The 288,358-nt window shown below is 41.1% G+C and overlaps 2 protein-coding genes across 3 annotated transcripts; one reads left to right on the top strand and one right to left on the bottom strand.

Moving 5' to 3' along the window:
* The first annotated feature begins 107,186 nt into the window (after nucleotides 1–107,186).
* Nucleotides 107,187–111,621, top strand: BHLHE22 (basic helix-loop-helix family member e22). 2 transcript variants are annotated; one of them, XM_072151825.1, is made up of 2 exons: nucleotides 107,187–107,266; nucleotides 109,036–111,621. In XM_072151825.1, the coding sequence occupies exon 2, from the start codon at nucleotides 109,216–109,218 to the stop codon at nucleotides 110,080–110,082; it is 867 nt and encodes a 288-aa protein (XP_072007926.1). In that variant the 5' UTR covers nucleotides 107,187–107,266; nucleotides 109,036–109,215; the 3' UTR covers nucleotides 110,083–111,621. The 2 variants fall into 2 exon arrangements, with proteins under 2 accessions (XP_072007926.1, XP_072007925.1); XM_072151824.1 differs by lacking the exon at nucleotides 107,187–107,266 and adding an exon at nucleotides 108,258–108,324.
* Nucleotides 111,622–127,069: 15,448 nt separating this feature from the next.
* CYP7B1 (cytochrome P450 family 7 subfamily B member 1) lies at nucleotides 127,070–266,566 on the bottom strand. The gene is made up of 6 exons (XM_072151822.1): nucleotides 266,375–266,566; nucleotides 187,531–187,667; nucleotides 176,507–177,103; nucleotides 175,844–176,050; nucleotides 165,740–165,918; nucleotides 127,070–129,017 (listed from the first exon to the last, which is right to left on the bottom strand). Exons 1-6 carry the CDS (start codon nucleotides 266,446–266,448, stop codon nucleotides 128,721–128,723), a joined length of 1,491 nt encoding a protein of 496 aa, XP_072007923.1. The 5' UTR covers nucleotides 266,449–266,566; the 3' UTR covers nucleotides 127,070–128,720.
* Nucleotides 266,567–288,358: the final 21,792 nt, after the last annotated feature.

Here is a 288,358-nt window from a genome sequence, read left to right as displayed (position 1 = left end):
GAGTCTGAAAAATAGTATAAATAAAAATAAAAAAAAGTTTAAAAAAAAAAAATAATAATAAAAAAACCTAAAATTTCAAATCACCCCCCTTTCCCTAGAACTGACATAAATATAAATAAACAGTAAAAATCATAAACATATCAGGTATCGACGCGTCCGAAAATGCCCGATCTATCAAAATATGATGACGGTTTTTCAGTGCGTTTAACCCCGTTACGGAAAATAGCGCCCAAATTCGAAAATGGCACTTTTTTGCCATTTTGAAAAATATAAAAAAAATCTATAAAAAGTGATCAAAAGGTTGTACAGTCCTAAAAATGATATCATTGAACATATTATCAAATTTCACAAAAAATGACAGCACCCACAGCTCCGTACACCAAAGTATGAAAAAGTTATTAGCGCCAGAATTTGGCAAAATAAAAAAAAATATTTTTGTACAGTAGGTTTTAATTTTTGTAAATGTATGAAAACATTATAAAACCTATACAAATTTGGTATCCCCTTAATCGTACCGACCCAAAAAATAAAGTAGACATGTCATCTGGGGCGCTCAGTGAAAGACGTAATATCCAAGCCCACAAGAAAATGGCGCAAATGCATTTTCATTGCATTTGGAATTTTTTTCCCGCTTCCGAGTACATGGCATGGAATATTTAATACCATCACTATGAAGTGCAATTTGTTACGCAGAAAACAATCCATCACACAGCTCTTTACGTGTAAAAATAAAAAAGTTATAGTTTTTTGAAGGTGGGGAGTGAAAAATGGACATGAAAAAACAGGAAAGGGCCCGTAACCGGTTAATCCACTTCCCTCCGGTACTTGAAGAAGATGAAGTCGCCGCTCTGAACGCACTTGGTGCAGGTCAGAGCGGCGACTTCATCTTCTTCGATGGGAGGGACACGGGGAGGCAAGTACCGGGTGGGGGGGGGGGGGGGAATGGAGTGTCCCTGACTGGGCTCAGTGCGGTAGGAGCTTGGGACCCCTCGGTACACAGGACGCGTTCATAGAGAAAACACGTCTCCCAGCTTGGGGCTTTCCTTGCACTGGGAGACGCCGTGACATTTGAATCTGAATAATGATATTTTGTAAGCGCATTTTGTGTGGAAAACTTGATGCGGCCCAGCCTTACCCAGAATCTACCTCCAACGGCCCCCAGGTAAATTGAGTTTGAGACCCCTGCTGTACAGGGAGGGGGAGGAGATAAGCTGTGACATCATCTATTGTCAGTAGTGATGTAATGATGGGTCAGTGTTATCTATATAGAGGTTATTGTACAGGGAGGAGGAGATAATCTGTGACATCATCTATTGTCAGTAGTGATGTAATGATGGATCAGTGTTATCTATATAAAGGTCATTGTACAGGGAGGAGGAGGAGATAAGCTGTGACATCATCTATTGTCAGTAGTGATGTAATGATGGGTCAGTGTTATCTATATAGAGGTCGTTGTAAAGGGAGGGGGAGGAGATAATCTGTGACATCATCTATTGTCAGTAGTGATGTAATGATGGATCAGTGTTATCTATATAAAGGTCATTGTACAGGGAGGAGGAGGAGATAAGCTGTGACATCATCTACTGTCAGTAGTGAGGTAATGATGGGTCAGTGTTATCTATATAGAGGACATTGTACAGGGAGGTGGAGGTGATAAGCTGTGACATCATCTATTGTCAGTAGTGAGGTAATGATGGGTCAGTGTTATCTATATAGAGGACATTGTACAGGGAGGTGGAGGAGATAAGCTGTGACATCATCTGTTGTCAGTAGTGATGTAATGATGGGTCAGTGTTATCTATATAGAGGTCGTTGTAAAGGGAGGGGGAGGAGATAATCTGTGACATCATCTATTGTCAGTAGTGATGTAATGATGGGTCAGTGTTATCTATATAGAGGTCATTGTACAGGGAGGGGGAGGAGATAAGCAGTGACATCATTTATTGTCAGTAGTGATGTAATGATGGGTCAGTGTTATCTATATAGAGGTCATTGTACAGGGAGGGGGAGGAGATAAGCTGTGGCATCATCTATTGTCAGTAGTGATGTAATGATGGGTCAGTGTTATCTATATAGAGGTCATTGTACCGGGTGGGGGAGGAGATAAGCTGTGACCTCATCTATTGTCAGTAGTGATGTAATGATGGGTCAGTGTTATCTATATAGAGGTCATTGTACAGGGAGGGGGAGGAGATAAGCTGTGACATCATCTATATATAGTCATTGTGCATGGAGGGGGAAATCATTCACACAGTTCTCTCACGGTGAAAGGACAATCTAGTTAATACGTAAAACCACAGAATATGTGCAAAAATTGATATAACCCTAATAAGTGGATGCAGGGAACAAGTGTTAGAATGCAGGGATAATTCACTCCATGATGTATTAGCATTAATAAAACACAAAATAATATCATTGCATAACAAGTGAAAGAACAGAAAGAAGGGAACTTGAGAGCAAGGAGTGCACAAAATATGGGGCTTTCTTTAGATCTTCTATTGATCTGCATGCACTTTGCGGCCCCCTGTAGCAGCTTGTATACTCGCTGCCCCTTCAGTACACCCATGCATATTTTAGAAAATTCTGTCTGGACACCTTGTGACCTTTTCAGTCTGTGACCTTTCAGTGACAAATTAATGTGATGCAGCTAGAATATACTAAGGACCTTACACCCACTGGAAAATCAAGCCAGTCGCCACAGATGGAGCCTTAGAAAGCCAATTAAGCCGAGAGCACTGCTCATAGAGTGGTGGCCATCTGTGTCTGGAGACCTCGTGACCCTTCTAGCCCTACTTTTTTACATTTGTTATGATAATGGATTTAACTTATTTCTATTTCTTGCCTTAAGCCATGTAAGTGTTCTATTAACAAGGCAATACATTTATATAGATGGGATCCTGTTCTTTAATGTATTAGTAGGGAGCAGAATGACCCTCATCAATGCAAAACCTGGCGATGCGTTGTCCAGACGTGACTGCCTCTTTCTAAAGTTTATTCAAGTAATAATATCCAATTTATTTTAGTAGCTTTGTGGGCAAACGTATAGACTGTAATATATACAAATTCTTCAGGGGATGGGGCATGACATGGTAACCCAGAGACATATATCCAACCTTCTGGAGCTGCACAAGACACAAGACAGTGGGAAAGATTCATTATACCGAGTGGTACATAAATCTCCACCAATTCCCAGGAGTGGGGCGAGCAGGTAGCGTGCAGGGGCATTAATGCATTGGCCAGCCACATTTACTATAGTCTCCCCTGGAGAACGGCGGGAAACTATAGCAGAAGTCTCCATCAGTTCAGACCTGGGATTTGGTCCGAACTACTATCTACTAACTAGTAGATACGGGTGCACAGTTACAATGCCAGTCTTAGTAGATTCCCGCCTGTGTATCAGCTTTAAAGGAAATCAAGCATGGATAAACCAGGGGCACATACATGATCCAGGCACCGTAATTGTGGTAATCTACTTATATATGTAATCCATGGCCTCCTTACTTTTAAAATCAGATTTTAAAATAATGCTAATGACCCTGATGGGCTCCCCTAGCTCCTCTGTGATCTGGCTTTACAGACTGTTACACGGTCTTGCACTGAGAATACAGCAGGAAGTGCTCACTGCACAAGCGCTAAAAGAGCGGGGGGGGGGGGAGGAGGGTGAGACAGTGTAACGGTCTGTAAAGCTAGATTAAAGAGGAATTAGAGTAGACTATAACTATACATAGTAAGTGGTTCCTGGTTTATCATGCTTGATTTTGATGGTATATTTCCTTTAATGCCTTCCATGCGCAGGATGTATTTATACAGCACAGGCCGAGGTAACTTCCCAAGCCGCGCCGTACAATTACCTCCTGCTTCTGGCACCGGCTCCGAAGCGCAGTCAGTGCCAGAAGCTGCGGGTGTCAGCTGCGTATTGGGCAGCAGGCTCAGTAGGTTACATAACACATAGCAATACATTTGTATTACAATGTGTAATACAATAAGAGCTTGAACAAATAATCAGAGGATTGCTTGTTTAAGTGTACCTGTGGAACAAAAGTTTTTAAACAATAAACACATTTTTTAAAAATAAAAATAAATAATGGGAAAGTCCCCTAAACACCACCATTTCCCATACACATCTAATAAAGTACAAAAAAGATAAAAATCACAAAACAAGCAGCACATATTTGGGATGGCCATGTCCTAAACAATCTGATGTAAAGTGGAAATATTAGTGGACCTGCTCTGTGAACGCCGTAAATAAAAAACACAAAAAACTTGCCAGAAATGTAAATTTTTCCTCAAAACCCTTTACAAAAATGTTATATGTGCCAAAATGGCTGTCAACCAGCTCTGTCAACTGAAAAATACTAAAGTTATGCCTTCGGAAAGATGGCGATACTATAAGTATATATAAGAGAGTTATATATACTTATATATTGGGGCACAATTCCGTCGGGTTTTGCAAATTTTTCCGATTTACCCTGAATTGCCCGGGTTTTTGACAAACGCGATCAGATTGTGACACATCGATCCTGGCTTGCATGCGACACAAATCGGGGGCATGGCCGTCGGACAACCCGACTGATTCGGACAAACCGTGCACTCACATGCAAGCGGAAGCAGAAAGTGAACTCCAGCGGACCTCAGCAGGGAAGCGACACATGCAGGAAATTGGACGCATGATCTTTGTGGATTGCGCAGCTCTGAATCCTCTTCGGACATTCCGGATCGGCGGCATCAAAGGGACGGGTGAGTAAATGTACCCCAATGAGTTATCTCACATATATGTAAGTGAGATTTTCTCTATATTAGTTTAACTTCAGTACAATTGTAAAAATACAAACTATATGAATGATGTATCACCGTAATCATAGTGATAGAATGAAAAAAGAAACTATATTATTTTTATGCTATGGAACGGCCCAAAAAGAATGCAAAATATCTGAAATGAGAACTGAGGATTTTCTTTTTTTTTTTTTTTTTACATATTTAAGAGTTAATAAAATCTCATCAATCAGCTAAAGACCCACTAAAATAAAGTATTTTTTTAAAATGCATCTAATCTTGCAGAAATAAACTCTTATATGTACAAATTGCCAAAATAAAATTAAGATTGTATAGCTTTTTAAAAATGACAACGCAAATCTTCTCTGAATGGCGCAGCTTCCCTTCAGTGCCCTGGTGTGTGCCCATACAGCAGGTTAAGGGGGTATGAAACGATGTGGAGCATTTTGGTATTTTATCCACTGAGCATATGTACATTTTTTGAAAAATACCTTCATTTAGCCCAATACCTTCATTTGATTTCAAAATTGCACCTGATTTTGTTTTACCTACATTGAGGGGTGTCATTTCTAAAATTGGTTAATTTATTGTGTTTTACTATTATTTAAGCCTCTAAAAGTGACCTGTAAGCTGAGCAGGTCCCTCAAAAGTATGATTTTGCTTTTTTATAAAAATGTGACCCCCCCGACTCTCCCGACTCAGCATAACTTAAATAAGGATATTTAAGGATAGGGGAATGTTTAGGGAGTCACTCAAATTGTAGGTCATGATTTCAGTAAGTGCAGTATTTTACAGCACATCATTTTCATAGAATAGAGTTTTGAATTCAAGCAAAAACACAAAAAAACGTGTTGCAGAAATCACCCTTAATCATCCTCAATCACGTCATCTCAGATCATGGAGGATGATTCAGTTTGCTGCGGAGGACATGGGAGATGAAAGATTTAGTAGGGGACACATAAATAAAAACCTTGTTCTTAGCACAGGGTAACCCTGCTCTCACCGGCTACAATATACGGTATATAGGCAATCCCTGCTCTCACCGGCTACTATATACGGTATATAGGCAATCCCTGCTCTCACCGGCTACTATATACGGTATATAGGCAATCCCTGCTCTCACCGGCTACTATATACGGTATAAAGGCAATCCCTGCTCTCACCGGCTACTATATACGGTATATAGGCGATCCCTGCTCTCACCGGCTACTATATACGGTATATAGGCAATCCCTGCTCTCACCGGCTACAATATACGGTATATAGGCAATCCCTGCTCTCACCGGCTACTATATACGGTATATAGGCAATCCCTGCTCTCACCGGCTACTATATACGGTATATAGGCAATCCCTGCTCTCACTGGCTACAATATACGGTATATAGGCAATCCCTGCTCTCACCGGCTACTATATACGGTATATATGAAATCCCTGCTCTCAGCTGTTACAATATACGGTATATATGGAATCCCTGCTCTCAGCTGTTACTATATACGGTATAAATGGAATCCCTGCTCTCAACTGCTATTATATACGCTGTATAGGAAATCCCTGCTCTCACCGGCTACTATATACGGTATATAGGGAATCCCTGCTCTCAGCTGCTACTATATACGGTATATAGGGAATCCCTGCTCTCAGCTGTTACAATATACGGTATATAGGCAATCCCTGCTCTCACCGGCTACTATATACGGTATATAGGCAATCCCTGCTCTCACCGGCTACTATATACGGTATATAGGCAATCCCTGCTCTCACCGGCTACTATATACGGTATATAGGCAATCCCTGCTCTCAGCTGCTACTATATACGGTATAAAGGGAATCCCTGCTCTCAGCTGCTACTATATACGGTCTATAGGGAATCCCTGCTCTCAGCTGTTACAATATACGGTATATAGGCAATCCCTGCTCTCACCGGCTACTATATACGGTATATAGGCGATCCCTGCTCTCACCGGCTACTATATACGGTATATAGGCAATCCCTGCTCTCACCGGCTACAATATACGGTATATAGGCAATCCCTGCTCTCACCGGCTACTATATACGGTATATAGGCAATCCCTGCTCTCACCGGCTACTATATACGGTATATAGGCAATCCCTGCTCTCACCGGCTACAATATACGGTATATAGGCAATCCCTGCTCTCACCGGCTACTATATACGGTATATATGAAATCCCTGCTCTCAGCTGTTACAATATACGGTATATATGGAATCCCTGCTCTCAGCTGTTACTATATACGGTATATATGGAATCCCTGCTCTCAACTGCTATTATATACGCTGTATAGGAAATCCCTGCTCTCACCGGCTACTATATACGGTATATAGGGAATCCCTGCTCTCAGCTGCTACTATATACGGTATATAGGGAATCCCTGCTCTCAGCTGTTACAATATACGGTATATAGGCAATCCCTGCTCTCACCGGCTACTATATACGGTATATAGGCAATCCCTGCTCTCACCGGATACTATACACGGTATATAGGCAATCCCTGCTCTCACCGGCTACTATATACGGTATATAGGCAATCCCTGCTTTCACCGGCTACTATATACGGTATAAAGGCAATCCCTGCTCTCACCGGCTACTATATACGGTATATAGGCAATCCCTGCTTTCACCGGCTACTATATACGGTATATAGGGAATCCCTGCTCTCACCGGCTACAATATACGGTATATAGGCAATCCCTGCTCTCACCGGCTACTATATACGGTATATAGGCAATCCCTGCTCTCACCGGCTACAATATACGGTATATAGGCAATCCCTGCTCTTACCGGCTACTATATACGGTATATTTGGAATCCCTGCTCTCAGCTGTTACAATATACAGTATATATGGAATCCCTGCTCTCAGCTGTTACAATATACGGTATATATGGAATCCCTGCTCTCAGCTGTTACTATATACGGTATGTATGGAATCCCTGCTCTCAACTGCTATTAAATACGCTGTATAGGGAATCCCTGCTCTCAGCTGCTACTATATACGGTATAAAGGGAATCCCTGCTCTCAGCTGCTACTATATACGGTCTATAGGGAATCCCTGCTCTCAGCTGTTACAATATACGGTATATAGGCAATCCCTGCTCTCACCGGCTACTATATACGGTATATAGGCAATCCCTGCTCTCACCGGCTACTATATACGGTATATAGGCAATCCCTGCTCTCACCGGCTACAATATACGGTATATAGGCAATCCCTGCTCTCACCGGCTACTATATACGGTATATAGGCAATCCCTGCTCTCACCGGCTACTATATACGGTATATAGGCAATCCCTGCTCTCACCGGCTACAATATACGGTATATAGGCAATCCCTGCTCTCACCGGCTACTATATACGGTATATATGAAATCCCTGCTCTCAGCTGTTACAATATACGGTATATATGGAATCCCTGCTCTCAGCTGTTACTATATACGGTATATATGGAATCCCTGCTCTCAACTGCTATTATATACGCTGTATAGGAAATCCCTGCTCTCACCGGCTACTATATACGGTATATAGGGAATCCCTGCTCTCAGCTGCTACTATATACGGTATATAGGGAATCCCTGCTCTCAGCTGTTACAATATACGGTATATAGGCAATCCCTGCTCTCACCGGCTACTATATACGGTATATAGGCAATCCCTGCTCTCACCGGATACTATACACGGTATATAGGCAATCCCTGCTCTCACCGGCTACTATATACGGTATATAGGCAATCCCTGCTTTCACCGGCTACTATATACGGTATAAAGGCAATCCCTGCTCTCACCGGCTACTATATACGGTATATAGGCAATCCCTGCTTTCACCGGCTACTATATACGGTATATAGGGAATCCCTGCTCTCACCGGCTACAATATACGGTATATAGGCAATCCCTGCTCTCACCGGCTACTATATACGGTATATAGGCAATCCCTGCTCTCACCGGCTACAATATACGGTATATAGGCAATCCCTGCTCTTACCGGCTACTATATACGGTATATTTGGAATCCCTGCTCTCAGCTGTTACAATATACAGTATATATGGAATCCCTGCTCTCAGCTGTTACAATATACGGTATATATGGAATCCCTGCTCTCAGCTGTTACTATATACGGTATGTATGGAATCCCTGCTCTCAACTGCTATTAAATACGCTGTATAGGGAATCCCTGCTCTCAGCTGCTACTATATACGGTATAAAGGGAATCCCTGCTCTCAGCTGCTACTATATACGGTCTATAGGGAATCCCTGCTCTCAGCTGTTACAATATACGGTATATAGGCAATCCCTGCTCTCAACGGCTACTATATACGGTATATAGGCAATCCGTGCTCTCACCGGCTACAATATATGGTATATAGGCAATCCCTGCTCTCACCGGCTACTATATACGGTATATATGGAATCCCTGCTCTCAGCTGTTACAATATACGGTACATATGGAATCCCTGCTTTCAGCTGTTACAATATACGATATATATGGAATCCCTGCTCTCAGCTGTTACAATATACGGTATATATGGAATCCCTGCTCTCAGCTGTTACTATATACGGTATATATGGAATCCCTGCTCTCAACTGCTATTATATACGCTGTATAGGGAATCCCTGCTCTCAGCTGCTACTATATACGGTATATAGGGAATCCCTGCTCTCAGATGCTACTATATACGGTATATAGGGAATCCCTGCTCTCAGCTGTTACAATATACGGTATATAGGCAATCCCTGCTCTCACCGGCTACTATATACGGTATATAGGCAATCCCTGCTCTCACCGGCTACTATATACGGTATATAGGCAATCCCTGCTCTCACCGGCTACTATATACGGTATATAGGCAATCCCTGCTCTCACCGGCTACTATATACGGTATAAAGGCAATCCCTGCTCTCACCGGCTACAATATACGGTATATAGGCAATCCCTGCTCTCACCGGCTACAATATACGGTGTATAGGTAATCCCTGCTCTCACCGGCTACAATATACGGTATATAGGCAATCCCTGCTCTCACCGGCTACTATATACGGTATATATGGAATCCCTGCTCTCAGCTGTTACAATATACGGTATATATGGAATCCCTTCTCCCAGCTGTTACAATATACGGTATATATGGAATCCCTGCTCTCAGCTGTTACTATATACGGTATATATGGAATCCCTGCTCTCAACTGCTATTATATGCACTGTATAGGGAATCCCTGCTCTCAGCTGCTACTATATACGGTATAGGGAATCCCTGCTCTCAGCTGCTACTATATACGGTATACAGGGAATCCCTGCTCTCAGCTGTTACAATATACGGTATATAGGCAATCCCTGCTCTCACCGGCTACTATATACGGTATATAGGCAATCCGTGCTCTCACCGGCTACTATATACGGTATATAGGCAATCCCTGCTCTCACTGGCTACTATACACGGTATATAGGCAATCCCTGCTCTCACCGGCTACTATATACGGTATATAGGCAATCAATGCTCTCACCGGCTACTATATACGGTATATAGGCAATCCCTGCTCTCACTGGCTTATATATACGGTATATAGGCAATCCCTGCTCTCACCGGCTACTATATACGGTATATAGGCAATCCCTGCTCTCACTGGCTACTATACACGGTATATAGGCAATCCCTGCTCTCACCGGCTACTATATACGGTATATAGGCAATCAATGCTCTCACCGGCTACTATATACGGTATATAGGCAATCCCTGCTCTCACCGGCTACTATATACGGTATATAGGCAATCCCTGCTCTCACTGGCTTATATATACGGTATATAGGCAATCCCTGCTCTCACCGGCTACTATATAGGGTATATAGGCAATCCCTGCTCTCACCGGCTACTATATACGGTATAAAGGCAATCCCTGCTCTCACCGGCTACTATATATGGTATATAGGCAATCCCTGCTCTCACCGGCTACTATATACGGTATATAGGCGATCCCTGCTCTCACCGGCTACAATATACGGTATATAGGCAATCCCTGCTCTCACCGGCTACTATATACGGTATATAGGCAATCCCTGCTCTCACCGGCTACAATATACGGTATATGGGCATTCCCTGCTCTCACCGGCTACTATATACGGTATATATGGAATCCCTGCTCTCAGCTGTTACAATATACAGTATATATGGAATCCCTGCTCTCAGCTGTTACAATATACGGTATATATGGAATCCCTGCTCTCAGCTGTTACTATATACGGTATATATGGAATCCCTGCTCTCAACTGCTATTATATACGCTGTATAGGGAATCCCTGCTCTCAGCTGCTACTATATACGGTATATAGGGAATCCCTGCTCTCAGCTGCTACTATATACCGTATATAGGGAATCCCTGCTCTCAGCTGTTACAATATACGGTATATAGGCAATCCCTGCTCTCACCGGCTACTATATACGGTATATAGGCAATCCCTGCTCTCACCGGCTACTATATACGGTATATAGGCAATCCCTGCTCTCACTGGCTACTATATACGGTATATAGGGAATCCCTGCTCTCAGCTGCTACTATATACGGTATATAGGGAATCCCTGCTCTCAGCTGTTACAATATACGGTATATAGGGAATCCCTGCTCTCAACTGCTATTATATACGTTGTATAGGGAATCCCTGCTCTCAGCTGCTACTATATACGTTGTATAGGGAATCCCTGCTCTCAGCTGCTACTATATACGGTATATAGGGAATCCCTGCTCTCAGCTGTTACAATATACGGTATATAGGGAATCCCTGCTCTTAGCTGCTACTATATACGGTATATAGGGAATCCCTGCTCTCAGCTGTTACAATATACGGTATATAGGGAATCCCTGCTCTCAACTGCTATTATATACGTTCTATAGGGAATCCCTGCTCTCAGCTGCTACTATATACGTTGTATAGGGAATCCCTGCTCTCAGCTGCTACTATATACGGTATATAGGGAATCCCTGCTCTCAGCTGTTACAATATACGGTATATAGGGAATCCCTGCTCTTAGCTGCTACTATATACGGTATATAGGGAATCCCTGCTTTCAGCTGCTACTATATACGGTATATAGGGAATCCCTGCTCTCAGCTGCTACTATATACGGTATATAGGGAATCCCTGCTCTCAGCGGCTACTATATACGGTATATAGGGAATCCCTGCTCTCAGCTGTTACTATATACGGTATATAGGGAATCCGTGCTCTTAGCTGCTACTGTATACGGTATATAGGGAATCCCTGCTCTCAGCGTCTACTATATATGGTATACAGGGAATCCCTGCTCTCAGCTGTTACAAAATACAGTATATAGGGAATTCCTGCTCTTAGCTGCTACTATATACAGTATATAGGGAATCCCTGCTCTTAGCTGCTACTATATACAGTATATAGGGAATTCCTGCTCTCAGTGGCTACTATATACGGTATATATGGAATCCCTGCTCTTAGCTGCTACTATATACGGTATATAGGGAATCCCTGCTCTTAGCTGCTACTATATACAGTATATAGGGAATCCCTGCTCTTAGCTGCTACTATATATGGTATATAGGGAATCCCTGCTCTTAGCTGCTACTATATACGGTATGTAGGGAATCCCTGCTCTTAGCTGCTACTATATACTGTATATAGGGAATCCCTGCTCTTAGCTGCTACTATATACGATATATAGGGAATCCCTGCTCTTAGCTGCTACTATATACGGTATATATGGAACCCCTGCTCTCAGCTGCTACTATATACGGTATATAGGGAATCCATGCTCTTAGCTGATACTATATACGGTATATAGGGAATCCCTGCTCTCAGCCTCTACTATATATGGTATATAGGGAATCCCTGCTCTCAGCTGTTGCTATATACGGTATATAGGGAATCCGTGCTTTTAGCTGCTACTATTTATGGTATATAGGGAATCCCTGCTCTCAGCTGCTACTATATATGGTATATAGGGAATCCCTGCTCTCAGCTGCCATGATATATATATAGGGAATCCCTGCTCTCAGCTGCTACTATATACGGTGTATAGGGAATCCCTGCTCTCAGCTGCTTAATATACATAGGGAATCCCTGCTCTCAGCTGCTACTATATATTTAGGGAATCCCCACTCTAAGCTCCTACTATCTATATAGGGAATCTCTATACTCTGTATAGACTATATCTGCACTAAGCTTCTGATGAAAATGGTTTCCCACCTAAAGCTGTTGCTTTCCTGGTTTGACTCTCCCAGGGCGGCAAAAAGTTTTGTAAGGTTTGGGGTCAACTGTCACCATTCACTAAGGAATTTCTTCCTTTGCCCCAAGGTGACAGATGGTGCTGTACCTGGATTAGTAACCACTGGACACTAGGTTACTTACATACACCAACATTTATGTTCACCTTGCAGCAGATTATTGCATATTTACATAAAGGGAATCATTGACCAGTGTCATTGAATTTGGGTATAATGAAAGACATATCAATAATGTTGGTCAAGATGGAAGCTTTCCCACAGACTCTTTTCCAGGTCATTGTGCATTGTGTGAGTAACTTCTATTCTACCATTGACACATACATTATGATTGGATTTTATGGCTTCTGGCAGGGCTGCAGTTGTGTTTTCTACATGATGTTGCTCCCTGGTGGTGTCTTTAGCTCTTGTTATGAGATCCTGGGACAGTAGAATCATTACATTGGTGGAAAAAAAATTAGGTCACCAGTGGAACATTAAATACCCCCACTCACCTTCTAGGCCTCAAGACTGATTGAGCCCCTGGGAGTTCTCCTCATAGAGTCAATGTCCAATCTATTCCTGCCAGTGGCAAATGCACTGTGACCACAAGATACATTCTATGTGAATATACTGTAGCCAAATAATGTATATACTCAAGTATAAGCTGTCCCGAGTATAAGCCAAGGCCCCTAATTTTACCACAAACAACTGGAAAAAGTTGAATATAAGCCTAGGGTGGGAAATGCATTGGTCACAGCCTCCACTAGTATTGTAATGCCCAGCAGTCTCCCGCAGTAATGTATTGTCCCATGCAGCCTCCCGCAGTAATAATATGCCCCATTCAGCCCTGTCCCAGTAAAATGCCCCATGCAGCCCTCCCCCAATAAAGAAATGCTCCATGCACCCCAGTAATGAAATGCCCTGCAGCCACCATAATAATAAAATGCCCTGCAGCCCCCTAAATAATTAAATGTCCTGCAGCCCCCCATTCATTAAAGTGGACCTGTCACACTGAAAAATGGCACTAGGAGCTGTTACTAAAGTAAGCAGCTTCTAGTGCCAAAACAGACGCAGCAGTGTTACACTGCTAGCATTATCGGAAACATCCGATAACGCTTACAAACACTCCTGCGCTGTACACTAGAAACGCCGGACCGCTCTCAAAGTGTTTTCATGATGGGGCGGGATTGGGGGCGGGACTGCTGGCCTATGGAGCGAGCGGGGCAGTCCAGGGAAGAGGCAGCGCCTCGGACCACCCCCTCATGAATACACTGCACTGCTTTGAGAGCGGTCCGGCGTTTCTAGTGTACAGCCCTAGTGCCGTTTTTCAGGGTGACAGGTCCTGTTTAAATGCTCTGCAGCTTCCCTATTCATGAAATGCTCTGCAGCCCCCTATTTATAAAATGCCCTGCATCTGCGGGGAGCATGGGAAGTAAATTATAAGTTTATTTTTCTTATACTCTCGTGTATAAGCTGAGTTGGGGGTTTTTAGCACATTTTTTTTGCTTATACATGATTATATAGGATAATTATGACATAAAGTGCATAAGAACCTATGTACATGCGAACGGTTTGAGTTTGAAATTTGTGAACATTTTGGGCTTATAATTCTGCAATTCGCCTTCCATATAAGTGAGAATAAGAATTGCTTATGTACGAGTTCTTCATTATAAAGGCTTACAAGTAGGTCAGCGGTAGCAGATGGAAATGCCTTGTCTTATAATTGATGCATTTATTTTTAGGACACAAACAGCTCTCAATATTTAGCAGGTTTTTTTTACAGTTTCATATTCTGTGCATTATTTACAGTGAATGTCCACTCATTGATGTTTATTAAGTGGTGTCTCTGGCAATATGGTCATGTAACAGCTTACATGTATGCGCTCTGTAGATATTCTAGCACATTCCAAGCAAATGATCAGTGATGGAGGATATTTGTTACAAAAGTTGATTTTCCATTCCAAAATTCAATTAACTGCTATTGACAGTGGCATAGCAAGTTACTGGTGGGCCCTAATGTAATGTTCAGATCAGGGACCCCAAATACCTAAAATTGCGTTGTCACCAACCCCCTCCCTCTTCCCTGCACATTACAATTGAAAATACACATATATACTATACCGATGTGCACTCACAGCACCATACCCATACACCTCATATTTAGTGTCCAGCAGCAGTCCCCCTTATTAAAATATTGTCTAGCAACCCCCCCTTATTAATAAGATGTCCAGCAGCCTCCAGTCATCCAGTCAACAATAAATTGTCCATTAGCAGCTGCAGACTCCTCAGTTCTCAGCCCCCACCTTTGTGCTCCTGTACAGCTTCTCCCTCCCCCACTGAGGATTTGTACAGCTATACCATAGTTAACCGATGGATGTGTCCTCTCCAGTCCAATGATCCATCGGCCATGGCTACAACATTAATGTTATATTGTGTTGGTCATAATTTAAAAAAAAAAAAATCAGGGCATAGGAAGCTTAACCCCTTCACGCTCCGTGGCGGCACTGGAAGCATGGCGGCGCATGGGCGCCGCCATCTTACCTAGGTCGTCTCTCCCCCGAATGGGGGGCGGCGATCGGTTGCCATGACAGCCTCGGGTCTTCGTCTGACCTGAGGCTGAATGGCTTTTGCAGTTTCATTACAATGAGCCAGTGGCTCATTGTAATGTATAGTGAGCAGAAATGCCATATACTGTGATACAGTAGTATTACAGTATATAGTAGGAACTATCTGACTATCTAGGGTTAATGTACCCTAGATGGTCTAAGAAATAGCGAAAAAAAAAAAAGAAAAAAAAAGAAAAAAAGTAATAAAATATTAAAAGTTCAAATCACCCCCCTTTCCCTAGAACTGATCTAAAACATAAAAAACTGTAAAAATCACAGACACATTAGGTATCTCCGCATCCCAAAATTCCCGATCTATCAAAATTTGAAAACGGTAACACCCGGCGGTCAGCTCCGAGACGGAAATGGCGCCCAAATGTCCAAAATGCAACTTTTACACCTTTTTACATGACATAAAAAATGGAATAAAAAATGATCAAAATGGTGCACATTCCTCAAAATGGTATCAATGAAAACATCGGCTCATTTCACAAAATATGACACCTCACACAGCTCCATGCGCCAAAGTATAAAAAAGTTATTAGTGTTAGAAGATGGCAACATTTTTTTCTTATTTTTTGTACACATTCGTTTAATTTTTGAAAATGTATTAAACGCAATGAAACCTGTATAAAATTGGTATTACCGCGATCGCACCGAACCAAAGAATAAAGTTGAGGTGTTATTTGGAGCGTAGAGTGAAAGTCGTAAAAACTGAGCCCACAAGAACATGATGCACACATGTTTTTTTTTAAATTTTTCCACATTTGGAATTTTTTCCGGCTTCCCACTACATGGCAGGGATAATAAATAACATTACAGAAGAGTAAAATTTGTTATGCACAAAATAAGCCCTCACACAGTTCTGTATACAGAAAAATGAAAAAGTTATGGATTTTTGAAGATGCAATCCCATTCACGGGACCTGCTGACTTAAGGGAGTGGCTTTCGAGTCGAATGGGATTTGTACCATGCTGTTAATATGTATTTCATGAGGTCAGCACGGCCTGTTTGCCCTTTTCTGTCTCCCTATACCAGTTCTCTGCACCTTTCCTAATCAAGTACAATCAGTTTAATTCAACACAGATGGACTCCATATGGAACCATTTCAAGGAGGATCAGGAGGAAATGGACAGCATATGAATTAAATACAGCAAAGGGTCTAAATACCAAGAGATATTTCAGTTTTTCTTGATTAATTCATTGGTAAAAACATCTACATTTCTGAATATACATTATTGATCAAAAAAATAACTTTTTAGATCTTACCAATTGGCTGCAATGAAACAAAAAAAAGAAAAATTTAAAGGGATGCAATTAGTTTGCGTACCTACTATATGCAATGCGTTAATCAACTTATGTGCCGAGCCACATGAGCAAACAATGGCCCACACTAAAGTGTTTGCACCAGCAAGTCTTACTTGCACTCAAAAGAATAACTGATTGCACAGATATTTAAGAAGTGTTTGCACCAGTATTGTGTCGGGGCTGCACTATGCACGCCAGGCCACAAAATTCTGCACATAAAGGGGCGTTCCATTGCGGAATTGAATCATGCGCCACATTTATTTCTGTGGCTTTACAGAATTGTGTCGCACACTCTATGATAAAGGTGCACCAAAAAGAAGTTGGTGTCCACTTCCAAAGCATTGCATGGGGCGCCAGATTAATAAAGAATGTGCACATTTTTGATTGATCTGGCGCACCATGCACACAAGCAAACTGCACCTAGTGTAGTTTGTACTAATTTGCAAAATTTGGCCCAATATTTGCAGTGGACAGGTGCAGCTTTGGAAAAAGGTGCAATGTTATATCTCCAAAAAAGGAGGGAGGGGAAAGAAGGAGGCAGGGAAGCTGCAGACATAGAGGTGTGACAGAGTGGTGGTGGGGTAAAATCAACACCCTGAATGCACCCAGACCTCATTCACATATTTTTGCTCTACTTCAAGAACAAACAAGATTATATAGGTATGTTTGGAGATCGGAACAAAACGTTTTACTGAGACATTATACATTGTAAATAGTAGTAGACTGTCATCTACTGGAAATCCGATATACTGCAATCACCTATGTATGTCCAGCTTACCCATAAAGTGGTTCTTTAAAAATAGGATAAAAGAATAAAACTAAGACAAATCACTAGAATATTAGAAACTTCAGAGGAGTTTTACTCTGCAGAAATAATGTAGGGTTTTACTATAGCATAGAGCAGAACAGAAACTTTTGAAGAGGAGGCCATTTACCACCACACTCTAGGTCACCGATTGTTTAGCTCATCCCCCTATACTGTAAATGATTTGTTTCCACAGTTTCTTAGGGTGGATTCAACTGTATCTTTATATTCTGGGCAGCAGCTTGATGCTGGGACTGGACAAATCAGAGGACGTTTTGGTGTACTGGACAGATCTGATGTCCATAGACAGATCATACCAAAAAAATGGTATGATAAAAAAAAATGCAGCATGTCCTGAACACCATGTGGAGGTGTCGGAGTACTGAAAGAAACAAAGCTGCTGCTATAGCCATGAATGCGCTTGTGTGGCAAACTATGCATGCAGCTCGACTGAGGGAAAGGACCTTAACACAGGTCTGTGTTCCAGAGATGAAACCCTTATTTATCATTTATTATCTTTATAAGATGGACTTGTTGGGACCTTTTTTCTAAAACAATCTAAAATGAAACTGTGTATTCATGACACATACTATAGATATATATGCATAGCAGCTGTAATAGGACTGGATTAAAGGGAAAGTTCCAGGGGCGTGGGCCCCTGGGCCTTCACCAGTTTTCTGCTAAATCCAATGGTGGATTATGTGCCACTGCCCGAAATGCCCACTATATGTGTGGGGATTGAATCGGATCTGGCTCCCGACTCTTCTGAACCGACTGTTAAAACGGCAGCATCAGGGGAGCGCAGTTAAATTAAAGTAAAAGTTTTATTATTTTGTTATTTTACTGGGAGTTGTATATATATTAATTACTGGGGGAGCTGTATATATTTGTTACTGGGAAGCTGTATATATTTTTTTTTTCTAGGAAGCTGTATATCTTTATTACTGGGGGGCTGCATATATTTGTTACTGGGGGCTGTATATGTTTGTTACTGGGAGCTGTATATATATTCATTACTATGCCTGGTAAGGCAAAAGTTAATATGTGAAATGTTATTAACCAATAATATCATTTGTACTATTGTAAAGCAAGCTGGAAGCTGATTGGAGAGTGCTGCCACCTGACCAGGGGAGTTTAAAAACCCCTGGTGGGTGGGAGCACATGGTCAGTCAAGGTCTAAGGTCTTGGATCTTAGTCAGAAGAGCAAGTCCAGTGTGCAGCTCCTGCAGTGCCATCCAGACACACTACAGGAAGCAGAGGTATCTCAGGCCAGCTACCTGACACCTTAGGCAAATCAGGAAACTAAGCCCCACAGCAGAGGTCCACTGTCCGGACTCGGCTACCAGCCCAGCTTGAAGTTACTACCAGTTACTATTCATTTCTAGCAATCTGATTCCTGGCCCTAAAATATGTGCACCTTGTATATATTTTCTGTGCTGCTAAAGACTTTCCTTGAGCATTACTGGCAACATTTACTTCATTGAAAATAATTGTGGGGAGGGCCCCCAACAGTTTGCACTGAGGGCCCTCTTCTACCCTTAATCCAACCCTGAGTTGTAGCATAGTAGAAACCATAAGGTAGGTTTTATACCGGAGCCATATGCATCAGTAATCTCTTCATTACAACATTAATGTTTTGTTTCTATATTTGTTTCTACCTTTTGTCTGTACTTGAATATCATAATGTAGGGTAATGTCAGTTGGGGCTGGGAGGTCAGTGGGAGAAGATCCATTTGCGCATGGGGGGGATTGGTCGTTGATCACTGCTCTCCATAGAAAACCGAGTGGCCATACCTCAAATCATGCCAAGTAAAGGACTCGTGCTGTACTTTTTAAGACTTCTGCCCATCAGAGTCATGGTGTGGTGAGACACTGTGCTAGCAGGGTCGAAACTACAGTGGTAGCAGCCATGGGGCCCCCACTGTAGGGGGGGTCCTGGCATCTGGCCTAACACACTAAAGAATGGAGGATGTGAACTATTATAAACATATTATGGTAGACATATTGTACAGCATAATATATACCCTAAAATGTGATGCATATTTGCTGTAGCTGGGATGTATATATACTGTAAGTGTGTATATGGCACTGTATATGTGTATATGTTGTAGATGTGTGTGCATGAGTGTATAAATGTGTGGTTGCAGCTCAAATGTGTGAGTATACAAATATGTATATTTTTTAAGTAGGAAGGGGGGCCCAAAGAAAGTGGTGCAAGCTTTGTGCCCTTTCGCAGTTTGCATCAGATAATTAATTTGAGGGTCCATTCACACGCGGTATGCCCGCCGTGCGGGCATACCGCCGTGTGCTGGAGTGGAGGAGGAGGTGACCCCTCCTCCCTCCATAGAGAATAGCGGCGCATGGCCGCACACACGCCAAAAGATAGAGCATGCTCTATCTTTATGCGGTGTGCGGGCCGGATCGGTGCCACACATGTGTGGCACCGTATCTGCGCCGCGCTTGCCGTCTATGGGGACGTACATGCGGCCGCAAATTTGCGGTCGCATGTACGTCCCCGCAGACGGCCATGTGAATGTGCCCTAAGATGCACAGTATTCGATTACCTGGCCTAATCTGTACCTTTTTTTTTGGCTGCAATTTCAATATGACTGTGCGCCAGAATTGTGACGCACCTCAGTAATAAATGTGGTGCAAACTCTGCCTAAGAAGTAACTTGCTTCAGGGGCATTGATAGGTCAATTGATCTGGATCTTTTGCCCTACACCCAGAATCTCCCCTGACAGCTGGACACTGGTCCTGCTGTAGAACATCTTTCCCTGCTCTCATCCCTATTTGTGTCTTACGGATGCAAGTTGGGATAATTAAAGGTACATTCCCATTTCAGCAAATTAATGTTTTTGTTTCTATTATAAAAAGTAATACAACTTTCCAATACACTTTCTGTATCAGTTTCTCATGGTTTCTCTAGATCTCTGCTTGCTGTCATTTTATAGAAAGCTTCTATTGTTTACTTTAAATTTTTAAGTGTAATTTGACCATGGACAGAAATCTGACCATGGTCACACAGGTGCACGGCTCGTTAGTATCATAGAGAATAATCAGAGCTGTGTGATATAGTGAGCCGTGCACCTATGTGACCAGGGTCAGATTTCTGTCCATGGTCAAATTACACTTAAAAATGGTGGTATTTAATATTCCATGCTGTTTACTGGGAAGCAGGAAAAAAATTCCAAATGCAGTGAAATAGGTAAAAAAACTCATTTGTGCCGTATTCTTGTGGGCTTGGATTTTATGGATTTCACTGTAGGCCCCAAATGACATGTCTAATTTATTCTTTGGGTCGGTACAATTACAGGGATTATTAGCGCCGTCTTCTGGCGCTAATAACTTTTTTATAGTTTAGTGTATGGAGCTTTGGGAGGTGTCATTTTTGCGGCTTTTGATGACGTTTACAATGTTATCATTCTTAGGACTGTATGACCTTTTGATCACTTTTTATAGAATTTGTAACTTTTTTTTAAAATGGCAAAAAAGTGGCATTTTTTACTTTGGGCGCGATTTTCTGTTACGGGGTTAAACGCAGTGAAAAATGTTATTATATTTTGATAGATCGGGCATTTTCGGACGCGGTGATACCTAATGTGTGTATGATTTTTACTATTTATTTATATTTATATCAGTTCTAGTGAAAGTGGGGTGATTTGAGTTTTTAGGTTTTTTTATTATAATTTCTTTTTCAAACAGTTTTTGTATTTTTACTATTTTTCAGACTCTCTAGGGTACTTTAACCCTAGGTTGTCTGTACGATACTATCATATACTGCCATACTACAGTATGGGGGTTTTACTCCTCATTCATTACAATGTGCTGATGGGTTAACCCGAAGAAGACTCAGGTCTTCGGAAACCCGAGGCTTCCATGGCGACGGATCTCCGCACCCTGATGACGTCACGGTTAGCGACGATCCTCGGCACCGCCATCTTTTTTAAGCCGGCGGCCATTGGAGGGAAAACACCCACGATCGGTCCTAGCAATGTGCAGCAAAGACTTACCGGCTATGGAGAGAGCTCAGCCTGTGAGCCGTCTCCATGCACCCGCATCCGGCATGTGATGTAGTATTACATCACATGTCGGTAAGGGGTTAAGGAGGCATTATTTAGTGTGAGGGTTGCATACCTGGGGCATTATTAGGTGAGGGGCAGAGTCATGGGGAATTATTGGGGTCCACATTGAGGGGGTATTATTATATTATTATAAATGTGTGGGTGGCCTTATTTAGCCCACATTTAGGGAATATTATAAGGTATGTAGCACAATATGTGGGTATTATTAAGTCTTAGGGTCATAAGTTATGGGGTTAAAATACCATGTACTATGTGTGCGCCATAATTGGTGGTTAATTATAACATTTTGGGACCACTAAAAGGGCTATATTAAAAGGTGTGAGGGGCACAATTGGGACAATGTTCCGTGTGCAGATCTATTAGGAGGAGACTATTAAGTTGGGAGAAAGGAATTATATAATGTAGGGCCACAAGTGCAGACAATATAAAGTAGAGGGCATGTTACAGTGAGGGGACTTTACAATGAATCGTAATAGGGGGGACTATTTATGTGGAACTGGTATTTTGCACTATTTTCTCAATAGTGGTCATTTACTAAGGGGCTGAATCACGTTTTTTCGTCGGGTTTCATGAAAATTAGCGATTTGCGCCGAATTACTGCAGGTTTTTGGCGCACACGATCGGATTGTGGCGCATCGGCGCCGGTATTGCACACAACGGAAATGGGAAAAACCCAACGAATTCGGAAAAAACGCTGTATTTTTTTAAAAAAATGTGTCGCTTGACACGCACTTACCTGCACTCAGGATAGCTTGGTGAACTTCAGTGAACTTCAACAAACTTCAGCGCAGCAGCGACACCTGGTGGACATCGGGCGCACTACATTAGTGAATCGCTGGAAGACCCGAATCAGCGTTGGAGAACCTACGCTGGATCGCGAATGGAACAGGTAAGTAAATCTGCCCCAATGTTAAAGTTAAGAATAAAGTTAAGACGTCTGTGTGGTAAACTCTGGAGGGCTGACATGTGCCTGGAGGAAGAGACATGGTGATGCTGGGCGCAAGGGACAAGTACAATCCAAGGACACCTCACCTAAAGCAACTGGATGGAATAGGTAGGGTCTATATTTTCTATAGCTGTCTATGATAAGTACTATTTTTTTTGGAACAAGCTCATGTGATGTAGATTGTACAGAAGCAGAGACTAATGAGAATTTTGTACATATACATGGGGAACCGTGCCCCACATTTTTATGACCCTAGAAAGCCTTACCACGCCCCTTTACACAGAAAAATGGCGCAAACACTGTATAAATTCATGTGCTAGCGCATTAGACATTCTTTTTAGTGCAAACTTAGACAAAAAACTGGTGCAAGCACCTTAATATATCGGGCTCACCTTTGCTCACCGCACCATGACTGGGTGGGGGCTGTGATCTGGCCACAAATTGTGCAACCAGAGATGGACCCCAATACGGTCATGTGCATAGGACATTAGTATAACTTTTGCTAAGTAAACTTACCTGTATTATCCTCATACAATGAGATCACTGTGTGTATTATCCCTGTACTGTGAGATGACTGTGTATATTATCTCTGTACTGTGACATCACTGTGTGTAATATCCCTGCACTGTGAGATGACTGTGTATATTATCCCTGTACTGTGACATCACTGTGTGTATTATCCCTGTACTGTGACATCACTGTGTGTATTATCTCTGTACTGTGACATCGCTGTGTGTATTATCTCTGTACTGTGACATCACTGTGTGTATTATCCCTGTACTGTGACATCACTGTGTGTATTATCTCTGTACTGTGACATCACTGTGTGTATTATCCCCATACTGTGACATCACTGTGTGTATTATCCCTGTACTGTGACATCCCTGTGTGTATTATCCCTGTACTGTGACATCACTCTGTGTATTATCTCTGTACTGTGACATCACTGTGTGTATTATCTCTGTACTGTGACATCACTGTGTGTATTATCCCTGTACTGTGACATCACTGTGTGTATTATCCCTGTACTGTAACATCACTGTGTGTATTATCCCTGTATTGTTACATCACTGCATGTATTATCTCTGTACTGTGACATCCCTGTGTGTATTATCCCTGTACTGTGACATCACTCTGTGTATTATCCCTGTACTGTGACATCACTGTGTGTATTATCCCTGTACTTTGAGATGACTGTGTATATTATCTCTGTACTGTGACATCACTGTGTGTATTATCCCTGTACTGTGACATCACTGTGTGTATTAGCTCTGTACTGTGACATCACTGTGTGTATTATCTCTGTACTGTGACATCACTGTGTGTATTATCCCTGTACTGTGACATCACTGTGTGTATTATCTCTGTACTGTGACATCACTGTGTGTATTATCCCCATACTGTGACATCACTGTGTGTATTATCTCTGTACTGTGACATCACTGTGTGTATTATCCCTGTACTGTGACATCACTGTGTGTATTATCCCTGTACTGTGGCATCACTGTGTGTATTATCCCTGTACTGTGACATCACTGTGTGTATTATCCCTGTACTGTGAGATGACTGTGTATATTATCCCTGTACTGTGACATCATTGTGTGTATTTTTCCTGTACTGTGGCATCACTCTGTATTTTCCCTGTATTGTGTTGGGTATGACATTACTGAGTGCATTATTTAAGCCTTTTGATATGTGCTTCCTAAATTGTCATGTTAGTGCTGGGGCCCCGTTCCAAATTTTTCATTGGAGCTCCAAGGTTACAAGTTCTTCCTGCACAAGACAAGGGAGTCTGGATAACACTGCAGAGCTATGACACAACAGAATGTGGTCTCTACTCAACATGGTCTACCAGTGACACCTAGTGTCAGATTTACAGAATTGCTAGTCAGATTATTAACTTTTACACTCTGGCTTGTATTTCAGTAAATAGTTATGTTTTCTTAGTAACTGCTAAATATACGATTTTGAAAACGTTGGAGGAGATTTATCAGAAGTGCCTGAGAGCAAAACTGCTCTAGTTGCTCAAAACAACCAACCAATGAATCTCACTCTTTGTCTTTAATGTAATCCATACATTATAATAAAGTCGTGCATTATATGCAGAAGCAGAGATATTTGGGAAGCTTTAATAAACTGATTATAATAAGCAAATAATTTATATGTGTGGTAATTCATGCTTCTTGGGTAAGGAGTGCAGTATGAGGAAGGTTTCTGTTTGCCTTCTCCAGCTGAAAGTTTCTCAGAATATCTAAATTATACTTCACTAGGACAAACCCACTCCCAGTTTCAGGTAGCACTAGAAAAAAACACTTGCTAACCAATAGAGAAAATGCTAGGGACACGGACACTTTGTTAGTGACACGTCACATAATAAGAATTATCTGACATTCTAGAAGGTTATTAAGTGACAACAAAATCGATCACAATCAGAAATAAGGGACATCGAGCAATTCACAGATGATGTGTCTTCTCCATTGGGTACACAACTTCATTACATTATGACTTCTCCTGGCCAGGATGTATTAGAAGCCTCTTGATGTATCGGGCTGCGAATTTGCAGCGGCGGGGCTATCATACGCTGGCGCACGAGCGCCAGCATATGATAAATATCCCCCTATGTAGCATCAATCCAATCCGGTAGCATCAATCCAATCTGAGAATGTGCCATTAATGACCACCCTCTGTTTTCTATCACTAAGCCAATTACTTACTCAAATACACAGATTTTCCCCTAGTCTCCCAGCAGTCTCATTTTATATACCAACCTTTTATGTGGCACGGTTTCAAATCCCTTTGAAAAGTCCAGATATACAACATCCACAGCGTACCCCAGATTCAGTCTGGAACTTACTTCCTTGTAGAAACCAATCAGATTAGTCTGACAGGACCGATCTCTCATAAACCCATGCTGATGCTGGGTTATAAGGTTATGCACAGTGAGATACTCCAGAATAGCATCTCTAACAAACCCCTCAAATATTTTCCCCACCACAGAAGTTAGACTCACAGGTCTGTAGTTTCCAGGATTGTTTTTTGATCCTTTTTTGTATATTGGTACCACATTTGCTATGCGCCAGTCCTGTGGAACATAACCAGTCCTCAGTGAATCTTCAAATATTAAAAATAATGGTCTGTCTATCACGGTACATAGTTCATGCAGAACCCGGGGGTGTATGCCATCTGGCCCCGGTGGTTTATCTATCTTAGTGGTTGCGAGGCGACACCGTACCTCTTCCTGGGTTAAACTGTTGACATTACAAAAAGAATTTACATTATTCCTCATTGTGTCTTCCACCAGGGGATTTTCCTGGGTAAAGACAGTCGAGAAGACCACATTCAGTACATTGGCCCTTTCCTCATCTTCTTCCACCATGACCCCCATGTTATTCCTAAGAGGGCCCACACTCTCCGTTTTTAGTTTCTTGTCATTTATATACTTGAAAAATAATTTGGGATTATTTTTGCTCTCCCTGGCAATATTTCTCTCAGTCTCTATTTTTGTCTTTATCTGCTTTTTACAGGATTTATTTTCCTCTCTATAATCCTGTAATGCCTCATCGCTACCTTCACGTTTTAGCACCTTAAACAACTTATCTTTCTCGCTTATTGTTTTCCTTACAAGACTAGTTAGCCACATAGGCTTTTTCTTGTTCCTCTTATGCTTTTTCCCATAAGGTATGTGTTTCTCACAGGACTTTTTTAGAATATATGAGAAAAAGTCCCTTTTTTGGGGGGGGGGGCAGGGCTTTTGTCTTTGAGAACATTGTCCAGTTTATGCCTATAAGGTCTTCCCTTAGTGGCTGAAAATTTGGCCTCCTGATGTTTAGAGTGCTGGTTGCCCCTCCACTAACGCTCTTAGTAAAGCGTAATACAAAATCAATGATATTATGATCACTATTACGCAGGTTCCACCAAACCTGTAATTTTGATAGCCTATCAGGTCTGTTCCCCCCCCCTCCCCCCTCTTGTTGGCTCCAGTAATAGTTGCAACAGGTAATTGTCTTTTGTTGTTGACAAGAACCTGCTGCCTTTGAGGGACCTGCAGGTTTCTGCCCCCCAGTCAATATCTGGGTAATTGAAGTCCCCCATGATAAGTACTTCACCTTGCTTTGAAGCCGCATCCATTTGACTTATCAGCATTTCCTCTGCTGCCTCCATTATATTTGGAGCCTTATAACAAACCCCTAGTAATATTTTATTATTCTTTTTCCCTCCCCTTATCTCCACCCATAGGGACTCCACATTTGCATTTGTGTCACCGATGTCATCTCGCAGGACAGGCTTGAAGCAAGAATTCATATATAAACAACCCCCTCCATTTGTGTACATGCACTTTATATGGGTTTCCCTGTCCCTATTCCTTTTGTTCTTATTCCCCAATCTCATTCCAGCCCCCCTTCCTCCCCCACAGACTTTGGCTCTTCCCAGCTCTCTATCTACACTGTCTATTTGCCCTGCACAAGTGTTGTTGCCCTCCATCCAGGTCTCTAGTTTAAACACTCCTCCAACCTTCTAGCCATTTTTCCCCCGAAAAAGCTGCACCCTCCCCATTAAGGTGCTACCCATCCCTACTGTAGAGCCTGTAGCTGACAGAAAAGTCAGCCCAGTTCTCCATGAACCCAAAGCCCTCCTTCCTACACCAACTTTTGAGCCACTTATTTACCTCCCTGATCTCCTGCTGCCTTTCTGGTGTGGCATGTGGTACAGGTAGTATTTCGGAGAAAACTACCTTTGTGGTCCTTGCCCTGAGCTTATGGGTTAAATCCCTGAAATCATTTTTAAGGACCTTCCACCTACCTCTTACTTTGTCATTAGTGCCAATGTGGACCATGACCCTTGGTTCCTCACCACCCCTCCCGGTAATCTGTCAACCCGATCCGCAACATGCCGAACCCGAGCACCCGGCAAACAACACAGTTTTCGGTATGCACAGTCTCCGTGACACATTGCCCTGTCTGTTCCCTTAATAATCGAATCTCCCACTACCAGCACCTGTCGGACCTTGCCTGCGCTCACATTACCTTTCTTGTTGGAGCAGGCAGTCCCCTGGTTGCTAGAGGTCACGTCTTGCTGCAGCATTGCTACCCCAGAGCTGATATTCTCCTCATCCACCAGCCTGGCAAACTTATTGGGGTGCACCAGAACAGGACTAGACTCCCTGCAACTCTTCCCTCTACCCACCTTCTATATGTTACCCAATTCACGCAATTTTCACACATCCCACACAGCAGTATTCCACCCCGAACGGCTGTTCAAGGAAAGCATACATGGCACAGGATGTACACTGTGTAGTATTGGAGTCCATTATTCTAATGGGGATAACAAGAAAAATACAGAAGAAAAGAAGAATTCACAGTAAAAGTAACACAAAATACAGCAGTTACCTGCTACAGTCCCTCAAATCTAAGTCCCTTAATCCTAAGTCCCACTTTGGACACTGCACACACTTAGGATGAATGCACACTCTCCACAAAGCTTACACACTCGCTTTTCTGAATGCTCTTTAAAAGGTTATTTAACACAAAAATCTGCTGTGCTCATTGCAACAAGATCTGGCTGCAAACCATACAAAAAGAACTATACAAAAGTAAGTATAGTTCTAGGAATTACAGAGCAAGATCCAAGATGTGACTCATCTCTGCTCATTTTCAAATGACTTTGAAGGTGATTTTTTATAGGTAAACAGGAGAGATTTAACATAAAAGAGGGGAATTTTAGAAAGGATCTCATCAAAAACAGTATTGTGATCTTCACAGATTTTTTAGCAGTCAGACGCAGGATACTAGGCCACATTTATCAAAAACATTGCTGTGATGTCTGCAGGGGGTGCCAGATTCATGAGTTGCGGTGCACATTTACTTGCTCAAATGAGTCTTTGCCTTTTTTTATTATAATGTATAGGAAATGGAGTCTGATAACATTTTAGATATGCAACAATAATAACAATAATCCCATTAAAAAATATGATCCTATATGGAACTGTATTTAATATTCCATGCCGTGTACTGGGAAGCAGAAAAAAAATTCCAAATGCAGTGAAAATGGTGAAAAAACGCATTTGCAACTTTATTTTTGTGGGCTTGAATTTTACAGCTTTCACTGTGCACCCCAAATGACAAGTCTACTTTATTCTTTGGGTCGGTGCGATCATGGGGATACCAAATTTGTATATGTTTTATAATGTTTTCATACATTTACAAAAAAATAAAACCTCCTGTGCAAATCTTTTTTTAAAAATTTTGCCATCTTCTGGCACCAATAATTTTTTCATACTTTGGTGTACGGAGCTGTGGGTGGTGTTATTTTTTGCGACTTTTGATGATGTTTTCATTTCTACAATTTTTAGGACTGTACGATCTTTTGATCACTTACTTTATTGAATTTTTTCTATTTTTCAAAATGACAAAAAAATGCAATTTTTGACTTTGGGCGCTATTTTCCGCTACGGGGTAAAACGCAGTGAAAAACCGTTATTATATTTTGATAGATCGGGCATTTTCGGATGCGGTGATACCTAATGTGTTTATGATTTTTACTGTTTATTAATATTTGTATCAGTTCTAGGGAAAGAGGGGTGATTTGAATTTTTAGGTTTTCTTATTATAATTTTTTTTAAAACTTTTTTTATTTTTACTTTTACTATCTTTCAGACTCCCTAGGGTACTTTAACCCTAGGTTGTCTGATCAGTCCTATCATATACTGCAATACTACAGTATGGCAGTATATGTGGATTTTACTCCTCATTCATTACAATGTGCTGATAGCACATTGTAATGAATGGGTTAAAATGAAGTAGCCTTGGGTCTTCAGAAGACCCGAGGCTGTGATGGCGGTGGATCCCCGCTCCCTGATAACACCACGGGGAGCGATGATCCTCGACAAGATGGTGCCACCCATGCACTGTTACTGTGTACTATTCACTGAGAAGAACACTTTTATGAATCACATTTTAGTGCGTACTATTCACTGAGAAGAGCACTTTTATGATTCACGTATTAGTGTGTACTATTAATTGAGAAGAGCACTTTTATGATCCACATATAACTGTTTGCTATTCACTTTTATGATCCATGTATTATTGCACACAATTTACTGAAAAGAGACCTTTTATGATGCATGTATCTCTGCAAACTATTCACTAAGAGAACATTTATTATCTACATATAACTGCACACTATTTGCTGAGAAGAGCACTTTTATGATCCACGTATTACTGCGTACTAACCACTGAAAAGAGCACTTTTATGATCTACATATAACTGTTTGCTATTCACTTTTATGATCCATGTATTACTGCATGTTATTTACTGGGAAGAGCAATTTTATGAGGCATGTATCACTGCAAACTATTCACTAAGAGAACATTCAATATCTACATTTTACTGCACGCAATTCACCGACAGGAGCAACTTTACAATAAAGGTATGCTTGATGATGATTTATGATTTTTCTAGAATACTATACAGAGACCGGACCTTTAAGATGTTGCTTCATGATGCAGTAAATGCTAATATTCGAGCCCCATTGAAGTCAATGGGAGACTCGAGCATTTTTCAAGGGGACCAAGGCTCTGCACAGGGAAGCTTGGCCAAACACCTGGGAACCTCAGAAAAGGATGGAAACACCACGGAAATGGACAGGAAACAGCAGGGGCAGCATGCATGGATGCCTCTGAGGCTGCTTAATCGCACCATTATGCCAAAATTATGGGCAACAGCATGGCCATGACAGAGTGACCGAATGAGGCTAGATAGCATCTAAAACATGCAATAGTTGACCCTGACACTATAGGGGACGGCATGCAGAGGCAGCGGCAGCAGTGGCAGGCTAGAGAGTCTCATGGCGACATACCCTAAATGGACTCAGGTTTCACCAAAAGAGGTGAAATGATTTCCTATGTGAACAAAAGGTTGACGGTATATTTAGTCGATAACACAGCATGGTGGCGACATAGTGACCAAGTTCCATAACGTATCTGGTGAAACACCCGAAAAATGAGCCTGACACAGCTCTTTTGATAAGGGGACGACATGTGGAGGCAGCCATGGAGACGACTTCCATGATTAAGAGCGACAGTATGGGGCATTCATATTGCGCTGCTATGATTGCAACTTCAGGTCTCCAGCATGGCGGCGACAGATGGGCCAAGTTCCACTATGTATCTGGTGAAACACCTGAAAATTCTGCCTGACACAGCTCGTTTGATAAGGGGATGATGTGCTGCATATCCTCTCGTGCTCCAGGGTCTGGGGTATAGAGAGTTGAAATGAGACATTGGTGGACGCTGTGGAGGATCGTGGAGGCAAAATGGACAGGAAACAGCAGGGGCAGCATGCATGGATGCCTCTGAGGCTGCCTAATCTTGGGATGGAGCTGGCGGTCCACTGCGAGGCGAGATTTCGCCTGTCCAAGCCCCTGTCTCTCGGCTCCTCCCCACCCAAAATGGGCCTGGGGGCCAGAAGCGTTTACTTTGAAAAAATTATAATTTTCAAAGCAGGCCGGGTCGTTTGAATATTTCACCTAGGAATAATGGAATAGCATAGTGGTTCTATTTTTAATTGTTTTTACGGAAATGGTTCCATGATTAAGAGCGACAGTATGGGGCATCCATATTGCGCTGCTATGATTGCAACTTCAGGTCTCCAGCATGGCGGCGACAGATGGGCCGAGTTCCACTATGTATCTGGTGAAACACCTGAAAATTCTGCCTGACACAGCTCGTTTGATAAGGGGACGATGTATGGAGGCAGTGAACTAGTAGTAGATTAAAGGTGCTGCAGTTAAAACTATGTTAGTTGGATCTTGAGATGGAGCTGGCGCTCCGCTGCAAGGCGAGCTTTCGCCAATCCAAGCCCCTGTCTCTAGGCTACTCCCCAAACAGCACTTCTAAGAACCTTTTGTATAAGATCAAGTGTAGTAGCGTTCTTATAAGTTTAGGATATGGCGGGTGAGGGGAATGTAAACAGATGCGCAAGAAGCGCTGAAATAATATTGGTAAATGATAAAAGTTTGCCAGTATATTTTGTGGATTACACAGCAGGGTGGCGACAAAGTTAACAAGTTTGATGTGGAAGCCATGAAAGCAACCCAAAATTCTGCCCGACACAGCTCATTTGATAAGGAGACAATGTATGGAGGCAGCTATATGGACGACTTTTGGAGGCAGCTATGGCGATGACGTGTGGAGGTAGCAATGGAGACAACGTGTGGAGCCAGCTAAAAAGACGACATGTGGAGGCTGCTATGGAGACAATTTAATTTGGATAGTGCCTGTATGTGGCAGTCCAAAAAAGTTTTCAAACCAGAGGAGCAGGTAGGTGGTCCTCCAGAAAAATTTAATAAATTGAGTGCCTGTATGTGGCAGTCCAAAAAAGTTTTCAAACCAGAGGAGCAGGTAGGTGGTCCTCCAGAAAAATTAAATAGATTGAGTGCCTGTATGTGGCACACCCAAAAATTGCTTAAAACAGAGGACCGGGTAGGTGGCCCTCCAGAAAAATTAAATACATATACTGTACTATAGCTAGAGCCAGTTGGCCCTGGCAAAAAATAACCAGTTTCCTATGCTTTAGTGTACAAAGAGGAGGAGAAGGAGGACAATGAGGAGGAGGAGTGCATATATTATTCAGGTTGAGCTTCTTTCACCTGGTGGAGAATGAAAATCCGGAGAAATCCAGGCTTTATTCATCTTGATAACCGTCAGCCTGTCAGCGCTGTCAGTCGACAGGCGTGTACGCTTATCGGTGATGATGCCACCAGCTGCACTGAAAACCCGCTCGGACAACACGCTAGCGGCAGAGCAGGCAAGAACCTCCAAGGCGTACAGCGCCAGTTCGTGCCACATGTCCAGCTTTGAAACCCAGTAGTTGTAGGGAGCTGTGTGATCATTTAGGACGATGGTATCGTCAGCTACGTACTCCCTCCCCATCTTTCTGTAAAGATCAGCCCTACTCTGCCGAGACTGGGGACAGGTGACAGTGTCTTGCTGGGGTGACATAAAACTGGCAAAGGCCTTGTAAAGCGTACCCCTGCCAGTGCTGGAAAAGCTGCCTGCTCGCCTACTCTCCCTTGCTACTTGTCCCGCAGAAGTACGCCCTCTGCCGCTAGCGCTGTCAGAAGGGAAATACTGTTTCAGCTTGTGCACCAGGGCCTGCTGGTATTCATGCATTCTCACACTCCTTTCCTCTCCAGGGATGAGAGTGGAAAGATTTTGCTTGTACCGTGGGTCCAGGAGAGTGAATACCCAGTAATCGGTGCTGGAATAAATTCTTTGAACGCAAGGGTCACGGGATAGGCAGCCTAGCATGAAATCTGCCATATGCGCCAGAGTCCCAACGCGCAAGAATTCACTCCCCTCACTGGCCTGACTGCCCATTTCCTCCTCCTCCAACTCCTCCAACTCCTCTTCTTCTGCCCATACACGCTGAACAGTGAAGGACTGAACAATGGTCCCCTCTTGTGTCTCGCCAACATTCTCCTCCTCTTCCTCCTCATCCTCCTCCACCTCCTCCGATATGCGCTGAGAAACCGACCTAAGGGTGCTTTGGCTATCAACAAGGGAATCTTCTTCCCCCGTCTCTTGTGACGAGCGCAAAGCTTCCGACTTCATGCTGACCAGAGAGTTTTTCAACAGGCCAAGCAGCGGGATGGTGAGGCTGATGATGGCGGCATCGCCACTGACCATCTGTGTTGACTCCTCAAAGTTACTCAGCACCTGACAGATATCAGACATCCACGTCCACTCCTCATTGTAGACTTGAGGAAGCTGACTGACCTGACTACCAGTTCTGGTGGAAGTTAATATCTGGCAGTCTACAATCGCTCTGCGCTGCTGGTAAACTCTGGATAACATGGTTAATGTTGAATTCCACCTCGTGGGCACGTCGCACAACAGTCGGTGAGCGGGCAGTTGGAGGCGGCGCTGCGCTGCCCTGAGAGTGGCAGCATCTGGGCTGGACTTCTTGAAATGCGCACAGATGCGGCGCACCTTCGTGAGCAAATCAGACAGATTGGGGTATGTCTTGAGGAAACGCTGAACTATGAGATTTAACACATGGGCCAGGCATGGCACATGTGTCAGTCTGCCGAGTTGCAGAGCCGCCACCAGGTTACGGCCATTGTCACACACAACCATGCCTGGCTTCAGGTTCAGCGGTGCCAGCCACAGATCAGTCTGCGCCGTGATGCCCTGTAATAGCTCTTGGGCGGTGTGCCTTTTATCGCCTAGGCTCAGCAGTTTGAGCACCGCCTGCTGTCGCTTAGCAATGGCACTGCTGCTGTGCCTAGAGCTACCGACTGATGGTGCCATGCCCACGGATGGTAATTCGGAGGAGGAGGAGGTGGAGGAGGGGTGGGAGGAGGAGGAGGCATAGTAGGCCTTTGAGACCTGGACCGAGGTAGGCCCCGCAATCCTCGGCGTCGGCAGTATATGAGCAGCCCCAGGGTCAGACTCGGTCCCAGCCTCCACCAAGTTAACCCAATGTGCCGTCAGCGATATATAGTGGCCCTGCCCGGCAGCACTCGTCCACGTGTCCGTGGTCAGGTGGACCTTGTCAGAAACGGCGTTGGTCAGGGCACGGATGATGTTCTCTGACACGTGCTTGTGCAGGGCTGGGACGGCACATCGGGAAAAGTAGTGGCGGCTGGGGACCGAATACCGAGGGGCGGCCGCCGCCATGAGGTTTCAAAAGGCCTCGGTCTCTACCAGCCTATAGGGCAGCATCTCCAGGCTAAGCAACTTGGAGATGTGGACGTTGAGGGCTTGGGCGTGTGGGTGGGTTGCGCTATACTTCCTTTTGCGCTCCAGCGTCTGGGGTATGGAGAGCTGAACGCTGGTGGATGCTGTGGAGGATCGTGGAGGCGAAGATGGGGTTTTCGCACGGGAGGTGTTTGGGCCGGGGTAAGGGGCAGGGGGCTGACTAGCAGATGACACAGGGGAAGGAGCAGTGGTGTGCCCGGACGGAGGTGAACGGGCTTGGTGCCATTGAGTGGGGTGTTTAGCATTCATATGCCTGCGCATACTGGTGGTAGTTGAGCTAGTAGTGGTGGAACCCCTGCTGATCCTGGTTTGGCAAAGGTTGCACACCACAGTCCGTCGGTCATCCGGTGTTTCTTTAAAGAACCTCCAGACTTCTGAAAATCTAGCCCTCGCCACGGGAGCTTGACTACGGGCAACATTTGGCGCTGATGCACCAGCTCTGGCCCTGCCTCTCTGTCTGGCCCCACCACTGCCTCTTCCAACCTGTTCTGCTATAGGACTCGCCTCCGTCTCAGAAGCACTGTGTTCACCCGGCCTATCAACCCAGCTTGGGTCTGTCACCTCATCATCCTCCGATCCCTCAGTCTGCTCCCCCCTCGGACTTCCTGCCCTGACAACAACTTCACCACTGTCTGACAACCGTGTCTCCTCATCGTCCGACACCTCTTTACACACTTCTTCCACTAAGTCAATAATGTCATCATCACCCACAGACTGCGACTGGTGGAAAACCTGGGCATCGGAAAATTGCTCAGCAGCAAGTGGTTTGTGACTGTGGGAAGGGTCCAGAAAACAGTTCCTCAGAGTATGCCGGTTCAAATGCCAAATTTTGCTGGGAGGGGGCAGACTGGGGGGAAGGAGGCTGAGGTGGAGGAGCTGGAGGAATGCTGATTTCGGTGACATGGGTGGACTGCGTGGAAGGCTGACTGTTGGACAAATGGCTAGAAGCATTGTTTGCAATCCACGACATCACCTCTTCGCACTGTTCTGGCCTCAACAGTGCTCTACCACGAGTCCCAGTAACTTGAGACATGATGAACCTAGGGAGTGTAGCTCTGCGGTGTTCCCCTGCTCCCTCATCAGCAGGTGGTGTCTCACCCCGCCCAGGACCACGGCCTCTGACTTCTGCAGTAGTTGGACGCCCACGTCCACGCCCTCGTCCTCTACCCCTAGCCCTCGGGTTTAACATTTTCCAAATTAAAGTGTAAACTTTTAATTTTTTTTTTGTGTTTATTTTTTTCTTATTTATTTATTTTTTTTTAACAAAACGATGCTATCCTATTGCTATGGCTAGTTTCTAACCTACACTGACAGCACACAACTGGATTTTGTGCTGTGCCTGATGACTTTGAGCTATAAAATGAAATAAAGGTAAAAAAAAAAAAATCAGCAGACTCTGCCTAATTCTAATCAAACCCCTAATAAATTGTCCCACTTCGGTGTTTGAGGTGGATATGCGTGTCACTAAGAGCTAAACACAACAGTCGCAGGTCTCCCAGCAAATTCCTCACAATATGGTACTAGCTGCACTACTAATGCCAGCAAGCCCAGCCACAAGCAAACAAAAAAAAAGTAAAATATAACGCTATTGTAGGCCTAAGTAAGCCGTTGGGGTTCTCCTATGGCTATTTTGTAGCCTACACTGAAAGCACACTGCTTTGCAAGATGAGTTTGAGCTATAAAATGAAATAAAGGTAAAAAAAAAAAATAAATCAGCAGACTCTGCCTAATTCTAATCAAACCCCTAATAAATTGTCCCACTTCGGTGTTTGAGGTGGATATGCGTGTCACTAAGAGCTAAACACAACAGTCGCAGGTCTCCCAGCAAATTCCTCACAATATGGTACTAGCTGCACTACTAATGCCAGCAAGCCCAGCCACAAGCAAACAAAAAAAGGAAAATATAACGCTATTGTAGGTCTAAGTAAGCCGTTGGGGTTCTCCTATGGCTATTTTGTAGCCTACAATGAGAGCACACTGCTTTGCAAGATGAGTTTGAGCTATAAAATGAAATAAAGGTAAAAAAAAAATAAATCAGCAGACTGTGCCTAATTCTAATCAAACCCCTAATAAATTGTCCCACTTCAGTGTTTGAGGTGGATATGTGTGTCACTAAGAGCTAAACACAACGGTCGCAGGTCTCCCAGCAAATTCCTCACAATATGGTACTAGCTGCACTACTAATGCCAGCAAGCCCAGCCACAAGCAAACAAAAAAAGGAAAATATAACGCTATTGTAGGCCTAAGTAAGCCATTGGGGTTCTCCTATGGCTATTTTGTAGCCTGCAATGAGAGCACACTGCTTTGCAAGATGAGTTTGAGCTATAAAATGAAATAAAGGTAAAAAATAAATAAATCAGCAGACTCTGCCTAATTCTAATCAAACCCCTAATAAATTGTCCCACTTCAGTGTTTGAGGTGGATATGCGTGTCACTAAGAGCTAAACACAACGGTAGCAAGTTCCCCTGCAAATTCCTCACAATATGGTACTAGCTGCACTACTAGTGCCAGCAAGCCCAGCCACAAGCAAATAAAAAAAAAAAATGTATAACGTTATTGTAGCCCTAAGAAGGGCTGTTGGGTTCTTGGAGAATCACTCCTGCCTAACACTAATCTAATAGAACACCCTAACGCTTTCCCTGACCAGCAGCAGCTCTCTCCCTAGCGGCATCCAGACACAGAATGATACGAGCAGCGCGGGCAGGGGCTAGTCTATTCCAGGGTCACCTGATCTGGCCAGCCAACCACTGCTATCGACGTGTAAGGGTACCACGTCATGCTGGGTGGAGTGCAGAGTCTCCTGGCTTGTGATTGGCTCTGTTTCTGGCTGCCAAAAAGCAAAACGGCGGGAGATGCCATTTTCTCGAGTGGGCGAAGTATTCGTCCGAGCAACGAGCAGTTTCGAGTACGCTAATGCTCGAACGAGCATCAAGCTCGGACGAGTATGTTCGCTCATCTCTACCGGATATCAAACAGCAGCTTTGTTTGGTCTCTGAATTTGTAGATGTCAAATTCGGTGCAGACCAGAAATCTGCGGTTCTGGTTAGCTCATCGCTAGAGAGGTCCCCTAAACACTCTTCACAAAAAACTATCTATGACCTCTGCAAGTGAATGCCAATGCATCAGTAAGAGGTCTAAGGTGACAGTGATGCAAATATTACTAAGACTAGTATTGTAATAGTAACAGTGATGTTGATAGGTCTAAGACTGGTAGTGTAATTTAACACTGATGCAAATACTTCCAAAACTGGTAGCATGAGGAAACATTGATGCAATGATGCAAATAGGGCCAAGGCTGGTAGTGTAAGTTAACGCCTATGCACAGACTTCTATAACTGGAAATATGAGGTAACACTAATGCTAATAGTTCCAACACTGGTGGTATAAGTTAAATGGGTTGTCAGAACACTAGAAAAAAATTAGCAGGTGGACTGGGGGGGGGGGGGGAGCTTTCTAAAAAATAGAGCTTTACTCACCTCCTCCTGTGTTCCCGGTGTGTAGACATATTCCAATCTAAGCTCAATAAAATAAATGTGTACAAGGCTCCTGGACCAGATGGGCTACACCCCAGAGTTCTTAAAGAGGACCTGCCCCCCCCCAAAAAAATACCCCCACCTAATACCTAATAAGGTAGATCTGATGGTAAGTTCCTTTATTCTGCCCCAGCCCTATCCTATTTGTAAACTATGACTTCAGCAGAGGCTTGTAAATGTTGTTTTTTTTCGATCCCTCCTACCTAGCTTCTCTTCAGCACTCATCTGTGAAGTCAGAGTTCAGCGGAGTGCAGTAGCTCTGGCTTCAGAGACAAGGTTTCATTGTTGTAATTTCAAGCACCCGTCTGTAAACCCAAAGGAGGAGTTTTTCTCACAATAGAGCGCAGCTCACAGGCATAGCTAGAGAGTGGTTGGGGGTTGTAATGGACTGAGGAAAGGTGGTCCTTGCATCTGATCAGAGAGAGGAAGGGCCAGATTTTTTTCATCTTTAAGGCCCTTTGCACACAATTATATTGATTGGCATTTTGCTACACGGTTTTATACAGGTAGCACACGGCCCCCTTGACTTTAATGGGAAATGCAGCCATTCATTTGAAAAAAGATCCAGGTTTTTCCCTTAGCCACCAGTGTCTATTCCTGGATGGCTACCCTGTAGGATCCAGGCTATATGGATAAAATTATATCCCGTAGATAAAATAATAATAATATGGAATTAATCACTGGCCCTTAGTATCATAGCAGCAGCATATCAGTACATAGAAGCAGTTCATCAGACTGCCCTCCAAAGGGAAATGATTGATTATTGCAGTCTGACACTTTCTCCAGTAGCATCCTTTCCCTAGTCCTGTCCTGACCAAATGAGGATATAGACGTTTTCTGTAAATACTATTAAGACTGGTACTATAAGGTATCACTATTTGCAAATAGAACTAAGATAGGTACTATACGATATTGCTGGATGATACTGGAATTATATACAGGCAGTCCCCGGGTTACGTACAAGATAGGGTCCGGAGGTTTGTTCTTAAGTTGAATTTGTATGTAAGTCGAAACTGTATATTTTATAATTGTAGATCCAGACAAAAAAAAAATTGGCCCCAGTGACAATTGGAGTTTAAACATTTTTTGATGTAATGGGACCAAGGATTCTCAATAAAGCTTCATTACAGACACCTTACAGCTGATCATTGCAATCTGGGACTATAGTAAAGTATTCAGAGAGCTTCACCAGAGGTCACAGGGGTCTGTCTGTAACTATGAGTTGTCTGTAAGTCGGGTGTCCTTAAGTAGGGGACCGCCTGTATATATAAACTATACTAAGACAGCCCCTTTTAAGGAAATCTTTCATCAGAATCAAGCATTATAAACCAGGGAAACTTACTCAAACTTACTCACATGCAATGTGATTACAGCAGGCAGAGGAAGGGGTGAAGTGCTGAGGTAGAAGGGCGGGGAGATCTGCATAACAGAAGAGCTCTAGTAACCCCCAGAGCCATTAAGGCTCATTAGCATGATATTAAAATTGATTTTAAAAGGAAGGAGGCCACGGATAACAAATATCTATAGGTAAGTGTCCCTGGTGTATAATGCCTGATTCTGATTTCCTATAAGAACTGAATGATACTGAACTGAACTAAGTTTTTGCTGGGACTGCAAAATATACTAAGTCAGCGCCTTTATGATTTTGCTGCATGATGCAGAAATGAAAAGTATACTGAGACAGCAACTCTAAAATTTTGCTGGATGGTGCCTGAACTACATGCTATACTAATACATGATCCCAAGTCTTTAACCCCCTAGACACCATAGTCAAACATGGACCACAGTGTCTAAGTGGGTGCAGAGGAGGCATGCTCCCTCTGTCATATATCGGCACCCCGAAGCAACAATTGCGGGGTAGCGATGGTGTGGCTCGGCATCCCGGAGTACAGTAAAGGACTCCAGTACTTCCTGGGTCTGCAAAAGTTCCTAATAGTATTGATCTGCGGGAAGTGAGTTCCTCAAACCGCAGTACTATTACGCACAGCTTCTGGAATTGACTCCCAATCAGAACCATGACCAAAAGCTGCAAGTGTCTGCTGCATATTACAGATGACACCCTCTTCTAACACCCACGATTGGAGAGCATGATTATACATTTCTATTGTATTAAGGGCTTGAACAAGCAATCAGACAAACATAAATACTGTATATTGTCACGAGTGCCCCTGCGGCCCATATCCCAGGTCGCAGATGCACCTGTGTACCTCTGTGTGCCCCCAGAGCCAGCCTGCACGTCAACTTACCCTTCTCGGCTCCAGTGGTGGTCTCCGCCATGCCCACACTCCAGTGCATCGGTTCCTGTCCCCTAGGGCACGCGCGTCGGTTCTGTAAAATTTAGAGGGCCAGCAATTGGTGTTGGCCAGCCGCCTGCCCTGATCCACTCCAGCCCCTTCCTGTGTCGCCTGCCGGATCTTTGTGCCTCATAGCCTTAAAGAAAGCTTGTCTGATGCCCTGTGCGATTATCCTGATTTCCTGTTATGACCTTGATTCCGTTCCTGACCTCGCTCCTGTGCATCTCGTCCTGACCTTAGGCTACGTACCCTGACTCTGATCCTGTGCTGCCTGTCTTGACCTCCTGCCTGTCCCCAACCAAGACATTGCCTTACAATTCTACGATTCTCTACTTCGTATTTGCCTCCACCGTGGACAAAGTCGTGCCTGTGGAACAACCTGGTGGTACCACGCCGCAACAAGTCCAACCTGCTTTGTGGCAGGCTCTGGTGAAAACCAGGTACCACTTAGACTCTGGTCCCAGGTGTCGGCTTACGTCATCGTCCACGGTAGTCCAGAGGATCCACTACCACTGATCCTGATACTGTATATATAAAATGTCCATAATACTCTACATTTCCATACAAAAATCAAATGAAGTATAAAAAAACAAACAAAACCTATGTTTTGGTATTGCCGCATCAGTTAGTCTGTACAATAAACCTAAAGCAAAATTAGACCCATACTATGAGTGTGGTAAAAAAAATAAAACACAAAAACCTTCCCGTAATATATGATTTTTCATCAAATACCTTAACAGAAAATGTTCTAAAAAGTGATCAAAAAAGGTTTCCTGCCCCATAATGATACCACTGAAAAGAAAAATTATTTTGGTACAAAATACACCCTAAACCAACTATGTTAACAGAAAAATAAAGTTTTATTAGATTTTCTCCAATATTGTTTTTGTTCAGTCAAATTGGGCAAAGTTTTAAAAAAAAACTATATAAATGAGGTATCAACGTAATAATAGTGAAAATAAAGATAATCAATTATTTTTATGATAAATTGAGCATTAAAAAAGATGAAAACAAAAATCTGAAACAAAAATTGATTACCGTATATACTCGTGTATAAGCCAAGTTTTTCAGCACAAAAAAATGTGCTGAAAAACCTCAACTTGGCTTATACATGAGTTAATACTTAAAAAATAAACACTTAAAAAAAAAAAGCTTACATACACACCCTCCAGCCGGCCCCGATGCGCAGCGCTGCTCCCCCAGTGTCATCGGGGCTACTCTTCTGGCTTCCCCACGGCTCCAAGTACTTTAAATAAAATCTCATGAATAAGCTATAGAGCCCCCAAGATTAAGTTTGGGTATCGTGTACTGCATCCTGCAAAAAATAAGCCTTCATATTTCCACATTACCAAAAAAGTAAACATTTTATAGCCTATACAATGTGACAATACAAAGCCGTCTGAATGTTGCTGCTTTAATTCAATGCCCGACCGTATGCCCATAGAGGAGTTTACCACCACACATAGGGCATACTTTAGAGAAGTTGTTATCTAACTGTGGAGAGCGTTTCATGATTTCATCTATTGTGAATGTGTAATTTTTGGGTTCCAGTTTGTGCCAAAGGCTGGGTCCCGAACCCAAATTTTCCCAATATTCGAACAAACTCATCAAACCCGAATTTAGCACTCCTTACTACAAGAGAGGCGTCCAAAATGCCTTAACAGTAACTGCAAGAAAGGAAGTGATATCAGAGGTTGGCTAAGTGTCGGAAGAATATCGTCTGCAAACAATGATAACTTGAATTCCTTATCCTGTAGCTTAATTCCATGAATAGTATCCAAAATGCCTATCCTTGAAAGGGGCTTGATACGCGACACAAACTGCATGGGGGAAAGGCATCTGTCACGGCCACAGGTGCCCCTGCGAACCATATCCCGGGGTGCACCCGTGTGCCTTACTCGGCGGGAAGTCAGGCTCCAGGGGCTAACTTACCTGACCCGGCTCCTGCGACGGTCCCCGTGATGTCCGGGCGCCGACTCGTACGCTCCTGGCTCCTAGGGCGTACCCGTGCCGGCTCTCTAAAATTTAAAGGGCCAGTGCACAGATAATTGGCGCCTGGCCAGCTGCCTTATCTGTTAAATTCCAGCCCCTTCCTGTGTCCCCTGGCAGATCTTTGTGCCTCACAGCCTTAGAAAAAGCTCCCCATCGATTCTCCTGTGTCCCTGTTTCTCCTGCGTTCCTGTGTCTCCTGCATTTCTGTGTGTCCCTGTGTATCCGGCGTTCCTGCTCCCGTGTGTTCCTGTTCCTGAGTTCCTGTGTCCTGTGTGCTTGTGTTCCCGTTCCCATCTGCCTGGACCACTCGTTGCTGACCCCGGATTGGACTTGACGTTGGATCTCTGCCGCCTGCCCTGACTTTGTTCCTGGACCTGACCACAAGACTGTTTCCTGCTAAGGTACCACCGCGGGCTAGTTGCACCTGTGGAACGACCTGGTGGTACCCTGCCGCAGCAAGTCCAACCTGCTTTGTGGCAGGTTCTGGTGAAGACCAGGTGCCACTTAGACTTTGGTCCCAGGTGTTGGCTATTACCACCCCCTGTGGTGGTCCAGTGGTAATGGGGATAAAATATGTGTTTTATCCCCATAGCCCGTGATATTTTTTCTCTCCAGAAAGGCATCCAGGCCACCATAACAACCTCCTGCGGCAGAGAGTTCCATAGTCTCACTGCTCTTACAGTAAAGAACCAGTAATGGAATTGCCTCTCCTCTAGGCGTGGAGGATGCCCCCTTGTCCTGGTCACAGGCCTAAAAAGATCTTTGGAGAGATCCCTGTACTGTCCGTTCAGGTATTTGTACATTGTAATGAGGTCTCCCCTTGGAGCGAGCCATTTTTTATCTGGATGGGAGTAATCACTGCAAAAGGCAATTTAATTGTTGCTGTCAGAGAGCCATACAAGTGTCAAAGGGCCTGTAAGAAAAGACCCACAATAACATATATTTTAGGAGCTGCTTTTTACAGGCCATTATAAATCATAGGTCCACTGATAATACCAACATATACTTGACGTACTTTATTTATTATGGAATATATCATTTCACATGCACATCACCTTACCCTTGTCTGTCGTCCATTTAGTCTTTACCACCTCTCAACTTTCATTTTTGTCATTTTTGTATCACTATATTTATGTGTAATTAATTCACTTTTTCTTTAGAGCACATTTTGGACCCCCTACTGAGTTTTTTTACAGGGCCCCTTATTATATGCATCAGTGTTATTGTATTTTGTTTGGTGTTTCACCTTTTGCTTAAATTGTATGAAGAACATGGCACACACCGGTATTAAGTCTTTTCCAAATAGTTATTTTTATTCCAGTGAGTATATCGCATTACACAAAGCCTTCACCGTGGTAAATTTAATTATAGGAGACAAATTATTTCAGATCATAATTAATTAGCACAACGTTTCGGTCATCTCGACCTTTGTCAAGTAGGATCTGACCTAGAGCGAAAGAACATATAAGGTAAAAATAAGGCTGTGGTATGTGGTATGCTTAAGTCATAGATATCATTACAATCTGGTGGAAGATTCCTTGATCCATTTTGAACTTATCAACTATACATAGAAACTGGCCTGTGTACAACACCTCACAACAGTCTGCCTGAAATCAGCCATGACCTACGATGTTCGAGTCTACCTTTATGAAGCTGTTTGGGTGACCCCTATCTTTAGATTCCACATACTGCTACTAGCTAAAATGCAATACGTCCACTTTTTCTCTGCATATTGGTTAATTATTGACATGCAATATATACATTGTAAATTTTCCATTGTTTGTGTCTGACCTTGCTGAGACTTTGGATTCTTTTTATGCTACAAAAATGTGATTGTTTGCTTATTATGGATTAATATTATATCACAATTTACCAATCAATGTTTGTATTCTTACGCATTTCGTAATTTCCTCGCCGTATCCTCTGGCCGTTCCGCTGTGGCTCAGCCCCTTGCCGCTTTACTCCGCTTCCGCCGTTGCTTGCTATTCCTATTAGATTCACACCATGTTAACAATCTAGACCAGTGATGGCGAACCTTTTACATACCGAGCGCCCAAACTAATACAAAAAACCCACTTATATTTCACGAAGTGCCAACATGGTATTTTAAGCAGTAACTTATTGCTACATGTTCTTCCACATCTCTCAATCGTATCAGTCCCTGAGGCCACCAATACAGTTGAAAGAAGGAGGGGAAATTCAGACTATCATTGCAGCTTCTCTCCCGGGTCTGTAGAAGAAGAATGGTGGGTCCAGCAGGATGACTTTCAAAGATAATGCAGCCCTGTCCACACCTTCTCACTTTTCCCACCATTCCAAACAGCCAATGAAGTGTTGCTTTAAAATAGCGCTAAAAGCAGCATCTCTTAAGTCGCCTGGGACTGCAGGAAGATTTGTTGGATTTGTTCCTGTCTGGTGACCTCTGTCTGTTCTGTGATGGCATGAGTGCCCACAGAAATGGCTCTGAGTGCCACCTCTGGCACCCGTGCCATAGGTCCGCCACTGTTGATCTAGACAGATAGCATACTTTGTAGTTATCTCTTAGAGATAACATGCACATCATCACATTCCCTTGCACTATGCACTTTAGACGTACCTCACTCTTTATGTTGTCTAACATCTAAGACACTTTACTACACTTATTTAGACACGGAACACCATATAGATAGATATCGTTATCTGTGAACGTCTTTAAAATCGCTCACATTTTATAGTTCTTATAGATACTATACACTTTGGGTATATATATATTTTTTATGGCATATCTTTTGCGTCCGTTTATAATAATACAGCATTTTACGCTGGGTGTTGAATTTATATATCTATCTTTTCTTATTATATGTTAATCTTAGGGGTCATCAGCCTCCTTTTAGAGGTTTCTTATATCTTATATCATATTTATATACGTACCTTCACTTCATTATCCCTTGTTTTTTGCTATATTCCTTACAGACTTGGTCCCGTTTGTTGACTTCTTTGGGAATGCTGTCTCGTGTGTGATATAATGTTCGCCGTTCCAATGCCATTCTGGCATTATATTTATATAATGATGTTACCGACAACAGACATATAGATTATATATATTTTTTCATATCGTCTGATGCTTTTCAGCAGTATATTTCGCCGTCTATGAAACATTTCTGTTATAGAATGTTTCTTCAGGTTGTACTTCTGTGTTGTCGCCGATATTTAATTTATCCTCCATAGCCATCTTTGTACATAATTAACTATTTCATACCACTGGCTTTAACTCTACTGTCGACGTAAGATACTATATGTCGCACCACAACAATCGCTAAATTCTTTTAGACCAAATATACTTTATTTTTCATGTATTATTATTTTTTATTTTCAAACGTTACTTTTACCCACATATACTGGAACTTTTCTGTAGGCACAACCAGGGTTCAGGTAAATCGCTAAATCATTCCTCCGGTCTTCGGAACGGTGGAACGCAGATTTTACATCTTCTTAGGTACTTCCGGCCGGTCGGAACGCACGGCCATTTTCCCGGTCTTCATAGCGCATGACCGGATGTTACTCCATTATGGAGCGGAAGTGGGTGGGCTGGGCCGTGGCGGAACGGCTGGCATCCCCTGACGAAGCTCGCAAGCCGGGCGATACGCGTGGGGCATCTTCTCCTCCCTGGACTGCACTTTATACATATGGTAATGTAGACTTGCACCTTATCTATTTGTACTTCATTTACATTGGACCTCTTATTTATACTATACACCTTCTGTGTAATCAATTAGGCTTTGACCTCTGGTCCTAGATATTATTGTGTATTTTTTTAAGATCGCTACTTACCTTGGTATCATTCATGGGGATAATTCCTTGTCATTTATCATGTTTTTTGTCTGGGGAGTCTTAGTGATATGTACCCTTGTTTGGGTTTTTAAGTGTGTTTTAAATACCTTACTAATAAAGTTTTTCATGTGTCATCCATACACATCTCTTTTCTCATTTACAATATATTAATATTCTACAGATATGCAACAAACTGTCTTTTCATATTATTAACCCACCTCTCTAAAAGATATATTTTAAGAGCTTCAAACATGAATGACCATCTTAGGCAGTCAGATGCCTTCTCCAAAACTCGGAAAAGAATTGAACATTGTACTTACCGTATGTCCCACCATAAGCCAGTGTAGGTCTGGTAAAGAGAGGTAAACACATCAAGGGGATTTACCATTATGAAGGTCCTTTAGTGCTCTCTCCAGTTCCTCCTTAGTTCATTGAGCACTTCTAGTACCTCTCGAGGCAGCATGGGTTTGTGTCTTTCATTTAAACAGTTGTTAAGGAGGGAATGTCGAGTTGTGTCATCAACAGAAAGGTAGAGAGAATAAGTAGATTAAGACAGATGATTTTTCAAGCTCTCGTCCTGTGATCATAAGTCATAGAGTTATCTTCAAGTCTAATGACATGGGGTGTTGCAGTTGTATAGCTTATAGAGTATGTGTCTTATTTCCCTTTTCATAGTAGTTTTGTTTGGTATAGACCATGAATTTCTAAGTGTCAGGTTTTAGCTTTAAATAGGACCTGTCTCAGTGATTTGGGACACTACCCAGAGGTCCTTTACCAAGTTGCTCCATAAGTGCAATTTATACTTACCTAGAGATGAGTCCGTTAAGGCGCATAGGGCACATCTCTTGTGCACCCAGCGCCTACGTAGTTCTTCAATGAATCTGGAGCACTGTACCCCGACTTCATTGTGAAAGCGTCATAACAATGCCGTGGTGTAGTATGCCGCCTTCACTACATGACTGGAACACTGGAACAAGGTAAGAATAAACATTTTTATAATTTGAATAGAGGGCACATAGGGACTTGCAGAAATGCTATTTGGGACACTAAGACACCGGTCCATAAGGACATGCAGGTGGTTTAGTACCCCAAATCACCCTGACAGGTCTTCTTTAAGCATCAACACACTCTAAAGGGTTTATGTGGTGGGAGACATAGCCAACCTGCATTCCAAAATTACAAGTTGGTTACCCTCCTTTTCTTTGTTAACTTGTATAGCAATAGTGATGCATGTTCCCCGTATGACCACTTTATGGACTTTGCAGACGGCGAAGGGGGAAGACACTGAACCAACCTCCAGTGGCAGGCCCTGGAGTGTGTGTCTTTTCATGTAAGCGCATAGTCAGACCAGGAAATATGACCAATGTCTGCCTTTTCCACAATGTGCGGAGCCTGAATACAAAAAGACTATGTGAACTTGGGAACATATTTGCTTAATAGGTTTGATAGCTAATGAACAGGAATATTTTATCTTATGCTGACTCTGACCATTGTAAACATTCAGTGATCTTTTTTTATTAGACGGTGGCAATGCGGACTTCTTATATACTATATACTTTGTGGTTCACCCATAAGCTGTAATCTCTTTCCAAATAAAATTAAAATGGAGAAAAGTCAACTTTTGGGTCTCAAAAGGCTCCAAGGCCTAAGTGCTACCACACCTTTCGCTCACCCTTGAGTTATTGGCCTGAATACTAAGGAAATTAGAGATGTGTGGCAGAGGTTTATTCCCATTTTTCTACTGCAAATGCTTTGCAGGGAATACATGGCAATAAAGAAAATACAGGCGGCCCCCTACTTAAGAACACCCGACTTACAGATGACCCCTAGTTACAAACGGACCTTTAGTACTTTAGTCCCAGGCTGAAATAAACAGCTGTAACTGGTATCAAATGTGTCTGCAATTAAGATTTATTGTTAATCCTGGTTCTTATGACAACCCAACATTTTTAAAACCCAATAGTCATAGAAACCCCCAAAAAATTGCCTGAGGTTACAATTATAAAATATACAGTTTCGACTTACATACAAATTCAACTTAAGAACAAACCTGCAGAACCTATCTTGTACATAACCTGGGGACTGCCTGTACTGTAAAAGCTGTGCAGGTTCTGTGCATTGCTGAACCCATGTGTCACTTTCTCTTCCTCTTTCAGACCATCTTGCTTTTATTTATTACATTTTTTTTATGATACATCAGACAAGTATAAAATCCTAGATAATCATATTAACCAATGAAATCGGAGTATATTCATGCATGCCAGGCTCATTAGATGTTTAATTACTCACAATACATTGCTGAACTTTAATGTTACTTCTTATATCCAATCCACCCTACATGCTCAGTGGAAATGTGTGCTATTGTTTCAATAACCGCTCTATATTTGAACACAACAAGCTGTGAATGTATGAGTTACTGGAACTGGCTGACAATAGGATGGAATGTCACAGATGGTCAGGCAGATGAAGATTCCATACTGCCCACAGGCCGCTTACCATCCTGTTATGCAGGGAAACAAGATTGTACAACAGATGTACAGCCATTTGTAGAATAATTCTTTTGTTACAAATTTAATAGAGCAAATTTTCTATGATTTTGAAGTAGAAGTAGTAATATAGATAGCAGATAGATACATACTGTATAATATACACAAAATCAATTTTGCATATTTAACATGGAATAGTGAATAAATAGTTTAGCACATATTTCAACACAATACCCGGCAAAAGATTCACAAAAAGATATCCATATCGACATAATACATAATCTGAATAATAATAGTATATAATAAAATAATATAATAAAATAGTCATGAGAATAAGAAAGTACACCCTATTCAAATTTTATGATTTTACCTATAAAGACCATAAAAAAAGACAAAGTAAAAATTAAAAAAAAAAACTGCACTGCATAAACAAGTCATTTTTCCATTTTGTTTCAGCTAAAGTTATTCATCATGAATCGTACATTAAAGCATCATTTTATCACATGGGGAGAATGTATGTGTGTTTTCATCACTGTACATTGCTGAAACATACAGATCCTAAACCTTAACTGTAGTGAAACAGTCACAGAGCTTCTAGTAGCCAAGTCACAGATCCTGACACAATCTAATAGTTATGAAGTCCTTAGTAAACAAACAGTCGCAGAAACATCAGTAACCGAGCCCCCAGTTCTGCCAAAAGTAATTACATACAGCGAAGAGGAGTATTTCAACCCCTAAAAAGAAATGAAGAATACATTTGAAAACAGCCTGTCATTCTGAACATGCAGCAGAACTGGCTACGATGGGGCACATTTACTTGCCCGGTCCTGTCGCGATCCCGCGGTGCATTGTCCGACAAGGATTCGGGTCTGCCGCGATTCACCAAGGTTGTACGCCCGAGTACCTGCATCTGTCGCTTCTGTGCTGAGGTTCACCGGAGTTCACCTGCTTCTTCCCGGTGCTTGTAAGTGCATGTCTTACGACACATTTCTAAATGTTAAATCCCACGTGTTGTCCGAATCCATCAGGTTGTCCGACGGACCACCCGCCAAAATCCGATCGCGTGCGGCAAAATCCCTGGACAATTCGGCACATAACGGAAATCGTCTGGAAACCCGACGAAAATGCGCTCTGCGGACCCTTAGTAAATGAGCCCCAATGTGTCTGGCTATACTGAGCTCCAGTGCCAGTTTCTCCAGATGTTGGACCGTGGAGTACTTGAGTTTCAACACTATATCATTTAGCAAATTCAGAGTTCCAGGGTCTTCCTCCTGTTAAAATAGACAAACAGAACTTGAAGACCCTGAGAATGTATGTTAAATTTTATGGATGTGCAATAAAGGACTCAACATGGAAGATTTTCTAACTTCAAAGAAATTAGGACACTTGACAATCTTGTCTGTGCCTGACATCTGCCATGATATTGGTTCCGAGCAACTGCCTTCTCCACATACTCTCCTCTTAAGTAGAGGGAAGTATCCCATTCCCGCCTATATCACAAAAAGAAATCTGGGTATTAATCCCAACTTGTCAAACAAGTTTTAAAATTTTAGGGCTCTGTGATACAAGCCACAGAACAATATAAGAGAAAAGTGGCCATTCTATATCAACCAAAAATAGGCTCCATGCGTAATGTATCCTACCAAGTGTGACACGTAGTGCAGAACAATTCTGTTTTACTGACGGTAAAGTAGAAGGGCTTTGTCAAGCCCAAAAATAGGCACATTTTATCCTGACTCTGTGATCATCAGTCGAAAATATTTTGTCACTATCAGCCTCAGTCCCTGTCCCTGAACGGCTGCTCACATGTGACTAACAGTAGCTTCTGCTAGATGATGGAGTGGACCTCTCCTCCAAATTCTTGGTGGTCTACTGACTGTCCTCCATTGTCTCTTCCTCACTGTATAACAGAAGAGAGCTGAAAGCTACTTCTATTACCTGCTTGGTAAAAGGAGCAGCATGACTAAGAAGAAGTTTGAGGACAAAGGTGAGGGCTATGGCAAGGTAAGTGTGGTTTCTAAAGAACCCATGAATTCCTGGCAATCTGGCTCAGATGTCACTTGAAATGAGGATTGACTAAACAGTTTCTGATATGGAAGGGGACACCCTGAAGATTCAATGGCACCCAGGTAGATAGTGCAGTATATGTCATAGTAACTTAAAATAGAAGGTGACTCCCTTAATATATTATTCAAATGTCAATTGATACCAGTGAAATAAAGCAGTGGATTTCTCAGTAACTAAAAGGAAAGGTGATCCCCTCAAGATATTCAAATGTCAGCAGCACCGATAAGATACATCTAAAGGGGAAGGCAACACCAAAAGGTATTTTCCAATAAGCAATTATACCCAGGTTCAGCGATGCATTCAAACTAAAAAGGAAGAGGACTCCAATATAATCTTAAATATATATATACAGGCAGTCCCCGGGTTACATACAAGATAGGGTCTGTAGGTTTGTTCATAAGTTGAGTTTGTATGTAAGTCGGAACTGTATACTTTATCATTGTAATCCCAGCCAGAACTTTTGTGGTCTCTGTGACAATTGGATTTTAAAAATGTTGGGTTGTCATAAGAATCAATATTAACACTAAAGCTTCATTCCAGACACCTGTGATAACTGTTTCATCTGTTTACTGTAGCCTAGGACTAAAGTACAATAAATTACCAATATCCAGAGGTTCGTTTGTAACTATGGGTCGTATGTAAGTGGAGTGTTCTTAAGTAGGGGACCGCCTGTATATATATATATATATATATATATATATATATATATATATATATACACTCACCGTCCACTTTTTTAGGTACACCTGTCCAACTGCTCGTTAACACTTAATTTCTAATCAGCAAATCACATGGACGTCGAACTTTGAGGCAAATGGGCTACAGCAGCAGAAGACCACACCGGGTGCCACTCCTTTCAGCTAAGAACAGGAAACTGTGGCTACAATTTGCACAAGCTCATCGAAATTGGACAGTAGATGATTGGAAAAACGTTGCCTGGTCTGATGAGTCTCGATTTCTGCTGCGACATTCGGATGCTAGGGTCAGAATTTGGCGTCAACAACATGAAAGCATGGATCCATCCTGCCTTGTATCAATGGTTCAGGCTGGTGGTGGTGGTGTCATGGTGTGGGGAATATTTTCTTGGCACTCTTTGGGCCCCTTGGTACCAATTGAGCATCGTTGCAACGCCACAGCCTACCTGAGTATTGTTGCTGACCATGTCCATCCCTTTATGACCACAATGTACTCAACATCTGATGGCTACTTTCAGCAGGATAATGCGCCATGTCATAAAGCTGGAATCATCTCAGACTGGTTTCTTGAACATGACAATGAGTTCACTGTACTCAAATGGCCTCCACAGTCACCAGATCTCAATCCAATAGAGCATCTTTGGGATGTGGTGGAACGGGAGATTCGCATCATGGATGTGCAGCCGACAAATCTGCGGCAACTGTGTGATGTCATCATGTCAATATGGACCAAAATCTCTGAAGAATGCTTCCAGCACCTTGTGGAATCTATGCCACGAAGAATTGAGGCAGTTCTGAAGGAAAAAGGGGGTCCAACCCGTTACTAGCATGGTGTACCTAATAAAGTGGCCGGTGAGGGTATATATATATATTGTTTCTCATTATTTGTATTTCTTTTTTTGATGTCACAATATGAGAAATAAACAAATTTAAAAGAAAAAAAATGCACAAATCACAGGTCAGACAACCCAGCAGGGTCTATAGACCACAGAAACCATAATTAGCATCTATAGCAGTGGACCTGTCTTGGCCCACAAAGTGAACAATCCAACCCAGTACTGTCAACCACGAGACTATCCCTACAGTCTGCTCTGTCCCTCTCTCTCTCTCTCTATATATATATATACATATACAGCGGTGCTGTCGTCATGGATACCAACTCTTACCTTGCTGAAATTCGCAGGCAATTATCAGATACAATGGTTTACCAAAAAATATCATCTGACCCTAAATTTGTCATTTCTAAAAAAATGTTATGTTTACTAGATGCTGCTACATCTGAGAACATTATTGATGGAGACATGCATAAATTCCTAGTGATACAACATCCCACCGCACCAGTGCTATATGCACTGGCAAAGATTCACAAAAGCCTTACATCCCCTCCGGGTAGACGAATAGTCTCGAGCAGTGGTTCCATCTTTTCCAACATAACCCACGTTTTTGGACAAATCACTACGCTACTATATAAGACACGACTGACTTTATTTGTAGACTTAAAGAGGTGGAGACTAGAGATGAGCGAGTATACTCGTCCGAGTATACTGCTCGGTCGAGTATTAGCATACTCGGACCGGCTCGTTACTTGGACAAGTATTTCCCCTGCTCGCGATCGAGCATTAAATTAAGTGAAGAACAGTGAAGAACAGTGTTTATATTGTTTAATAAAATATTACAGATGTTTCCTGATGTTTTGCTTGTAAGAACACATTGAAATAACACTATTCTTCACTTTGCAGATGTGCGCGCGTCTTCCGATAGGTTGGGAGATACGCGCGCACATCCGCAAAGTGAAGAATAGAATTAAAACATTAAAAACAGTGATTACAGGACCATTTAAGTGCAGAACACATTGAAAGAACAATATTCTTCACATTCCAGATGTTCTGAACATCTTAGCGGGAGACACGCGCGCACACCTGCAAAGTGAAGAATAGTGTTATTTCAATGTGTTCTAACAAGCAAAACATCAGGAAACATCTGGAATATTTAATTAAGCACTGTTCTTTTACTGTTCTGTTTTAGCAAAAAAATGCTCGGGTCTCCCATTGACTTCAATGGGGCTCGTTATTCGAGATGAGCACTCGAGCATCTGGAAAAGTTCATCTCGAATAACGAGCACCCGAGCATTTTAGTGCTCGCTCATCTCTAGTGGAGACTAACCTCACAAGTGATACCCTTCTGGCATCCTTTGACGTAGTATCACTTTATACGTCGATTGATCACTAGAGAGGTATTAATGCTATTAAACCCAAATTAGCCACTACAGAGTATACATCCAGGACACAACATTTTATTATAGATCTACTTGAGTTGGTATTGACGAACAATTATTTTCTGTTTGGTGACAATTTTTATTTGCAGCTAATGGGTGTGGCAATGGGTACCAATATGGCACCCACATATGCCAATATAGTCATGAGGTTAATGGAGTAAGACTTCATCCATGCCTCCACTCACTTCAGGCATTGCCTGCGGTGGAGGAGGTACATAGATGACGTCTTCCTCCTGTGGTGTGGCACAGAGCAAGAACTTATTGGGTTTCATTCTTATCTCAACACCATCAATGATTCGATAAAATTCACTTTGTCATATTCCAAAAATAAGATTCAATTTCTTCACGTTCAGGTTACTTTGAAAGAAGGGATTCTTGAAACAGATCTTTTCCTAAAGCCCACTGATAGAAATACCTTACTGATGTTTGAGAGCCACCACCCCCCAGCCATGCGAAGAACGCTACCTTATAGCCAACTGTTAAGAGCTAAACAGATTACTAGTGACCCAGAGAAGGCCACCCTTAATCTACAGACCATGGCAGAGAAATTTTCACAAAGGGGCGATCCCCGTAGAATTATACAAAACAACTTAGAAAAAACACAATACATTGACAGGGCCAGCTTATTATCATCTGTGCCAAAAAATTCTAACTTCAATAGAATACCCTTTGTATCTACATACAATGAACAAAGCAATGCCACTTCAAACATCATACACAAACATTGGTCTAAATTGTCGGGTAGTCCTGTGGCTGTTCTGGAATTCCAAAATCCCCGACTTTTTTCTTATCAATCCATAAGAGATGGTGTGGTCAAATCGGATGTGGGTCCCATTCGTACTAACAGACAGACTGGGATCTTTGGTCAGTTAAACAAGGGTTCATTCCCTTGTCGCAACTGTATCAACTGTAAACAAATGAATAAGGGAGAATCTTTCTCCCACAATGGTGTTGAATATAAAGTGAAATTTACATTCTAAATTGCCCATGCAGTTTTTTTGTACATTGGGGAGACTACCCTAGAATTCAAGGTAAGATTTAAACAACACCGCTACACTATTTGGAGCGGTAGAAGGGACTTACCTGTATCGAAACATTTTGTTGAAGTTGGACATTCATAAAGGGACTTAAGATTCTAATTAATTGACCTTATACCCCCATTACATAGGGTTGGAGATAGGGAACGTATCCTAAAAAAGAAAGAATTACAGTGGATACATGCCCTAAATACCCTAAGACCAAAAGGGTTAAATGTTGGTCAGATGTTACTTAATTTTAAATTAAGTAATATCTGACCAACATCTTATGTATACTTCTATATCCTGATCTTGGGAACTTTCATTGTTCATAACAAAGTATGGGTATTGAGTGAAAAAACCTATTTAATGTAATTTATACAGTTTTGAAAATATTATAATTAATGATTTTCTCTTCTGCTTCACAGATTTCATCTACACATTGAAGCCGTATTTGGACTATTCTCACCATCTCTCCACTATATGTTGTATTTCTTTATTTTTCCAAAAAAATGTTTCCATCCATTTGCCCTGTCATTCTGTTTACCTGGATTATGTGTCATGAGAGTGGCTGTCATCAACACTAACATAGGTTCTCTCTGGGGATTTTAGGCACTGAAACTGTAATCCTTTATGGGCCAATAATTGGCCACAGGGATATAAAGGGTGCCTTTCTGAGTTCTAGTCCTCCCATTTAATACGGTATGACTTGTTACCCTCTTTATTAAAATTTCCCTACATATATTCTCCTGTAGAGAGCCATAGTGGCTACAATTTCATATGCCCTCTGCTGTGCCAGATCGCCTCATTAATAATCTTCTGTAAGTGCCGTCATGCCTTCCATTCTAGTTCTCTGGTAATTATATATAACAGCATTTCCCATAGTGCTATATGCCTATTAGTGCTGTCGGCTCTGGATTGCTCCCGATGTCTGTGTCTGTGTAGACACGATGTAGGAGGTCTCCTTGGTAATCCGGCAATGTCTCTGACTTGCGCAGAACATCACCACTCGGTTTGCGTTCCGGCAGTGCGGTTCACACTCGCAAAGCTGTTGGCGAGCGCTCGGATGGTTTATTCGTTTTGCACAACTTGTGGAATTGATGGTGAGAAACCCTTTGTACTTTTTAAAACATTGTTTCCTATGTTTGCTCACTAACATGCGCGGATCACACTTGACACTTTACACAGGACACTGGATGTTTACATAATAATGAGAAATAATGTACTTATGCACTAGCACTGTGATTTTATGTAAGGTCGGTACTATTTTATAGCAAATGTTGGATTATGAAATGAAATGAACACTGCATAAAAATGTTATGACATAATATGTTAATTAGGGGGTGGGTACAAATATATATATATATATGATGTTCACCCTTACCACTTGGCTTGAAAAAGGCTCCTTGGAGCCGAAACGTCGCTGTACTTTATTGTACCTTGAAACATGGAACAAAGTAAAAACCACTTTTTTGCCACTTTACATTGGATGTCAGAAGCTGAGCCCGGGCGATTGCCGTGGGATCCCGGCAGTACGCGGTAGCCGGGATCCCGCAGTAACAGTAACTATGCCATGGCAACCCTGAGGCCCGATCAGGTCCCCAGGGCTGCCTAAGGCAGCTGCCTGCTAGGATCGTGCACTGTGCACGATCTAACAGTGCTGATGCCAGCCTATGCAGAATGCATAGGCTGACTATGTAATATGCTGCAATACATTAGTAATGCAGTATATTACAATGAACAATTGATCAAATGATCACTTGTTCAGGTCCCACCCTGGGACAAAATAAAACAGTAAAAAAAAAAGTTAAAAAAAAAGTGCAACTAAAAAAAATTATTAAAAAAGAATAAAAGTCCCCTTAAGTCCCATCCCATGCAGTAATCAAATAAAACATAAAAAAACTGAAAATCACCAAAAAAACACAACATATTGGGTATCACAACATCTGTGATACAACGTACAATAAAATAAAATTGTCACTGAACTCGTACGGTGAGCGCCGTAAAAAAAACACAAAAAAAACCTTACAAAAATTATTACATTTTTACTTGGGACCGCATAAAAAGCGCATAAAAAGTGATCAAAAAATAAAATTCACCCCAACATGATACCATGAAAAACTACAGCTTGTCCCGCAAAAAAATAAGCTCTAAACCAGCTCTGTAAACAAAAAAATAAAAATGTTCTGCCCATTGTTACATGACGATACAAAAACAAACAAATTTCTCACAAAATGAGTTCTATACTCTGCAAAACAAGTTTACCATAAAAAACACATATAAATGGGGTATCGCTGTAATCGTGATGACCCATAGAATAAAGAGAACACATTGGGGGTCATTTACTAAGGGCCCGATTCGCATTTTCCCGACGTGTTACCCGAATATTTCCGATTTGTACCGATTTTCCCTGTATTGCCCCGGGTTTTTGGCGCACGCGATCGGATTGTGGTGCATCGGTGCCGGCATGCACACCACGGAAATCGGGCGGCGTGGCCGAACGATAACCCAACGGATTCAGAGAAACCGCCGCATTTAAAAAAAAAAAGTGTCGCGGGACACGCGCTTACCTTCACCAAGTATAGGATGGTGCACTCCGGCGGACCTCAGGGAACTTCAGCGCAGCAGCGACATCTGGTGGACGTCAGAGTAACTGCCTTAGTGAATCACCGGAAGACCCGAATCCACTGCACAGAACGCACCGCTGGATCGCGAATGGGCCGGGTAAGTAAATCTGCCCCCATTATTTTTATGGTATGGTGAACGTCCGGCGAAAAAAATGCTAAAAACCATAAACAAGAATTAATGATTTTTTTAACCACCACCAAGAAACAGTTAATAAAATCTGATTATTAGCTATTGAGCCCCCCGTAAATGATGTACCTGAAAAGTGAATCTCATCCACAAAAAAAATAATCCCCCATATGTCCAAATTACAAAAAAAAATAAACATTTTATAGCCTGTAAAATGTGACATTGCAGTTCTGCTCTGAATGGCGCTGCTTCCATTCTATGCCCGGCTGTGTGCCCATAAAGCAGTCACCACCACATATGGGGCATCCTCATACTCAGGAGAAATTGGGTATCAGACTTTGTGGAGTTTTTCTTCATTTAATACCTTATGATGGTTTAATTTTTGGCCAAAATTAATACATTGTCTAAAAAAAATTACAGCTTGTAAATTGCACCTCCATTTTGTTTTAACCCCTGGGAAGCATCTAAAGGGTTATAAACGCTTCTTAAAGTTGATTTGTTTTACAAATTGTGGGGTGTAGATTCTAAAATGGCATGATTTATGGGATTTTACTGTTGTCTAGGCCTCTTAAAGTCAGTTAAAGCTGAGCAGGTGCCTCTAAATAAGGGTTTTGGCGATTTTCATAAAAATGAGAAAAATTGCACCCAAAATTCTGAACCTCCTAACAACCTAGAAAAGAGAGAGGATGTATAAAACCCTATGGCGATATAAAGCAGACATTCCGGAAATGTTAGTTATAAAGTTACTTGGGTAACTATGACTATCTGCCTGAAAAGCAGAAAATTTTGAACTTTGAAAATAAATAATAATTTGAAATTTTTGCCAAATTTAAATTTTTTTCATAACTAAACACAAAAGATATCATCAAAATGTTTCTATTACTTTGAAGTACAATGTGTGACGGTAAGACAATCTCAAAATCCCCTGCATATGTTAAAGAGTCACAAAGTTATAACCTTCTTTAATGATACAGGGCAAATTTAAAAAATCAGGCCTGGTCCTAAAGGTCTAAAATGGCTTAGACACAAAGGGGTTAATACCACCATACTGATAATAAACAGACCACGAAAGAAAGACCAACACTGAGGAACACTACCGCCATACAGCATACCTCCCAACATTTATGAAAGGGAAAGAGGGACAAAATGGTGGCACGCTTCGCGTGCCGCGGCAATCCCCCTACCCGTGCCGCTGCGATTACCCTAAGCCACACCCCCAATCAATCCCTGGCCACGCCCCAAATTTTAGCCATATTATAATAATAAAAATCACCTCAATAAAAAAAAAAAAAAAAAAAAGGATACTAAATGAGATTTGAACCTAGAACCTACAGTGTCCATGTACAATAATGTCACAGTGCCTCAACCAACTGAGCTATAACCTCTGTGATTATCAAGGATTAGAATTTTGGTAACTAAGAACTATGACTACTGTTACACTGTGACACAGATTTAATGCCTTGGTATATAGAGAGGGATCTTCTCAGAGATTATTGTAATTATTGAGACTATTATTATTATGGAGATGATTATTATTATTATTGAGATGATTATTATTATTTTTACTATTGTTAATAATCGTCTCCATAATAATAAAAATAATAAAATTTATAATAATAATAATAGTGTCAATAATTACAATAATAACCTCTGAGAAGATCTGAGCCTGATGACGTGGTTCCTGCTCACTGCTAACCCGACACTTCTCTGAAAAGGATTCCCTGCCCGATGTCTGCTCTGGGGAACCCTAGGAGAGGCAGTGACCATATATGGACAGAGAGCTGAACCTGATGACGGGGTCCCTGCTCTCCGCTAAGCCGACACTTCTCTGAAAAGGATTCCCTCCCGATGTCTGTAGAAGACATTCTGTACTGTGAGTTCTGGCTTTCAAAGTATTTACTATGCGGACACAGCGCGGAACATGCCGGGACCTGGGGGGAAAATCCGTGACAATCTCATAGCTGCCCGTGACGCGGGGCAGAGGTAAGAAAAACGGGACTTTCCCAGCAAAATCGGGACGGTTGGGAGCTAAGATACAGTGAGGAATACTATTGCCATACAGTGAGGAACACTACCGCCACACAGTGAGGAACACTACCCCCATACAGTGAGGAACACTACCGCCATACAGTGAGGGACACTAACGCCATACAGTGAGGGACACTACCACCAATACAGTGAGGAACACTACCTCCATACAGTGAGGAACACTACCTCCATACAGTGAGGGACACTAACGCCATACAGTGAGGAACACTACCCCCATACAGTGAGGAACACTACCTCCATACAGTGAGGAACACTACCCCCATACAGTGAGGAACACTACCGCCATACAGTGAGGGACACTAACGCCATACAGTGAGGAATACTACCCCCATACAGTGAGGATCACTACCGTCATACAGTGAGGGACACTACCCCCATACAGTGAGGATCACTACCGTCATACAGTGAGGGACAGTACCCCCATACAGTGAGGAACACTACCGCCATACAGTGAGGAACACTACCTCCATACAGTAAGGAACACTACCGCCATACAGTGAGGGACACTAACGCCATACAGTGAAGAATACTACCCCCATACAGTGAGTATCACTACCGTCATACAGTGAGGGACACTACCCCCATACAGTGAGGATCACTACCGTCATACAGTGAGGGACACTACCTCCATACAGTGAGGAACACTACTGCCATACAGTGAGGAACACTACCTCCATACAGTAAGGTACACTACCGCCATACAGTGAGGAACACTACCGCCTTACAGTGTGAGACACTACCCTCATAAGGTGAGAGACACTACCCTCATACATTGAGGGACACTACCCCTATACGTTGAGGGATACTACTGACATACAGTTATGGCCAAAAGTTTTGAGAATGATACAAATGTTAATTTTTACAAAGTCAGGTTTTATAATGGCAATTTGTATATACTGTATTTTACGGACTATAAGGCACATACAAAAATCCTTTGATTTTCTCAGAAATCAAAGGTGCGCTTTATAGTCCAGTGTGCCTTATATATGAACCCTACTTACAGACAACAGCTGCCTTGAACTGTGCACAGGTCTGCCACCTGCTGGTCATTCATCCTTATAACCAGGTGCGCCTTATAATCTGGTGCACCTTATATATGAACTTAGACATTTTAGCAGGCATTTATTGATGGTGCGCCCTATAATCCGGTGCACCTTATAGTCTGAAAAATACGGTACTCCAGAATGTTATAAAGAGTGATCAGCTTAACAGCAATTAATTGCAACGTCAATATTTGCCTAACTGCCTAACTAAAATGAACTTTTTCCCCAAAAACACATTTCAACTTCATCGCAGGCCTGCCTTAAAAGGAGCAGCTAACATTGTTTCAGTGATTGCTCCACTAACACAGGTGTGGGTGTTGATGAGGACAGGGCTGGAGATCAATCTGTCATGATTGACACCACTGGACACTTTAAAAGGAGGCTGGTGCTTGGCATCATTTTTTCTCTTCTGTTAACCATGGTTATCTCTAAAGAAACACGTGCAGTCATCATTGTACTGCACAAAGCTGGCCTAACAGGGAAGAGTATCGCAACTAGAAAGATTGCACCTCAGTCACCTCAGGAATGGCATAAGGCAGGTGTGAGTGCATCTGCACGCACTGTGAGGCGGAGACTCTTGGAACAAGGCCTGGTGTCAAGGAGGGCAGCAAAGAAGCCACTTCTCTCCAGAAAAAAAACATCAAGGACAGACTGATATTCTGCAAAAGGTACAGGGAGTGGACAGCTGAGGACTGGGGTAGAGTCATTTTCTCTGATGAATCCCCTTTCCGATTGTTTGGAACATCTGGAAAACAGCTTGTTCAGAGAAGACAAGGTGAGCGATACCATCAGTCTTGTCTCATGCCAACTGTAAAACATCCTGCAACCATTCATGTGTGGGGTTGCTTCTCAGCCAAGGGAATCAGCTCTCTCACAGTCTTGCCTAAAAACACATCCATGAATAAAGAATGGTACCAGAATGTCCTCCAAGAGCAACTTCTCCCAACCGTCCAAGAGCAGTTTGGTGATCAACAATGCCTTTTCCAGCATGATGGAGCACCTTGCCATAAAGCAAAGGTGATAGCTAAATGGCTCAGGAAACAAAACATAGAGATTTTGGGTCCATGGCCTGGAAACTCCCCAGATCTTAATCCCATTGAGTACTTATGGTCATTCAGCAAGAGACGGGTGGACAAACAAAAACCAACAAATTGTGACAAAATGCAAGCATTGATTGTGCAAGAATGGACAGCTATCAGTCAGGATTTGATCCAGTAGTTTATTGAGAATTGTTGAAGATGGGTCAACACTGCAAATATTGACTTGCTGCATTAACTAATTCTAACTGTCAATAAAAGCTTTTGTTACTCATAATATGATTGCACTTGTATTTCTGTATGTAATAAAAACATCTGACAAAAACACATAAACAGCAGAGGGCAACAGATCATGTGAAAATATAATATTTGTGTCATTCTCAAAACTTTTGGCCATGACTGTACAGGGAGGAACCCTACCACCATACAGTGAGGAATTGTCAGGACTGGGAGTCTGTGGACCCTTTGGACTACCGCTGGAGATGGTACTAGCCGACCTGGAACCGGAGTCTAAGTGGCACCCGGTCTTCACCAGAGCCCACCACGGGATGGGATTGCTGCGGCGGTATACCACCAGGACGTTCCACAGGTGCGACTAGCCCACGGTGGCTGCCAAAGTAGTAATACAGGAGAGAGTCTGTACCCGGGGCAGAAGAATAGCACAGGAAGGCGCACTTGGACTCACGTCAGGAATCGCAGGAGCTGGCACACGTATCAGGAACACAGGAAACGACTGGCACACTGGAACGCAGGATAGGAACGGACTGGCACACAGGAACACAGGACAGGAATGGACAGGCATACAGGAACGAATGACAGGAACGGACTGGCACACAGGAACGCAGGATAAGAACGGACTGGCTCACAGGAACGGACTGGCACACAGGAACAGACTGCCACACAGGAACGCAGGAATCACAGCCAGCAGCAACTATCGGCGCGCTGGCCCTTTAAATGTTAGCGCGCCGGCGTGCGCGCGCCCTAGGAGATGTCCCATTTTGTTCCCCTTCCAGGTCTTCCGTCTTCCCCACAGCCTGCCAGTCTATTCTTCAGACACATCTTCCGGCTGCATGGTCTTTCGATACACATCGTGTCGAATCAAGGAGTCCAGTTTGTATCAAAATTCTGTATGTAACCATACAGAATGCTTATGTAACCAACTGCAAGTCAACCTTGACTTTTCTTCTGCCTACCACCCGCAATATAATGGTCAAGTGGAGAGGGGAGACCAGACTTTGGGCTGCTACCTCCGTCACTTCGTCTCAGCCCGTCAGGACAACGGCAGTAACAGTCCAGTCGGTTTGAGACGAGAGGCTTTGTTGCAGGCACAATAGGAGCAGGATCCCACAAACTCCTTTGACCAGATCTGGCCACCAGTAGTAGCGGATAGTAGCAGGAGATGAGGGCCATGGTGCGTTGCACCCCAGGGTGCCCAGCCACGCAAAAAGAATGTCCCCAAGATAAAATTCTCCTCCGGAGAGCAGGTCTAACATATGTCTTGCCGGGAGGTAGCTGCCGAAAATCCACAGGAGCTGAAACATCAAGCTGGTCCGGAGAAATTATGTGCTGAGGAGCCAGTTCTTCTCCAACAGCATCCGAAGCTAGGGACAGGGCATCAGCCTTGATATTCTTGTCAGCTGGACGAAAATAGATTAGCAGGTCGAAATGGGAAAAGAACAATGACCACCGAGCTTGCCTGGGATTCAGAGGCTGGGCTGTCTGGATGTATAACAAGTTTTTGTGGTCAGTGTACACACCTACGGGATGGAGAGCACCTTCCAGAAGATACCGCCATTCTTCTAGCGCAAGCTTGATGGCCAATAGCTCTCTGTCTCCAATCGAATAATTTTCTTTCAGCTGGAGAAAAGGTCTTGGAAAAGAAGCCACATTTGGAAGTTCAGCCCCTGGGACCTCTTTGGGAGAGCACCGCCCCAGCACCTATGGAGGATGCATCCACCTCAAGATGAAAGGGTTTGTTCATATCAGGCCTAGAGAGGATTGGAGCCGAGGCAAAAGCGGACTTCAACTTGGAGAAGGCCTCTTCAGCTGTAGGAGACCAGGCACGTGGATTGGCACCCTTTTTAGAATGTGCCACGATGGGAGACACAACGGTGGACAAATGGGGAAAACACTGTCGATAATAATTTGCAAACCCCAGGATCCTCTGTATAGCTCAGAGGCCTTCTGGGCGTGGCCCCTGAAGAACAGCAGACAGTTTCGGGGGATCCATCTGAAGGCCTCGGTCGCAAATTATTTAACCAAGGAATGGAAGGCTGTGCTGGTGAAACAGGCATTTCTCCAGTTTGACATAGAGATGATTGGCACGAAGTCGACCAAGAACTTGACGTATGTGTGCCTGATGGGACTCAAGGTCTGGAGAATACACCAAGATATCATCTAAGTAGACCACGACACACATATAGAGAAGGTTTGGAAAAATGTCGTTCACAAACTCTTGAAAGACAGCAGGAGTGTTACACAGTCCGAAAGGCATTACTAAATATTCAAAGTGCCCGTCTCCAGTATTAAACGCTGTCTTACACTTGTCACCTTTGCGGATCCGGATGAGATTGTAAGCACCACCGAGATCCAACTTGGAGAACAACAAGGAACCGCGCAGGCGATTTCTTTAATCAATGGCAGGGGGTAGTGGTTTTTAACCATGATCTTGTTCACCCCCTGATAGTCTATGCAGGGACGCAAGGAGCTGTCCTTCTTGGTGACAAAGAAGAAACCTGCGCCAGCTGGAGAGAAAGACTTGTGTATGAAACCCCTCTACTAATTCTCCTTGATGTAGTCGGACATGGCAGCCGTCTCCGGTACAGCCATACAGTGAGGAACACCACTGCCACTGAGGAACACTATCGCCATACAGTGAGGAACACTACCGCCACACAGTGAGGAACACGACCGCCACACAGTGAGGAACACGACCGCCACACAGTGAGGAACACGACCGCCACACAGTGGGGAATACAGCCATACAGTGAGGAACACTACCGCCATACAGTGAGGAACACTAATGCCACACAGTTAGGAAAACTACCGCCGTACGGTGAGGAATACTACTTCCATACAGTGAGGAATACTACTGCCAAAAAGTGAGGAAAACTACCACCATACAGTGAGGAACACTACCGCCATACAGTGAGGAACACTACCGCCATACAGTGAGGGACACTACCGCCATACAGTGAGGAACACTACCGCCATACAGTGAGGGACACTACTGCCATACAGTGAGGGCAGTGCAGTGCACCCCGTAGTCACTTGCAGCATAGCACAGAGACAAGAGATCTGGGCCAAGAGCAGTATATATGTGGCCAGGAATATCTGTCATTAGAGGGCAATTTGGGACACTAAACAATAAGAATACCATTTCACCAGATCCTAAACGTGCAATGCACGGCCTGCAAAACTCAAATCTAAATGTACCTATCTACAGACTCTATGTTAACCTTTGTAAAGACATATAGCCATAAATCACAAACTTATCAAGGATACATATTTTATTAACATATACACCAAATATCAATAGTACGGTCACCACAACACTAAAATCAATCCATAAAAAACCATCCACATATCACATAAGTACATCAATGGTCATTTATATTTGAAAGTAAATACTAATTAAAATCATATATTGGCCACTCAAACTGTTAACTTACCAAAAAAATAAACATTTTTACATATGAATAAAGAGCTAGTGCATATTGATCAAATATTAGAGCAAAGTGCTAAGTGCAATGAAACTCTGAAAATAAATAGAAAAATGAAAAAGACACAGGTTTTAGTTGATGGCAATATCAATACAATACTGGATCAGACTATATATCAAATACATGTATACAAACACAATAAAAGTACAATAAAAGTGTTTAGTGCATATCAGAAAGTGTTTAAATATACCAACCAAGCTGCATAGTGAGATGGACACAATTGATGTACCATAGAAACCCCGACTTGCGTTTCGCCGTCGCTTCCTCAGGGGGTACTGTAGATTGAGTGGATGGATATGGCTATATAATGGACACAGGGGTAGAGCAGAATACATGCAACCAATCAGCACACTAAGTTTATCTAGATACTACTATACTATAGGTCCATCTAGATAAACTTAGTGTGCTGATTGGTTGCATGTATTCTGCTCCACCCCTGTGTCCATTATATAGCCATATCCATCTACTCAATCTACAGTACCCCTGAGGAAGCAATGGCAAAACGTACAGAGAGGACACGCGTGCCAAAGGTTCGGCACAAATGGTATAAGTGTTCAAGCACCCTATGGGTGCCTAGGGGGTAATTCTTTTGGTATGACTGTGATCGTTCCCACCCAAAGAATAAAGTAGATGTGTCATTTGAAAAGTACAAAAAAAGACAGAAAAGTGAAGCCCACAAAAGAACCTAAATTGTACAGCATTCTATTTTTTTTTCAAGCTTTCCAGTGCATGTCATAAAATACTGTCACTAGACAGATAATAACCCCTCATACAGATATGTACATGAAAAAATAAAAATGGATTTTTGAAGGTGGGGAGGGAAAAATAGCAAAGTAAAATGGAAAAAGTCCTAGAGACCTTTGGATTTGAAAAAAGGAAAAATACCATATCCAATACATTTAGAAGTTTGAGAAGAAGATATCATGTGGCAGCCATATTTGGTGTTTGTATTGTGTGAATGTTTAAAGGGAACCTGTCAGCTAAAAAAACAAGACTAGCTTTACGTACTTAATATTCATGAGGGGGCAGTCCAGGCACTCCTCTCTCTTCTGTCTCTCCGCCCATTCCATGCTAGATGCCAGTGGTGACTGCAGCATGATGCTGCAGTCACCGCCCCCTGATGAATACCACTGCAAGATTTGGTTGGCGATTGGACCACTGAGTGCCACAGTGTGCCAGCGCTTCTCGGTATGTTCTGTTACCTCAATGATTTTGACAGTGGCATTAATGGATAGGGACAGTTTTTCATTAGTATTTAAAGCTAGTCCTGTATTTTAAGCTGACAGGTATCCTTTAAGTGCTCTTCACCTGCCAGCATAGTTTTCAGCAATCAGCAGTACAGTGTGTACATGAGGAGTAATAGTTTCTGGTCATTTTGCCTTGTGGCCTTCATTTTCAAGTAGGTTTCATGTTTACAGTGAGTTTCAGCTGCTGTTTTTTACTGCAGTGATTCACGTCTCCCCTAACAATTTTGTAGAGCTTCTATGTAATCAGAAACCTCTGTGAACTTCTATCTTGTTGCTAGAAAGATGGAATTTATGAGAATAAGGAGGAAGGATTGTAAGAACCAACGTAAGTGGACAACAAGGCTCTTTGCTATAAGAAATATCAAAACGATTCCTGTATTCACTTGTACTACTAATTTATGTAAAGCTTGTTACAGAAGTGACCATGTTACCATTTGAAAAGAGGCCCTATTGATAGTTATACAATACAAATACATTTTTTGTACTGAAAACAAACTTAAAGGGGTTTGCCCATGAAAGAAAATTCAGAAATTTCAAACCCCTAGTAATGTTTACACAATAAAGATCATTTTAACCCCCTTTCTTTACTGTATTCAGTTTTATTGCTGTTTTAGCTCCTATCACTCAGTGATGATCAGTGTAAGATTCTATAGTGTGGGTGTGGACTCCCTAAGCAGACACTTTGTGATCCCTCTAGTGCTATGAGATGCTGTGTGCTGACAATGTGGTTAGGTTATCGGAGTTTAGGTTTATATATGCTTTCATTAAGCTTCTGATGAGACATCAGAAATTAGAGATGATGAGATCCATGAGCTGCAAATAACACACAATTACATTCTCAATTCTGATTCATCTCAGCCACAACATACACTGTTAGATCTCCTGTGACTCCCTCTCCCTCCCCTGGATAAAGATCTTATCTGCCTGTAGCTTGTAGATCTACTCACCTCATGTTGCTTGCAAGCAGGAAGTCTCTGTGTGAGCTCGTCCTAAAATGCAAGGGTGGGGGTTGGAGGCAGAGAGCAGCTCAGTGCAGCTTCAGACTGAGAACAATGGGGCTCATTTACTTACCCGGTCCATTCGCGATCCCACAGCTCGTTGTCCGATGTTGATTCGGAGCTTGCGGGATTCACTAAGGTCATGCGCCCGATATCCACTAGGTGTCGCTGCCGCGCCAAGGTCCACTGGAGTTCACCATCCTCTTTCTGGTGCATGTAAGTGCGTGTTAAGCGACACCTTTTTTTAAAAATACCTTTTTCCAAATCCGTCGGATTTTACGACGGCCACGCCCCCCGATTTCCGTCGCATGAAACCCGGCACCAATGCGACACAATCCAATCGCGTGCACCAAAAACCCGGGGCAAAACGTCGCAAACCGGTAATTTTCTGGAAACCCGATGAAAATGAGCAATTTGGGCCCTTAGTAAATGAGCCCCAATATGTCTACCCGACCCTAAAATCAGAAGATTAATGGTTGGATCCTGAGGTAACCGAAATTGTATACACCAGGACTGATAGAGACAGTTTGGAATTATAACTGTGAAATACTGCATTTTTGTTAATAACAGTGAATTAGAGAATGTGTTATTTTTTGAGTACATTTAAGAATCTTTTCTTCTTGGGAATACCCCTTTAATATAGTGTTTTCATTGCCTGGTGGTAATCTTATCTATACAATATATCTATCTCTAGGTGCTTTAATTATATTATGTTATCTATATTCGCTGTGGATTTCTCTTAATTTCCTATGGCAGAGGCCTTCATCTTCTCATTATCATTTCAATAATGTAGCATATAAGATATCATATTTTAATATGTCTCTTTTCTTGTGTACTCCTATTATTGCTTTAAAGTTAAGTGACAATTTTACTGTACCTCGCAAGTTATAGATCATTAAGCAGAAAAAAATGTTGCCAGTTCCTGCTATTTTACCATCTTACCCCATCTTGTCTCATTAGGGAGAATTGATTGAGCATGAAGGTGTTCCCTGGCTGTCACTAGATAAAGTAGGTGTACTTGGCTTTCATCTGTTCTGAATTCTCCTTGTCTCATTATCCTTACAAGGTCAAACTGTATGACACCGAGAGCGCTTGCTTAGCACTATGTCTGGTAATTATTGCCTGCAAGCCTTAACCATAAGTGAATATGGCATCAATGAAATAGGGTGGTAAAGAGCAGAACCAAAATGAATGTTAAATTTTGCAAACTATTTCGAAATCATTGTGACTCCTACAAAATGATGGAAAAGTTTTACTTGCAATTTAGTAGCTGCTTGATCTGTCACTGCTCTTGGCATAGCTGTTTAATTAACCTCTTCCCGCTCTGTGCCATAGGAAGGTAGTTACTGCTTAGAGTTGTACATGTGCAGTACTGACATGGAACCAGCAGCATAAGACTGTGTATGTGAGTGTGATTAACCTCTAAAATGACCTGGGCAACAGAATCTGTGGCATCAAAGGAGTTTGTTTCATCAGGGAGCGGATGTGTTGCTATATCAAACCAGGACATCAAAAAGGCTCCTAATATCGATATCGGATTCTACCGGGGGCAGGACCTGATTAGCAGGTTGTCAGCCACATACTGACTGCCAGTATATACTGCAGTTGATTAGTTTATTGTATCAGGGAACAGATAGTCTTGTCTAGTTCCCTGGGTGTACTAAAAAAGTTTTGAAAAATGTTTTTAAAAAAAAGAAAAGATAAAAAAATTAATTAGCTGCACCCCAAAATCATACAATCAGAAGCAAACCATCAGACAGTATACCCTATATACTCGAGTATAAGCCGACCCAAGTGTAAGCCGAGACCCTTCATTTTACCACCAAAAACTGGGAAAACCTATTGACTCAGGTATAAGCCGAGGGTCGGAAATGCATTGGTCACAGCCTCCCAGTATATAGCCAGCCATCCCCCAGTAGTATATAGCCAGCCAGCCCCCAGTAGTATATAGCCTGCCACCCCCCAGTAGTATATCGCCAGCCCCCAGTAGTATATAGCCAGCCAGCCCCCTGTAGTATATAGCCAGCCCCCAGTAGTATATAGCCAGTCAGCCCCATGTAGTATACAGCCAGCCCCCAGTAGTATACAGTCAGCCATCCCCCATGTAGTATACAGCCAGCCCCATGTAGTATACAGATAGCCAGCCCCATGTAGTATACAGCCAGCCATCTCGCAGTTTGCCAAGCCCATGTAAAAATATTGTTAAAAAAAAAACTTACATACTAAACGTATCTTTGCTGTAACAGCTGGCAGAGACACGTCCACTCGATCTGCCGGCCGGCGCATACTATGACGTCATCAGCGGCGACACCGCCGCTTCATAGTGTGCGCCGGACGGCAAATCGCATGGATGCGTCTTTGCAGGATAGTACAGCATAGAGAAGACAAAAGAGGAGCCGACCAGCAGCTGAGCCAAGCATCGGGAGACGTGCCAAGCATCGGCTTATACATCAGTATATATGGTAATTGCATTTCCTATGAAATACTCATTCTAGGTCATGAATTCAACTTTAACTTTCACTCTAGATGACAACACTGGACTTCTTTATATGATACAAGACACTTATAAAATACTTAAATTAAAAAACTATACAAAACCTCTTCATTGTCCTTCAAATCCATAAAATTCCATAGTTTAAGAATAAAGATAATAATAAAAAACAAGGCTATAGCACTCAGGAAGGTGTCTAACTATATGCTTGAGAATGACTTAAAGTGGTATTCCTATTTTAGCAAATTCATGTTTTTGCTGGAATAATGAAAAGTTATACAATTTTCCAATATACTTTCTGTATCAATTCCACACTGTTTTTTAGATCTCTGCTAACTTCCAGTGGATAGAAATGGTCACACAGGTGCACAGCTCGTTATCACAGAAAATAATCAGAGCCATGTGTGGCCATGGTCAGATTTCTGTCCACTGGAAGTAAACTTAGAGGCTGTCTATAAAAGGACAGCAAACCATGAAGAATTGATGCAGAAAATATGTTGGAAAATTATATAACTTTTTACTATACAAACAATAACATAAATTTGCTGAAACAGGAATACCCCTTTAAGTGTGTTAATTGGGTCTATAAAAGGCATATTTTTCACCTGAGCTAATTGTTTATTCAAAGAATGCTCATTCGAGTATTAGCGTACTCGATATGGCTTGTTGCTCAGACGAGTATTTCGCCTGCTCGAGAATGAGCTTTCACTTAAGGATTATTTAAGTGAAGAACACAGAGAAGAACACAGTGAACACAGTGAAGAACACATTGCAGATGTTTCCGTACATCTGCTAACTTATCAGAAGACATAGAGTACAGAAAGGTGTTCTTCACAATAGTATGTGAAGAACAATATGTGTGAAGAACACATTGCAGATGTTTAACACGGGTCATTCTCCTTTTTGAAGTTCCACGAATATTCCATTGAATAAAAAAACAAAGAAACAGGACTGACTTCCTTATTTCTCAATAAAATGACACATTTTATTGCCGAGCCTTGGTCCCCTTGAAAAATGCTCGAGTCTCCCATTAACTTCAATGGGGTTTGAGCATCGGAAAAGTTTGACTCGAGTAACGAGCACTCGAGCATTTTAGTGCTCACTCATCTCTAGTGGAGAAGTACTACAAGGAGCTGAAGATCTGGCAGAAAATTCTGTAGCGATAAGTCATGACAGGGAAAAGTTTTAACACCTTGCCGACCGAGGACGATCTATATCGTCCTCGCCCGGCAAGGGGTATATGGAGAGAGCTCACGAGCTGAGCTCTCTCCATACACAGCGGGTAGGCTATTAGAAATCATAGTAAAATTGGTATATACTGCAATACAGTAGTATTGCAGTATATAGTATTAGCAATCGGACCCTGCAGGGTTAAATTACCCTGGAGGATCTAAAATAATGTTTAAAATTTTTTTTTAAAAATATGAAAAAATAGTAAAAAAAGTAAAAGTTTAAATCATCCCCCTTTCCCTAGAACTGATATAAATATAAATAAACAGTAAAAATCATAAACACATTAGGTATCATCACATCCCAAAATGGCCGATCTATCAAAATATATAAGGGATTTTTTCCAGTGTTTAACCCGGTAGCGGAAATTGGCGCCCAAAGTCGAAAATGCCACTTTTTTGCCCATTTTGAAAAAATAAAAAATTTTATAAAAAGTGATCAAAAGCCCATACAGTCCTCAAAATAAAAGCATTAAAAACGTCATCAAAAGTTGCAAAAAATGACACCACCCACAGCTTCGTGCACTGAAGTATGAAAAAGTTATTAGTACCAGAAGATGGCAAAATGAAGAATTTTTTTTGTACAGAAGGTTTTAATTTTTTTAAATGTATGAAAACATTATAAAACCTGTACAAATTTGGTATCCTCGTGATCGTACCGAACCAAAAAATAAAATAGACATGTGATTTGGGGCGCTCAGTGAAAGCTGTAAAATCCAAGCCCACAAAAAACGGCGCTAATGCTTTTTTTCATCATTTTCACTGCATTCTGAATTTCTTTCCCGCTTCCCAGTACACGGCATGGAATAATAAATACCATATCTATGAAGGTCAATTTGTTACGCAGAAAACAAGCCCAAACAGAGCTCTTTAGATGAAAAAATAGAAAAGATACAGATTTTTGAAGGTGGGGAGTGAAAAATGAAAATGCAAAAACTAAAAAGGGCCACGTCCCAAAATTAATGCACTTATGGGCCCAAAGGAAAAGACATATCACGTGTAAAATACCAGATCCCACTTTGACTGATGTAACAAGGGCTGTAACAAGGTGATTGCCAAAGATGATGAGGATCGGGGATTAAACAAGTTATGTATCTGCATCAGTGTAGCTGCAGCATTCTCAAGGAATGCTTGGTTCATAATGCATAAAAGCAAATGGTAGATTTCCTTTAAAAGTAGATCTCCTTCATTAGATCAGCGCATGGGGGCGGGCAGAGGTTTGCAAACAAATGCAATGGAAAACAGGTCTTCCGTTCCCTATAGTTTTCAAAGAACAGAAGGTTACCCTCTGTTACACTTCTGTAAATCAGAAAAAAAAAAGATGAAGACTTCTGGGAGGTTTTTTCTGCTATTAATAATGGAAGGTCTCAGGGAACATGGTGGGTGCTGGTGTGAACATGTCCTTACTATTTACCCTCACCGGCCACTTTATTAGGTACACCCTGCTAGTAACGGGTTGGACCCCCTTTTGCCTTCAGAACTGCCTCAATTCTTCGTGGCATAGATTCAACAAGGTGCTGGAAGCATTCCTCAGAGATTTTGGTCCATATTGACATGATGGCATCACACAGTTGCTGCAGATTTGTCGGCTGCACATCCATGATGCGAATCTCCCGTTCCACCACATCCCATAGATGCTCCATTGGATTGAGATCTGGTGACTGTGGAGGCCATTTGAGTACAGTGAACTCATTGTCATGTTCAAGAAACCAGTCTGAGATGATTCCAGCTTTATGACATGGCGCATTATCCTGCTGAAAGTAGCCATCAGATGTTGGGTACATTGTGGTCATAAAGGGATGGACATAGTCAGCAACAATACTCAGGTAGGCTGTGGCGTTGCAACGATGCTCAATTGGTACCAAGGGGTCCAAAGAGTGCCAAGAAAATATTCCCCACACCATGACACCACCACCACCAGCCTGAACTGTTGATACAAGGCAGGATGGATCCATGCTTTCATGTTGTTGACGCCAAATTCTGACCCTACTATCCGAATGTCGCAGCAGAAATCGAGACTCATCAGACCAGGCAACGTTTTTCCAATCTTCTACTGTCCACTTTCGATGAGCTTGTGCAAATTGTAGCCTCAGTTTCCTGTTCTTAGCTGAAAGGAGTGGCACCCGGTGTGGGCTTCTGCTGCTGTAGCCCATCTGCCTCAAAGTTCGACGTACTGATGCTCTTCTGCCTACCTTTGTTGTAACGGGTGGCGATTTGAGTCACTGTTGCCTTTCTATCAGCTCGAACCAGTCTGCCCATTCTCCTCTGACCTCTGGCATCAACAAGGCATTTCCGCCCACAGAACTGCCGCTCACTGGATGTTTTTTTCTTTTTCAGACCATTCTCTGTAAACCCTAGAGATGGTTGTGCGTGAAAATCGTGGCACCAACAACCATGCCACGTTCAAAGGCACTCAAATCACCTTTCTTCCCCGTACTGATGCTCGGTTTGAACTGCAGGAGATTGTCTTGACCATGTCTACATGCCTAAATGCACTGAGTTGCCGCCATGTGATTGGCTGATTAGAAATTAAGTGTTAACGAGCAGTTGGACAGGTGTACCTAATAAAGTGGCCGGTGAGTGTATATCAATACAGTAACTGCTACATTTCTTTAATTATGATATCCACTGTATATTATAGTTTGTGTTATTCACTGCACATACTAAGAAGTCCCATTGTGCACTGTTAGTGATGTTACTCTCATTTGCTCTTCTGACAGGATGACATTTGATCCTAATGTTCGATTCAAAGATGCCGTTCAGTGAGCAATTCAACCTTGTAATGTTACAGTCATATCTTGCTTCCCAAAAAATCTGATTCTAATCTGACTCCCAACCCTTTCCAGACCAAAGGTCTTGAAAGTCCAGGTCATATTTTTCCGCTCTGTTATGATCTACTTTAAATGATGATGCCCTTGTAACAGTTTTACATATCATAACAAATTTTATGTTTTTTTCCCATGGCATGTGAGACTTTAACTTGATAGGAAAGTTGTAATAATTAAATATTTATTATTTATAGATAAATGACTAAAATTGAACAAAATATGCTTTTTCGTCATAAAAGTTTTTACATTAAGCAATAAAATTGCAAAAATATGCAAGGCATCCATCAGTCAGCCTGCCCCAGGTGCAGCTACTTCTGCAGACAGTCAGTTCTGTCTGCCCTGCAGTTCCATCAGTCATCCTGGGCACAAGCTCCGATGCAGAAGCGAACAAAGTTTTGTTAGGGGCTACTCACTTTCTTGATGTATTAGCCATCACAGATTCATGTACAGAGGTTAGTTCTTCCAAGGGTCACTTTGCTGTCATCTTAGCATATCCTGGGTAAGGAATATGTGAATTTATTTTCCAGAATGAGTAGAGGAAAAGCATGCTTCCATTGCTACCTTAAATAGGTAGCTAACCCAGTGACACCCCTTTGGATAATTGCCAAACCAGTAAGACTTTTCCAGAAGGAATAGATACCCAGTGCTGTTTTAGGCTCCAGGCACACACACGTATGCCCGTCTGACCTTAGCTGGGCAGGCATACGACAGGTGTGCTGGAGAGGAGGTGCGCTCACCCATCCCCTCTCCATAGAAAATTCCATTCTAATGGCTACAGATAGAGCAGACTCTAGGGCACATTTCTCTCCCAGCACAGCAACCCCCCTTCCATTTAGGTGCAAGTTATCAACCTGTTTTCCGCAGATAACTTGCACCTAAATGGAAGGGGGCTGCTGTGCTGGGGGAGAAGATCGTAGCAGGGGTGGCGGAGTATTTAAACTAGGATCGGGGGAGGAGGAAAAGGAAGACACTGAAGGGGTAGACAGGTCAGAGAGGGGGCAGGTTATGTTGGTGGGTGGTGATGTGGACAGTGTATGGGGGCCTAAGGCAGTGGATAAGGAGATCCACAAGTTGCAGAACAGTGGTGAGGATATATGTACCAGTAAAATTACTTTAAATCAGATAAATAACTGTGGAAAATTAAATTGTATGTTCACAAATGCCAGAAGTATAACAGGCAAAATGGGCGAGCTTGAGGATCTGATATTAGAGGAACAGTTAGATGTTGTTGGTGTAGCAGAGACTTGGCTCGATACATCGCATGATTGGGTGTTAATATTCAAGGTTTTACACTCTTTCGGAAAGACAGGGCAAATAGGAGGGGAGGTGGTGTATGTCTGTATGTCAGAAGAGACTTAAAAGCGATTGTAAATGAGTCAGTGGTCTCAGAGTGTGAGGAGGCTGAAACTTTGTGGGTTGAAATTCAAAGCCAAGAGAGCTATGAGAAAATTATTTTTGGTGTAATTTATAGACCCCCTAAAATCTCTGAGGAAATAGAGGGTCACCTATATAAACAGTTGGAGCGGGCTGCACAGGAGGGGACCGTAGTGATAATGGGAGACTTTAACTTTCCAAATATAAATTGGGGTCAGGGCTCGTCTTCATCTATGAAGGGGAGACATTTTATGAACATTCTTCAGGATAATTTTATGGTGCAGCTTGTAGAAGATCCCACAAGAGGTGACGCATTGTTGGACCTTGTGATTTCTAACAATGCGGACATTGTCCAAAATGTCAGTATCCGGGAACCCCTTGGGAACAGCGATCATAATATAATTATTTTCCTCTTAAACTTTAAAAATCAGAAACAGGTGGGAAAATCGAAAACTTTGAATTTTAAGAGGGCTAATTTCCAAAAATTCAGGGCTGCAATACAGGATATAGACTGGGATCAGATACTGTCACATGGTGATACTAATGTTAAATGGGAGAAATTCAAATCTATCCTGGGTTTTTATACTTCTAAATTTATTCCAATAGGTAACAAGTATAGACGGGCTAGATTACACCCCTCGTGGCTTATAGCTACAGTTAAAAGGGCAATTAATGAGAAAAAGAGGGCATTTAAAAAATATAAATCTTACGGGTCACCTGAGGCTTTCAATACTTACAATAAAAACTTACCAAAATCTGTAAAAAGGAAATCAAATCAGCCAAAATACAAAATGAAAGACAGGTGGCTAAAGATAGCAAAACAAATCCCAAGAAATTTTTTAGGTATATCAATGCAAAAAAAAATGGGTCACAACAGGTTGGACCCCTTTATTCTGAAAATGGGGCATCGGTGACTGGAGACCAGGCGAAGGCGGAGATACTTAATAGGTTTTTTAGCTCCGTTTATACAATAGAAGAAAGAACTTCTGACGTGGGAGGTGCCAGTGCGGGTCATGCACCCTGTAACTGGCTGAATGTAGGCATTATCCAATCTAAGCTCAATAAAATCAATGTGTACAAAGCTCCTGGACCAGATGGGTTACACCCCAGAGTTCTTAAAGAACTCAGTTCTGTTATTGCTGTACCACTGTCTAAAATCTTCAGGGATTCCGTAATGTCTGGTGTGGTGCCAAGTGACTGTCGCAAGGCAAATGTGGTGCAAATATATAAAAAGGGCTCTAGAACTTCGCCAGGCAATTACAGGCCTGTAAGCTTAACTTCCATTGTGGGGAAAGTGTTGGAAGGGTTAGTAAAAGACTACATACTGGAGTATGTGACATCAAATAGAATAATAAGTGATAACCAGCATGGGCTTGCTAAGAATAGAAGTTGTCAGACTAACCTTATCTGCTTCTATGAAGAGGTGAGCAGGTGCCTGGATGGAGGAGCAGCTGTGGATATTGTGTTCTTGGACTTTGCAAAGGCATTTGACACTGTCCCTCATAGACGCCTGATGGGTAAAATTAGGGCTATTGGTTTGGCAGAAATCATTTGCAATTGGATTGAAAACTGGCTGAAGGATCGTATCCAGAGAGTTGTGGTCAATGATTCCTACTCGGAATGGTCAACAGTTATGAGTGGTGTACTTCAGGGTTCTGTGCTTGGCCCACTACTATTTAATATATTTATTAATGATATAGAGGTAGGAATTAATAGCACTGTGTCTATTTTTGCAGATGACACCAAACTGTGTAGTGTAATACAGTCTATGGAGGATGTTCATAGGCTGCAGGGTGACTTGGACAAACTGAATGTTTGGTCATCCACTTGGCAAATGAGGTTTAATGTGAATAAATGTAATGTTATGCACCTGGGGGCCAATAATCCAAAGGCAAAATATGTCCTTGGGGGACCAAATCTGGGAGAGTCCCTTGTTGAGAAGGACCTGGGGGTACTAGTAGATCATAAATTGAATAACAGCATGCAATATCAATTAGCTGCCTCTAAAGCTAGTAGGATCATGTCATGTATCAAAAGTGGAATGGACTCTCGTGATAGGGATGTAATATTACCACTATACAAGGCACTGGTTCGGCCACACCTGGAATATGCTGTCCAGTTCTGGGCACCGGTCCATAAAAAGGATGCCCTGGAGCTGGAGAGGGTTCAACGTAGAGCCACAAAACTGACAAGGGGTATGGAGGGTCTTAGTTATGAGGAAGGATTAAAACAACTAGATTTATTTAGTCTGGAAAAGAGACGACTACGAGGGGACATGATTAATTTATATAAATATATGAATGGTCCATACAAAAAATATGGTGGTAAATTGTTCCAGATTAAATCAAATCAAACGACGAGGGGGCACTGTCTACGTCTGGAGAAATCAAGGTTTAATCACCGGAGGCGACAGGGCTTTTTTACTATGAGAACGGTCAATCTGTGGAATAGCCTGCCTCAGGCGCTGGTCACAGCAGGGACAGCAGAGAGCTTCAAGAAGGGTCTAGATGCTTTTTTACACCTAAATAACATTGATTGTTATGCTATATAGGATTGTTTCCCCTAAATCCCTTCCTCATCCAATCCCTACCCTTCCTTGGTTGAACTTGATGGACAAGTGTCTTTTTTCAACCGTATAAACTATGAAACTATGAAACATTTACTCACCCTGTCCCTGCGTGATCCCCGATTCGGAATGTCCGACGAGGATGAACTCTGCCCTGATACAGGTAGATACAGGTAGATCGTGTGCCCGATATCCTGCATGTGTCGCTCCCCAATCAGTCACCCCCCCAAATTGGTGTCACATGGAAGCCAGTGCAGTCGCGCCACAGTCCAATCTCGTGCAACAAAATCCTCTTTGCAAAGCAGAAATCGTCAGAATATCCGACGAAAGTACTGCCACAGGACCCTTAGTAAATGCGCCCCTCTATCTTTTGTAGCCACTGCACAGTATGGTGAGCGCTCGGTGTGCTCACCATACTGTGCACAGTGCCTATTGCCACCTATAGGGACGTTTATACGGCCATACATACATCCCCACAATGGCACTGTGCATGGGGCCTTAACATGAATGTAACTTGTCAGTATAGTGTAAGGAACAGGTTTGGCTGAGAGGCCATAGACATGGGTCAAGAAGAAATTAAATGAAACCACTATTTTTGCATTTGCAGACCACTTTTAAAGACGTAGACTAGCACATTCAGCACCAAAGAACTTAGCTATATTAGTGCGCTATGTAAAGCATTCATTATCTAGTCTATCTCTCATAGCAGTACATGCGTATACCTCAGTTTGTCTCTTTAGCAAAGTAAGGTGAAAGCAAATTCACAGTGGATTTAGGTAAGGATTATGCAAATTAGTTTCTAAGCATTTTGTAAAAGTTGTGTGATCAGTAGCCTAACCACTGGGGTTTCTGAAGCCATATTAGTACCTTTTATGTATCCTCCTTCATAGCCAGCCTTATATCATCTGCGTTACAGTTTGCCCCTGGCCTCCCGCCACCATCACGGGATTCCCTCATTACCATCTGCATTAAAACATGAGGACACTGCTGACAGAGAAGCAGCCATTCACTCCCATCCACCGGGGACACATAGGTCTTTGCTATTAGTAATAACATAGACTGGTACTGACAGCAAAGAGGTAGCAACACTATTCAACTGAGGCAGGGAAGGATTAGATCTATTTAAATACCCAATACCAATGGAAGTGCCTGGTTATATAACAACAACCCCATTCTTTATATCAGCAGTGTTGGATTGTCAATGTAACCCTCTTCACCCACTCTTGACACACTGATAGCAACACCGCAGAAGAAATGCTAGCACAGGCTTCCTGTATCTGTTGTTTCAGATGCTGCATATCATGTATCTTCACAGCATAGACAATTGCCTTCAGGTGACTTTGTACTGTGACAACAGCAGCAAGGTGAAAGGAGATTTCACAAAGCAATTAACCAATTGTGGCATAACCAAGCAAAAGGAGATACACGCAAGGCATTATGGGGCTTATAGGAAACTGTCACCAAGAGTAATTACAGGCGTTCCTCTACTTAAGGACACCCAACTTACAGATGACCCATAGTTAAAGACGGACCCCTCTGCCCACTGTGACCTCTGGTGAAGCTCTCTGGATGCTTTACTATAGTCCCAGGCTGCAATAATCAGCTGTAAGGTGTCTGTAATGAGGCTTTATTCATAATCCTTGGTCCAATTACAGCAAAAAATTTTGAAACATTTCCACATTTATATTTAGTTATAACTCTTCCTATCAACATTACTAAATTATTTCAAAAGACAACCCCTTCATACACTCATTGCATTAATATAATATGAATCACCTTAGTTTTGCAGGTGGCCATTAAGGATCATTCCAGGAGACAATTGCTGAACCTAGATATTGCTGCTCTGGCATTGGGTTTTTTCATCACTTTTTTACAGTATGTATGGAAACGATTCAAACCCCTTTAAATATTTTACTCTTTGTTTTATTGCAGCCAATTGGTAAGATCAAATAAGTCCTTTTTGGGCCACTAAAGGGGTTTTCTCATGAAAGAAAATCCTCAAATTTCAATCCCCAAGTGATGTTAACACAATAAAGATAATTTTAAACCCTTTATTTTACACTATTACTCAGTTATATTGCTGTTTTAGCAACTATCACTCTCTAGGCTGGTCAGTGCAAAATTCAAGAGTGTGAGCAGGGACTCTCTAAGCAGACACATTGGGGCAGATTTCCTGGTCCATTCGCGATCCAGCGGTGCGTTCTCTGCGGTGGATTCGGGTCCGGCCGTGATTCATTAAGGTAGTTCCTCCGCCGTCCACCGGGTGGCGCTGCTGCGCTGAAGAGCATCGGAACGCACTGGAGTACACCGAGCTGGGCTGAGTGAAGGTAAGTGCAAGCTCCGCGACACATTTTTTTTTTTTAATGCGGCGTTTTTTCCGAATCCGTCGGGTTTTCGTTCGGCCACGCCCCCTGATTTCCATCACGTGCATGCCAGTGCCGATGCGCCACAATCCGATCGCGTGCACAAAAATCCCGTGGCAAAACGCGAATCGGGCCCTTAGTAAATGACCTTCATTATGGCCCATCTAGTTATGTGAGCTGAAGATGTGGTTAGATTATCAGGGTACAAGGTTTATATACACTTTCATTTATCCTCTGAACATTGTACTAGTACTTGACAACATACAAAGAGAGATGAGACAGATTAGAGATGATGAGATCCATGAGATGCCTATTATACACAATGACAGTTAGCTCTCTCTTCCTCAACACACTACTACATCTGGGGTGCCTTCCTACCCCTCCCCACATAAAGAACTTATGTTCCTATAGCTTTACACTCCTCACGCTGCTGCCGACAGGAACTCTGTGTCTGTGTGTGAGCTCCATCCTGGAATGGGGGGGGGGAGCTAGAGGCAGAGAGAGAGAGAAATCTGTCAGACAGAAAACCAAGATGGCTTCCCCGACCCTAAGTCAGAAGTTACAGGGTCAGGTCTAGGGACAACTGAAATTGTGTACAGCAGGACTGATAGAGACAGGTTTGTCTTATATCTCTGGAATGCTGTATTTTTGTTTAAAGAATGTGTTTTGTTACATATAAGAAACTTGTCTTCGTGGGAATACCCCTTTAATGTTCACTTTGCATCCCTTCTTGACATAAATAAAACAGAAATGTAGATATTTTACTAATTTATTAAACAAGAAAAACTGAAATATCACATGTTCATAAATATTCACACCCTTTGCTCAGTATTGAGTAGAAGCAGCTTTGGAGCTGGTGCAGCCATGAGTCTTCTTGGGAAAGATGCAACAAGTTTTTCACACCTGGATTTGGGGATCCTCTGCCATTATTTCTTGCAGATCCTCTCCAGTTCCCTCTGGTTGGATGTTGAACGTTGGTGGAAGTAATTTACAACTCTCTTCAGATAAGTTCAATTGGGTTTAGGTCCGGGCTCTGGCTGGTTCAGGCAAAAATAGTCACAGAGTTGTTCTTAACCCCTAGGGGACGCAGCCTCTTTTGGCCTTAAGGACGCGGTCCCATTTTTAAAATCTGACCTGTGTCACTATAAGTGGTTATAGCTTTGGAACGCTATGAGATATCCAGGGGATTTTGAGATTGTTTTCTCGTGACACATTGTACTTCAAATTAGTTTAAAAATTTGGATGAAATCTTTTTGCGTTTCGTTATGAAAAAAACCAAAATTTGGCAAAAATTTGGAAAAATTCTTTATTTTCAACATTCTAAATTCTCTACTTTTGATGCAGATAGTCATAGCACCCAAATAAATTCATAACTTACATTTCCCAAATGTCTGCTTTATGTTGGCATGGTTTTTTAAGATTCCACATATTTTACTAGAATGTTATGAGGCTCAGAATTTAGGTATCATTTTTCACATTCTTTGTAAAATCACCAAAACCTGTATTTAGATGGACCTGCTCAACTTCTAATTGACACCGAGAGGCCTAAATAATAGCTAGACTCATAAATTACCCCATTGTGGAAACTACACCACTCAATGTATGAAAAACCACTTTTAAGAAGTTTGTTAACCCTTTAGGTGTTTTATAGGGGTTAAAACAAAATGGAGGTGCAGTCTGCAAATTGTAATATTTTTTCACAATACACTCATTTTGGGTGGAAAATTAAACATTTACAATGGATTAAATTAAAAAAGGCTCCACAAAGTTTGTTACCCAATCTCTCCCGAGTACACGGATACTCTACATGTGCTGGTAACCTGCTGTATGGGCGCACGGCCGGGCATAGAAGGGAAGGAGGCGCCATCCAGATCAGATTTGCTATGTCACATTGTACAGGCTATAATTTTTTTCTTTTTTTAATGTGGACCTATAGGGGCTTATTTCTTTTGCCACATGAGATGCACTTTTCTGGTACGTAATTTCGGGGAATCTCTAGGCTAATTGGTGAGATTTTATTAACTCTTTGTTGGTGGAGGAAATGAAAATCATCACTTTTTAGGAAGATTTTTGTTTGGTTTTTTTTTGGCCGTTTACCATACCATAAAAATAGTATATTATTTTTATTCTATGGGTCGCCACGATTACGAAAAGACCTCATTTATATAGATTTTTTATTTTTCCCATTTTTACTGAATAAAAAGTAATTTGGCAAAAATGTTGTTAATTTTAGCATCACCGACTTTCATATGCATAACTTTTTTATTTTTCGCCTCACAAATCTGTTTAAGGGCTTATTTTTTGCGAGAAGGATGGTTCTTTTTAGTGGTCTTATTTTAGATTGCATAACATTTTTTAAATTAATTTTTAGAGCATTTTTTATAGGGTATTAATTGAAAATTGTCTTTTTTTTTAGCTTTTTTTTGGGTTTTTTTAACGGGGTTCACTTTGCGAATCTAATAACGATTCTGTTTTATTATTCAGATTGTTACGGACGCAGGGATACCAAATATGTGGGGGTTTTGTGTATTTTATTCAATTGTACTGAATAAAAACCAATTTGGAGAAAATCTTGTTCATTTTAGCATCACCATCTTTTCATATGCATAACTTTTTTATTTTTCGGCTGACAAATCTAGTTAGGGGCTTATTTTTTGCGAGAAGAGTTGTTCTTTTTAGTGGGCTTATTTTGGAGTGCATAACATTTTTTAAATCACTTTTTAGAGCATTTTTTATAGGGTATTAATTAAAAATTATCTTTTTTCGGAACGTTTTTGCGTTTTTTTTTCTACGGCGTTTACCGTGCGGGTCCAGTAACGATTCGGTTTTATTATACAGATTGTTACGGACGCGGCAATACCAAATATGCGGGGTTTTTTTGTGTTTTTGTGTTTTTTATACTTTATTAAGTGTTTTTATAGGAAAGTGACATTTTAGGGGCTTATATTTTAATGTATTTATTTTTTATTTATTGTAATGTGATAACTTTAGTGTTTTTTACTTTTTTTTACTTATATATACTTGAACTTGAACCAGTGATGCTCTGATCACTGGTTTAAGTCCAATACACTGCTCTACAATACTATTTTATTGTAGAGCAGTGTAAACTGTCTGAGCAAGCTTGCGCATGCTCAGACAGTTTACAGTCAGACCCGGAAGGGGTCTGGCTGCCATGGCAACCGGGCAGCTCCGAGGCACATGCCAGTCCTCGGAGCTGCCCAGAAGTGGATCGGATCCCCCGGTAAGCGGCACAGGGGATCCGATTCACGGCGCAGACACCCTTACACGCCGCGGTCATGCTTGACCGCGGCGTGTAAGGGGTTAACACCCGCGATCGGAGCCGGCTCCGATCGCGGGTGTTAGCGCAGGCTGTCAGCTGTACTAGACAGCTGACAGCCGCTGCTTCTGGTGCCGGCTCCGTTCGCGAGCCGGTGCCAGAAGCAGGACGTTATAGAACGTCCCCGTGCGCTCAGTATGTAGCCTCGGGGACGTACTATAACGTCCTGGTGCGCCTAAGGGTTAAGCCTCTGCTTTGTTATTTTAGCTGTGTGCTTAGGGTCATTGTATTGTTGGAAGGTGAACCTCCGGCCCAGTCTGAGGTCCAGAGCACTCTGGAAAAGGTTTTCATCCAGGATATCTCTGTACTTGGCCGCATTCATCTTTTCTTCAATTGCAACCAGTCGTCCTGTCCCTGCAGATGAAAAACACCCCCATAGCATGATGCTGCCACCACCATGTGTTACTGTTGGGTTGTATTTGTTAATTCATACTGCTTAGAATTAACACCAAAAAGTTCAATCTTCATCTCTTCAGACTGCAGAGTGTTATTTCTCATAGTATGGGACTCCTTCATGAAAGCAGCCTCAAAAAATCATATTTCACTGCTAGTAACAACATACAGAATGGTTGAATTATATAGCTCTACAGGGCCAATACATAACACTGGCTGCAGAGAGCACAGAGCACAATAGTGTGAGGACACTCCCAGTAGAGCCATACTTTCTCTTATCTCTCTCCATCTCTGGAGCTCAGAAGACACCATGATCTTGGGTTTCTGCATTACTGTTCTCACCAAGGCTCTTCTCACATGATTGCTTAGTTGGGCTGAATGGCCAGATCGTGGAAGAGTTGTGGCTGTCCCAAACTTCTTACATTTACGGATTATGGAGGCCACTGGGCTCCTTGGAACCTTGAGTGTTGCAGACATTTTTTTGTAACCTTGGCCAGATCTGTGCCTTGCCACAATTCTGTCTCTGAGCTCCTTCGGCAGTTTCTTAGAACTCTTGATTTTCATGTGCCCTGACCTGCACTGTGAGGTCTTATATAAACAAGTGTGTGCCTTTTCTAATCAAATCCAATCAGTCAAATTAAACACAGTTGGACTCTAATGAAAGAGTAGAACCATCTGAAGGAAGATCAGAAGGAATCTAAATGAGACTCCTATTTGAAAGGAGGGAGCAAAAATTAGAAACTCAAAATTAAAAAGGGATCAGTCCTGTAAAGGTTAATGAGGGGGTTCTGTGCTACATAGTAATAGAGGTCACTGTCCTACATATTCATTTAAAGGCAGGGGCAGTAGTTATTGAGGGAGGGTTGTGCTATGTAATTATTAACGAAGGTTGGTTTCAATCTTATATTTGTTATATATGCCTCTTTTCTTCTAAAATTAACTTTTAAAATTATGCTTATGAGCCTGAAGGACTCCTTTGGGTATTACCCCGCCCTGTAGCTTCAGTGGTTGTTACACTGTACAGAAGCACTACCACCTTCCTGCTGTGTGAGATTAGAGAATGGTGAGGGAGGGGGGAAGTGCTGAGGGAGCAGGCGGATGCTGTAGACAGTGTAACAACTGTAAAACTACAACACATGGGGCTCTTGTAATGCCCCCCTAATCAGGCTCATAAGCACAAAGTAGATTTTAGGAGGAAGGAGGCCATGGATAACAAATATAAGAAGATTGCCACAGTCAAGGGGCCTGAATGTATGAGTAAATGAGTAGTTTATCATGTTTGATTTTGATGATAGATTTACTTTAATGAGAGAGTGTTGACACTGCACATGAACTAATGAGTGGGTGCTGCTGTTGCATTTAAGTTAATTAGTGGGTGCAGACTGGGGCCTCCACCGATCCACTAATGGGTTGAGTGACAGAAAGATCTGTTCTTCCATTCACATGTATGGGAGTGAAGGAAATATCTGAGCTACTCACACTGTAATTACAATAGAATAAAGACTGTTAACTTGGTCAGGAATAGGACTTGCTCTATAATGTGAGATCCAGGCAGTTGGGTCGTTCTAATTGGGCTCTGCTGAATAGGTACAATAGTATTTTTCTCCATTCTCATTAATATGTTAATGTTATCTTAAATGAGGCTATCATTTACCTAACATAACCCGCATAACCTCCCTATATTTCTTTAAAAATTAAATACAAACTCTGTACGGGGGATGGGGGGGTTCCTATTTGGACAGACAAGCAGTGGAGCATAACAAACTATACTATAAATAATGAAAAAGAGCCAGTACAATTGATCACAGTAACAGGGAAAGTACACATTTACATCAAGTCAGTAGGGATGAAAAAAGATTTAAGTATTTTTTCCATAAATTATTTTTTACAATAACTATAAAAGTTATATAGCACATAAAGGACTGTGAGGAGTAGACATTTTACTGGATGTGTATTGCTCGGAATACTCTCGGAAATATAAATGTGACAATCAGCCATCTGAGTGCCGTTCCCAGCATTCGCCAAACCAAAGATTAAATTCAGAACTTAATAAGTTTTTAGGATAATGGCTCATTCCTAATATGTAATGTGTCGCATTAATATGTGTTCAAAACAACTGCAATTTAACGGAAAATCCCCGGAAATCCAACAGCAAGAGATCAGATTTGCAAATATTCAATCAGTTTTACATAATAATCTGCTGCAGAGATTTCTCCATTCACACTCTACACAAGGCAGCAGTAACGCTGGTTTATTTTACATGCCCTATTCAGTGTAAGTGCTCGTCGCAAAGAATTACTGCGTTTTACATCCTCCGAGGGGCTATAGAAAAAAATGGAAAAACAGTAAAATGACCAAAAAATCAAAAAGTGTCAAAAACTTTACGATATATATGGTAAATATAATAATGGGGTAGCATATAATGGGGGTTGTATCATGGTGCGCCAGTGTATGATGTTCCCCACTCCCCACAGGCACCAGATATAATGAGAGTCTCTGTAGTCCTGATATCTATGGAAAGATGGGGGGGCAATTTTATGCCAGGTCCTGCCTAGAGTAGAATTACCCTTTAGCCTGCGCCAGTTCCTGGCAGATATCATAATTCTGAAAATGTATAAAAATGTACGGAATGGTTAAACACAGCTTTTTTTCTCCCACTGGATCAACACTGTAATATTGTAGGCTCAACTCGATGGACCAACGTCTTCATTTAACCCAATCTACAATGAGACACAAGTCTGTCTTTCTGCGTCAGCTTCTAATTTTTATTTTTTGGCTTTTCTGCTGGTCAAATGTATCTTAGTATTTTTCCTTACTTATACATGTGATGTTTGAGAAGTTTAAGTCTTTATTGAATTTGCACCTTTTTAACACAAAAGTTTCCAAAAAACAAAAAGTCTCAAAAATTTGTAAAAGCTCTAAGCTATTTTTGGTTGGATGCCGCCATGGATTTTCTACAAAATTTGAGCTACTTTTTTTGCAACTTTAAAAAAATTGCACCAATCACATCAGGATTCAAGTGATAACTAAGGGGAGGAAACAGCAGAAAACTCGATCACAGTGCACTTTGAAAGGAGATTTTAAAGTGGCGCAAAAAAAAAAGCCAGACAAAAAATATGTCTTAACACCTTCACCAGATGGCTATAGATGTCCTATTTGTACATGTCTGTACAGAAAGAACATTATGACAGTAATAAATGTCATGACATTGATCAACTTCAAACGCCTATATATCCAGAACCCTGGCACCTAGAAATGCATTTCAGATTTTCTTGATTAAACAAGAAACACTCCCCTTTGAAACAATATATGTATTAACAGAACCAGAGATAGCCACCCTTAAATTTGTACTAAAAATTAAGATTTTTATGTACAGCTTTCTATTTCCAATTGTAACTTTAAAGGGGTTGTCCGAGTTCTGAAAAAAAACTCAGGGAGGCCGGGAGGGCGCTGCTTAAAAAAAATAGAGTCCTACTTACCTTCCGGTGCCCACCAATATCCAAGCTGGATACCGGAGGGCACCGGAAGGTAAGTAGGACTTTATTTATTTAAGCAGCGCCCTCCCGGCCTCCCTGAGTATTTTTTTTTTTTCAAAACTCGGACAACCCCTTTAAGAGTGGATGTCTCCGGTTCTGTTAAGCATTCAGACACAATGATGTCATATTAAAGGGGAGACTCTCCTGTTTAATATGAAATGAGTATTGTGTTTCTAGATGTCAGGGTTCAGGAGATATAGGCATTTGAAGTGTGCCGCCATCCAGGCTGTCAGCTGAAGGCAGAATGTAGAAAAAGTTGCAGGAGACTTTCAGTTTCACTTTGCAGAAGTACATGCACGCTCTGCATCGGTAGCTGAACCTGGGAACCAGGCACCAATGACCCTCAGTCACAAGGCGGTTAAACTAACAGCATAGACAATTCTGTATAAGAGCATCTGCCGCAGGCACAGCACTCCTTCACATCCATTTGGCATGGAGACGGTGTAAGATGGAAATAGGCCAAATTTTTGCCCATATACCTATTGCGCCAATTTCAGGGCTTGTACACCAGAAATTCATACAATCATACAACCATACACAATGTGACCATACAATGTATATAACCTTAGCTTTGTATGTCCTGTTGGTTTGTAATAAATTTATATTCCAGGCTTGTAATTTTCCAAGAACATTGCTTTGCTCTTAGCTTTTTGCATTAAACTGCTTCTCAGTCCTCTCTTCTGCTTCGAATGACTACTTTAGTATTTGGCCAACTAAATGCAGAGTACTTAGAGCACAGCAGTGTGAGGATGTGCACCCACAGCATTTGGAAAGGCGGCAATGCTGGAATATGAATACATGTTTCACAGTCTTTAATTCTCCATGGTCAAAGCTGCTCACAGATTCCCTTTAGGATGGCATACATTAGTGAAAACACAACTGGACAATCTTATGTGTCCTATGCCACCCCTTGTAGTGCATGTGTGATTGCACCCAGTGCAATGGTGCAATGCTGATTTCTAAACAAAGATTCTCCAGAATTAGGAACATTGTCAAGAAAGACTAAAGTAGTCACATTTACTTTACAATAATTTACCAGAATATGAATGAAAATGTCTTTATTCAATTTATAGGCTTATAAGACATTTCCCATCTGTTGCTCATTACATTCCTAAAACCTCATTCAGAGTTCAGCTTTCCTTAAATGTAATGATGGATTCTTTATGCATCCATCTTTCCATTTATTCCATGCTAAGTGACCATTGTCCGGAGTCTTAGATCTATTATTATGTTAATTAGGGCAGATGGAAAATCTTGCCTCAGGCGGCAGATGGCTGTGCCCTTGTGGTGGCAGCAAAATAAAAGAACATAATGGGACACATTTACTTACCCAGCCGCTGGAGTGCCCTGAAAGTGCATTGGTCGACAATAATGCACGGTGCCGTGATTCACTAAGAGTGTGCACCGCCAAATATCCTGCATGTGTCGCTTCCCCGCTCAGGCCCGACAGAGTTCACCTTCTTTTTCATGGTGCATGTAAGTGCTTGGGCTTGTGACACAATTTGAAAGTAAAATCCTGTGCTCAGTCCGAATCAGTCGGATCGCACCCCTAAATTGGAGGAGCGCAGCTTCTCCAAAAATCGCTTGCGTGCGCCAAAGTCCTGGTGCAGACACTAGTTAAACACCTGTCGAAGCAATGCAATCCTTGAAAACAGTGCACAATCCAACGAAAGTGAGATCTGCGGGTCGCAATGCGGGCGATTGGGGCAAATGAGCCCCAATGCGGGCGATTCGGGCCCCCTTTGCTAACTGAATCGCCCACAAGAATAATTAATCGCATTTGAGTCTTTTGCCATATGTCTGTGACACTTTGTTGCCCTTGGGGACCCAAGTGGTATGTGATGATGTCCCTGCACAGAGCAGCAGGTGGGAGAAGAGACAGGAGTAGTTGAATTGAATTAAAGCGGTGGCATGACTGGATTTAAATAACTGCTTTATTATTTTTTTTTCTGGGCACCTACTTAAAATTATAAAACATTAAGGGGGCTGTATATTATGTAACTCGGGAAGCTATATCCCAATATGGGAGCTGAACATAATATAATCGGGAAGTGGCTATATGTAATAAAACCAGGATGGAGTTTATATTCAATGTACCTGGGGGAGTAGCTGCATGTGAAAATGGAAGGGGGGCTTTATATGTGCAACTGTAATTGAAAGTGGGTTAAGGCTGTGTATAGGGGGAAGAATTTAAATACAGTTGCAACATCCCCCACCGGGGCCTAGCCTTTCTTGGGACCTTAAGGCACCCGTGGCCCAGAATACCGGAGTGACTGACGATTGCGGCCTCCAGCAGGTGGTGTGTGCAAGAAATTTTGAGGGAGAGGCTGATGTACTGGTTCTCCCTGGGGCAACCTCTAAATGCCAGGATAAGTCCACGGGTAATGGATGGGGAACTCCGTGGTGGTAACAGCTGTATCCAAGGATCAGACTGAGGCAACGTTGTGCAAATCAACTTACAGTTCCTTATTGAACAACAGGTAGCTGGCGACAGGCCAAAACGGTCTAAGAGCAGATCTGGATTCTGGTACCTGAGTTTTCGTGGAGAGTAGTCCTCAGGAATAAAGCAACAGCCTGGTACTAGATGCAGGCTGGGATAATTGAGAGGGAGCTGTGTCCAGACTGTGAAAGCTGCAGCTCTGGATTAGAGTCTCCTGATTCAGTTCCTGGGATTGGTTTCTGTGGTATCACTGAAGGTGTGCTCCACACTCTCTCTTCACACTCTCTCTTCACTCAGACCATGCTCTCAAAGACCATGTACTCCCACTTCATAGGGGTTTCATACTCCCCCTGGTCAGGTGGTACAGCCACATAATTGCATAACAACTTACACCCATTTAACTATTGCCTTTCCAGGCAGAGGCTACAGCTTCAATTACATAATGTCCAGGTTCTAGAACCTTCATGGAGGGTTTGCGACTCCCCCTAACAGTTCCTGACCTGGAGAGGGCACAATTTGCAACCACCATCCTGCCTATACGTTGGCAGGGATGTTGCACAGTGTACAGTGGATTCTGTATATATAGGGAGCTGAGTGGTCAGAGGTGTATATGATTTAGAAACATTGTTATTTAGTTGAATTTATACTGTAAGTGACTGTGGTGTTTTATGGGCACAGCGTAGAGATGTGGTGGTGGGAGGGAAATCAGGGGTTGTCTGGTTTGGCTCACATTTCAATAGTCTTCTGAGTCAGGAAAAATCCTACAATCTGCTCAAATGTTCACGTTGTGAGATTCATTTAACTTTTGGTGAGACTTAATGTATTACCACCAGTAGATGGTGCTGTGGAATTGAAATTGGGTAAGATTCTGGGTACGCGGCTATATTCATTCAATCTGAAATAATGTGTAGTGAGTCACTAGTGACTTATTTTATAGTAGATATCAGTGATTCTGCTTTTAATATTCACATTCTTGTGTATTTCTCCGCATGTATTGGTGTAATTTTATTTCTAAATTTCTGAGCGCCATTAAAACTAAATCAATTAAAGAAATGGTGGCACCATATAGTAAAATACAATTCTATAGGTGAATTCTTCTTTTATTGAAATACATAGTCTTATAAACATGCCTTTTAAACATACAGTAAATTATCTATAGATATTCAAGTGGGTGTTATAGGGATTCCACTTAAGGTTTAATTTAATGATTCACGCCCCCCTACCCCCCACCAGACTTTTGAGATAAACCTGTCAAAATTGGTTTTGAAAGATACCAATGCTTCATGAAAGATAAAAAGCACTAGAGGTATTCACCTGGGTTCAATATGGGGGTCACTGGAAGAATCAGGGATGATAACTGTTACAGGAATAACTTATCATTATAATTATCATTTTATAGTATCTGACCTGATATTTACTAATGTGGCCGATGAGGCCGTGTGCTCCCCGCATGTACAGCGGGAATACATTCATAACATTAGCAATAGCAGACTGCACTTCTCCTTACGCCTGCACAGAACAAAACTTTTAGGGGGACATTAATCATAGTGTTTTAGACTGTTTCTTGCATTTTTTTGCGCAATAATCTGGCGCAGTTCATTAATTTGGTGCATTTTTGCGACATTTTCTGGTGCAAAGTCCGGCACTTAGTGGTTTTGAGTCCCTGCGTCTTATCTGACGGTGAGAGGCTGAAATACAGATGTTTGCATGGGATTTATCACAACTTTGCGCCTAAAAAGACGCAAAAAAGGCACAAAAATGCACCTACTCTGAGCAGGTGCACTTCAAAAAAACTTCCCTTTTCATTACTAAAAACAAAGGTTTTCATCAAATGAAGAATCACCTCTATGCAACATGGAAATTATTTCAGAGCAGTTTTAAAATGTAAAATTTTACCAGTACTGACTTGATCGGATCATCTCTGTGAGTGATTATTGTCTTATTGTACAGATCTGAGAATATTATCAGACGCCATTTTCTGTACATTATAATAAAAAAGCAAAGACTCATTTGAGCAAGAATTTTTTTTTTTAAATTTCTGTAACTTTTAGTCCCTGCAGTTACATCACAATGAGACTGTTTTGTGTAAAAATGAAGCCCCGAACGTCCTGTCACCTTTTTTGAATCTCATTCCATTATTAGTCTCAAATGAGTTTTACTTTGTAGAATAAAAATTAGAGACAAATTTGGCGCAAAATTAGGCGCTAATGAATGGGACATGCGACAATTCCAAAGCGCATTTACTAAGGCAGAACCAGATCCATCACAGATCACAAGCCAAAAAAAAAAGAACAAACCAAGCGCAAAAATATGCAAACCTGAGACCCACTATGATTAATCTCCCCCTTAGCATGATAGAAAGATAGATACATACATAATAAATAAATAGATAGATAGATAGATAGATAGATAGATAGATAGACAGTGAGGTATACAATCTGTGATAAATCTCTCTAAGTAACCTACTGCTCACCAAAAGGGCGGAGTAGGGAAACTTCTATTGATTTAATCTGTATTGGCAGCTTGAGGAGGACAGTTTAAAGCTGGACAGCAACAGGTCTGCTTCACACTTTCTATAACAACCAACCAGGGAGAATTGGCTTTATCCTGCCACTGTCTGAATCCCCCACGCACCCATACCGCACACATACTTAGGACACCCATACCGCACACACACTTAGGACACACATACCACACACACATACCGCACACATACCACACACACACACACACATACCACACACACACATACCACAGACACTCACCACCCACACCACACACACATACTACGCACCTACCACATGCACATACCACGCACATACACATATACCGCACACACACACATACCACGCACATACACACATACCACACATACCCCACACACACACATACCACACACACTCACCACGCACACCACACACACATACCACACGCACATACCACGCACATACACATATACCACACACACACATACCACACACATACCACGCACATACACACATACCACACACACATACCACACACACACATAACCCACACACATACCACACACACACATACCACACACCACACACACTCACCACGCACACCACGCACACCACACACACATACCACACGCACATACCACACACACATACACATATACCACACACACACATACCACGCACATACACACATACCACACACACATACCACGCACATACACACGTACTACACACACACACATACCACACACACACCACATACATACCACACACATACCACAAACACTCCCAATCTCTAGGGACTCAACAATTGCATGAGTTGCATTATGAGTAAATCTGCCCCTGAACCTGAGATTAATAGATATGAAATTAATAAATAAAAAAGAGCTAGATAATCGACATGAGACATACATAGCGATAGATGATAGATAGATAGATAGATAGATAGATAGATAGATAGATAGATAGATAGATATGTAGATAGATATGTAGATAGATAGATAGATAGATAGATAGATAGATAGATAGATAGATAGATAGATAGATAGATAGATAGATATGTAGATAGATAGATATGAAGAGAGATAGATAGATAGATAGATAGATAGATAGATAGATAGATAGATAGATAGATAGATAGATAGATAGATAGATAGATAGATAGATAGATAGATATGTAGATAGATAGATAGATAGATAGATAGATAGATAGATAGATAGATAGATAGATAGATAGATAGATAAATACTGTAGATGATAGAGATAGATAGATAGATAGATAGATAGATAGATAGATAGATAGATAGATAGAGAAGAAGTAAAATCCAAGTCAGCACAATCTTATGGACTCCTGCTGGAGTGCTGCCCGCTTTTTACTTTATTTAGATAGATAGATAGATAGATAGATAGATAGATAGATAGATAGATATGAGATAGATAGATAGATAGATAGATAGATAGATAGATAGATAGATAGATAATATGAAATAAGTAGAATCTCCATAGACAGATGGTTAGTTTCATTTGTGAATTAAGAGAAATACATTGAGGAATTAGCAGATTTGTTTGGAGATATCCTGCACATACAATAGACCAATTACTGAAAAGAATGTTCATTACATCTAAGTAACCTGTCTGCATATTCTATCACGCAGCGATATCCAGGGAAAGCAAACAACATAAAGGACACTTAGTTGACCTTGCATACACCACAAATGATTGATTTCAGGCTTAATTGACATATATTTCATATCTTAATGCATGGCGGGTATTTACATCTCTCTGGATTTGAGTATTTATGGAGAGCTTTATATAGATTTATCATCTATCAATGTATCTAAGTATCTGTCTACTTGTCTATCTGTTTTCTAATCTATCTATAATTGTCTTTTATCTAAATTTATCTATCCATTTGTGCCTATTTGTATTTCTATTGATCTATAGATTTTATCTATAAATTTTGACCCAGAGCATTTTATTACTTAAAGAGGACCTGTCACCCTGTCACCCTGCTTACTAAAGTGAGCAGCTCCCAGTGCTAAAACAGACGCAGCAGTGTTACACTGCTAGTGTTATCAGAAACACCACTACATATTCATGAGGAGGCGGTTTGAGGCAATGCCTATTTCCCATACTGCCCCGCTCTCTCCATAGGCCAGCGGTGACTGCAGCGCATCATGCAGCAGTCACCGCCCCTAAACCCGCCTCCTCATGAATACGCTGGACCGCTTTGAGTGCGCAGCAGTGTTTGTTAGCGTTATCTGAGGTTTCCGATAACACTTGCAGTGTAACACTGCTGCATCTGTTTTAGCACTAGGAGCTGCTGACTTTAGTAAGCAGCTCCTAGTGCCGTTTTTGAGGGTGACAGGTCCTCTTTAAAGGAGATCTACCATCAAAATCCATCATGATAAACCAGCAGCACCTACTCATAGATCCAGGCACCGTGACTGTAGTAATCCTCTTATATTTATTATCAATGAAGTGCTTCCCTCTAAAATCAACTTTTAGCATTATGCTAATGAGCCAGACGCGCTCTGGGGAGGCATTACCAGGGAACATTTTTTACCCAGTCTCCTGTAATGAAACATGCTCTCCTGCAGGGGCATTACATCAGAAAGAGGCAGGGGAAGTGCTGAGGGAGCAGGGAGTGGGGAGACTATGTAGCAGCCGGTAAAGCTACAGCACAGTGGGTTCATTAGTATAATTAAAAAAATTGATTTTAGAAGGAAGGAGGTCATAGATAGCAAATATAAGAAGATTACCACATTCGCGGTGCCTGTATCTATGAGTAATGTCCCTGGTTTATCATGATAGATTTTAATGGTAGATTTCCTTTAAAAAGGTGTGAAAAAACACAGCTATGGAAATATGATTTGTAGAGTTGTGACAAAACTATGCCATGTAGAGAAGACCAACTACGTAAATCGATTCCATGAATTAAGTGCATATTTAGGATATTATTTCAGATGTATGACCTCATCTTCCTATATTGCTGTAGAGCGATTAGATATGTGTTGCAGTCCTATGTAAAACCACTTTCAATAACTGATTGCATCACCATGAGATGTAAGAAATCGCATGCTTAGCTCTGCTACATATGTACACAGCGGCACACGTCCATATAATGGATTGTACATACCATGCGATCAGACACATCGGAGCCTTTATACAGTATTTTTATCAGTCGTGCAGCCGCCAACAACAGATTGCTGTGCAATGTTCTGCAGCTCCTTACAGCTATAAAGGGGGTTTCACATAAAAGTAACAATTAAAAAAAAAACACACACACACTCACAATATTTGCTAATATTTCAATTACTACGAGGCAGATGTTTTATGGAACAATGAGCTCGACTGCAGAGACAGAAATGAGCGCGAGCCATTTCTACAAGAGCCGCTTATGTTCACAGCAATTACATTTAAAATTTAAAGATTCTTACCAGTTAAATGTGAAATGAAAATAACAAAGGGGGTTAAAACAACACTCCGCCGAGGTGGGGGTGACAATTAAAGCAGGTAACGAGACAATAGACAGATGTGTTTTCATTGCACTGTAAGATAAATGCAGTGTTAAATGCCTGACAACTTCCCAGAAGTAATCAGAAAACGTTTACGAGTGCATAAAACCTCAAAGACCAATCCTCGGGTAGTTTTTATAAGCCCAGCATTTAAACGCCTCAATAAATTCTTCTGTCTGCATGCTACCAAAAAAAAAAAAAATATAGGAAAAAAAAGTTACCAGCAAAACTACTCAGTCTCTTTTCTGAATCACAAACCAGGCACTGAGGATGACCTCTCCCGCTATAAAGAACCAAGCAATGGATACATTTACTTCATTCTAATGAGAGGAAGACTCGAGTACTGGGTCTGATGCAATGAGATGCACTGCAAGGCCTTGTATAGGACGTATAGAAACCAATCATTTCATATATTCTAGTATAGGATTCATAGAAACCAATCATCTCATATATTGTAGTATAGGATTCATAGAAACCAATCATCTCATATATTCTAGTATAGGATTCATAGAAACCAATCATCTCATATATTGTAGTATAGGATTCATAGAAACCAATCATTTCATATATTGTAGTATAGGACGTATAGAAATCAAGTTATCTCATATATTGTAGTATAGGACGTATAGAAACCAATCATCTCATATATTGTAGTATAGGATGTATAGAAATCAAGTCATCTCATATATTGTAGTATAGTGTTCATAGAAACCAAACATTTCATATATTGTAGCATAGGACGTATAGAAACCAATCATTTCATATATTGTAATATAGTATTCATAAAAACAAATCATTTCATATATTGTAATATAGGACGTATAGAAATCAAGTCATCTCATATATTGTAGTATAGGATTCATAGAAACCAATCATTTCATATATTGTAGTATAGGATTCATTTAATGGCTTATGTTTCTTGCTAGCTGTCCGCTGTGTAAATATTTAGCATTTATTTATATATTTATATGTAAATATTTATCATTGGGATGAAAAAACAAAGACAATTGCCATTGTAAAGCCAATTACAGGCGGTCCCCTACTTAAGAACACCTGACTTACAGACGGACCCCTCTGCCGACTGTGACCTCTGGTGAAGCTCTCTGGATGCTTTACCTTAGTCCCAGACTGCTATGATCAGTTGTAAGGTGTCTGTGATGAAGTTGTATTGATAATCCTTGATCCCATTACAGTAAAACATTTTGAAAATCCAATTGTCACTGGGAAAAAAAATAATTTTGGCTGGAGATACAATTATAAAATATACAGTTCCAACTTACATACCAATTCAACTTAAGTACAAACCCAAGGAACCTATCTTGTATGTAACCCAGGGACTGCCTGTACAACTTGTGCATCACAAAAGGGTTGTGTGCAACACAATAGCGTTGCAGACACTTCTTAAATACCTGTGCAAGTCGTTTTAGCCTAGAAGAAGGCACAGTCCGACAAAAGTGCGGCGCAAAGCCCTTAGTAAGTGTGCCTTAATGTGCCCTACCACAGTACATGCATTGCCATACAGCCTAAATTCCGGGGTTTGTCCAAATCAGTTTTCTTGTCCGACAGCCATGTCCCCCAGCCCCCCCCCCCCCCGGGTTTGTATTGCATGAAAGCCGGCGCCGATCCAATCGTGTTTCCAAAAACCCCTGTGCAATTCAGGGCAAATTGGAAATATCGGAAATGCATCCGACAGACCCTTAGTAAATGTGCCCCAGTGTGTCTATGTATTCTGTATATGATATTTTGTTTAAATAAATAAAAAATGTATTTAAAAAAAATGGTTCTGGAGTTTTTTGCACCCAAAAATGTTGCAGATTTTAGACGAAATGATAAATGTCATTTGCGACATTTAGCACATCTGGAACAGAACAAATTTCAAAATGTCACCTAAAAGGCCCAAAAATTTCAATACGCCATAAAATGTCTCAAAAAAGACAGAAAAAAAACACAAAGAAAAATAAGATGAATGACCCGCTACGGCTTCTAAATAACTTGTCTTTTGTGTACGGTGGCTGTTCATGGTATTAAAGCTAAATCCTATCACATTACAGACCCAAGAAGCAGAAGTGAGGCTCGGTGTAGAATCATGACTGCTGTTATCATCAGATTGCTGGGGGTGCCATGGGCTGGACCATCACAATCTGATATCGATCACCAAATCTAAGAATAGGTGATCAATAGAGAAATATCTAAACAGGTGAATAATGCCGACAACCCTGTATGCAACCTTGAAAGTATGACAGTGAACTGGCACATCTTCAGAAGTGTTAGACTGATGCTAGTAGCACATCTTACATTATGAATTCTGTAAGACTTGCAACTAGGGTTGAGCAGACCAAAACCACAATTTCCAACTATGTGCTGAATGTTGCGGGTTCGGATCACCACAACCAGAAGTTCTGGTTTGGGCTCAGCATTCAGGCTCAACACCCACTGGTAACACCTGAAATTGTTGCTGTCATGATGCCATTTTCCATTGGATCATTGCTACGCCTGACGTCTCAGGTAGCAAAGATCCTAGGGAAAATGGCGGTTCATGGAGCCAACATTTAAAGGATGTTACCAGTATATTCTGATCTGAACATTTGTTCAAGGTTCGGCTGAACTCAACAAACATGAACCAGTCAACCCTTGTCATACAAATGCATCCCGAAAGATTTTGCTGTTTCATGGAAAAGACAATAGTATCTGAGCAGCTTTAGGACTGCAGCTGTCAACACAGCGATTAAGGATTGCTAAAATCCATTCCCTCCCGAGCCAACTGGTTTGGATGGATGGTAGTGACCAATATCTAAGAGGTGATTGCAAATTTTCATAGTTGACATAAAAGGAAGGTAAACCTCGTCAACAAAAGCCATAAAGATGTGAATGAGGGAAAACGATAATAGACACGCGACTTGTACTCGACTATGATATAATAGCCCTTATGTATTGTCAATGTGTATAATGTGTACAGCCATTCAGGCTTCGTATCAGACAACTGTCTATTACAGAGCTGGGCACGTTTCAATAGCGGCAGTACATTATTCATCTAGACAACTAAAGCCTCATTTTTTATTCTCCCTTAAAATGATGAAATGTTTCTAATTTTGCATTGCCTAATGACACATTCATCTCCTCACAGAAGTGAACAGAGAGCAGGTAATTGCCGAATGAATAAAGCCCTCCATACTAAACCCTCCAAACCTAGCAGTGGATACAACGTAGCTGTACCGCAGAACCGCAACATCAAAGGCTCAGTGAACCAGGACACGCAGCCAATGCTTAGATTATATTTTTTCACAATAAAAGTGATTGCCATCTAAAAGTGATATAATTACTTTCTGGGCGCTGAGCTGATAGGACGTACACATAATACGCCTCTGCAAAGAGCCTTGATTACCAGCTCATCAAAATGGACCAGGGCTCGCTAATTGGAGAACAGTAACCCTAAAATGTTGTCAAATATCATCCCTCTGTTTGCAGGTTGAGGAAAATGAAAGGGCTTCTTGGACATGGAGATGTGAGCCACTGACTCATGCTCTATTTGGATAAAGTATTGCCCCTGCTATAGCAGAATGTTTTCTTGCATTTCCCTTCCTTAGAACAATTAAGCCAAGATAAATATTACAAATTAAAAAATAATAGAACTAGATTTTAAACACAAGTTTAAGAATTTGTTTTTTAATTGTCCAAGTCATCATGTATATTTAATTAAAAAAATGGTATATCCTGCTATTTTCAATCTGGCCACTAGGGCTTATAAGACCATGACAACTGATAATTCTGTAAAGCTTTTGTTTGAAGTAGACACCTCATTTATATCACACACAGGACAGACAGGATTATAAAAGAACATCTCTATAGAAAACACAATATTTACATAACTATTGACAATAGATGATGTCACAGCTTATCTCCTTCTCTCTGTACAATTACCTCTATATAGACAACACTGACCCATCATTACATCACTACTGACAATAGATGATGTCACAGCTTATCTCCTCCTCCACCCTGTACAATGACCTCTATATAGATAACACTGACCCATCATTACATCACTGCTGACAATAGATGATGTCACAGCTTATCTCCTCCCCCTCCCTGTACAATGACCTCTATATAGATAACACTGACCCATCATTACATCACTACTGACAATAGATGATGTCACAGCTTATCTCCTCCTCCTCCCTGTACAATGACCTCTATATAGATAACACTGACCCATTATTACCGTATATACTCGAGTATAAGACCCCTAATTTTACCACCAAAAACTGGGAAAACCTATTGACTCGAGTATAAGCCGAGGGTGGGAAATGCATTGGTCACAGACCCAGCCAAGTATATAGCCAGCCAGCCCCCTATAATATACAGCTTGCCCCCAGTAGTATACAGCCTGCCCCCAGTAGTATACAGCCTGCCCCAGCCTGCCTCCAGTAGTATACAGCCTGCCCCCAGTAGTATACAGCCACCCCAGCCTGCCCCCAGTAGTATACAGCCACCCCAGCCTGCCCCCAGTAGTATACAGCCATCCCAGCCTGCCCCCAGTAGTATACAGCCACCCCAGCCTGCCCCCCAGTAGTATACAGCATGCCCCCAGTAGTATACAGCATGCGCCCAGTAGTATACAGCATGCCCCCAGTAGTATACAGCATGCCCCCAGTAGTATACAGCATGCGCCCAGTAGTATACAGCGTGCCCCCAGTAGTATACAGCGTGCCCCCAGTAGTATACAGTCAGCCCAGAATTAAAAAAAAAATTATTTACTCACCCTCCGGTGGCCCCGATGCGCAGCGCTGCTCCCCCAATGTCATAGCGGCTCCTCTTCTGGCTTCCCGGCTCCTCTTCTTGCTTCCGCGCCGTCTTCTGTCTTCTTTAACATCGCGTTGGGCGCCGCCATTGTTCTTCTCCCGTGCGGCGCCTAGTATGACGCGCCGCTGCTGACGTCATACTAGGCGCCACCGGGAGAAGAACAATGGTGGCGCCCAACGCGATGTTAAAGGAAGACAGAAGACGGCGCGGAAGCAAGAAGAGGAGCCGGGAAGCAAGAAGAGGAGCCGCAATGACATCGGGGGAGCAGCGCTGCGCATCGGAGCCACTGGAGGGTGAGTAAATACGTTTGTTTTTTTCTTTAGTCCATTTTTAATTATTTTTTACAAGTATTGACTCGTGTATAAGCCGAGGGGACGTTTTTCAGCACATTTTTTGTGCTAAAAAACTCGGCTTATACACGAGTATATACAGTACATCCCTAGTGGCAATAGATGTCACAGATTATCTCCTCCCCCTCCCTGTACAATGACCTCTATAACACTGATCCATTTTTACATCACTACTGACAATAGATAATGTCACAGATTATCTCCTCCCCTCCCTGTACAATGACCTCTATATAGATATTACTGACCCATCATTACATTACTAGTGACAATAGATGGTGTCACAGCTTATCTCCTCCTCTCCCTGTACAGTGATCTCTATATAGATAACACTGACCCATCATTACATCACTACTGACAATAGATGATGTCACAGCTTATCTCCTCCCCCTCTCTGTACAATGACCTGTATATAGATAACACTGACCCATCATTACATCACTACTGACAATATATGATGTCACAGCTTATCTCCTCCCCCTCCCTGTACAATGACCTCTATATAAATAACACTGACCCATCATTACATCACTACTGACAATAGATGATGTCACAGCTTATCTCCTCCCCCTCCCTGTACAATGACCTCTATATAAATAACACTGACCCATCATTACATCACTACTGACAATAGATGATGTCACAGCTTATCTCCTCCTCCTCCCTGTACAATGACCTATATATAGATAACACTGACCCGTCATTACATCACTACTGACAATAGATGATGTCACAGCTTAGCTGCTCCCCCTCTACAATGACCTCTATATAGATAACACTGACCCATCATTACATCACTATTGACAATAGATCATTTCACCGCTTATCTCGTCCTCCCTGTACAATGACCTTCATATAGATAACACTGATCCATCATTACATCACTACTGACAATAGATGATGTCACAGCTTATCCCCTCCTCCTCCCTGTACAATGACCTCTATATAGATAACACTGACCTATCATTACATCACTACTGACAATAGATCAATAGATGATGTCACAGCTTATCTCCTCCCCCTCCCTGTACAATGACCTCTATATAGATAACACTGACCCATCATTACATCACTACTGACAATAGATGATGTCACAGCTTATCTCCTCCTCCTCACAGTACAATGACCTCTATATAGATAACACTGACCCATCATTTCATCACTAATGACAATATATGATGTCACAGTTCATCCCCTCCCTTTTATGCACAGAGCATGCCTAGAAAACACCCCCTTTGACCAAAATAAGTATACATGTGCTGTCTATAACTATTAGACTAATGAAAAGAATAGGCATAGAGCCATAGAGGTTGTTCTTAATCACAGACATATGATTAGACATTAATACAGAAACACTGTAAAACAGATTAGAAGAAAAAATATTTATTTGAATATTTGGTTTAAAAATTTAATAAATTGGTGACACAATCCCTTCGAGAAAACCATTTGAAGGTATAAATGTGTAGTGCTTAACACACATAACATTACATGTGTAGTAAAGCCTAAACCCTAAAACATAAATGTCTAGTAAACCCTTACTCCTAATTCCCCAGCCCCGGCATGTGTGGGGGTAGTGTCCATATTGTCTTAGACACACCGGCCTGTAATGCACCCAAGTGATTTTTTTTCTGTCACCATTGAAAAACAGGTTCTGTGGCAATCCTCATTTGTGAATCTATTACAGAGATTAATAGATTATTTCTTCTTTTTCAACTAATTCTCAGTTGGGAAATTTAACCATATGGTAAGGAGAGAATTAGAATTTCATCACATTAGAGCAAAATGTAATGAAAGGAGTCCAACACCTGGGGCCAACTCTGAAAGACACAATTAAAAGCTTTTTAATGTAACCAGAGAAAGCAAAAAAAAAATCCTTGCCTTCAGTGATTCTGCCACATAATAATGATTTACTGACGTGTTGGGAAATATTGTTTTTACAGATGTCACAAGAACAAGAACCTGTCACTAAGTACTATGTGGGTGCACACAGTTAATGAAATCAACCCAGATAAGCTTCCTATTTCACACAAGCAGATGTATGCATTCAGATAACAGCAGGCAAATAGAATTTTTCTAAATACATTGATACTTTGTAATCAAAGGTAAAGAAAAAAAACTGAAATAAAAACTACTTATTGTTTATGGCCCAGAAGTGCATTAATGGATTAATACATGTTCACTGCAAGTCAATGCATAAAATGTATTGCAGATATATACCGGTAGATGAATAATCTATCGTATAGAATTAGTAATGGGGTGGCTACACTTCATGTTGGCCAGTAATTACAGAGTCATATTGCTTGAAAGGCTGATAAAAGACCAGTTCTGCTTATTATCCTGCAATGTAGATCCAGAAGAAGGCAAGAAGTAGAATCCAAATTTATTACTTGATTGTTTCTAAAATGACTGTTGTGTCTTATGATGTGTCTACTCTTAGGGGGTCATTTATCTTTGGTTTTCTTCCTGTTTTTTCTGTCTATTTTGAGACATTTTTTGGCGCATTGCAATTTTTGCTGCTTTTTTAGGACATTTTGAAATGTACGTCGGACATTTATTTTCGTCAGTAAGACACATTTATCTTGTATTCCAGATGTGTTAAATGTTGTAAATGACAGTTATCATTTCAAATTGTCTAAAATGTGGGACATTTTCTGGCGCAAAAAACTCCAGACTAAACCATACTTAAAGAAAACTTAGAAAATGGAAAGAAGTGACTTGCGACATTTGTGCAACATTTTTGTGACATTTGTAACAAATGTCTCAAAAAGAGATCTTAAAAAATTCCCCAATTTAACACAAGTAAAAAGTGAGATTGATAAATTACCAAAGTATCAGACGGAAAAAAACAGGCAAAACACAAGCCAAAACAAACTTACCCCCATAGTGTCATTTATCATTATTGGCGCAAGGTGTTGTTTTGCGTGTCCGATGTCAGCTGTGTTTTTTCCTGTGATCTTATATTGTGGTGCACGGCCTTAATGAAGTACAAACTAGTGTTAGAAATGTCAAAACACATTCAAGTAGGAGTTAAGACGTTGGTAGACCCTCTTTTTCTTGGTCTTGTTATGTACAAAAATTTTTGCCAAAAAGTGTTGGGGCTAGAAGTGCAGGAATACTGTTGGGATGGAAGACCTACACCCAAATTGAGCGACAAAAAATTATCGTGTGTGTCGGAAAGGAAGCTAAATTGTTTTGCCGACAATTAATAAATGTGGCGCACATGGCGCAAGCAACAACATAAACACTAGGCCGGAAAAAACTGGTGCAATGACCCCTGAATGAATGTCTTCATTCGGGAAGATGAATAATTATGAAGGAGTCAGTATGAATTTTTTATAAAGTTCTATTGCTGTTTTTCCGGTTGGGATGGAAGTGTCAGGGGTTCTTTTACAGCCAATCAGTGGCCTCACTGGCCTTGCTGATGTCACTTGTTCTATGTCACTCATACCTAATACAAGATTAGGTGCAGGCTTTGACATATATTTGGTACATAAATCACTGCCATTGGCTTCAGTTGGGGACTAGAGTCAACTATAGCCAATTTTGACACTAGAAACCTGATGTGAAAGGTGATAAGTCTATTCAATTATCCGCATCCCCCACACCCCCTTTTTTTGAGGTATAAATAAAGTAGAAAATATGCAAACCAGTGTTTTAAGCCTGTTACTATGCCAAATTATCTTTGATAAATAACCCCCACTGCCTCCACTTTCACTATCATCTATGAAAGTGACTTTGCATGGGAATCTAAATAAATGAAGCGATCAACACTGGACTAGATCATTCCAGTCTTAATAAATCTTCTTCGTCAATGATTATTGCTACCACTACAATGTGGAAAAAATACATCAGTTAACCAAGAACACTGATTTGGTGGAATTCACATTTTTGAGGAATAACTCGCATACAAGAAATTTCATCATCTCTGACCTGCAAGTTTTCAGTCTGATTTTCATATGCATATGTACAGTGTAGGTAGGTGCATGCTGATCTGCCTGTGTATTGTCTGTATATGTGTCTGCATGTGTAAATATAATATATTTACATATATCCATCTGCATGTGTACAGTGTTAGTATCCGCATGCTTATTTAGCCAAGTATGTGCCTATATATATATCTTTGTGTGAATATGAATACTTTATCTGCATGTGTACTGTATTAGTAGCTACATAGTCCAGGTTCTTTCTAATTACAAAGTATATATCTCCTTCTCAGAAAATTTCTACCTAAAGTCAAACTACTGGCGCCAGCTCTTCTGAGAACAAGTTTAAGTTCTGATACAATATTGCAGATTCCCTCATAAAATTGTCCAAGCCTCTCCCTCCACATAAAGTACAGTCAGAAAGTGCTATGGCGGATTATTTGCAAACTTCACTGCTTTCAAGTCACCTCATTCTCTGCTTTATATAACCCTGGACAAGAGCCTCCATATCTCATCATAAAAAGAGGGAGAAGTAGTTTGTGTGATAGACTCCAGAGGAGCTGAGATGAAGATATACACCACATAAAGTAGACAGAGAGGGAGAAGCCTCTATATAACTTGTGCTGAGGACCCTGACACTTCTTCCATTTCCCTTGGAGGAAATGTCTAGTGCAGTTTTGTAATTTGCAGAAGGAGCATCCTCCTCCTTACATCTAAGTGGGGCTTTTACTGTGCTCATTGATGAGTGAAAGTCGCCACACATGTCAGGCTAAAGGCAGTTGTTGGGTTCCTAACAGGACACAGCGTCTTGCAAACATATGCGTTGAGCTGTGTATACAGATGGCGCAGAGAATAATGGAGCAGGTGCCTTCTATAAAGCTCTAGATGCTGCTGCCTTCAGTGCAGGCGCACAGGACGGAGGGCCAGCTAGCTCCTGAGATTGTTTGTTACCGTTTTAATCCTATTAATTAAAACGTTAACCGGATTGGATAGAAAGCTGGGTCCCAACAGGCGAGTCTTCTCCATAATAACCTACTCAGAGATAATGATGTAAAGACTCCCCCGTCTGAGGCTGCTGCTGATGCTTGATGGCTCCAGAAATCTCTTGAAGGTGAATCCAAGCAAGATAAACGGCACAGGAGCTTGTTTCATGTCAGAATGCCTGAACAGATGACACCCGACCGGAGCTGAGGACCGGATTGTATGCATACCCCTCCCCACTTATGTTTTACCACAGGGAATGTAATCTACAAGATGCTTTCATTCACTCAGATATAGCTCCAGGTACCCAATCTATCCCACAAACCATCACAGAAATCCAGAACTCAGATATAGCTCCAGTTACCCAATCTATCCCACAAACCATCACAGAAATCCAGAACTCAGAAACCTTCCCGTATCTAGTGTATAGACATGTAATACTGTATCCTCTACTAGAGGGCCCACATCCTCTCACCATAGGACCAGCAACAGACGGGACATGTTTCCAGCAGGATAGCCTCTGTGATCCGGCACAGTGAGTTGCGGCATAGTGCGTTGAATTGACCAAATTCCACCCATCTTTAAACCTAATTTTATACCCACACCATATGGATTTACATTACAATACATTTTGACTTCTGCAATGCAAAAAGTAAAACTCCCCCCAAAATTGCTGACTTTGCAGCAGAAAATGTTCCTGAAGATATTCCTTAGCATTTTTAGTACTTGTATTTTTACTGCTACTCCGCTTTGCAACTTAGATTTTGTTTCGTATCTAAATAAATGTCCATGACTATAAGGGGAACACTACACTAAGGGCTCTCGGACAGAGTCATATATCTACTACCTGTAAATCAATAAGCTAGATTTGATATTCCTGTACATTGACTAGAAATTAGAAATATTTGAATTAGGTCCTTCCTAACATGGGACGGGAAAAAATTCAGGATATAAAATTGATACATAAATCTCTTTGCAGTGTAAAGACTAAGATATTTTGGACCAATAATTAAGATGTCTTTGTTTTTCAGGATTACGTAGTGGGTGGTATCAAGGGATCGATCTTGGTTATACAGCACCTTGCATATCGGACGGTCCAACCACTTGAGGGGTAAATTATTTCTCTTTATGCTTTTCTTTGTATATTCACTTTATCTACACAGTTTATTTATCTACAAACTTATTATCTGCTTCCATCTACAGTCTAAACTTGCCTAGGCTATTACCTCTTAATCTGTGTGGATTATAATTTGGGTTGTAGGTGAGGTTGGTGAGAATTTTTGTCTCTGGTGGCCTTCTCGTGCATTGGGTTTAGGTTTCTGGATTGGTGGCATTAAACCTTTCTGGTCCCTAGTTCCAGGCAGTACGGGTAGCTGTGTGTGGACCTCTGCCCGCTCTGTGCCACACTTCTCTGGGTGCTGCTCCACACTTAGTTTTCAATTGAGTGGTGGCAAATCTGTGGCAACCCTGGTAGGACTTCATTGCTATGGAAGGGTCTTCTTCTCTCTCCTCACTCTATGTAGTCTCCTGTTCTTGGGGTTACCTAGGCCATTAGATCAGGTGATTCTGGTGGACTCTGCTGAAGTCCTCAGTGTCTGAAGTGGTCCTTGTGAAACTCCTCTAAGAAGTTCAATATAATCCACCAGCTAAACACAGCGTGTACATTTCCCTTCTTGCTTGGATGTGTACTTTGCTTTTTCTTATTCTGAACTTATTATTTATATGACCCATGTAACAACACTTTTGCTTTTTCCTTCTTTGTAATTGAAACATTTACACAGAGATCAGCATTGTCTCCTCACTAATTACCGTACTAGACTGAGATTCTCATTCAGTGTTCTTAGGGTGCTGTTCATACTTGCACTTTCGTGCAGCACTAGATGATCTGTGATTCTCTCAGCTCATGGACTTAAATACGGCTGCTTAATACACACAGCATCATTGTAGAGACGCTGTGAAATTCTTTGGAGAAGTCAATCAGTTCCTTTCCCACTCCCCCAGACCAACTACAATGCCTCCTAGGTCTTCTCTCCACACCCTTTGTTGTCCTTTCCAATCAGATGGAAGCGGGGCGGGTTTGCTGCCCCCTGTTCACATATATAACACAGTGCCATAGTAGCATGGTGCTCACCACAGCCGCACACATGTGGATCGTATTGCAGCTGCAAGGTACGTCAATGGTTAACAACTCCTCTATATCTTATTGTTCCAACTTTATTTGGGAGCTGCATGCGGGTGTCCGGGTGTCATCCTTTGCTGCGTACTTCTTTCCCACAGAATTTTTAACTCTTTAGTGTATGAGTCTCTGTTTAGATGCTGTAGAGAAGCTGTTATGCTCTTAGTAAGTGTGATTTAGAATTAGAATCTAATTTATTGTTGGATTTTATTGTTTTGCTCTTTTGTAGACAGACTTTTTAGTGAGATCTTGCTGCTTGATTCTTCTCTGCAGGACTGTCACACTTCTGTATGGAGGCTCTAGTTACTGCTGTGAACCCTGTAGTAAGGGAGTTCCAGGTAGATATATGGATTCATAGGTTCCTTAGTAAATTATGTTTACAAAGGATTTGTCGCATGTTCTTGTAAATTGATGTCTTTTTGTTGCTTTCTTACCTTATAATTACATCGTCCAAGCCAATTTTATTAGTATACTTATAGGGCCCCTCCACCTATTTGTCTAGCATCGTTTAGGGCACCCCAAGTGGAGTGCAGCTACTTTTTTCAATGCTTATATGTACCTACGCAGGCGGAGAAGTGATACTTGGCATTATACAGTATTGTGTATATATAAGATTATTTTCTGTCAATGTTACCAGCTTTTCTTTTTGTCATAAAACTTTACCATTGTATTTTGATCATTTTGTTTTTAATTTTGTTTTATAGCTTGAGGAAGGGCGTTGGCGTGAAACATTGCAAATTGCTAAAAACAGAGGAATTCTTATGGCGGTGGTTTCTTTGCGTGGATCATGATATGAAATAATTCTTCGCCTCATATTGGAGTGCCGATTATTTTTTCGTGAGTTGATTGTCTAAACCCCTACAGAAGTTCCTTGGAGTAGGGACATGGAGAGGGCGCTGAACCTGGCAGAACAAGACTTGTTCCACAAGAGTCTCGGTGCTAAGAGGATGGAGTCTGCTTTCCGCTCACCCCCGGGTCTAGACCTGTCTCAGCAAGGAGACCGGTCACCACTGCACAGCTATGATCTACCCGACCCGGCAGACATCCTGCGCCACCATCAGACCACTGCACTCCCATCAGGGGCAACTGGAGACCCTCTGGCACTTGCAGCAGCTAGTATGTGCGCCAAGTACGGTGGAGATGGTACAGGCAGGGGGTTATGCTCTGTGGCAGAGAGCAGCGGAGGAGAGGATCAGAGCCCTGATGATGACAGTGATGGGCGCTGTGAGCTGGTGATCAGGCCGGGAGATCATAGATCTTCTCAACCTGGAATGAAGTCAGACGCCCCAGGTGTACCTGGCACAGGAAAGAAGTCTAAAGAACAGAAGGCCCTGAGGCTGAACATCAATGCCCGAGAGAGAAGACGCATGCACGATCTGAACGATGCCCTGGACGAGCTGCGAGCTGTCATCCCTTATGCCCATAGCCCCTCGGTCAGAAAGCTCTCCAAGATAGCCACCCTGCTACTGGCCAAGAACTACATCCTCATGCAAGCCCAGGCACTGGAAGAGATGAGAAGACTAGTGGCTTATCTCAACCAAGGCCAGGCCATCTCTGCTGCCTCCATACCCAATTCTGCTGCCGCAGCTGCAGCTGCTGTTGCCCTGCATCCTGCACTTGGAGCCTATGAGCAAGCGGCTGCTACGGCTGCGTACCCCTTCAGCACTGTGGCCAGCTCCTGCCCGGACAAATGTGCCCTATTCAACAGCGTGTCCTCCAGTCTGTGCAAACAGTGTACTGACAAGCCTTAACAGCAAGAAAAGCCTAACCACATAGTAGCTGAGCTGATACCATCAGGTGCCCGGGACTTGGTACCACCTAGACCAGGGACAACTCCACAAGGTGACATAGTAGTCACTGGGAAGAACTTTCTGAGGCTTCTCCATTGTGATCTCCCCTGCCAGTCCTGTTACATTGGTTCTTCTTATGATATTTGATTTTGTTTTATTTCACCACTGATGGACAAGTAACCAGATCTCAGAAGTTTCAATGGCATCAAATCCACTTCTTGTTCAGGTACTTGTGGCCAGTGACATCAGTCTGTGTGGAATGATTACATCATCATGTCCCAAAAAAAATAAATCGCTGCTCATTTTGACGAACTTGTGCTAATAATCTTGCTATTATTAGAGATCCTATTCACTTAAGACTAAACTAAACGAAACAAGGCACTTGTATTACACGATTCTGAGCCAGGAAAACACTTGAAATATAGACTTATTTAATTACAAAGACTTCTTAACATTGCAAGAATAGAAACCATTTGTATTTTTTATTGTGTCTGAACTTTGTAGGACGTTGCTCCAGATTTGGTTGAGGATGTCATTGGCTTGCAAGAAATAATAGTAATACCTGTTGGGAGTGAAAGTTTTAGGTTTTTTACACAATTCTGTGCACCTTGTTGTTCCATATGGAATGTTGTGTGAGGAAAGTGGTTCCTTCATGTGTTACATTTCAGTATTTATTAATCTTGTGTTGCAGGTGACATGACTTTTCCTTTATTTATTTTTGATTTTTTTTTAATTTCCATTTTGATTAATTTATTTATATACTTTGTGCCAAGTGTTTCAAAGCTTAATAGACAAGAACGTACATGGAAATCTCAATGTCTCTGAGCTCAATGAAATAAAAGGTCATTTTTTTGATTTCAAGTTGCTACATAATTGTATGAAAACTGAGCTTTAATAAATGGCCTCAGTCCAAAAATGCAAGAGGATGTGTATTCTTCATTAACTTAATCACAAGTCAATGCATGGATGACATAGGGGACCGGTTATTACTTGCTGCTGAATTTAGTTTTACTGGTTTATGTAGGAGGTTCCTACAGTTTGTATTGGTACTGAAGTCGATCGATACATTCAGGTTAATCATTTCATTATTGGTATTTAGTGACTGAGATGGAGACATTGTCCTGCTGACAGAGCTGAGTATGTCATGATAGAATGAATGATCATAGGGCAAGGATGTGTAAAATAATGCTGCCCATTAAATAGGTCAATCAGATTATCAAGGCCATATATTATCATTATGTCTGCGCATCTGTGTCCCAGCCACCTTCCAGATTGGCAGAAATTCACTGCTGTCCGCGCAAATATTTTAATTCACTAATGAAAAGTGGTCTAAAAATGTTAAGTTAAATAAATTTTTATTATTTAATACAGATATTTAATATTTATTTATTTTTTATGTATTTCATGTATTTTTTTTTTTTTTGTTTTCGATTTATGTTGCTTTTCGCTCTTTCTTTTTTTTTTTTAGTTTGGATCCAGCATTGCAATAAATTTTCTACATGGTATTTTATATAATAAATATGTTTATCACATGTTCTGACGAATTATTGTAGCGTTTGCTATTTTTTTAATATTTGATAGGATGCGTCTGTGGTGAGAATTTTGGAACAAATGAAATAGTGTAAATGAGTTTATGATGTTAAATGATGCAACTTCATTTTTTTTTTTTGCCAAAAATGAGATACAGAGCTAAACTAAATTTCATTTCTTTTGATATCTTAATGAATTCAATAAATTACAATTCAGGTATAGACACATTTTGTTATGGGGTATTGCAAAGATAACAAACACAATTTAAAGTGACACCTAATAACGAACACATCCCTTCTGTATCACGTTTTGGGTTATAAATGAAAGAGCTGCCTTGCAGAAGATTACTGACTTCTTGATATCCTTGCTCGTAATAAATAATAAATCTTATAGCGCCAACATATTTCACAGCGCAGTACAGATCATGGGTGACATTTACAGACAAAATAAGACATTACAGCGGAGTAATAACATGGTCAGATAAGGCAAAAGGAGTGAAGGCCCTGATCACAAGAGCTTACAATCTATGAAGCGGAGATTATCTATAGCAAAGTTGTAAGTGTGTAGTGCAGGGCATGGACCAGGGTTGGGAATGACTGCACACAGGGTGGCATGAGCTGCCCTCAGGCCAGTAAGGAGCCGTCTCTCAGCATTACCACACAAAGCCTGGGTGCCTCTAATTATGATTATTAAAACAATTTCCATGACGATGTCTAATATTATGTTAATTTGAAAACAACTGTGTATGAAAACTGTCGCCTATAATACCTACATTCATTTAATGAAACACATCGTTAAGGCAATTAGCGCTCGTGGATGTGATTAAGGCGCATAATTATGACTCTGTTCTGTGCGGTAATTGGCTGTCTTTAATCAAGGAGTAAAGTGATCAGCAGCACGGCCATTAGTTTGTATTGTTCTGTCTCTGCTGTCCATCACTCTCATTAGGAACTAACCAGTGCTCAGGCTTTTTTTTTTAATCATTTTTTTTATTTGCTGTCAGATTTAATACCCTGGATTTATTTATTTTTTTCAACCAACAAATTTATTTTTCTAATATCCGACAAATCTATCTCTACTACATGGAAACTTTGTTTTGTTCTTTACTTTATAATTCTTTGTGCCTTCTATAGACAATTGAAATGAATCCTTATTCTTGTCCTATATATTGCCCCATGACCCCCCTGCCCCTCCTCCTTCTTTCTTTACCCTGCGTGTGATTGCCCCAGCACGAGTGACATTGACTCTCTTAATAGAATGGCTTTCCAAAGATATAATCATGTGTTAAATTGAATCCTTCGTTTAACTGTTAATGGTGTGCTCTGGGCACATTGGCGTATTAGATGCTATGGTAACTAATTATCACTAGGGGATGGGGATGATATACTTTGCAGACTTTGACAAATAATTATGAGTTCTGAAGAGCCTGTTAGCAGTGGTGGATCGCCTGCATTCAGAGGGGGAATACATGAATAGGTAAGTAGTAGCTGCGGGGAGATACATTAAAGTGACCATGTGCAGGAGTCGAGTATGTGTATACTTACCATGTGCGCAAGACTCGTATATAACTAGTATCTATCTACATATAATTTATACATCTATCTATCTACAGTATCTATCTAGCTTTCTATCTTTTATCTGTCTCAATCCATCTACCTTTCTCATATTTATCTATATATGTCTATCTATATGTATATCCTCAAATTATCTATACATCTTTACCGACCACATATATGTTCTCTTATATTTTATTTCTTCCTTTATACATCACCTAATTTTTTTAGCATCTACAAATATTGTCTATCTATTTATATATCTCCAGTATCTATCTATTATTTATCTGCCTCAAATATAACTAATATCTATCTATCAATCGTATATATATATATATATATTATTTATCTATCTCAATCCATCTATCTCATGTATATATATATAGCTTCAAATTATCTAGCTATTTCTGTTTACCATCCACATATATTTTCTTTCTTTCTTTCCTTCTTTCCTTCCTTCTTTCCTTCTTTCCTTCTTTTTTCCTTCTTCATAGATCACATATCTGGGTCAGATTAAATGCAAAAGAAATTATAGGAATCGTGGAAATTGTAATTCTTTTTAAAGTCATGACCCTAAAGTACAAGTCAAAAATTGTAATAGTTATTTGTTTTTGCAACAAATGTATATTGTATCCCATTTGTCATATAAATGAAGCACTATATAAATAGTTCATATTTAGTTATTTCCTTTGCAATGAATATACAACATCCTATTTAGTGATATAAATAAATCACTATCCATGAAAATATATATATATATGTGTGTGTGTGAATATATATATTTATATTTATATATATATATATATACATATATATATATATGATTCATATTTAGCTATTTTTAATGCAATAAATGTATATTGTATCACATTTAGTAATATCAAGTTATATATATATATATATATATATATATATATATATATATATATATTTTTATATTCATATTCATAAGGATGGCATGTCTCTACCCTTTTACCCTTTGCCTGGTATTAGGTGCCAGCATTATGGTTGCAGGTGATGACTATTCCCTGCTGTGTTGGGCAGACTGTGGCATTTCTAGGGTCCAGTATATAACTTGCCCAAAAGCCACAGACCAAGCACAATAAACTACTTGAGAGAAGCAAACACAATAGTTTTACCATGCAAGAAAAGTTGTAGGTACAGCACTCAAGTATAAAAGTAATATTTGGGCTGAATGACCCCAAAGTTTTCGGTCATTAAAGCTGTGTACATCTCCTCAGACTTGGTCTCCTGTGACTAAATTGTTGGAGTCAGTAATAAAAACGAATGGCCATTTCTAAGATTGCTCTTCTAGATATAATTTACTCCATGTGAGCAATCTTCAAGCAGGAGGGAAGGGGTTAAGCCCCAGCTTGGTGATAGCTACTTACCCTTGTCCTTCCCAAGCTCATTCCCCAGACCTGTAATAAAATATCAGACAAATTTATGATGTGTTTCAGCATTTTATGGTGTTATTTATGCATTCATGTATGCATATAGGCAGTGTGAGGAGAGGATAACACTCTGACACCCCACACACTCCACACAATGCAAGTGCATGGCAGGGGACAGTAAATTTGCTTGAAATGTGCTCAAATCTGCAAAATATACAGGTGAAAATATAGACAGCTCTGAGGATCGCTAGACTGAGGAGTCTGCAGCTCCAGTGATTCATCCCCTCCCTGCTACTGAGATCAAGTGCTGGAGAGAAGCCAAGCTCAGGTCTCCATTATATACATATATACTGAATAGAGAGCAGAGACCTTACCGGGAATTACCAGCAGCAAAGCCTTCATGTCATGTCTACATAATGCTAAGTCATAGGCTTCACTCTGTAATACACAGAGGAGATTAGAGATGACACCAACATCAATAGGGGATCAATATATTTCTCTACAGAAATTCCTTCCCTTACCATATCTATTATATCCAGGCTGCATAGCTATTAATGTGTGTGAACATTAAGTATCTAATATATATAAATATATGATCCATCATATATATAGGTGTGTGTGTTATACTGAATCTATCTCACATATTCATATATAATTATCTATCTATTTATCTATCATATAGCATGTATCTCATATATAATATCTATCTATCTATTCATAATACATCACCTATCTCATATCTATCTATTTATCTATTTATCAATCATTATCTATCTATCTATCTATCTATCGTCTATCTTTCTATCTATCTATCTATCTATCTATCCATCCATCCTTCCATAACATATCTATCTATCTATCTATCTATCTATCTATCTATCTATCTATCTATCTATCTATCTATCTATCTATCTATCTATCTATCATCTTACACCATCTATCTCATATCTATCTATCTATCTATCTATCTATCTATCTATCTATCTATCTATCTATCTATCTATCTATCTTCTTATACCATCTATCTCATATCTATGTATCTATTCATCATACAGGATCTATTCCATATATAATATTTATTTCTAACATTGTATAATTCTACAGTATATCACTAGAAATCCACTCGTCTTCCCCAAAAAATCTATTTATATGAAGATAGATGCATTTCTATCCATCTCCACATTTCTAGTTATCTATGTATCTATCTAGTTCTAGTATAAGATCACTGTACAAAATGTTATTTTGTAAATAGATAGGATGGGACATTATTTTGCCTGCAGTTATATCTATAATCATTCTGGAAGATTCTGGTGATCTGGGACTATTCTGTAAACCTGGTGTGTTTGAATGGCAGATTTCTTCAGCCAGATTCCGGATATTGTGCAGTCCAAAAATCTCCATCTGGTGCAAATGTCTGATGCATCTCAATTGTGTGAATAGGATTTCTGTAAACTGTGGTCAGTAAATGAGCTGAGAGATTTTAATACTATCATGTGTGCCAGTCAGTGTATTACTGAGACACCTATCTATCTCTCTCTGTATGTCATATCATATATATGTTCTTTACACAGTTTAGATTCTTGGGATAAACACAAAATGTATACACAAATTATAACATTATAGACAAAGAGACATTATTAAAATCACCTCTTCTAATCTCTTCTCCACTTGTTTCTTAATCTCCAAAATTCTGAAGAGGCGCAAGGTACCGTATATACTCGAGTATAAGCCGACCCAAGTATAAGCCGAGGCCCCTAATTTTACCACAAAAACCTGGCAAATCCTATATTTATTTTACTCGAGTATAAGCCGAGTTTGGGTTTTCAGCACATTTTTTTGTGCTGAAAAACTAGGCTTATACTTGAGTATATATGGTAATCATTTTGTCGCAAATGGGAGCTGAAATCTCCAAGTGATGGCTGGGGAAGTTTTCAGCATTAAATGCGCAATCTCATCTCCTGCTGCAAATAATAGTAAGTTCCTTCATCCCCTAAACCACGCCCCTCTACTATTAATACCACACCCCTGTACTGTTAATGCCACGCCCCCTCAAAAAGACTCAAACATCTGACTCTTCTCATACATTTAATGACAATAGGAGCATTGAATACATAATAAATCTCCATGGGGGAAGGACTTGAAGCAGGTATGTAATATACATAGATATATATGTATGTGTTTATATATGTGTTTGTATATATATAGACACATATACATAAATACACAGAGTTGTATATGTAAATATACTCCTCTTTGTGCGTTTGTATATATGTGAACAGCGATAAATACTTTTACACACACTATATATATATATATATATATATATATATATATATATATATATATACAGGGGGTCCCCTACTTAAGGACACCCGACTTACAGACGACCCCTAGTTACAGATGGACCCCTCTGCCCTCTGTGACCTCTGGTGAAGCTCTCTGGATGTTACTATAGTCCCAGACTGTAATGAAGCTTTATTAATAATCCTTGGTCCCATTACAGCAAAAAATTTTGAAACTCCAATTGTCACTGGGGCAAAAAAAAATTTGTGTAGAACTTAAATTCTAAAATATACAGTTTCGACTTACATACAAATTCAACTTAAGAACAAACCTCCGGACCCTATCTAACCTGGGGACTGCCTGTAAACACTTACAGACACACCAATTATTGGATTTTATTTAATGCCATAATAAAATGGAAGAAAAAATCTGTGCTGTATTTTTCAGTGGGCTGTAAGTTTGCGACTCAAGGGATTAATGAATTGGCGCACAGATTCTTTTCTTCACCAACCAACCACACAAACATAGGGATGATCACATGACCAGTAGCAGGACATATGATGTGGACTTGTGACCCGCGGCATCTTCTGTCCTGTGTATGCTCAACTGACATAACATCACAATGGTGTCATGTAAGAATATTATATTAAATTGTTGTTTTATGGAAGGAGAAACGTATATACACACATAGAGATTTTCGGCCTCACCAGTGTTTGAAATACTTTGCTGTGAGTTTTAGTGAATATATACTATTGATACTATTGTATACTTTTACGTAACGTAGTATATATACCTGTGCTGTATCATATTTTGGAGTCTTATAATTTGATAATTGTTAATTAAGATGTAGGTCCCCTTTAAGATATATTTTCACAAAATGAATGATAAATATTGTAAAGATGAACTTGCATGTATGGACTGTTTTCTTAGCTGACATATGGTACTTAAATGAGGTGCTGTAATCTCCCCTGGAAACAATGCTTTAAGGGGGCTGTATGTCCATAATATGCTATCTCTTGGAACATACTATACCTTTCTTCCCAAGCTTTCCAAATCTCCATACGCCTCCTTATACATTTTGAACCATAGTCAGACCCGTTGTAGATTAGCAGTGTTCTACTACTGATGAAAGACCATATGGTCTATTACATGCTCATGAGCAAGGGCAGCTTATTTGTTCTTGAATTGAGTTGGTCACAGTTGATTTTTGCACAGTAGTCTGCTTATGTAGTCTGGACCGCCCCCTCACAGCTGCCATGGGAAAGTTTACTTTAGGATTGAAAGCAACTGATCGAGTTTAAATTGTGCCATTTCAGGGAACAGTGATGTGGTGACATGACAACAAGTATGAGTTCTTCTGGCGGTATGCACTATCCTCTGGAGTGCACTCTATGTCTTTGTCATCCCCAGGTGTGACCTGGCCTTTGTATGCCTCCCCTACCCCATACCACTAAGTGTTGAACCAGACGTGTTTACACCATTTGGAGCTGTGAGGCAGAAAAAGTATTTGAAGAGCAGCCCACACTAGTGGATGGGGCTGATAATGGTGTCAGATTGTCTGTGGGGTAGTATCTGTGATGCTTCTAGAACTAACACAGTCATATTACACTGACCCAGTGCCTAGAACCGGAGTCCTTGTATCATAGAGAAATATAATATAAGGAGCCTTTGCCCCTGAACTGTAACAAGGCAGAACTAGGTGAGGCGGGGCCCCATAGCAGACTTCTGAATGGGCCCTTCTCTACCCCATTGTTACAAATATACATATACATTTATACACTCTTATTCACTCCTATTGTTCTGCTGTCCCCTCCCTCTCCCCCGACATTTCTCATCTGAGCTGCCAATTCATGGTGTATACTGGGGAAGATGTACACTGTTATATACATATTATGCTGTACAATGTGCAGCGTAATAGGAATAGTGCACATCCTCCATTCTTTAGCTTGTCAGGTCGGATGCCGGGGCCCCCTGATACTGCAGACCCCATAGCAACTGCTATGGCTGCTACCACTGTAGTTGTGCCCTGATAATGATTTTGTGTTGCTTTACCAACAGATGACAAAAAAACTTTTGGTCTCCAACAACCCCTCTAAGCCTGTTTCAAACAGAAAAATATTTAAGAGTGAATGAATGTAAAAAAGGAGGCAATATGAGAGGAGCTATATGAGGAGAATGGGGAAATTTGAAATGATGATATTTATTAAAAAGTTTTTTCTTTTCTATTTATATAAATTTTCTTTATACAGGTGTCAATTTAAAGGGGTTGTACCAACTTTAAATATTAACCCCTATCCACAGATGTGACTGCTGGGACCCTCAACAATCACGAGAACAGACACTTACAGATTGTTGGTCCCTTTCTCAGTAACTAAAAGAGAAAAGAGCCCTGCCGCTCCTTCTATGGGAGTGTAGGAGTTTGCCAAGAACAGAACTCCGGTATCTTCAGCACTCTCATAGACAGTTTATGACTGTGCCAAAGATAGTCAAGCGTTGTGCTTGGTAATTTTTGGTGCTACCATAGTATTGAATGAAGCATCAGAACATTACTGAAAATGGACTGTCCTCGTGTGAAGTGTTGAGGTCCGTTCTTGTGGTACCTCCACCAATCAGTTTGTTATATTCTTATGTTTAGTGGATCGCAATCAAAGTTGGTACAAACATTCCATAAAGCAGTCAGCCTTTCTTCTATGTATGAATAAATAAAGAATTGTATTTATGTGGGAAATACAATATTTTATTAAACCTCTGTAGTGTGCCCGAAATTTTTATTTCTAAGAAACATTTTTTTTCTAAAGCATCATACACATAACTACACATCATGGTTGTGTTTAAGGGGATTGTCCACTTCCAGCAAATAATTGATATTGTTTTTATGATGAAAAGTAATACAGTTTACAGTTTTCTAGATATCTGCTTGTTGTCATTCTATAGGAAGCCTCGTTGTTCCCTTTCTGTGGATATAAAAACAGTCTCTGGTCATGTGATGTCACACAGGTGCACGGCTTGTTATAAGGCTGCATTCACACAGCCGTTGTGAGAACGCATATCTGGCGGCAAACATATACAGTACACCTCCATAGAAGGCTATGGCCATACTCTATCTTCTCCCGTACGTACGCCATGTCGCCCTATTAACTATGGAAAGAGAAGGGGTGAGAAGCGTTTACCCTACTGTCAGGCAAGCAAACACATGTGTAAATGAGGCTTATCACACAGGAACATATTTACTAAGGGTCCGCGGAGTGCATTTCCGTTTTGCGCCGCATTTAACAGGGGATTGGCACACGCAATCGGATTTTGGCGCATCCGCGCCGGCTTGCCCGCGGCACAAATCGGGGGCGTGCCGTCGGACAACCGAACAGATTTGGACAACGCGCGGGATTTAACATTGCAAGCACCTGGAAGAAGAAGGAGAACTCCGGCGGATCTCGGCAGGGAAGCGACGCATGCAGGAACTCGGGCACACAAGCTATGTGAATCGCGCCGGACTTCATCTTTGTCGGACCATCCGGATCGGGAATCGGGACAGGACCGGGTAAGTAAATTTGCCCCATAGAGTTACCAGAGCTGTGATAATTTATCCACAATGAACCCTCTTATTGCATCTTAGGAAACAGAGATCTAGAAAACAGAAAATATAATGGAAAAATGTCTTTCTTTTCATTTTACAAACATTAACAATTATTTATGAAACCCCTTTAAAGTTCCAACCCCAGCTTTTCACACTATGGCCCTCCTGGCTGTGTGATATATAACCACTGCAGCAGTCATGTGTGAACATACCACATCTCTGGTGCCCGGTGACCAATGACTGGTAGGGGAGCAGGGTAATTTCATCAAGGAGAGTCCCCAGAACAATTTAAATGTCAGTGTTGAGCCAAACCTGAAGCAGCAGTTGTGGTCCGTTCAGTGTGCACTGTTGTGGTCCGTTCATTCCTACTTATTGGGGCTCATTTACTAAGGGTCCACGGACCGCGATTCTGGCTGGAACATATGGAAAGTCTGTGCTATAGAAATCCAAGGTTTATTATTATGTTGTGTTATATGGAAGATCCGATTGTTAGAAATGTAATTTACTTACTATAATTGTGTTCATACTAAGTTTAGCCAACCTACTGCTGAAGGTAACACAATTCTGACGCCAACAAACATTACAGAGATATATTTCTCTGAAAAAAAATTATTCTTAGGGAAAATATATATTGACAATACAGACTCGTACTGCTACTATTCAGTATGTGAACTTGTGACTTCGCTTGGTGTTCAGACCTTTAGACTACATTCACATTACATACTGCAGAGCTGATACACATAGAAATCAATCTCTGAAATCCAGGCACCTTTTGGTGTAACTCCTGCAGATTAGGAAGTCTATGATCTCCTTTTTCTCTGTGTTTTGTTTTCCTTTGTTTAGCCTCTTTGTAAAGAAGCATTAACCCTGCATCAGGGCACTGAAAGCCTGTCTGTCATCAGGTCAGTATTTTGAATATGTTTAAAAAAAACTTGCCGAGCAAAAAAACATACAATATAAACCCTAGCAGTAAGGCTCATGCATATAACAGTGTATAAGATTATCATGTGTGAGCCATAATTAAATATATATATACTGTATACATACAAATGATGAAGTTATTCTGTTTTATACATGATATATATTTATATTTAGATAGATAGAGTGCTGGTGAAATATAGGCCCATATTTATTATAGCCCCTGCACCAGTTTTTTGTATGACTTTCCAGATTCTTTTCAGTGCATACTGCTAGTACATGTCTTTATAAAGTGTCGCAGACACATTTGTGTTGCGGTTGCACTATACCTGATGCAAGCAAAAGTCTGCACTGAAAGGAGTGTTCTACTGTAAAAGCTCCACATTTAACATTCCATGTCCGACAGAATTGTGTTGCAAGCTCTATGTTAAATGTGCAACAAAAAAGTTGCAGTCTGTCAGAGAAGTGCAGAGGCGCCAGATGTATAAAAAACATGCTGCACGATATATGAATCAGGCGCAGCCTGCAAACTGCACAGGCAAACAGTTTGCACTGATTTTGATAAACGTGTGCCAAAGAGTTTTGGAAATGCCAAAAAAAGCTTTTTGGATCTCACAAGATTGTAGTCATTTCCATATTTGAAAAATTTGTTTATATATGAAGGCATAATATGGAAATTTGTCCTGATTCAAGGCGATCCTATGTCCAAAATTCTATTGTCCATTGTTCACAACTTGGTAGACATTGTTGTAAGAAATTACCTTACAGTGGCTCAGACAGGTGCATGGGGAATCCACCGGTGGGCCCATGGCCATGCATGAGTTATGAAGAACCATACATTTGTTATTCAGCATACAGCAATATAATATATGGATAATTTTTCTAGAACACTCCTCATTTTTATATACTGTAGATGCATTAGATGAATGAGATGACAAATAATATCTACCCAACCAATATACTTCCTCCTTGGCTGGAGACCTGCTCCATTATTAGCAATTATTATTGGCCCACAGACATAAGAGAACCTAAGGTAAAGTTAGATCACGGACAGGGCTCTTAGGAGCATAACAGTCCATGTTAAAGGAAACCTACCATTTAGAATGACAGGGGTAAGCTGTAAGTACCGAGCACCAGCTCAGGGTGAGCTGGTGCCGGTACTTACTTTCGTTAGTGTTATAAACCGCGGTATCGCGGTTTTAACACTTTTTAAACTTTAGAGCAGGAGAGCCTTCAGCGCTGCGTGCGCACGATCGTGCGTGCGCCTACATAGGAAATAGCGGAGATGTTGCGCACGCAGCGCCGAAGCCTCTCCTCTAAGGTTTAAAAAGTGTTAAAACCGCGATACCGCGGTTTATAACACTAACGAAAGTAAGTACCGGCACCAGCTCATCCTGAGCTGGTGCTCGGTACTTACAGCTTACCCCTGCCATTCTAAATGGTAGGTTTCCTTTAAGGGCTAGAAAGCAAGCTATGGGTCAGCTATGTCTATGTATGTAACAATTTGTGATGGATATGAGGTAATGTTTTCATGTAGCTGTACAGTGGTCGGCTCCAGTGGCATAACTTGGAAATGATGGGCCCTGGTGCAAAGTCTGTGCCAGGCCTCAACCTATAATGTATGGTTTGTAGTACTAGTCTTCTCATATGGGAAAGCCTCTTGGGCCCAGTAGCGACCGCTCCCTCTGTACTCCCTGAAGTTATGACCCTAGTGGGCTCCATGTAACGATTTTACTGGTGAGCATTAAGCAATCCAGTCTGACACTGAGATAAGAGGTGTAAACGAGAGAGAAAAGTAAGAAGGAAAAAGTCAAGGAGAGATTCAAGGAAAGGAGAGAATGAGAAAAGATAGAGGCATGAAGAAATGAAGGAAAAAAGTACGCACAAAGCAGAAATGAAGGAAAAAAGAGATTGGGCTATGGAAATGAAGGGAGAAAAGAAGGGAGAGCAAGTAAAAAAGGAAATAAAGAAGGAAGGAAAGAAAGAAAAAAAATAAATAAAGTAAAAAGGAGAAAAGGAGGCAAAGGTGGAAGAAAAGAAGGTAGTGGGGGAGAAAGGTAGAGAGAAAAAAGAGAGAAGGACACGTAAAGGAGTACGGGTAGGGAGGAAGGGAGACAATTAAGAAGGGAGGCTAGAAAAAAAGGGAAGAAGAATGGAGAAAAGGAAGGGTGAATAGGAGTAAGATAGAAAAGAAGAAAGGGCAGAATAAGTAAGAAATGGAATAAAGACAATAAACGAAATAAAGACAATAAAATACAAATTTTATACTGACATAATAGAACAGCATTAATAATTGTTTTTATTTCAAAAATTTAAATTGATGTAATAACCATCTGATTTAATCAAAGCTCTGATACAGATACAATATGACGCCCTGTTTAATTACAAGAGGAAAATAAATCATCGTGAAATACATAAACATTTGACTATTCATAAATACACCATCTCAACAATCATTTTTCAGAGTGTATACCCCCCAAAAAATAGCCATTGACTATATGATTATCTATGAAAAAAATGTTGTCTTTGATTTGTGAAGTCGTAGACCTTTATGCTGCTTCAGACAAACCAGTTGGATGGAGCCACCTGCTAGTAGACATTTCCTTCAAGGAGGCCACCAAACAGTTTAGTAGCCACCCAATAAAATGACTTCGGTTGACAAGACATGAGGAAGCACAGCATTTTTAATGCCATACACAAAATGAAACAAAAACTTAAGAGCATCTTTTTATGTCTTGTATCTTAAACCACAATCCTTCTCCTAAATAGACCAAACATTAGCTTATATGTGTACATAAAGATTCTTGACACGATCAAAGATGAGCAAATCTATTTGTGGATTTGTAGATCAGATATGAATTTGACGATTTTACAAGACTGTTGAATTCAAATTCTTTCTGATTTACTATAGCTGTTCTGGAATTGTTAAATAAACCCCATTCAGTCCTCTAAATATCTTTATTTTTTTATAAATTGATCCTATTCTGATCTTTTTCTGCAGAATCTTCATTAGGAATAAAGGGAACCTGTCACCACATTTTTCACAAATACAGCTAGTGACAGGTTCCCATAAAGGCCGAGTAACTAATTGACACCCTTCTTTTAGCTATTGTTTCCCTCAGATTACCATGTATTCAACTTTATAATTTTACCTCATATACAGGGATATCTGTAGCGAGTCGAGATGTTTGTGACCTCCAAGGGCTGAATCCAGGAGCTCATCCCCAAGCTTTCTCAGCATGCAGTAGTAATGTCATGTGACCAAGACAACATTGCAGGCCCTTTAGCCTCCTAACATTACCAAACTGTACACCATGCACCATTTGATCACATGAAATCACAGCAGCCTGTATGGAGAGGATTAGCAGTGCATGCAGGCATGATGTCATTTTATGTGGCCACATATCTGCAGATTGTAAAGTTTACTAATGTTAGGAGGCTAAAAGATGATGTCACCCTGCTCACATGACAATAGGCCACGCCCCCAACTCGCTCTAGAAACCCCTGCAAGGCAAGTTTATAACACAGATTGTATAGAGATGTGAAGGAAACAATTTTCCTAAAAAAGGGTGTCAAATAGTTAATTGAGCTCTTGGGAACCTGCCTGGTGACAGGTTCCCTTTCAGGTTAGAATTAGGATTAGGTTTAGCCCCAACACTAACCCTAATTGTAACAAAACAAATTGACCTTTTTTCATAAAAAATCGGAGGGGATTATATACCAATTTCAAGAACAATTGGAGCAGTATTGGTTTGAACCAACTCAATTTGGACCTGACCTGAATCTGTTATAAAAACGAAGTGAATCCTGAACGATTTGCTCATTTCATTTATAAACACATTTATTATGGTTTTTAGAATGTTTCACTCTGTGTGACAAGACGGCAGGTCTTTATCATTGTACATCAAGCAAATGTCTATGAAAAAGTATTTCTATAATTTACTCTGGCTCTCAGTTTACCAACTGCTTATTACTACTAGTCATAAGTGGACCAGAATATTGTGAACTTCAGCGAGCATTTTGGGTTTTGGCTTAGTGTGTTTGCTCAACACTCATCTGTAACACTTGCTAACCCTTTAAATGCCAGCACTTAGTAAGCTCCACCATTTTCCCTTGGATCACCACTCCTCAATAACATCACAGGGAGTTAAAATCCTAGGGAAAGTGGCATTTAAATTTTGCTGGCACTTATCCTGAGTGTTAGTGGCGTGTTGGGATACCTGAACCGAACTTTTGTTAAAGGTTCTGCCAAACTCGACAAACCCTTATGAGTCCACTCATCCCTAACTGCTACATACTTATCAATTTGTGATTTCCATTGGCTTCTTTTAATCATTTACAAAGAGAAATTTAAAAAATATTTCAACATAAATGTATTCAATGTATCCCCACAAATGGAAAAACATCATAACATAACAATTCATTATTTCAATCCCTGCAATTTTTGACATAGCGAAAACAGGAATAAATATTTCCTTACATCTACAGCAAATGGAAACATGGTAAACGGTAAATAAGTAAAGAAAGAGAACATAAGAATAAATCATAATGCTCCATATAGATTGCCGAAAGTCGATTTATTTAAAACAAACGAAAAGTAGTGTTTATTGTTATGAACCCATCAGCAAGATTTTTAACTAGCGATTAGGTGGCCCACCACCCAAAGGCAAAATGTGACTATACTTGCATGGTCAACATACCTATTATACTATATTCTGATGTCATGTGGTGGAGACATATTTTCCGCTTCCCTGAAGACATCAGCATCCGTTTTAGGACAAAACTGAAGGGGGAACTCACCAGGGTACTAGGAATGTTGAATACACAAATTATATCTACTCTTTCAGTTAAATAAGACTGGTGGTTTCCATTAATCACGGTTTGACACTAACTTTGATTTGGCATAGACGCTGATCAGTGGAGACTGTCCACCCAACATGCTTCAGGTGCCAAAACTAACAAGAGCAACTATGAATAGTTGTATATTTTTACCATGGGGGAAATTTTCTACAAAGATTTTGATGAAGTATGTTCTGAAGGTGAGGCTTTAGTAGTCTAGTTTTGGTATATGAAATATCCTGTATCCCCACTCTCCTCAAAAATAGAAGATCATGAAGACATACTTTTGTGACAGTTCATGTATAATGTTTACAACTTAAAGGGGTATTCTCGTCTGGGCACTCACATTCAGTTTCACTAATCTTCCATATATAAACATTTCTTCAATTGAATGTTATTAAAAAAAATGTTCCTGTGTGAAGATAATTTCCTATAAATGTAGTCATGTTGTCCCTTAGAAACCAGATAGCTTCCTCGGTTACGACCACGTCACACTCTGGCAGCTGTGACCAGACATGCGCTATAGAGTCCTGCCTGACCTCCTGGATTCAGCAATCATTATCACAGGACGGCTGTGGGACATGCAGTAACTCCCGGACATTTCATATACGGAAACCTTTTTGTTTATTTGTGCAATCTCTCAGGCAGAGGTGGCCGTATCCGAGGAAGCTATCTCGTTTCTAAGGGACAGAATGACTACATTTATGAGAAATTATCTTCACACAGGAGCATTTTTTTTAATAACATCCAATTGAAGAAATGTTTATATATGGCAGATTAATCAAACTGAATGTGAATGCCCAGACGAGAATACCCCTTTAACATAAAATGACAACTACATTCTTCCATGCAATGAATTTTCTGTGGATTTTATGTAAAATCCACAGTGGTTATAGTACAAGGCTTGTAGACTACAAATTGCTTTTTTTTTCTTAGGGAGAATTCTCTTAAAGGGGTTTTGCAGGTCTAAAAATGTCCCAGAAACCCCAGTACATTGCATTGAAAAGCTGTACCAAGGAGACTAAAAGGAAATCCCTTAGTGAAATCAACCTTTCATGACCTTTTCATTGATTGCAAAATTTTTGTTTTCACAATTCTAAAACATTTTGCTTTGCTTTCCAACCCTATAGTTAGTGTCTAACGGCTGGGTCCCCCACAATGCTCCTAGTCATTACTTGGCTGAGACCAATAATAATACTTTGGAGACAAGAAATTGAAGATTTTTGGAGATGAAATACAGTCTGCTTTTTTGGTTGGAGTTACTCTTTAAATATGCTTATACATGGACAATTGTAGTTGAAGGAGCTTTTACAGGACTTAAAGGAAACATAAGTTAAACATACTCTCCTATCATCCCGGTCCCAGTGCTGGTCTTCTTTAATCTTGACAAACTGGGGTCGAATGAAAAAAAGACTTATAAACAGCAGGCCGGAGCACCGGGACGCCAAGACTTTATTTCAGGCAATCCTGTCCAGATTAAAGAACACCAGTGCTGGGATCGGGATAAAGAAGAAGACAATGGGGGTCATTTACTAAGGGCCCGATTTGCGTTTTCCCGACGTGTTACCCGAATATTTCCAATTTGCGCCGATTTCCTCTGAATTGCCCCGGGATTTTGGCGCACACGATCGGATTGTGGCGCAACGGTGCAGGCATGCACGCGACGGAAATCGGGGGGCGTGGCCGAACGGAAACCCGATGGATTCGGAAAAACCGCCGCATTAAAAAAAAAAAAAAGTGTCGCTGAGCTTGCACTTACCTTCACTATGAATAGGCCGGCGTTCCGATGCTCTTCAGCACAGCAGCGCCACCTGGTGGACGTCGGAGGAACTGCCTTAATGAATCCCGGCCGGACCCAAATCCACCTCAGAGAACGCGCCGCTGGATCGCGAATGGACCAGGTAAGTAAATCTGCCCCAATAGGTGAGTATGTTTAGCTTCATTTAACTGTTATGTAGAGGTGGATTTCCTTTATATATATTTATGCTAATATAAGTCATTATCAGGTCAGTGTAATTGGAAGACTAAAATCATCAGCAAGGAGTAGTGCAAAGAAGCCTGGGTGCTTGGGTAAGCACTATTTCCTCCTCACTGAATTAAAGGCACTGTGATATAGTGACTGTAGTATTAGAGCTCAGTGTCATTCACTTCAATGGAACTAAGCTGAAAGAAGGCTAAGAATGTGGGTGCTAAGAAGTTGTAGAACTTTTCATGGCAATGCTAGGAGTTTGATCCCAACCGATCTAATAATGAAGGCCTAATCCCAAAGACAGGAAGTACATACAGTATATAACCCCTTTTAAAATATCTCAAAATCTAATTTTAATCATGAACCAAATACTTATCTAATGTTACTGATAAAACCTTCAGTGTGGTATTCTACTTTGTTGGTTCCTTTTCTATGTGGAACTTATAAAACTTGCACACTGAAATTTTTTAAATATATTGCCAAAAACAGTTGGTGTATAAAGTAGTTGCACTTTTTAACATTGAAAATAGAAACAAGTATCAATCACTGAACTCCCTAAGCTTAAATCGAAAGGCAACATCAGCATTAGGCAGGAGTATGCCGAGTCCTGAACGGCTGTTATCTTGACCAATTGGTTTGAAGTCGATTAGTTCCATGTCCATGTGGATGAGAATAAGAGCAAGAAACTGTTTAATTTCATTCACGGCAAAGAAACGACCAGGACAAATGGTGGATCCAGAACCAAACGGCATCAGGAAATTTTTGAGTTTTTTGCCCTTTTTGTAGAAGGTCGTCTTTTCCTTTCCATCTTCTACAAAGCGGTCATATTTATATTCCTGAAAAAAAATAACAATTGAATTATTAATTTCAAAAATAGATATTACTATTACTATTTACTATCGACGGTATCTCTTCAAAGTATGGACTATCCACTGTGTTAGTTCTACCCTATTACTGTTGTCTTAACATAACTCTATACTTGTATTCCTTTTATTTGCATATTTTAAGCCCTGGCTACTCTGTCCATCAGCTTTCAGTGAAGTGGGTCCTTCCTGTGAGGAACACTCCCGCTTTGACATTCCTTTTACCAGTCTTTATTTCTTCTTATGGTGTTCCTTCCACCTATGATTTCCATTAGACATGTACAACATAACATTTAGAACAGAAATTGTATTGTAGAAAGTATAGAAAAGAAAAATGTAAAGGTTATTATTCTTCTATAACCTTGGACTCATTTGTTGCATTTCTTCATACTAAGCTTCTTGATCGCTGCTTAGCTCTACATCTATCCATTTCTATTGAGACACAAATTCATAGAGTCATTATATGACATTGGTTGATGGCTTGTTTTTTGTGAAACTGGTTGCAATTTTTAGTGGTGTTCATTTGGGGTGCCTATCATTTTTTGATTGATTTGTATTAGCTCTATAGTCAGTGGTTGAGTAAAACCCACTAATCTTGATATATATTATTTAATGATAAGTTTTATGCACTTTTACCATGCAGTAAAAGTAATACAAAAAATAATTATTTTTTTTAATTGCCAACTTTCTACAGGCTCTTGATCAAGGCTCTTGATGCAGAGAATCCAAATGTGGGTAAATGTTTTATTTTTTTAATATAGTAAAATTAAAAATGGATTGTATGGAACAAAGGGAATTCTTTTTTACTTTTTACATTTTTTTAAACTTTTTAATTTTGTTCCAGGATCACATCCTCTATACTCTGCAATTTAATAGCATATTAGGTCCTGCCACCAGCTGTCATCTGGCTTTCCAGGCTGTTACACTGTTTCACCCCCCCCTGCTTCGACTGCACTTGTGCAGTCGAGCACTTTCTGCTCCAGGGGGGATGGTGGGACCGGGCTAACAGTCTGCAAAGCCAGATCAAAAAAATTTTTGTTTTGGGTTACAATTAGAAAATATTCAGTTCCAACTTACATACAAATTCAACTTAAAAACAAACCTACAGAACCAATATGGTACGTAACCCGGGACTACATGTACCTAATAATTCAATTCATTTTATAAGCATTATTACTTAACCCCTTCCCGACGCGCGCCGGGTCCCAGTGCATGGAGAGGGCTCGCATATTGCAGCAAAGGCTAGCACTAAAAAAGGCCAAGTCGTTAAGGGGTTAAAGAAATGTGTTGAAATTAATGATGACAAAAATGTGAAGAATAGAAGAATGTTTTTGAGACTAGAAGAATGTTGCGGAAATGTAGGTGTCCAATAGGCATTGCACAGGTTTATGTTGTGGAATTTAAGAAGCCTACAGTCGCTGCACAATGGGTGAGAAAACAACACTGAAAAGTATATTACAGTAAACACTTAGCACTTACAACAGGAGCTCACAGTCTGTGCAATCACACTCTGAATAATTTCACAGAATTCCAATGGTGATCCAGGATTATTTGCTGTAATGTAGCCACTGTACCATACACCAGGCTGTGCATCACAAACCACATTATGCAACAAATCATGTGCAAACTCACACATATTTATGGAAGTTTTTTATAGAATAAAATATTCACAGTGGTCCCTACAGCATATTCTGTACAGTATGTGAAACCACAGACTAACATATTAGCACCTTCACCCTCTCCATCCGGATGTTGTTCCTAATCCCAGATGACTTTTAGATATGTAATTTTGCTTCTTCTATTTTCAAAACAAGCTTTTCTCTGCTTGTGGACCTGTATATTCAGAGCTCAGTGAGTCTTCCCTATGAAATATCATTTGCTGTTACCCCCTTTCCCTAACAATGATGTGGATGTGAAAGCTAGATTTCTGCCTCGAGTTTTGGATTTAAGAATATATTATATAAAATGCTATGTGACAAAATTAACCTACTGTAATGTGTACTGTAGTAAGGGAAAAGTAAGCAAGATGCATGGTTTTGGTTATAATGTGTAACATGGAGGTACATCGGCTTTAGCCTTAGTAACTATATATAGGGTTACATAAGAAACATATATTTAAGGAGGTTTTCCTGGAGCCATGGAAAAACCGCATGAGGGCTGGAGCAGGGGTAACCAAAAAATAAGAATACATAGTGTGCTACCAGCATCCAGCATCGTGGCAATCTCCTGATCTTCAGCACTTCCAGCCCTGGTAGTTGTTCTTGGGTCATAGTATCTGTTTCAACCAATCAGTGGCCTTAATGGGCCATGAGAGATTACTTGTTCTACTTATATATATCTTGGTGTCAGTGATTGGCCGAAGCAGATCTCATGGAGACCCTAGGATATGTATAACTGATTCACGAGGTTCTTACTTCACTTAAGATGCATTGGAGTAAAGTGAAATCAAACCACAAACTTAAGTGAATTGTTCAATATCAGGCCGAGCACAAACTATGAGAGCAAAACTACTGCCAATCCACCAGGAACTGCAGCAAATCGGAGTAAATTAAGTAATGCATTTTTTTTATATTGTTTGAAAATTTGTATTTTGTGCTATTTGGTTGCAGTTGTATCATCTTGTGTCATCTTGGAGCCAGTGAGGTAGAAGACTGGTGCTAGTCTTCACTCGTTGGCCCCATTCTCTCTACCGGCACTAAGCACCAGATAATATTAGAGCTGAGCGCAGTATGAGTCTTATTTAAAAGTATTCAGTGTTTAACAAAATGTATTTGAGTACAATGTCACTTTAATATAAAATCTGTTAATGATTAAGTAGATGCTTATAAAAATACATACATAGGCACTTGGCAAGTATACATGGGCAGCTGTATTGTATTCTATTGGTTCTGGGTAACGGGACAGCAGTTTTAAGAACATTCTAGGCTGACAGATGGTTAATAATTTAGTATACATTCCTGTTCACCGAATAAAGGAGAAAAACAGTGATAAATATAGCTAATTATACAGTACATATATGTTAAAGGTTAATTTTAAATCATGAATTTATAATGAAATGCAAAATAGACTGGATTATTTTGGTAATTACACCATCAACATCACAGTTGAAACAGTCACAAAATGTAGAATTTCCTGAAAATTGTAATCCTGGTTAATTACAGACGCAAATTTGATTATGAATTTGTGGTGATTGGTAGGGAAAAAAATTAATCTGCATGATTGGGACTTAATTGTCAACAATCCACAATTGTCTATGAGAAGGCAATATGATCCCAGAGTGGGGCAGCATACAAAAGAAATAAGCCCACAAATTTTCTTAGTAGACATTGTGCATCGTATGATAGAAGTGAAGTGAGTAAATTATCTCTTTATTCATGCATCACTGAATGTGGGATGGTTTTTCATGCAGTCATCTACTATTAGTGGTTCTGTTATTAAATTTTATGTTGATTGGGTGATAATTTTATAGTAAAATGTGAGATTTCTTTTATGACTCCTGTGATAATATTACCAATGTACAGTTTTTTTTCTTTTGGTTTGTTTTATTAAGATTCATGGGGCTCCATTTGGTCAGAGCAAATGGCTGTAAGTAGGAAAATTTACACCTTGGGCTAGCTTGTGCTGGAAGACACAGGACTGTGTGGTATTTTCCCTCCAAAATTCAGACAAAGGAAATATCATAGCTGTCCATAACTGGGGCATAATTCATAATTATAGGTCCCCAGTTACACAGGAGAGTTATAGGGTCTAGATACACTCTTGGACCAAGTATCAAAAGCCAAGCTGAAGAGGAACCCAGCCCTAATGTTAGGCCTAGACTCCCCAAGTTTAGTATGGGGTGAACAGGGGCGAGGTACCCTTCTGATTGGGAGCAATGTCATCTTCCAATCAAAAGTTATGGGTTTTAATAAAACCCCAGACCCAGAGAGTAATTAACTGATGGAAGGGGAATAGAAAAACTCCCTCTCACAGTGACATCACGGCCAGGGGTGGGGGGGGTCAAAAACCTCCTGGATTTAAATTAGTGAAGCGGCCCTAAAGCTTTGTTCCGTTTGAGGACTCTATTAGAGATGAGCGAGCACTAAAATGCTCGGGTACTCGTTATTCGAGACAAACTTTTCCCGATGCTCGAGTGCTCGTCTCGAATAACGAACCCCATTGAAGTCAATGGGAGACTCGAGCATTTTTCAAGGGGACCAAGGCTCTGCACAGGGAAGCTTGGCCAAACACCTGGGAACCTCAGAAAAGGATGGAAACACCACGGAAATGGACAGGAAACAGCAGGGGCAGCATGCATGGATGCCTCTGAGGCTGCATAATCGCACCATTATGCCAAAATTATGGGCAACAGCATGGCCATGACAGAGTGACAGAATGAAGCTAGATAGCATCTAAAACATCCAATAATTGACCCTGACACTATAGGGGACGGCATGCAGAGGCAGCAGCGGCAGGCTAGAGAGTGTCATGGCGACATACCCTAAATGGACTCAGGCTTCAAACCAATGGGTGGCAGAGAGGAACCAAAGGAGGTGAGCAAGAAGCGCTCAAATAATATCGGTACATGATAAAAGTTTGCCAGTATATTTTGTGGATTACACAGCAGGGTGGCGACAAAGTTAACATGGAAGCCATGAAAACAACCCAAAATTCTGCCTGACACAGCTCGTTTGATAAGGGGACCATGTATGGAGGCAGTGAACTAGTAGTAGATTAAAGGTGCTGCAGTTAAAACTATGTTAGTTGGATCTTGGCATGGAGCTGGCGCTCCGCTGCCAGGCGAGCTTTCGCCAATCCAAGCCCCTGTCTCTAGGCTACTCCCCAAACAGCACTTCTAAGAACCTTTTGTATAAGATCAAGTGTAGTAGCGTTCTTATAAGTTTAGGATATGGCGGGTGAGGGGAATGTAAACAGATGCGCAAGAAGCGCTGAAATAATATCGGTAAATGATAAAAGTTTGCCAGTATTTTTTGTGGATTACACAGCAGGGTGGCGACAAAGTTAACAAGTTTGTTGTGGAAGCCATGAAAACAACCCAAAATTCTGCCTGACACAGCTCGTTTGATAAGGGGACCATGTATGCTTACAGTTCATGCCAGTAGCTGCACTGGCTGCCAGTCTCCTTTCGAATAGTTTAAAATAATAACCCTCATCCATAAAGCTCTGTATAATGCTGCACCCCCCTACCTCTCCTCTCTTATCTCAGTCTATCGCCCAACCCGTGCTCTTAGATCCGCCAGTGATCTTAGATTTACCTCTACCCTAGTGCGGACCTCCCACTCGCGTCTCCAAGACTTCTCTAGAGCTGCACCAATTCTATGGAATGCTCTGCCCTGGACTATCAGACTAATACCTAACCTCCAAAGTTTCAAACGTGCTCTTAAAACCCATTTCTTTAGGCAAGCCTATAACACTCATTAACTGCATGAAGTTTTAACTCTTCTACTAACCCGTCCTGTGTCGTCCTCCCATCTGTTATCCAGCAACCAACAGGCACCAGACTTCTCTACAGTCCCATTCACCCTGGACCTGGTATATAAGATGACGGCTGAGTGGTTCAAGCGACAGCAATTCCATTTATTATATTTTGTTCTATTCCCTAAGAAGAATGGCTTGACCATTAAATATTCTTTTACCTCGTGTTACCCCATCATCTTCATAAACCGTAAGCTCTGGCGAGCAGGGACCTCACTCCTGTTGTTCCATACAAATGTTGTGCTCTGTTACATTACATTTGTATTTGTTTCCTATGATTTGTAAAGCGCTACGGAATATGATGGCGCTATATAAATAAAGATTATTATTATTATTATGGAGGCAGTGAACTAGTAGTAGATTAAAGGTGCTGCAGTTAAAACTATGTTAGTTGGATCTTGGGATGGAGCTGGCGCTCCGCAGCCAGGCGAGCTTTCGGCAATCCAAGCCCCTGTCTCTAGGCTACTCCCCAAACAGCACTTCTAAGAACCTTTTGTATAAGATCAAGTGTAGTAGCGTTCTTATAAGTTTGGGATATGGCGGGTGAGGGGAATGTAAACAGATGCGCAAGAAGCGCTGAAATAATATTGGTAAATGATAAAAGTTTATTAGTATATTTTGTGGATAACACAGCTGGGTGGCGACAAAGTTAACAACTTTGATGTGGAATCCATGAAAACAACCCAAATTTCTGCCTGACACACCTCGTTTGATAAAGGGACGATGTATGGAGGCAGCTATATGGACGACTTTTGGAGGTAGCAATGGAGACAACGTGTGGAGGCTGCTATGGAGACAATTTAATTTGGATAGTGCCTGTATGTGGCAGTCCCAAAAAATTTTCAAACCAGAGGAGCAGGTAGGTGGCCCTCCAGAAAAATAGAATAGATTGAGTGCCTGTATGTGGCAGTCCCAAAAAGTTTTCAAACCAGAGGAGCAGGTAGGTGGCCCTCCAGAAAAATGGAATCGATTGAGTGCCTGTATGTGGCAGTCCCAAAAAGTTTTCAAACCAGAGGAGCAGGTAGGTGGCCCTCCAGAAAAATAGAATAGATTGAGTGCCTGTATGTGGCAGTCCCAAAAAGTTTTCAAACCAGAGGAGCAGGTAGGTGGCCCTCCAGAAAAATTGAATCGATTGAGTGCCTGTATGTGGCAGTCCCAAAAAGTTTTCAAACCAGAGGAGCAGGTAGGTGGCCCTCCAGAAAAATTGAATAGATTGAGTGCCTGTATGTGGCACTCCCAAAAATTGTTTAAAACAGAGGACCGGGTCGGTGGCCCTCCAGAAAAATTAAATGCATAAAGTACTATAGCTAGAGCCAGTGGGCCCTGTCAAAAAATAGCCAGTTTCCTCTGCTTTACTGTACAAAGAGGAGGAGAAGGAGGAAAATGAGGAGGAGGAGGAGTGGATCAATTATTCAGGTTGAGCTTCCTTCACCTGGTGGAGATTGGAAATTATGAGAAATCCAGGCTTTATTCATCTTAATAAGCGTCAGCCTGTCAGCGCTGTCAGTCGACAGGCGTGTACGCTTATCGGTGATGATGCCACCAGCTGCACTGAAAACCCGCTCGGACAAGACGCTAGCGGCAGGGCAGGCAAGAACCTCCAAGGCGTACAGCGCCAGTTCGTGCCACATGTCCAGCTTTGAAACCCAGTAGTTGTAGGGAGCTGTGTGATCATTTAGGACGATGGTATGGTCAGCTACGTACTCCCTCACCATCTTTCTGTAAAGATCAGCCCTACTCTGCCGAGACTGGGGACAGGTGACAGTGTCTTGCTGGGGTGACATAAAGCTGGCAAAAGCCTTGTAAAGCGTACCCTTGCCAGTGCTGGACAAGCTGCCTGCTCGCCTACTCTCCCTCGCTACTTGTCCCGCAGAACTACGCACTCTGCCGCTAGCGCTGTCAGAAGGGAAATACTGTTTCAGCTTGTGAACCAGGGCCTGCTGGTATTCATGCATTCTCACACTCCTTTCCTCTGCAGGGATGAGAGTGGAAAGATTTTGCTTGTACCGTGGGTCCAGGAGAGTGAACACCCAGTAATCGGTGCTGGAATAAATTCTTTGAACGCGAGGGTCACGGGATAGGCAGCCTAGCATGAAATCTGCCATATGCGCCAGAGTACCAACGCGTAAGAATTCACTCCCCTCACTGGCCTGACTGTCCATTTCCTCCTCCTCCAACTCCTCCAACTCCTCTTCTTCTGCCCATACACGCTGAACAGTGAAGGACTCAACAATGGTCCCCTCTTGTGTCTCGCCAACATTCTCCTCCTCTTCCTCCTCATCCTCCTCCACCTCCACCTCCTCCGATATGCGCTGAGAAACAGACCTAAGGGTGCTTTGGCTATCAACAAGGGAATCTTCTTCCCCCGTCTCTTGTGACGAGCGCAAAGCTTCCGACTTCATGCTGATCAGAGAGTTTTTCAACAGGCCAAGCAGCGGGATGGTGAGGCTGATGATGGCGGCATCGCCACTGACCATCTGTGTTGACTCCTCAAAGTTACTCAGCACCTGACAGATATCAGACATCCACGTCCACTCCTCATTGTAGACTTGAGGAAGCTGACTGACCTGACTACCAGTTCTGGTGGAAGTTGACATCTGGCAGTCTACAATGACTCGGCGCTGCTGGTAAACTCTGGATAACATGGTCAGTGTTTAATTCCACCTCGTGGGCACGTCGCACAACAGTCGGTGAGCGGGCAGTTGGAGGCGGCGCTGCGCTGCCCTGAGAGTGGCAGCATCTGTGCTGGACTTCCTGAAATGCGCACAGATGCGGCGCACCTTCGTGAGCAAATCTGACAGATTGGGGTATGTCTTGAGGAAACGCTGAACTATCAGATTTAACACATGGGCCAGGCATGGCACATGTGTCAGTCTGCCGAGTTGCAGAGCCGCCACCAGGTTACGGCCGTTGTCACACACAACCATGCCTGGCTTCAGGTTCAGCGGTGCCAGCCACAGATCAGTCTGCGCCGTGATGCCCTGTAATAGCTCTTGGGCGGTGTGCCTTTTATCGCCTAGGCTCAGCAGTTTGAGCACCGCCTGCTGTCGCTTAGCAACGGCACTGCTGCTGTGCCTAGAGCTACCGACTGATGGCGCCGTGCCCACGGATGGTAGTTCGGAGGAGGAGGTGGAGGAGGGGTGGGAGGAGGAGGAGGCATAGTAGGCCTGAAACACCTGGACCGAGGTAGGCCCCGCAATCCTCGGCGTCGGCAGTATATGACCAGCCCCAGGGTCAGACTCGGTCCCAGCCTCCACCAAGTTAACCCAATGTGCCGTCAGCGATATATAGTGGCCCTGCCCGGCAGCACTCGTCCACGTGTCCGTGGTCAGGTGGACCTTGTCAGAAACGGCGTTGGTCAGGGCACGGGTGATGTTGTCTGACACGTGCTGGTGCAGGGCTGGGACGGCACATCGGGAAAAGTAGTGGCGGCTGGGGACCGAATACCGAGGGGCGGCCGCCGCCATGAGGTTGCGAAAGGCCTCGGTCTCTACTAGCCTATAGGGCAGCATCTCCAGGCTAAGCAATCTGGAGATGTGCACATTAAGGGCTTGGGCGTGCGGGTGGGTTGCACTATATTTGCGTTTCCGCTCCAGCGTCTGGGGTATGGAGAGCTGAACGCTGGTGGATGCTGTGGAGGATCGTGGAGGCGACGATGGGGTTTTTGTGGCAGGGTCCTGGGCAGGGGGCTGACTATCAGCTGACACAGGGGAAGGAGCAGTGGTGTGCACGGCCGGAGGTGAACGGGCTTGTTGCCACTGAGTGGGGTGTTTAGCATTCATATGCCTGCGCATACTGGTGGTAGTTAAGCTAGTAGTGGTGGAACCCCTGCTGAGCCTGGTTTGGCAAATGTTGCACACCACAGTCCGTCGGTCATCCGGTGTTTCCTTAAAGAACCTCCAGACTTCTGAAGATCTAGCCCTCGCCGCAAGAGCCCTCGCCACGGGAGCTTCACTAGTTGACACATTTGGCGCTGATGCACCAGCTCTGGCCCTGCCTCTCTGTCTGGCCCCACCACTGCCTCTTCCAACCTGTTCTGGTCGAGGACTCTCCTCCGTCTCAGAAGCACTGTGTTCACCCGGCCTCTCAACCCAGCTTGGGTCTGTCACCTCATCATCCTCCGATCCCTCAGTCTGCTCCCCCCTCGGACTTCCTGCCCTGACAACAACTTCCCCACTGTCTGACAACCGTGTCTCCTCATCGTCGGACACCTCTTTACACACTTCCACTACGTCAAGAAGGTCATCATCACCCACAGACTGTGACTGGTGGAAAACCTGGGCATCGGAAAATTGCTCAGCAGCAACCGGACAAGTGGTTTGTGACTGTGGGAAGGGTCCAGAAAACAGTTCCTCAGAGTATGCCGGTTCAAATGCCAAATTTTCCTGGGAGGGGGCAGACTGGGGGGGAGGAGGCTGAGGTGCAGGAGCTGGAGGAGTGGCGATTTCGGTGACATGGGTGGACTGCGTGGAAGACTGACTGGTGGACAAATTGCTCGAAGCATTGTCAGCAATCCACGACATCACCTGTTCGCACTGTTCTGGCCTCAACAGTGCTCTACCACGAGTCCCAGTAACTTCAGACATGAACCTAGGGAGTGTAGCTCTGCGGCGTTCCCCTGCTCCCTCATAAGCAGGTGGTGTCTCACCCCGGCCAGGACCACGGCCTCTGACCCCTGCAGTAGTTGGACGCCCACGTCCCCGCTCTCGTCCTCTACCCCTAGCCCTCGGGTTAAACATTTTTAAAATGAGAGTTATAGCTTTAATTTTTTTTTAACTTTTTTTTGTGTTTTTTTTTTTTTTTGTGTTTTTGAGTTTTTAAAACCAAACAATGCTATCCTATTGCTATGGCTATTTTCTAGCCAAGTATGAAAGCACACTACTATGCCAGATGAGATGACACTGAGTTATTAAACAAAATAAACGTAAAATAAAAAAGGACAAATGGCAGACTGTGCCTAATTGAAATCCAACCCCTACTAAATTTTCCCACTTCGGTCTTTGCAATGGATATGTGCGTCACTAAGCGCAAAACACAGCGGTCGCAAGTCTCACTACAAATTGCTCACAATTGGCTAGTAGATGCACTGCAGCAAGTACAGCCACCAGCAGATCAACCAGAAATCAAATATATAACGCTACTGTAGGCGTAAGCCGTTTGGATTCTCCTATGGCTATTTTCTAGCCAAGTATGAAAGCACACTACTATGCCAGATGAGATGACGCTGAGTTATTAAACAAAATAAACGTAAAATAAAAAAGGACAAATGGCAGACTGTGCCTAATTGAAATCCAACCCCTACTAAATTTTCCCACTTCGGTCTTTGCAATGGATATGTGCGTCACTAAGCGCAAAACACAGCGGTCGCAAGTCTCACTACAAATTGCTGACAATTGGCTAGTAGATGCACTGCAGCAAGTACAGCCACCAGCAGATCAACCAGAAATCAAATATATAACGCTACTGTAGGCGTAAGCCGTTTGGATTCTCCTATGGCTATTTTCTAGCCAAGTATGAAAGCACACTACTATGCCAGATGAGATGACGCTGAGTTATTAAACAAAATAAACGTAAAATAAAAAAGGACAAATGGCAGACTGTGCCTAATTGAAATCCAACCCCTACTAAATTTTCCCACTTCGGTCTTTGCAATGGATATGTGCGTCACTAAGCGCAAAACACAGCGGTCGCAAGTCTCACTACAAATTGCTCACAATTGGCTAGTAGATGCACTGCAGCAAGTACAGCCACCAGCAGATCAACCAGAAATCAAATATATAACGCTACTGTAGGCGTAAGCCGTTTGGATTCTCCTATGGCTATTTTCTAGCCAAGTATGAAAGCACACTACTATGCCAGATGAGATGACGCTGAGTTATTAAACAAAATAAACGTAAAATAAAAAAGGACAAATGGCAGACTGTGCCTAATTGAAATCCAACCCCTACTAAATTTTCCCACTTCGGTCTTTGCAATGGATATGTGCGTCACTAAGCGCAAAACACAGCGGTCGCAAGTCTCACTACAAATTGCTCACAATTGGCTAGTAGATGCACGGCAGCAAGTACAGCCACCAGCAGATCAACCAGAAATCAAATATATAACGCTACTGTAGGCGTAAGCCGTTTGGATTCTCCTATGGCTATTTTCTAGCCAAGTATGAAAGCACACTACTATGCCAGATGAGATGACACTGAGTTATTAAACAAAATAAACGTAAAATAAAAAAGGAAAAATGGCAGACTGTGCCTAATTGAAATCCAACCCCTACTAAATTTTCCCACTTTGGTGTTTGAGGTGGATATGTGTGCCACTAAGAGCTAAACACAACGGTAGCAAGTCCCCCTGCTAATTCCTCACAAAATGGTACTAGACGCAAATAAAAAAAAAAAAAGTAGAACGTTATTGTAGCCCTAAGAAGGGCTGTTGGGTTCTTGGAGAATCACTCCTGCCTAACAGTAAGCTAATAGAACACCCTAACGCTTTCCCTGACCAGCAGCAGCTCTCTCCCTAGCGGCATCCAGACACAGAATGATCCGAGCAGCGCGGGCAGCGGCTAGTCTATCCCAGGGTCACCTGATCTGGCCAGCCAACCACTGCTATCGACGTGTAAGGGTACCACGTCATGCTGGGTGGAGTGCAGAGTCTCCTGGCTTGTGATTGGCTCTGTTTCTGGCCGCCAAAAAGCAAAACGGCGGGAGCTGCCATTTTCTCGAGCGGGCGAAGTATTCGTCCGAGCAACGAGCAGTTTCGAGTACGCTAATGCTCGAACGAGCATCAAGCTCGGACGAGCATGTTCGCTCATCTCTAGACTCTATACATCAGAAGACTGGATCGTTCTACATGCCCTGTCCTCGGGCCAAGGAGCTTCTACCTATTTCCATAGCAAGAGTTTTTTGTTTCAGTTTTCCGTGTCTGTAAGTATTGTATGTGTATTGTTTTTAACTTCATTTTATCTGACAATATTGTTTTTGAGTGTACTGTATTTTTTTTATGTATATTAAAGTGTCAACTTTAATAAGCCTCTTTTTGTAGCCTCAACGAATCTAAGTTTCTGAAGGGATTACATTACCAGGTCATTTTTAATATAGCATATGTATGAGTGCATGTTCTATGTAAATCATCAGTGTGCATTGTCTGTGTGGTTGAGGTGTCTATGGCGTAACTCAAGGGTGGTAGCAGTGAGTGGACTCTAGGTGTGAGTGTGTGGAGTGTGTAGAGGTCTGAGTGTGTGGAGAAAACTTAGCGTTAGGATGCCATTTTGTGGAAGGGCTTAATTCTGGGACTCCACAGAGTAGGTGCACCCCATGTTTGGACTCCGGTGTGTACTTGAAGAAGACAAAAAGATTTTTTTTTTTTTACATAACAAATGAATTGATGAAGCATGTACATCAATTAATGTCTTCCCCTAATAGTGGTTAGAAGTGTTGACTGTATATGGAAAACAATATTAAGTTGTTGAGAAATGACTATATATTTGAGTTTTTTCTTCATTACTCTTGTAGAATTCCCAGAATTTTGTAATTAAGGATGGAAAACTTTATAGGGTTAGTTCTATAAATACAGAGTCATGTTACTCACAGTATGGGGGAGATTTATCATTAGTCCTATGAAGCTTCTTGGCGTCTAATTGTCGCAAATTTTTGTACAAACATCAGTTTTGCACGTTTTTTAGCGAGAAAAAAATGCAACTCTAAAGTCACGCTATGGCAGAAAAAATACACCACAGAGTATGCAACACCGCATTTATCATCTGAGAATTTTCAAAAGAACGCAAATTTCATTGCAAAACTATACCACATAAGAGGTGGTGTATGTAGGTCCATTGCTACTACAGGGGGAAGATTTTGCTAAATTTTTAAGGTTTTGCTCAATTTTATGTTTTTAGGTATCTGAGAATTTCCTGTGCAAAAACATCTTTGGCTCATAATTCTACATGTATACTGTGTGCTATCAGATCCACCTGCCCGATAGCCGGTGATGTCACATCACATTGTGGCAGATTTATCAAGTGTCTGAAAGCGAGAATATTTCCAGTTGCCCATGGCAACCAATCACAGTTCCCATTTAAAATATTCATGAGCACTGGTAAAATGAAAGCTGAGTTGTGATTGGTTGCCATGGGCAACTGGAAATATTCTCACTTTCAGACACTTGATAAATCTGCGCCATTGTAATGAAAGAGGGGAATCCCCATATACTGATATAGTATGGCAGTATATGATAGGATCAATCAGACAACCTAGGGAGTCTGAAAAATAGTAAAAATAAAAAAAACTTTAAAAAAAATTATAAAAAAAACCCTAAAAATTCAAATCAACCCCCCTTTCCCTAGAACTGATATAAAATAAACTGTAAAAATCATAAACACATTAGCTATCACCTTGTCTCGAAAATGCCGATATATAAAAATATAATAACGTTTTTTCACTGGGTTTAACCTCGTAACAGAAAAATAGAACCCAAAGTAAAAAATGCCACTTTTTTGCCATTTTAAAAAATATTAAAAATTCAATAAAAAGTAAACAAAAGGTTGCATAGTCTTTAACCCCTTAACGCTGAAGCCACTTTTCACCTTCCTGACACGGCCCATTTTTTAAAATCTGACATGTGTCTATTTAAGTGGTTATAACTTTGGAACACTTTAACATATCCAGTTGATTTTGAGATTGTTTTTTCGTGACACATTGTACTTCATGTTGGTCGAGAAATTTAATCAATATGTTTGGTATTTATTTATGAAATAAATGGAAATTTGCCAAAAATTTTGAAAAAAACAATGTTTTCAAAATTCAAAATTTTCTACTTTTTGGAAAGTTAGTCATATCACTAAAATAACTTGATAACTAACATTTTCCATATGTCTGCTTTAACTTGGCATCATTTTTCAAACATCTTTTCCTTTTTTTTAGGATGTTAGGAGGCTTATAACTTTAGGTGCAATTTTTCAGATTTTCACGAAAATCATCAAAACCTACTTTTGGAGGGTCAGTTTAGTTAGAAGTGACTTTATAAGGCCTACATGATAGAAACCCCCCACAAATGACATCATTTTAGAAACTACACCCCTCAAAATATTCAAAACAACCTTTGGGAATTTTGTTAACCCTTTGAGCGTTTCATGAGGGTGAAAGATAAATGAAAGTGAAATTACAGAAATGTAATTTTATCTTACAATAGATTCATTGAACACTAAAATTTGCACCTTCACAATGGGTTAAAAAGGAAAATGCATTTTACCATGTTTAAGGCAATTCCTCCTGAGCATGCCAATGCCCATTTTGTCACTGTACCCTTCTGTACGGGCACATGGGGGCACTTGGAATGGAAAGAGCGTTGTTTCGTTTTTGCAGGGCAAATATGGCTGAAAAAGTTTTTATGTGTCAGGATGCATTTGGAGAGCCATAATGGTACCAAAACAGAGGAAAGCCCCAACAAGAGACACCATTCTGGAAAGTACACCCCTTGGAGAGTTTAGCAAGGTGTAATTTGTGTATTTGCCCAAACAGGTGTTTGATTCAATTAGGCCCCAAAAGGGAAAAAAGGTGAAAATGTTCTTAAAAAAGTCACTTTTACCCCAAATTTTTGTAAGCCACAAGGGATAAAAGATGAAACAACTCCCATAAATGTGTAAAACTATTTCTCCTAAGCACAGAACTGCACCACTTTTGCATATAAAGTGTGTTATGGGTACACAGTAGGGCTCAGAAGGGAAGGAGGAGCTTTGGCCTTTTAGAAGCCAGATTTGACAATCATCCATTACATGTGTCAGGATGCATTTGGAGAGCCCTAGTGGTACCAAAACAGAGGGGAACCCCAACAAGTGTCACCATTTTGGAAAGTGCACCCTTTGGAGAATTTAGCAAGGTGTAATATGTGTATTTTCCCCCACAGGTGTTTGCTTCAATTAGGTCCCTAAAAGGAAAAAGATGAACATTTTCCCAAAAAAGTCACTTTTACGGCTAATTTTTGTATCCCATAAGGCATTAAAGATGAAACAACCCCAAAAAATGTGTACTAGCATTTCTCCCGAGTATAAAATTGCCCCACACATGCAAATAAAATGTTGTATGGGTACGCAGTGAAGCTCAGAAGGGAAAGAGGGGCGTTGGCCTTTTAGAAGCCAAATTTGACAAACATCCTTTACATGTGTCAGGATGCATTTAGAGAGCCGTAGTGGTACCAAAACAGAGCGGAACCCCAACAAGTGACACCATTTTGGAAAGCACACCCCTTAGAGAATTTAGCAAGGTGTAATATGTGTATTTGTCCATAAAGGGGTTTGATTTAATTAGGGCTTAAATAGGACGAAGGTGAACATTTTCTTATAAAGGTCATTGTACCCCTAATTTTTTGTAGCCACAAGGGATAAAAAAAATGTAATAACCCCCCAAAATGTGTAAACCTATTTCTCTTGAGTGTAGAAGTACCCCACGTGTGTATATAAAATGTTGTATGGGCGCACAGTAAAAGGAAAGGGGGAGGTTTGTCTTTTAGAAGCCAAATTTGACAGAAATGTTTGACATGCATTTGGAGAGCCCTAGTGGTATAAAACAGATAAGAATCCAAAAAGTGACCCTAATTTTTGAACACACACCCCTTAGAGAATTTTGCAATGTGTAATATATGTATTTGCCCCTACAGGTGAATGATCCAATTAGGCCCTAAACATTAAAAAGGTGAAAATTTTCCTATAAATGTCACTTTACCCCTAATTTATGTAAGCCACAAGGGATAATATATTAAATAGCCCCGAAAAAGGTGTAAAACTATTTTTCCCGAGTGTAGAAGTACCCCACATGTGCATATAAAATGCTTTATGGGCGCACAGTAGAGTAAAAGAGGGATGTTTGTCTTTTAGAGGCCAAATTTGCAAGAAATTCTTCACATGTGTCAGGATACATTTGGAGAGCCGTAGTGGTACCAAAGCGGAGGAAAACCCGAAAAGTGACCCTAATTGTTGAATGTACACCCCTTGGGGAATTTAGCAAGGTGTAATATGTGGTGTAGTGTAATACACGTGGTGAAATGAGCATTTGAACATACAGGTGGTTTCCAAATACGATGTGCAATGGAGTCCAAGATGGAAATTGCAATTATTTCTGGAACGTTCAGTGCCCGTTATGTGGCGCCCCTTATGAAATAATGGAGGGGTATAGGGAGCAACGGGACATAACAGTTGTTACAATTATTCATTTTACTGAATTCACAACAGGTTGGGCGTGAATTTTGAATGTGTTGCGTATAAGGAGGTAGAATATACCAGGGGACCATCTAAACTTTTGTCACACTTGGAGTTGTCGCAGGTCTCTTAGTAGTATATAGTGTCCATCCTTAGTATATAGTGTCCATCCTTAGTATATAGTGTCCATCCTAACTCCTCTTTTGGAACAGACTCTTTATTGAGTCCTACCTTTAGAAGCAGCAGAATTTACCGTGAAAATGCTGCCCTGACAAAATACAGGAACATCTAAACAAGAGGTACAGGGGCCCCATCCTTCTTGTCCCAATATTAGTTTCCTAATATCTTCCTCTTGAAAACGGAGAAATGATACGGCAGGACCTGCACATTGGAACAGCACGTAAGAGTTGTACACCATAATCTGTACAATGTACACGGCCAGCGCTTTTGTACCATATCTTCGTTTTAGTAGGGAAATTATCGCCAAGTGTTGCTCTTATTCACCCTAGCGATGCCCATTGTGACGAATATTGCTGCTTTTAGCTGGACCAAATCGACCAGTCAATAGCGGCAAACATGGACAGAGGGGGGCAACAAAACCCCTCTGAACCACAAGGCACAATTGGTGGCTGTCAGGAACAGCCGCCATCCTGCCCCGATCACCGTGTCTATAGACATGGTGACCGGTATTACTGACGTCATAAGTAAATTCGCTGCTATTGGCTCGTCTGAATTGATGAGCCAATAGCAGCGATAATAAACTGGGGGTGTGTGGGGGCGACGTAACCCTTCTGGTCCATGGGGCAGGATGGATGGCTGTTAGGATCAGCTGCCATCTTGCCCCGATCACTGTGTCTGAACTGTGTTGGCAAGTCACTACTCGCCGCACCGTTCTATTACAACGCGCGTTGGGAATAGGCTATACAATCTTTATTTTTTAAGCAATTTAGACAAATAAGGGCTTATTTTTTGCGAGACCCGATGCACTGTAAAAAAAACTTTATTTTAGAGGGTGTTTAGCTTATTGAAGCAATTTTATTAACTTTTTTCGTGTGGAGGAAAATAAAATCATCAATTCTTGTTTTGGATTTTTAGCATTTTTGGGGGGGTGTTCACTGTAGCATAACAATAATATATTATCTTTATTCTACGGATCACTACGATTACGGTGATACCTCATTTATATAGTTTTATTTATATTTGTCCAATTTTATTGAAGGAAAACTAGAATAGAAAAAATTGAATTTGTTTTAGTATTGCCATCTTTATAGCAGCATAACTATAGTATTTTTTGGTTGACGGAGCTGGTTGTGAGCTTATTTTTTGCGTGATAAGTTGTTCTTTTCAGTGGTATCATTTTGGCGCTTGTAACTTTTTCGGATCACTTTTTAGAACATTTTTTGTAAAGCAATTTGATAAAAAGTTTTAATTTTTGGCAAGTTTTTGGGTTTTTTTTTTACCACGTTCACCGAGCGGGTCCAATTATGATTAGGATTTATTGTACAGATTGTTACGGACGCGGCGATACCAAATAAGTGGGGTTTTTTTGTGATTTAGTGTATTTTATACTTTATTACTTGTGTAAAGGGAAATGTGGTGTTTGGGGGGACTTTCACTTTCTTTTATTATTTATTTTTATTTTTAAAAACCTTTATTTATTGTTTTAACTTTTTTTTACAGGTAATGACATCTAAGCTTGAACAAGTGATCTTCTGATCACTTGTTCAAGCTATTTTACAGGTTACACAGTGCAATACAGAAGTATTGCACTGTGTAATGTAAGACACTGAGCATGCTGCGCATGCCCAGTGTCTTACAGCCGGGTCCTGCCAGAAGGACCCTTCAGATTGCATTTAAATGCCTCTGACACGCCGCGGTCAGCGCGACCGCGGCGTGTTAGGGGTTAACACCCGCAATCGGAGAAATCTCCGATCGCGGGTGTTAGAGGCAGGTGTCGGCTATAATATATAGCCGACACCCGCAGCTTCCAGAAGCATGACCTAATAATACTGCATTTTGCGGGAACGCACCTCCCGCCATGCAGTATTATTACGTCAAATGTCGGGAAGGGGTTAAAATGATAGCAATGAAAACGTCATAAAAAATAGCAAAAAATTACAACACACACAGCTCCATACCCAACAGTATAAAAAAGTTATTAGCGCCAGAAGATGGCAAAATAAAAAGAAAAATTTTGTGCAGGAGGTTTAATTTATGTAAATTAATGAAAACATTATAAAACCTATACAAATATCTCTACCCCATAAAGTGAGGAACACTACTTCCATACAGAGAAGAATACAGCCATACAGTGAGTAACACTACCGCCATACAGTGAGGGACACTACCCCCATACAGTGAGGAATACTACTGCCATACAGTGAGGAACACTACCGCCATACAGTGAGGATCACTACCGCCATACAGTGAGGAATACTACCTCCATACAGTGAGGAACACTACCGCCATACAGTGAGAAACACTAACGCCATATAGTGTGGAACACTACCGCCATACAGTGAGGAGCACTACCCCCATACAGTGAGGAACACTAACACCATATAGTGTGGAACACTACTGCTATACAGTGAGGAACACTACCCCCATACAGTGAGGAACACTACCCCCATACAGTGAGGAGCACTACCCCCATACAGTGAGGAGCACTACCCCCATACAGTGAGGAATACTACCCCCATACAGTAAGGGACACTACCGCCATATAGTGAGGAACACTACCCCCATACAGTGAGGAACACTACCGCCATACAGTGAGGAACACTACCGCCATACAGTGAGGAACACTACCGCCATACAGTGAGGAACACTACCGCCATACAGTGAGGAACACTACCCCCATACAGTGTGGAACACTAACACCATATAGTGTGGAACACTACCGCCACACAGTGAGGAACACTACCTCCATACAGTGAGGAACACTTCCCCCATACAGTGAGGAATACTACGGACATACAGGGAGGAACACTACCCACATACAGTGAGGAACACTACCCCCATACAGTGAGGAATACTACCCCTATACAGTGAGGAACACTACCCCCATACATTGAGGAATACTGCCCCCATACAGTGAGGAACACTACCCCCATACAGTGAGGAACACTACCCCCATACAGTGAGGAGCACTACCCCCATACAGTGAGGAATACTACCCCCATACAGTAAGGGACACTACCGCCATACAGTGAGGAATACTACCTCCATACAGTGAGGAACACTACCGCCATACAGTGAGAAACACTAACGCCATATAGTGTGGAACACTACCGCCATACAGTGAGGAACACTACCGCCATACAGTATGGCAAAATAAAAAGAAAAATTTTGTGCAGGAGGTTTAATTTATGTAAATTAATGAAAACATTATAAAACCTATACAAATTTGGTATCTCTACCCCATAAAGTGAGGAACACTACTTCCATAAAGAGAAGAATACAGCCATACAGTGCGTAGCACTACCGCCATACAGTGAGGAACACTACCGCCATACAGTGAGGATCACTACCGCCATACAGTGAGGAATACTACCTCCATACAGTGAGGAACACTACCGCCATACAGTGAGGATCACTACCGCCATACAGTGAGGATCACTACCGCCATACAGTGAGGAATACTATCTCCATACAGTGAGGAACACTACCGCCATACAGTGAGAAACACTAACGCCATATAGTGTGGAACACTACCGCCATCCAGAGAGGAACACTACCCCCATACAGTGAGGAGCACTACCCCCATACAGTAAGGGACACTACCGCCATACAGTGAGGAACACTACCCCCATACAGTGAGGAACACTACCCCCATACAGTGAGGAACCCTACCGCCATACAGTGAGGAACACTAACCCCATACAGTGAGTAATACTACCGCCATACAGTGAGGAACACTACCACCATACAGTGAGGAACACTAACACCATATAGTGTGGAACACTACTGCCATACAGTCAAGAATACAGCCATACAGTGAGGAACACTACCGCCACACAGTGAGGAACACTACCGCCATACAGTGAGGAACACTACCCCCATAAAGCGAGGAACACTACCCCCATATAGTGAGGAATACTACCCCCATACAGTGAGGAATATTACCGCCATACAGTGAGGAACACTACCCCCCATACAGTGAGAAACACTACCCCCATACAGTGAGGGACACTACCTCCATATAGTGAGGAACACTACCCCCCATACAGTGAGGTACACTACTCCCATAAAGTGAGGAACACTACCCCCATATAGTGAGGAATACTACCGCCATACAGTGAGGAATATTACTGCCATACAGTGAGGAACACTACCCCCATACAGTGAGGAACACTACCCCCATACAGTGAGGGACACTACCGCCATACAGTGAGGAACACTACCCCCATACAGTGAGGAACACTACCCCCATACAGTGAGGAACACTACCCCCATACAGTGAGGGACACTACCGCCATACAGTGAGGAACACTATCAAAGTTTTCCTGAAATTCTATGCAAATTTAGAATCATTACAATCGATTTGCCCATCTCTAATCCAGTCATTAGAAAAAGAAAGTGTCCCTCTTTGAATGCAATCGGGACATAGGTCTAAGGTAAATTAGGTAAATCCTTAGCTGAAAAAAATAGCAGAAATTAAACAATTGAACTGTTTATTTAAACAATTAATTGTCTATAATGCAGTTGTGTGGAAAAACATCAAGTAGATCCTAACTGCTTCTAGATTTTAGCAGAAACCCTGGCCTGAAGGGCCATGGAAAACAATATATCTACTTGGGTGCTCCTTAGTTGAAAGATATTGATGTAGTTATTTTACACTATATAAAAACAAAATATTCAAAACAATCTTGAGCTTTTCACCATAACAACATGGATGTTTGTCTCCAGTATATAAAAAACTGTAAAAAAAGGAGACACGTTTCCTATCTGTAAAAGAGGCGTGGTTTTCCTTATCCCATCCTGGAAAACTTTGCATATTTTCCCAGTAACCCCTTAGTGGAGCATCCATGGCTATAGGACTCCACACGGCTACATGGTGGCCTTAATTGGCAGTCTCCATAAGGAGAACTCTTACTTTCCAACTCTAGTCACAAGCAGCCAAACCAGTTCCCCACGCTGTACTGAGGAAACCCAATCAGTTCAAAACAGTGCTCTCTACAGTTGGGAGTTTGTTCCTTCTGGAATAGATATACTGGTTTGGTTTTAATACCGCATCATGTCATAAGGCCTCTTGTAGGTCATGCTTGATGTCAAGTGAGCTGCCTTACAAGGTGGCTAAAAGAGGCAGGTTTTCCTAATCCTATCCTGGAAAACTTTGCATATTTTTCCAGATATGTCATCAGTTCTAGCACATGAATGCCAAGGGAAACTTTTTACTTCAAGTTTAGTGCAAAAAAACATCACTATACAATCCATCTCTGTAGGCATATTTCAAAATAGCACATATCAAAAGACAATTTTAGTGAATTTTCGGTATAAACATGAAATCTTCATATACATGAAAAAAATATGTGTAAAACAAGAATATATAAAAGGAAGTAAATATATTTCATAGCTTTTACACATGAGACATATGGGGCACATTTGCTTACCCATCCAGAGGAGTCCACCGAAAGATCATTGTCCGACTAGAATGCACTCTGCCGCGATTCACTAAGGCCCCTTCCACACTTGCGTTGCAGATCACGTCAGAGTCTGATCAGGGTGCGATCAGGGTTTGGTCAGTGAAAAACGCACATTTTGCATCAGAGTGCAATCAGTTTTCAGTCAGAGTTTGTTCAGTGTCTCAGTTTTTCATGCACATTTTCAATGCATTTTCATTTTAATTTCGATGCACGTGCAGATATCGCACATGAAAAGGACTAAGGACTGAGCTCTATCTTTTCTATGGGAAGTGATGCGTGAAAAATGCGTTTCACTTGCATGTGTCTCAGAGTGCAATGCGTTTTTGATGCGTCTCCATAGACTTGCATGGTGCATTTTTCACACGTTTGACTTGCAAAAATAGTAGAGCATGAGGAGATTTAAACGCGCGTTAAAAAAAATGCGCGTGTGTGCGTGAAAAAAAATGCAAGTCTGAAAAAGTCTATTGATTACAATGGGTCAGAGTGCAATGCAAGTTCTGCACGTCAAAAGCAGGCGCAGAACACGCACGTGAAAAAAAGTGTGGAGAGGCCTAAGATCCACCGGAGTTCACCTTCTTCCTGGTGCATGTAAGTGCTTGATCTTGCGACACAGTCCGAATCAGTCGGACAGCCCGCCCCCGATTTCTGTTGCATGAAAGCCAGTGCAGCCATGCCACAATCCGATAGCATGTGACACAATCCCCTATTAAACACCTGTCACATCGGTGCAAATCCCTAAAATGCTGGATAATCCATCGAAAGTGCGGCCGAGGACCCTTAGTAAGTAAGCCCCATTTACTTGCTCTGTATGTGCATTGTTTGGTTGTGACATCTCACAAAGTTAGAATACGCCAATATAAACTGATATCTTCTTTATGCGTAAAGGAATACTACACTATAATGCTGCGCTTTCATTTTTCTTCTCCTCTCCGAAAATTTTAGGAGGCTAAGTAACAGCTCTGCTAGTCTGTTTGATTATTTGATCATCAGCAGGTGTGACCACATCTATAAAAACAGAGATTCTGACAGTGTGCTGGTCTTAAGCACTTAGGCTTGTGTTAACAGAATTAAAAAATGACATCAATCTTAGGGAGCTGCTTGTTGCTGCTGTGAAGTATTATAAGGTAATCTTTTAAAACTTTTTTATGTTTATTATTCTACAGTGAGAAGCTTTATCCACAACTGAAAAACATGAAAAAGTTCTTGTTAGAAATTGACATCCCAGCAAATTCACCCCAATATAGGATTGTTGTGTGTTTTATCAAAACTGATGTTCCGTTAATTAATCCGAAGATTAATTCGGCTTCTATGTGCCTAATTTTCTGCTCCTTCTTTCTCCTTTAGTCAGCAGTGTATCTGAAGTCTCCGCTGCAGCAGGCTAAAGATAAAATCTTTCTGTATGTAGAAAATATTTCATGTCATATTTCAGTTCTGTAAGGAGATTAGACTATACAGCTACTGTCTGTAAAGAGTTAAAGAGGCTGTACACTTTAAGCACATTCCAGAAAATAATTGATATTGTTTGTGTAATGAAAAGTTATACAATTTTCCAATATACATCATGTATCAATTCTTAAGGGTTTATATACACTCACTGGCCACTTTATTAGGTACACCATGCTAGTAACGGGTTGGACCCCCTTTTGCCTTCAGAACTGCCTCAATTCTTGGTGGCATAGATTCCACAAGGTGCTGGAAGCATTCTTCAGAGATTTTGGTCCATATTGACATGATGGCATCACACAGTTGCCGCAGATTTGTCGGCTGCACATCCATGATGCGAATCTCCCGTTCCTCCACATCCCAAAGATGCTCTATTGGATTGAGATCTGGTGACTGTGGAGGCCATTTGAGTACAGTGACCTCATTGTCATGTTCAAGAAACCAGTCTGAGATGATTCCAGCTTTATGACATGGCACATTATCCTGCTGAAAGTAGCCATCAAATGTTGGGTACATTGTGGTCATAAAGGGATGGACATGGTCAACAACAATACTCAGGTAGGCTGTGGTGTTGCAACGATGCTCAATTGGTACCAAGGGGCCCAAAGAGTGCCAAGAAAATATTCCCCACACCATGACACCACCACCACCAGCCTCAACCGTTGACACAAGGCAGGAGGGATCCATGCTTTCATGTTGTTGACGCCAAATTCTGACCCTACCATCCGAATGTCGCAGCAGAAATCGAGACTCATCAGACCAGGCAACGTTTTTCCAATCTTCTACTGTCCAATTTCGATGAGCTTGTGCAAATTGTAGCCTCAGTTTCCTGTTCTTAGCTGAAAGGAGTGGCACCCAGTGTGGTCTTTTGCTGCTGTAGCCCATCTGCCTCAAAGTTCGACGTACTGTGCATTCAGAGATGCTCTTCTGCCTACCTTGGTTGTAACGGGTGGCGATTTGAGTCACTGTTGCCTTTCTATCAGCTCGAACCAGTCTGCCCATTCTCCTCTGACCTCTGGCATCAACAAGGCATTTCCGCCCACACAACTGCCACTCACTGGATGTTTTTTCTTTTTCGGACCATTCTCTGTAAACCCTAAAGATGGTTGTGCGTGAAAATCCCAGTAGATCAGCAGTTTCTGAAATACTCAGACCAGCCCTTCTGGCACCAACAACCATGCCACGTTCAAAGGCACTCAAATCACCTTTCTTCCCCATACTGATGCTCGGTTTGAACTGCAGGAGATTGTCTTGACCATGTCTACATGCCTAAATGCACTGAGTTGCCGCCATGTGATTGGCTGATTAGAAATTAAGTGTTAACGAGCAGTTGGACAGATGTACCTAATAAAGTGGCCGGTGAGTGTAGATCTTTGCTTGCCGTCCCATTGCCGTCATGCAACAGGAAACTTCATTATATACTTCCTGTAAATAAACACCAGTCCACGGTCATGTGATGTCACATAGGTGCACAACTTATTATATAACAGTGTAATCAGAGCTGTTTGATACAAGCTGGCCACCTGTGGGCCATCACATGACAATGGACCGGTGTTTATCTACAGGAAGTAAAGAATGAAGATTCCTGTTGCATGATGGCAGTAAGACAGCAAGCAGAGATCTAGAAAAACCTTTAAGAATCTATACAGAAAGGGTAATGGAAATGTGTATAACTTTTCTTTACACAAACAATATCATTTATTTGCTGGAATGTGCTTAAAGTGGACAACCCCTCTAAGTTATTAGACACTTTATCAGATTCCTTTATCGCTTAGATGTCAGTGGATATGGGACAGAAAGCTGATTTATACAAACTTTTTAGATAAGGAAGAAAGGCAGGGGGAAAAAAAGGACACATTAACGTATTCCTTCAATAAAATATATTAAAGTTTACTATTATCATCTGCACTATTGATTTATAAAATTTGGTTAGAAGTCTTTTTATGATTTAACTCTTAAGAACTCATGTAATTTATATTATGTACAATCCCTGGCTATAGGAGGCTTGGGGGAGCTACATTTGCAATTTAAAAAATTCTGTATTTGATCGGCTTTGCATATGATTTCTCCCATTTCTAATACTGCAATGAAATAGCAGATCCTTGATCGGTCAGTTTTTACTTGCATCCCCCCCCCCCCCATACTTATGCCATCAGCTGTCAGTAAATATCCTGCCAATTTCATTATTGTTTCATAGAACCAGAAAGAGCTCAAGTAAAGATGACAGCAGATGGTTATGTAATCTGCCTATTACAGTTTACTAAAAAATCTATGAAACAACCCCTTCTTTTCTCTGTGAAGGATGAAGGAGTCAAAAATTCGGCGATAATACCCCCATTGTGTCTATACAAAGCAATGCGACTTTGAGGTTAGGATTCCTACCTTTCATCCATTTAACTTATTTTATTATAAAAACATAAAAAACCTGTGGGGAACACATGCAAGCAATTCTTCTGTGCACCAGTTTAGTAGCAGTGACAGATGTATGAATCTTTATAAGCCTCTTTCATACATTCGGTACAGATTTATTAGAGCAGAGGTTTAATCAACTAACTTACATTGTCTACATCCATAGATTCATCTCTGGTCCATCCTATGTGATGAGTACACATTTATACCCAATTTCCAGTTCTACAGTATATTATTTTTGGGGGTTGCTTGCATATTTTATGGCCTTTTTAAAGGGAATGTGGCCACTCTCTTTTTTATTATTATTATATTTCTCAAAATGACAATTTTGGATTTCTTAAAGCTCTTTGTTGTCATGTTTCATGGTTACACCTAGTGAAACACATGAACAAATTGATTACTGAGTGTTACCAGTTGGGGGTGTCCCTGCTTAGTCTGGTAATGACCAATCAGTTCTTAATGACAGCACTGGGACACAAAAAATGATGTTTTACTAGTAAATGTGCTAAAGGCCGTTTCAAGCACCAGGTGGTACTTGCGATAGCCTTGGGGCACCAGAGTGGTGGGGACACTGGCACAGCCTGCACTCACTCTCACACTCCACTCCTGCAGCAGAGGGGTCAGTGAGATGAGAGTAGGGGGCAGGGCACAGCAGAAGAGAAGACTGCTCGAGAGACTACACTGTAGGTAAGTTTATAAAAATAATTCTTTATTTGTATAACGCACACAGATTACACAGAGCTTGCCAAATCGGTCCCTGTTCCCATGGGGCTCACAATCTAATCAACCTACCAGTATGTTTTGGAGTGTGGGAGGAAACTGGAGGACACCCATGCAAACACGGAGAGAACATACAAACTCTTTGCAGAAGTTTACCCTGGGACTTGAACCCAGATCCCCAGCGCTGCAAGGCTGTAATGCCAACCACCAACCACCGGTTAGAAATATGTGTGTGTGTGAAAATAAATCCATCTAATCCTTATTCAATATATATAAGTGTGCCGAAGTGCGTGCATGTGATTATATGGATGTTTATCTATCTGCAAGTGCCTGCATTTTACTTATTGTGCATGTATCATGCATTAGCAAGTGTGTGTGCATGCATGTGTGTCAACATGCTTGTGCATGCATGTGTGTCTATCTGCACGTGTCACAAAGTGTGTTTTAACTGTGTATAATTGCATATGTCTGCATGTGTGTCTACATGGATGTGTCTGCATGTACATGTGCATGTGTCGTCTGTGCATGAGGTTCTGCAGAAGCTGAGAGGTGTATTATGAGGTTTTGACAGCAAATGAGGTATGTATCATGATGTTCTACAGCAGTTGAGATGTCTGTCATGATGTTCTACAGCAGCTGAGGTGTGTGTCATGATGTTCTACAGCAGCTGAGGTATGTGTCATGATGTTCTACATCAGCTGAGGTGTGTGTCATGATGTTTTACAGCAGCTGAGGTGTGTGTTATGATGTTCTACAACAGCTGAGGTGTGTATCATGATGTTCTACAGCAGCTGAGGTGTGTGTTATGATGTTCTACAGCAGCTGAGGCGTGTATCATGATGTTATACAGCAGCTGAGGTGTGTATTATTACATTCTTCAGCAGATCAGATGTGTAGGATATGCTTCTGCAGAAGCTGAGGTGCATATTATCTGGTTCTGCAGCAGTGGAGGTGTGTATTATGAGGTTATGCAGCAGCTGATGTCTGTATTATGAGGCTCCTCAGCAACTGACATGCATAGTAAAAGTTTCTGTAATAGCTTTCAACATAATTTTGGAAAGGAGGTGGGAGGGCAAATGTTGAGGTTTTCCCTCCCCCCCTTTAATTGATATGCAAATAAGCATTTCTGTGCACCATGTGCTGTTTTTTATGTCACGTTTCACATGGGGAACAGGGTACAAAATAACAAGTGTTGTGTGGTAAAACTGCAGAATATGATGATACATTTTTTAACCCCTTAATGACCGCCCTATCGGGATTCTACGGCGGTCATTAAGGGTACTTCTTCTGATGCGACGCCTTTCTACAGCGGCGCATCAGAAGAAGTTTTCGGGACACCGGGTCTCGCTGGTGCCGGTGTCGGGCTGTGATATCACAGCCCAGACCCGGCACTAACACCCGGGATCGGAAAAACTCCGATCCCGGGTGTTTAACCCCTTGCACGCCGCGGTCAAGCATGACCGCGGCGTGCAAGTGTGCCCCCCGTGGATCGGACCCCCCGGTGTGCTTACCGGGGGATCCGATCCCTCCTGCCGCTGCCCCGGGTTCCGACGAGTGACCCGGGGCTGTCGGCTCCTCTTCTCACCGGGTCCTGCCTTCCTGGCAGGACCCGGCTGTAAGTAACTGAGCATGCGCAGCATGCTCAGTTACTTTCACTATACACTGCAATACAAGTGTATTGCAGTGTAAAGGCTTGAATAAGCGATCGGATGATCGCTTATTCAAGCCAAGAAGTAGAAAATGTAAAAAAGTAAAAAAAAAAAAATTAAATCTTTTTATAATATAATTAAATAAATAAATAAAATAAAAGTCCCATAATCTCCCCAGTAACACATAAAATGCAAATAAAGTATATAAAACACAAAACACGTACATATTTGGTATCACCGCGTCCGTATTAATCTGTACAATAAATCTAAATCAATATTGAACCCGCTCGGTGAACTACGTAAAAAAAAAACTCGAAAAACTTCCCATAATATACAATTTTTCATCAAACACCATCACAAAAAATGTTCTAAAAAGTGATCAAAAAAAGTTACGGTACCTAATATGATACGACTGAAAAGAACAACTGTTTTCGCAAAAAATAAGCCCTCAACCAGATCTGACAACAGAAAAATACAGAATTTATGGCCCTGAAAAGTTGTCAATAGTAAAAACAATGCGATTTTCTCCAATATTGGTTTTGCTCAGGAAAATTGAGCAAAATAAGAAAAACTATATAAATGAGGTATCACCGCGTCCGTATTAATCTGTACAATAAATCTAAATCAATATTGAACCCGCTCGGTGAACTACGTAAAAAAAAAAACTCGAAAAACTTCCCATAATATACAATTTTTCATCAAACACCATCACAAAAAATGTTCTAAAAAGTGATCAAAAAAAGTTACGGTACCTAATATGATACGACTGAAAATAACAACTGTTTTCGCAAAAAATAAGCCCTCAACCAGATCTGACAACAGAAAAATACAGAAGTTATGGCCCTGAAAAGTTGTCAATAGTAAAAACAATGCGATTTTCTCCAATATTGGTTTTGCTCAGGAAAATTGAGCAAAATAAGAAAAACTATATAAATGAGGTATCACCGCAATCGTAGTGAACCAGAGAATAAAGATAAAATATTATTTTTACGTTACGGTGAGCGGGGGGGGGGGCAAAATGCTCACAATCCAAAATAAAAATTGATGATTTTGTTTGTGTCCTTCTTGAAATAGTTAATAAAATCTCATGAATAAGCTTTAGACTCCCAAAATAAATTATTTATACATTGTATCTCATCCCATAAAAAATAAGCCCTCATATGATCGCATTACCAAAAAAAATAAAAATTTATAGGTCGTACAATGTGACAATACAAATCTGCTGTGGACGGCGCCTCCATTCATTCTATGCTCGGCCGTGCGCCCGTACAGCAGTTTACCACCACATATGTGGTATCAGTACACTCGGGAGGAATTGGGCATCAAGCGTTGCAGTGCGTTTCATCATTTAATTTATTCTGAAAATGTCAGTTTTGGCCTAAATGAATGTATTTCCAAAAAAATTCCATAGTTTCTAAATCGCAGGTCCATATTTTTTAACCCATGTGAAACACTTAAAGGGTTAATGGACTTAATAGAAGTTGTTTTACATATGTTGAGGGGTGAACTTTCTATAGTGGGGTAATTTATGAGGTTTTACTATTATTTAGGCCTCTCAAAGTCACTTGAAAGCTGAGTTGTCCCTCAAAATGTGAGTTATGGCAATTTTCATGAAAATAAGAAAAATCGCACCTAAAGTTCTGCACCTCATAACATCCTAGAAAAATGACCGGAAGCATAAAATATCATCCCAACATAAAGCAGATATTCTGTAAATGTTAATTATCAAACTTTTTGGGTAGTTTTACTTCCTGTCTGGAAACCAGAACATTTCAAACTTGGAAAATGAAGAATTTTTACAAACTTTTGCCAAATTTTCACTTTTTTTCAGAACGAAACGCAAAACTTATCACTTAAATTTTATAACTAACATGAAGTACAATGTGTCACGAGAAAACATTCTCAAAATCACCAGGATATGTTAAAGCGTTCCGAAGTTATAACCAATTATCGTGAGACATGTCAGATTTGAAAAATCGAGTCTGGTCAGTGAGCTGAAAACTAGTGTCGGTGATAAGGGGTTAAAGACGTCTTCATCATGCAAAACACTTTATTTACATGGGGCATATGTTTAGTTTATATGTTACATGGGAGTTACCTTAAAGAGGACCTGTCACCCAGAGTCAGACTAGAGGTCCTAGGGCCCACCAGTGAAATTGATCCTAGGGGCCCACCTACTGCTACATGGGAATATTGTATATTTTAAAATTCAGGTTATCTGGCTTCCAATACCCTCATAAAATGCAGGGATGTGCTGATCACCCCTCCCTTCTCCATAGAGCAGAGCAACTGCCATAACATGGCGGATATAGGATATGTCCTATATATCGCCAGGCACGGTCACCGCGTGGTGAGACAACGTGTTCTCACCACACAGTGACCGGGCACCATTGATGTCAATGAGGACCAATATGTGGCTGCATATCAGTCCCCATTACGTTTGTGTGAATAAGCCCTTACTCTGCATTTGTCACCTGAATGCTAGGTGACTACAGACATGCTAGTAACATCCAGACTACTTTTTTAATGAAAGAAATTATATATGTGGCTTTTTGTATAGGGAGGAAACAGTCCTGTATATGAGCTCTCATACATGTACTTACTTAGCTGTGACATTTGGCAGATATAAAGATGCCATCCCACTTCTCAGTCCCAGGACAGCAGTGACTGGAGCACATGGAGGAAAACTGCTTATAACAAGCTGTATATGAGGAGGAGGACAGGACACAGCACATGCTGCAGGCTACAGACTGCATCTTTCTTGTGCTCTACAGCCCTGCCCCTCCTTGCTGACCCGTCTCCTGCACTAACCCCAAAGTTGCTGCAGCCTTGATGAAAGTGTGCTACATGTAATGTGAAGTAGCACATTTCTATTGTAATAGTAATTCCTGCCTCCTGGCCCCCGAGATGGGCTGCACACTGCAGCTCTGAGCTGGAGCACTGCAAGACAGCTCAGCCCTCCAGTCCCACTTACTCCTGCCTGGGCTCAGTGCAGAGGTGGAGGCACAGCTAAGCAGACCGAGCCAGGAGTCTCTTATCTTCCCTCAGCGCTCTGGCAGTCAAGAGAAACTGCTCACAGCTCTCACTGCCAGAGTGCTGGAGGAAGATGAGAGACTCCGGGCTGTATCCAGACGAATGTGCTTGCCATTAGGCCTTCGCACTCCAGTAGGTGGGGACTGACAGTTCTGGGTGTGCCTGCTCTCAGTAGGAGGAGTCCAGAGCGCAGGCACTCTTACTGCATTATGAGGGGGCTGAGCCAGGAGGTGTCGGGGCCCACCAGTTATTTCACTGCTATACCGGTGGGCCAGTCCGACCCTGCTGTCACCCTAAAAAAACGCACTAGAAGCTGCTTACTAAAGTAATCAAGCTTAAGGGCCTCCCAGGCCTTAGGCCGATGGTGACTGCCAGGCTTCATGCAAACTATAACTTTCTTTGTTGTCAACATAGCTGAATGGTTTTCATTTGTTCTACTGTTTGACATTTATTAACCCTTTCTGTGCACTATATTTAAAAAAGAACATAAATCTGACATCTTATTTTTTTATAAGAATTTTCTGCATTTGTTGTGGAACTTAAATAACATAAACTATTTTTCTTTAGGTCAATAGGCATGTTGTGATACCAAATTTATAGGGTTTTGATCACATTTAATATACTTTTTTGTGTGATGGATGGTTAGGAATTGTCAATTTTCTTTTAAAGTTTTTTTTGTCATATGGGATATATACTATTATATTTCTTTAGCCTAGATTTAGAAATGTGTGGAAGTTTTGTTTTTTTAAAGAGGTGTGTTTTTTTTTACCTTTTTATTTGTAGGCTTTTTTTTATCTTGAACTTCTTTTTAACTTTTTCTCACTGACAGGAGATCACTTGATCTTTTTTTAAAATGTACATCACTACTTGTGCCTCTGGCACTACACAATAGAAAGACACCAAAGGCAGCCCAGGGATCCCTCTGAGGACCCCCGGGCTGCCTGTGACATCATTGGCCCCTGGATTGCTGATGTGTGGTGCTGATGGGTGGTAGAGGGAGCCCACTCCCTCGGCACCTACTAGAACACTAGTCTGGCTGAAAAAAAAACTTTGACCTTCTGAAATAAACAAATATTTTAAATAGTATCTGGATAAAACATTTTGTTATCCAATATCTAGAAACATATATGGGAATTCGGTAACACTGGTGTTTTTGTCCAGGATAACAGGTGACTGGGCTTTAGGGATTCATGTACTTCCTTAATATGAATATGTGTTGTGCAGTCATCAGGCATCTATAGACTGCAGTACACGTCATATAGTATGATGCAGATAGTATTCCCTACAGCCATTGACTCCGGGGTAGAATATTGTGTAGTTAATCCTCCTCTATATGTTAATCACAAAGCCAATAGAAGGAAAGGTTGTACCAAAGTTTCCATTTCCCTGTTACTGCAATGTAAGAGATGAAACATTCCTCTATGACCATAAACCAATGCACCAATTCAAAGATAAACCTCTTATGGATATACAAATAGTATAGTACAAAATGAATCGCGGCATATGAAATATATTTCTGATAGATGGATTTCTCACACTAGTATTGTAGTGTACAGTGGCTCTAACTCTGGATGTCGATTCTGTACTAACAAATATTATGTGGTCTCAGTAGATATCCTATGAGTTCCAAACTATGATGTGTATAATTGGCTTAGTGCTGCTTCTTCCTGCTACTTTTTTCTGCAAGTTTTGGTATGAAGTGCTTAAGGCAGCAGAATCACTACATTGGGGGTCCAGTTAATACCCCCATCGGCCTTACTGGCCTCTAGACTGACTGGGCCACGGTAGAGTCCCTGTAGGGCAGCACCGCAAGATGATGGGGCAGAGAACTATCAGCCTTCTGCATTGTTATTTGGCTGCTGTGTGGCTGCCAGGCACAATGTGATGATCTCAGCATGTCTGCCGGCATCACAGCACAGAGGAAGATGAGAAGATGAGAGCTACCTGGGAACAGGAACAGATCAGAATCGGTGGTTTATTATTTTTTAATTAAGTTGAAACAAGGAAAGAAGGAGGAGAGGGGGCCACAATATGAGGGGGAGACAATGGGCCCCAATATTAGGGGAAGTTGAGGGTCCCAATATGAAGGGGAGATGATGGGGGCTCACAATATGAGGGGAAATGAGAGGTTACAATATGAGAGGGAGGCAAAATGCCCCAATATTCGGGAGAGATGAGAGGAGCCAGAAAATGAGGGGAGATGAGTGTTGACAATATGAGGGAGTGATGATGGGGGTCACAATTTGAAGAGGAGATGAGAGACAAAAATATGAGGGAAAGATGAGAGAGGCCTGAATATGATTAGGAGATGAGCGCCAAAATATGAGGAAGAGATGAGAGGGACCACAGTGTGAGAGGGAGATGATCGCCCACAACATGAGGGGGAGATGAAGGGTCACAATATGAGGGAGAAATGCGGGGGCCCATAATATGAAAGGGAAATGAGGGAGACCACAACATAATGGGGAGATGAGGGGTCACAGTATGAGGGGGGGATGAGGGGGACACAACATTAGAGGGAGCTGGCAGAGGCACAGATTTCTTTTAATAAGAGGTCCTACCTAATGCTGGACCTAAGTTCATTTTCACAAGAGGAATAGGTTGAATTGCATTTTAAAACGCATCTCAAGATATGTTTTGTGATGGATTTTGCCAAATGCATTTGCAAACCACAATGAAAATGCATTGTATTAGATGCCTAATGTACAGGTAATATTTCCATGTATCATTTGGTGGGCCCCCAGAATCAATTTAACTGGTGGGTCCTTGGCCTCCTTGTCTGATACTGTGCCCCCTTATTAAAGGGGTATTCCCACAAAGACAAGATTCTTAAATATACTCAGGATAACAATATATCACATTCTCTAACTCACTGTTATCAACAGCATTTCCCAGATATAATTCCAAGCTTTCTCTATCAAACCTGGTGTTTACAATTTTGGTTATCCCTGGATACGACCATAAATCCTTCTATGGTTGGATTCTTCTCATGAATAGCTTCTCTGGTCTGTACACTGCAGTGTTCGTCCTGCCTCTCCCCCTTGCATTATAAGACCAGCTCAGACACAGGCACTTTCTGCCATCAAGCAGTTGAGTGCAGAGACTTACTCTACATGCTACAGACAGATAAGGGTTTTTTTTATAGCAGAGCTGACTGTGTTTCATTGATCGGTGAGTTAGCAGAGCTTAGGCTGTCAATGGGGCACATTTACAAAGGGACGTGCGCCAGTTTTCTGTCGGACAGTCTGCACATTCATTTTAGTGCAATCTGCTTGCATAGGTATTTAAGAAGTGTTTGCGCCACAATTGTGTCACACAAGGCCATTTGGAACACGGCTGCACTAGGCATCATGCAACACAAATTAGGGGGCGTTACAGTGCTCAGTCAGACCATGCACCAGATTTAACATACAAAGTCCGACAGACTTGTGTCACACACCCCATGTTGAAGGTGCACCAAAAAAAGAATGGCACACTCTGAGAGCAGTGCAGGGAGTGCCAGATTCATGAATAACATGCGCACTCCACAGGAAAACTGCACATAGTGCAGTTTGCACTGTTGTTTGTAAATGTGCCCCTTTGTGTTTTATATCCATCTCAGGGATCTCATCATCTCTCATCTGTGATCTCTCTCATCTCTTTTTCTATGTGTCAGATACTAGTGAATGTTCACAACCTAAATAAAAGTGTAGATAACCCTGTACTATGACAATGTAAGCATATTGTCAGCACACAGCATCTCATAGCACAGAGGAATCATGAAGTGTCTGCTTAGAGAATCCCCATCACTAGGGGATTAAAATTTCAGAACTTTCTTTCAAGGGCAAACCCCTTTCAAGACATACTGGGGGTCATTTACTAAGGAAATCGGGGGGCATGGCCGAACGATAACCCAACGGATTCAGAAAAACCACCGCATTTTAAAAAAAAAATGGTGTTCGGCGTTCACTTGGTCCGACTCGGTGTACTCCAGTGCGTTTCGATGCTCTTCAGCGCAGCAGCGACATCTGGTGGACGGCGGAGGAACTACCTTAGTGAATCGGCGGAATGCCCGAATCCACCACAGAGAACGCGCCGCTGGATCGCGAATGGGCCGGGTAAGTAAATCTGCCCCACTCTGGCGTGAAGGGAGCGGATTGGGGAAAATAATCGCAAAAGCTAGCAATAAGCTAGCATTTGCGATTATTTCAGGGCCTCTGCGCCACTGGCGGTGCGCAGAGGTCCTGATAAATATGCCCCTAAGAGTCCAAATGACAGCCAAAACCCACTTATTTATCACAAAGTGCCAACATGGCAATTTTCTCAGCACACTATTGCTCGCTGCTTTGCCACAGCTTTTAACTGTATTGGTGCTTGAGGACACCGATACAGTTGAAAGAAGGAGGGGGAATTCATATTATCATTGTAGCTTCCCTTAAGGGTGTCCTTGAACAGGAAGCATCATGGGGCAGCAGCTCCAATGGTATTCCAGCCCTGTCCACATCTCCTTGCTCCTTATGAAGTCATAGGAAGCCCAGAAAGTGTTGCTTTAAAATAGCTCTTAACGTGGTACATCCTGGGCTACTCAGGGCTGCAGTAGGATGTCTTATGTCACTCAACCTGTCTGTGCTACAGTGACAGCCTGGGTGCCAAGAGAGATGGCTCAGAGTGCCACCTCTGGCACCCATGCCATATGTCCGCCACCAATGCTATAGAGTATATTGATATTTCAGTATTTTACTCTAAGACTTGTATTACTAGTAATAGCTACTATTATAAGACTATTAGAACGTATATATTTGGAAAACCATTTCTATGTTTTCAGGGCACTTAAATAAATGTTGCCCATTAGTTGTAGTTTAAGCCACCACCGATTATTTCTATGGCTATAAAACGATCCAGAGACATAGACAGTGCACATTTAGCCTCAAGTTTTTAATATTCAATGTGCAATTGTCATTTTTTCTGAAAGGACCAGCAGTCTAAATCACCACTAGTTTTTTTTTTCTTTCTTAGCTACAAGCCCTTTCACCTGCAGGGCCATAAAACTGTGACTGAATAAAGGCAGATTACTTCCAGAAGAAGGAGTAACATTAGGAAATGGATTCGGCCTCTGCACGGTGCCCAGAGACTGATGACAAGCTCGATTTGAATATTTACCTCAGGATCTTCGAAGACCTCCGGATCTTTGTGCAGCGCCGGAGGATATAGGGCTACAAAATCGCCTTTCCTCAGACTCACTGACTGGTCATCCTCCAGCTCCAGAAGAAAATCCTCTTGTACTACGCGGATGTTCATGGATGCAGAGCATAATCGCAATGACTCGTTTATAGCACTACCTGGGAAAGAAGAAGAAGAAGACATGACAACGATGCAGTGATGATTTGCTAAGAGAATATATTGCCATTGACTAGACAGCCCCACTGGGCTCCATAACAAGTGTATATTTTCTGAGCTTCGCTATAGTGGAAGCATAACACTGCATGGAATCCACATAAAGGGTGTAAATTCCGGTTTACATCTGCTAATAAATACACAAAAATTATTGAAAGGAATTTTGGATGGAAACGTTTAGCGCATACCTTTCCCTTTTATTGGAAACCTGCACAATATAGAAGCCTTGCCAATGAGATAATTAAGACTGCATACAAAATACCCTTCATTTACATAGGGAATGAGCAATCCTGGGAAATGTAGCGGAGTCGCACAGCCGCAGTGCCCTGACTAAACTACATCTCTCATCGTCTTCAGCCAGATGGGTGATATCCATGCTTCAGGACAAATATTTACTATGTTTTATTAATTCGAAAGATGTATTTACACAAATGTACGCAACATCATAAGAGGCTTTAGAAGTCGAATGTCCTTACGTTCCCAGTGGCCTTCACCTTTTGCTCCTAGCACGACAGATTTTATGGGTAATTTCCGGCAATTTATCCTGGCAGTTTGAGGAGAAGTCCCAATGGGATTAGTATGAATAATTTGCATAAATCATTCTGATCGCAGGCAGATCAGCATGTAGCTGCTGTCTAGTTCTGCATCTCTCGTTTTGTAATCAAACCTGACTGTTCCTCCAGCAGCTCATATTGGGGCCATAATGGGGCTTGATCTTCTCTAATAATGGGCTTTTAAAACCAAATAAAGCAAATAAAGTCATTTTTTGCAGAAGCAGGCGCCAAGCAGGAGGTAACAGAGGGAAATAAATAGAAGGAATATGTTAACAAAGCCTTGTGCGCTTCCTTAACCAAAAAGGTTAGAGACAACAGATCCCCAGCATCCACGATGCATGTGAAGTAGATAATAACAAACGTTCTATCAGTAAATATTAAATCTGTTGCAGCATGCATAGCAAATAAAGTGGCCTTGGATGCTTTCTCGCAGGAGGTTTTTCCTTAAGCGTGCATTTGTCTAAAGAAATGAGGCTGCGGTCAGCTCTGTGTGGCCAGCGCTGTGATTCAATGTGACGTACAGTGAGTCTGTGCATATTCTTTTGGACTGCCTTCGTTACTATAATCAGGCAGAGTCAAATCGGCTTGTTGGTGACGAAGCCAGGGAACGACTCTGGTTCCAGAATATGGCCTCTACTGCGGATAGCCACAAGGCACCTGACACGATAAATTTCAACTGGCAGCGCTCTGGCAACAAAAAACTTTACACGGTGCAATTCAATGGCCCAGCCTCCATTTTTTTTTCTGCTGTCTGCAGACCTAAAAATATGAAGATGATAATGTGGTCAGAATACATGTTTAGAAATGGTAGCTGACATATGTAGTAAAACTATTTACCCGAGGAATTGGGCGAGGGTGAGAAAGGAGAAGAGGACAAAAATATATATGTTTGAACCGGCTGCTGCCATCAAATAGCTGGTTTTTACGTTTTTATATCCTGGGTAATGCGGACACATCATATCGGTTGACAGTTTTCCAGGAAGCGTGGCCAGCGCAGTATCACAGATGACAATTGGGTAAGCATATCTTATGCAGAAGTTAATCACAATAATAGAGCACAAAGTGTGGCGTAGCAGTCAGATCGTAAATGACAAATCTGTTTTACCTTCCAGTACCGGTTATGTGTGGAAGACGAGCTTGGCTGTAGCTCTGAGCGATCATGCCGATAATTATTAGATGACAACAGTAATGAGTCACATTACGATCACCAAAGGACAAGGGCACTTATTTAGGTCTGTCGACTAATACAACCCCCCCCCCCTTCCCCCTGCCCACAACCAGAGAGAAAGTGCTCAGCACTCTACTCAACCTGCACAAATATCAGACAATATACAGTGAATCGAATCACAATAAACCTACAGCCTCCTCTCACACTTGTCATAGTTCAGCAGGCACCAGCGAGTGCTACTAACAGACCAGCTGGGTAGCTTGGGACGCCTTCCATTCTGCACCATGAGGTACAGTAAATTATCTTGCACAGTACAGCAACATCTGTTTCTGTGCTAGAGCCGAACAAACAAGGCAATTTAAAGAATACCTAGGGATATCCAAGCAGCAAAAGAATTCAACCTCACCCCCTTCATGTCGATTCTTGTGTTTCGCTGTGATCAAAAATAGAGTAAACATAAAGCACATGATCAGGGTGTCCAAGACATTTTTATAATTTTTTTTATGAGGCGTCCCGTTTTTTTTCATCGACTACCTCAACCTTTTTTTAGCAAACGTTTCAATGTTCACATAAATAGAGAGCCTTAAACCGTTATTTGCTATACTTAGTTCGCATGCCTTCAAGCATTTGTCTTCCAATTTCCACTGAATAAATGCGTACTAATGAGAAACAGAGCAAGCTGCTGAGGCAAAACTGGGTGACTTGAGTCTGGCCTGCCACCAGCTCCTGATAGGCAGGCAAATTGAGTTAAAATGAAAAGTCTTGTCAGCCGAAATACAACACAGTAGCCAAACAACTATCTGTCAATCACCCAATCAAAACAAGGGACCGCAGGTAATAAAAGGTCATTCACTTCATTAGCGGATCTGGCTATTGTTGGGATGTTAATTGTAATTAATCGGGATCTAAACAAATAAATATCCTGTATTGGATGGTAGGTGCACACACATACGTAATATACTATATAACACTTATACAAAGCTTTCTGATAAATATTAAAACATATTGTAAGCATCATTATCTAGGGGCAGTCACAACACAAAAAATAGATATAATTTCATTAGTTAACCCAATAAAGAGGCAGTGGTAACACAGAGCTTGGGGAAGATAACACTGACCCATCATTACTACTGACAATAGATGATGTCACAGCTTATTTCCTCAACCTCCATGTGCAATGACCTCTATATAGATAACACTGACCCATCATTACATCACTACTGACCAGAGATGATGCCACAGCTTATCTCCTCCCTGTATAATGACCTCTATATAGATAACACTGACCCATCATTACATCACTACTGACAATAGATGATGTCACAGCTTATCTATTCCCCTCCCTGTATAATGACCTCTATATAGATAACACTGACCCATCATTACATCACTACTGACAATAGATGATGTCACAGCTTATCTCCTCCTCCTCCTTGTGCAATGACCTCTATATAGATAACACTGACCCATCATTACATCATTACTGACAATAGATGATATCACAGCTTATCTCCCCCCTCCCTGTATAATGACCTCTATATAGATAACACTGACCCATCATTACATCACTACTGACAATAGATGATGTCACAGCTTATCTCCATCTCCTCCTTGTGCAATGACCTCTATATAGATAACACTGATCCATCATTACATCATTACTGACAATAGATGATATCACAGCTTATCTATTCCCCTCCCTGTATAATGACCTCTATATAGATAACACTGACCCATCATTACATCACTACTGACAATAGATGATGTCACAGCTTATCTTCTCCCCTCTGTACAATGACCTCTATATAGATAACACTGACCCATCATTACATCACTACTGACCATAGATGAAGTCACAGCTTATCTCCTCATCCCTGTATAATGACCTCTATATAGATAACACCACTGACCCATCATTACATCATTACCTGCAATAGATGATGTCACAGTTTATCTCCTCCTCCATGCACAAAGACTTATGTATAGATAACACTGACCCATAATTACATCACTGCTGACAATAGATGATGTCACAGCTTATCACCTCCACCTCCCTGTATTATGACCTCTATATAGATAACACTGACCCATCATTCCATCACTACTGATAATAGATTATGTCACAGATTATCCTCTCCCCTCCCCTGTATAATGCCCTCCATAAAGATAACATGGACCCATCAGTACATCACATCGTTACATCACTTTAAACACACACATATATGGGTCAAGCTCAGACAAGATGGCAGCCTATGATAATTTTGTACACAAAACCTGGTTTGAATAAATAAAAATTAGTGATACATGGCAAATGAAAAAAACATATGTCTTCACACTGTAAATAGCTTTCTTCAAAATAAACCTATATGGATTTATAACATTGTGGTATAGATCTTTAGTTTGAACTATCATATTACATTTCACTTCTCCGGTCTCTCATATCTAACTGGCCTTGAATTACTCATAGAATGAATCATACAGAATAAACTGTTTTGTGCAGTCATGAAAACACAGTTGTAGGAGAACAATCTAATTAATTAAATCTGTACCACATATTGACGTAGCGGCTTGAAAATAAACAAATAGTACAACTCATCTGATGAGAGAATGGCGCACGCTTTATATGATAGACCGGGTGAATCGGGGGGCATTATTTCCAAGCACACATCTTAACTGTAAATATAACTATATAATATATAGAATTTACTATAATTTTATTATTCCATAAAATATCTTGAATAACAAATATTTAACAAATGTAAACTTGATTCAGATGAGAAAAGTACATAAAGTGAAAAAGCATGTACATTCTCTTCTAATTCAAAATTCTTCAAAATTCCAATTAAAGAAAAATGCTCCTATGAGAGTCAAGGTTTACAGTTAGTTATGACCTCATCTGAACAGCACACATCAGATTCCACTATTTATTTTTAAAAAAAAACCTTTCCAAATTAGAAAAACAGTGTATGGCCTTATGGCCTTTAAATTAATTGATGGTCAGTTAGTGTGACCATCTATTTAAAAGAAGAAGTTTGGCAAATTGTTGGTTATAAGCATAAGCAATTGTTATAGGCCATCAATCATGGAAGGGTTATCAAGCCAGTTCCACATAAATGGAAATCCATAAATGAATGAGCAAGAAAAAATAACTTTTTTGATCTAACCAATTGGCTGCAATAAAACAAAGAGTGAAAAAGTTAAAGGGTTCTGAATACTTTCCGTACCCACTGTATATCAGTAGACATGGAACATCTCTAGTCAACACCGTTTCAGCAGCAAAACTGACTTTGTATCTGTATCTGATGAAGGGCAACCACACCAAATGTGTTATATTGGTATATTATAGATTAAAGTTTTTATGTAAGTTTTTATGCAACATTTTTTAAAAAAAATATAAGTCCTTGCAATTGGATTGTTAGTGGAATGTTTGGATTGAGCAGCCCCTCTGTGAATTAGACCCCTTGTTTTATGGCTACCTTTTTTCTTCTTCCCTGTGATTCCCCACCACAACCACTTATCCATGGCAGTGTTTTTTCTGGGGCAGCTTGCTTACACCTACAGTCCTATATTCCTCTGATGTGCTTACACCCAAGGTGGTGGCCACATGAGAAGTTCTGCTGTTCTGGTCAATCTGATTGTTTAAAACATTTAAACAATCAGATTGACCAGAACAGCAGAACTTCTCACCTGGTCACCACCTTGGGTGTAAGCTCCCAGGGAGCTGTTCTCTGATTCTCTCCTTAATTTACTTGTAGCTGCAAAAAGCTATTGTTTATGTTAAATTACAATTTTCTATGCAAAAAAGTTACATGCATTTTTATGAGACAGGCAATAAACATTCCATGACGGAGGCTGAAGATAAGTGCTTGTCAATATAAGAAAGTAATATAACCTCACAATGGAGAATTTTCCAGTTTACTTCTGATACTGGGTGACGTGGTCTGAGCAGAAGAGGAAAATAAAAGCTCAGATATAATTAACATACAGTTGGTAAGCAGCATGGATTTGTACACTTGAGTAGAAGTTAATACATTGTTAAATATGTGTCATCTTGAATCTCAGCTTATTAGAAGAGAGTAAGAGATGTTCCATCCTATAATGCAAGCCAAGTCACAGTGTTTAATGAGGTATAATGAAATGTTAACTTATACGCTACAAAATGAGGTTCTTGTGGATCTTGAGCGAAATTTGAGAAAATGAGTCTGTAGAATAAATATGCTATTCAAGAACTCTTCGTTGGTTTGTTAATAACGTTGCTTAATTTTTTTAAAAGTTTTTTCTGGCAATTATCTTTTTTGAACAAAAGTCATTACCAGATTTTCTTTTCAGTAGATATTTATTATTTTGTTCTTGTTGGGTTATTAAGTATGACAACCAGCTTTTCCCTTATGTACAAGTTTTTTCCTTACGTACAAGGCTGTAAAATATTTGTAAATTTTTTTTACTACTTTCACCACTTTCTTGTAAATATTAAATGTGATATCTATGAAGGTAAGATGGCAGTAATGAAACGCTTATCTTGAGTGAATGTTCTTTTATATTATTCACGTTCACACAGAAACCAAGTTATAATAACTCCAGTTCTAATAAACAAAGGCAACATATCAAGTTTTATTACACTGGGTTGCAAAAGTATTAATACCCCTTGAACTTCCCCCATTTTTTTAACTTTACAGCCATAAACTGTTTTATGTGATAAAACAACACAAAGTTGCCAGCAGCATGATGCTGCCAACGCTGGTAAGTGTGGTGTATTCAGGTTGTTTTGTAGTATTGGTGTTAAGGGACACTAGACTCATGGACAATAGACCGGGCAGTGAACCCTAAGACTCCAGCCCCCAAACAGCCCTACCTGCTTGCCTCTGCCTATCCTATGCGATACAGGGAAAACCTAAAGCACCTAAGTGTGGACAAGTAACAAGACAAACAAATAATATAAAGGGTAGGTCGACAATCCGGGTCAAAACAGAGATCGCATATAAAGTTCAAAATCATATAAACAGAAGAATAGTCAAGAAGGCAAGCTAAATATAAAAAAAAACTAATGCATTGCAAGCACAGACAAGAAAGCAAGCAAGAAAATCTTTAACCAGCAATCAGGATAGTGCTAAGTAGGGAACTTTCTCCAGGTGAGAGGGGCAGAGCTCTGAGAATGAGAGAGTTAACCCTTGTTGCTTCAGAGCAAAGTCAGAGAGCCCTGTGATGCAGATTCAACTAGCAGTACAGCCATAGGGCACAGTTCAGACTGCTGACTGAAAAGAACCATATAGAATTCAGCTTATTATCAGCCTGACAGTCGGAACTGCAGAAGACTCAAACACAGAAACTTCTTTCATTTTTTGAAAACTTCAATGTTTTTCTTTCCACTTCCCACTATTGGTTTCTACTCCTTGTCTGAGCTGTCAGTTTAGGTGAACGGCCATGGCTTTGTAGATTAGCAGTTCTACTATACTCCCTTCATTTATGGATTTTCTATTGAACATCTCATGGAGCATTGTTCAATCAACTATGTATTATCCCTGATGTGTCTGTTGTGTTTTTTGGTTTTTACATACACCAATTTGCTAAGTAGGTGACTTCTAAAGGCAATTAGAAACACTAGATTTTATGGAAGGCACTAAATGCATATGCAGGCAAATATCATCTTTACACTTCAAGAATACATGAAACTTTGTGTTTATCAATCTCATAAAATATTAAAAAAATACATAAATATAAAAAAGTTTGTGACTGTAAAATTTTAATATGTAAGAGATACAGATACTTGTGCAACCCACTGTATCTCTCTTATATGATGGATGGAGAATGGATGGTATTGATATAGAGACATTACTTTTCTCACCTCTCCTGGATTATCGCTGTTAGGCCTCCCTTTGTGTACTTGGCTACAGCAACTATGTGCTATGAAACCCACTTGAACACTACAGATAATTTCTGGCTTCACTACAGATAGTCACTGGTATATGGTGCAAGACCCAAGGGTCCAGTGATCACGTGAGGTATATACAAGCTTGTCCTGCAGGAAGGTCTGGAGCAGACAAGCTGAAAGGAATTATGTGGATGAATTAGTCAATTGCAATTGAGATTTATACGCACTAGCAGCATAGTCTCACTGGTCAGCTGGTGCACCCATTTCTTCTTTTTGTGACTTCTTTCAATTGTGAACGCCATTACTTGTTTAAAATAGCAGTTCTTGGTATGGTTAAAAGTGCTCCAGTGGGCACAGCTATGGCCTTAGTGCACTGAGCAGCTCATTGCATAGTAATGCCGGAAAATAGCAATATCTGGAAGGATTTTATTAGTGCGTGGGTTAATTTAGGAGTTAGAAACCAACCCCTCTCCACATTCCCTTTTAGTACCATTCTCTATGTGCCAAACTTGAAAGTCACCCTAAAGGACCCATCACATCTTTACTGTACTCCCTCCCATCATGTTGGAATTTTTTGCCTAAGAGTTTACTGTGAGTACATGCAGTCCCCAGATTACGTACAAGATAGGTTCTGTAGGTTTGTTCGTAAGTTGAATTTGTATGTAAGTCAGAACTGTATATTTTATAATTGTAGCTCCAGACAAATTTTTTGTGTTGTCTATGACAATTGGATTTAAAAAGTGTTGGGTTGTCATAAGAATCAGGACTAACAATAAAGCTTAAAGCGGTTATATGGGCATAAAAATGTACATAGGGACGTGCTGGGGTGGGCTATTTAAAAATAAACATCTGGCGCGCGCTGATGTCCCGCGACACGGTCCGTTTGATCCATGCTCCTGCTTGTTTACAGGGGTACAGAAGCTGCGCACAGGGAGCTTCCGGCTCAACCCATCTGTCCCTATCTCTCAGCATTGTAAGCGCTGGGAGATAGTGTCGGATGGAAGCTTCCGGCCAGCAGGAAGCTCTCTGTGCACCCTTGTAAACAAACCGGCGCACAGATGAGACTGACTGCGGTGCGGGACATCTGTAGCACCAGAGGAGGTAAGTACACGTTTATTATTTTTAAATAACCAACCCCAGGCCGGTTCTAAGTAAATTTTTATAACTGGATAACCCCTTTAACTGCAGACACACTCATAACTGTTATAGCTGTTTATTGTAGCCTAAGGCTAAAGCACAGTAAATTACCAACTTCCAGAGGTTCGTTTGTAACTAGGGGTCACCTGTTATATATATATATATATATATATATATATATATATATATATATATATAAGTTAAGCAATGTTTCGTCTCACACTGAGCTTTTTTCAAGCTTGAAAAAGGCATATTACGAGCCAAAACGCCGCTACTGTAATCCACAGAATAGAGAGGACCACAACATTTTCAACGCCAAGTTCTTGGAGTGCTGCTTGACTTTTCTATTGTGTACTTATGGAGGATTTTGGGCCTAATCCTGGATAGCCTGCACCCACAAATTACTCTTCAATTCACGTGCTGCCTGGCTTTTCTTGCTGTATATATGTATATATGTATATATCCCAACAATTGGAGCAACATTGGTTTGGACTGATTTGATTTGGACCCGAGCCAATTATTTAAAAAATTTGTCAAAGCTTCACTGTATTGAATCTTGAATGACAGACACCATTTTTTTGTGTTTCAGACAATAAGAGTGTTTTACAAACCAAACTTCATGTTAGTCGTGTCCTATGATTATGAGCTTTTCCATGTGATACAGAGCTATACAAGCATATTTAGGTATGCCGGTGAATTTCACACATTGCGACCGAAACTAGAAACCCTAAATCTCCTAAATTTGTAGTGACGCTGCACCTATTTCATATCATGTTACTAAAACCTGTTCCAAAAATAAATACAAAAAGTAGCCTATAAACCCCCATTAATATTGATATCATTTGTATTAAACCCTGAGCAGATGCTTAGATCCAATCAAGTTAATAGACATTTTTTTAATTATTGTTAAACTCAGATTTAGCCCTTTGCCTTTTATTGTTAACTGCTCAATCTGTAATGTTTACATGCAACAAAAGTATCTGCAGATATAAACTACCTAATTTATAATTGATGTAAATGGGTATTATCATGTCAATTAAGCAGCTGTGTCCTCCACCTTCTCAGTAAACAGAAATGTGTTAGAGATGGAGTTTTGCAGCTCCGTCGTTTGATGCGGAGGAAAAAAATCCTAAATAAATTACCTAGCAAAACCAGACTGTCCAACTGTTCTCTGGTGATATGGATGCCATACTCGGGTCTCTTCTTTTGACCTGTTGACTGCAGCAAATGGTCAATTTCGTCACGCACTGCTGCAAGTGCTTCTGGGTGCCTCACAAGGTAGTACAAGGCCCAAAACGTAGCCGGAATTGTGTTCCCCACAGAGGCCCAAAGGAAGGCGAAATGATGTGCTGAGAGAAAATAAGTGAAAAGGAAGATTAATAGCATTTATTACACTGATTAGATTTGCAGTGTGCTAATTAAAAGATGTTAGGACACAGACCCAGCCAAGGAACAGTGAATGCTAATGAGGACCAATAGGCTTCTGAAGTCTAATTTTCTGCTTAATGAGAATAGTTTAAAATGTAATGTCTGTGGGAGAGGTGGGGGGAACGGGGACGTAGTAAGGGGAGTATATGCCGCACAGTTATAATCTCTTTCTCATTATCACCATTAAGTATCTTGTTTTACCACCTCAGCACAAAAAAAAAATCAATTATCATATCCCGTTGTTTGAGAGTAAAACATTTTATCATTAGCCAATTAAAAAAAGCATAAAAAATCTTCAAGGTCGCAATGTAATTTTTTTATTTCAAAGGTCTACTGTAAATTATTTTGTCTAGTACACAAAGTAGCGAATGCCTTACCTGCTTTGTCATGGTCTCGGAGCATATCGTATTGTTCGAGGATATCTTTCCGGGCCCGGATAACCTCGGCTTGGTCATGCCACTTGTCCATTTTTGTAGGCATGAAAAAATGTATGAGTTCTTCACGAATATTCTTGGTATCTCCTAGCAACGCAATTGGTATGTTTATAACAAGATAGGGGAACTTGGCATCAAACTTTGTAAATTTTTCTCTCATTTCACTAATAACTTTACGACCATCTGCAACAGGATCTCTTCCATAGAGTGTCATAAAACTGGCTTCGAACATGATAGAGCAGCAGAACTGGTACATTTTTTCTGTTTTCCAATCTGTTGCTTGTGAGAATTTCCATTTGAATACATGTTGGAGATTTATCATCATGCTGTCAGTAAGTTTGTCCAAAGGCTTACCCTGCATGATTTTATATATTTTGTGCATATGATCACTGAGCTGTGGGAACTTTGCTTCTGACAAGCGTGGGTAGTTGAACGTCCTGGATGCCATTTCATTGGAAAACTCATGGAAGTCAAGCTTCTTGCCATGTCTAATGACATACTGGAACTGGGTTGGATCCATGATAAATGTAATATATCTGCCTATGTGAGAGAAAACAGATCACTGGCGTCAGTTTCCTGACATTATTATCTAAATCAATAACAAATAGACTTAATAAGTGCATGCCAAAAACAAATTACTATTTCATTCAGCAAAAGGATTTGTAAAGATCAGTTGCCAACCTTGTAATGTAATTTCTAGAAATACCGCCCAGTGCTAGCTATAATGTGTGAAACCATGGTGCATTAGATCATGATAAAATGACAACATGTCAATGGGATCTCACTATTATCAAATTAAAGATATCATTTAGGGATCATTCACCCAAAAGTAATGGGGACCACTATGCGGCCGCACCATTTATTGTTCTCCATTGACGCCCTTGCTACATAAGACTCAAGTTGCAGTTGGACATATGAATAAGCTATAAATATTTTGGTATATTAAGCACCCTCAGCTTGGTATTCTGCCCCATGGACAAGACATAAATCATGTCAAATAACTGTGCATCACAGAAAACAATCCTAGTGGTTATTGCAACTTGCTTGTTGACAACTTTTGGACCACAAGATATTACAAATCATAATAGGGTAATCCATATTTCATCTTTTTTGGTATGCTACATGACCGCCTTTCCATTATCAAAAACTTGAACAAGATAGTGGCCTTGTTCTAGATAAAGATAACTATTATTTTCCAGGGTGCACCGGACTACTTAATCACCTGTTTAAAGAAAAACCACAAGGTGAATTGTATAATATAAACCAGCATCACTAACATGTTGATGTGGACCCCTTGTTTTCCATTTTCTCTTCACTTTCTTTTTTATAGCCTTGTTTGCCTAAAAAGTATGTTTTAAAAATATGCTAATGGTACTGATGGGCTCTGGTGGACATCTGAACCCCTTTGGACAGTTATGCATGCCACATTCAGCCCTTCCTGCCCGCCTGCATCCTCCATTGGCGCAGCCAGAGAGACAGAGACATCACCAGGCTGCGGCAATTTCTGCACATATACGGTCATCTCTTCATTGCACATCTGCACCTTGATTTCTCAGAGGAATTGTAAAACATGAAGTTATAAAGTTTTATTTAAAAAATATAGCCAGGTCGAGGTCCCAAAAGGACCCTGCTCTTACCCTGTTCTAGCGCCTGATTACCACTGCGCAATGATATTACATGTTTTGAATGATTTCACTTCTAGGAGGCCACCGGTTGGCTGATGCAGAATAACTTACCAATGGCACTTCTGGCTGGACCGTCAGTACCAAAGAAAGGAAGTACCCACACGATGCAGGAATTGAGAGTTGGAACACAACTTTTTTGGTCACTCTTTTGGGTTCTATTGCAAACTGGGCCTTACAAGATTCCAGGAAAACTCATTAAATCTTGGGAGAATGGGTGGTTTAGGAGTATTTTTAAAGATAAACCCCAAGTGCAGTAAACAGGTGGAAATATGTCAACTACAACTATCAATCACAATTATTGGCAAAAAAATTGAGTATGTAGTCCCTCCACTGAACTGGAAGTTACATCTGCAAGTGAATGAATTTCTGCCTAGTCAGCAGGAGAGGATAAATGACGTAACATCCTAATATTGGATATGATTTGGAGGAGGCATTCCATTTATAAGGCATAATACAGATAGATGGGACACATTAGTGATGTTCCAGCCTCTACCTGTATAATGCCTGACATCCCTATAGTTGATATGTGGCACTATACATGGTGATCTTAGGCTTGTACACAGTGTATTTGGTGCTGATTTGCTGTACACCTGCTGAGTCCCAATGGTTTGTCACTGTTCAGTCTTACTTTGTGACCCTTATGAATCATCTACCCCAATACTTCAGGATGATCCAAAAGATCAGAACAATAGCAGCAGATAAAACATGATGATCATGTTACTATGCGCAGATTGTGCTCTTCAATTCCTTTAAAGATTTAATAAAACATAAACCAGCAATGTAAAAGTTCCATAAAAGACTCCAGTTAAATAAACTTCATAAATCTATTTTTGCTTGACATAAAAGAAACAATAAGATTTTGGTGGCCCTCTATATTTAGTGATAATACACAGATAAAGAGCTATAAACGCCTTTCTATGTGCAGCCATTCTATCCAAAATAATAAACATGCTACTAGATTCTGCCTTTGTTAAAGGGACCATCTGTTCTAAATATATTTGTGGAGCCAAGTATTACTTTGTTTTAGCAGTCTGCTTTTGTGTTTGTCGAATGCAGGGCTAAAAACAGCCACTTTTGGACATTGAACAGCATTCAGGGGCAAAATTATGTAGATATGGGTATAACTTAAATAGAAATAAAGTTAGGCATAGTAGGGTATAACTTAAATAGAAATCAAGTTGGGCATAGTAAATGTCTCATTCTAAAATTCTTCAGGAAGCACTGCAGCAAATGTACAGGCAGTCCCTGGGTTACATACAAGATAGGGTCCATAGGTTTGTTCTTAAGTTGAATTTGTATGTAAGTCGGAACTGTATATTTTATCATTGTAGATCCATACAAAATTTATATAAAAATAAATGATATAAACCAGGGACACTTACTCATACATCCAAGCACTGTGACTGTGCTAATCTTCTTATATGTGTCATGAAAGGTCTCCTTCCTTCTTAAATCAACTTTTAAAATTATGCTAATGAACCAGAGAGGCTATGGATATGTTACAGTTGCCCTCTTTCTTCTGGCTTCACAGGCTGCTGCTACACTGCAGCAGCACATCCCATTCTCACCCTCCCACCTGTAGTTCCTGTAATCTCAGTAGTAGTGTACACACAGTGGGAGGGGGGAAGTGCTTCTTCACAATGTAACAGCCTTTGAATCTGCAACACGGAGGTGCTCTGATAACACACCCATAGCCTTTCTGGTTCATTAGCCTAATTTACCAAAGTCACAGTGCCTGGATCTATGATTAAATGTCCCTGATTTATCACACTCGATTTTGGTGGTGATATACTTTAAAAAGGGACTTTTTTTCATGAAAGGACACTGGGTTCCTGTAATTCTTACTAAAATAGGGAATAGTCCCAAATTGATTAGTAGTTGTAATCTAGATTGGATTTGTACTAATTGTTATATATTTCCAAAGTAAATGAACGCCTGAGGGTAAAATCTGCCATTAAAAACTGATGTTTACTTCTGTTTTTGATTTACTTCAGTATAGAATCTATTTTTCATGGATCCTCATAAATTAGGAGTGTATGACGGCTATATAAAAACACTTCTTAATAGGACATGCTCTACTCTTCAACAGATCAGGTCACTCATTCCAGTAAAATAACCAATCTATTAAAAAGTAGTGTTCATTGCAAACATGTAAAAACGGACAGCACATGGCTGCTTTTTAATGTCGAGCGTTGCCGGCCTAAAAGTTATTTCACCCTGCTTCTTTTTATGTGTTTTTTTTATCATAGTATATAAGGCTGGAAAAAGACCCATGTTCAGTCCAACCTTTAAGAATTAAATAAATGTTTTTTCCCCATAACCTGTGATATTTCTTCTCTCCAGAAAGTCATCCAGGCCTAAGTACCTGCCATTGGTACTCAGCCACTTGTTGGTCTCCATTGTGGTTATTTATCTTGTTATTCTCTTTTTTTCTCATGTTATACTTGCAACTTTTTTCGTGGTATATTGGTAGAATTGTGCCAAATTTTCTACTTTTTCACCCGCCCAGCAAAGTTCACTGGGACAGAGTTTTCCAGTGTTGTACCTGATTTATCTTTGGAATCCAAATGTTGTAATTTTTATTTATTTTTTTAAGTGTTCTAATTAAAGTTTTTAATTCAATATAAACACCCGAACCACAAGCAGCATATGTTAGTGAAAGAAGCACAAATTTCTGTCCAGGAATGTAAAATAAGAATTTCTATTGTTCAGTAACAACAGTCTCAATTTTCTGTGTAACGCACAAGACAAAAGTTGCACATTTTGCCTGTGCTGGGATAGGACAAAGGTTATAATGGGTTGCTTTGCAAGCTTTTTTCTAAACATCCAAAATAGATCAAATGCTACATTTATCACCCTCTAAAATAAAATCAAGCAAGTCCAAAACTTGCCCCCCCCCCCCAGAAAAAATCCAATCTTTACCCTTTCCCACAAATTTCATACACAAATATACAGACTAAAGATAAATGACCCCTTTTGTATTTAACGACCACCTCACAAATATGGAGATGAACATACCATGCTGTAGGGACAGCTACACAGATTCAGAGGTACTTAGAATGTTCTTTCTAACCCCCCATGGTTGCCGAGATATCAGTAAAGATAATATAAACATTATAGCATTGTAGCGGTAAACTTAATAATACTCTCCACTGTCAGAAAAGAGGAGCTGGAGCAGAGGTAAAGAAGATAAGCAGAACACATGCCCCCTCCCAGTTCCTCCTCTCTGATAGTAGAGAGGATTATAATGGTCAGATACTGGGACTGATATCTACACAACTGTGGGGGCTAAAAAAAGAGCATTTAAAGTGCCGATGAATCTGTGTAGCAGAAAGGGTAAAGATTCATGCTTGAGAAAGATTCGAAGGGAATTGAAACGTTGCTTTTTTATGCCTGGATGATGGATTAATAAAGACTTCTTGGAATTTTATCGCCTTGGTGCTGTGGCTTTCTCCATCTACTATGTTCATTTTGGGGTTTTGAGCACCGGAACTCTCAGCTGTGAGCACCGTCCCTTCGTACGAGTTGCTGTGGATTGCTGTCCTACTCTTTCTGTTTACTGCCCATTAACAATAGTGATTTAAAAAAATACATAAAAAACAATAACTAAACAAAACTGAGACAACAGCAAAATATTATAGAAATCAATAGAATTTGTTATCAGGACCACCCTGATTAGTTACGGTAGGTCAAAAATATACTGCTCCCAGTACTATACTGCTACAGTAATATACTGAACCCAACCTCAATAAACTCCCAATATATTTTGTACTTTTTAACTTTATCCACTCATAACTTCTTGTTTCATCTACATTTTATGAAGCAGAAATATCCTGAATTAAATTAAGATAAATTATTACTAAAAAAAAAAAACAGTAGGTCCACACTTTTTGAAAAACACCAGTGAAAGTGTAATATGCATAATAAGTCTGTCATTATTATGCCTGGCAGAACAAAGGCAAATATGTGCTAAGCTAAAAAGGATAGAATTTTTCCAAGCACATGCTAAACAGTCTTTTTTGGCAGGTAGCAGAATGGATTAGAACCTTGGGGTGATAATAGAAAGAGCTACAAAACAAATGGCTTAATGCACAGCATCCATGACTTAAAGCCAACATTATGTTTGGAAAGAGCAAGGGAGGAAGTAGCACATAGATTGTGAAGAGCTGGGATGCCATCATGTGAGAGACTGACAAATCATCCGCACGCTAAATAATATACACATAACATACAATACGCAAATGAGGAGCAGAGTATTGCATCTGCTGCAACGAGGAACGTTCCAGCATTGTCTCATCCTCCCCGTATCATTACCGCCCCGCACATTACTTCCATGTTATCATCTCCAAGGTGTTTGTGGATCACATTCTGCGAAATTATCAGGTTTTATTTTTTAGGATTCAATGTAAACATTTGAAGTTATTTTGTTATTATTATTAATATTAAGATGAACCATCTGTCCGCCATCTGCTGGCTTCAGAAATAAAAGTCTCTCTAATATGTATCGAGTAATTAAAGAAAACAGATTTAAAATAAAGTATTGGGGTCTGTTTAGCAGCTCATATGTTACGTTTTTTTTTTTTACATAAGTAGGGGGTTAAAAACGATGTAGGTGTCAATACGGATTTTATATAATAAACACTTCTAATGAGATATATATAAAATTAATTGAATTTGGCAAGTGGATATCCAGCAGTGTACATCCAAATGTTCTGTTTTATTTAAGAGCACATGAAGAAGTAAGATTTTATCTTTCCGAATATTTGCATAGGCAAGTTTACTCAAATGGGTTTCAACATACATAGGAGTGGTTAGTTAGCATTACAGCCCTGCAGCGCTGAGAACATTAATTCAAGTCCCAGGGTTAACATCTGCAAAGAGTTTGTATGTTCTTTCCGTGTTTGCGTGGGTTTCCTCCGGGTCTTCCGGTTTCCTCCCCACTCCAAAACATACTGGTAGGTTGATTAGTTTGTGAGCCCCATTATGGACAGGGAACGAATTGGAAAACTCTGTGCAGTGCTGCATAATCTGTGTGAGCTGTATTAATACTGGAATTATTATTATTATGAACGCACCAACTATGATTAGATTGGCCACCATTATATGTCACATCTACCTCACCTGTTGTATTTACATTTTTCTCATGAAAGGTGAGCAAAATCCAATACAACTTACCTGAAGTGAGTTCAACAATATTAATGGAGTCCTGCATTTTGAATTTTACTTGCATTGCCCTGTCTCCATGTTCCTGATTTACAGGTCTCACTGCTAGAACATGCTGCTCTATGGAACTGCTCATATGTCCTATGTCTGTCGGGTTACTTTTTAAGATGGATCATGTTGGATGACACGTTTTAATTGAAACCTCAAATTGTTGTTTTTTCTACGTACGGAACTAGTACTTTGGGACTATCTGTCAGTATTCAACTACAGACATAAACAGCTCTGTTTACTTATCATTAAGGGTAAAAAATATATATAATTTACACAGTGCCTTGCTAGAACATTGAGAGAGAACACTTCACATCATCTGACCAGGGTGATGTCAACTAAGGTCCTTTAGCCAGTAACATTAACATCTACCTCATGTATGTATCTGATCGTATGAAATCACAGTATGCCTCCATGGAGTTAAACTCCATGAAGGCATGCAGTGATTTCAGATGATCAGATGTGAAAGAAACATTTTTTTAGCTAAAAGAAAGGTGTAATTTAGTTAATAGGGCTCTATAGGAATCTGTCGCTAATCCCATTAATCCAAACATTCATGCATATATGGGAGTTGATAAATAAAATAGTTAATTCTGATAGACAACAATAAATATTTTTGGAGTCTCTTCTTGTGGGAGGTTTTTTATGCTATATCTGAAGTCCTTCAACAACTCTTTACAGAAAGTCTTCTTATACCACAACCTCATCAACAACATGAAAAGGTGAGGTCCGGCAATACCAGTATTTTTCTGTCTAAATTTTTTGACTGGTATCACCCATGGTATAGGCAGATAGCTCTTAAAACAATCCTGCCCTTACAAACATTTTATTCAATTATGAGATGGACTCAAGATGCCATGCAATCATTTAAAAATACATTTGTTATCTTTGCATTTATATTACATATTATTCTTTTAACTTTATGTAACTTTTCCATGTAAGTACTATCTTATATTGTATTCTATGTTCACACAACTGGTCATATATCTTAGACGCCTTAGGTTTACATCATACACGGGCACAATGCGTTGCACACAGGGGGCAGATTTATCAAGCTGTCTGAAAGTCAGAATATTTCTAGTTGCCCATGGCAACCAATCACAGCTCCCCTTTAAAACATACATGAGCACTGGTAAAATGAAAGCTGAGCTGTGATTGGTTGGCATGGGCAACTAGAAATATTCTGACTTTCAGACAGCTTGATAAATTTGCCCCAGTGTGTGCAGAACCCGACTGATTCGGACTAAGCGGTCCTGAGCGGGGAAGTGACACATGCAGGAAACTGGACACACAATTTAAGTGAATCGTGGCAGCTCCGAATCCTCATTGGACAACGCACGGGACGGGTAAGTAAAAGTGCCCCACTGTATACACATCACATACAAACACCGTACACACTCTATACACCTCATATAGACACGCACACAAAGTACACACTGTATACACCTCATACACACATGACATACACACTGTATACACCTCACACACACACCATACACACTGTATACACCTCATACACACACCATAGCCCCTGTCACAGAAGCCCCTGAACATACTGAGTGCTTCTCTGCTGAGATTTCATTAAGGCGGACTCTGCTGACATTTCATTGAGGCGGACTCTGCTGACATTTCATTGAGGCGGCCTCGGCTGACATTTCATTGAGGGGGGCTCTACTGACATCTCAAGGGGACCTCTGCTGATATTTCATTGAGGGGTTTTCTGCTGACATTTCATTAAGGGGGCTTTAACATAAAAATCTGATTAGACTTGGTACTAAATTTAGGAACAAGTAAAGAAAAATATGAAAATTTGTAAAGAATAATTTTTTTACTGGTAAAACTGGGAAACTGGGAATTTTGCTAGTCATTATCTGACTACTGGCTCCACATGCCCCAAGGCACTTGTGTCTACCTCCCCTATTGCTTCAGGACTTCCCCCATCCCACTGCCTGCAGAAATCTCATGGCATCAGTGAGCTAATAATCACTGCTGCAATGAGATTTCCAGCACAGAGCAGGAGGAGGGAAACACTGTGGGAGGCGTCACATCACAAGTGCTTTGGGGGGCAAGTAAAAGCCTGATACCCTGGAGGAGCTGCAGTGAGCTGCCCCGCTCCCCCACCCCCGCAAAGCAATTGTATTTTATTTCAATAAAGAAAAATTTAACTGTATGCACACTTCTAATAAATATATGCTTGAATTTGAATGGTTAATAAAGTTAGAATCATAGTTTATACGGTTGAAAAAAAAGACACGTCCATAAAGTTCAACCAAGGAAGGAAGAGAATCTAGTGGCAGATTTCCTTTAAGGCAACATTTTTAGATTGCTGTTTAGCTAAGAAAAATGCAAAGTCAATGATGCGTCAGAGTGATGGAAAGAAGAAGATAACTAAAGTAATGTTGCGTAATTTATTATACAATACAACCTCAACCCAAAATCTTAATGTGAATAACCAAGGAAACCCTATCATTCAATTTTAAGATATATTTTAATTTATAGTGTTGTGAATACTTATATCCTAATAGCATGTATTCCTAATTTATTTTATAAGTCAATTTTTATTTCTCTTTTTTCTCTTTTATTTTTAACTTGTAATCCATATGAGGTGAAAGCTACATGGCCAGTCACAAAAACATCAAACTGTGACTCTTGTTCCTCACCCTGCTGTGTGGAGATGCAACCAAAAGGAAAGCAGCACAATAACATTCTGCTTCATTTGTTACAAAAACATCAATTAGGGTTAAAAATGCGTCCAGACTGGTAGGATTAAACGCTTCCCAGGTACCGCGCTGGCCTCCCATAGTAGTCAATCTATGGACGACCATTAACAAGAAAGCGTTATCCAGGCTAATCTAAGCTGAAATACTTCATTCCAAAAAACCCATATGCGCTGTGTCATTTCTACATAGGACAAGATGCAAGACTCTGTAAGATCCCTGAAGATATTTGGAGAGCTGTCTACTCTCTCTTGATCCTTATACAAAATAATGTCTCCAGAGATACTATCATACACTATACCTCGCTCATTCTTTTGGGCCTATCAAATTTACGTAATCGGTCTCTTATTAGGAAGATTTCAGTGAACGGTTGACAATGATGTACAGTAGTGCTTCGTGGGGATGACGTCTGGGGAAAATGATTCTGCTGCACCACCACACAAAACCAATTAGAGAACTATTTTCCACGACAGGTCAGGAATTTACATTGTTTCTCATGGAAAGATGTGCTTTTTAATTTCTTTATTAAGATGACATCCATGTCCCTTGAGACTTCTCACAATGACAATCATTTGCTCATCCCATTGGAAAGTACAATCAGCAAAATCGTATCACCGGTATGGGGTGATGCCAGGACCTCTATGCATCCATCTACATTTTCCAAATGAACTACTTTGGAGATTGATAATTAAAAAAATATCTATCGATCAATTTTGTTGACAGGTCCAGCATCAAAACCAAAAAAAAACACACAAGAAATAGAAATGTAAGCTTTATTGCCTGATATTCATGGGCATCGTTGTTTTCCATTCATATCACTTGAGTCTTCTCAATCCACCAGACAAAACTAGAGTCAATGATATACATATAATGTATACTTTTACATTAGATATGATATATATCTAATGTAAAAGTATCTGAAATATTTCTAAAAAGACAACCAAATAAAACAAAAACTCGTCAAACCTTAGGACAAAATTAAAAGTTTTATATTGTTCCAATGATTTAAATAAATCTAATCATATCATATGTACAAGGAGTATCCTAATCTTAAATGCTATTGTAATAATTATAAAATAAGAATAATTGGATTAGTATAAGTTAGAAAATGAAGTGATCTTCAATATAAATATTAAAACTAAACTTAGAATTGAAAAGGAAATCGAAAACGAGAAAACGAGATGTTTCAGTTGTACATAGTTGTACATATTTCTCCTACTTTTTCACTGTCTTTCAGCATCAGATATATTTATTTCAGGCTGATTTGTTTTATACAGTGAAGTCACGGTAAGATATATCTAAGTCTACACAAATTTAAATTTACATCTGATGTCATTCAAATAATATTTCTTACCTGCGAGGTAGACTGTAAAGATGTCCCCATGCTTCGCTTGCTGAGAGATCAGGAATTTTAAAGGATCTTTACTGAACTGGTACGCCAAACCTAAGAACGGGATCAATCCATTTTCCAAAGGGGGTTCTCCTTTTTTTCTAAAAAATATGAAAAAAAAAAGGATTTTATTAAGAATTTTGTTGTATTTTATGAATTAATCCCTTTTTGAATGACCAAAAAACTTTGTATAATAGCTGTTTAATAACATACAAACATATATATACCATATATATATATATATATATATATTTTTTTTTTTCTTTGTTTATTTTGCAGACTAATCCAATTCATATAGATTTTTTTTCCTTTTTTTTTTAAACCACAAAGCTTTTGCAGAAAGGAAGCAACACACCATGCAACCTTTTTATGCGATTTTTGTGTTTTCATGCCTCATCACAGCCTGTTCTCCTGGCAGCCAGGCTTTTAACATGTCAAAGTAAACTGCATGTCATGATAAGGCAATTAGGATGGAATTAGGTAATTGGGATGCGTAGAAGTGTATCTCATTAATAGGGGATGTTCCATTGATCTAATGCAGAACTGTACAAAGGTTCATCTTGCCATATACATTATAATACAAATGATTGACACGTTGTGAAGTACAGCAATACAAATGATATCTTTCTGTATGTAGGTCTTCTGTCATATTTGGAAGCTGAAATTCCTTTTTTTTTTCTTATTACAGCTGTTTAGCTGGTGCAATCCGATTTAAAGTCAGAAACATAGAGGATGTCTATTTTAGACCGGATTAATACAAATATTCAAACAGAATACATCCCATCTGTGAAGGTGACTTACACTACATGCAGAACAAGCCATTTTGATTAATCACAAGATATTTACTAGCCAGGATGTAATCAAAGATCAGGAGATCACCAGCTTACTACTATCATACACTGCACACAAATTCATGGCATTAGATTAACTCTTTGCTCTTTATTGAAATACTAACTTGCAAAAACCAACCGGGTCCTGATATGAAACATGGACTGTATTGTTCTGGAATGAATCGGTAATTATGTGAAACAGCTTTAAGAATCCTCAATACATTGTCAAGAATATTTAAGTCAAAACAGGACAGTAGCTTATATGTGTGTGTATATATATATATGTATATATATATATATACATACATGTAAGGAATCTTCCACCACAAGTCACAGCTCATCAAAGTTATTTCTCCTCGCTTTGGCTACCAAGCTTTAGCAATGGGCTTGTTACTGGTTGCTGGTTTGGACAAAAGGTAACATTGTGACAGATATTTAGATAGGCTTTTTTGTCATATTCTAATTTAATGCATCTAATTTCACCCTCTATGCTCTGTCATTCGGTCAAAACCTGTATACTTCACAGTGTTTCCGCGGGGTAAGGAGGACGCAGCTCAGAAATCCAGGGGAAAATTAACTTAATGCTCAGAGTCCGTGGACTCAAATCATGGAGACGGAAGGGTCATCGTTTGCATCAGATATGGTTAACTCAAAACTGATAAGTTCAACACCGTAAAACACCATGTCACAGCATCAATCTATGCATCCGAAAGGAAACTACCATTTCATGTTTTTTCCATAAAAAGTGTGAGTCTCATTAATCAGTAAAGATATATTACAAAATATTTACCAACAAATGCCTGCACATACAATTCTTCCAACTGAGGCTCATGTAGCAAACTGTGTGAGATGACACATCAACCACATAAATGAGCCATCAATACCACCGAAAGGAGCTAATTATAAATTAGGTCACATCAAAGAGAAAGCAGAGCTAAGAGATGAAGCTTATCTGAGGAAACGCTGATCTCTTTCATACAATGGATCCATTGCATATTCAGAATATGTGCATATGTTAAAAAAAATGTTTTTGAAGTTGCTTATTTTAAAGTATTTTGCAGAATACAGGAATGGTCATAATTCATATTGGGGCTCATTTACTAAGGGTCCGAACGCCGCACTTTCGTCGGGTTTTCTGAATATTTCCGATTTGTGCTGGGATTTTGGCGCACACAATCGGATTGTGTCGCATCTGTGCCGGCTTTTATGTGACAGAAATTGGGGGGCGTGGCCGTCAGACAACCCAATGGATACGGAAAAACCATGGAATTTAAAAAAGAATTTGTGTCGCAAGATCAGCACCGGGACGAAGAAGGTGAACTCGGCGCAGCAGCGACACCTGCTGGATAGCGGGCGCATGGACCTTACTGAATCCCGGCAGACCCGAATCAGCGTCAGACAACGCCCCATTGTGTTTCTCAAGCATACAAGAGGCTTTTTTTTTTTTAATCAGGGACCAATAATTTTATCGTTGCAAAAGAAATAAGCGGTATGGGGAGAAAACATAACAATGTAAAAAAATCTCTAAAGATCAAAATAAACTATATTTTTAAAGTTGTTTATATTGAAACAACACATTTTGCACATGCATGGACCAAATTCATATTTGTGTTTATCTAACAGAGAAAGAACAATATTTATTAAGAGCCAATAAGTTTATTGTTTTATTTGCCGTGAAAGAAATAAGCAGTATGGGGAGCTAACATACTAGTGTAACAATGTCTAAATAGGAGCATTTATAGTTTTATGTTTAGTAAAGTTCGAATTTTAAAATTAATCTCTTGCTTAAAGCCAGTTCATCTGCTTAAATTTAATTTACCTGAATATCGGTCTATTCAGGCTTCATGTCTAGTGATCAAGGGACCCGAACAGAAATCTGGACTTCATTCAGAAATCTGGGTTTGGTTAATCCCCCAACAGTAACACCCATGATCCCCACTAGTACTGATCGTGTTACTGGTAGGTGAGCAGACCCATTTAGGGTTGAATAAGTATTTTTATTAAACATGCAGACTTGTATGCCAGACTCAGAATGGCTTACAAGTCAGAAGAGGTCTGTGCCATTGAGTGCATAATGATCAGGAATAATTTACAGCAAACAGAAATGAAAAATAACAAGGGAAACACTTTCAACCTAAGTAGGCAATCTGTTTTATATGGAGATTCTGGGGATCTCCATAGTCGGGGAATAATCTGTATCTAAATGGCACAAGAAGCTTTTCTTGAATTAGGAGATTTGACCCAGATGAGCAGATTCATTTAGAGGGTTTACACCCACAATCGGTGCATTGGTTACCAATGTTCGGATCCAGATCTGGGTTTTTGCGAAAACCTGGTGGACCTGAAAGCTACTGGGTCTGCTCATCATTATTTATGATTTATTTATTATTTATTTATGATTCCCTGTTTTCCATCCACTGATTGTTCATCCAAAAGTGGCTAAGACATGTTGGGTTGTAACAGCGATTGCAGTTATGATTTGTGGACGTAGCTTTTAGTGGTCAATGACACAGTCGTACATTGAGACATTGTTATTGCTGCGGTGAAGTAAAGTATTGGAATCCATGACATTCATTGCAGCAGAGTTAGTATTTAGTTTTATGGTTTATTAATGTCATTACAATATCAGTGTCTGGATCCGTTGTGATTGTCTTTTCTCTAAAGCAAAGGTGGTATAAGATGAAACTCTGATCTCTATCCCTTGATCAATAATGAATGCAGCAGTATTAATGGGAGGGGAGTCAATTTTCCCTAGTATTGTGATCACCAGAGCGTACAATGTAAAGTGACAGATCAGAGCCTAAGTTAAAGATCTGAATGGGCCCTATAAGACATAAAAGCCATACCTTTAAATAATATTTGTAGAATTTTATAATCTATACAATATAATATACAATTATATACATAATAAAGGTGTTTCCCATGAATTACAGTTGATGGCCTATTCTCATGATGTACCTATAAGCTGTTTAGCTTGCTATAAAGACAGGGCATGGAGGGAGCCTGAGGTATTTGGCTCCAATTTGGCTCCATGTTCCATGTAATGATTGAGAGCAGTAACTCCCATTCACCTCTATGGGAGCCACTGCTGGAGTTACAGTTTGCTGCCACTTTACAGAACACAGTACTGATTCCGGTTGTATGCTCTGGGTCAAACAGTTGGATCACGTGACCAGTTGTTGACTGCCAATACTATGGATAGACAATGAGTTATAATTCCGAGGGCAACTCTTTAACATCCTTACAATTGTAAGAATTCATACAACTACTTTAAATTGCATTATAGACTGTGGGAAGGGGGACAAAAATAGAATACATTTTTAACCAGAGGTGTCTCTACATTTGGTATGGAGTTGTTATAGGCTTTCACATATAAGGTGCCACCGTAGACTATAAAATCCCCACCTCAGTCCTCACCATTAAGATCACTTTGTAATCGCTTTTAGCTTGTAACGATAACTGTGGGTGTTTCCAGGCTAATACGAACTTGACCAGGGATGTTAACCTTCATGAAAGTTATTCATATCTCTTCCTCTTAAATAATGAATGTGTGTACAAGAAATAATATTCAGAAGTTAACCAAGGCAGAATTATAGGAGTGAGATAAAATGGGTTTTTAATAATGTAGCCGGTAAAAGCTTTAATGAGATGTAGACCTCTGCTACCATTTCCCATTGCACCTAAATATAAAAAATGAAATAAAATCTCTCTGAAAAAAAGAATTGGTAATATAAAAATTTTTTGTAACCAATAAAGGTATCTTTCCTTTAGCAGTTTTTGTATTTTCACACTGCATTTTAGAGCAATTTCATATATCTGATGCTACTAAATGATCAGCAGATCATTACGTAGATTCTCCTCTACTTTCCTATAGGACACATCAAAGCAGTGTCTGCCCACCAAATCAAAACAATATTAGATGGTTCTTCTCCTTCATTGGAGTCCACCTGTGTTTAATTAAACTGATTGGACGTGATTAGGAAAGGCACACACCTGTCTATATAAAGCCTCACAGCTCACAATGCAGGTCAGAGCACATGAGAATCATGACGTCTACCTACCCAAGGAGCTCAGAGACAGAATTTTGACAAGGCACAGATCTGACCAAGGTTACAAAAGAATTTCTGTAGCACTCAAGGTTCCTAAAAGCACAGTGTCCTCCATAATCCTTAAAACATGAACATGAAAACGTGAACATTCGGCCCAGTCTGAGGTCCAGAGCTCTCTGGAAGATGTTATCTCTGTACTTGGCCATATTAATTTTTTCTATAAATACAACCACTCATCCTGTCCCTGCCACTGAAAAACATCCACCATAGCATAGCGATTACCTCTCTCACCAATGCATTTCTCCCATAATTGCATTGTGGTCATCCCAAACTTCTTCCATTTAAGGATTAAGGAGGCAACTGTGCTCTTAGGAACCTTGAGTGCTGCAGACATTTTTTGTACCCTTGGCCAGATCTGAGCCTTACCGCAATTCTGTCTCTGAGTTCCTTGGGCAGTTCCTTAATTCTCATATGGTCTGACATGCACTGTGATCTGTGAGGTCTTATATATAAGGTGTGTGCCTTTCCTAATCAAGTCCAATCAGTTTAATTAAACACAGCTGTACTCATATGCAGTAGTAGAACCAGCTCAAGGAGGATCATAAGGAGATGGACAGCATGTGAGTCAAATATGAGTGTCAAAGCAAAGAGTCTGTATATTTATGACTGTGTGATATTTAAGTTTATTTAATGAATTAGCAAAAATGTCTACACTTCTTTTTTTCTGTCAAGATGGGGTGCAGAGTGTACATTAATAAAACCTTTTTAGATCTTACCAAATGGCTGCAATGATACAATAGGTTAAAATTTAAAAGGGGTCTGAATATTTTCCATACCCACTGTATGTGCAGTCACAGTGATTGCAGGACAGGAGTCTCTTGTATCTGACCAACTCCTATAAGATGATAACAGCGTCTCCTGCCATAGGAAAACCCTTTTAAATACAATAATCATGTTATGCCATATCTGCAGAGACTCTCCACAATATTTATTGATATCTGCCAAACAGAAATAGCTCACACTGGAAATATATAACATTCATAAAGCCTTGGTTGGTGCATTTAGGGTCAATGTCTCATACATTTGACAAGCATGTTCTATAACGAAGATTCAAGAGGAGCAAAAATAATTTTGACACTTGTGTCTTCTAGCAAAAAAATAACTTTTTTATCCTACCATCTGCCACATAATGCAATAAATATGTCTAACACACTGAAACTGTATTTTAACCCCCCCCCCCACATACACCCCCTTCATCCTTATTTGACATATGGAAATGAACCAGTTTTGCAAAAAAAAATATTCCAAAATAGCAGAAAAAAATGTAAAATGTTTAAGATAGCTGACATTCAATAGTAGTTTATATACCGTAACATTACACGATGAATGATTTACATAAAAAAAACATTACTAAACATGAGCACAAGGGCTCTGCTTAGCCAATGTCTGCAATGGGATTTAGAAGAATAGTAATCTCCTTCGTAGGATTAGCATTAATCCAAGTCAGTCTAGAAAATTATACAATTCATCATCATAACTAATCTGAATCGTAAATTGTATTTTCAAATAGATTTTTTTTTTCCCGTCTCTGGCCTCGAATTCCTTTCAGTCCATAGTGTATAGGATTGCCATTTTCCAAAAATTCTCCGCAATCAGGAAAGTTTTAATTGGGCACACAAGAGAATCCCGCACTGTCTTGTGCCAACTCTACCGATACACAAAGTTCAACATTCACCAGTAAACGTGACTGACTAGCAAAGTAAAAGTATCTGCTCTAGGCCTAAAAAAAAATGTAACTTGTCAGACACAAATGTGTTTGCTGCGAAATCCTGGCATGGACATTCAGTAAATGTAGTTGATTTAAAGCTCAATTTGATTTCCCAGTAGAAAGAGAAAAAAAAATATTTACTGGCAGAAGACCTCAAACGCAAAGATTACAAGCAGTGACAATGTAGAAGTAGGCAATGCCGAGGTTTATAAATGTCAATAGATTGAGACCAATGCGAACCAAAAAAAGAGGAATATGAACACGTCAAAACGTCTCATGAGGATTGAAAAAGTCGATTGTGAGGTTTGAGCGTTTCCGAGTCGCAGACAGGATGTACAGAGCCCCTAAAGGTTTGTCTTCTTCCAGACCTAAATAAGCAGAAGGAATACCTGTCAATGTTCACAACTGTTAGCATGGGTGAAGTTTATTTTATGTGAGCAATGTTTTTTTGGACCATTCAACAATTAAATGAATCAAAAATGTATCTGAAGAATCTGCAAGTCGCAGAAGAGTAACATCACTTCTTGTAAAAAAACTTTTACAAGTTAGAAAAATTGAAAAATTACTAACAGCAGGAAATCTACAAGAACTATTGTGTTTCTAAGGCCGGGATGAAGCAGATGAACATAACTAGGTTTTGCATTATAAGGTGTTGAAGAGGTTTCCCATTTATAAATAGTTATTGATAGGTGATTGCAGGGGTGTGACATCTGACCCCTCCCCCGAACACCAGATTTTCCCTACATAATAAGTTGTACTGCCTGCTTCTAGCTCTGTCCATCGTGTCAATCAGATTGTAGTTGATCACTGTCAAATGTGATTAATGGGATTTTTTTTATCCTTTTAATAGGTCATCAATTTTTGAGCAATGAGGTTCCAAAACCTGGACCATTGCTTGTCAGCCATTTAAAGGAAATCTACCATCAAAATCAAGCATGATAGATACAGGCACCTCGACTGTGGTAATTGTCTTATATTTGTTATATATGGCCTCCTTCCTTATAAAATCAATGTTTACAATTATGCTAATGAGTCACAATGTTCTGGGTGGAAGTTACCAGAGCCAGTCCATGCTGTATCTTCACAGGCTGTTACTCTCTCTCTGCCTCCCCCTGTTCCATTAGCATTTCCACCATCCCTCTGACTGCTGTGATCTCACACAGAAAGAAAACAGTATGAAGGGGAAGTGCTTTTAAGGGCCTCTGGTAATGCCCCAAAGAGCCCTTCTGGCTCATAAGCATAATTTTGAATTTAAAAGGAAGAAGGCCATGAATAATAAATTTAAGAAGATTATCACAGTCACGAAGCCTGCATCCATGAGTAAGTTCCCCTGGTTTATCATTCTTGATTTTAATGGGAGTTTTCCATTAAGAGGCAGCATTGCTCACACAAGTTCCTTTCAGCCCAGTGATGTCACATTCACTTGTCACAAGGTTATGTATCAATTCAGTTATTTTTCTAGCAGAATTAAGATGCAATACCAAGACCAGCCACTTTAAAATAAATAGCACTTTGCTTAAAATACAGAAAAGAGTGTGCATTGTACAAATGTATTTGTAGCCTCTACAGACAAATGATCATTTGGGATGTTGGGAAGCAAAACCCCACTGATTTAATATCTAATTCTCCTTGAAAATCTCTTTTGATAGAAGGAGGTCCAACAGATGACATGATATGGCCGTCAACAACTGTTCCCTATTTTATAGGACAAGTCTGATTTAACAGGACAAATTGATAATCTGTTGATGACATCTTCATTGTCATTATTTGGCTTGATGATCTGTTTGATCATTGTTACTATCATCTGGTGGGGATGGGGTTACTATATATATGCTGGTGTAACTTGTAGTCAAATACATATTATCCAATTTAAGGAGAGGTTCCACTTACTGATTGGAAAATACTCATCTATTGGCATGTCTGAATGTTGGGAGTGATAGGTCAATAAGTCATCTAATAACTTCTATAAACTATTACTGCAGAAAATGGTCACAAGTCGCCTACAATCTTGTGTCGATACTCCAACAGGGGTTAGTAGAGGGAGCATAAACCTAGACTGTAGATACATAGGGTATAAAATTCTACTATTACAAACATGAAGACGTTTGCCAATGCATAGAACTTTACTTTGTATTGTTAGAAGTCTTATTAATCACACATTCACACCCAGTGTTCTGCTTCAATGACATTAGCTAACATGTTATATTGGCAAGAAAGGTAGAATTAAAGGAAATTTACCACCAGGATGAAGGATTGTAAAACAAGCACACTAACATACTGTTGTGTGCCCCCTCTGGCAGCATCCGCTCTTCTTTAGGCCTCCTGTTCCCTAGTCTTTACAAAAAAGGCCTTTAAAATTATGCAAATGATCTTGAGGAGCTATGGGCTCCATAGGTGTTAATGGAGCCTCCCAGGCTCCTTTGCATAATTTTAAAGCCCTTTTTATTAAAAATAAGGGAATAAGAAGCTAAAAGAAGAGCAGATCCTGCCAGAAGGGGGGCACACCAGTATGTAAGTGTGCTTGGTTTACAATCCTTAATCCTGGTGGTAGATGTCTTTTAAGTTCCCAAAGGGCGTACACTGTCTTACTCTCCCAAAACCATATCTTCCACATTTTTATAGTGGAAAATAGCACAAATATGGTTGCTTAATTGGTCACTTTATGTTTATTTTTATATGACCTTAAACCAATCAGAATATAGACTATTCAAATTCCACCAAATTATGAAATGTTTATTTAATATGTTTGTTGTGGTTCATTGGTTTTGGTTGTCAATGCTTTAGAAATGCAGCCTTGAGTAAGGAGTGAGATCCGGGACATGTAGGCTAGCTTGCTATATTTTTGCTTGTATATATATAATCATGTCCTAAATGAAGCAATGATGGATTTCTACCTCTATTACATGGATTCTCCATTGAGCTGGGCTATTTTTTCTGCATATATCTATCCTTTGGCTAAGGGGGCCCATGTGCAGAGAACCCAAAGATAACATATAACAATCCCCAGGAGAGCTGACTCTTTCTCCTCTCTTGTGTGACTTGGGAGCTAGTAGACTCCCTTTAAGGTCAAACCTTTTAGCATGAATTACAAATTTCCAGGACGTATTCACATTTCCATTCACAGTACCTTGAGTTTCTTCTTGACACAATTCATATTTTGTGTGTACTATACAAGCAGCATAAGACATCAGGACAAGAAGCAATATCTAACACCAGTTTTACGATGATTCATGGTTCTGATATTTTTATCCTAACACATCAAGGGTGATAGAAGCTTCTTTTTGCTGTCAAAGTGATCAAAGAGGGGTTGAGAAAGAATCCATAAACAGATGCTGCCCAGTGACAAACCTTAAAGAACAAGACTGTGGGGCCAGATGTTTGAGTGACCTTCGGACTATGGAACATGTTGGCGTGGTGTTGATTTAGATCATTGTTGGCAGGGGCCTTCGATCCCGTAGCTGAAGAAATATCTGAATTATGGAAATATTTTTCTTTCTCATCTTTCTCTTCGGAAAAAAATATAAAGCCACTGGTCAGTGGGGCTGATGGCTGTCAAAGAAGTTGAATTCAAAACACAACCCTGCCAGTAGGTATCACATCAAATGGGACTTAGCAGAATGAACAAGAACATCTTCAGGCTGTGCCATTTTGCAAACTCTATACTTTCAACAGCTGTTTCTTGAGTGAATACAGATGCAAAATAATTATAGCAAATGTTTAACATTCCGACAAATAAAACAATGGGCAACGCATTAGAAAGGAAACGTATACAACATGGAGAACACTAAAAGCCCAGACCCTTGTGTATAATATATTATATTTACTCCCGTGAATGAGCCTCCAAATGTCAACGTTGCTATATCCCTTCCTTCATATTCTTACCATAACAATCCTCCTGCTTTTGTAGCCCAAACGACAAAGGGAAAATATTTATGGGACACAAAATAGTCTTTCTCTATAACATTAGACGTGATTGAAGGCTGCACACTAGTTCTTACGCTTTTAGACATTTTGTCACTTCACCTGGAGAAATATACACTGCTTATTCTGAATTGCTGCTGATGTCCAGTACTTGTCAAAACCGTTATCTGTCAAGCATTTCACAAAGTGTTGCAAAATGACAGATCAGGATGTCTGAATAGATGGAGCCCCGGGAAAAACAGAACAGATAGAAAATTCATGACTTTAAACTACATCAAAGCGACTTCTGTCAACATCTTGTCAAAAGAAAGGGGAAGGGAGCTGTTCATTTTAAGAATTTTTTTTATTACCGTTATATAAACACCTTCTTACATACAATGTAGTGATATCAAGACGATTTACTTACAGGGTAAAATTGTTGCTTAGTTAAAGGTAACTTAACCAGGTGTTTATGAGATCTTAGGGATGGCATGTTCAAAGAAGATATATCTTATAATATGTGTCTTATATCTATTGTCTACAGTTCTAGAAAACGCACAATGTCAATTGGAAACATCTGGTCCATTAACACCAGAAGCACATGAGTCTGCGTTCACACATTGGGGCACATTTACTAAGGGCTTTTTGCCGCACTTTTATGGGACTTTGCATGTTCTTCTGGGCTTAAACGGTTTGCACAAGTACAGGCAGTCCCTGGGTTAAATACAAGATAGGTTCCATAGGTTTGTTCTTAAGTCGAATTTCTATGTAAGTCGAAACTGTATATTTTATAGTAGATCCAGCAGATCAGTGACAATCAGAGATTCAAAATTTTTTGCTGTAATTGGACCAAGGATTACAATAAAGTGTCATTACAGACACCTCACAGCTGATCATTGCAGTGTCTTCCAGTAGGGTCCGCCTTTATTTAAGAAGTGTCACACGCGACCCTTTTGTGGCGCAGCTGCGCTAGCCTCCATGCAACACAAATTAGGGATCCAACTGATTAGTACCGAGCGCCTTATTTAACTTGCAAATTATGCTCTAAGCCAGTGGTGGCGAACCTATGGCACTGGTGCCAGAGGCGGCACTCGGAGGCCTTTCTGTGGGCACCAAGGCCATCACCCCAGAATAAAGTTCACCAGACAGAACTCAAAGAATCTGCCTGCAGAATCTTCCTACAATGATAGATGAATTTGCCCTCCTCCTTTCAACTGGGTTGGTGTCCTTGGGAGGCTGAAGGATTGAAAGTTGTCAATGAACAAGGAGAAATACATTATTACTTAAATTGGTGTGCTGGCACTTTCCAATAAATAAGTGGCTTTTGGTTGAAGTTTGGGCACTCAGGCTCAAAAAGGTTCGCCATCACTGCTCTAAGCCCTATGTTAAAGGTGCACCACAAAAAAGATGGTGAACTCTGTCGGCCAGTGCAGGGAGGCAACACATTCATGATTTCTGGCGCACGTTCTTAGTGAATCGCCGCACACAGCATTATACACGGAAATAGCACTTTTAGTGCAGTTTCCGAGTTTCTAAGTAGATGTGCCCCAAGGCGTTTACATTGTGTATTGAAATGCAATACAACAGCTGAGGAGAGGAGATTTGCCTGACTACATTGCTGTTAACATTTCCTTTTACAAAAATGATATCATTGAAAATATTATCAAATGTCGCAAAAAATTACACCACCCACAGCTCCGTACACCAAAGTATAATAAAGTTATTAGCGCCAGAAGTTGGCAAAATAAAAAAAAAAAATTTTTGTACAGGAGGTTTTCATTTTTGTAAATGTATGAAAACATTATAAAACCTATACAAATATGGTATCCCCTTAATCGTACCAACCCAAAAAATAAAGTAGACATGTCATTTGGGGCGCTCAGTGAAAGACGTAATATCCAAGCCCACAAGAAAATGGCGCAAATGCGTTTTTTTCACCTTTTTCATTGCATTTGGATTTTTTTTCCCGCTTCTGAGTACATGGCATGGAATATTTGATAAAATAAAAATTTAAGGTACAGTATGGTAACATTTACAGTAAAATGGACGATGGTAATGTTGTTGTTGTACGCCTTATGTTTATGATCAACAGTTTTCCTGCTATATACCTGCATGTCATAAGAATTTACATTAAAAAAAGGACCATGTTAAATTCAAATCTGTTTTTTTTAAAATTTTTACCGGTGTTTTGTATGCGTTGGAAAAGGGGTAGTCTTATACGCCGAATATATCTTAAACTCTATATTTTAACAGGAAGGTAGGGGGGTCGTCTTCTACACCAGTTCGTCTTATACGCCGGAATATATGGTACATTTTACACATAATGTAAGAATTTACCAGCATCTTCAGCGTCTCTGGCTCTGCACGTACATTTCCTCTGTTTCTTGCCAAAACATCTTTACTTTTTATTCTCCACCGTTTGGCTTTTTGTCTTTAGCCAAATATAACACCCACTACTTTGCAGACACTATAAAGCTGCTGTAGGCAAACAAACCTGATGATAGGGCCCAGTGATCCAGAAAGAAACATTTGCTTAATGTTGCAAGTCTATGTTCTCATTTTTCTCAAAGAAATAAGCTCATTTTTGCAAGATTAATTTAAAGCAAAGAAGAAGAAAGCATCATAATCTGTTTTATATTTATGAAGCAAATAAATGCAATAAAGAAAAAAATGGTATTGAACCTCAAAATAATTATTATATTCATGGTATCCCATTGGTCCTCTACTTTATGCAGTATTTTTTTATGTAACATAAAGTAATTTTCTAGATAACCTAATCAATGTGTCATTGGTGGCGTCACAAATCTGCCCCCAACACCAACCAGTTGTTTCTCCAGAAATTCACATAGATCATGAACCTTAAAGCAGTTAGTTATATGATCTGTGAAGTGGCCATTGAACCATTGCTTCTCACAGACCATAAGCTCTTGTGCCCCCTTCATCCGCATAGACTGTGAGCTCTTGTGTCACCCCCTCATCCTCATAGACTGTAAGCTCTTGTGTCATCCCCTCATCCTCATAGACTGTAAGCTCTTGTATCACCCCCTCATCCTCATAGATTGTAAGCTCTGTGGTCACCCCCTCATCCTCATAGACTGTAAGCACTTGTGTCACCCCCTTCATCCTCATAGACTGTAAGCTCTTGTGTCATCCCCTCATCCTCATAGATTGTAAGCTCTGTGGTCACCCCCTCATCCTCATAGACTGTAAGCACTTGTGTCACCCCCTTCATCCTCATAGACTGTAAGCTCTTGTGTCACCCCTTTCATCCTCATAGACTATAAGTTCTAGTGTCATCCCTTCATCTTCATAGACTGTAAGCTCTTGTGTCATCCCCTCATCCTCATAGACTGTAAGCTCTTGTGTCCCCCTCATAGACTGTAAGCTCTTGTGTCCCCCTCATCCTCATAGACTATTAGTTCTAGTGTTATCCCTTCATCTTCATAGACTGTAAGCTCTTGTGTCATCCCCTCATCCTCATAGACTGTAAGCTCTTGTGTCACCCCCTCATCCTCATACACTGTAAGCTCTTGTGTCACTCCCTCATCCTTATAGACTGTGAGCTCTTGTGTCACCCCCTCATCCTCATAGACTGTAAGCTCTTGTGTCACCCCCTCATCCTCATAGACTGTAAGATTTTGTGTCACCCCCTCATCCTCATAGACTGTAAGATCTTGTGTCACCCCCTTCATCCTCATAGACTGTAAGCTCTTGTGTCACCCCCTCATCCTCATAGACTGTACGCTCTTGTGCCCCCCCCCCCTTCATCCTCATAGACTGTAAGGTCTTGTGTCACCCCCCTCATCCTCATAGACTGTTAGCTCTTGTGTCACCCCCTCATCCTCATAGACTGTAAGCTCTTGTGTCACCCCCTTCATCCTCATAGACTGTACGCTCTTGTGTCCCCCCCCTTCATCCTCATAGACTGTAAGGTCTTGTGTCACCCCCCTCATCCTCATAGACTGTAAGCTCTTGTGTCACCCCCTTCATCCTCATAGACTGTAAGCTCTTGTGTCACCCCCTCATCCTCATAGACTGAATGAACTCTTGTAACCCCCTCATTCTCATAGACTATAAGTTCTAGTGTCATCCCTTCATCCTCATAGTCTGTAAGCTCTTGTGAGCAGGTCACAAACTTTGTACAATCCCTTTAAAGTAGTTTAAAGTAGCTTTTTCATTTCCTCTTGATGTGCTAAATTTAATAAACTGCGTTCTTTCTACACATATGACAGTATTAATAAATTGGTAAAGATTTTTATCTATTCCTATAGATTAAGTGCAAACATCTGGCCAGGTTCAGAAAAAAAAGCCACCCCAAAAAACCTTTGGGGGAAACGCACATCAATGTTGTGTGTAAATCCGGCCTTAGTTGCGGCAATCACATTGTGGCAGAGTTTTCCCTTTTCTTAACATTGCAAATAACGGCAATAAGCTGCGATTCCCCCTTTTTATCGTATGGCGGGGAACGCTCAGAGCAGCCGTGATTGGTAATAATCTTCCTCTCCTCGTTCACACTGATAGTAAGCATTAGTGAAGATATATGCATTTCATTTCATGGTTCACAAAGAACAAAGTATATGTATATGTGCTAGCAGTAGGTGGCTAATGAAATGGTCTGACAAGCATAAGCTTATACATAATCATAGCCGAATGTGGACGGGAACACCTGTTCCTGCTTCACAGGCTTCAGATTCTTAAAGAAAACTCCCCGTTTCTATAAATTGTAAGAATTGCTATTCTGACATCAATACGCCGCAAAGGAACAAAAAATTCACTTTTTTTCTCGCAAATATTAAAAAGGGGCGATGATGGTATGAAATCCCTTTTCTTGGGTCCTAAGAGTAATGAAAACTTCACACATGCATGAGGCTCCGGTAATTATTTTAAACTGCCTTCTGTTGTCCCCCTGTGGAACGCAGTGGTATTTGTTTGATGCAGTTTAATTAGTGTCAGGGTAATTAATGCTATGCTATCTACATGAGATCAAAACCCTTTCCATGCAGTCGTGGAAGTAGAATAGAAAAGGAAAGTCAAGTCAATTGATTTGAATTTATCTAAATTTAGACATGAACAGCAGATACAATTAAACCAAAAATATACAAAGTAAAAGATAAGTATGGAATGAAATATTATAAAAACTAATGCACTAATGTGAATGCGCTTATAAGATTTACATAGAAGTGAATGGGTCGTAACTATAGTACAAGGGATGAGATGGTCAAATAATGGCCTATCTAACATTGATGGACCATTATTATGGGGATTGCTTTATGGCAGTGCTGTGCTCTCTTGTATACAGTACGAGTATATTGATCATAAATTGCCATACAAAGAGCTGCTTCTGGTTGTCTTACCACGAGTACTTGAGCCATAAGACACACAGGTCTACAAAGTTTACCAAAGAGAAATAATTTCTGATCTATCAATTTCAATTTCATAATCTAATTGAATATAAGACTTTGCAGGTACAAATAGCTGACAATCACTTATACAACAACCTCCATGACTAGAAGTCTGCTGCTTAGAAGTTAAAGAAAAATTATATATGGAGATTTGCTCTATAACATGCTCCCTGCAGATAGGACAATATGTACAATCCTCTCAACTCCTTCTGCTCTATAGCATGCTCCTGCAGATAGGACACTATGTACAATCTACTCAGCTTTCTTGCTCTATAACATGCTCCTGCAGATAGGACGCTATGTATAATCTACTCAGATCCTTCTGCTCTATAACATACTGCCTGCAGATAGAACACTATGGGGGTCATTTACTAAGGGCCCGATTCGCGTTTTCCTGACGTCTTACCAGAATATTTCCGATTTGCGCCGATTTTTCCTGAATTGCCCGGGTTTTTGGCACACGCGATTGGATCGTGGCGCATCGGCTCCGGGGGCTAGCGATGGAAACCGGGGGCGTGGCCGAACTAAAACCCGACAGATTTGGAGAAACCTCCGCAAAAAAAAAAAATCGTCGCTGGACACGCGCTTACCTTCACCAGGAATAGGATCGTGAACTCCGGCGGACCTCGGCGGACTTCAGCGCAGCAGCGACACCTGGTGGACATCGGAGGAACTGCCTTAGTGAATCGCCGGAAGACCCTAATCCACCGCAGAGAATGCACCGCTGGATCGCGAATGGACCGGGTAAGTAAATCTGCCCCTATGTACAATCTGCTCAGCTCTCCTGATCTATAGCATATTGACTGCAGATAGGACACTGGGGCTCATTTACTAAGGGTCTGAACGCGACACTTTTGTCAGGTTTCCCGAATATTTCCGATTTGCACCAAATTGCCCTGGGGTTTTGGCGCACGCGATCGGATTGTGTAAGGCATGTCATTTTACTTCCCATGATAAAATCCGGGGTCTTGGATGTACAGCATGAATACAATGTGAGTATAAAACCTAAGACTGCATTCACGCAACCGTTGGGGGACGTATATATGGCTGCAAGCTTGTGGCAGTGTATATATAGGACATGTCCTATGTTTCCCCTTGTTATGGCGATGTGCGCTGCTTATATCTATGGAGAGGGGTCATCCCTCTTCCTCTCTATGACACTGGATGTATGTCCCCTCAGGTGCGGCCCGGCGGACATACGTTAGGTTGGTTTTCCATGGGAAGTCTGTCCAACAGGATACCAGCCAAGAACTCACCAGTAGCCAACCTAGTATAAAGCACTTTGGGCCAATGTTTTGCGCTCCAGTTTTGTTGTTGTGCCTATATTCTGGTGCATTGTTGCATGATCCTCCTACAAGCTCCTCTCTGCTTATCTCCTGCACCCCAGCATGAAAATAACCCTAACAGCAGAGCCCAGGTGTGTGCCACCCTGGACCCAGTGAAATTCACCCTGGACCCAGTCGCAAGACTAGAGCAAAAACAGTGCAAAAACAACAGAAAAAACAAGTGATACATTCGGACTATTGTCTCATTATAGTAGTTAAGATTTCAAAATGTCACAAAATCTCATCCACATGCAGGTAAGTTAACTCAACATCCTCTCTCCTGTGGCCTTCAACCTTAAGAATGCAAAGGTTTAAAGAAGTGGATGATATATTACAAGTCCAGGCTAAGTTCTGAAAAAACCTGATGCTTCCTGAAAAAAAGCCTAATTTGTCTTGCTGAGTGGTTTGAAAAAGTTAGGTGCCACACACAGGAGCCTAGGTGAGCACCTGAGGAAATTAGGGGAGTGTGTGGATTAGAGTACAAAGACAGGTTATCAAACCTTGGGTCATTCAGTTATCTAATCCCATTGCACAATTACTTGAATAAACATTGCAAGGATCTTTCTAATAATCATCTATTCCGGTTACAATGACAAGAGGACATGTTCTCCGTTTAGGGGGAGTGTTTTAGGCAGGGATTCTCTACTGTGAGAGTAGTGAGACCATGATTCTTGCTGTCACAGGATGTTGTGATGGCTGATACATATGACTAGTTCGAGAGAGACCTAGGTGCCTTTCTTAAAAGCAAAAATATAACAAGATATTTGAAACTTTGAACCAGGGATTTATTCTTACTGCCATATGTAGCGACAGAAAGGATTCTTTTTCTACACTATGGGCCAATTGGCTTCAGCTTTATGAAGGTATTCAGGCATTACTTATTTAATTCTATAATATTTACATACTTAGATTCTATTTCATTCTAGTATTAAGATTATATTATTATCAGATTTCCAGATTCAATGGCTTCCATATCTCTATCCTAGCTGTGAAGTTCTGAGATTACATGTGATGTACAAATATTATTTAATAATCACAAGTAGACCCTGCTGACAAAGAGATATAATTATCTTACTATAGTTTTAATTAGGTAACACTTAATAATACATTAAATAGTATCGGCGCTGAACATACAAAATTAATTACCAGTCATGTCTATTCACCGCGTGCCCTGCCCTATGTATTATTCATCCTCCACTAAAAGTGTGTCCGACAATTGTATTCATAATTGGCGTCACCTAGGGATAAGAGCGGGGTCTCATGTTACTTTCTGACACAACATCTGTAACCAAATCATCGTTAGAAGAAATTACAAAGCTAAATGGTCTTTATGGAACTAAGAGGGCATCTGCAGGGCAAACACGGAGAATTAGAAATAAAAAACAAAGATAAAAATATAGTAATACACCACAAAGGAGCTAGAATTTTTCTTTAAAGGTTTTAATGGTTTAAATGTTTAATTATGGTGTAAAGCACTTTCCTTATAAACAGTGGGGTTTGACTCCCTGTGCCTCACTGATCAGTGGGTACACCAGTGCTGATGGCACCACTATGCTATGGTTGGAGCCGGAAGCAGAGATTTCTGTTAGTTCATTGCAGGAGCAGATCCCAATGAAGTGAAAAAGAGAAGCACAGATGTTACACTACAAACAAAGCTTTCTGCTTCGGGCACCAACCATAGTGTAGCACTGGCGATGGCATTTCGGCACTCGGTTGATTGTTGGTGGGACAGGAAAACCACTTTAAAATGTAAAGACATTTTTAACACAATTGCATAAATGAATAAGGCAGATAATAATAGTAAACATTGTAATATCATTTATTAAAGAAATATGTTCCTGTGTCCTTCTTTTTCCCCTGCCTTTCCCTTATTTATGCAATTTATGTAAATCAGCTTTCTGTCCAGTATCCACTGATGGCTGAAAGATAAAGTAGATTGATAAATCAGCTATTCTCCTCAAAGAGCTAAATCATCATGTGAAATATGCTCTGGGCATGGAGAGATGTTGGGTGGTTTCACATTGGCATTTTTTTTTCACATCAGTTATTTTTCACTGAACCCATTTTGGCTTATGGACACATACAGATTGGTTTTATCCTCCCTGCTTCAGTGATTTTTTTTTTCACTGATGCCTTACTGAACCATTCTTTTCAATTGATTTTTTTCCACTGATACAACGTTGTCAGTAAACACAAAAAGAACAGGTTCTAAATCGACCACCAATAAGTGAAAAACACTGAAGTGTGAAACAGTGTGGTTCAGTAAGGTATCAGTGAAAAATCAGTGAAGCCACAAAGAGAAAACCAATCGGTATGTGCCCATAAGCAAAAATGGGTACAATGTAAATCACTGATGTGAAAAAAATGCCAATGTGAGTCCAGCCTTAAAGGACATCTACCACCAGGATCAAGGATTGTAAACCAAGTACATTGACATACTGGTGTGTGCCCCCTCTGGTAGGATCTGCTTTTATTTTATCTTCTTATTCACTGGTTTTTACTAGAAAAAAGGCTTTTAAAATTATGCAAATGAGCCTGAGGGGTTCTGCGCACCATAGGTGTTAATGGAGCCTGTAGCCCCTCAGACTCATTAGCATTATTTTAAAGTCATTTTTTCTTAAAAACAAGGGGATATGACGCGAAAAGAAGAGCAGATCCTGCCAGAGGGGGGCACATACCAGTATGTCAGTGTGCTTGGTTTACAAACCTTGATCCTGGTGGTAGATACCCTATAATATTTTGCCTCCTTTCCGTATTTCTGCGCTTGTACAAGGCTTTGGATATGCTGCTCACTAGAGGAGAAAGAAGGCACACAGAAGATTCTTTACGTAGTGAAGTATATTACAAAATTAACTATATAAAATTATTTAGCTTTAGTTACACTTTGAGGCTAGAAAACATAGCTGTCAATGTATGCACTCAGTGTGCTGACATAAAGATACAAAGGTTGTCAGGGAATGTTTTTTCCTCAAAACATGCTATGAAATACTGTAAGTAGGTTGCTATGATTTTATGTGAATACATTTGCATTGAAAATAACCACAACAAGAATGAGGAAAACGTATAAAAAGTTAGGATAACATAGCCCTTCATAGGGCAACCTTCACAAGACAATGACATTTGGATCCCTGAAAGACAGATAACATCTAGTAGTACACACAAAGTAACCAAAAAAAACTCTGAACAACAGATAGATGAACTAATATAAACACGTTCGCTGTTTGTGTTGTAAAATCATCCAATACAAACACAAAATGTTTTGACAGTTGAAAAGATCAGCATCAAACACCATTAACCTGCCAAACAGATTATGTAATCTACTTAACTACCTGTGAAGGTGGGAAACTGTATCTTGGCAGGACAATCCCTATACAATAGATGCATAAACATCACTCAAATAACAAGAGTTCTTCAAACCCAGTCTATTACACTATTGTGTTAGGTAACACAATAGGGATTTCGATACAGGTCTCTTTATTCAAGTCTATGAGACCTTTGTGTAATAATAGATTTGAAGAGAGGGATATTCTGAATTTCAAATTGAGTACACGAATCCAGAATGACTCAAAAACTTTCAGAGGGTTATAGTTTTAACCCATTTAGGACCATATTATTTCCATATTTCTTACTTATTTCTTACGTATGTGCTTTGATTTTACGGCTTTCTTTGTGTAGTCCAAATGACACATCCTTTTTATTGTTGGGGTCAGCATGATTACTGAAGAAATTCATAAAGTTTGCAGGAGAAAAGTCTTTCTTCACCATATTCTGAGCCAAGTAACCTTCTAACACTTTGGTGTATTGAGCTGGGCGTCATTATTTGACAAATGAGCTGACAATTTCATTGAGACCTTCTTGACTACTGTACAACCTTTTGATCACTTTTGTTTAAACTTTTTTGAGTGGTGAAATAACAAAAAATTACAAAAACAGATAAGAAATCTGAGTCAAAGCCAAGAAGACAGACACAGTACAAAATCACAAGGTAAAAGTAAAGTCTAAATCTAAGCAAAAGGTCGAAATACCAGGATACAGAGTACAGGATACCAGGAGCTTACTAAGTACTAATACTATAACTGGCATACCTAGGGTATGTAGACCTTTTATGTGATGTCAGAGTCCCAGTCCCAGGAAGTGATTGTACCAAAACACTGAAATCCACATAAGACAGAACAGCAGGGAGCACTTTGAGTAGAGGGAGATTCAGTGAGTAACAGCAGGTTAACACTTAAAGAGCCGGAGCAAAGCTGTAGAAGACTGACAATTGTGGTGCAATTTAATTAAGACTGCTAGGGAACCGAATACAGCAGTGTTCACACGAACAAAAAACAGCATGAACAGACTAACATATCAACGTATCCCCAGCTATACCTTATGGATGGACGATTGCATAGGCACATTATCAATTTGGATGTTTTTACCACTACAGTGTTCACTGTATGGGATATTTTTGGATAGATCAGACATTTTGGAACATGGGGATACCTAAGATTTTTATGATTTTTTTGTAAATTTATAGATGTGTTTTAGGGAAAGGGGGGATAATTAGAATTTTCCTTTTTTCTTTTTCTATTTTAAAATTATTTCAGCCACGTAGGGTTCAACTCTCATCACGGATACAATATATTGCAGTGACTGTACTGTCTCTCTATTAATAGAGACTATTGAATTACAGCTTCTTACAGGCTCCTTAATCATTCGTAGCCCACTGATGATGTTGCCCATACACAGGTGGGTCGCCGATAAAATGGATCTGTATAGATATCATGGTCGTGTTCGACTATGCCTCCTAAGAGGTTAAATGCAAATCAGAACTGCCAGCTAAGTGGATGGCTTTCCAAGGTGCACATAGGAAAAATGAAAGCCTAACAATATAGCAAGAACATGTGACATGCTCCATATTGCGTAGGTTGGTGTCATGTATCACGTTATCTAGGCCCACTCACACAGTCAATTATTGGGTATTAAGTCCTACTGGACAAAACCCATCAGTTAATACACTGTTTCCAATAAAGAGCACATTTTATTCAGCTTCTCATGGACATGCGGGAGTTTTCCGTTTGGTAAGACCCCTTGCACTTGAAAGTATGATTTCTCCAGTCCTGTGTCCGTATGTGCACTTATGTCACTGTATTCTTACCGTATCTGGATAAAATACATTGGGCCAGCAAATGATGACTGGTTATTGGCTGGCTGACAGAATACACCTCCCACTGGTTTTGGTGTTACTGGATATTGAATGTATATTTGTCACCATACAGTGCATGCAGCATGTATACAACATGTATTTTCAACATGCCCTTAGGATTCTATGGGTCGTATGGAACAGAAATATTGGAGAAAATAGGACATGCTGTATATATTTTTACATTTCGCTCATGGGACCGGATGGTACGGTGGACAATACGGCCATGTAATTGGATGGCTGTATTGCCCTTTGAAATGAAAGTGGCCATATGGTACCCATATGAAAACGGTATGGTATGGGAAGTATACAGTCATTTTCATACGTTTGTGGATAAAGAGGCCTTTGTCCTGGCCAGAATCTGTGCCAGCATCGAGCACGGCCATTATCGCCAGGTGTCTGCTGTAAAATGCAGCAGACACCTGCTCATTATCGATAGTGAGCAGCCCCCTCAGATGCTTTATGCTGCGGAACTTACTGCAATATCCCCTGCTGTGTCTGTGGGAATGTAAGAAATATTTTTATATAAATTCCCATATTTACAGAAATTTCACTGTAAAAATTGTAAAATGTAATAATAAAATAACATGACTTCTAAGCATTTCATCAACCATTGTATGCAAAGTTGAACAAGGGAGAGCAAACTATTGAAGAGGACGCACAAACAAGTGACCTTGACTGACAAGCGCGCTCCGTGCCAGCAATAAACAGCGGAGCTGCAGATAAGTGTTCATTGGCGCAGAGAGTAATTACCTATCTGTCAACGTTGCTGGTGTGTGCGAAATAGTATAAATGAAACATACATAATGTACAGCAATAATACCAGGCATGCAGAACCTAATGTATTATCATCATTCTCAGGGCCCAGGTTTATGTGGCTGCCACCACTGAGTAAATGCCTTCCAGCCATGATAATTTCATTCTAATCTCTGTTCCATATTATAATTTTCATAGCTAAAAGATACTGAGAGGCAATACGTTTCAATCAAGAGCTAAATAGAACACAACCTGTAACTGGGTGTTTCAAACACATTTGTATTTTTATTTCAAAGGAATTCGCTCAATTTAAAATCGGGCCATGAATGTATGAATGACAAATGTGGTGTGAAGCAATGTCAATATGGGCAAAATAGAGGCGTTAAGACATAAAAATATAAACACTTCCTACATAAAGGTGCAATCTACTTTTAAAAGCATAAAGGCCTCGTAATAATATGTTAGTGTCGTTTTATCCCAACCTGCTCTTTAATGTTGTATTGATGGCGATAAATTATTAAAATATGGGGTGGACTTTGGAAAAAAATTACTAAGAAAGATAAATGAAAGTGCTGTCTTGGAAATTCATTGAAGTGAGGTTTCTTAGCAGTTTCAGATAAAACAGAGTGTAAGTGTATAACCACTTACTTCTCCTTCCGGGATTCCCTCTGAAGTGTTAGGGGACTCAGTGGGGAATCCTGCTGCTGCGGATTACAAACTCCCTCCTAGAAGATCCAGATACATTTTACTGGAGATTTAAAGAGAATGTTATATTAATATTTTCTTTGAATTAAAACCACTGAAACATCTTTTTGTCTTGTCTGCCCTTACTTTCTTATTGTAGATTATTTTTTCATTTCTTTTTTTGTACATGACGCTAAATCTTTAGGGGTTTTGCTATTCAGCAGCCATTTACATTATACTGTAGATTGGATTATAATAGAAGATACTACCACTATAGAACCCTTACATTATATTATATACACCACTCACAATAGATGATGTCACAGCTTATCTCTTCCTCGCTGTACAATGACCTCTATGTAGAGAACACTGACCCATCATTACATCACTACTGACAATAGATGATGTCACAGCTTATCTCCTCCCTCTCCCTGTACAATGACCTCTATATATATAACAATGACCAATCATTACATCACTACTGACAATAGATGATGTCACAGCTTATCCCCTCCTCCTCCCTGTACAATGACCTCTATATAGATAACACTGACCCATCATTACATCACTACTGACAATAGATGATGTCACAGCTTATCTCCTCCTCCCTGTACTATGACCTCTATATGGATAACACTGACCCATCATTACATCACTGCTGACAATAGATGATAAAAAAGACTACCTGTGTAGGAACAGTAGAACAATGGTGGACCAGTCATGGATTCCCTATACAGCCACAGTATTTTTGCTAGAATATTCCAATTAATTTACTGTAATGCAACTGTCTTACTGTAGGTATTTTCCATTACTCTAGCTCACCATAACAAGGCTAACCCGGTCACACCGGCACCACGGGTATTCCAATTCATGTAATTTTTTAGAGAAATACTTAGCATAATCTGTGTAAATACACAATCAGAATACTCAATGATAATAGATGATGTCACTGTCTCTCTTGGGGTACAGAAGCTTAGCGAAGCTTATATGAGGCTTGATGCCTAAACCAACTGAGGCTGGCCGTCATGGGAAGAGCTACAATGGAGGGCACTAATAATAAATAAAATATTCCCACCAAAACAGTCCAAAACACTGGTTTGGTGCAGTTTGCATCTCAAATAAACTCCCTCTTGAGTTGTCTTTAGGCTTTGGGGCTTCCATACATTTATAGATTACCCATGGTTAATTTAGTTCTCAGTAGCATAGTTCTAGATCAGTGGTTCTCAACCTTTCTAATGCTGTGACCCCACAATACAGTTGCTCATGTTGCGGTGACCCCAAACCATGCCATTTGCAGTAAAAACACTATAAAATTGCAGCTCTGATGGCTTTAGGTGACCCCCGGTTTTGGTTGTTTGACCCCCGCTGGGGTCGCGACCCACAGGTTGAGAACCACTGTTCTAGATGAAGAATTTTTTGATAGTCTACAGAAGTCTAGAGGAAACCACTTGAGACTTCCATGTAGTGATGTCCAACAGAGCTTTTGGAAAGAAAAATTAGATTCCTATGTATGGAGACAACGGGAATTTGGGGCAAAGTTATCAAAAGTGTCTGAGGTAAAATTGTTCTAGTTGCCAATGGAAACCAATCAGCTTTTATATTCTTACAGCTGTTTATAAAATGGAAGCTGAGCTCTGATTGGTTTCCAGGGCCAACTAGAACAGTTTTACCTCAGACACTTCTTATATATCTCCCGATACAGTGCCAACATTTTGGGGTAAATGGAGATTATATTGGGCTGATATAGGGGCTTATTTACTAAGGGTCCGCGGCCGCACTTTCGTCGGATTTTCCAACATTTTCAAGGATTGCGGCGCTGTGACAGGTACTTAGCAGGGGACCGTGTCGCATGCAATTGGATGCATGCGAAGTCAGGGGGCGGGTCGTCGGACGATCTGACTGATTCGGAATGAGCACGGGATTTAACTTTCAAATTGTGTCGCAATCCAATGCAATTACATGCACCAGGAAGAAGAAGGTGAACTCTGTCGGACCGGAGTGGGGAAGCGACACATGCAGGATATCGGGCACACAATCTAAGTGAATTGCCACAGAGTCCATGATTGTCGGACAATGCACTTTCTGTGAACTCCTCCGGACACGTAAGTAAATGTGCCCCATAGTGTTAATAGAACTGCATTTTCTCAGAAAAAAAAATCCTTTTTTGCAAAAATTATTAAAAAGCTACAGTATTTTACAGGTGACTCGATAGTTAACATATTACTGCTACCCATCATGTTATAAATTATGGCTCTTTTTCATTTTTAATACCTTGTGAACTTCAAAATGTAGATGAAGCAGGTATTAAGCATCTGATTTACTGGACTGACACAATAAGCATTTTCCCAAAGTGAAGAAAAATAGAGTTTATGAATTAGCATAAATATCAGCAGAGGTGGTCATCCATCAAGGGAGAATGCCAGCGCGTTCACTCCGGCAGTCAGCGCGCGGGGGCTCCGGCTGACATATGCAGACATAGTTTGCCCTTTGTCATGTATGTGTTTCACCTCAAAAACTGTCAGGGACTTGTCAGAATCAATCAGAAAGTCTAAAGCAGTTTCCTAATGATGTACAAGTTTGGACAGGATGACATAAAATTTCTGGTACTGTGTGTCAAGTACCATATGAAAACAGATGTCCTCATTACATTACAGCTTGATATTAAAGGCTGCGTCTTACCTTTCGGTGACCTATATCTTGTAGTGGTGCAATAGTAACAGCTGCGAGGCTACAAGGCACTGCACACAAATACATGGACCAAGAAGAGTTATTAGTCAGAAGCGATTAGCCGAAAGTCGTATTAGTGATTGGATATCATTTAAAGGAACCCATCAACAGCATTTTGCATAATCATATTCGCATTGAGATGCAGCCCTAGGATGTGCACATAAGATCCCGAATTTCATATGGAAGAAATCTACAAAAACACTGAATATTTTAATGTTTGCATTTGATATCTGATTTTTTTTTTTGTGTATCTTTATTCAATGATATTCAGGCAGTTATCCTTCACTTGCCCTTGCCTATGGATGTTAGAGAGTAAAATAACCCTTATCCAGCTTTCTTAATAGCATTGGTCACTCTTAGAATAAATCTAAGTCTGTTCGATACTTTATGACTGCTAACTTATGAGAACTAAGAATAGCATGCAAATACAGGTTATATAGTTTGTTTTACCTTGGATACTAAGGATACAAAGGTTTAGACTATGCACTCAACTTTCTGCATTTAAACATTCTTGCCCATCTATTTCTTAAATTTATCTAAATATACCTCTGACAGATAGATTTAGTAGTGCAGGGAAAAATAACTATTTTTCTTGTATAGAAAAAGAAGATTGCAAGTTCCTCATGGGCAGTCTCAAGCTCAAGCTCTTCCCCCTTGGATTTCATTTACAGGCAAGTACATGCAAATGTATATTTATGCAGTTTGCATGTTTTTTCCATGTTTGTTTCCCCTAGTAGCCTAGTTTTACACTCCACACACTATGGTCAAGTAATAATCTAGTTTATTGACTTTCTATTTAAGTAATGTGTAATCTTGAAGTTGTGAGATAGCTTGGCACTTTTTTTTTCTCAAGCATCTCCTGCAGTGCTACGGTAATTAGTTCCAAGAATATCATACAGCATAAGCCTTTAAAGGAAATCTATCAAAATCCATCATTATAAACTAGGGACACTTACTCATAGATCCAAGCACCGTGAATGTGGTAATTTTATATTTGTCCATGGCCTCCTTCCTTCTAAAATCAAGTTTTACAATTATGGTAATGATGAGCCTAAAAGGCCCTGGGAGGTGTTACCAAAGCCCCTCCATGCTGCAGATTCACTGGCTGTGGAGGAACACTTCTCCTCTCCTACTGTGTAGTAAAATCTTTCTCTGCTGCAGTGAGATTACAGCAGTCAGAGGGAAGGGAAAGTGCTGGGGGAGTAGAGGGAAGGGGACAGTGTAACAGCATGTGAAGCTACAGCAAGAAGTCACTTTGGTAACACACCCCCAGAGCCCTTTTGGCTCATAAGCATAATTTAAAAAGTTTATTTTAGAAGGAAGGTGGACATAGATAACAAATATACAAAGATTACCACAGTCACAGTGCCTGGATCTATGAGTGAGTATCCCTGTTTTATCACAATTGATTTTGATGATAGATGGGTTGTCCAGGATCAGTTAAGTGAAGAGACTGCTGTGGTCAGGTGGGCGTTCTTCCCATCCTCTGCATACCCCAGCCTAGCATAGTGTTTGGTATTGCAGCTTAGACCCATTTAATTGAATGGGACTTAGCAACACACAGGCCACTTCACAACTAAATTGACTCCATTGGCCTGTGAAACAAACAAGGTTCTTATTTGAGGGCTGTGACCACTTCAAGTAGGTAGATGGGGGGTCTACTGATATTGGATCACTGCCAAACTGAAATGAAACACCTATCCTAAAAACACTGTAGGATGTCAATGTTTAAAAGCTGGACATTATATTAGCACCATTCCATACGTGTGTTTTACCTTAAGATTTTGGAATAATATATGGATTACATTGATAAATGGAAATCTCTATATAGTGGGGTATATTGAGGATATGTAAGCCAAACTATTGATATTGTGTGGCTCAACAGAAATCTACCAGCATGCTGAAGGATTGTAAACCAAGCACACTGACATACTGGTGTATGCCCCTCCTGGCACTATCTGCTCTTCTTTTAGCTTCTTAGGACCTTGCTTTTATGAAAAAAAAAGGTTTTACAATTTATGCAAATCAACCTGAGAGGCTCCAGGCTGCATAAATGTCAATGGAGCCCCTCATGCTCATTTGCTCATAATTTTTAAAACCTTTATTTTTTTAAACCAACAGCATAATAGCTAAATGAAGAGTGGATCCTTTAATGTAACCTTTTGCCACTGTATTTTGGGTACAAAAAGGAATACTTCTAAATTATGAATCTGACATAAGCATATACAGGCTGTCCCCTACTTATAAACACCCGACTTACAGATGACCCCTAGTTACAAGCGGACCTCTGGATGTTGGCAATTTGCTGTACTTTAGCCTTAGGCTACAATAAACAGCTGTAACAGTTATCACAGGCGTCTGTAATGAAGCTTTATTGCTAATCCTGGTTCTTATGACAATCCAACATTTTTAAAATGTAATTGTCACAGAGACCAAATAATATTCGGCTGAGGTTACAATTATAAAATATACAGTTCCGACTTACATTCAAATTCAACTTAAGAACAAACCTACAGACCCTATCTTGTACGTAACCTGGGGACTGCCTGTACTGTGTATCTATGTACCACAAATATGAAAAACAGTAATAGTTTATGGCATTGGCTAGACTAGTAGACCTATTGTTTAACTCTATTGATAAGCATTGGGGAATCAGTTTTTTTCAAAACTACAGTATTTTTTGGACTATAAGGCGCACCGGAGTATAAGGTGCACCATCAATAAATGCCTGCTAAAACGTCTAGGTTCATATACAAGGCGCACTGGACTATAAGGCGCACCTGATTATAAGTATGAATGGCCAGCAGGTGGCAGACCTGTGCACAGTTTAAGGCAGCTGTTGTCTGTAAGTACGGTTCATATATAAGGCGCACTGGACTATAAGACGCACCTTTGATTTCGGAGAAAATCAAAGGATTTTTTGTGCGCCTTATAGTCCGAAAAATACGGTACCTTTATGAAAAAACGCATAACTTTGGAAGGTTCAGATATGGAAATACAGGAGAGATGGAGAGAGGCAGAAGATTTCTGAATGATTCCAGGGCCTTGAATAAACTGAAACAATGTAAACTTTGTGTCATTCATTAAGCTCCAGATAGAAACATAAAGCATCAGTTGACAATAACGTAAAAGGAAAAAAAAAGCCATTTTGAAATGACGTTTCCAAAATATATGATATAAAACTGTCAGACAGATTGGCCTCTATACTTGTCACTCAACATATAATTAATAAAACTCAATTAGAAAATCTACGTTCCCGCATTAAATGACATGCCAGCTAAATATTTCATATCTCTCATCTGCGCGCTCCGAAATACTGATACATTTTGCATTTCGTAAAACACTGCCAATGTAAGGACATTGTAGCAACGTAAAGCTAACAGTCTGTCAAGACGTTAATGTTGCTGATTTCTAAAGAGGAGTCGAGTTCTCGCAACAAATCTGGGTTTATCAGATGGGACAGATTGCTGCTTGTCTGACTGACTTAGTTTGTGTGACAGCACAGTGAGCTGCCTTTGGGTTCACAAGTCCTTCAAAACCAAAGATTCACGCTAATAGAAAGCTTTTCACAGAAGCCACACAACAATCAGACTTAAAGTTTTATTTATTGGCTCTGACCATCTACTTCTGTTATCAACCATAAGGCCCCACACACTTCATCAACTCCTAACAATGGCCGCGAGCTTGGACAATCTGTCTTGTGTCTTCATTGGGTGAAGCTTCAATGAAGCGGCATCAATTAAAGGGCAATGCACACAACAAAAAGCCATCTCATTAAAGCTAACTTTTTGTGCAAAAGGGTAATATCTGTTCCAAATGGATCGAGCAGGAATGACGGATTCTCTGCCTGACCTGTAGATCTGATCATTAGTATTGTTGTCCTGATCTCATTATCTTTCATTGCAGTGAAATACACGTTTTTTTCATGGGAGTGGTTGCATTTGAATGTGTATTTAGAGTATATTTTTTGTTTCAATAAAATATATTACAATTTCACATCCCAGATACCAGACGTTTTCCTTGCAATCTATGTTACATAAGGAAATTGCTTGTCAAGGGAGCAGTTTTTATTCTTTCTGACTTGCAACGTACTGCCTCAAACCCTCACCTTCATCTACGGGAAGGACAACAGCTCAGGTATGTTCTTCAGAAGCTTTTTTAGAAGCGGTTATAAAGTTATTATTTTGCATAGGCTTAGTAACACATATTCTTTTGTTTAGAAATAAGTTTTATTATACAGGCGGTCCACTACTTAAGAACACCCGACTTACAGACGACCCCTAGTTACAAACAGATGGATGTTGGTAATTTACTGTACTTTAACCTTAGGCTACAATAAACAGCTATAATAGCAAAAAGAAGATCAGGAAGAAAGGGGGCACAACCGAAACTCTTGAGAAACCCACAGACGATATATGTCCTCAGAGATGGTAGAAAAAATAAATGAGCCCGTGGGTGGTGCTCAGCGTGCAAAGAACAAGTATAGCAAATGGCAAAGAAGAAAAAGCACATGCGGCACTCACCCGGAGGGAACGATTCTTTATTGCGTTTTCAGGATAAAACGGTCCGACATAGTACAGCCATAAAAGGGGAGAGGTAGGAGCAGGGGGTCAACAAGGCGACAGCCGTTTCGCGCCTACCGGCGCTTTCTCTAGCCTTCGGAGTGTGGCGTCCTCACCTGCTGCTAAATGCTGCCGGCGAGGGGACACACCCCCCTGTTGCTAGACAACCAAGACGCTGCCGTGCATAGCGGCTAAACATAAGCTAAGCTGTGCACTGGAGCGTAACATGGACCGGATGAACATACAATATATAAAATACATGTACCAGGAAGAACTGAACCAATAATACAAAACTACTATTTATAAGAAGAAATATTGTCACGTGTGAATCTATAGAGGATACAGCAAACAGGTAAATATCGGTACAAACGGAGCAAGCAGAGAGACGGACGGAAAGGCACGCGGACTTAAAGGTGGCTTGTGAAATGAAGCGAGGTAGGATGTAGTGAAGCACGGGAAAAAAGGGGGGGGGGGGGCAACAGAAGGAAAGGAAACAGAACCTTTACAGAAATACCCCCATATCATTTTTGTCATTAAGCCCCAGGGGACCCATGGCATTGGTCCTCAAAATCCATCTGGCTTCTTTTCTCAGAAGTTCCCTGTGACGATCACCTCCATGAGGTGGTATCGGAACGTGTTCAATGCCTCCAAAGAGGAGGACACGGGTATTGCCACCATGTACCTTGTTCACATGTTCTATGAGTCTCGGGGCTCCTTTGCCACTTTTTACGGATTGGCAATGTTCGCTAAATCTGATGTTAAGGGAACGAATGGTTTTGCCAATATAGAAGTGGCCGCAGGGACAGAGGATCACGTATACTACATACTGTGACTTACAGGAGATAAATTGACGCAATGACACTTTTTCTCCACCTATACAGAACCCGCGTTTTTTAATATTTTGAGAACAGAATTTACAGTGGCCACAACAGAAGTTACCAGATGGGATCATTCTGTTGAGCCAGTGTTTCTGCGTGGGGGGTAAACGACTGCGTACCAAATAGTCTTTTATACTCTTGGTTTTTCTAAACGAGATCAGGGGAGGTGCAGTAATCAAGTTCTTAAGTGTAGCATCTTCTGCCAACATATACCAATTTTTGTGAATAGTGTTCTTTATTTTTTGAGCCATGGGGCTATAGTCAAAAGTAAAAGTAAAACGTGTATGTTCATTATACTTATGTTTGATGTGTTTTGGATGTAAAAGATCTTCGCGTTTAAGGGCAGCTGCCTTTGAAAAGGCTTCATTAATTGTCCGTGACGGGTAGCCTCTTCTAGATAGCCTGATTTTAAGATCCTCTGCTTGAGATAAAAAGGAGACATCGTCGCTATTAACTCGCCTAAGGCGTACGAATTGCCCATAGGGGACAGCTGTTTTAACGTGCTGAGGGTGGTAACTATCATGATGCAGGAGACTATTAGTAGCTGTACTTTTTCGAAAGACTGTGGTAGTCAAAGCTGAGTCCTGTACCCTAACCTGGACATCAAGAAAATCGCATTCTACATCAGAAATTTTAAAGGTAAAGAACATATTCATGCTGTTGGTATTCATGTAATTCATAAATTCCAGAAATTGTGTCTCTGTCCCTGACCATACAACAAAAATATCGTCCACATATCTCAAAAATGAACGTATGTATTTGGCAAAGTGGTTCTCCTTAGAAAAAACGTATTTATCCTCGAAAATTGCGAGGAATATGTTAGCATAAGTACAAGCCATTGGAGTACCCATGGCCGTTCCGTCTCTCTGCTTGTACCAGGTATCTTCAAACTGGAAGGTGTTATTAGAAAGAATGAAATGTATAGCATCACAAATAAAGCTAACGAACACGGGATCCCTATTGGAATTAGCCAAGACTTTACGTACAGCTTCTGTCCCTAATTGATGAGGGATTCTAGTATACAGGCTTTCTACGTCTATAGTGGCCAACAAAAATCCATCTTGCCAGGGAATATCTGTAAGACTACGCAGGAAATCATTAGTGTCCTTCAGGTAAGTGGGGATCGCTTGCAATAAAGGTTGCAGGATCCAATCCACGTACCTGGAGAGAGACTCGGTAACGGAACCAACCCCTGCCACTATGGGGCGCCCTGGGGGGGATTTCAAGGTTTTATGAATTTTAGGTAGAAAATACCAGGTAGGTTTTTGGGGGAAAGGAGGAACGAGTTTTTCGGCCATAGATCTACTTAGGATGTCCTTCTCTACTCCTGCTCTGAGGAGAGAGCAGAGCTTATTTTTAATCTTAGTGGTGGGATCGGAGGTTAGTTTTGTATAAATGCCTGTGTCGTCTAGCTGTCTAAATGCCTCTTTTTTGTAGTATTCCTTAGTCATCACCACTGCGTTGCCCCCCTTATCAGCCCTTTTAACTATTAGGGTCTCATTATTTTTAAGCCATATTAAGGCTTCCTTTTCTTCTTTAGTGATGTTATTGGGGTCCTTATCGTATACAAGGGCTTTTAAGCTTTGTGAAACTCTTTTCTGGAACTGATCCAGGGCTCCGCCTGGAACTACGGGGGGATTAAACGTGGATCTATTCCCTCCTCTGAAGCTTAATTCGGTATTAGATCCGGCTTGTGGGTCTCGTGGATCATCAAGATCCATAAGAGCTAACAGGCAATCTTGATCCTGGGGTTCTGGAGGATCGTGCACCATAAAACCCAAAGGACCTATACAGACAGGTGTATCTCCTTCTTTTTTTGAGGGCGAGGCAGTGTTACTGATATTTTTAGATGCATTTATTGAAAAAAACCTTTTTAAATTTATGTTACGGACCCCTTTAAAGAGGTCGATCTCAAAATCGACAAAATTAAAGTTATCAGGCAGACAAAAACCTAAGCCCTTGGCCAGCAGGGATGTACATGCTGGACTCAGTTCAGTGTCCGTTAAGTTTACAACTAGAAGGTCGTCGTTCTTCTCCTTTTTTTCATCTGTGCGGTTTTCAATTAGTGTTTCCAGGATACTTGCTTCCTTTTTTTGCTTAGACTTTTTTCTACGCCCCCTCCTCGTCCTTTTCCTAAAGGGATGCTCTTCTCAAAAGTTTGGGATGTCCCTGGTTGAGGTTGGTGGAGCTCATTGCCCGGATTCTCATCGGAAACACTAGAGTCAGAGTCGGTAGTCCAGTAATCTTTTACTTTCTTTCTATTAAAGGGTCTCCTGCGCATCCTGAGTTGTTTCTGGCTTCCCCAGTCAAAGACGTTACCATTGTCGTAATCGTTTTTATCTCGTATAAACTTGTCCTTTTTCTTTTCTTTGACTTCCGCCTGAATAGGGACCAAACGTTTCTCCAATTTCTTGATAAAAACTGCAAATTGTGATTCAGTGAGTCTGGTTCTCAGCTCCGTTTTAGTTTTGCAGAGTTCCTCTGTAACCGCAGTGTATTCTTCTTCATTTTTAGACAAAACCAATCGCATTAATTTCAGTGAGTGTTCTAAGTGGAGGTTTTTCCATTCTGACAGAAAGACGGGGTCATCTTTAAATTGTGAAACATTCTTAAACACTCTGAGACCTCTTGGGACTCGATTACTGGTATTGTAGGAGCGTAGTGAATTTACAGTCCAGAAAGTCCTGACCTCGCGTTCCGCGAGGTTAAAAATCCTCTGCTCGAGGGTTCGGGTGCTCAAAACCTGCAGTTCATCTTTTTGGTTGCATTGAGCAAAGAAGACCCCTGCATCCTCTCTCCCCGACTGTAAAGCAATGTCTTCATTCATCTCTATATTGGAGGAGTCCATTGAGGCGTTATCCATTTTAGTGGGATCGTGGAGATCGACGGTGTGCTCTCCCTCGGTATAAGAATCAATAATGGCAAAAAGAAGATCAGGAAGAAAGGGGGCACAACCGAAACTCTTGAGAAACCCACAGACGATATATGTCCTCAGAGATGGTAGAAAAAATAAATGAGCCCGTGGGTGGTGCTCAGCGTGCAAAGAACAAGTATAGCAAATGGCAAAGAAGAAAAAGCACATGCGGCACTCACCCGGAGGGAACGATTCTTTATTGCGTTTTCAGGATAAAACGGTCCGACATAGTACAGCCATAAAAGGGGAGAGGTAGGAGCAGGGGGTCAACAAGGCGACAGCCGTTTCGCGCCTACCGGCGCTTTCTCTAGCCTTCGGAGTGTGGCGTCCTCACCTGCTGCTAAATGCTGCCGGCGAGGGGACACACCCCCCTGTTGCTAGACAACCAAGACGCAGCTATAATAGTTATTATGTCTGTAATGAAGCTTTATTGGTAATCCTTGTTCTTATGACAATCCAACGTTTAAAATCCAATTGTCACAGAGACCAAAAAAAATGTGTCTTGGGCTAAAATGATAAAATATACAGTTCCGACTTACATACAAATTCAACTTAAGAAAAAACCTACAGAACTTATCTTGTACGTAACCCAGAAACTTCCTGTGTATACAGATTGTCCCTGGGTTATGTAGAAGATAGGGTCCATAGGTTTGTACTTAGATTGAATTTGTATGCAAGTCGAAACTATCTATTTTATAATTGTAGTTCCAGACCAATTTTTTTTTTTGCTCCAGTGACAATTGGATTTTTACAATTTTTTGCTTTAATGGGACCAAGAATTATCAATCAAACTTCATTGCAGACACCTTACAGCTGATCATTGCAGTCTAGGACTATAGTAACATCCAGAGAGCTTCACCAGAGGTCACAGTCTGTAACTAGGGGTCATCTGTAAATCGGGTGTCCTTAAGTAGGGGGCCGCCTATATACATATTTTATATACTATTTATCATATTAGACTTTTTTATGTAATATTTTGTGTGACTTTTGAGTGCGGTTCACCGTTACTCTTTCCCTATTTTGCATGACTATGTATCCATCATCTTGCTTAGAGTAAGTTACATTTATTATTTACTTTTGAGTTAGTTACAGTATATGTTTTATTTCACTTATAACCAGTTATATGAATTATTCTGCATGGACTTGGTTGTGTTATTTTGCTTTGGATAGGTAAGATATTTTCTTATTTTCTATTGTAAACTAGAATTGGGCAGGAGTGCTGAGAAATTGTAATAAATTTGCAGTATATTTTACATATTGCCATGTTTAACATTTGCTGTAATGGATTTTCAAAGTGTTTCGAAAATATTTCATATATCTTTATAGACTTTTGTGAAGTGTTACTTGTGAGGAAAAGGGGCATTATCAACCGGACGTGGGCGTGGTTTATATTGTGTCAACAAGCATTCAAATTTTTGAACATTTTTCTTACATAAACTAGGTCACCTAATAATAAGTTTAGAGTTTAAAGAGAGAGTTATACACTACAACAGATTTCCTACAAACCGTACACACTTTGATACATTGGTGAAAGAGAGTCTAAGGTCTCTTGCACACATAGGTATGGGGGCCTTGGATCCGGCTGCACATTTGCATCCAGTTCACCACCCTCATAGACTTCTATAGCACCTGGTCATGGTGCGATGAGCACTCTCTGTCTCACTGCACCATGACCAAGCCGTGCTGTCACCGTGCATAATATAGAACATGTCCGCGCTGCACGCGGATATATGCATTCATTTGCATGAGGCCTGAGAGTGTCTCGTCTAACTTTGCAGTGCCTATCTTTCATAAAGATTAGGTTTATCTCCGCTTTTTCTGATTGTATGATTAGAAAAGGATTGTGATAGGGCGCAAATACCAAACAAACCAATAAACTTATCGTTACTGATGTTGATTCGCTATTTTCTAAAGATCTCTAAAGTGGGCTTAGTGAAATTGTGGTCCACATATTTTTTTCTTAAGGGGACATTGTTTTTTTAAGATGTACATTACTCATGGAAAAAAAGGAGAGGGTTTTTTTCACCAATTATTTTTTTCAAGTGTCTTGAAACTTAGGAAGACCAGAGCGGTCAATGGAAAACAACCTTAACCACCATCCTGATCTACCAGGATCTACCAAAATTCATAAATCAAAATACACATTATTTCAGGATGTTTTGTATTGGAATAAAATTCAGACATTTCCCTAAGATGTTGCATTGTGCGTGGACATCTTGCTGTATGGTCATGAAAAACTAATCGAGGTTCTGATAACCAGTCCATATGCTGACTTTATGTCTAAAGACATTTCAGAATTTACTGCATTGTGCTCCAACTGGGGACAGATGATGTCTCTGCAGTTCACCACTTGGCGATGTGATTCTGTGCGCTAATAGCCTACAGGTTTTTAGCTGAGCAGTTGACTTTGAAATGAATCCGCTTTACAATACCAGCCGACTGATGAACCCATAGTGGAGAATAATATAAGCCTGTCCAAGACTACTGCTGCCTTCTTCTCTGCTAAAACATCACTTTACGATTATGCAAATTAGGCAAAAGTGCTTTGAAGGGCATTAGCAGAGCACCTCCTGTCTTTGGCTCCACATCAGTAAAAAAAACCCTTGATACACATCCACCACCCAGCACCTTCTCTCATCTGTCCCCCTTCAGCTATATCACTCCTGGGTCCGGCAAGATGTGGAACTGGAGCCCCTGCTACCAAAGCAGGTAGACTCACTTTAGACTCATTTACAAATTTCTAAAACAATGTTTTGGACAATAAAAACAAATGTATGGGTGGCACATGTGGTCATAGCCCTACATAGTGTTATGGTCAGTTTAGGTGCTGATGGATTCCCTTTAACAACAAAGACACGGGCCTTCAAATTTAAAAGCTTCACTCCCTCACCTCAATTGTTTCTATTACAGATGTCTGGGCCACAAGACAAAAAAAAATCATATTTGGGTAAGAAAATTTAGTATTTTATGTAGCACATATTGTGTATGTTATTTTACTAGAGAAGTCATACATTTAATGTTATATACAGGCGGTCCCCTACAAACGGACCTCTGGATATTGGTAATTTACTGTACTTTAGTCCTAGGCTACAATGATCAGCTGTAACAGTTATCACAGGTGTCTGTAATGAAGCTTTAGTGTTAATCCTGATTCTTATAACAATCCAACATTTTTAAAATCCAATTGTCACAGAGACCAAAAAAGTTCTGGCTGGGATTACAATGATAAAATATACAGTTCTGATTTACATACAAATTCAACTTAGGAACAAACCTACAGACCCTATCTTGTATGTAACCCGGAGACTGCCTGTATATATATGTAGCTAATGTCTTTTTCCCTATGAATTTCTATCCTTTTTGAACCCTATATCCCCTCTAGAACATAAAAGGAAAATATTTAGTTTTAAATTAAGACAAAAATGATATGATTAAAGTACTGATACACGTTAGCATTACTGTCAGGTCATACATAGGCAGCAGGCACTTATCCATTGCAATCCGCCATTATAATTGTACACGGCACTGGACATTGAAATGCATTATGGGTACTTTAATTTCCCTAGCTTGGAGAAAACCGTGTTAAATGAAAAGAACTATTTTCTCAGTTACTTGCATATACAAAATGTCAAGAGAAATTTATTTTACACCAAGACGCTGCACAGATATAGTCAGTGACTGCTCGCTGCAGCAGGGAGTGTCACTTCCCAACAACAAGCCTACAAATGACATAAAAAAATGCCATTACATTATGTGAATCATTGAGCAAGTCCAAACTCTTCCATATGACTATAGTGTCACAGGGAAATGTTCCTCTGGGAGATTTTACAGAACACCAGGAAATACTCGTAGGCTCAGACACATCTGAAACAGTATAAATTATCCAATTGCAAAATCTGTCTTTTACAAAGTGCATGCAGAAAATACCGAGCAGGCGATGCTTGTGCGGGGCTCGTGTTCCTCGTGCTGAGCTGCCCTGCTGACTTATACAGACTAAAGATTTTCTATGATATAATTCCCCATTTACCCTTATAGGCTTTCTGTTCCTAATAACATCCTAATACTTTGAATCTAATAAAGTAGAGCAGATGAAGGGTAAAGGGGTAGAGTAACGTTGGCTTCACAAGTGCTGGTGATCCTATAGATCCACTTTATCACAGCATTATATGTTACAGGGCCAAACAACTCCTCTCCCTGAACACTAAATGATTGTCAGGTTGTTGTTCCAATAATATGGATAACTGGATAATGTGAGATACGTGTCTATACATGTTATCTACATTACTCAGGAAGTTCTGTACGGCATACCTCCCAACCGTCCCGCTTTCGGCGGGACTGTCACGCTTTTTAACCCCAGTCCCGCCGCCCCGGGAGGATAAGGGAATGTCACGCTATTCCCCGCTTTGTCCCGGGCCAGGAGACTGAGTCCCGTCTCCTGGTCCCGGGACCAGGGTCCGACTTGCCTGGCTGAGGGTAACCGCGAGGGGGGGGGCGGGGGGTTCGGGTCGGCAGCGGCACACCTGCTGGCTGCAGCACACACTACCTCTGGGGATCATCACAGCAGTGAATGTGGTCAAGGACCTTCGATGAGGTCATGACCATGTGACGCCTACGTGGGAGGAGCTACTGAAGACCCCGGTAGAGGTTGCTGCCATGCATGCCGAGGTATGTATGAGAAGTTATACAGAAGCAGTGCAAGGAGGTGAGACAGGTATATAATGTGTGGGGGGGCAGTGTGACAGGTATATAATGTGGGGGGGGGGCAGTGTGACAGGTATATAATGTGGGGGGGGGCAGTGTGACAGGTATATAATGGGGGGGGCAGTGTGACAGGTATATAATGTGGGGGGGGCAGTGTGACAGGTATATAATGGGGGGGGGGCAGTGTGACAGGTATATAATGTGGGGGGGCAGTGTGACAGGTATATAATGTGGGGGGGGCAGTGTGACAGGTATATAATGTGGGGGGGCAGTGTGACAGGTATATAATGTGTGGGGGGCAGTGTGACAGGTATATAATGTGGGGGGGGGCAGTGTGACAGGTATATAATGTGTGGGGGGCAGTGTGACAGGTATATAATGTGGGGGGGGGCAGTGTGACAGGTATATAATGTGGGGGGGGGGGGCAGTGTGACAGGTATATAATGTGTGGGGGGCAGTGTGACAGGTATATAATGTGGGGGGGGGGCAGTGTGACAGGTATATAATGTGTGGGGGGCAGTGTGACAGGTATATAATGTGTGGGGGGCAGTGTGACAGGTATATAATGTGGGGGGGGGCAGTGTGACAGGTATATAATGTGGGGGGGGCAGTGTGACAGGTATATAATGTGGGGGGGGCAGTGTGACAGGTATATAATGTGTATATATGTGATCTAGTGAAAGGGGGTTGCTTTAAAATTTTTCTTTTTTTTTCAATTTTTTAAAAAAAAATTTACCATTATTTTAGACTCTCTAATATAATATACTGGAATACTAGTGTATAGCAATATTACTGCTGATCTCTAATAGCCTCTCATCTGCTATTAGAGATCATTACACATGGCAGGCCTACTAGTCTCAATGGGACTTTAGGCTACCATGACAGCCGATCACCAAGAGGAGGAGTTTGGGAAATCAGGAGGCTGCTGGAGGAGGAGGCTTGGGGACAGGAGGAGGCTGGAGCAGGCTGGGGAGCAGAAGGAGGAGGCTGGAGGACAGCAGGAAGATAGAGGATGGAGGGGCGGGGGGACAGGAGGATGCTCGAGGCGGCTGGGGGACAGGAGGATGCTCGAGGCGGCTGGGGGACAGGAGGAAGCTCGAGGCGGCTGGGGGGCAGGAGGAGGCTGGAGGACAGGAGGAGTATGCTGGAGGAGGAGGCTGGGGGACAGGAGGAGTATGCTGGAGGAGGAGGCTGGGGGACAGGAGGAGTATGCTGGAGGAGGAGGCTGGGGGACAGGAGGAGGAGGCTGGGGGACAGGAGGAGGAGGCTGGGGGACAGGAGGAGGAGGCTGGGGGACAGGAGGAGGAGGCTGGGAAATCATGAGCAGGCTGGAGCAGAAGGAGGAGGCTGGAGCAGAAGGAGGAGGCTGGAGGACAGCAGGAAGATAGAGGATGGAGGGGCTGGGGGACAGGAGGAGGATGCTGGAGCAGGCTGGGGAACAGGAGGAGACTGGGGGACATGTGGAGGAGGCTGGAGGACAGGGGGGCTACAGGAGGAGGCTGGAGGACAGGGGGGCTACAGGAGGAGGCTGGAGGGCAGGGGGGCTACAGGAGGAGGCTGGAGGGCAGGGGGGCTACAGGAGGAGGCTGGAGGGCAGGGGGGCTACAGGAGGAGGCTGGAGGGCAGGGCGGCTACAGGAGGAGGCTGGAGGACAGGAGGAGGCGACAGGAGGAGGCTACAGGAGGAGGCTGGAGGACAGGAGGAGGCTGGAGGACAGGAGGAGGCTGGAGGACAGGAGGAGGCTAGAGGACAGGAGGAGGCGACAGGAGGAGGCTAGAGGACAGGAGGAGGCGACAGGAGGAGGCTGGAGGACAGGAGGAGGCTACAAGAGGAGACTGGAGGACAGGAGGAGGCTACAGGAGGAGGCTGGAGGACAGGAGAAGGCTGGAGGACAAGGGGATACAGGAGAAGGCTGGAGGACAAGGGGATACAGGAGGAGGCTGGAGGACAGGGGGATACAGGAGGAGGCTGGAGGACAGGAGGAGGCTGGAGGACAGGAGGAGGCTGGAGGACAGGAGGAGGCTGGAGGACAGGAGGAGGCTAGAGGACAGGAGGAGGCGACAGGAGGAGGCTAGAGGACAGGAGGAGGCGACAGGAGGAGGCTGGAGGACAGGAGGAGGCTACAAGAGGAGACTGGAGGACAGGAGGAGGCTACAGGAGGAGGCTGGAGGACAGGAGAAGGCTGGAGGACAAGGGGATACAGGAGAAGGCTGGAGGACAAGGGGATACAGGAGGAGGCTGGAGGACAGGGGGATACAGGAGGAGGCTGGAGGACAGGGGGATACAGGAGGAGGCTGGAGGACAGGAGGCTACAGGAGGAGGACAGGGGGCTGGAGGCTACAGGAGGAGACTGGAGGACAGTCTATATGTTTTACATGTTACAGAGTTGCATTAGGGGATATTATATTGGTCCACGGGAAGGGGGGCAAATTAAGGGGCGTTGTAGCATTTGGGGACCATCAAGTTCGATATTATACTATGCTTGAGGGTGGGACAATGGGCGTGGCTTAGAAAAGGGGGAGGAGCTTTGTGTCCCTCTTTCTCTTCTCCAAAAGTTGGGAGGTATGCTGTACGGTGCAGCAGGGCTCATGCATTCAAGTGACAAGAACCCCAGTTCTCGTGTTTGTGGGGATCAGATACATTTTATTATTATAAGTTATAAAATCAATGGAAAAGCCCTTAAGGCAGAGAACAGAACAAGAAATACAAGCTCCATTCTCTGTGTTATATCACACTGTCACACCAAGTGACTGCAGATCACAGCCTAATCGTTTAAATGGGAGATAAACTGCAGTGACTCAGTTCAGCCACTGCATTGAGAAGGGAGCTGTGATGTCACAGTATGGGGATAGAACACACAGTTAAGTCACAGTATAGGGATAATACACACTGTGATGTCACAGTACAGAGATAATACACACAGTGATGTCACAGTACAGGGATAATACACAGAGTGATGTCACAGTACAGGGATAATACACACAGTGATGTCACAGTACAGGGATAATACACACAGTGATGTCACAGTACAGGGATAATACACACAGTGATGTCACAGTACAGGGATAATACACACAGTGATGTCACAGTACAGAGATAATATACACAGTCATCTCACAGTACAGGGATAATGCACACAGTGATGTCACAGTACAGGGATAATACACAGAGTGATGTCACAGTACAGGGATAATACACATAGTGATGTCACAGTACAGAGATAATACAGTGATGTCACAGATATTGAAAACAGTGACATCAGATCTTTTCAGTTAGGAATTATACTAACAGTCACACTGGATATCACACTACAGGGATAATATACACAATTATATTATAGCCCAGAATCACAATGCAAAAACACAGCTCCATTGTAAAACTTTGTAGAGCTTAGCTGAACTTTGCATCTTCCAATGTAATTGCCAGGATGTTGTGGCTATTCATGCTACCCTGGTAGTTACACCCATGCCTATTCTATGCCATTCATACATATATTCATACCATTGTTGGAAAACCACTAATGAAAGCTAACATTTATTACAATTATATGTATAAAGTATATGATATTTGTGAAAAATGTATAAATAAAAAATTCCAAACTTCAACAGCAGTTGAAGTTTTGCAAGAAGTGCTGCCTGATTTTAGAGATGCATAGATAGATTGATAGACAAAATGCAGTAGACGGGTGGATGGATAAATAGACAGATAGATAGGTAGATGATAGATAGATAGAATATTTGTAATGAATAGATAGACAGACAGACAGACAGATATATAGATAGACTGAATTTTTTGTATAATTTTTTGAATTTTATGCATACATGGGTTCCCACCCTGAACTCTGAAGCCTCTGCACCCCCCCTTGTAGGGGAACTTTGGACATTGTGCTGCTGTGGACTTTCCTTTTTTAAGATAAATGGATAGATAAAATGCATTCATTAGATGGATGGATGGATAGATAGATAAAAAAGGCAGCACTCCAACCACAGATACAGTGAAAAACAGGTGCTTTATTTTTACTGACTGTGTTTCAGCTTCTTAACACTGAAGCCTTTATCAAGTGATAGATAGATAGATGCTTAAAAAATGTTCACCAAAACACCAATGGAATTTAGCCATGGAAACTTCATCAGCTTTTTCACTTTATTTTTGGAGTGCTGGCTCTTCTGTGGACTTACATAATAATGGCTGAGAGGCCCAGCACCCTCCCTTAATTGGGTTCATGATGTGCTTCTCTGGATTCTCTCTGTTTGGATAGATAGATAGATAGATAGATAGTGACAGTTCAAAACTAAAGGATAAAGTAGATTTTTTTTCTTGTGTATGGTTTTGACTTTTTTTATAAAATGGTGTTGTTCTGGGTTTTCTTTTTTCCAAATGGATAGATATTATGTATGGAATGAATAGACAAATGGATAAGTAATTCTTACAAATCCAAGGAATCATATATTTACAGTATATATATTATCTATGGAAAGAATAACTCATGGGACACAGATATTGAGATTGAGTACGGATAAAGACCTTGCTACAAGTCTTAACATAACAAAGGCCGTGGGGGGGGGGGGGTTGTAAGCTGATATCCAATCCTCATTATGGCTGCCCACTGCCCTCCTCTATCATAATCTGCTCCCTCCTGTTTGGAAGGGCCTTATGATATAAAGGGCAAGTTTTCAAAGAACTGGAAGCAAATGTTAATATGGAAAGCCTTTAATGAAATCACGAGAGCAGACTGAGAACACTGAATGTTAAAGTTCCTTTTTGTGTCTGAGGCTTTCCTTTAGTTGAGAAACATAAGGCCCTGTTCACTTCATTTAAGTTCAACAATGACGGTGAGTCTGGCGAATCTGTCTTGTGTCTATCTCGGGCGAAACTGCAATTGAGCGGAATCAACAGATGAACAAAGCTTACGTTCTGATCTTCAGCTCATTAAAATAACGTTAAAAAAGGGTAAAATCTCAATTGTAAGTGAATTGTGCTTGACTTCTTTTACTGGGACAAATGTGATTAATAAACCATACATTCATTAGGCTCAGAGCAGGGGTCTACAAAGTGAATCTCAGGAAGCCGTCCCTCCCACTGATCTTTATGCCTTAGGTGAAATAAAAGAGGTACAAAAGGCTCACTTACAGATTTACTATAACAAAAAGAGCAGAAAAAGCTGCAACGCCCCTTGAACCCCAGCTGAGAATTCCCTCTTATTCACCAGAACTGACACAAGGTGCTGGGATTGTATTCAGACACAATCTACACACCAAATGCTTTGCCATTAAACATTCTAGAAGATGTTTGTAGAAAAATTCTGCTACAATACCAAGAAAAACCTCCAAAAGGGCAACAAAACCTGTCACTAAATTTATCATAGCTGCTTCAACCAACAATTTGGTCAGGGCCAGACAACGAATTAACGTTCATGGGTTCCTCCCGCCTCTCCTGACATCATGGAGACAATGGGGGATATTTATCTTAGGAATTTTTTTTCTGACTTTTTTGGAGCATGTGAATATTTGTGCCAAAATGTAAGACTTTTTCACCCACCCAGCAAGTTCAGCGCAACCTAGTTTTTCAGTGTTGCACCTAACATATCTTTTAAAACCAGATGTGGATTTATGGAAAAGTCACACATATTTGCGCAATCGCCATTAAAAAAAATGTATGCAAAAAAAAAAAAGCAGGTGTAAGCAATAGAATGGTAGTGGCTTTTTATATGTGTTATCTATAGCCTCCTGCCTTCTAAAATAAACTTTTAAAATTATGCTTATGAGCCTAAAGGGCAAAGGGGGCCTTACTAGAGCGTGTTGTAGATTCACAGTTTGTTAAAATTACCAGAAGAGGTCTCCCCCTGCTCTTTCCATCCTCCCTCTGCCTGTATAATCTAGCAGCAGGGGAAGGGGAGACCATTATAACAGCCTGGGAATCTATGGCACTGAGAGGCTCCAGAAACATCCCTGAGATGCTCATTAGCATAATTGTAAAAGTTGATTTTAGAAGGAAGACGATTCTACAGTCATAGTACCTGGATCTAGAAGTAAGTGCCCCTGGTTTATCAGGATGGATTTTGATGGTACATTTTTTGGTGCAGGTTATGATGAAATTTATAAACAGACTGATAAGATCCTCCTCATTATATCTTTGTAGGACAGAACCAGCCATTTTATTCTCAGAGTGGAGTCACAAGCAGAGGTATCTGAAAGCTACTGATTCCCTGTTACCTAGCGAGAAAACATGCACACCTGACTGAGCAAAGTATATAAGTATATTGAAAGGCGATTGTGGGGTCTGTATGACGCATGTATATGTCTATGGCCAGCTTTTGTTTTATTCTCTTAATTTATCATTGTTACAACTAATGAAATGATGTTTCCTGATGAACTTGAAGCCTAATTATTTAGCCATGTATTTCTGAATGGAGTTCCACACGTCCCTGTATACTTCTAGCCAGATATAAATGGGCCCTAATGGGAGTGGAACAAGGCTGCATCCCATAATATAATTACCTGATAATACAAATACTTATTAAATATAAACACATATGCTTATGTCGATTTGTTAGAGAGATTCGTTAATTACTTAATGAAAGGCGTCTTCCAGAAACTAATTCCTTCATTTAGTCGGTCGGATTACATTTTCTATGTGCACATATTAGTATGCAAGTAATGAAGTGACAAGGACACCAGAAAAGCTCGAAAGTTAATAGACGAAGTAGAACAATCTCACTCACATGGTATTATAATGCCTACTAACTGGACTAAAAATATCAATTCCTGTGAGCCCTATTATTCAGATCATTCCCCAGTACCAATGCCAGGAAAAACAATACATATTTATAAATGGAGCTCTCTCTATTTTACAGTTCCTATAAGGTCATGAAAATGTGTTTGTATTTTGTCTACTTTTAATGATTTCATAAAAAAAGAAAGAAAAATAGTTTCCTACTTTTTTGGCCTACACTGCAGTAGGGATCATGCACATGGTCATAAAACACCTCTAAAAAGCCTTAGACCGCGATGGATAAGAGAAGGGGTGACCTCTCCATAGCGATGACGATTGCCGTATATGGTGGATGTATGTACGTCCCCCCGATGGTTGTGTGAATGCAGCCTGAGTGTACAGGAGTCAGACATAATTGGTGCCATTTAGGTAAACCAGTTGCAACCAACCAGCATCTGGAGAGAAAGCATAGCAAAAAAAACAGCAAGCAGCATTTTTCTATTTAGAAAGAAGAAGTTTCGAGCAACAAAACTGATACAACAAGTTGCAAAACTATCCCATGGAAACAATGGGAACTTTCTGGAATTAGTTCCCATGTGGCATTCTGTAGAAAGGGGATGTCCAGAAAAATTTTTTTAAACAAGGATGCGGGGGCTGGAAAAAAATAACAAAAAGCTTATACTCACCTTCTCTGATGCTCTAGCGTTGCCTACTGTTTGTTTACAGAGGTTTGTGGTGTCACCAACCACTGCCCTGCGCCTGCTACACAGTGATACTAATGCAATAGCAGGTGTGGCTGTGGTTGGGGTGGACGGGTGGTCTCTGTAAAGGAACAAAGGCCTGACATTGACTAATAGCGCCACTGGAGAACAGGAACCTCTAATGTCACTCATGGCCAGTGTGAATGTGATCTAAGGCTAAATTTATCTCTTTTTTTCGGCCTTTGTTGTAAGGATAAGTGTGGAGAATCCCTGACGTATCCTTACAGTGGCCAGCAGAGTATCCTGCTGTATGTTTAAAGAGGACCTGTCACCCTTCCTTCTAATAAAGCTATAAATAAACACTGCATTGCCATACCCTGGGAATGCAGGACCGCTGAAAGCTATGCATTCAGCTATTCACGTTATAGGCTGGCAGTGACAGCCAGGCTTCATGTGACAGTCATCGCCTCCTAGTCCCGCCCACTCATGAATACCAGCATACAGCGGTCCGGTATTCTCAGGGTATGGCACTGCAGTGTCTGCTAGCTTTTTTCGGAGGGTTCCAATAAAGCTAGCAGTTTAACACTGCTCCATCTAGGGTAGCGCTACTTTAGTAAGCAGCTCTAGAGCATTTTTTTAAGGTGAAATGTCCTCTTTAAATAGTTGGATACATCCTCCAGTTCAGCTCCTCCCACCTGAAAGTGGGCATTGAAAGCTGCAATTCATTTGTTGCTGTTCATGATCAAGATGTCTCCCTTCGTGTTCTTATATGAACAAATCAATGGTCATAATGGCCTCTGTTGAAAGTATACTTATTTTTACAGCAGTCAGCATCGTGAAAAGTGCAGTCTAATACGCTTTTTAATTCAGTGTTTACTGTTGGATGTAATGTATACTGTGTAGATTGAGGCCAAATGAAGTTGTACATAGCCTGTGTTGTATTTGACACAATTATTTAATCAAAGACCTTTATTGAAGCTCCTAGGTCCCAGTGAAAATGTGAGAGATCTTTGGACCTTCTCAAGAACTAGGACCAAGTAATTTTATGAGGAAGTATACCTAGTTTTTTCTTACATACTCTATATTTATTATTGCTGCCGGTTCAGATGTGGATTACTAGAGTAATTATGGCTAAAAACCTCAGGGAACACCATCCGTTCTTAGCTTTTTTTATGTAAAGTACAGGCGGTCCCCTACTTAAGAACACCCGACTTACATACGACCCCTAGTTACAAACGGACCTCTGGATTTTGTTAATTTACTGTTCTTTAGTCCTAGGCTACAATAAACAGCTGTAACAGTTATCACAGGTGTCTGCAATAAAGATTTATTATTAATCATGGTTCTTATGACAATCCAACATTTTTAAAATCCAATTGTCACAGAGAGCAAAAAAATTTTGACTGGGGCTACAATAATAAAGTATACGGTTCCGACTTACATACAAGCTCAACTTAAGAACAGACCTACAGAACCTATCTTGTATGTAACCCGGTAATGCCTGTAATGTAAAAAACAAATTTATTTACAAGAAAAGAAGAGAAACTTATACTTCTCTGTTGTGTATGCATTACATAAACTGTAATAAAATAACTTAAAATTCAGCAATAAAACTCCATATGTGACTACAACCTGCCAGTTCTGGTCTCTATGCCTGAACAGAATTGTGTCTGCACCTTTTACAGTGAATTTTATTAACCCATTTCCTGAAAATCATTGGAATTTCTGCAACAATTCATAACAAATGAACGATATCAACAACAACAAAAAAAAAATTAATACAATGCTAAAATAGATCACAAAAAACACAGTCAACAATCTATTACTTTGAGTATTTGAATTTTGGAATATAGGATCTTCATGTTTTATTAAAATAAGTTGTAAACACACAAATATAATACATAGCAAAATCTAAAAGACTCATGTGTGTGAATGCTGCATTCAGTTATGGTGCTACAAGTTAATATTGTGTAGCTAGGAATTATAGAAGGTTATACGGGATACAATGCAGCAGAATAGTCTCGCACCATGTCTGCGTTGAGCTTCCCATACGTGTGCTTTCCCCAGAAGGGCAGAGAGGGCCCTCTAGCTTTCAGCTTGATTTTATTCCCCTGAATTTCTAAACAGTAAAGGTACAGCTGCTCCACATAACTATCTGATTGTACAATGGGGTCATCCCACCACCTTCTTTTCAGATCAATATGATTGGTATAAACAATAGTTTGATTTTGATTGCTGTATATTACGCCTGGGTAGAGCCTCTGAATACAAGTGAATTGCTTTGAGACAATGGGCTGGTTCATCATCCAAAGCGTCCCTTTTCAGACAGCTGCCTCTGCCACACTCACCCTGACAAACGTCCAGAAAAACAGATGGTTTCAGCATTCAACACCAGTTTAGGAAAAACCTCAAGAGGCAGCTATTCAATACAGCTATTTGTCAACCCGATGGTAATAACAATTCATTTTTTTTTCTGAATTAAAATTTTAAAATCCGTCAGACACAGAAAAAAAAACTGGAACGTTGTAAACAAAATCAGAGCTGTTACGTTGCTGGAACCTTATATTTTAATAATGTTCTCTCTTTTCTAAGCTTGAAGAGCCAAATGAGATAGATTGCCGAAAATGAAGAAGCTGACGATTTAAGTACCAATATAACAAAGGATTTTTTTCCCCTTGTTCGATCTATTCACCAGACGTAAAAGGTAGAGAGTGTAGAATTAATTCCCCAAGTTAGAGATTTGCTGTGACACAAAGTGATCTGCACTTGAGGAATCAATAAATTTCTTCCTTCATCTGTAATCAATGGTGGAAAATTTACTATGCATTTTCCACCACTTGTCTGACCAAGAAGACATGTAATAAGCCCTTACTCAGCCTGTTTCTAAGCTTTTTGGCCCTGAACGCCAGTTTGGGTGTAATGGAACGGAGAGAGGGGCAGGAGCGGGGCCGACGGGTGTGTGAGATTCACGGCCCACTGTATTTAGTATAGTATCTGCCAGAAAACCATGGGCCATAGCTAAAATCTCCACAAGGTCAGGCCTGGTCTAAACAGGTCCGACATGGCAAATATAGAAGGTAAATTCTGAACTGCAATTACCGTAAAAGGAATATCACTGAATACATTTACTTACAGACATATTAAGAGCAACTTGTCACTTAAAGAGAACCTGTCACCAGTGTCCTCCCCCATAAACTACACACAGCATCTTTTAGATGTCATTATACATGTTCCACTGATGTTTCTATCCACCATTTTTCTTAAACAGACTTTTATTAATGTCCCCTGTTCCAGTCATGGAGGCGGGAACTGCAGTATACAGTCAAGATAACCCGCAAGGTAACCTGTGGGAGTGGTTAATGATATTGAAGAGGCAAAGCCAATGTCTGGCTCAGCTCCTCCCTCAGGGATTCTCTTCAGCAAGCTTAGCAGCGTCAGTGAGGAGGGCAGGGTAGCTTCACTGTATACTGCAGCTTCTGTCTCCATGACTGGAAAAACAGTAGTTACTTACCGGTAATGATGTTTCCTCGAACCACGACGGCACCAACCAGAGAGAGGGATCCGCCCCCAGGGACAGGAAACCTGAGCATAAAAAACACGCCCTTCCTATCCTGCCTCAGTGGTTACAGAGACTTGGAAGAACCTTATTAGTACATCAGAAAAAAACATTTCCATGTAAGCATAATTCTGATGCCCAAAATTATTATTATTTATATTAATTATATTAACTCTACCCATGAACTACCACAAATAAAAAGGTAGGAAAAAACACCAGGGTGGGAATATACCAGGTGCCGTCGTGGTTCGAGGAAACATCATTACCGGTAAGTAACTACTGTTTTCCCCATCACCACGACGGCACCAACCAGAGAGATTTTCAGAGAGAAATATTTAGGGAGGGATAATAGAGGAGAGCGATTTTCTCTGGTAAAGAGTTCAAGAGTACCCACCACATTTAACCGATAGTGTTTAAAGAAAATGTGGGGGGGTAAAACCCGCATGCTGCCTGACAGATCCGGTCCCAGGATGCATGCCTAAATTATACCCAAGATGTGGCAAGTGCTCGGGTAGAAAGGGCACGGATAATTTTTTTTTTTTTTTTTAATTAAATTTTTTTTTTTTTTTTTGAGACTACATAGGTCAAATTCTACTCTTTACAGAGGTCTAGACCACCGAGTAAACTGATTATTTGCCTTTACGCAATACACATACTCTTAGGATATATCATAACCCGAACCCCTGGTCTCTAGGTTATGAAAACCTTCTTCCCCTTCAGATTTTGAATTGGTGCCAAGGGACATAAGAAATATCCTGTATGACCAATAATAGATAGTGGAGGTCAGATCGAAAATACTACCGAAGCCACAAGATTAGGCCAAACCTTTGCGAGTAGGGACATCCTACTGTGGGACCTAATGTGGAGACTTTATGACCCAATTGCCTCTGGATTTCATGTCAACTTACTAACCAGAAAAAACTGAAGGGTTTTTTTTTTTTTTTTTTTTCTTTTTAGAGAAAAAAATGATACTAGAGAATATTAGAATGTTCCAAACCAATCTGAGATTTGCATGACGGACAAAAGCTCTGCCAGTCCTCTATTTATTTAGGATGTTCCTAAGGAATGCGTTACAGAGCATATTCCTTTACATTGTATAATCCTCTGACAATTTACTCCTTGTTTGTTCCCTGACTGTTATAATCTTCAGAACTTTGAGAATGACTTTTCGACCGACTCCAGATTCTCTGAAAACTGTACGTTCTACCTAGGTTCCTACACCTTAAGAAGACAGTACATATAATAACTATAAGAATCTCTTTTAGAATCCTGACAGCAGCTTGTTTAGATTCCAGAGGACTGACCCCTAGACTGTCTAGTGAAAATTACAGCCTGTATCTTACTTGCAGAAAAACAAGTTGTAGAGGTCTTAAAAACTAAACTAAGACCTGGTAACAGTAGATAAAAACTGGTTTATACTATATCCATTTTAAACCTTGCTATAAGAAGGGACAGCTTTTCCCCAATGGAAGATAACCTCCCTATATGCAACACAGAGGAATGACTGGACATGAATGGAAACACCAGGGCCATCGCTACCATTATTCCAGATGACTATTCAGGATCTGCGCATGTGCCAAAAATTGACACGGCTTGGGTTGAAGGAAAGAGGTGGTTTAGTATTATGTGGGTATATGATAGGTCAGTGATGGCGAACCCCCTATAGCCTCAGTGCCCAAACCTCAACCAAAAGCGACCCATCCATCGCAAAACTCCAGCGCAGCAACCCAAGCAGCAATGTATTTCTCTTTGTTAATTGACAAATTTCATTCCTTCAGCCTCCCAAGGACACCGACCCGGTTAAAAGGAAGAGGGCAAATTCATCTATCATTGTAAGAAGATTCTGCAGGCAGATTCTTTCAGTTTCTGTGGTGATGGCCTGAGTGCCCACAGAAAAGGCCCAGAGCGCCACCTCCAGCACCGATGCCATAGGTTCGCCACCCTTGTGACAGGTGAATGGTTCCCTGACATCATAAGGACTTGTGCACCTGCACACATAGTAATATCATAGTAACAATATTTTTTATCTCTCTTGGAGTTCTAAGTCAAAAGTAAATGATGGTTATTTCACCTGAATATATTTGAAACACAGATGAATGTTGTTCACTACAAGTTATTAATGGCTGATTTGTACAATTTGGTTTGTAAAATGCACCTGGTATGATCACATGCTTAATTGATGTTGTTCATATATGTGGAATTCAGTCCTAGTGCCTGGTGTGTCAAGACCAGTACTGAGGTTTTCACCAACAAAACTTTGTTATTGTTTTGGTGCTACTGGACTTTCAAATGTTTTTCCAGGTCTGAGAGGATGCGTCGACAGCCTGTCAATCTGCAGGACATGAAAAGAGACACTGACTTGCTCTATTTTTGTGACCTTGAAGGGAAGCAGACTGTTGGGCTTATACTAATAAGTAGACAACCATCAGGGGAATCATATCCCCTTGGGAAAACTCCCCAAGTCTGGGTACACATGGGTATTGGGAGTCTGCTGTACCAGCGAAACAATGCAAGCAGCATATCCTACCCCAATTCATCATCTCTTGCTCCCCTGTAGAGCAACCGCTCAGAGCAAGGATTCTGAAACCATTCACATTACCTACTTACCTGGGGACCAGCTGCTTCCAGCAAGGACTCTGGCATCGTTCACATTACTCGCTTACCTGTGAAACTACTGCTTCTATCAAGGTTTTTTTTTTTTTTTTTGCATACTTCCCATTATTTTGTGGGTACTTGTGGAGCCACCGCCCACAGACAGTTTTATGTTATCGTTCACATTACCTTGTGTATCTGTGGAAAACTGTTCACAGCCTGGATTATGTAATAGTTCACATTACCTTAGGTATTTGTGGAACCACCGCTCACAGCCTGGATCATTCACATTACCTTGTGTATCTGTGGAAACTATTCACAGCAAGGATTATGTAATTATTCACATTACCTTGGATATTTGTGGAACCACCGCTCACAGCAAGGAGTATAGCATCATTCACATTACTCTGTATCCGTGGAACTATTCACCGCAAGGATTATGTAATTATTCACATTACCTTGGGTATTTGTGGAACCACCGCTCACAGCCGGGATCATTCACATTACTTTGTGTATCTGTGGAAACTATTCACAGCAAGGATTATGTAATTATTCACATTACCTTGGGTATTTGTGGAACCACCGCTCACAGCTGGGATCATTCACATTACTTTGTGTATCTGTGTAAACTATTCACAGCAAGGATTATGTAATTATTCACATTTCCTTGGGTATTTGTGGAACCACTTAACTGCAAGGAATATAGCATCATTCACATTACTCTGTATCTGTGGAACGATTCACAGCAAGGGATATATCATAATTCACATTACCCTGCATCTGTGAAACTATTTCCAGCATGGATTGAGGCATAATTAACAATATACTCTATACCTCAGGTGATACAATTGCTGAAAGAAAAGATTATGGTATTAATCATATTACCAGTTCCCTATCTTGGCCTCACAACTCCAGGTCTGAGGTTGGGGGGGAGGGGTGGGGTGACTCCTAGTCAGGCTCCGTGAGCCTGATGGATTCCCATCTTTCAGTGTGTGGACACTCAAAGGCCACCTTCTCAGCGAATACATAGTCAAATGTAAATGTGTTAATGGTCCCGCAACCACAATGTGCTATATGAATAAACCTTTTATATCCTATTGTATGTAGGATGTACAAGGTTGGAGAGAGCAGTTTGAATTAGGTTAGGAAACTGCACATCTGTTACCAAACTGCAATATGCCAACACTCAGTTGTTAAAACCTAACAAGTTTGCAGGCATAGCCCATATAACAAATGTTTTACTACATCTTGTAATCTTGAGTTTCCAAATGATCAATGTTGATGGGAACTCACTTTTAGTCCAGGCCAAGCATAATAAAAGCAGCATGTGGTTCATCAGACCTTCCAAGATAACCATGTGCTCTGTGAGGGGTCTCAGTCCTGCACATCTCTCCACCTAGGAGGAGAGGCTAACCTGCAAGTCGTTAGATAATTAACTGAACCTGCAAGAGTAATTAATCAAAAGCTGTGACTTGAGCTACTAACCAGGATTACAGACCATCTTCCCATTCTGGGACTTGCAGATTTAAATGCTGCATAGATGCAGCCCCCTCACAAAAGCAAGCATGTTTGAGTTTAGAATGGCTGGTAGCTTTTCCATAAGTTAACCAAAATTCATATTACACACTACATATCCTGAGTGTAATAGAAGAAAAATAGACTTACCACCCAGAACTCTCATATAGGTACAGAGGTTCTGCCGGGTCTGCGGGGATACGGTGAGCTCCTTGTCAGGTTCCGTTAGCCCCTCAAATGGATAATCCAACAGACACAAACCAATCCAACTGGAGGCGTGTTCTGTACGGGACGCCAGAAGTCCCATCCTGTTAGCGCCATTCACCGTGTGAGGTGTGTCTGGAGAGTTATCACACCATGTAACTCCGAAACCTGCTTCTAGAGATGTCGGACACGGCTGGGCTCCCACTCTGGGATCAGCAGCGTGCAGCAGGAACCCCGAACAGGTGCACTCTAGTCCCCACATCATGCTGTTTCTGGGGCTAGGCTTTGGATCACTCCAGATCTGGACGATCTCCAGCTCACTGGCTGGGTTCAAAACCCTAGTACCTGTTGTCTGACAGGTACCAGGAGTTCTCTACACACTCAGGTTCCCGCCAGGGACAGGAAACCACTGAGGCAGGATAGGAAGGGCGTGTTTTTTATGCTCAGGTTTCCTGTCCCTGGGGGCGGATCCCTCTCTCTGGTTGGTGCCGTCGTGGTGATGGGGAAAGTGGACATCAATAAAAGTCTGTTTTATAAGAATGCTGGCTCTAATGCCATGGATAGAGGACTCTATATCTAGTGGAACATGTATAAAGACATCTAAAATGTTCAGGATTATTAGGGATAAAATATATTATGAAACTACACTTATAAGTAAGCAGAAACGGGAAAAAGCCCATCACCCATCTTAGTGACACCCCCTGATCCTCTATAGCCACTCCCAGGGGACAAGTGCCTAGTCACAGAGCACAAGGCATTGAGATGTACAATATAACATATCTTTTATTCAGTAAAACCTAATATTTTATACAAAAACTCTTTGGCAGGGCATGTACTATGCTTAGTGGAGACTGGGGAGGTTGTTAAAAATGGTTCTCCTGGTGACATGTTCCTTTTAAGTAATTTATATAATTGTATAAATATTGTTCTACTTTTTATTATTTCTATTTGTTATAACAATGTTGTTCTTATGGTGACAAAGGGGAAAAATAACTTGTCATTTGTTGACTGATTTCAATAAGGTTTAATTTAAAAAAAATGTTTAATGCGTGCAGGGGATTGCTGATGACAGGTTCTCTCTCATGAGAGCTGATCTGCAGTAACCTAGTCTGGCCACTACACAGAGAATAGAGTGGTCGGCACAAGTTTGTTGGGTGTTAGATCGCTTCTTATCTTGTATTGAGGATCTAGTCTACTAATATCTTATTTTATACATTTTAATGGATACCTTTGACATTGTGTTTCATTGTCTTAAAAATCCTTTTAATAACAATCCTAAATCTTATACAATTAAAGGAAAATTCTAAGTACATAAATTCAGAAACAGGAAATGTTCCCTGAAAACTTCTAATTCCAATGCTTTCCTTTTTCATGCATGCAGAGTTTACATGACCACTGTATATAGAACAGTTTTCTGGGTAATGGAGCATTTGTAAGCTAAAAGTCTTCGCAAAACATCCATACCAAAATGTTTTACGTTACATTTAGCCATTGAGGCTCTGAGCTATCCCCGTCAGTTTCACTCGGTTTCAAGCACAAAAATTGGATGAACTACTTCTTAAGGTTCAAGAATACAAAGTGCACAAGAAGGCTGGAAAAGCTATCTATGCATCATGAGATAAGCCAATACTTCAGCAGTCAAGAAGTACTATATGCAAACACAGCCAAAACCTAGAGGAGCAGAAAATTTACCCTACAGCTAAAAACTTTTCTAAGTGGCACATTTTATCATTTAAAGAGGAGAAACATGTATTCCGCAGTAATAGCTATAACACATTGCCATGGTCTGGATGACTCCAGCAGGCCTGTGACATTAATAGTAATAATTGATTTTACTGCCCAGCAAACCAGATGCCTTTAGTTTAAAGGCTCAATTTGCAAATCATATCTAATGCATAGAAAAGTCTGGACAGGAGCACACCCTCGCATAAACAAGGCTCCAGGCATATAAAATAATAGAGAGATATAAGATGTGGACACAGGCTAAATTAACCAGCACTGAAATATGGAAAGAAGGAAATGGGGTCAAATCCTATAGAGACTAAAAAGCATTCTGGCTGATTTGTTATGGCAGAAAGAAAAGGCTAAATGTAAAAGAGTCTACAGAAAAGAGCTAATAAAATATATATCAAATATAGAAATCTGAACCAGAACTGGCATGCTTTGCACTTTGGTGCAGGGAGGGTATGTCTCCCAGTTGTCTCTCACTAAGGTACAGTGAGGCATGTAGGCAGGGACAGCTAGTAAGTCTATTAGTCTCAGGGTCCACTGTCTCTGTCTGTGTCTTTAGTAGGTTCCCAGAACCTGCTCTTCATTATCTTGCTTCTGCCTAGATTTATCAGGCAGCTTTCTCTCTCTTTTCCCTGTCATCACAATCTGTAACCATATAAAAGCTCCCACAGAGAGGTCTATGCAGAAGGAAGGGGGAGAAGGCCAGTGATTTCTTGCTTACTCCACAATGGAATAAAGCTATCTTATGAAGCATAATAGAAGCCAAAAGAGCTATCTGATTTATTAGAGCACGGTACCCACACTAGCATTAGTGTTTCTTCCAGTTGGCTCCCCCCCCCCCCCCCCGCCCTCTCCAGAGACTTCAATGTTATAATTAACTCTAAAAGAAGAAAATAGGAAAGCAGTCTGTCTGTATTCAGCTATATATTTACACGTTACTACAAATCAATGCAAAATATAGTAAAGATAGAAAATACAAGTAATAAACTAAAAGTATAGGGCGGGTCAAAAGTCCCATAGCATCCTTTTTATTTAATATAATAAAGGGAAAATGACATATCTGAATACCCCAGCAAGTAACGTTTGAGAGTGACTATCTTTAAGACTACGTCCAGAACTTGATCTAGCGTATCAAAAGACCAGAATTGTCTCAGAAATCAATCATATTTGCAATATCTCTTGTAGTTCAAAACATCTTACTGTGCCCCAGTTTTTGGTACTTTGGCATTTTTGACACTATGACTGGGACTGGATGGAAATGCTAGGGGGGGTCATAAGACCCACTTGGCCCAATGAGTGGCCTCCTCAGATCAAGGTAAATACGCTTCCATTCATATTTATTCCCTCCCTTTCCCCTATGGCTTTTCCAGATTCCTGGAAACCCCGTTTATGATCCATTTTATTCCAGCTCAGCAAATATTTTTCTTTAATTTGGGAGCATTAAGAGAAAGGCAAGAAGTTATAATAATTAAAATGCATTAAAAAAAATACCCTAGTTCACAGATGTATTCCTAAAATTGGCTTAACACCCCAGGATCATTACCGGGGGTAAAAGCAAATTATGCAGATTTTACTTTACAGAAAATTAAAACTATTTATGTAGAAATTAGTCTTAAGAAGTAGTTTTTTCAGGTCTAGTTGTTTCCGTTCCCCAAGAGGCTGAAGCAAAGGAGCAGAGGGATCTTTGATGTTCCCTGCCTGGGAAGAAGGCCCAAAGATATAGAGAAACAGGATTGCCAATAGATATTCACCAATGCCAGGACATGAGTGAAGCTGAATTAGATGCAGAGGCAGCAAACAATACAAAACAGAAAAACTGATCCAAGGTCAAGACAGGATGTAATGCAACATCAAAATCTTTCTCAATATGGTCACTAGCAATGAATGCAGAGTACAGGCGGTCCCCTACTTAAGAACACTCGACTTACATACGACCCCTAGTTACAAACGGACCTCTGGATGTTGGTAATTTATTGTGCTTTAGTTCTAGGCTACAACAAACAGCTGTAACAGTTATCACAGGTGTCTGTATTGAAGCTTTAGTGTTAATATTGATTCTTATGACAACCCAACATTTTTAAAATCCAATTGTCACAGAGACCAAAAAAGTTCTGGCTGGGATTAAAATGATAAAATATACATTTCCGACTTGAATACAAATTCAACTTAAGAACAAACCTACAGACCCTATCTTGTATGTAACCCGGGGACTGCCTGTATAGAGAAATAATACGGGGGCCTTAGATGACATGACCCTGGTCCCATGACATGAGGTGGCCATTGATGTAACAGAACTCTCTCAATATTCCATATAGCAGCATGTTCTGTAGCTGTGAGACCTGTCAATCAGGAAGGAGAAGGCAGGAAAATGCAGTAACTACTGGATATGCAGGGCTCCATTGGACTCACATAGTGTCATTGGACTCACATCAGATGAGTGGCATATAAGTTTACAAACTGATTTTTTAACATTGCATCCACGGAAATGAAACATTTAGGGATAAGGGCAATGCTTTTTAATGAACTATTTATTTTGAGTTAACTTGCATGACGGGCTCTCTTTAAGCGGGTTCTGTTTTTGGCTTTTTTTCAAAGAATGGAGAAGTGTTGAAGATATGTAGTAGGAAATGCCTTTATTTTTAAAATCTGGTTAAAATTACATACACAGCAAGAATGGAAGCTGTGCCACTAAGAGGCAGCAAAACAATAGCCCTTTATAATCCATATATTGCCAGTATTGGTGTAATTATAGGTCAGTGTTATCTATATAGAGGCAACTGTACAAGGAGGAGGAGGAGATAAGCTGTGACATCATCTATTGTCAGTAGTGATGTAATGATGGGTCAGTGTTATCTATTGTGAGAAAGTGAGAGGTGTTGTGTGGGAAAACCGCTATCTGTCTTACAGGCAGATGAAATGCTGGTGGTAAAAGCCCTAGGTTTGTCTGCAGTAACCCAAGGGTTACTGCAGACATGATAAGCAGGAATAGTCTGTTTTGTCTGTGTTGGCCTAGCTAACACAGACACATTGGTAATGTCCGTACTGGGCCTGCTTATTATGGAGTAGGGGTAGGCTGGTAGTGGGACTCCTACTCCACCCGGGCTTCGGTCCTGGGCTTTTGTAAAGCCCACAGGTGCAGGTCACAGGCCTCGTTAGGGCCTGATTTAGTCTGCAGGCCAGAAGCAGTAGGAGAGGCCCTACCTGGAGAGCTGAAAGCGAGATTGCATTCTCACAGCAAAGGTAACTGAGGGTCTCCTGTCTTGCTGCTGGCCAAGAGCGTGTGCCAGGCAGCCTGGTACCCGGATAGCTAGGGTCCTCAAAATGTATTAGACAGCGCCTAGCCGGGCAGGAATTACTTTTATAATGTTTTTGCATGTGCCTAAGTCAAGGCTGAATTTGTGTTCTGTTTTGCAAGTGTGAATAAACACTTAAGTTGGACTTTTAAACCTGCGTGTGTCACTGCTTCCTGCACTGCTACCAGTCAACTACCAGAGCAATTCCCCACACTATATAGTGGTCATTGTTCAGGCAGGAGGAGATAAGCTGTGACATCATCTATTGTCAGTAGTGATGTAATGATGGGTCAGTGTTATCTATATAGAGGTCATTGTACAGGGAGGAGGAGATAATCTGTGACATCATCTATTGTCAGCAGTGTTGTAATGATGGGTCAGTTTTATCTATATAGAAATCATTGTACAAGGAGGGAGGGGGGCTAAGATGTGACTTCAGCTATTGTCAGTAATGATGCAATGATGGGTCAGTGTTATTTATATAGATGTCATTGTTCAGGGAGGGGAGGAGATAAGCTGTGACATCATCTATTTTGCAGTAGTGATGTAATGATGGGTCAGTGTTATCTATATAGAACTCATTGTTCAGGGAGGGGGAGGAGATAAGCTGTGACATCATTTATTGTCAGTTGCGATGTAATAATGGGTCAGTGTTATCTATATAGAGGTCATTGTTCAGGGAGGGGGAGGTGATAAGTTGTGACATAATCTATTGTCAGTAGTGATGTAATGATGGGTCAGTGTTATCTATATAGAGGCAATTGTACAAGGAGGAGGAGGAGATAAGCTGTGACATCATCTATTGTCAGTAGTGATGTAATGATGGGTCAGTGTTATCTATATAGAGGTTTTTGTTCAGGGAGGAGGAGATCAGCTGTGACATCATCTATTGTTAGTAGTGATGTAATGATGGGTCAGTGTTATCTATATAGAGGACATTGTACAGGGAGGGGGAGGAGATAAGCTGTGACATCATCTATTGTCAGTAGTGATGTAATGATGGGTCAGTGTTATCTATATAGAGGTCATTGTACAAAGAGGATGAGATAAGCTGTGACATCATCTATTGTTAGTAGTGATGCAATGATGAGTAAGTGTTATCTATATAGGGGTCATTGTACAGGGAGGAGGAGATAAGCAGTGATATCATCTATTGTTAGTAGTGATGTAATAATGGGTCAGTGTTATCTATATAGAGGTCATTGTACAAGAAGTGGGAGGAGATAAGCTGTGACATCATTTATTGTCAGTAGTGATGTAATGATGTGCCAGTGTTATCTATATAGAGATCATTGTTCAGGGAGGGGGAGGTGATAAGCTGTGACATCATCTATTGTCAGTAGTGATGTAATGATGGGTCAGTGTTATCTATATAGAGGTGATTGTTCAGGGAGGAAGAGATCAGCTGTGACATCATCTATTGTCAGTAGTGATGTAATGATGGGCAGTTTTATTTATATAGAGGTCATTGTTCAAGGACGGGGAGGAGATCAGCTGTGACATCATCTATTGTCAGTAATGATGTAATGATGGGTCAGTGTTATCTATATAGAGGTCATTGTACAGGGAGGGGTGGAGATAAGCTGTGACATCATCTATTGTCAGTAGGGATGTAATGATGGGTCAGTGTTATCTATATAGAGGTCATTGTACAGGGAGGAGGAGATAAGCTGTGACATCATCTATTGTCAGTAGTGATGTAATGATGGGTCAGTGTTATCTATATAGAGGTTATTGTTCAGGGATGGGAAGGAAATCAGTTGTGACATCATCTATTGTCAGTAGTGATGTAATGATGTGTCAGTGTTATCTATATAGAGGTCATTGTTCAGGGAGGAGAAGGAGATAAGCTGTGTCACCATCAGGGAGGGGGAGGAGATAAGCTATGACGTAATCTGTTGTCAGTAGTGATGTAATGATGGGTCAGTGGTGTTATCTATAATATCTATATGTAACCAATTGTTGTAACTAGTCTTGAGGCTTGGATTCACATTTAGCATCCTATAATTTTATCTCCTTAAATATCTCATATTCCATACTCTTCACTCCTTACTAACACCAAGGGTGCAGCCTCTTGTCCTAAGACCAAGGGTGCAGCCACTTGTCACAGGCCTTAGAGATGAAGATCTAGCCACCGACTTTAAAAATAAAATTGACTGTATTTGCAAGGAAATCATCTCTCAATACCAGGGGCGTAACTAGGAGAGGCTGGGCCCCATAGCAGATTTCTGCATGGGGCCCCCCTACCCCTTAAAATATATATATATGGCAGGCACACGTCGGGCGCGCTGGAGAGGAGGAGAGGTGAGCGCGGCTCACCCCTCCCCTCTCCATAGAGAATAGAGCCGCATGGTCGTTCTTACGGCCATAGATGGAGCACGCTCTATCTCTTTTGCTCAAAACAGTGAGTACTCGTTGTGCTCACCGTGCCGAGCCCTGGCGTATAGAAGCTTATGGGGGAAGTATATCCGGCAGCAAATCTGCGGCCAGATATACGTCCCCCATATGTTCTTGGGAAGGTAACCCTATACAGACATGTTTATACAATTACACACATTTATACACTGATATATACACACCTTTATATACACACATAAAGTTCTACTCTCGTATACTCACACCCTTATACATACAAGCATTCACTTATACACACATTTATACACTCATATACATTTATACACTAATACACAGAGTATATACAAACTCATACAATATACACATTATATACATATAATACATTTACAATACACACACATAAATATATATATACATATATACATACATACACAAATACAGTATACACTGACCATATATACACATACATGCCGGATAAAAACACCATATACACACATGCTGCTATACATACAGAATATAAACATACATTCAGTATATACAGCATACATACTTACCACATACAAAAACACACATCATATATATATATATGCTAATATAAATACATGCATGTAAAAATACAGTATTTGCTTCAATGCATTTATACACAGTATATACATGTATACATAGTAGATGCATATATACATATACATAGGATTTATATATATATATATATATATATATATATATATTTATGTATACACAGTATATATACAATATATACACATATACACAGTACATACACACATATACACAGTATATATACAATATATACACATATACACAGTATATATACAATATATACACATATACACAGTATATATACAATATATACACATATACACAGTATATATACAATATATACACATATACACAGTATATATACAATATATACACATATACACAGTATATATACAATATATACACATATACACAGTATATATACAATATATACACATATACACAGTATATATACAATATATACACATATACACAGTATATATACAATATATACACATATACACAGTATATACACAATATATACACATATACACAGTATATACACAATATATACACATATACACAGTATATACACAATATATACACAGTATATACACAATATATACACATATACACAGTATATACACAATATATACACAATATATACACAGTATATACACAATATATACACAATATATACACAATATATACACAGTATATACACAATATATACACAATATATACACATTATATACACAATATATACACATATACACACATATACACAATATATACACATATACACAGTATATACACAATATATACACATATACACAGTATATACACAATATATACACATATACACAGTATATACACAATATATACACATATACACAGTATATACACAATATATACACATATACACAGTATATATACAATATATACACATATACACAGTATATATACACATATACACAGTATATATACAATATATACACATACACAGTATATATACAATATATACACATATACACAGTATATATACAATATATACACATATACACAGTATATACACAGTATATACACATATACAGTATATACACAGTATATATACAATATATACACATATACACAGTATATATACAATATATACACATATACACAGTATATATACAATATATACACATATACACAGTATATATACAATATATACACATATACACAGTATATATACAATATATACACATATACACAGTATATATACAATATATACACATATACACAGTATATATACAATATATACACATATACACAGTATATATACAATATATACACATATACACAGTATATATACAATACATACACATATACACACATATACACAGTATATATACAATATATACACAGTATATACACAGTATATATGCAATATATACACATATACACAGTATATACACATATACACAGTATATATACAATATATACACATATACACACATATTCACAGTATATATGCAATATATACACATATACACAGTATATATACAATATATACACATATACACAGTATATACACACATATACACAGTATATACACACATATACACAGTATATATACAATATATACACATATACACACATATACACTGTATATACACTGTATATACATATGTACACAGTATATGCATATAAATACATATATACATACAGATAAATACATATATACATACAGATAAAAACATCTGTATATACTTACCTTTTAGGAAGTTTGGGGGCTGTATAGGTGTTCAGGCAGGTGTCCAGATGCATTCAGACGGCGGGGGGGGGGGCGCGAGCGGGGGGGGGGTGCCGAGCGGGGGAAGGGGGGGCGCGAGCGGGGGGGGGGGGCGCGAGCGGGGGGGGGCGAGCGGGGGAAGGGGGGGGCGAGCGGGGGAAGGGGGGGGCCGAGCGGGGGAAAGGGGGCAGAGAATCAACTGTGCCGCCCTGCAGGCTGATGAGCGGGCAGGTCAGGGAGATGAGGGGGGCGGGTCAAGGATATCAGCAGGCAGGGATCCCGGAAAGAGGCGGGCGGATTCAGGAGACGTGTAGATGCACAGAGAGGGAGGGGCCCGGGGGCACGATCCGGCACTGCAGCCCCGGACCACTTACCCCAGGCCGTGGCAAAGCACTGCAGGGAGCGTGCATCCCCGGGCCCCTGAACCTCACGGGCCCCGTAGCAACCGCTACGGCTGCTACGGCGGTAGTTACGCCACTGCTCAATACACTTACTCCATTAATCCCCTTCCCTCTGGTACCGCACCCTGTTCCATCTCTTACTTTGAGCCAGGCATAGAGAAAGAAGTGTACAAGCTCTTTTCTTTGCCCATTACCTGGATAAGTAACCCCATCCTCTCTCATCTCAAACAGTTGCTCTCCCCAGCAGTCTCCTCTTACCTCACTAACATTTTCAATCTCTCTCTCTTCTGATGTCTTTCCCTCTTCTTTCAAGCATGCTGTTTTTACCCCATTACTAAAGAAACCCTCCCTGGACCCGTCCAATGCTGTAAACCACCAACCAGCCCCTAATCTCCCATTCATCTCCAAACTCCTGGAACACCTGGTCTATTCTCGACTTACATGTTATCCCTCGACCAACTCCCTCCTTGACCCCTTACAATCTGGGTTTCGTACTATGGATTCTACTGAAACTGCTCTTTCTAAAGTCTCCAATGATCTCCTCACTGCAAAATAAAGGTGACTATTCTCTCATTCTTCTGGATTTTTTTGGCAGTGTTTGATACTGTGGACCACCAGTTCCTCCTCAGGATGCTTCACTCCATTTGCTCCTTACTCCTCTTACTCCTCTATACTGCCCCCACTGGACAAACCATCAGCAGATTTGGCTCCCAGTATCATCTCTATGCTGATGACACCCAGCTATATACTTCTGCACGTAATATCACCCCTGCCTTACTCCAGAACACCAGTGATTGTCTCTCTGCTGTCTCTTACATCAGGTTCTCTCTCTTCTTGAAACCTAATTTTCTTATGACTTAACTTCTTTTCTTTTCACCATCCACTAACCGAGTCTATCCTGACCTCTCCATCTTTGTGGGATCACAATAATCCCAAGGCAGCAGGCCCGCTGTCTTGGTGTTGTGCTGGACTCCATCCTCTCCTTTGCACCACATATTCAATCACTAGCTCACTGTTGCCACATGCACCTCAGATACATCTCTCGAATTTGTCCACTTCTTACAATTCAAATCTCTAAAATGCTAATTGCTACTCTGATTCACTTTCGTCTGGACTACTGTAATGCTCTTCTATCAGTCTTCAACTCACTAAACTCTCTCCTCTCCAATATATTCTTAATGCAGCAGCAAGGCTTGTCTTTCAGACCGAACGCTACATGGATACCTCTAGTCTATGCCAGTCACTGCACTGGTTGCTTGTCTCCTTCTGAATACAGTTTAAAATAATCATCCTCATCCACAAAGCTCTGCACAATGCTGCACCTCTCTACTTTCCTTCTCATATCTCAGTCTTTTGCCCAACCCATGTTCTTCGATCTGCCATTGATCACAGAATAATCTGTACCTTAATTCGAACCTCTCACTCACATCTCCAAGACTTCTACTGAGCTGCACCAATTTTCTGGAATTCCTTTCCTCAGACTCTCAGACTAATACCCAATCTCCAAAATTTAAAATACACTCTTAAAACTCATCTCTTTAGGCAGATCTATCACACTTAACTGCATAAAATTGTAACTTTCTCTTTACTAAGTCAATCTGTGTTATCATCCCATCCGTTATCCAGCAAACACCAAGCTCCAGGCTTCTCTGCAGTCCCATTGACCTTGGAAGATGGCTGATGGCTGGTTCAAGCAGCAGCATCTTTATTTATTATATTATATTATTTTATTCTGTTCTTTTCCCTTACAAAGAATGGCTGGATCATTATACAAACTCTAATACCTCTTGTGTCACCCCTCATCCTCATAGAGTGTAAACTCTTCTGAGCAGGACCCTCACACCTATTTTTCCATATGACCGTTGATCTCTGTAATGTTTTATTACAGCTGTTTGTTCCAGTATTGCAGCTCAGCTGAATAGAGAAATTAAAGGGATATTCAGGGAATATAAACGTCTGACACAAAACCCCATGATGATATAAATAAATGAATGAATTGAGTACAACAATACTCAATGTCATTAGTCACAAAACGGAGCTTAAATAGTTTGATTTTATGATTTACAAAATGTATGGCCTCTCTAAAGTAGGTGGAGTTATCACTAATATGGCCGCCACTAGAAACTACAAGTCCCATGATCCTGTTATGCTCTGCTCCCAGTGATGATATAACTGACTTTCTTGCTCTGTTACCATAGTAATAATGTGTAACTGCCATCACCACAACACCGGCCATACTGGATGCACTGCAACCAACCGACTACAGCCAAACATAGTGATGATCACATGACCTGCCCAAGCAGGTACAGGACATGTGATGTGGACAGGTGACCAATGGCATCTTCTGTCCTGTGTCAGCTCCGCAACGGACCGTGCAGGGTAAATTAACGGACTGATTAAAGGGCTAGTAGCATTTTAATTCTTCATTACAGTCTATGTCACCAACATTTTTCTACTTAGGGGAGCAACATTTTAAATAACAACTAATTACACATTAGCTTATATTTTGAGTACCCATTTGTATATGAATTATAGTGATTCCTGGAATACCCCTTTAAGCTTCATTTTCATACCACACATTTACTATGGTTAGGATAGGAACAGTTTTTGGAAGTAAGCAGCCATATTTTTCAACCTTCAGACAACCCCTTTAAGGTATTGCAGCTCTCACGTATGGCAGAGACATTGTAGAAAACCCTTTGAATTATGCCAATTCAACCATGACAGTATTCCAGCCACGGACTAACTGCTAGCAAAGGCTTTAGCTGGTAATTCCCTAAAAAGTCAGCTCCATTCAGAACAAAGAGGGATTGTATAGTGCACAATCCGGCTGCTTGTTCAGTGGAGGGTTTATGCAGCAAACATCCTGAGCCCTTCCTATCACATATCTGCTTTTATTTTCTACAAAAGACAGGAAAAAGAAACTGAAAATGACATTTAATCACAGCACAACACTGTTTTTCAACCTACTTGAGGACAATTAACTCTCTTTATTCTGTTTTAGCTATTAGGTCTCAGTGGGAAAGAGGAGCAGATGAATTAGCCAGTTCTTGGGCTGTTTGTAGCCATGAATCCTAGGATAATTATATACAAGAAAGGGAAAAGATGTCATGTGCACTACAGTGGATGTTTTCCAACATACTGTACTTTTTATAATTAATCCATATAATATGCTATAGATTTTAGCCTTGTGGAGAAACCCCTGGGTATTTAGAAACCCTCAAAATTGGAGAAAACATGCTGGTTTGAATTTTTGGAGATTTTTTTATTCATTGACCTCAGTGGTAGGGTGCTGCTACCTTCAGATGAGATGAACAAGGTGAAAATCGTCTGAGAATAGCAACAATATTGTCAGTTTTTCGTGGCCAATTAGCCTCATTCAGGTATCCGTTTTTAAGGGATCCACATAAACTATAGCCTGTGAGTGATCCATGAGAAACTGTTCTGACTAGGACATTAAACCAGACTAGGAACCATTAAAGTAACAACCGGAGACACTGATCTACTAAGGTGCTGTCCATGCAGTACTGTCCATTCAAAAATTTGTATGTATTTTATATTTCCAACACAATTTAAAAGAACGTCAATTCTTCAATACACTCTTAGGCTGCATTTGCACGACTGTTGGCCGTACATATGTCCACCAATAGACGGCAATGGGTGCATGGAGCGATACAGTGCCACACACGTGCAGCGCGTTACCGCTCCATACACAAGGAAAGATAGGACATGTACAGCGTTGTGCTCCATGCATCGCTATGGAGAGAGGAGGGGTGACCGTCTCCGCCGCGGCGAAAGTATGCATACATTCGTGTGCATGAAGCCATTCATTCCATCTTTTCCATTTCTCCTTTTTTATAATTTAATTTTTTAACAATTCTTGACCATTCTTTTCATCAATATCAAGAATCTTTCTTGCAGGATGTAAGGGAAAAGAGAGACAAAAAGAAAAGAGAAAAAAAAGAAACTAGGTAAACAAAATTTAAAAAATGTGCAAAAAATATTTTTCTGTTCTTTTTTTCCTTCCTCTTTTTCTTTCCTTTATAATTCCCTCCCCCCCCCCCCCCCCCCCCGCTACATCAACCCTCTCTATATATAAAATATATCTCCTCATCTGTCATATTCCTCCTCATCCATGGTTTCCAGTTATCTATAAAAGGCTTTTTCCTTTTCTGGGAACTATTCTTTATACCATAGCTTTCACCTTGTAAAGCAGATATGACATACCTTCTCCATATTTCTAAATCTGGAGCCACTTTTTTTATCCATCTTCTCACTATGCACACTCACATATATGTTTTGATGCTTAAAGGGGTGTTCTCATTACAGCAAATTAATGTTATTGTTTGTATGATAAAAAATTATACATTTGTCCAATATACTTTCGGTATCAATTCATCATGGGTTTCTAGATCTCTGCTTGCTGTCACTCTTTAGAAAGCTTCTGTGTTTACTTCTAGTGGACAGAAATCTGACCATGGTCACACAGGTGCACTGTTTGCTATAACCCACAGTTCTGATTACTCTCTATGATAGAAAGGAGCCGTGCACGTGTGTTACCATGGTCAGATTTTTGTATATTGAAAGTAAACCTAGAAGCTTTCTATGGAATGACAGCAAGCAGAGATCTACAAAAACTGTGAGGAATTGATACAGACAATTCAGAAATTTGCGGAAATGGGAACACCCTTTTAACTTAATTCTTATTCCATAGGATTTATTTATTTCCTCTTCTATCTTTTTTTCTCTCTTTATCTCAGGGCAGTACCATAAAATATGTAGGTCATCTGCGCCTTCATTTTTACATGTAACGCAATTCTATTTGTTTACTTTTTGCAAATTTAGCAATTTTTGGGGGTGAGTAATTTATCCTATTCATTATACTTAGTTGGTCAATTTTTGTGAACTATTTTTTACTATTTTATACATATTGCTCAATATCTAGGGGCGTAACTTGAGGAGGTGCAGTGGTTGCGATCGCACCAAGGGGTTTAGGGGGCCCTTATGGTGTCACTTTCCCATATGAGAAGACTATTACTATAAACCATACATTATAGTCGGGGGCCTGGCACAGACGTGGCACTGGGGCCCTGCAGATTCAAGTTACGCCACTGTCAATATCTGTATTTTTTTCTTTCTCTTTTAATATGCCCACTTCTGCAATCCATTTTTCTTCCCACTTATAAGGTTTCTTCTCTAATCTCTTTTCACATATTAGCTTATAATATTTATTACTTTTACTTTTAATACTTAGTCCACTAAGAATCTGTTTTATTATTTTCAGTAATTCCTCTATTATAACATCATTTTTCCTTGTGGCTTGGATACTTGTTACCACTTGTATATATGCAAAATTATCTCTGTCACATAGACCATATTCTACTTTCATTTCCGTAAAAGGCTTAACTTTATTATTTTCTGACCAATTGTGAGTACACCTTTTTCTACCCATTTTTTGTATTGGATTTTCTTGTTTAATTCAAGATTATTATTTCCCCACAGAGGTGTTATTGGGAGAAAACTTTTTATTTTCGAAAGTTTTTTTATTGCAGTCCAAATATTATGTAGCATATGAATAGTATAGCACCCCCTGTTTTTTCCTGGGTCTTAAATATTCCTGATTCCAACAGTTGTATAACATTATAAGAGGATATCTTAACCTCCAAATGTAATACTAGCTACCAAAGACTATGGGGCTTACTTACTAAGGGTCCTCAGACCACACTATCGTTGGATATTTCGACGATTTCCATTTTGCGCCGCATTTAGCAGGGGTTTTTGGAGCACGCGATCGGACAATCCGACTGATTCGGACTTAGCGCAGGATTTAACATTTAAATTGTGACCCAAGCCATGCACTTACATGAACCAGGAAGAAGAAGGTGAACTCCGGTGGACCTGAGCGGGGGAAGTCGGGCGCATGATCTCAGTGAATTCTGGCAGAGTGTATTCTCAATCAGGGAACATACCTTGGGAAACGCGCATGGATGGGTGAGTAAATGTGCCCCCATGTCTCCCATTTAAAGGACAACTACTACCATGTTTACGGGTGGTAGACTGTCCCCAAAGGATGATCTTTACCTTAGGGGTGATAGGGTGATAAGCATGCTCTAGGCCGTATTGAATAATTAAATAATGACTTTAAAACTTTATGCAACTGAGATGGAGGCGCTCACTGCTCACTGGGTCCGTTGGAATCTAATTTATTCACGCCCCTTCTGTTTCCCCCCTCATGTAGGCTGAACGCAAGTGCTGCAGACATCCGCAGACATCTGGCGCATGCAAGGTGTGACGTCTCCGGTTGTCTGCAGCGCTTGAGGCCAGTCTACATGGGGGGAGGAAAACAGAAGGGGTGTGAATAAAATAGATTCCAACACAGCCAAGTGGCGTTTGGCTAGGCGAGTGGTGAGCGCATCCGGCTCATTTGCATAAAGTTTATAAGTCAATATTTCATTAGTCCCCCATCAACCCTAAGGTAATGAGTATTTGTTTGGGGACAGTCTACCACCCCTAAATGTGGTGGTAGATGTCCTTTATTTGCAGTGTGTAGAAATATGATTTTATATCAAGTAATTCTAAGCCACCTCTGGTTTTTGGATACATAAGATATTCTAATTTAATCTGTGGCTGTTTTCCCCACCAGACTAGATCTCTAAAGAGGTTTTTGGCCATTTTAAAGATTTTTGCTGGAATATAGATGGGGCTGGCTCATTATAACAGGACTTTACACCTAGTTAGGGTACGGACACCTGGTGTTTTCGGATGCATTTTTTAAAGCATCCCAGAAATGCATGTGTTTGGAACAGATGCGTTTTTACATGCCACCAGGTATTTGGCTGGTTTGAAAGTGTTTTTCTGGTGGAAGTGTACGCAGCTGTGTCTCAATGCTAACATAGCAGGTTACACTCCAGCTATATTTAAAATGCTTTGAAAGAAGCCAAGTACATGGTAAAACATAAAAAGGCATGTGTCTCAGGTGTGTGCGTTGCTGGGATGCGTCTAGACATGCATCCAAAAACACCACGTGTGGAAGTGGTAAAGATGGGGTTTTTTTCCACGAATTAGTAGTATGTAGCAGCTGCCCGATAGGACTCACCAGATTTTGCGCCTAGGAACCTTCACAAACCACCGGTTCATGAATGGAGCCAGCACCAGAAGCATCGGGTGTCAGCTGTATATCACATCTGACACTGTGCTCTAACACCTCCCATTGGAGCTGAGTCAAGCATGACTGCGGAGTGTAGGGGTCTACCCCCCCAAGGATCTTACCTCTTTGCTACTTACTGCCTGATGTCCCCAGTAGTCAGACCCCTTCCGGTTCTGGCTGTAAACTGTATGAACATGCATGAGCAATAGTACTGTAGAGCAGTGTATTGGACTTTGGAGAAAAATAACTGGACCGCACATCCACACATCATTCAATGATCTACAGCCACTAGCTTGTATCTGAGACCATATGGAACAGTGAATATTCAAGACCTGTTCACACAAGGTGAGCATTTTGTCCTGTTCACATGGTGCGGTATTGCATAGCATCTGCGGCTTCTCTGGTGCGGTGCTGGTGGGGACCCAGGGCCCAGGGGTTATGCCTGCCAGTATGGGTGCTGGGGGGCAACCCGGTCTTGGTCCCTGCTGGTGGACATAATGTGATGCTGCACACAATATTGTAGGGACCCACTACAATGAGCTCATCGTGAAGTGGTTAGTGGCTTATACAATTTGATCAAAATGTAACTAAGAACCTCAAGTTTGTTTTGTAAATGTAGCCTAATTGCAGTAGATCATTGTATAATGTGTGGATGTGCGGTCCACTTGTTTTTCTCTCCACCTGTTGGTTTTGTATATTCTATGCCTTAATTTATTTTGTTATTTGCCTGGTGCCAGCACTCCACCCCATTCGACTCGACTCAAGTGTTTTGAAAATTGCAGGAAACTGCATATAGTGTCCACCTACTTCCTCTCAGCTTGTGTCTGAGACCACATGGAACAGTAAGTATTCAACACCTGTTCACACATGGTGAGAATTTAGTTTTAGTTTCCAAGCTATAACCACTTATAGTGACACAGGGCAGATTTGAAAAATGCGCTGTGTCCTGAGGCCTGAAGGGGTTAAATGTCACTCATGATGACACAGCAAAGGGGAATGGAACAAATGTGAGATACAGTATATCCCTTTACATACTGTTTATAGAATGGTAAACATTATATTATGTAATACTGAGAAGGTATTAAAAAGTTCAAGCAGAAGTGTAAACTGATGTTCCTGGGCTCGTATGCCAAATCTGGGCCCTACCAGCCATGACCTTTCACTTTTTCCTGGTACTTGTTGTGGCTGGAATTGCTCCACACCTCGCCCCGTTGTGTCTCCGGCCTTTGTCAGACACTGCCTTCATTATTTCTGGAGCTATTATTTTCTTTACTTTATAAAACTATGAATTTACTGCACTTTTGACAAGTGAAGAGCAAAGGGCACCAGGAGCAAAGGTTTATGATTCCAGTGAAGTGAAAAAGCACAAAGTTCTTTGAACTTGCAGCTTTTATTGTTATTTTTTATTCTTTACAATTGGTAGATCGAGGACTAGCTTGTATGTTCTCTGTTATATGACTGTTTTGTTTTTTGCTTATATGCTCTTAAAACAAACCAGTTTCTGCCATAGTCAGCTAATTTTATCATATATTGGCACCAGGGTCGGATTAAGACTGCCATAGGCCCTACTCTGGAATTCACTTTCCTACATATGGCAATAGAATCAAGCTTCTTGGGAAATGGAGGATGTTTCCTTTCTCCCTGCTTTCAATCTGTTCAATATGAGGTTTTAGGACCTTCAGAGGTCCTGAAATGGATCTTGTGTACATGTGTATTGAGAGCACGAACAGATGTACAAGGATTTCATAGGTGAAGGTCCTTCTCAGTATAAAATTTGTTGGATGGTTTGGGTGGATATGGGCCCCCTAAAATGCTTGGGCCCTGGGCTACTACCCAAACCGTCTTTATTATAATCCACTACTGGTTGGCACATCTTGCCCTAGCAGAAAATGTAAACCCTAACCGTCCGCCCTGGGAAGCTGTGCTGTCAGTGAAATCTTTGCCAGGCGCTGCCTTATGTAGAATTGCGCTATGACCTTCTCCAGAACAGGCACAGGTTAGGCCCCTTCCACACTAGCGTTGCATTTCACGTCAGGGTGCAATGCGTGAAAAACTGACGTTTTTGGCTGCATTTTGTTCCATTTTTCCTTGGAGTCATTAGCGTTTTTGCGTTTTTCACGCACGTGTTGTTCGCGTTTTTTGCGTTTTCGGTGCGTTTTTCACGCTCGTTTTTTAAGTCAATGGGACTTTTTCAAAGGGACCATGGTTCGGGAATAAAATGTTTTATTTAATTGAAAAAGAATGTCTTCAGATAAGTTAGCAGATGTATGCAAACATCTACAATCTTTTCTTCACTGTTCCGCGCGTATATTATCTCCCGACAAGTTAGCAGATGTGAAGAACAGTGAAGAATAGAATAAAAACTGTGAACACAGTGAACACAGGATCATTTAAGTGAAAAACACAGTAAAGAACACAGTGAAGAATAGATTACAGATGTTCGGCACATCTGCTTACTTGTCGGGAGATACGCGCGGAACAGTGCGAACAAAATAGTATGTGAAGAACAATATATATGTGTGAAGAAGACATTGCAGATGTATGGAAACATCTGCAATGTGTTCTTTACACACATATATATTGTTCTTCACATGCTATTTTGTTCGCACCGTTCCGCGCGTATCTCCCGACAAGTAAGCAGATGTGCCGAACATCTGTAATCTATTCTTCACTGTGTTCTTTACTGTGTTTTTCACTTAAATGATCCTGTGTTCACTGTGTTCACTGTTTTTATTCTATTCTTCACTGTGTTTTTTTTAATTAAATGCTCGATCTCGAGCAGGGGAATTATTCATGTCACCTGGCAACCCATCCATTTAAAACGCATTGCACTCGCATTGCACTTGCAATGCTTGCGAGTGCAATGCATTTTTGATGCGTCTCCATAGACTTGAATGGGGCAGGAAAAACGCGCGTGAAACGCAAAAGTAGAGCATGCTGCGATTTTGATGCGCGTCAAAACAAACGCAAGCATGCGCGTGAAAAACAACGCAAATGAGGAAAGGCCCATTGGAAACAATGGGACAGAGAGCAATGCAAGTTCTGCGCGTCAAAAGCACGCGCAGAACTCGTGCGTGAAAAACGCTAGTGTGGAAGGGGCCTTATAGCTTCTGCGCAGGTGTCCAGCATGGCCACCTACAGAGAGACTGGCGTGGTCAGTTATCATATTCATGTGGTAGTTAGGCACCCAACTGTGATCATTCCTAATAGAAGTATTAAGTTAGTCACAGTTTGTACAGCGAACTCCCTCCCTCTGTACACGGTCATGTGCAAAACCTAAGATAAGAGGACTGTTTGATAGAGATGTAGAAGAATGAGAATGTGAGAGGGAGAGATAGCTGTACCGGGGGCCAACTCATCTACTACTATCGGGAGGGACATTATATACTTTTTAGGGGGACTGGATCACTTTAGGTTTAGGATCCACATTTTTTGTCCCAAATAAAAACAGGTCCAAAACTTAGGATCCAAATGTGAAACCTAAAAAGATCTCTGAAGTTTTGGGATATTATTTATTAATGTGTTATACTTCTACCTCAGTGACAGGATATGTCACATTCTGCGCTGAGTGAAGTCCTGTACACGGCTCTCAGATTGAGTCATATTCAGAGATGATGACACGTGCTTCCAAGCACAACTAAGGAAATCCTGAGATGCCACCCGAGACACCAGTGACCTCCCTCTGAGCTTCACTGTGTGTTATAGAGGAAGTGCAATAGTATATGTTTTGCTGCTGTCAGATTGTCGAAATAGACTCTTGGATAAAACAAAGTGATGCAGAGTTTCTTCTACAATGTATCATATTAGAAATAAGGCTTCTTTACTATAACCCCTACACATCTGCGCTCCAAAGTTACTTTGAATTCACCTTAGTTCCATTTAAACTACAAGATATACTTTTTACTTAGTGCCATCCACTATATGAATAGCAGGAACAGTAGGATCCTGCTACCATGTTCAATCCCCCAGCTGCTGTGCAGGAGTCATCCAGCTCAGGCTGATTAGTCCTGTCTGGATTTTTTAGGAAGCTCCGTGTGTAATATGTTTATGTAGGCACCCAGCTTTCCCAAAGTCCTGAATTTTACAATAGTTTTTTGAGCAGAACCACTGAACCAAGGATTAAGCAAGATATGTTTCTGCATCAGTGTAGCTACAGCATTCTCAAGGTATGTTTGCTTCATAATGCATCAAATCAAATGGTAGGTTTCCTTTTATGCTGTTATGCTGATGCAGAAACTGATCTTGGCTTCTACTGTAACTATGTGTTTTTTGCAAAATATCGATTATAAGTTTATGTAAATGATGCTCTAGCCTTCCTCAAGCCGTCACACAGACCATGTTATCGCTCTGTAATGTCTTGTTTTGTCTGTTTATATACCCCTTGATCTATTCAGTGCTGTGGAATACAATGGTGCTATATAACTAAAGATGTATTTATTGTGTGGTTGTAAATGAATAGCACTGGTGATTGTGAAAACCCACCAGAATCATACTCCACTTCAAGATCTTGACTTTAAGCAAACCCATGGTGCCCCATGTGTGGGAATAGTTGAGAAAGGATCCCTTCCAATCAGGGGTTAACTGATTGTTGGTACCCAGTGTAAGCTGCACTATGCCACTATCACCCACAAAGACAGTAGGGTCAGACTAAGCACAATTGATATATTTGTGCCTAAATTTGCGACTTTTACACTGACCTAGCAAATTTTTCAGCTGTATAATCTACAAAGTATGATGTCATACCATGCCAGCGAGAAATGTAAGTAATGCATGTAAATGAAAGACTTTACATTGACTCAGCTACTGCATATCCTCTTTGTAAAGGCACTGGAAAGCATTGGATATGCATCCTTTTTTAAGCTTTATTAAGCTTTTGTTGTGCCATATTCATGATGTATAGGCGCCATGATTTAGCTCACAGTTTTTTTTTTGTTTGTTTTTTTTTGCTCAATTTGGGCACATCTCTTCAATTCTGATACTTTTTCTGCACTTCTAGTTTCCTGACACTTTTCCTGCATTTCTAGCTTCTCAACACTTTTTTGATGCATTTTTGGTGCATTATTAGACCCACAATAAGCAGGTCTATAAACTTCTAAACCCCTTCATTATTGTGGTGTCACATTTCTGTCACTCATTTGTTCATCTTACAATATGCTAAATACATTAAGGCCGTGCACCACAATATCACATCACCTTGCAAAACATCTCTAAAATGAGGCTCCAAAAAAACAACACCTAGTGCCAAAAATAATGTAATATGCATCAATTACTCTTTCATTCATCCTAAAATAGTATCAAATCTTCACTTCTCTGAATAGTTCTCTTAATCATTTATATTAAGCATCTGCAGATTCTCTTTCATAAAAAAGGGGTCCAGGTGAAAACATCTTATGGATACATATGAGGGAGATACAGGGGCTATATGAATATTAAAGCCCCTACACAAGGTACTAGAATCAGATTCTTGGGAGGATGTGTTCCTTCTCCCTGCTTTCAGTCTGTGGTTTCAGGACCTTTGGAGGACCTTCAAATCTCCTAAATGGCTCTTGTGTACATATGCAGTGAGAGCAGGAACAGATGTATGAGGATTTCATGGGTGAAGGTCCGATTCAGTATAAAATTTGGTGGGTGATTTGGGTGGCCATGGGCCCCCTTAGAAGGCTTGGGCCTGCTGGGGAGATTTATTAAAAGTGTCTGAGGTAAAATTGTCCATGGCAACCAATCGGAGATCAGCTCTCAATTTATAAACAGCCGTGGAAAATTTTAAGGTGAGCTCTGATTCGTTTCCTTGGGCAACCAGAACAGTTCTGCTCTCAGACACTTCTGTTAATTCTCCTGAATAATTTTTAATAAGAATACAGTATATTCTTATGACTGAATATTCTGACCTTACTATTGGGCTTTTTAGTACAGATTCATTACTTGTCACCCACTATAGGGCTACATGTCCCTCTTACATGACGAATACCAATATACTGTATTATAGAAGTGTGTATTTAGGATTGTGAGGCAGCAGCACATGGATTGCTTAATCATCCGGAATACACCCTTTAAGTAAAAGGTGTGTTATACGCAACACACAAAAAACCTCAGGGCTCTGCTCCTTCACCTCGTGTCTCCTCCTACCCTCCCATATGGAGTGTGAGTGCTTACAGGCAGAATACTCCTTCCACTTTTGAAGGAATTTTCCTATCATTTGTACCTTCATTTCTGATATAATGTATGTGAGCGCCTTCTAGAATGTACAGCAGAATGGAATTAATGGTTCTCCATACATAATATTAATTATCCCATATAGACCCGCATATATCAGGCCGAGAAGGAATCTTCCCTGACATAGAGCAGTAATGGCAATAACATTGGCTTATAATCTCATTCACTACATTCCTAAGATTATCTCCTGCACAGGTCACTGCGAGCCTTCCCTATGCTTCACCCTGCGCCCCCCCCCCCCCCCGGCACAGCTGCCATGATCACATCTGTACAGCAGCGGGCACCTCTGTGGTATTTCCTGACTGTGTACAACGTGAGAGAAAACTACAGCCTGAAGCGTCGACTTGCAAGACATGAGAGTTGCAGGGTGTCACTTGTGTGCAATGTAAACACTTACCTCCTCCTCTTCAGTACAAAGACCAATACAATGGAAACAATTAACGAAACCCCAATGAGAAACTGAAGGTTCATGCTGCTGGAGAAGTTCCCCTCCGCCTGCTCCTCAGACTGCACCTCTCTAAGAGATCCACACTTCACTTTACAGTTTCACTACAAAACTTTCTCCTGTACTCTGTATAGGGGCGTGGATATGATACCCCTCCCATGCCATGATCCCTGCTCCATGAAAAGGCTGTCAACATCAGAAATTCCATTCCATGCATGCGAGAAACTCACAACGACTCCCAGGAAGAGATCTGCTTGTGAAAGAACAAAAAGTCCCAGAGGACCCTGCAGCCCAGAGCTTCATGGGACTTATAGTTTCATAACATGAACCCTCCAGACTACGGCTAAACTCTATGTGGAGAGACTACGGGATTTTAACCCTTGAGTAACCGTTTCAGAGCGCATTGTTATATACATCTCAATTTTTCGCTTTAGATTGCAGATGCCGATTTAGTCCAAATGTTGACCTGGTCTTATTTTTGGACTCTGTATGTTGCGTTGACTGTGGCCACACACTTGGTCATTGGGGTCTCTTTACAACTCACAGCCCGTGTTCACACATTGTGCTTGAATTGTGTCCAAACAGACATTTGTTTATCAAGTTTAACCAAGGAATAAAAGGGAAGGGATGTAAATTCTATATAACACCAAATCTATCATATTTTTGATGTAAAAAGGTATCTAGACCACTTTTGTAGCTCGCTGCTGTCTCTGCTATGGCCATTTCCTGAGGCTGGCTATTCCACAGACATATTGGAACTCAATTTAAGTTCATTGGAGGGGGGGGACTTCAGAACGTGGATGTGTTTAAAACTAACAGGTTGCATTCAGGAACTAGTAACTTGTGCTTTGCCATTCAACAAGGCAAAATATGTGGGGTCCTTCAGTGTGTGTGTGTGGTATGGTAACTATATCCAAGGCTGCATTTGTCATCTGTGCATTAATTTAATGCTTATTTATTTGTTGTATCAAAAGATTAGCAAAATCAGACAGTGCAGGCAGTAACACAATAGTAATGGCTTGACATAAAAGTGTTTGTTGAGTTGACAAATAGTAGTAACAGCGTGGACAGTGAATCCGGTATTCAGTTGAGCTGCTGCAGGAAGCCTGTGATATCCTGATATCACACACAACGTCTGTGTCGGCTTGTGATTCCTCTCATATCTGACATTGGCTTACAATCAATCTGCCCTGGAAACCTAGAGGTTTGCCCACGGTCCCTCTGCATTTACTGCAAATAATATATGAAGATCCTGGTCAAACCACGTAAGGAATAGGAGATTTGCTATCGGACCTGACGAAGGGAGCAGTCCGCCCCAAAACACGTCCATCACATTTAAAAATAAGACGTTGTGTCTACAAAGAGGACACACACCATTGGGTGTTCCTGAGCTTTGCGACTATGTAAATGTTAAATTGATTTATCAATAAAGTTTATTTTTGAACTTTGATATGTGTATGCTTTCCTCCGTGAGTTCAAGTTTTGGAATGTGTCAAATATGTGTCAACACAAGCATTTAGGTCAAAATGCTTCTGAGTTTGAGAGTTGCTCCTCCCCACTGTGCTTGAATTGAGTTTTTCAATGCAATTCGAACACAATGGGGCACATTATCCGGCCCCTGCGTGATCCCTGATCCAGACTGTCGGACGGGGATGAACTCTTCCACGATTCATAAACATTGTGCGCCCGATTTCCCGCATGTGTCGCTTCCCCGCTCAGGTCCTCCGGAGTTCACCTTCTTCTTCCCAGTGTATGTGAGTGCATGGCTTGCGACACAAATTTAAATGTAAAATCCTGCACGTAGTCCGAATCCGTCGGATTGTCCGACGGCCCGCTCCCCCCCATTTTTGTCACGGGAAAGCCGGCACGATTGCGACACAAAGTGATCATGTGCGACACAATCCCCTGCACAATTCTGGTCATATTATCAACTTGACAGAGCCATACAGATACATAAGAATCCTACCGCAAGCATAATTAAAGGAAATATGCCACCAGGATCAATAATAGTAAATCAAGCACACATATATGCTGGTGTGTGCCCCGTCTGGCAGGATCTGCTCTTCTTATGCATGTGTTTTTGCAAATGAGCCTGAGTGGCCCCAAGCGCTATAGAGCCTGGAGTCACATTTGCATAATTTTTAAAGTGCTTTTCTTAAAAACCAGGGCACAGGAAGCTTAAGGAAACGCGGATCCTGCCAGATGGGACACACAACAGCATGTAAATGTGTTTGTTTTACTATCCTTGATCCTGGTGGTAGATGTCCTTTAAGGGTTACTATGGGTTTTGGGTTCTATTTCTCCTTATTTTAGACAAGGCAAAGTCTTTATGCCTTTATTGCAGATTCAGTCTTCCCATCCTGGTGTCATTTCACAACTCCTTGGTCTTCACAATAGTAGTGTTTGGAGTGTGACTGTTTGAGGTTGTGGACAGGTGTCTTTTCTACTGATAACAAGTTCATACAGGAGCCATTACTACAGAATATACAGGTCTGTGAAAGCCAGAAATCTTGCTTGTTTGTAAGTGACCAAATATCTTATAAACTGGGATTATACTCGAGTATATCAAAAAAATAAAGTTAATACTCACCCTCCAGTGCTGACCCTTGGCGTCCTCTTCTCCCATGCAGCACCTCTTCTGGTTCCCCAGCCGGGCCTGTAGGAAGCACTTCTATGCGATCTGGAGGCCAGAAACTGTGACAGAATTTGCTTATTTACATTTGCTCACATTTCCTAAAGCCCCTGCTCCAGTTTTTTGTCTGACTTTGCATGTTCTTTTCAATACAAACTGCTTGCACATGTGTTTATAAAGTGTCCATGACTCATTTCTGTTGCGGCTGCACGGAAAGGGGTGTTCTGGTCCTTGTGCCACCATTTATCATGAAGTGTCCGACAGAATTGTGTTTCACACTTTTGTTAAAGGTGCACCAAAAAAAGTTAGTGCACTTTGTCGGAGCAGTGCAGGGGCACTACACAGGCAAACTGCACCTAGTACAGACTGCACTGTTTTTGATAAATGTGGGTCTTTGTGTTAAACTTTGTGCTTACAAAACACAGCATATGGCAGTGCGTTTATATCATGTTATGTTTACAAAATGCAAATGTGACAGCAATGTAATTAGGAAAATTCCCTCTTCTTAGCTGTTGCATGGTGTTTCAAAATGCACTGTAAATGCCACATCTGAACACAAACGTAGGACAGGTTATCAATATCAGAATGGAGGAGGACTGACACACTCAGTTGTCAGCAATTTCAAAGAGTCACAACACTTTACTTGCGCTACGTCCTCCTACTAGGCCTGAAATCTCATACCCACTGGTCAAATGGTCTTTTTGTAGGTCAGCCCTATTCAAATTCAAAGAACTTACAATACCAAGCACAGCCTCTATATTAGTGGTGGCGAACCTATGGCACGGGTGCCAGAGGTGGCAATCGGAGCCCTTTCTGTGGGCAGCCAGCACAGAATTTACCAGATAGGTCTCAAAGCTTTCTCCTGCAGTCCAATACAGCCCAGGACGCTCTACGCTCAGCGCTATTTTAATGTGACACCTACTTGGCTGCCAGGAATACAGTAGGAGAGAGAAGGTGTGGACATAGATGGGTTGTCATTGGAGCTCCTGCTTTGGGCCCCCTTATTCTTCCTCTTCAGGGGACCCTGGAGGGAATATACAATCCAAATGTCTCCTGCTTTCTATTGTATTGGTGTCCTCAGGGCGCCAATATGATTGAAACTTGTGATACAGCAGAGATCAATAGGTTATTGCTTAAATTGTCATGTTGGCACTTTGTGACATAAAAGTGGGTTTTGGTTGTAGTTTGGGCACTCTGTATCTAAAAGGTTCACCATCACTGCTCTATATGGTATACAGCACTGTAATGAGTAGACTATATAGAAGACACAGCCTCATGCTACACCCCTCCCAATACATGGTCAGAGGGGTATTTGCGAACAGTGTCCTCTACAGGTTAGGAGCTGACAGAGGGAGTCGTGAACCCTCCAGGAAGGTTCTAGACCTGATCAACAGGGGTTAACAGATCCTGCTTGAGCAGGCAAGAGTAAACTATGCTAAAGTTATCATCCAATTGTATTCCTTCATGTGAACTGGAGTGTGATTGAAGAGTGAGTCACCATCTGACAAAACCCCTGGACAGGAAGAGGCTAGTCTTTTTTTAGGTTCCAGCTCCTGAGACAGGAGCACACCTCTTACCAGAGAGACCGTTTAGGCCTGAGCCTTGCTTCTGAGCACATGCTCTCGCCACATGAACAGCTCTTAGGCCTCAGTCTCCCAGGACAAAGCTGCAGCTTCCATATCTGGGCACAGCTACATCCCAGTCTGCACCTACTACCAGGCTGGTGAATCTACTCCTGAGGATCACTCTCCATGACCACTCCAGCAATCCGGAACCATCCTGTAATCCGGAATCTGTAACCAGATCATTTGGCTCATTGCCTGCAGTGGTTTGAATAAAGAACCGTGAGTTATCTTTGCACAACGTTGCCTCCGTCTGTTCCCTGGATAATGCTGTAACACCAAGTGTGCCCCATCCATTACCCAGGGACATATACTACGGAAACTAAGGGGTTGCCCCAGGGAGATTCAGTATATCAGCCTCTCCCTCTACATTTTCTTGCACACAACACCTGCTGGAGACCTGCCAGGCTGTGGGACAGCCTCTGGTCCCCATACGAAGCACCGTGACCACAGTGTGCCTAGGCCGCAACCGTCAGCCACTCCCGTATTCTGGGCCCCGGCTGCCTCCAGGCTCCAAGAAAAGGCTAGGCCCAGGTGGGGGCTGTTGCACTCATATAACAGCTAGGTGTCAGATACCCACCAATCTTATTCTAATCATCTATCCTCAAAATAAGTGATCAATAAAAAAAACCCTGGAAAACCTATTGTGGGGAATTGCTCAGGTAGATGCCTGGTAGTAGTAGTGCAGGAAGCAGAGACACATGCAGGGTTAAAGTCCAAATAAAGTGTTTTATTCACACTTAAGAAAACAACATAAATTCAGCCTTGGTTTTGGCACATATAAAGCAACACAAAAATAAATCCTGCCCGGCTAGGCACTGCCTAATACAATATCAGGTCCTAGCTATACGGATACTGGGCTGCCTGGCACACTCTCTTGGCCAGCAGTAGTACAGGAGGCACTCAATTACCTTTGCTGTGTGAACTCAGTCTAAGGCTATATTCACACTGCTGTTGCCCGCCCGTACCGTACCGTAGCGGGCAACGGCAGTGTACGGGGAGAGGAGGAGGAGGTGAGCGCAGCTCACCCCCGCCCCTCTCCATAGCAACCTATGGCGCACGGCCCCGTATTACGGGAAAAGATAGGACAGGTCCTATCTTTTTCCCGGGTACGGAACGGTACGGTGCCCGTATATACGTCCCCCATACGTTCGTGTGAATGTAGCCTTAGCCTTCAGATCTCCAGGTAGTGTCTCTCCTACTGCTTCTGGCCTGAAGACTAAATCAGGCTCTAACGAGGCCTGGGAACCACACCTGTGGGCTATACAAAAGCCCAGGACCGAAGCCCGGATGGAGTTGGAGTACCACTACCAGCCTACCCCTACTCCAAAATAAGCAGCCCCAGTACGGACATTACCAATGTGTCCATGTTAGCTAAGCCAACATGGACCAAACAGACTATTCCTGCTTATCACATGTCTGCATTAACCCTTGAGTTACTGGGGACAAATCCAGGGCTTTTACCACCTGCATTTTATCTGCCTGTAAGACAGATAGCGGTTTCCCCACACAACACCTCTCACTTTCTCACACTATTTAGTAGATTTTTCCCATTTCTAATACAATCTAACGATGAGTAATAATAGCAAAGAGTGATAACAAATAGTGATTCTAATAATGGGTCACAAGATGAGTTATGGATAGACTGTCCATGTAAAATTTAAGAAAACCAGCTCAATGAAAGTATACACAGAATAAAACCTGCAGCCCAATGTGTAGTTCTCAGGTTTGTTGCCAGTTCGGCTGCATATTAGCACAAGTTATTTATCTTTCCTTTGTGTCCCAGCCAGAAATGTCTCTGGACTGAGATACTGAACAGCTGAGACTCTGCCCATGCTAGGAAGTGAAAAATCTGGTAGATAATGGGATACATCTCTAGTGTGTGAAATATAAACATAAACATCTTGGAACTTGCAATAAGAGATATTCGATTGTTGGATAAATCAGGAATGTTAATTACGTGTTACTTTGTGTCCTGTACTGTGTGACACACAATACAGTCAGGCTCCTCAGAATGCAAAGATTTCTTGGACCACAGGACGTTAATTGTAATGTAAGAGGAAGTGAGATCTTGGGGGGTCATTTATCTTTATTTTTCTTCCTGCCTTTTCTGTCTTGTTTGAGACATTTTTGGCGCATTGCAATTTTTGCACCTTTTAGGGACATTTTGAAATGTCCGCCGGACATTAGTTTTTTGTCAGTAAGACACAATTATCTTCTATTCCAGATGTGATAAATGTCATTAAATGACATCTATCATTTAAAATTGTCTAAAATTTGCAACATTTTTTGGCGCAAAAAAAATTCCAGATGAGACCACACTTAAGGAAAACTTAGAAAATGGAAAGAAGTGACTTTAGACATTTGTGCAACAATTTTGCAACAAATGTCTCAAAAAGAGATCTGTAAAAACCCATATAACATAAGGAAAAAGTGAGATTGATAAATTACCAAAGAAGCAGATGGGAAAAAGACAAAAGGCAAACACCAGCCAAAACAAAAAGAGATAAGATAAATGACCCCCCTTGTGTCCAAGGATATACCTATCTATTCAGGGCCGACGCCAGCACTGGGCATACCTGGGCAAGTGCCGGGGCCCAGAGCTTCTGGGGGGCCCACATAACACTGTACATAAGGAATTTATAGGGCCTAAGGGGGCTATATATAAAAAAAAAAACATATGGGGTTTGTTTGGTATGATAAAATAGGGAATATTTTGGAGAACAGGAGACTGACCTATCTTCAGAATTTTAAATGCCCCCTGTAAGCTCAATGCAAAGAGGCCCAATGAGGCTCTGTCTCAGCATCTTGCAAGTTTTACTCTGCCCAGTAAACTCTTTATTGGTCAAACACTTGCTTATTCTCTAGGGGTTTTTTTAAGCATCCGTTACAGATAGAAATACAATTGAGGATAATACATTATTGGGTTTATTTGACTTTCAGTACTTGAATATAATATAGGCGGTAGCCTAGGCCCAAGCCTTCTACGGGGCCCATGGCCAGCCAAACCACCCACCAAATTTCATACTGAGAAGGACCTTCACCCATAAAATGCTTGTACATCTTGTCATATTCTCAAAACACATGTAGACAAGAGCCATTGAAAGCAGGCAAAAGGACCATATCCGCCATTCTCCAAGAAGCTAATACCATATGTAGGAAGTGGCTTCCAGAGTTATAGGGGTTATAATACAGCCCAGGGTCTATCGCAGTCTTAATTCTGCCCTGGTGAAATTTCATGATGAACCTAAAATGCACTGTAATTGTTACAGGTGAACTTAATGTAACCTTAGCTAAACTTTTGAATGTACATATTTAATATTTCTTTACTCACAACAATAAATGAAACTATAAATTGGTATTTAACCCCTTACCGACATGTGACGTAGTATTACTACGCGGCCCGGGCCCTCTCCATAGCTGGTAAGTCTTTGCTGCATATTGCAACAAAAGCTTACCGGCAACACCCGCGGGTGTTTTCCTGCTCATCGCGGGTGTTTTCCTGCTGATCAAAAAGATGGCGGCGCCCATGCCGTCGCTCCCCATGACGTCATCGGGGAGCAGCGATCCGTCGCCATGGTAGCCCCGGGTCGCACGGAGACCCGGGGATACTTTGGGTTAACCCATGTATTACAATGTGCTATCAGCACATTGTAATGTACGAGGAGTAAAATCCCCATATACTGCTATACAGTAGTATGGCAGTATATGATAGGATCTTACAGACAACCTAGAGTAAAGTACCCTAGGGAGTCTGAAAACTAGTAAAAATAAAAATAAAAAAAGTTTAAAAAAATATATATAATATAAAAACCTAAAAACTCAAATCACCCCCCTTTACCTAGGAGTGATAAATATAAATTAACAGTAAAAATCATAAACACATAAGGTATCGCCGCATTTTCACTGCGTTTAACCCCATAACACTTTTTTGCCATTTTAAAAAAATAAAAAATTCTATAAAAAGTGATCAAAAGGTCACACAGTCCTAAAAATGATAACATTGTAAACGTCCTCAAAATCCGCAAAAAACTACACCACCCACAGCTCTGTACAACAAAGTTTAAAAATGTTATTAGCACCAGAAGATGGCAAAATGAAAAAAAAAAACTATTTGTACAGGAGGTTTTAATTTTTTTATATGTATGAAAACATTATAAAACCTATATAAATTTGTTATCCTCATAATCATACCGACCCAAAGAATTAAGTAGACGTGTAGAGATGAGCGAGCACTAAAATGCTCGGGTACTCGTTATTCGAGACGAACTTTTCCCGATGCTCGAGTGCTCGTCTCAAATAACGAGCCCCATTGAAGTCAATGGGAGACTCGAGCATTTTTCAAGGGGACCAAGGCTCTTCACAGGGAAGCTTGGCCAAACACCTGGGAACCTCAGAAAAGGATGGAAACACCACGGAAATGGACAGGAAACAGCAGGGGCAGCATGCATGGATGCCTCTGAGGCTGCTTAATCGCACCATTATGCCAAAATTATGGGCAACAGCATGGCCATGACAGAGTGACAGAATGAAGCTAGATAGCATCTAAAACATCCAATAATTGACCCTGACACTATAGGGGACGGCATGCAGAGGCAGCGGCAGCAGCGGCAGGCTAGAGAGTGGCATGGCGACATACCCTAAATGGACTCAGGCTTCAAACCAATGGGTGGCAGAGAGGAACCAAAGGAGGTGAGCAAGAAGCGCTCAAATAATATCGGTACATGATAAAAGTTTGCCAGTATATTTTGTGGATTACACAGCAGGGTGGCGACAAAGTTAACATGGAAGCCATGAAAACAACCCAAAATTCTGCCTGACACAGCTCGTTTGATAAGGGGACCATGTATGGAGGCAGTGAACTAGTAGTAGATTAAAGGTGCTGCAGTTAAAACTATGTTAGTTGGATCTTGGCATGGAGCTGGCGCTCCGCTGCCAGGCGAGCTTTCGCCAATCCAAGCCCCTGTCTCTAGGCTACTCCCCAAACAGCACTTCTAAGAACCTTTTGTATAAGATCAAGTGTAGTAGCGTTCTTATAAGTTTAGGATATGGCGGGTGAGGGGAATGTAAACAGATGCGCAAGAAGCGCTGAAATAATATTGGTAAATGATAAAAGTTTGCCAGTATATTTTGTGGATTACACAGCAGGGTGGCGACAAAGTTAACAAGTTTGTTGTGGAAGCCATGAAAACAACCCAAAATTCTGCCTGACACAGCTCGTTTGATAAGGGGACCATGTATGCCTACAGTTCATGCCAGTCGCTGCACTGGCTGCCAGTCTCCTTTCGAATACAGTTTAAAATAATAACCCTCATCCATAAAGCTCTGTATAATGCTGCACCCCCCTACCTCTCCTCTCTTATCTCAGTCTATCGCCCAACCCGTGCTCTTAGATCCGCCAGTGATCTTAGATTAACCTCTACCCTAGTGCGGACCTCCCACTCGCGTCTCCAAGACTTCTCTAGAGCTGCACCAATTCTATGGAATGCTCTGCCCCGGACTATCAGACTAATACCTAAATTACAAAGTTTCAAACGTGCTCTTAAAACCCATTTCTTTAGGCAAGCCTATAACACTCATTAACTGCATGAAGTTTTAACTCTTCTACTAACCCGTCCTGTGTCGTCCTCCCATCTGTTATCCAGCAACCAACAGGCACCAGACTTCTCTGCAGTCCCATTCACCCTGGACCTGGTATATAAGATGACGGCTGAGTGGTTCAAGCGACAGCAATTCCATTTATTATATTTTGTTCTATTCCCTAAGAAGAATGGCTTGAGCATTAAATATTCTTTTACCTCGTGTTACCCCGTCATCTTCATAAACCGTAAGCTCTGGCGAGCAGGGACCTCACTCCTGTTGTTCCATACAAATGTTGTGCTCTGTTACATTACATTTGTATTTGTTTCCTATGATTTGTAAAGCGCTACGGAATATGATGGCGCTATATAAATAAACCCCCTATATAACCAACCCATTTTCAAATCTGCACCCCTCAAGCTATCAGAAACCGCTTTTAGGAAGATTGTTAACCCCTTGAGATCTTCATAGTAATTGAATCAAAATGGAGGTGAAATTTAGAATGGTCAAATTGTTCCCTTATACGTTCATTTAGAACTAAAATTTACACATTTCCAAAATATAAAAAGAGAAAACCCACCATACAATTTGTTCTGCAATTTCTCCTGAGTACAAAGACCCCCCACATGTGGCCGTGACTTGTGTTATGGGGGCACAGCGAGGCGCAGAAGGGAAGGGGCTTCCTGCAGCTGCCAGGATTTTAGTTTCCTCATTGGCCCCTTTTGAAGGCTATAAAATTTTCGCTTTTTCGTTATTTGGGCCATGTGACGGCATTTTTTTTGCGCGATGAGATGCTTTTTCCATTGTTACCATTTTGGGGTTGGTATCACCTATTGTTGAAAATTTAGGAACATTTTTTGAGGGCAGGAGTAGAAAAGCATCAATTCTGTACTGGATTTTTTACTCTTTTTTTTTTGGTGTTCACCGTATAGACTAATAATCCTGTTATCTTTATTCTATGGGTCGATACGATTACGGGGATACCAGACTTGAATATATTTTCTTACGTTTTACTAAATTTGTCAAACAAAACCCTAATGTGGGGAAAAATCTATCATTTATGTATTGCCGTCTTCCAAGTGGCATAACATTGTTACTTTTTTGGCTACGGAGCTGGTTGATGGCTTATTTTTTGCGGGACATGTTGTACTTTGCACCAGTATCATGTCGGAGTACACATGGTTTTTTGATCACATTTTATAGCATTTTTTGTGGGATTGAATAGCTAAAAATCATAATTTTTGGAAGGTTTATAGCAGTTTTTTTTACGGCGTTTATCGTGGGGGTTCAATAATGATTTACTTTTATTCTACGGGTTGTTACGGAAGCGGTGATACTATGTATGTGGGGTTTGTGTTATGATTTAGACTTTTTTTTAGTTATATGTCTCTTTATATGTTTTGGGGGTTTTGGGCATTTTTAGTGATTTATTACTTTATTTTTTTATTGAATAACATTTTTTTTTTACTTTTTCACTTTTATACCATGGGACATGAAGAAGCAATCTTCTGATTGCTTCTTCATGATAATATTCTGCAATACTCATGTATTGCAGAGTATTATCAGTGTCAGCCTATACACTTGCATAGGCTGGCACTGTGCCAGTAAGATGACGTCACAGACGCCATCTTACCGGCAATTCTTGCATGTAACTCTGGGGTCCAGATCGGACCCCAGAGTTGCTATAGCAACGATCGGCGCCCCCCGAAAACGGTTCGGGGGGGCGATCGTGGGGGAAAGACCCCCCAGAGGCATGTTAGATGCCGCGGTCGCGCTGACCGCGGCATTTAACGGGTTAAGCACCCGCGATCGGAGTCAACTCCGATCGCGGGTGTTACACTGGGGTGCCGGCTATCAGTCACAGCCGGCACCCCGTGTTTCCCGATGCCGGTTCGGCTCAGATCTTGAGCTGAACCGGCATGGGCTCAGCGTCCGATATATCGGACGCTGAGCGCTAAGTCATTGAGCTCAGCGTTCGATATATCGGACGCTGAGCGTTAAGGGGTTAAAGGTGCTGCAGTTAAAACTATGTTAGTTGGATCTTGGGATGGAGCTGGCGCTCCACTTCCAGGCGAGCTTTCGCCAATCCAAGCCCCTGTCTCTAGGCTACTCCCCAAACAGCACTTCTAAGAACCTTTTGTATAAGATCAAGTGTAGTAGCGTTCTTATAAGTTTGGGATATGGCAGGTGAGGGGAATGTAAACAGATGCGCAAGAAGCGCTGAAATAATATCGGTAAATGATAAAAGTTTGCCAGTATATTTTGTGGATTACACAGCAGGGTGGCGACAAAGTTAACAACTTTGATGTGGAATCCATGAAAACAACCCAAATTTCTGCCTGACACACCTCGTTTGATAAGGGGACGATGTATGGAGGCAGCTATATGGACGACTTTTGGAGGTAGCAATGGAGACAACGTGTGGAGGCTGCTATGGAGACAATTTAATTTGGATAGTGCCTGTATGTGGCAGTCCAAAAAAGTTTTCAAACCAGAGGAGCAGGTAGGTGGCCCTCCAGAAAAATGAAATAGATTGAGTGCCTGTATGTGGCAGTCCAAAAAAGTTTTCAAACCAGAGGAGCAGGTAGGTGGCCCTCCAGAAAAATGAAATAGATTGAGTGCCTGTATGTGGCAGTCCAAAAAAGTTTTCAAACCAGAGGAGCAGGTAGGTGGCCCTCCAGAAAAATGGAATAGATTGAGTGCCTGTATGTGGCAGTCCAAAAAAGTTTTCAAACCAGAGGAGCAGGTAGGTGGCCCTCCAGAAAAATGAAATAGATTGAGTGCCTGTATGTGGCAGTCCAAAAAAGTTTTCAAACCAGAGGAGCAGGTAGGTGGCCCTCCAGAAAAATGAAATAGATTGAGTGCCTGTATGTGGCAGTCCAAAAAAGTTTTCAAACCAGAGGAGCAGGTAGGTGGCCCTCCAGAAAAATGAAATAGATTGAGTGCCTGTATGTGGCAGTCCAAAAAAGTTTTCAAACCAGAGGAGCAGGTAGGTGGCCCTCCAGAAAAATGAAATAGATTGAGTGCCTGTATGTGGCAGTCCAAAAAAGTTTTCAAACCAGAGGAGCAGGTAGGTGGCCCTCCAGAAAAATGGAATAGATTGAGTGCCTGTATGTGGCAGTCCAAAAAAGTTTTCAAACCAGAGGAGCAGGTAGGTGGCCCTCCAGAAAAATTGAATAGATTGAGTGCCTGTATGTGGCAGTCCCAAAAATTGTTTAAAACAGAGGACCGGGTAGGTGGCCCTCCAGAAAAATTAAATGCATAAAGTACTATAGCTAGAGCCAGTGGGCCCTGTCAAAAAATAGCCAGTTTCCTCTGCTTTAGTGTACAAAGAGGAGGAGAAGGAGGAAAATGAGGAGGAGGAGGAGTGCATAAATTATTCAGGTTGAGCTTCCTTCACCTGGTGGAGATTGGAAATTATGAGAAATCCAGGCTTTATTCATCTTAATAAGCGTCAGCCTGTCAGCGCTGTCAGTCGACAGGCGTGTACGCTTATCGGTGATGATGCCACCAGCTGCACTGAAAACCCGCTCGGACAAGACGCTAGCGGCAGGGCAGGCAAGAACCTCCAAGGCGTACAGCGCCAGTTCGTGCCACATGTCCAGCTTTGAAACCCAGTAGTTGTAGGGAGCTGTGTGATCATTTAGGACGATGGTATGGTCAGCTACGTACTCCCTCACCATCTTTCTGTAAAGATCAGCCCTACTCTGCCGAGACTGGGGACAGGTGACAGTGTCTTGCTGGGGTGACATAAAGCTGGCAAAAGCCTTGTAAAGCGTACCCTTGCCAGTGCTGGACAAACTGCCTGCTCGCCTACTCTCCCTCGCTACTTGTCCCGCAGAACTACGCACTCTGCCGCTAGCGCTGTCAGAAGGGAAATAGTGTTTCAGCTTGTGCACCAGGGCCTGCTGGTATTCATGCATTCTCACACTCCTTTACTCTCCAGGGATGAGAGTGGAAAGATTTTGCTTGTACCGTGGGTCCAGGAGAGTGAATACCCAGTAATCGGTGCTGGAATAAATTCTTTGAACGCGAGGGTCACGGGATAGGCAGCCTAGCATGAAATCTGCCATATGCGCCAGAGTACCAACGCGTAAGAATTCACTCCCCTCACTGGCCTGACTGTCCATTTTCTCCTCCTCCAACTCCTCTTCTTCTGTCCATACACGCTCAACAGTGAAGGACTCAACAATGGTCCCCTCTTGTGTCTCGCCAACATTCTCCTCCTCTTCCTCCTCATCCTCCTCCACCTCCACCTCCTCCGATATGCGCTGAGAAACAGACCTAAGGGTGCTTTGGCTATCAACAAGGGAATCTTCTTCCCCCGTCTCTTGTGACGAGCGCAAAGCTTCCGACTTCATGCTGATCAGAGAGTTTTTCAACAGGCCAAGCAGTGGGATGGTGAGGCTGATGATGGCGGCATCGCCACTGACCATCTGTGTTGACTCCTCAAAGTTACTCAGCACCTGACAGATATCAGACATCCACGTCCACTCCTCATTGTAGACTTGAGGAAGCTGACTGACCTGACTACCAGTTCTGGTGGAAGTTGACATCTGGCAGTCTACAATCGCTCTGCGCTGCTGGTAAACTCTGGATAACATGGTTAATGTTGAAATCCACCTCGTGGGCACGTCGCACAACAGTCGGTGAGCGGGCAGTTGGAGGCGGCGCTGCGCTGCCCTGAGAGTGGCAGCATCTGTGCTGGACTTCCTGAAATGCGCACAGATGCGGCGCACCTTCATGAGCAAATCAGACAGATTGGGGTATGTCTTGAGGAAACGCTGAACTATCAGATTTAACACATGGGCCAGGCATGGCACATGTGTCAGTCTGCCGAGTTGCAGAGCCGCCACCAGGTTACGGCCGTTGTCACACACAACCATGCCTGGCTTCAGGTTCAGCGGTGCCAGCCACAGATCAGTCTGCGCCGTGATGCCCTGTAATAGTTCTTGGGCGGTGTGCCTTTTATCGCCTAGGCTCAGCAGTTTGAGCACCGCCTGCTGTCGCTTAGCGACGGCACTGCTGCTGTGCCTAGAGCTAGCGACTGATGGCGCCATGCCCACGGATGGTAGTTCGGAGGAGGAGGTGGAGGAGGGGTGGGAGGAGGAGGAGGCATAGTAGGCCTGAAAGACCTGGACCGAGGTAGGCCCCGCAATCCTCGGCGTCGGCAGTATATGACCAGCCGCAGGGTCAGACTCGGTCCCAGCCTCCACCAAGTTAACCCAATGTGCCGTCAGCGATATATAGTGGCCCTGCCCGGCAGCACTCGTCCACGTGTCCGTGGTCAGGTGGACCTTGTCAGAAACGGCGTTGGTCAGGGCACGGATGATGTTGTCTGACACGTGCTGGTGCAGGGCTGGGACGGCACATCGGGAAAAGTAGTGGCGGCTGGGGACCGAATACCGAGGGGCGGCCGCCGCCATGAGGTTGCGAAAGGCCTCGGTCTCTACTAGCCTATAGGGCAGCATCTCCAGGCTAAGCAATCTGGAGATGTGGACATTAAGGGCTTGGGCGTGCGGGTGGGTTGCACTATATTTGCGTTTCCGCTCCAGCGTCTGGGGTATGGAGAGCTGAACGCTGGTGGATGCTGTGGAGGATCGTGGAGGCGACGATGGGGTGTTTGGGCCGTGGTCCTGGGCAGGGGGCTGACTATCAGCTGACACAGGGGAAGGAGCAGTGGTGTGCACGGCCGGAGGTGAACGGGCTTGGTGCCACTGAGTGGGGTGTTTAGCATTCATATGCCTGCGCATACTGGTGGTAGTTAAGCTAGTAGTGGTGGAACCCCTGCTGATCCTGGTTTGGCAAAGGCTGCACACCACAGTCCGTCGGTCATCCGGTGTTTCCTTAAAGAACCTCCAGACTTCTGAAAATCTAGCCCTTGCCGCGGGAGCCCTCGCCACGGGAGCTTCACTACGTGACACATTTGGCGCTGATGCACCTGCTCTGGCCCTGCCTCTCCGTCTGGCCCCACCACTGCCTCTTCCAACCTGTTCTGGTCGAGGACTCTCCTCCGTCTCAGAAGCACTGTGTTCACCCGGCCTCTCAACCCAGCTTGGGTCTGTCACCTCATCATCCTCCGATCCCTCAGTCTGCTCCCCCCTCGGACTTCCTGCCCTGACAACAACTTCACCACTGTCTGACAACCGTGTCTCCTCATCGTCGGACACCTCTTTACACACTTCTTCCACTACGTCAAGAAGGTCATCATCACCCACAGACTGCGACTGGTGGAAAACCTGGGCATCGGAAAATTGCTCAGCAGCAACCGGACAAGTGGTTTGTGACTGTGGGAAGGGTCCAGAAAACAGTTCCTCAGAGTATGCCGGTTCAAATTCCAAATTTTCCTGGGAGGGGGCAGACTGGGGGGGAGGAGGCTGAGGTGCAGGAGCTGGAGGAGTGCCGATTTCGGTGACATGGGTGGACTGCGTGGAAGACTGACTGGTGGACAAATTGCTCGAAGCATTGTCGGCAATCCACAACATCACCTGTTCGCACTGTTCTGGCCTCAACAGTGCTCTACCACGAGTCCCAGTAACTTCAGACATGAACCTAGGGAGTGTAGCTCTGCGGCGTTCCCCTGCTCCCTCATCAGCAGGTGGTGTCTCACCCCGCCCAGGACCACGGCCTCTGACCCCTGCAGTAGTTGGACGCCCACGTCCCCGCCCTCGTCCTCTACCCCTAGCCCTCGGGTTAAACATTTTGAAAATGAAAGTTATAACTTTAATTTTTTTTTAACTTTTTTGTGTGTTTTTTTGTGTTTTTTTTTTTTTTTTGTGTTTTTTTAGTTTTTAAAACCAAACGATGCTATCCTATTGCTATGGCTATTTTCTAGCCAAGTATGAAAGCACACTGCTATGCCAGATGAGATGACGCTGAGTTATGAAAAAATAAACGTAAAATAAAAAGGAAATGGCAGACTGTGCCTAATTGAAATCCAACCCCTAATAAATTTTCCCACTTCGGTCTTTGCGATGGATATGTGCGTCACTAAGCGCTAAACACAGCGGTCGCAAGTCTCACTACAAATTCCTCACAATTTGCTAGTAGATGCACTGCAGCAAGGACAGCCACCAGCAGATCAACCAGAAATAAAATATATATAACGCTATTGTAGGCGTAAGTAAACCGTTTGGATTCTCCTTTGGCTATTTTCTAGCCAAGTATGAAAGCACACTGATGAGATGACGCTGAGTTATGAAAAAATAAACGTAAAATAAAAAGAAACTGGCAGACTGTGCCTAATTGAAATCCAACCCCTAATAAATTTTCCCACTTCGGTCTTTGCGATGGATATGTGCGTCACTAAGCGCTAAACACAGCGGTCGCAAGTCTCACTACAAATTCCTCACAATTTGCTAGTAGATGCACTGCAGCAAGGACAGCCACCAGCAGATCAACCAGAAATAAAATATATATAACGCTATTGTAGGCGTAAGTAAGCCGTTTGGATTCTCCTTTGGCTATTTTCTAGCCAAGTATGAAAGCACACTGATGAGATGACGCTGAGTTATGAAAAAATAAACGTAAAATAAAAAGAAACTGGCAGACTGTGCCTAATTGAAATCCAACCCCTAATAAATTTTCCCACTTCGGTCTTTGGGATGGATATGTGCGTCACTAAGCGCTAAACACAAAGGTCGCAAGTCTCACTACAAATTCCTCACAATTTGCTAGTAGATGCACTGCAGCAAGGACAGCCACCAGCAGATCAACCAGAAATAAAATATATATAACGCTATTGTAGGCGTAAGTAAGCCGTTTGGATTCTCCTTTGGCTATTTTCTAGCCAAGTATGAAAGCACACTGATGAGATGACGCTGAGTTATGAAAAAATAAACGTAAAATAAAAAGAAACTGGCAGACTGTGCCTAATTGAAATCCAACCCCTAATAAATTTTCCCACTTCGGTCTTTGCAATGGATATGTGCGTCACTAAGCGCTAAACACAAAGGTCGCAAGTCTCACTACAAATTCCTCACAATTTGCTAGTAGATGCACTGCAGCAAGGACAGCCACCAGTAGATCAACCAGAAATAAAATATATATAACGCTATTGTAGGCGTAAGTAAACCGTTTGGATTCTCCTTTGGCTATTTTCTAGCCAAGTATTAAAGCACACTGATGAGATGACGCTGAGTTATGAAAAAATAAACATAAAATAAAAAGAAACTGGCAGACTGTGCCTAATTGAAATCCATCCCCTAATAAATTTTCCCACTTCGGTCTTTGGGATGGATATGTGCGTCACTAAGCGCTAAACACAAAGGTCGCAAGTCTCACTACAAATTCCTCACAATTTGCTAGTAGATGCACTGCAGCAAGGACAGCCACCAGCAGATCAACCAGAAATAAAATATATATAACGCTATTGTAGGCGTAAGTAAGCCGTTTGGATTCTCCTTTGGCTATTTTCTAGCCAAGTATGAAAGCACACTGATGAGATGACGCTGAGTTATGAAAAAATAAACGTAAAATAAAAAGAAACTGGCAGACTGTGCCTAATTGAAATCCAACCCCTAATAAATTTTCCCACTTCGGTCTTTGCGATGGATATGTGCGTCACTAAGCGCTAAACACAAAGGTCGCAAGTCTCACTACAAATTCCTCACAATTTGCTAGTAGATGCACTGCAGCAAGGACAGCCACCAGCAGATCAACCAGAAATAAAATATATATAACGCTATTGTAGGCGTAAGTAAGCCGTTTGGATTCTCCTATGGCTATTTTCTAGCCAAGTATGAAAGCACACTGATGAGATGACGCTGAGTTATGAAAAAATAAACGTAAAATAAAAAGTAAATGGCAGACTGTGCCTAATTGAAATTAAACCCCTAATAAATTTTCCCACTTTGGTGTTTGAGGTGGATATGTGTGTCACTAAGAGCTAAAGAGCAAGTCCCCCTGCAAATTCCTCACAATATGGTACTAGCTGCAAATAAAAAAAAAAAAAAGTATAACGTTATTGTAGCCCTAAGAAGGGCTGTTGGGTTCTTGTAGAATCACTCCTGCCTAACACTATTCTAATAGAACAGCCTAACGCTTTCCCTGACCAGCAGCAGCTCTCTCCCTAGCGGCATCCAGACACAGAATGATCCGAGCAGCACGGGCAGCGGCTAGTCCATCCCAGGGTCACCTGATCTGGCCAGCCAACCACTGCTATCGACGTGTAAGGGTACCACGTCATGCTGGGTGGAGTGCAGAGTCTCCTGGCTTGTGATTGGCTCTGTTTCTGGCCGCCAAAAAGCAAAACGGCGGGAGCTGCCATTTTCTCGAGCGGGCGAAGTATTCGTCCGAGCAACGAGCAGTTTCGAGTACGCTAATGCTCGAACGACCATCAAGCTCGGACGAGTATGTTCGCTCATCTCTATAGACGTGTCATTTGGGGCATACAGTGAAATCCGTAAAATCCAAGCCCACAAGAATACGGCACAAATACATTTTTTTTTACCAATTTCACTGCATTTCGAATTTTTTTCCCGCTTCCCAGTACACGGCATGGAATATTAAATACCAACATTTTGAAGTGTAATTTGTTACGCAGAAAATAAGCTGTCACACAGCTCTGGACATGGAAAAATAAAGAAGTTACAGATTTTTGAAGATGGGGAGTGAAAAAATTTAACGAAAAAGGGCTGCGGAGTTAAGGGGTTAAACAGTACTCCTCATCATGCTGTTCACATTTTGATACAATGAGAAAAAGACAACACCCAGCATTTGACCAAGAGTACCTTACATTTTCAAGCAGGATGTTCTCAGATGGAGGTGACCACTGAGTGTTAGAGTGTCATCAGCTGGTTGAAAGTTTATCAAAAAGCCAAATATCCAGAACTTTTTGTGAGTAGTGTATAATGGAAAATAATAGGTACATGCTGATAGACAAAAGAAAATGGCATAGAAAGGGACAATTCCATTATATGTGAGGGTTGAAGGAAACATGAAGTTTTTGCCTTCCTCGGGCTGCCCTTCTCTAACTGTATGGGATGAATACTTGAAATTTTCTAACACACGTTGACATCAAACACAGGGAAATGGTACAAGCACTGGTCCTTGCTTGTTACGGTGTTTCGATTGCAGAAAAAAACACTACACATAATAATACTTTGGTTTTTGTGGTTAAATGTATCGAGATCATTTCTATTATTTGCATTCTGTTAAACAATTTCAAATATGCTGTGAACACTTAAATATAATCCTGACTGCAGCCAATGCTTTCATTTGAAGTCCTATACCCATAATGACCTTCCTACATACACCTCCATAGTCATACATCTTCCACAACGTATAGATGGAGCGTTAAGAAAGTGTAAAGAGGCCTCACGCAGTGGGTCCTCTTCATATAGACATGGAGTTTGCTGCATATTGCAGCAAACACCTACTTCTAACAACCATTATCGATGGTAGCATGGGTGTTAACCATTTGATTGCTGACAGCGAAACCGTCAGCAGCAATCGACGCACACCACTGTCTTTATAAGACCCGAGGCTGTCTCATTTCTGTAGATCTGTTACAATGTGACAGTACCACAATGTAATAGATGAAGTGAAAAAATCCATATATAATGCCATTTTATAGTATAGCAGAATATGGTAGGATCAATTAAACAACCTAGGGTTAAAGTACACTAGGGGGTCTGTAAATAGTAAAAAAAAAATAATAAAAAACATTATTCCTGGCATTGAACCCTGTAACAGAAGATAGCAGCCAAAAACTTTTTATTCTCCATTTTGCAATGTATAAAAAAATTCATAAAAAGTGATCAAAAGTTGTACACTCCTCAAAAATGATAACTATGATAACATAAGCTCATCTCGCAAAAAATGACACCTTACACAGCTCCGTCCACTAAGGTCTAAAAAAAGTTATTAGCGCCCAAAGACGAAGAAACATTTTTTTTTATGTTCACAAGATTTTAATTTGTTTAAATGTATTAAAACAGAATAAACCCTATACAAATATATATAAGATATAAAACCTACACCTGTATAAATGTGTTATCCTCGTGATCATACCGAACTAAAGAATAAAGTAAAGGTGTTATTTGGAGTGCACAGTGAAAGTTATAAAAACCGAGCCCAGAAGAAAATGGCACAAATGTGTTTTTTTCACTGATTTCACCACATTTTAAATTTTTTCCTGCTTTCAGTTCCTGCTTTCGTTTTAATTTATTGATATAATTATTTGTAACCCCTATTAGCAAAAATATATATCCGGTCATTATCCCAAGACACATGCAGGGTGGTGGGGCACATTACAATCTGTAGGTAGATGTATAGCACTTTTATTTCATAGAACAATATGTAGGCTATTGACTTTTCTGAAGTGTCTTGTGATTTGAAATGCCCTATTTTATAAGAAATATTTAAAACCTGTAGTTTTTATTGGCCTGTAGTTAGGCCAACATGTCAGGGAGACCTTCCAAAGAATTTGGAGGAGGGTAGAATGCTGACACCACACAGTTCTTTCTTTTGATGTTGGATATCACTTATCTGCAGGATAAAAAAAATTCCACCAAATGGATTTCATTTATTTAGGCGAGCATATAGCAGAGATAGGAAAGGCTGAGTCCAAGGCTGCCGTCCACAACTTTGGGCCTCCATATAGACAAATTTTGTGGGGTCAACTGTCCCCTGAAAGCATAAATATTCAATGATTGTTCCTCCACTCTTGCACCACCCAGAGCCTGATAAAAGTTGGTGGAGACCCCTGAGTGAAAAATCTGGTTAGGGTACCACAGAATAAATATACCGTACATACTCGAGTATAAGCCAAGTTTTTGTGCTAAAAATTCAACACTCGGCTTATACTCGGGTATACAAAATAATAAACTTACTACTCACCATTCTGACAGCCCGGACAGCTCCTCTTCATCTTCATGCCACATGTCCGCGGCAGCTCCATGGCCGCTCCTCTTCTGTCTTCATGCCGGCTCGGGGCCACGGCGGCTCGGGGCCACGGCGGCACGGAGCTGTCGCGGCCCCGAGCCGGCATGAAGACAATAGAGGCGCGGCCACGGAGCTGCCGCGGACCTGCAGCATGAAGATGAAGAGGAGCTGTATGGGCCATCGGAATGGTCGCGGTCAGCATCCGTCTGAATGTGC

Source organism: Engystomops pustulosus, chromosome 5 (assembly GCF_040894005.1).
Source record: "Engystomops pustulosus chromosome 5, aEngPut4.maternal, whole genome shotgun sequence".
NCBI classification, from domain to species: domain Eukaryota; kingdom Metazoa; phylum Chordata; class Amphibia; order Anura; family Leptodactylidae; genus Engystomops; species Engystomops pustulosus.
This window is presented reverse-complemented; position numbering and strand designations above follow the sequence as displayed.

Bases quoted from the DNA above. Each gene is read 5' to 3' on its own strand.
- BHLHE22 (XM_072151825.1), top strand. From the start codon at position 109,216: ATGGAGAGGGCGCTGAACCTGGCAGAACAAGACTTGTTCCACAAGAGT.
- CYP7B1 (XM_072151822.1), bottom strand. From the start codon at position 266,448: ATGAACCTTCAGTTTCTCATTGGGGTTTCGTTAATTGTTTCCATTGTA. The intron at 187,668-266,374 runs GTAAGTGTTTAC...CATATTTTTTAG, and splicing joins TTTGTACTGAAGAGGAGGAG to AAAAAAAGGAGAACCCCCTT. The intron at 129,018-165,739 runs GTAAATATTCAA...ATTTTTTTTCAG, and splicing joins AGGTCTTCGAAGATCCTGAG to GAATATAAATATGACCGCTT.